This window comes from Triturus cristatus, chromosome 7 (assembly GCF_964204655.1).
Source record: "Triturus cristatus chromosome 7, aTriCri1.1, whole genome shotgun sequence".
In the NCBI taxonomy this organism is placed as follows: domain Eukaryota; kingdom Metazoa; phylum Chordata; class Amphibia; order Caudata; family Salamandridae; genus Triturus; species Triturus cristatus.
Genome location: NC_140590.1, coordinates 564,860,347 through 565,148,704, shown reverse-complemented (window position 1 = coordinate 565,148,704; position 288,358 = coordinate 564,860,347). Strand labels below are relative to the sequence as shown.

The 288,358-nt window shown below is 47.2% G+C and overlaps 1 protein-coding gene across 1 annotated transcript; it reads right to left on the bottom strand.

Moving 5' to 3' along the window:
- Nucleotides 1-57,810: 57,810 nt before the first annotated feature.
- On the bottom strand, nucleotides 57,811-236,259 carry FADS6 (fatty acid desaturase 6). The gene is made up of 6 exons (XM_085617082.1): nucleotides 235,347-236,259; nucleotides 181,503-181,669; nucleotides 179,731-179,911; nucleotides 139,883-140,070; nucleotides 89,788-89,967; nucleotides 57,811-59,602 (listed from the first exon to the last, which is right to left on the bottom strand). The coding sequence occupies exons 1-6, from the start codon at nucleotides 236,005-236,007 to the stop codon at nucleotides 59,453-59,455; spliced, it is 1,527 nt and encodes a 508-aa protein (XP_085473208.1). The 5' UTR covers nucleotides 236,008-236,259; the 3' UTR covers nucleotides 57,811-59,452.
- Between the last annotated feature and the right edge of the window lie 52,099 nt (nucleotides 236,260-288,358).

Genomic DNA, 288,358 nt, shown 5'->3' with positions numbered 1-288,358 from the left:
TCTGGGGAGTGCCATCTCAAATATTGTGCTACCATTCCTCTTTTTTGCAAAGCAGGCTGTTTACATCCGAGGACATGACTGTCAATCTTCCTTGGTTCAGTGCATCTCGTGTCTCAGGTCTTGATATGGAAGCGGAGCCATTTAGCTGTTCCAGTCAAACTCTCTGCACGTAGTCTATCACTGTGCCGGTGGAAAACCCATCCCGTAACTGTGGCTTCACCTTGGGCTAGTTCCAGGGCGTCTCCATCCCACTCCAGGAGCAGGTTTGTCAAGGGAAACTGCTGTTGTGTGTAGTGGACCTATACAACTACAACTAAGGGGCACATCAGACGCCTACTGTCCAGATACCTCTACTAAGGGAGCATCTGTCGCCCAAAACCACCACTGCCCATCACATAACACCAACTAGGCAGTTGTAAGCTATCCCAAAAGTGTGCCCCAGCTTATGTGTGAACATGTGGCAGGCTTACAATCATACTCTGGCAAGTTTCAAGAGGGAGTGCCCTCCCTGGGCTTCATTGTCTCATTCTCTTAGAGAGATGTAGTAATCAAAATGATCAAGTCCTAGGAGCGGATGGTCAATCTGAGTTCTGTACGTCCACTGCCGTCCGCGGACCACCTGACTTTGTCGTAGTTTGATGCGTGAAGGTTGAGTTCTAGGCTCACAGTCATTTGGTTCCTCTGTGAAGCCGCCTTCGCGAACAACATAGAGAGATCACTTTCCAGTCGTCTATGGCTCTGGTGGGCCAACCGTTTCCTTTGGGTCTCTGCGGTGGGCCCACCAATCTCCAGGCCTCTTCGGGGTCCTCAAAGAACTGTGTCTTATCCACGTGGATCACGATTAGCCAAGCAGGGTAGAGCAGCATGTATTTTACTTGCATTGCTCATTATTTTCCTTTGACCTCATTGAACGACGCCTTTATTGCTGGACTCTTAGTGTATAGTCTGAGAATATCATCGTTTTTGGCAGAGTCCAGGAGGACTGTCTGTTGGCCCCAAGTGACTCTGAGGATGATGTCCCTGTCAGCGTAGCTAGGTAGCCAAAGAATGACTGGCCTCTGCAGGCCTCAAGTGGGGGGGGGGGGCGAGTAACCTATGTGCCCTTTCGATGACAAAACAGGACAACCGATCTTTATCGAGTACCTGGGATTTTATCCATGTGGTGAAGAATTGCTTGGGGTTCTGCCTTTTAGGACCCTCTGGCACCCCCACTAGATGTAAGATATTTTGCCATGAGCTCCTTTCTGCATCCTCCGCCCCTCTTCCTCACTGTAGCGCCAGGTCCCGAACGGGTTGCCTCGTTGCACTGCCCCTGTATGTACTGCACCGTGTGCAGTCTTCCCAACACCAGAGGCCTCTGGTACTGGGGTGATCTCCTCCTCAGCAGTCACTTCTCAGCTGTTGGAGCATGTCCCATCACAACCCTGACTTCGGAGGGGGGTGTACATGCAGCCACACTTGTGGGCAACGCACCTCCACTACCGGGTGGGATTGCAGGCCCTGTCCCTTCTGGCCCCTGGGGCTGTCCACTCACTGCGAGCATTGCTATTCCCTTGGGGGATATGGGGCATCTCCATCTAGTGCGGTGGCCCCTTAGAGACTCCCCATTGTGTTCTTGTACATGGTCTTTCCCGGAGCTGGAGGCCACTGTTCCCGCCAGATGTTGTCAGATATAAGGGTCTGGGAGTGAAGCCTCACCGAAGTGCTGCTGTCCTCTTTGGCTCCCCAGCCACACAACCGGAAACCACTTTTTCAGTCCTGCCTTTTCCTTTTACAAATCATTGCCACCAGCTCTGTTAGCCGGATCATATCAGATGAAGCAAATAAAAGCTGCACCTATTTTAAAATGTAATCTCCGTTCTGATAACATATTGTTGCAGTGCTTTGGAGTTAACTGGTCACCTTATATGTGATCTAATTAAGCTTGGAGCTTATTAACCACAGAGCAACCCTTGCTTGAAACTCCAGCTGGAAATGATTTATATTGGATCTGATTGTAAAGATTCACTTGCTATAGATATGGGGATTCGCAAACATTTTGCAGGGCCATAAAGTATGCTGTGTGTTGAAGCCGTGGCCCGGACTGATGCCAGCAGGGTGCGGGGTGAGGTGGGAAAGGGTGGGTAGAAGGTGCTTGTACATGTAGGGGAAGCAAAGCATGTACATGGTGTGTACAGTGAGTCATGGAGTTATTTTGAGTTTTTTTTTTTTTTGAGTTCAATAAAATTTTATTAGTCAGTGGAAAAGGATAAACCATTACATAACATCAGTTTAGAAGGGGAAAGGAGGGGGAAAGTGGGGAGGAAGGGGAGAGGGGGGAATAACAGAATGTGGCACGTAGAGGAAAATATGCAATAAAACAATAATCATGGGCAATGAGTATCTGAACAGTTAATCATGGGCATTGAAAAAGAAGAGAAACAGAGAAAAAGAACAATGCAATTAAGAAAAAACTTGGATGTGGAAAGGGTATCAAGGGGGTTTGGAAACCTCTTGTTGGGCAGGCGTTGGGCGAGACGAATGAGCAGTACATTTATCTAGGTACAACGTAATGGGGAGCCACATTTCTGCTCGTTTAGTAGCTAATTGAACAGGAAAAACAAAAGCATTATCGAGTCTGTGGTTATGACAGACATTATACCACCATCCTTTGAGAGAAACATTAGATGCAGTTTTCCAATTTACAGTAATCTGCTGAAAGGCTACAGCTAATAACAGATCTACAATGCGAACACACATATCCACATTATCCCAACCCGGGGACAGGCTACCCAAGAAAAGATGAGTGAGGGAAAAAGGAATACAAGTATGAAAAATAACATTGACTTGAGCCCATACCTGTAACCAAAAGTCATGCACATACTTACAGAGAAATATCATGTGAAATAAGGTAGCATTAGGGGAGCCACACGACCAGCAAATGTCTGGGGTATTGGGAAAGCGTTTGTGCAGTGTAGAAGGAGTGTGAAGTAATCTGTTGTATATAAAGAATAAAGATTGTGTCAGGGAGGCTGCTCTGGAAGTTTTACGGAGTTTTGTCCATATTTTATCCCAGAGAGATATCGGCCATTCTGTTCCAAGGTCGGTCTCCCATTGGATCTCAACCTTAGATTTAGGTCTAAGTGATGGATGTGCGTGAAGATGTTTATAGATAAGGGATGCTTTGGGGCTTGTACGTAGAAGAGAATGGAGTTGGAGCGTTGGGAGTTGTTGAACAGGGGAGGGAGAAGAAGAACCCGAGAGCCTCTCACAAACCTCTAAAACGGTACTTTTAAGTAATAAGTATTTAGGGGCAAAAGATAAAGGTAGACCAAAGGAAGAACTAAGATCAGAGAAAGAGAGAAAGATGGAATCAGAAAAGAGTTGCGAAATCCATATCAAACCTCGGGACCTCCATGTTTTCCAATAGAAGGGCTTATTACCGATTAGAAGATATTTATTATGCCAAATGGTGGAAAAGAGGAAATCGGTGACAGTCATGGGAGGGCCAGGGGCCCCAGATAACAAGAGCTTAAGGGTATATTTGTGGATAGGAGTAGGAATCGAAGAAGGTTTACGAGAAAAAGCAAGATATTCTGTAAAAGAGAATGGAGAAAGGAGAGTGCGCTCAACCTTGAGCCACAAAGGGCAGGGAACAATGATATCATGTAGCCAGAGGGAAGCTTGACGTAGCAAAAAGGCCTTCTGATATGCAGGAAAGTCAGGGAAGTTGACACCACCCTCAGAGGCGGGGCGTATAAGTCTAGCAAGAGACATTCTAGGTTTTTTAGAACTCCACAAAAATGAAGATAACGTTAAGTTGATCTTCTTAAAGAATTTCATTGGAATAGATACTGGGATATTGGATAAGGTGTAGAGAATAATGGGGGAAATCATCATTTTAATAGTATCAAGGCGACCCCACCAGGAGAGATATAGGGGATGCCACTTTGTAGTAAGGTCCGTGATTTTTTGTGTACATTTGGACAAACAAAGAGAGATAGTGTCAGGAATGGAGGGGGTGATATATAGCCCCAGATATTTAATGTGAGTGGGGCACCAAGTAAATTGAGAGTCACAAAATTCTTGTTTGAAAGTGAATTTGGTCAGGGGTAGGATCTCACATTTATCATGATTAAGTCTATACCCAGAGAGGGAGGAATAATTCCGAACTTCAGCCAGAAAAGCAGGGACAGATTCCGCGGGATTGGAGAGGAAAAGTAAGATATCATCTGCATAAGCAGCAAGTTTAAGATGAAGGTCCGCAAACTGAAAGCCATGGATAGCAGGATTTTGACGTATTCTAGATAAAAAGGGTTCTAGAGCGAGGTTAAAAAGAAAAGGGGAGAGGGGGCAACCCTGACGAACGCCCCTACCCAGATTGAAATAAGAAGAAATTTGACCATTGGCAATTACTGCGGCTCTGGGGTGCGAGTATAACAGGGAAACTAAAGAAATAAATTTGGGGCCAAAGCCAAACCAAGTAAGAGTGTGAAAAAGATATCGCCACTCAACTCGGTCAAACGATTTTTCGGCGTCAAGGGCAATCGCTGCAAGTGAATGTTGACAGCGGGAAGACTTTGATAGAATATTAAATAGAAGTCTGGTATTATCCGTAATATGTCGGCCCTTAACAAACCCGGATTGCTCTTCCCCAAGAAGATCCGGGAGTAGGTGATCCAATCGGACCGCCAGTACTTTAGCAAAAAGTTTATAGTCAATATTGACTAAAGATATGGGCCTATAATTTTTGCAATGTTGTACATCCTTCCCAGGTTTAGGTATTAAACATATGTGAGCATCCGAGAATGTCCCTGAGGAAGTACCTTGGGCAATAAAAGTACGGAGAAGAGAGTGTAGGCGTGGGATCAACAGCTTAGAAAAATGAAGATAGAATTCAACGGTAAAACCGTCGGGGCCAGGGGCCTTATTAAGCTTAAGGTGTTGCAAAGCAGTGAGTAGTTCCTTTTGTGTGATGTCAGATTCTAAGGAGGAAAGGTCAAGAGGAAAAGTGGGTGGTGCGTGAATGGTGGAGAAAAAATGGGCAAGAGAGTTGGGGGAGGGCTGAGTTCCAGATGTGTATAATGTTTCATAAAAATGGGAGAAGGCAGCCAAAATATCAACATCTTTATGCTTCAGAGTGTCATTAGAGTCATAAACAGATTCAATATTGAACTTATCATGCTTAATCTTTAAATAGTTAGCTAGGAGCTTCCCTGCTTTATTCCTCCCCCCATAAAATTTAGCAGTAGATTTTAACAAGTATAAGGAGGCGTCCTCCGTAGCTTTCTCATTAAATTTCAATTTTGCAGCAACAAGGGCTGTCAAGCTATCCTCAGAGTGGGAGGTAAAGTATGCGTGTTCCAACTTCTTAATATCTAAAAGGAGCTGTTTGGTGGATCTTCTGGCAGCCCCGCGCTTACTCGCAACGTATCTGATGATAAAGTCACGCGCAGCCGCTTTAAAAGCGTCCCAGATAGTATGGTCCGGAATATCAGTGTGGTCATTAATCAGAAAAAATTCATCAAAAAAGGAAGTGAAAGTAGACGTAAACTTGGGATCAGTTAGGAGCGAGTTATTAAATCTCCATCTTCTGGGACCATTAACCTTAGGGAACACATCAACGCTTGTAAGGACGGGGGCGTGATCCGAAAGTAATATTGGGCCAATCTCAGAATGTAATAGTGATTGAGCAAGGTTGTGGGAGACAAAAACATAGTCAAGTCTTGACTGGGAGCGATGACATGGAGAGTAAAAAGTGTACTCCCGTAATTTGGGGTTGCAAAGGCGCCAGGAATCCACCAATTTATGCTGTGAGATAGCATGACTAAATAGCTTGTGGGGTTTGTTGGGAATATAGGGGGCCATAGATTTCCTATCAATAAAGGGATCTAGAGGTTGATTACAATCCCCCGCCAAAATAAAGTTGTGGTCCATAAATTTAGTTAGTAATGGAGAAAAATCAGCCCAAAAGGAGGGTTCACCCGTAGTTGGGCCATAAACATTAAGAAGGGAAATTGGAACACCTCTGAGTGATAGCTTGGCAAAAACCCAACGACCGGAAACGTCCGATTCTTGAGTAAGAACCTGAAATGACAGAGACTTGCGACAAAGGATTGCCACACCATTCCGTTTGCCATCACCCTGTGAGTAAAAGAGTTCGCCCACCCATCCACGTTTGAGCTTAACTGATTCTACATCGTTTAAGTGCGTTTCTTGAAGGAATGCAATATCAACATTCAATTTGGCTAGGTGTGACAAAATTCTTTGACGCTTAATTGGGGAGTTAATACCCTTCACATTCCATGACAAAATATTCAAGGACATAACGATAACCTATCTACGAAAATGTGAAAAAAACATATCAAAGAATGGAAAGCCCATGTACCTTGGAAAAGACATGAAAAAAGAAGAAGAAAGCGAGAACCAGTGTAAACATGCTGGAAAAGAGGAGAAGAAGAGGATAAATGAAAAGCTAAAGAGTAAGTGCACCAGGAGGAGCAAGGAATATAACTCTTATATAAGCAGAAGATTTCAGTCGAAGATAATATGCTAAAATATAAACATGTGAACATGAATACATACAAGAGAAGAGGGAGGAGGAAAGGGTAAGGAAAGAAACCATCAAATGCACAGGGAAAACAGATAGGGGAACGGAGAAAGATCATACCTACAAAGGAGGGGTACGAGGAAGGGTGGAGGAGGGAAGGAGCCACATGGGTGAGGCAGCACATCCAGGAGCAGCGAGGCAAGGACCAAGAGACATCATCAAACACGGGGAAAACTTCCTGTAAGACGAAAAAAGAGAACGAGAGTTGAAACAAATCAGGACATCATGCGAGAAGCGTGACTAACAAGAAAACATGGGACAACCATCATGCATAAACGGTAACAAATCAGCAAAATAAGCTACTGGAAGATCAGACATAGTCGAGTGAACTGCAACTGAGAGAAAATCTCTGAGCAAGTACAGGAAAAAAAAAAAATACAACAACCACATGAGAATTATGAAAACATTAGTCAGCCATGAGCAGAGGTTGACGGTCCGGAGGCGTCCATGGCAGATGACTTGTGCGCATTGATAAAACTTTGTAGGCGCACTGGGTCTTCATAGGTTGTAGTCTTGTTATTGTAGGTAACTTTAAATAGACATGGGTGATACAGGCCATATCGCGCACCCATCGCCCTCAGATCTGCTCTTAGGCTCAGAAAGACCTTACGGCGGGTGGCTGTGGCTTTAGCATAATCCTGTGCAAAGAACAAGGGCGTGCCAGACCAAGCTAGATTCGGAGCAGATTTAGCCGCCGTTAGAACCATCAAAAGGTCAGTGTATTCCAAGAAATAGATGATGACCCCTCTAGGTCTCTGTGAGGAGGAAGCAGAAGGTGGTCGACCCAGTCTGTGAGCACGTTGGATGTTAAGGGACTTGTCCAGTGACAAATGCAAAAGCTTAGGAAGGAACGACTTGAAGAAGGCGATTGGATCAGATCCCTCAAGTCCCTCAGCCAGTCCGTAAATACGGAGGTTATTGCGTCTATTTCTATTCTCCAACTGCTCCACTTGTTGTTGAAGGTCTGAGACTTGAGATTTTAGGTTGGAGACCACAGAGGACGTCTCTTGAAATGACTGAACAGATTTTTCCATCGAAGTTACCCTCGTTTCCATCTGCGACCAATTATCTGTAAGGACCTGGAGTTTCATATTGGTCTCTTCCCTGAAAGGACGCAAGGACCTTATCTCTTCTAACAACAACTCCATTGATACTGGACTGGAGAGTTTTGGAGGTGAGAGAGAATTTGACTTAAGTCTTTTTGTGGTAGATTTAGAATTATCCAGCGTACTTTTGGAAGGATCCATTGGTGTGTCTGAACCAGACGAGTTAAGAGAGTCTTCCAGTTGCGAGAAAGCAGAGAAAACCTTAGAGTTCTTCACTAGCTGGGGTTTAGTCGAACGAGGCAAGTGCGACATTGATTTAAGTTTACCCATGTAGTAAAGGCGCGGAATGGCTGATACAGCAGATGTCACAGGAACAAAAACGGGGTAAATTGAATGTTTTATGAGGAAGATATGGCCAATTTCACAGCGCTTAAGCTAAAAAACAGTCGTTAAAGCATACATGGACAGGCAAAGAAGGTCATTAATGAGGAGATTACGGTAGCATGTATACGGCATATATTGCAGAGATTTGGCAGCAGCTCACCGCAGCATATGAAGCGATTTTAATCCACACAGCAAGAGGTGACAGGAAGCGCCTCGCGACATGCCTCTCAGGAATCCACATTAAATAGCAATATCAATGATAGAAAGCAACTAGGCATGTCATAGAGACACCCCCCCACTCGTAGACAGATTCAGGGCACATCGTGGATAAAAGAAATTATGCCTTGAGGAACGACTTAGTGGTAAACATATGGAGCAAGGGCACCGCAAGAAGGGACTTTATGTTTGCGTAGTACATAGGGTGAGTGGTACCATACTGCAGACTTGGTGCAGGGGAGCAGAGCAAATAAATGGGTTATAAGCCCATTAAAAATGTATAATTAGCGCTGGGCTGACTGAAGAAAAACCGCCACAAAACGCGCATCATTTGGCGGATCCAAGATGGCGGCCGCCGACGTGAGAAACTCGTCAGAACTTACAAGTTAGTTGCTGTGTCACGGAGGCATAAAAATTGCACCACTGCTGCCAGGTGAAGTCAGGACATGTTCCGACACCTTCCCATTCGAGCGTCTTCAGGAGGCAAGAGCAGGAACCGGCTCGTCCCTCAGCGCCGCCCCGGAGCTCTACTCGGACGCCGCCACCACCATCAGGCGCCAAGCCACGCCCCCATTTTGAGGTTTTCAATGCATACTTCCATCTAAATTAGCTCCCTAGTCTCTATAAGCATCATAAGTTTGTCAATACTATGCTAATTTGCATCTGAGCCGCTATCCCTCTACTGCACCCTCTGATAAGCTAACTTTGGTGAGTCAAGTGCACAAAGGAAGTATATTAACAAATGTATTGGAATGAGACAGAATCGTAGGTGTCACAATCTCCTTATGCCATTAATCATGTATAGTTAAACATTAGGAATGCTTAGAAACAGGTGATCTTAAGATAGCAAGTGGTATTAAAAAAAACATGAAAAAGGCATCCCAATAAGGTGTGCAATTCACTGAGGCGGGCAGACACAAACACCAATCCTGCACTGATAGACCTTAGTCTATCAGTCTTAGCATTCAATCCTGGCTTTACCACTTTACCAAAATTAGGTGGTCGTGAAATCTGTATTTAAAGTCTGTGAAGGTTTGATAGCACCATGTTTCATATCTTTGTGTAACAATGATGATCAATGCCCTCAGCATCGGTTCGATGCACAATAGGGTCCATTTCCGGATAGCCTGAATTCTGTCTGCTGTTATACCACAGATGTTTGAGGTGATCAAGTGAGGGAAGAAAATGGGAGGGAACAGCTGGGAAGGAGACCTGGAATGAGCGCAACATACATTGATCACTCCACACACGGTTTATCATAATAAATATGTTCCCTATACCTTAAGCTTTACCTGTAACAAAACAAAAGAATATATCTGCTCTTGTAATTCCAAGATGAGGAAAAGGCTGTTTACAAAAGTAGTGTGTGTGTCCTTCTGCTTGTCTAATGACCAAGCTATAAAAATAAGAAGTAGATGTCAATCAACCAATCAATGTTTATTTCGGGTACAGCCCATAAAACACATCAACAGTAAAACACTCATAGAAACATTAATATATTGTGCAGAGTACAGTACATCTTGGTTTTGATTACCACTCTATGAAAACATGCTGCTAAAAATGAATCTAGAGACATTGTAATATCTGCTCAAAATCTTTGGCCAATCATAACAATTGGTTAAGATGCAATTTAGTAGTTACAATAAAGTGCTATAAAGTGCTAAGGTGAAGTTCCAGCTGCTACCCTTGATAACTAAACTGCTTACCAGTAGCTGCTAGGCCTTGGATTCAACAATTGCGATCAGTCTCGGTAATAAGAGTCAATCTAAAAAAAGTCATAAATATATATAAAAACTTTTCATGATTGTTTATTTAATCAATGGGTAAAAAGGAAATGAATAAAACCAAGGAATGCATGAAATATCCTGCTTGGACTTACATTGTCAATTTAACTATCATGTTTCGCGATTGGCTAGGGCCTTCTTCCTTTGATTCCAGGCGCTATACAAGTACCGGGAGACTGCGAAGACTAAATGTTCTCTGGTATCACTCTTAACAGTAGATGTCATTTATTTATACTATTGACGCTCAAACACACAGTACCTCTATATGTGGAAACAAATACCCACCAAAAACAAATAGAAACTGTGCCTCACAGGGGAAGAACCAAACTTCCTGGACTCCACTTGACCTCCTGTTAATTTTAGTAAAACAGCAAAACAAAAGAAACCAAATCTAAAAATCTTAACCAGAGAACACTTTTTCCAAGCACAGCTCTTCTTCCAAAAAAATTAATTACTTCTGGTAAACTATCCAGGTATATTTAATCATAAATCTATGAACATAAGAAATAGTTATTTCTCTATTATTGTTCCAATATGACCTCTTGATCCAGAAAAATAGATAAAGCAATGTTATTTGAAGACAGAGTTTTCTATGTCGGATCACTCAGGCTCAGGCTCTTCAGAAGACGAGGAGCTTGAAAAAGATTGGACAGATGATGATAGTGACTTAATAGACTGGCAAGGAACGCAAAAACCCGAACTTTTACCTGGTGGTGAGGGTACTGTGCGAAAATCTGTAAGGCATAAATCACTTGGTCAAGGAGGGCTGGCGCTAAGTAAGGCATCAGGGTTAGCAGAGTCAGCCGGATCAATGGTATGAGACTACTCATTCTCCACTCAGTCTGGCCCTACTACCGATGTTTCTAAACCAAATGATGGCGCTCAAGGGCCACCGGTGGAAATATCGCTATCCACTATCTATCAGACTATGATGGCCCATAGAGAGGAGGCGCGTCAGGAGAGCTCTCGGACACAGGGAGCATGCCGAAAGATGCAGAACTCTATCCGGAGAGTTGTCAAAACATGCTCAGAAATAGTCTCAAGAACGGCATTGGCCGAGGAAAGGATCTCTGCCCTGGAGGATGACTTGGCACTGCAAAAGGGCCTCACGGACATGGCTAAGGCACAAAGGGACGATGTGGTCTGGAAGCTAACAGACTTGGAAAATAGGGCCAGGAGGAACAACCTAAGAATCTTAGGTATTCCAGAAGGGAAAGAGGGCTCCGACCCTAGGCGGTTTGTTATAGAGCTTTTCGCAGAAGCATTTCTGGATTTAAAGCAATGGGACTGGCAGCGGGAGGTTCAGAGGGCACATCGCTTCCCCTTTAAGTTGCAGAAGACGGGGCTAGCTACAGATAAGCCGCGGGCCATACTGATCTTCTTAAATAATTTTTTAGCTAGAGAAAGTGTTTATGACCTTGCAAGACCAGATAGGAAGAGGGCTGGGTAAGGTTGTGAGTTCTTCGTCAGACCAGATTTTTGTCAGGTAACAGTTGAGCGGAGGTGGCAGCTCCGCCAGCTGATAGCGGCATTCCAAGCAAAAGGAGCACAAGCTTTTTTGCTTTTTCCATCAAAATTAAAAACAATATATCAGGGTCAGACTAGATTCTTCCTATCCGAGGTCCAGGCGAAGGAATACTTAAATGCTTTGTAGGTTTATGTTGACTGCTTAGGTTTCTTACTGTTGGTGGTCGATATCCTTTCTCTTTTTTTAGTGTGTGTATCTATCTATCAAGGGGGTGGCAGTTCTGTTTGGTGGTGGGGTCCAGGGGAGTATGGTGTTCAGCCTGTTCATAACCATCATAAGGACTCAGGTCCTGTTGCCTCCTAAGGGGGGTGTAGTTCAGGGTAGCGGGTGGGATTGGAGGGGGACTGGATGGGGGGCTGATCCAGTCTTGAGTGTGGAGGGGGGGCGGGTTTGGCGATTGGGTTTTGGTGTTTTTTCAGGCATGACAAGCATAATGTTAGGGCTGTGGATGATGGTGATAACATGAATAAAAAAGATGGTATTTCTGTAGCAGTATATTGGAACAAAGTGAGTCTGGAATATTTACATTGTCTAAATGATGCAGGGTAGGTTGCGTATAGCTACTTGGAATATCTGTGGCCTGAATGCTGGAAAGAAACGTGCGCTTTTATCTAAAGTTTTGCAACCTATGCAACTTGATATTTTATGTCTACAAGAGACGCACGTCCCATGGGGTAAGCGGGAATGTCTGAAATTTCCGGGTTTTGATTTAGTAGCCTGTACGAAGCAATCCTTAATGATTAGAGGTGTGGCTATATTGGTAAGGCACGGGGGCGGGTGTTTGTGGAAGGATTAAAGTGGACGGAGCGGGAAGGTGGGCATTAGCTGAAATCTCGGTTTGTAATGATCTTATCACGATTTGTTCTATCTATGGCTCAAATCTGGACGATCCGTCGATCATGAAATGTTTAAACATTGAATTAGTATCCTGGCCGCACCCAATGATTTTCTGTGGCGATTTGAATATCCATATGCCAGCTAATTGGAACTTGGCGGGCAATGTAAATTATCAGGGTAGGAAGCCAAGGGTTTTTGGTGCCCTCCAGGCGCTAATTTCCGAACAGGGGCTTGCCGATGCTTGGCACTGGCATAATAAAATGGAAGACGGTTTTACATATTACTCTGCTCCCTATAATAAAATGGTGCGGCTAGATTATATCTTTATGTCAGATCAATTGGTAGGGGAGGCTTCGGTTGAGGTTTATCCTAGAACTTTATCAGACCACAATGCTGTGATTATGGAGTGCCCTTGGGTAAGAGGGACCAAAGTCCCAAGACCATGGACCTTCGAAAAAAAACTACTTTTGGATCAGCTTTATCGGGACCATATGGTCAAATGGATAGCAGAATTTTTCAGTTTTAATCGGGACTCGGTGGCTGATGGGGTAGTATGGGACACATTTAAAGCCGCTATCCGGGGAGAGACTAAGAGCTTTGCGGCTTACCGTTGGAAGATCATTCAGGCTCAGATAAAGGATCGCTTAGAGCAGCTACGGGTTGCTGAGTCAACAGTTGGGGGCCAAGGTTAAATCAAAGGTACTGGAATACTTTGGTAAGGACCTTGCCGCAAAATATATTCAATATCTTGCGACGATGTTTGAATTTGGTGAGAACTGTGGCAGAGTTCTTGCCAAACGGCTTCAGCAAAGAAGTGTGGCAAATAGAATTGTTAGTGTTCTGGATCAGCAAGGTCAGGTGCAGGCTACTCAGGAGGGGGTTTTGGATGTTTTTGCAAAATTTTATTCTCAGCTATATAAGGAAGATGAGGTCATTGCTCCTGTTGACTCTATGATTGATGTTTTTTTACAAGATATGGATACCACTAGAATTACAACTGGTCAGAATGAAATTCTCTCAGCCCCTATCACTTGGGAGGAGGTTGAATTGGCTATTAAATCGCTGGCTAATGGTAAGGCCTCTGGACCAGATGCTATTCCGAATTTTACAAGACCTTTGCTCAAGTAATGCAACAGGATTTATTAGTAGTTTTAAGGGAAGCTCAGAGGGGCCTTATACCTGCATCTTGGAGGCAAACAACTATTGTACTTTTTCAAAAGAAAGATAAACCGGCCCAGAATCCGTCATCTTATCGTCCTATTTCACTAATTAATACGGACAGTAAAATTTACTCAAAGATTATAGCGACTAGGCTCGCTGCGGTAATTACCCCTTTAGTGTCTCTTCGGCAACATGGCTTCATTCCTGACAAGGACACATCTGACCATGTAAGGCGGGTTATCGCTTTGCTAGATTGGGCACAGGCCACTGAATCTCCCCTCGGGGTGATCCTATTGGACGCCGAAAAGGTGTTCGATAGGGTCTCCTGGGGGTTTCTCTGGGCAGTGCTCCGCTGGAAGGGGTTTTGCTCCGAATCTATACAGGCGGTGCAAGCATTGTATATTTCCCCACATGCATCGATTCGTATTTCTGGGCTGGAAACTTCTTTATTTAATATCGGTAGGGGTACAAGGCAAGGTTGTCCGTGCTCGCCTTTGCTTTTTGCTTTGTACATCGACCCGTATCTTATGAAAATTCAAGAAGATTCAACAATTTTGCCGGTTACTGTTAATGGTACAGATTATAAGACGCTGGCATATGCTGACGACATTGTCATTTTAACAAGGGATGCTTCCATGGCTTTTACAACTATAATAAATCTGGCACATCAATTTGGTTTATTGTCAGGATATAAGCTCAATGTTGATAAGACGCAGATTCTCCATTCAGCTTTTATGTGCCCTTCAGACATCCCTATTACTACGGTAGCAACTTATTTGGGGGTTAAAATCTCTGCTTCTGTATCAGATATCCCTGATATTAATATGCTCCCAGTGGTCAAATCTATCAATTTGAAGCTTGGAAGATTGGATCACTTGCATCTCTCCTTATATGGTCGCTGCAATTTTCTCAAAATGTTAGTCTTGCAGAAATTATTATATCTGTTCAGAACTATTCCGTTAGAATTTTCTTTAGCGTCTTTGAGTAGCGCCGAGAGGGCCGGCTCGAGATTTCTCTGGGGGTATCGTCGAACACGGAGAGCAGCTAAATTGATGTGCCTCCCAAGAGCCCGAGGGGGATGGGCGGTCCCAAATCTGCTAATGTATTACTGGTCAGCTATGCTGCAACATTTTGGAATCCTTCTAGTAGGGGGTAGGGCAGATGTCCCTTTAGCAAATAGGCCCACTATTTATGAAATAGGTCTGGGGGACGCTGCTAAAGGTATTCTAGTAAAGATACTAGAACCTAGTTATTTTAAAAAGACAAGATTCAAAGTGATCTATGCGGCATTTACGATTTGGCGGAAGATTTGCCGCAGGTGTGCAATCGCAAATATTAACTCATATACGCCCTTCTCCGCTGCTGGAACGCTGCCATCAATTTTCCAGGATCAAGTCATTCTAAGATGGCAGTTATGTGGATTGCAGGTTATTGGGTATTTGTGTTCGGGAGGGGAAATATCTACTTTTTCTTTTCTTAAGGAGAAGTATAATTTACATACCCATGATTTCTTTAAATATCTTCAGATTAGAATGAGATGATTAGTACATTTGAGAATATAACCATAATAGAAATGGCTCGTAAGAAAGTGAGAATAGGCTTGATCTATCAGTATCTTTTATCCTGTCAACCGGACGATTTGGACTCGCAGGATCTGAAGTGGGATGGGAAATTTGGTAGGACAGGGGTCGATATTAGGTTCACGCTACAGTTAGCAAGTCGGATTTCAGTTTCAGGCAGTTTACAGACCCAATGTTATATGGCGATGTTCGACCTATATTATACACCTGCTAAGATTGCAAAATGGGGGGGACAGAAGGGCGATAGATGCGCTAGATGTGGATTTCAGGCTGCGGATGTAGTGCATATGTTTTATGTGTGTCCTAAGCTGGGGTTATTTATGCATGAGATCGAGCAATTCATCAATGTGATGTTAAAGATTCAGTTCAAAAATTTCCCCTGAACTTGTGATAATGGGTTGTGATGGCAATGGGTCTATTGGGGGCTCTAGTTATACAGCTGCTTTTCTTTTTCTAGCAATGGCAATGATTCGGCTATGCATTACATCACAGTGGATTAGCTCGGAAGCTCCAACTTTTTCTAATTGGAGAGCTAGGACGTTAGCATTATACAATCTGGAGTCTTCTGTTTTTCTGTTAAGGGGGAGGAAAAGGCGGGAGTTCGGGGCTAGAATCTGGGCCCCTTTCAAGGATTGGTTTGATGGCTGATGATTTGTTTTTGTAGTCTCTCTCCTCTTTTGTTCTCTTCTTTATTTTATTGTGCTGTGTATAGCATGCTTGTCATGTTTTGTATCATTGTAAATTTAAAATCAAAATAAAGGGGAAAAAAACAAAAGAAACTGTGCCTCACAGGGGAAGAACCAAACTTCCTGGACTCCACTTGACCTCCTGTTAATTTTAGTAAAACAGCAAAACAAAAGAAACCAAATCTAAAAATCTTAACCAGAGAACACTTTTTCCAAGCACAGCTCTTCTTCCAAAAAAATTAATTACTTCTGGTAAACTATCCAGGTATATTTAATCATACATCTATGAACATAAGAAATAGTTATTTCTCCATTATTGTTCCAATATGACCTTTTGATCCAGAAAAATAGATAAAGCAATGTTATTTGAAGACAGAGTTCCTAGAAAGCAAAAGCAAAGTGTTCATCTCTTGATTTAATTAAACAGTAACTTCTGTGTCCTCACAGTTTAAGCAAACCAGCAAATAATTAACTCCTCCAAGATTTACAACTCCTTGTGGTGACCTTCACACCAATTATAGCTTTATCTGATTTCAAACTGAGGAACTTGGAAATGTTAAAGAAAACACTCTGTCAAACTGAATATAATTAAATACAGCTTTTCAGAAAATCAACACTGTATTTGAAAGCACTCCATAGATACATCTTTACTCTAATGTCACAGAGAAGGCACAGACTTAGATGTTTAGAATGCACAAACAGGAATCAGTGCAAGCACCCATATCACCTCACAAGTATAAGGATTTTCAGGGAAAACAGCAGAAATACCCTCCTCAACTGGAAGCTCTTTTTATAGCTCTTGCAGGTATTGTGAGTCATTAATTAGAACAGGTTATAGAGCAACTGACCTCTACAATGATTCATGGGACATGTAGTTTTAACCTTCTCCATTCTGCTTCTGTGATGCCCTATGAATTTTCTCATAAACTCCACCATCTTGTGAGTTTATGAAATAATGACAGTAACTTATGTTCTCCAGTAATCTCTACTGGTAAATCTGCTATTATGGAGATGTTTTGCTTTGTTGTCAGCGTTCATGTCCCTTTTACCCATGACGCTTGTTTTAGTTGTAACAGTTTGATAAGAGCAGTCCCTGGGTCTCAGCATCAAAACCACTCTAATCCAAGTTGTTGTGTAATGAGGAAGATTAAAACTGTGGGACTAGAAGGGATTTTTTGGGGTAAATCTCGGTAACCCCATGTGGCAAATTGGACGATCTTGAGTAATTGCTTTCTAAAACAAATTCTCTGCTCCTTTTTTTAACAGAAATAGGACAATTTAAGTAAAACTAAACACTGATAGTAAGTATCAAGTAGGTAAACAAGGCTGCACCTCAGCAATCTATTTATACTAACATGTGGGCGAGAACAAGTAGTCTCATAGTTCACTTTCTAAAATATGTTGTAGTGAGAAAGTTATGACTCTTAAAACAAGGAGTCCTGCCCTGTGGTGTTGGTACTCCTGCTTCACCAAACATTTTTGATGATAATCAAATCATATCCTCCCTTTGCCTTATACCTCTTAATTGCCATTATGTGATAGAGGTGGATGAGCCACTGAAGGCTCGAGCCAGATGCTTGGCTCTGATGCAGCTCAAGGTTCTCTTGGATCCTCCGGCAAAAAAAAGCACTAACTTCTGATGTAAAACTAGGGAAGAATAAAGGAAAAAATATAGCCTTCTAGTGGCTGAAGTGTACAATGTGAAACCACAACACCTGGGATGAATCCCGGCTTCCACACTTGACCAAACTGTGTGATCCTAGGCAGTTGTATTATTTCACTTTGCCTACTTTTCTTTCATTATCAAATATCAGAGTACCTTGATATACATAAGATTTGGCTGTCTGCTGTTCAAAACCTCTTGTGTTAGATATAATAACCTATAATGCTGTTCCATATGTAACAGTAAACTAGGCCACATAGATTATGCACATGGCAACTGACGTGCCTCTTGGTTCACTAATGGCATTGTTGCCAGGGTGGGGAAGGCATGAATGATGTCTAAGTTATTTTTTGAGAACTACCACTTTTAATAAATGCCTTTCAATGCAGTGATGTAATCTCATGCAATAAGGTGAAACGGTTATGCATGTAAATGAAATTTAAAAAAATGTAATTTTGAAGAGTCTCATAATTCTATGTTATTTAATCAGAGGGGGGAAAGAGAAGTTGAGATCCATTCGGCTTCCAAGCGAGGATACGCATTCAGAGGAGAATGGATCACTTGTACCTGTATTACAACCAGGGTCTGGTATGTTGACCGTCTTAAAAAACCCTCAATCACGTACAGGAATTTGTGGAGTGGTATATCTTGATTATCCGCTTCTTAAGTCACGTGAAAGCATCATCATTGGGTCTTTTATTATAAATATGCTTTCCTTCACCTGGAGGTAGACCAACTGGTGATAACAGTAGTGATCAGTAATGAAGTGAATGTGAGTGAAGTGCATTTAAAATTACCTACATCTCTACAACAGAGAAATTGTATTCAGTTGGAGATGAGGCAAGGTTAAAATCAAAGCGGTGCATATATAGAAATGCTACTATTCTATAGCACCTGTTAGTCCATGTGAATGGTCGACATGTTTCAATGCTTCAGCCCTTCTATCGCCCAACTGTGTCGGGGGGCTTTCTTCAGGACCAGTGCAAAATGGGTTGCTAACTAACCAACACGTGAGGGCAGGTAAGTAACTTACCCTTCTTCTCAATTGTTTACCGGTCAATAGTACCTGGTAACTCCCACATTGGACTTCCTCGGGGGACTGGCAGGCTGAATAAACTGCTGAGAGTGCCAGGTTGCACGACTTGTGCTCGCTCCGTCTACGGTGCCAGGGCGGGGAAGACATGAATGATGTCTAAGTTCTTTTTTGAGAACTACCACTTTTAATAAATGCCTTTGTTGTTTCTAAAGATAAGTGTTGCAGGACAACTTTTTTCCTTCACTTCCTTTTACTGCAGCTAAAGTCTAAATAAAATAGTTGCCCATTTATGCAAGTCAAGTAAACAGCAGCATGGGGGTGCATGTAAAAATCAGGAGGGCCGCATGCAGCCCTGGGCCCTACTTTGAGTATCCCTGCTATAGAGGAATGCAGACTGTCAGTACTAGACATACTTAGAGATGCAATTGTAAATGTAAATTATAGAGGTTTTTTCGAAAAGCTACCAGATGATTCCAACAGAAATTATTTAGAACTAGATTGGAGTCAACACTGGACCAGCACAGACCAAGTCACGGCACATCAGAGACATGACACCTCATGGACACAGTGTGGGTCCAAAATGCTTGTTGCTCGGGACTCCTAACCAGGGACATAGCTTCGGGGGTTGTCTGGGGTGTGACACCCCTCCAACTAAATTCATTCTTGACTTATGAGTTGGGTCTGGTGGCCCATGTCGGGTCTTTTATGCCTTTGTTAGTTTTCTCTTTGTTCTCGTACTTAAAGTTTGTAACTGGTTATTTTTTTTATTTTTTTTTAGAGGAACATAGAAAGAGGCCCACTTAATGCAAATAAGTATTGAACCTGTTCCTCATGGGATCAGTGTGTCTCAAACCTTGGTCATCCCTCCACCCTTTGGCATACTGTAGTTGGGTAATTTACGATCCGCACCCCTGAATCTCGCTGACTAAGCTATGCCACTTCTCCCAGCCCTCATGATTGTGAGTGTTCCTTTTCTTAATGAGACCATAAGCACCAAAAATGGTCAGGATATATAGCATGCTCTGCAAAACAGTAATTCAATTCAAACGATTCTTGGGGTATTGAAAGAGACACATTCCTCGAGTCACATCAACAGTCTGGGGTGAATTTTAAGATGGTCTTGCAGCTGCTTCTTTTTCTATGCTTTCCGTTGTAATATAGTTGTGTTATAATAGTATGTTCCTACACCCCTGCCCCTTTAGAACCTTGGAACATTCTGACAGTTGCCTGTGAGCTTGCCTTGGAATGTTGACACGGCTCAGCAGAGGCAAGACTGCTGAGGTGTTGTGGAGCAGAGGAGACGTTGAATAAAGGCAATTCTACTGGAACCCGCATTTTGTATAATTACATAACTTTCCATGTCATTTTGGTGCTCACAATACTGCTTTAATCCATCTTCGTAAACGGTCAGGAGTTTTTCAGAGCTTTCTGAGGCGAAGAGTGTGTTTGAATGAAACATTTCATATTGGTCATGTTGATTCTTCTTGAAATGAGGAAGTTGCATGCAACAGTGACCTTTGTCGCCTTGTGGAAAGTCACAGTCAATAGTTGGTCATCATTTCATGCAAAAATGTCCTCCTAAATAATGATCTCTGACCAGCACCTGGTATCCCTCCTGTGTTCTGCACGTACAGCCCCCAATTTCTTGCACTTTTGGCCATTGCACTTTTCTCCGCATTCCCTAAAAGGGAAGCTGACCATGTGTGCAGAGTGGTTTGTTTTTCCCATTAGAATTGAAATATGACTCTGCCAATGTCCATATTTCACTCCTCAGCAATGTACTGAGTTTTTTCAATATTCTCATAAATTGTTCAACCTCCCCATATGTGTGGCGTTTTGGGGTGAATCTATAGTTTATTATGCTGAAGGTATCCTTGTTCCTTTTAAGGGCATGATCCAGAGTTTGGCATATGGGTTACTCCTTCACAAACGTGACAGCTTTCATGTCTGCTTTATTACAAGTTCCATAGGATGTAATGCTCTTGCAATAAGCTGAATGGGATATCTGTCACCATTGTAACTAAGTAACCTTACTGCCACACTCTAAATCGGGCCCAAAGTCTCTTCCCTGCCAGCTGTCTTTTCCATTTTGATTCTTGCTGGAGCCTCTGAGTAGCAGTACAATGGGTTCACCTAACAGGTTGCAGGTATCGGGTGTGCGGTAGTGCTCACCCTGACCACAGAATGTTACATCCGCCAGGCAATACGATTGGAGATGTTTTTTCCCTACTCTTCCCCCTTGGCATAGCAGACACAAGACAATTTTTGAAGTTCAAATCAAGGAGGCAGACAGGTAAGTTGAAGAAACATGTATTTATTGACACTCTTAGTCAGGACGGGGATCCATGCCTGCACTCCGCATCAACTGCCTCTCCGAGAATGCCGTGCCTCCGTGGAATGCAAAGGGAGAATTCCACAGCGAACACGCCATCCTCACGAGACGCAGCGAACAGGACAAAAAGACTTACAACATATCCCCTTTTGTTATAACAGAACAAAAGATAACAAATTTTTAACAAAAGCAAACGCGATGCTGAAAAGCGAGGGAAGGGGAAGAACAAGGAACAATATGAAAAACCCCCACAATAAAGTCATAACAAAATCTTTAAATCTTTCAAAGACATGACATGACCTTGGTTGTCTAGGAACTCAAGTCATAACAACATCTTTAAATCTTTCAGGGACATGACATGACCTTGGTTGTCTACGAACACAAACTAGACCACCACTGTCTCCCTTTTTCTTAACAACAGTAGGTGAGACATGTTTAATATCCGAATTGTCACAAGTGGCATCACTTCTTTTCTTATACAAAGCTAATCTCCTGTAATTCAATTTTTGTCCATTCTCTAGAACAACATGCCATTTGTGGACTTCTCTCACCCTCATGGGGTCGGAGAACTTTTTCACACCATGCTCCCTCCTGCCCAACTTCACTTTGATCAAATCACCAACATCAATGTTGCCAGAGTGCTCAATGCTAACAGAGCTCCCTACGACACTCATGCATCCATTGAGGAGTTCATTTAGTTTTAAGTAGTCTTCCTCTCATTCTCCTAAATGGTATCTCATTGGTGACACTATGTAAAGTGGTGTTGTGAGCCCAAACCATGTCTTGTACACACTTTTTAACATCTTGCCCCCCTTGTATAGCCATTTGAATGGCAGCCTTGACAACCCTGTTCATGCGTTAAACCATGCCATTTCCTTGAGGGTTGTACATGGAAATACACATATGCCTTATTCCAATATTCATGAGAAAACCACGCATGACATGAGAAGTTAATTGTGTACCATTGTCCGTGACTAGAATGTGTGGGAAACCTTCTCTCCTAAATATTGAACATAAACTCTTAATGACAGTAGTGGTGGTAATGTTCCTTAAGAATTCTACTTAAAGCCACCTAGAGAAAACGTCCACTATCACCATGGCAAAACGTTTGTCACCAGGAATAAAATCCAAAGGACCAATAAAGTCTAGACATACATTTTCCCAAGGTGTACCACCATAGTTGCCAGAAATGGAGCCCATGCTTTGCGAACCAACCTTCAGTCGTTTTTCACTCTCTCTGCAGAGAGTACACCCTTCTACCCAAACTCTGACATACTCATCAAGGCCTAGCCACCAAAAATTGTTCTTGAGGCGTTTCATGGTGATGGTCTGACCTAGATGCCCTTCATGAGCCAACATAAACAGCTTCTTCCTAAGTGCCCTGGGAGGAATGAACCTCTCACCCCTCAAAACCAAATCGTCAGAAACATCAATGTTAAGTTCCTCTTGCAATTTGACATAAGAACGTAAAGAAGGCTTAAAAATTTCTTCACGCCTCCAACTCGACCGAATGGAATTGACTAATTCCAGATAGTCAGGATCATCAATAGCAGCTTGATGCCATTCATCCTTGGAGTTGGATTTAAACTCATCCACACAGGCATGTTCAATACTATCTACCATACAGACCACCTCATCATCAAATTCTGTATGCTCCTTCACTACTAGAGGAAGTCTCGAAAAGCAGTCCGCTTGGACATTTTTCTAACCAGATATGAATTCAAGTTTGTATGTGAATTCTTGCAACTTAGCTGCAAACCTCATCAAACGAGGAGAACCATTGCTAGCACCTCCTGGACTTGAAATATTCTAATAAGGGGTTTGTGGTCAGTCCTAAGTGTGAAGTGATTCCCCCGCACATAAGTACAGAAATACTGTACACCCCATGCTGCAGCTAAAGCTTCACGCTCGATGACAGCATAGTTTCGCTCAGAACTACTGAGAGTACGTGAGGCAAAAGCGACAGGTTTTTCCACACCACATTTACTTTGCGACAAGACAGCCCCAACACCATGAGCGCTAGCACCCACAGTGATGAAGGTATCTCTGCCAGGTTCAAATGGGGTGAGAATGCTGGCACCAAAAATGTCATCTTTAATATTCTGAAAAGCCGAAGCTTACGGAGCATCCCATGAAAATGCTTCTCCTTTCCTCAAAAAATGCCGTAACGCCTCCGTTTTGTGTGCAAAATTACTGACAAACTTAGAATAGTACTCGATTAACCCCATAAAGGATTTCAACTGCTCTTTGGCGGAAGGTGTGGCTGGAAACTTGATAGCTTTTAACAAATCTTCCTTAGGTTGCACACCCCCTTAAGAAATAGAATATCCCAAATAATCCACCGCGTTCATCAAAAACAAACACTTATCCTTCCTTAAAGTAAGACCAGACTTATGTAATAAGTCTAACACATTAGCCAGGGTGACATTGTGTTCGGCCTCATTTTTCCAGTGATAAGAATGTCATCCTGGAAATTATGAACATTCTTGATACCTTTGAGTAGTTGATGCATCATGCGTTGGAACACACAAGTGGCTGAAGCAAGACCGAAGGGAAGCCTTTTAAATTGAAAAACTCCCTCCATGGCCAGGAAAGCCGTTAGACTCCTAGAATTGGGATCTTAAGTCAACTGACGATAAGCTGATCTTAGGTTGAGCTTAGAGAAAAATGTTGCCTTGTCCATTAGGAGGACCATCTCAGATATGTTTGGGAGGGGAAAACTATCAACAATAATGTTCTGGTTTAGCGACCTGAGGCCACACAGAAACGAAGTTTGACATCCTTTTCTTTGTGACCACTATCGGAGAAAGCCACTCCGGGACCTCAACAGGTTCAATAATGTCTTGTTTCTGCATATTATTTAACATCTCCCTAACCTCATCACGAATAGAGATGTGTATCTTCCTTAGAGGATGTCTGACAGGATGAGCATCTTTTTTATGTGTAATTTCATGTGTGTACCCCACAAGTTTTCCCAAATTCATACGAAAAATATCATCATATTTTGACAAATCAGAGTCAACTGTAGGAAAATCTTCAACTACTAAAACATGTTCGGGAGACCTGGGGTCAATGATGACATGCAAGTCATGCTGTTGCACCCAACCTAAGATAGCAGGACCATCATTAGAGATGTACACTTTGCGTATAGTGCTTCTACCCTTAAATTCAAATTTTGTTTACATTACTCCCTTAATGTTAATAGCTTCGCCACTGTATCCCTTTGGAGAAATATCACTGTTGGTTAAAGTAACATTAGGCCAACATTCTTTAAAGATTCAAAACGGAATGATAGTAAGCATGGAACCTGGGTCTACCATTAGAGATAAAGAGACACCATTCAAAATAAAAATAGCTTTAGGTCTTTATAGAGTACATGGATGGTTATCCTCAACACAAAGAGAAATGTCAGGTGGAACACAGTCATCATCGCTAAAGTCAACTCTAGTCCTATTAGAATTTTTGCAAACAGTGCTCAGGTGACCTCTCTTACCACACTTTCTGCAAGTCTTATCCCTAGCAAAACAACCAGCAAAGTCTGCAGCATGACTCATGCTGCCACATCTGTAGCAACCTGTAAAATTGCTTTTGTTATCTTTAAGCACCCTTGGTTTAGATTTAGGAAGTTGCTTGTTTTTATGATCACTGTCCGAAGAAGTATCTTTCTTCATTACCACATTTACGGTATCCTCTTTCTTTAGTTCCAAAGCATGCATTTCTTGCATACATTTGTCAGACTCTTCAACTACCTTAGCAATGGCAATAGCTTCAAGTAAGGTTGGATTTCTGGCTGCCCAAAGTTTTTCCTGCATCCTTTTATATTTGCACTGTACAATCAATTGATCTCTAATTAATTGATCGGTCATAGCACCAAAGTCACACTTGAGAGCAAGTTCTCGTAGGCGAGTAACCATTTGGTCGACTGTTTCTTTTTCTTTCTGAGGTAAAGTATAAAATTTGTGGCGCTGCATCACAATGTTGACTTGTTTTCCAAAATTCTTGGCAAGTCTTTGTTTGGCCTCAATATAAGGATTGTCAATAGGCTCACCATCTGCACCAATAATATCAGGAAGAAATTTAAAAGCGTGTTGACCAGCTTTCCCTAAAGAATTTAATCAAATAGCTCTCTTCCCGGATGCTTGAAACCTAAGACCATCAATGGCTTCTAAGTCATTTTCAAAAATTCCAAACCATTCCTCCCATTCAATGGAAGGTGTATCCCCTTGAGATAAAAACGCCGGTGGAGGAGAAATCGTTTGATTGGCAGCCATACTAAAAGAGAGATTAATATTTAGTAAAAGAAAGTAGAAACACAAAACACGAAGAGGCGTGCAGAAAAAAGGTGTGCAGATCACCATGTAAGTATTGTAGAGATGCTGTCAAAAGAAACTCTCAATGCTACTCGAAATGTGATCTTCCAGGAAGGTGTGCAGATCACCGTGTAAATCTTGTAGAAATGCGGGTAGTATAACCTTAATGCAAGTAGAAATGTGATCTGCCAGGAAGGTGTGCAGAGCACCGTAAAAGTTCTGTTGAAATGCAGCCAGTAAAACACTTAGTGCGGCTAGGGACGTGATCTGCCAAAAAGGTGTGCAGATCACCGTATGCATATTGCACAAATCCAACGAGTGAAACGCTTAGTGCAACTAGAAATGTGCCTGCTGACGGCCAGATGAAAGATACAGCGTAACAAATGTAGCGAGCCACTAAAATTGACCAAAATGGCCGCACGTTACGTGTTGACTTCAGCAAGGCGAGTGAATGTAAGCCCAATCCAAAATAATGTTGTGTAAGCTTGAATGTGCTGACGGCACCAAAAACACAAAGGCAGATACAGAAGATAGCGTTGACGTTGCTAGGCAACGTGTTGTACGACGGTAGTAAGGCGCAAGCACAAAACGGCTCGAGAGCGACTAAAGAAAAACTCAGAAAATAAAAAAAATGGACAGTACCTTGATGATGAAAATAGCACGGAACAATTCGTGCCTAAATGGATGGAGCTCACAGAAGAAGAAGCAAGAATATTGCGTCGAACATCGGAGACTGCACAGGAGACGCGTGAATTCTTCCCCACTGGCGAAGAGCTGAAGCAGGCAATCATCGCCAAAATGTTGAAGTTCAAATCGAGAAGGCAGACAGGTAAGTTGAAGAAACATGTATTTATTGACACTCTTCGTAAGGACGGGGATACAAGCCAGCTGTCCGCATTAACTGCCTCTCCGAGAATGCCGTGCCTCCGTGGACCGCAAAGGGAGAATTCCACAGCAAACACGCCATCCTCACGAGACGCAGCGAACAGGACAAAAAGATTTACAACAACAATGTATTGCTATGTCTACCTATGAGAAACGAAGCAAAAACCAAAGGAAATGATGGACGGAGTGTTGAACATTTCAAGCACTCACCCCCAGTCAACTGATCTGGGTTTAATCCGTCACCGTTCTTTAGCCCACTCTGCCACCCCAGTTCAGACATGGCCATATGCAAATCAGTCTGACCCTGTGACTCATGGGAACAGTCCAGCCCGAACTGCCAAGCCATGTCTTCCCTGGACCGGAAACAAGCTTCCTAGGACCGGTTTCTGGCATTTCAGCCGTCTTCAGCCAGGCTTGCTTGAATCCAGTGGCAAAGTGAGCAAGGGACTCACGTCTGAGCATACCCTGCCTTTTCCTTTGGTTTTTACCTATGAGAAACATCTTTATTTTTTAACACATTATTATGTTTAGTGTAGCCTATCTGCATGGTTATTTTTACTTAGCTTTGGAAGGAGACAAAGGCAACATATATTAGACTCTAGTTACCAAGAATAGGATTTATAGTTATTATGCAGAAGTTTCTGCAAGTACCTTTCATGGATAGAAGGAGAAAGGGACAGATCTAACATTCGTAACACAGTGTGCACTGAGATTGGAGAGATTAACTGGCCCTGGGTACAGGAGAAGACAGGATCTCTCTGGGAAATAGAACTTTTGGTATGCCTGTGTAAGATATCGTTTGAAAGGAACAAAAAAGAATAATTGAGAAAGTAGAGGTCAACTCTGTCCATGAAGTTATCGGCAAGTAGAAAATGGAATGTAACAGTGGACCGTCTGTGAAAATGCACTTCACCAGAGTGTGGAGATCTCCTGTGGCCACTGAAGTAGCAACGGATGTGGTTCGCATGGGGAAGAACCTGGTATGAGGCTTTTCTCAGGCAATAATCCTAGCAATTAAGCCTTCAGCTGTTTGGTACAGAGAGTAGCCCAACTCTTAACAGAATGGCATAACCAAACCTATTGTAGTTATTTAGTGAAGGGAGGAGAGAGAGAATATAGAAGCAAACCATGGGATACGTTGGCAATAGAAACTAAATGGTGAAATCCCTGTAGGAGGAGAAAGTGAGCAGTTAAGATTTCAGTCAAAAAGAGTATGGGGGAGAGTGGAGGGCATTAATCCTTCATTAAGAACAAAGAGGAGCATGCAGCGCAAGCTGAGGTAAAGGGGTCTGGATGGGTGCTAGCACTGCAGGGTAATGAACAGTCCAATAGGAGCAGCCCCTGATGATGATGCACAATGGACCAAATAAACAAGGGTATGATGTCAGTAGGAAGCCAATTTGCTGACAGGAGAGAGCGGGACGCTATAAAACAAACACCAAAGGAAATAGTTAAAAACTAATTCAAAAAGGAGGCTCAAGATTCTCAGGCCCAGGAATCAGGAGGCCCAAGATTCTCAGCATTAGCGAACTAAGAAGAGGGGGTAGACTCCTGGAGGAGGACCAGTGAGTAAGGAAGAAAATATATATTATACCACTGTAAACAGGGAAGCCTGATAGAACAGTGCTGTAGAAGTAAGTTACAGTCTTAAGGTTCCATGTTTGGCAGTACAGAAGAAGTTATGTCTCATGTCAGGTGCTTCTTGAAGAGTAACATCTTGAGCTATGTTTGGAACAGGAAGGAGTGCAAACAGTTAAAACAAGCATTTGCAATGCAATAGGTCTCGCATTTGCAAAAGTTTAAGCTATTGGCATTGTTCATGACAATGCCTTTTTTTAAAATCTATTTTATAAAACAAACACAAATAAATGCAATTATCATTTACAATGCCAATAGCTAGTGTTGCATTATTATTAGCAATGCCAACTGCTCACACTTTTATATTGCGAGACCTATTGCATTGGGGGCCGGGGGAGAATCACAAACAAAGAGTAAATACACTTGGTGCATAACACTATTTGCATATTGAATTCTTCACCTCACACCTGCATTACATACCCAAGTCAGGATGTGTTGCCTCTTTTAACAGTGCATGCTTTTTTGTATCCCTTGACAGCGCTCGACAGCATGAGACAGTCCTTACCATCCCATTAGGTTTTTTTTTGGATAATTTGAGACGTCTTACACCAAGAATGCAGTCGTGATCTTACAAAGACTTTGGAGACAATGTTTGTTTCGTAGAGTGTCTATCTCTAAAGTGCTAACACTCTTTCACCTTGTGTCAGCACTTTCAACCCAGACCTACTGGCATTCTAAAGGCATATTCTCATTTTTGATTGGGTACTTGCTGTAGGTGGCAACTATAAAGACAATTTATTGGAGACAAAATGGTATATCTGCTCATTGCTTATAGGATATCACAGCCAGAGCCTGCCCAGTACCTCTTTGTTGCATTAAAACTCTTTCCTCTGATAAGTGTTGATGTTTACAAGATTTCTCCTTCTATTTAAAGGGGTTTTCAGTGTGCCAATGGAGTTATTTTTTAAATCTACTTTTATGTTTCTCTCCTACCTTTTGGTGTGCGGTTATAGTTTGTCACATTTTTTTATTTTCCTTTTGTGTGAACCTAAGATTTGCCTGTTTTACATTTCTTTTCAGGTTGGTACATCCTTAGTTGAGAATAATTTTATATGTGGAATGCTCCACTGGGAATAGTTGTGAACATCCACAAAATTTCGACCTGTTATTTACACTTCAAGGTCCACTTATCTGCCCTTATCCTGGAAACACCAGTTTCCCCATCCTTAATCCTCAATTCACAGTGCTGTAAAAATCTAGTGCTTAATTTGTGCTGGGTTTTCTAGCGAGCGTGTGTTCTTTCATCAATGCACTCTGACCAAAAGCAAGAAAGAAAGGGACAATCAAGAGGAAACCAAAGCATAGGAAGCAATCAAAGATATAAAGAATGGATAAAAACCTGCAAGTGACATTAAGAGCCAGGAGGCGTAGGGTCAAAGAAAGAGTCATTGAAACCATGAAGTGCAATCTGGACTAGGCAGGCTTGGTGTACTGCAACTGCAGCCTTCAGCAGCATCAGCAGCGCGCTCTGAAGAAAAACTTTGCGCCTCTGGACTTGCGTGTTTTTGGTTAAGTAAACACTGCGTAAAATCGAGCATACTCTCGGTTTTCCTCCACTGGAAGAGCACTTTACCATCTTAAACTTCATTTTAGATCACAAATTACTACTAGCCCCAAGTTATGCTTCGGTGCACTGAACCCTCACAAGAAGGCAGCTTTTCCAAGCACTATTATTAATTACACTGTATATATTGCTCCGAGTTCCTATAAAGTCTATTGAGGATCTGAGTAAAGAAAAAAAGTGTCATTATTTAATAAGTAATGAAGAATTCAATGACGTTGCATACGAGTCACAGAGAGGATTTGTTACACAGGAGTCCAACGGGACAATTGCTGCATTCTAGCAGTCAATGGAACAGGCATCAATTTTGCTTTAAAATGAACTGTATAAAAATGTACTTTTTTTTAAAGGGGCAATGCACAAAAATAGAACATTTCAAGCTTGGACATCCACAAGCGATGATCTAACTCCCACCACAGACAATACCAAGACAGCAGCGACATATGCCTTTCGTCTCATCGACGTAAAGCCCGGACTTCTGTTCCAAGACAAAATTAAGTAACAGAGGTCTCCTCCTTAGAGACTTTCAAAGAAGATGCACTAGCCAGTGGGACGTTTTAGAATATCGCCCCCACCTATTGGCTAAAGTAACTTTCAACCAATCCTCTTCATTCAATAAATAGAAACTAAGCATGCTGGGACCTATACGTCCTAGCATGCTTAGTGATGTCAGATGAACACCACGGCTAGATAAAACTCGCACAGGTGACATTTGGCCACTCACTGCGGTAATCTGTGTATGATTCCAGGGTAAAATCACTCAATTGGTTAATGCACTGGTCATATAAATGGAAGAGGTAATACTACAAGTCCCAGCATTCTTAGTACAGCGGTCTGAGAACTAAAACCCGCTGAAAGTCATCGGTGTCACATGAAGCTAGCTGACAGCTAGGAGCTCATAGTTTTACTCAAGAAAATGTTGCCAAGTAAGATGTGCCAAAGTGGACCTGACGAAGGGTGCAGTTCAAAATAAACTTTGCAAAAAGGCCCGGGTACTGATGGACTGTGCCAGAGAGACTGAGAAGCGGCCTCTGAAAGGCCTGTCGGGCTGGGGCAGGGAGCCTCCGCCAGATGTCTTTCTCCAACCTCGTCCCTAAAGCCCTCGTGTAACCGGCACACAGCTGGTGACAACTCTCCCAGAACGACCTCGCCCGTGCTAGGCCTGGGCGATATTCTATTTGCGCTAGCGAAATTCTCAAATTTCAACTTACGCGAAATTTGCTGATTTTCGTGATTGGCAATTTCATGTCATTGTTGCCCATTAGATATTGCTCTGACCAGAAAGTGTCTCAGCAGAGTCATTTTTTGCTGCAAATTAGATTTTTTCATGTGAGCTGCACACTCCCGTAAAACCAGCCACACGAGATTTGGGCAAGCCACATGGCATATGTAGGGCACCAGGGCACTTCGGAGCCTGGCAGGCCCGAAGCCAACTCTCGGCCGTCCTGTGACGCCAGGCTGCCCAGAGCAAGTGACAGGAAGGGGCAGGACAATAGAAAGAGACACGTGGTTGTAGAGCCAAGGATGGGCCCTATCCACATAAGATATGATGCGGGCGGGAGGGCCAATGCAATTAACGATGTAAATTAAGAGATATAGGTAAGGGGGCGAAGGAGAGGGGGTGGGGGGCTAGATAGAGACCGAGTAGTTCAAATGTCAAAAAAGAAACCCCCTAAACATTTTTCTCCGTCACTCTGTGACCTGTTTATTTGATGCCTCTTTCCTGCAGACCCCCTTTCATTTACGTTCAGAGGGTGTGAGAGTGTCAGCACCGGAGAGAGACAGCTGCAGGACAAGGAAGAGTGAGCAGGGAGTGTGGCATAGGCAGAGACACGAGACTGCTTTCAGTAGAGTCAGATAAAGAAACATTATTGAGTCGAGACATATTCAAAGAGATGATTGACAGAGGGGGTAGAAGGAGAGAGAGAGTATCTTAAAAGAAAACCGCCAAAGAGACAGACTAGTCAAGGGAGAGTGGATAAAGAGCGATGGAAATAACGGCAGGTGCTGATGAAAAAGACGGCAGGCCAGATCAGTACAAATAGATAGCGAAAGAAGAATGGAAAGAGCTGGATAGATACAAAGCGTAAGAGACAGAGTGGTGAGCAAAGTGAGTGACAGAATAAGCAACAGAGGGAGACGGAAAGAGCCGAAAACACATAATTGTATGCGAGAAAAGGGGGGTGGGGGGAATAAAAAGACGGGAGAGAACATATAGTGCCCACTACAAGTTAGAGATGCCTTTCTCATTTGCATAATATAGTCTGCGTGCTCGCCTAGGTTTTTAGTCCGAGGTCATTTACCATATTAAACTCTCATTGCATTTAGATACTCTTGACAGTTATACCGAGGACGAAAGTAATGGCTGTATGCAAAACGAAAGTAATAGCGATCGCGATCAAACCGAAAGTGATCACGATCGCTTGGACGGGAGCGCTGTGTGGCAAGCACGTGAGTGGTGCGCGCGCAGCAGTGATTGGCGGCTGCGCGCGTGCACGCTCACGTGCACTGAAGCTTTAGGCCACAGGCAGCACTTGAAAATTCCTGACTACAAAATGTCTCTCCGAGCCAGCGCATGCGCTGGGCTCCGCGAGACCTAAAAATGGATGGGGAGCAATGAGGAAAGCAAATGACAAACTAGGCGTGGGTGGTAACAGTGCAGAGGGGCAGGGATTTGGAGAGGAAGCAGCACATAAGGCAAAGAGCAAGACAGCACAAGCACTCATATGGAGTGCTGAATGAAAAAGAAAAAAAGTAGCTCCCTAAATGTGAGCAGTAGAAGGATACAAGTCATCCAATCAAGAGAATTGTAAAAAAAAACTATGCTTCATGGGAGTAACAAATACAAGAAGAGGAAGCAAACAATATTGACAAGAAAGTCAAACATTAGCATGAAATGGGCTAACCAAAACCCATTGTAAGTACTGTATGGTTCACAATAGGTCTTGACAACAAACTATTTGTAGGAAAGACCTAAAGAGGAGACATAAATCTCTGACTAGAACTCAATCGTCGAACTACCCAATATCAAAACCAGTTGGATATGAAACCCACCAACATATAGGCAAACAATCTCCATTCAAATGTCTTTCATGCTGTGTTTTCTAAAATGTTCATGTTGAATACCCTGGAAGCACGGGGTGAGGGATATTATACTATACATCCAGAAAGGCCTAGTTGTGGTCAGTTTGGTGAGTGTGGAATTTGTTTGTGTGTGTGGTCCTGTGAGTGGCTATGGAAGTGTGCAATGTGTGTGTAGGTGTGTGAACAAATATTTATGTTATGTATAAATCTGGATGGCTGCAAGTGTATGTGTGTTTTAAGACTTGTGTTTGCATGTTTATGTATGTGTGGTCTCAGCCGGGGTGAAATTTAAATTATGCTACTGTAATTCATGTAATTTGGGAAATTTTGCATTATGCTTCTGACGTGAAATTCTCAAAATGAAGCCATTACACTTTGTTGTGTAAATATGCCGTTATTGACAGTAAATTATAGCAAAGTGCAGGAACAACGCAAACCGTCAGAGCATGAGACGCTATTGTTTGCGGCAAATGTGGTTTTTGCGCTATTTTTTAAAATGAAATGAGTCCTCATGTCAAAAATTGGCATACAAGCGCATTTCACTCTGAGATATCGAGCTAGTTGGCAGATGAGTATACCACTGGTGTGGGCATGTGTATGTTTTTTTTATGTTTGTAAATGTAAGTAGGTTTATGTGTGCGTATCTAGGTGGTTGTAAGTGGGCACGACTGTGCATTTGAGTGTATCTTTATGTATAGCAGGATGGAGCAAAGGCTCAATTCATAGACAAGATTCTGGATGTAGCAGCCATGTAGAAACAGACGTGCCACCATTTAACACACTGTACAGTGTGCGAGAGGCCACTGTATGCCCAGGCCCTACAGTTCACAATCCTTGACTGATAGATTCCAGCATAGATGTGCACATGTTTTCTGAACTCATTTAGGGGCGTGACGCTAAACAGTGCAACAGGTGCAGAAGCACCAGGGCCAGGGATCCGAGGGGCCCTGTGAACTCCAATGATGGCCATATGCCACAATGTAATGAAGAGATTGAAAGGCCATTTTGCATGACTGGACTAGGGACCTTAGCATGTTTGTTACACCACTGGGCTCGATGCCTGTGCTGCACACACATGTCCAAACCAGCACCCGTTTAGCACCAGGCATCTGTGCTCTCCATGACTCAGTTGTCATGCGTACCTAGACTTTGGCTTTTGCTGATTTCGAGAAACAGCATGTCAAACAATTCCAAAATCCAGTAACAAACATAAGCACAGCTTTAAATGCAATTAATATCAGCTCAGCGCTGGCACATGCAGAAGAAGGGATGGCTACTTATATAATGGTGGGTTTAAATGATTGGTAGATCGAACAAATGTGGCTCCTCGTGGGTCGGGCCTTTGCCTTCCTTGCCCTCAGACAGGGCATTTATTACAATTACATATTAGCTGCAGTAGGCAACATTTTAGCTGTGGCCCAGCGCCCAGCTTCCTTTGAAAGAACAAGTGTTCTGGGAAAAGTGCTTTGTGTTATACAGATGCGTCAGTGTCAGACAGGTATCTAACCGCATTGCATGCTGGGTTCAGCCCATCGCGAGGCCTGCCCTGCAAAAGCTTAAAAAGCCTTCTTGTGCATTCAGTTCACAATGAGCACACACGGTTTTGCGAGAGAGGGGACATGTTTATCTATGTTCACTGCGGGAATATGAAGTCCGCACCTTTTATTGGCGTGTTCTCTGACATTTAAGCGTGCCATCGCAGGTCCTACTTTGAAGGTGGTCACGCAAGTGAGACATTATTTGGGGTTCTTACGTGATTCTGCAAGCAGTCTCTCTGCTATGAAAATTGGAACTCTTGTGCTGTGCCCGAGTCAATTGCGCAACACAAAATTCGAGATGATTTCGTGAGAAAATGTATTTATTTAGTAAATGCACCAAAACTGTGATTTGACTGTAGTGATTTCAGTGTCAAAAATACTTTCTTTTGTGAACGTGGTGGACGGTTGCCCACTCCCATCACGTGGCGTGAAATTAAACAACCACATCTAAGTCGGTGCCTGGGACCAATAGGGGCTTAAATCAACAACACACTGAATGCCTTCTCACGAGAAGGCCTGCTTCCTGAAAATAAAACGCTGCCCTGGTAAGCACGTGGCACCCTTCAAACCAAGCTGCAGTCGCTGCCAGAGTACCTGCTGCAAAGTAAGGTGGGGGCGAGGAGCTCAGCTCTGCACTGCAGTCTTCCCATTGTGTGATCTTTGGCCGTGAGCCTTGTGCTCGGCTGGCGCCTCGGGCTTGTTTACTACGGGAACACATGGGAATGCAAAGCCATTAATCAAGCAGGGTGGCTCTGTCTCCCTTCACGCCCAGGGAGGAGGGAGATGCAAGCAAAGCATCAAAGGGCTGGGTGAGAAGGGAGGGGGGAATGCAAGGGTCCAAGCTGCGAAAGTGAAAGTAATCGAGCAGAGCATCAAAGGGCTGGGTGAGAAGGGAGGGGGGAATGGAATGAGCAGAGGAGCAGCTGTGCACGTGCATGTGATCTCGTGCACTCAAGGTTTAGGCCAGCCAAAAGACTGGGTAGCACTTTGAAAAACTCACATATAAAATGTCTCTTCGAGCCTTTGGCTCACGAGACCTAAAAAGGAGCATGTGTTTATCTTTACGATGGAATCTGAAAAGGATTGACTTTGGATTTCCTCCCTGTTCAGTTCAGGGATCTTCTTGGGAAAGATCACTGTGCTGTTGAGGCATCGGCAGCCCCCTGAAATTGTGAGTTTCTTGGACACGTTTATATCAGATCATAGGTGGAGAGCCTTGTACGCTAATCTTCGGTCAACCTATGTAGTGAGATGGGGACTGGGCACAGTGTATATTCAAGATCTAGGGCAATGCAATGTATTTCACACCCTTTAGTTCTGCCAATCGCTTTTTGATGCGGCCCCAAGGATGGCATGGCTGTAAAATGTATATCTTCCGCCTCCAAAATCTCCATTGTAGTTCATAATAGTTGTCCATAAAGGCCCCTATATCTCACCACTCCTGTTTAATGTATATTTGGAACCTCTCATGACCATTCTCACTCACCACCAACTTAGGTATAACGTTTGTGTAGACAACATAACTTTTGGACAGTCTCCGCCCATCAATGATTATGTCCCATGTACAAACATTGATGGCTTCTAACACTTGCTCTTCCTGAATGAGGCAAAAGCAAAATTCTAATCCTTGGTTTGGGTGATCCTTGAGTGCATCCATCGCAAAGTCACTCCTTTACGTGGATGTCCCAACGACCCCTTCTAACTCGGTCAGGAATCTTGTAGTTTTATTCTGAGCTTTTTCTTTTTTACATCAATAGTAAACAGTGTGAACAACACAGTGCTCTTCCAATTACCCTACCTATTTGTGATTGTCTGTACAGCTACCTCATTACTGCGTTGCCCTCGTGCTCGATGTAGCCCTATGATCAGTCTGGCATAATTCCAATTGTGAGTGGTTAAACTTGGGAAGACCTGGCTTGGCAGCTCGGGCTGGACTGTTCCCATGAGGAACAGGGTCAAGACTGATTTGAGTATGGCTGGGTCTGAACTGGGGTGGCGAAGTGAGCTAAAGAACGATGATGGATTCAACCCAGATCTGTGACTGGGAAGTGAGTGTCTGAAAAGTTTCATTGCTTCGCCCACGGTGGTTGACGTTGCCCCTGTCAATGGCAGGTAGAATAGCTATAATTAAGATGGTTGTTCTCCCAAATGTTTTATATCTTTCCCAAAACATTCCTATCCCGTTGTATAATATCTTCTTCACATACCTCTGAACACTGTTGATATGGCTGGTGTGTGGGGGGGAAACAGCCCCACATTGGCTGGAAAACCTTAATGTTGCCATATGAGAAGGGTGGGTTTGGGGTGCCAAACTTTCGGATTTATTATGTGGTAGCGCAGGTGAGTTTTGCTCGACACTGGTACCCTGCAGATGTTCTTGTGTTTGCTTTGTTCACACTAAGTTGGCAGGGTATGGGGCGTGGCTAAGCCACCGACCGTAATGGCCGCGTAGGCTTGTAGCTCCGTCGCTGACTCCGTGTGAAATGTCCGTCCTTGTGGCCCTGGCGACTCTGCCGGGTTGGAATATGCTGTAGGAGATGGTGGAGAGGTTGGCGGTATGACAACTGGCCCGCAGCATGATCGCAGTGCTGTTCGGTACCGAAGATCAGAGACTGGACGTGGTGCGGCCTGCAGCATCGTGTGAAGCCGGGGACTCGCGTGAGGTGGACCGGAGTGCGGCGAGGCACGATCAGAAGGGGGCCGCTGTGAGACCAGAGCGTGGGATGCCATTGGGGTAAGCAGTCGCGGTGGGCCGCTTAGAGTGGCCACTATTTCCTCGAAGGGGTACCGCAGATGCTCCACGGAGGCTCGACCTTGACAGGGGCCACGGGTGAGCCTGGGTACTGCCCGCCGGGCCGGGTGCTGTGGGACCTGCACAGAAGGCTCCCCCGCGTTCGCACCCCTACCATACCAGCAACACGCCTCCCATCTACGAAGAACACCACAAGTGGAGCGGCCCATCGTAACTGCTATGGGCCTGGAGCGCAAGACTCTGGCGAGGTGAGCGATTGTGGCGGGGGCACCAAAAGTGACCTGGCATAAGCTCAGTCGATGATCCTCCGTGGCCCCGTGAAGACAGGGGCCGTGGTTTAGCCTGGGGACTGGCAGAAGGTCCAGGAGCTGCAGTAACAGCACTGGTGGTCCTCTCCCCCTGCCCTTGGGCCCCTTGCTGCGCCGGCATCCCAGTCTTCCCCCTGTGAAGGTCAGCACCAGTGGTAGCAGTAAACTGCAGGATACTTAGGCCCCAAGGGTGGAGTGACAGCAGTGCCATAGAAAAGCCGCCGTAGAGGGATACATACAACACGGGTGGACGACAGCCCAGTGTAGGATCACGCTGGGATCGGACTCCCCTTGGCTTGAGGCCTTGTCTTATCATGCCGAATAGAGTATCTGGAAAGGGGTTGTAACTACAAGTCTGACCACCGTAATCCACCGGATTGGGGCATGGGTTGTAAAGACACAGTACCTTGTTATTCAAAATGCCTGGGACCAATAGAACGATGCAGCAGGCCACCATGGCGTATGGTGGAGTGACGCACACATCTGAAGCAGCTGGGCCTGACAATATGCTGCTGGAGCTCCGGGCGGAATTTCGGGTGCTGGACTCCTGCTTCGATGCCCTGGATAAGAGGTTAGAATCCATGGGTGCTCGACTTGATCAACACGAAAGGCGTTTGACCATGGCAGAGGGCAGAATTTCTGACCTAGAAGATGGCGATGCCCAGACCACCAAATAGTATGAAAGAATGGAGAAGCTTCTCAAAGCAGTAGCTATTAAGAATGAGGATTTGGAGGCACAAGGGCGACGTAACAACATTCGGATCATGGGGGTCTCTGAATCCACCAATACTGGGCAGTTGGACCGCTTTGTGGAAAACCTTCTCTCGGATCTCTTTGGCAATGAGTCCTTTACTACCACGTTTGTGGTGGAACATGCACATCGTATCATGGGGCCGCGACTGAACCCGGTCTGCCCGCAACGACTGATTATAGCCCGTCTGTTGAACATCAGAGACAGGGACACTACCCTAAGTATGGCGCGTGAGATGGCAGGGGTCATCCCTATCCAGGTACTCAGACTTTACTGCAATGGTGCAAGAAGCACGTCAAAAATATAGTGGGTGAGGCCGAACCTCCAGACGTTGGGGCTTCGGTACGGGATGTTATGCCCAGCACGGCTAAAGGTGGACGTGGGTGGACGGTCACAAATGTTTTATTCCCCCCATGATGCTCAGGAGTTCTGCCAGCAATACTATAAGTCAGGGAGACCGCATGGAGTACTCTCCCCGCAGCAGTCACAGAACATACCGGACTCTGGCGCAAGTGCTGATCTCTTCTCTGCCAGCTAAGTTGTACAGATGCTAATTTTCAAGTTATAGTGGACTAGTGATTGTGTGTATGATATGATACCCAGATTGCATCTCCTAGGTTGTGCTCTTGAAACGCATTGGATTGCCGCCGGGAATGAACTGGATACATATACTCATGCGCATATGTGCCAAGTTAATGGGGAAGCAGCGTTGCATAGCCACCCCCTGAGTGCGGATGCACCTGTTTTAGTTTATGCAGTATTATAGAACACTGTTTTTGTATTTTTATCATTTATATTCAATATTGTTGCAATAGGTTGGGTCTTCCCCCTGAAATTTGGTTTGGGGGATGGGAGGTGGGTGGGGGGATACTGGGTTTATAAGGTGAAGCTAGTAACATGGTCCAGTTACAATCAAGAATTGCAGTGTAATAACAATTATCTAGGTGCTGGCAAGATTGATGTGCAAGAAGTAGATCATGGTTAACAAGATACAGGCAGAGGCTAATGTGGTGATGATGCCATGGAATGTCAGGGGCCTAAATAATGCTCGTAAATGTAAACAAGTTACTAATTACATGCAACGCCATCAGGTGGACATTGCTTTCCTCCATAAGACCCATTTGGCAGTATCTGTTAAGATGCTCCTAGCCTCCAGTTGGGGTGGCACATAGATATTTCGTGGGTTATAGCTCGTATGCAAGAGGAGTTGCTATATTAATACATAAACAGGTGCTATTTAGAGAGATCGAGGTCTGCCGGGATGTTGGGGGCCGATACTTGCGACAGAACAGTGGAATACCCACTGGCATGGTGTGATGACTCAGTGAAATACCTTGGAATTCACATCCACAGAGAAAAGGATTGTATCCTCCAGCTGAATTACAGCCCGGTGATGGAGAAGCTGGGACGTAACATGGAACGGTGGTTGACGTTGCCCCTGTCAATGGCAGGTAGAATAGCTATAATTAAGATGGTTGTTCTCCCAAAAATGTTATATCTTTTCCAAAAGATCCCTATCCCATTGTATAATAGTTTCTTCACAGACCTCTGAACGCAGTTGATACGGCTGGTGTGGGGGGGGGACACAGCCCCACATTGGCTGGGAAACATTAATGTTGCCGTATGAGAAAGGGGGTTTTGGGGTGCCAAACTTTTGGATTTATTATATGGTAGCGCAGGTGAGTTTTACCCGACACTGGTACCATGCAGATGTCAGGATCCCGTACCACTGGCCGGAGGCCGATCTGGCACATCCGGCTCCACTAAACACTCTGATACCGGTTGGGTTTCCGCGTGACCCATACGACATTCAAACATTGTCCACAACCAGCTGGGCATGGCATAAACTACTAAGGATAACTGTATCGCACATATTATATTCCTCTGCATTGTCTCTAGCGGGTAACTATTGGATCCCTATTTTGCAGTAGACGTTCGCAAAGCGTATGTTGGCTGAATTTCACCGTGTAACATTTGGCGACTTGTTCCCCAAAGGTAATATTTTTTCGAGCACAGAGGACCCACGCTTCTGTGATGCCACTATAATGGATCACTTTGTGTTACAGAGGCTTCAAAGGGCACCGAGGGCGAGTATGTTCAGTTATCCATTCGAACCCCCTGAATTCCCAATACAGACAGGGGTTATTAAGGATGGGGATGGGAGTCATCTTATGGCCCGGATGTATAAGGCTGCAGTGGCGATGCTTCCCTGTCGGAATAATGGGGTGCGGGCGGCTTGGGAGTGTGACCTTGGGCACCCAATCACGGATGCGCAGTGGGGTTGGTGCTGTACACAAATAGGCGGTGTCTCACCTAACCATCGGCACAAACTGCTGCATTTTAAATTCCTGTAGAGAGCGTATATGACACCTTGCAAAATGCATCGTATAGACCCCTCTCGCCAACATGCATGCCCGAGATGTCGTTCCCCAGAGGCAGACTTCGCACATATTACTTGGACATGTATCAAGATAGAGGGCTATTGGAGGTCAGTCTTTGGGGAAATCTCTCGTATGATTGACATGTAGATTACGCCGACGCCGCTTTTGGCGCTCCTCGGGTACACGCAAGACCTCCCCAAATCCAAGCGTCGATTTGTCGCAATTGCACTTCTTATTGCTAAACGCAAAGTAGACATCAATTGGGGTAGTAAGCGCGCTGCCACTCTGCATGCATGGCAACGCAGTATGACATACTGCAACATTAATAGTGACACATACATACAACTACAGCTGTCTGCAGCTAGTCCCATGGATGTTTGGCAACCTTTTCAGGCACACCTGCTGGCAACGCAGGACATCACTGATATCCTTACACAGCCTCTGCACGACCCCAAGGGGGCTGGGGTAGATAAGGAAACCTTGGGGGTTGTTGTATCCTCGCAGAATTTGTAGTAAATGTGGCTGAGTGTTATTCCCGTCTCTATGATGTACAGAATTGTCACACTTACTGTTGGCCTGGTCAAAATACGCCTGTACCTGGAACGTGTACCTATGATTCTTAATTGTGATGTTCAATAATGCACTGTAATGTTATGTAATTTTTCTTTTCTTCTTTCTTCTTGTTTTGTAACCAATAAAACAAAGTTGGCAAGGTATGCCCAGATGTGGGTTCCTTGCTGACTTTGCTACTGGATTTAAGCTAGCTTGGCTGATGAGGGATGAAACCCCGAAACCGGTCCTAGGATACAAGTTTCAGGACAAGGGAGAATTGGCTTGGTAGTTTGGGCTGGACCGTTCCCATGAGGAACAGGGTCAAGACTGATTTGCATATGGCTGGGTCTGAACTGGGGTGGCGAAGTGATCTAAAGAATGATGATGGATCCAACCCAGCGCTCCCGCCATCATATTGTTGTGTTTGCTTTGTTCGCCCTAAGTTGGCACTGTGTGCCCAGACGTGGGTCCCTTGCTCACTTTTCTACTGGATTTAAGCTAGCCTGGCTGATGAGGGGTGTTACCCTGAAACCGGTCCTAGGATGCTTGTTTCCGGTCCAGGGAAGACCTGGCTTGGCAGTTTGGGCTGGACTATTCCCATGAGGAACAGGGTCAAGACTGATATGCATATGGATCAGTCTGAACAGGGGTGGCAAAGTGAGCTAAAGAATGATGATGGGTTCAACCCAGATCTGTGACTGGGGTGAGTTTCTGAAAAGTTTCAGCGCTCCGTCTATCATCTCTCGTTGTGTTTGCCATTGAAAAGAAATTACCACACTGTTGGAGGGAGGACCACCGGGGCGTCGGAGAGACTACTCCGGGGCACCTTCCTACCGCAAAGTTATAGCCGAGTGCCGCTGAGAAGCCCCCTAGGGGAGGTCCTTCTCCTATGTTCGTACTATGCCCAGTAATACCACCACACAGGACTCCGTATCAGTTGCTTAACTTGGTTCTTTATCATCAACAGTAGTACGTTCAATATTTACAGTGGGATCGAGGGATCCAAAAAGAGTCTCAATGTCTTTAGAGGGATAAGGTAGCGGGACAGTCTTAGTACCAGCCAGGTACGGGAAGGCTCTGCGCCAGACCTTGAGTGCTGGTCTCGGAGCGGTTCGGACGAGGAGAGCCGCGACGGCGTCTGCAGGGCTCGGGTGGTAGTTCCGCTTCGGTCGAGCCGCGACACAGTCAGCAGGGCTCCGGTGGTAGGTCCGCTTCGGTCGAGCCGCGACGAGGTCAGCTGGGCTCTGGTGGTAAAGTTCAACAAGGTCAGGCCGCGACAGCGTCAGCAGGGCCCCAAAGGTTCGTGAAGGTCTTTAAGCACGATGGAGCCGCGACGTCGTCAGCAGGGCTCAGAGGGTGGGTTTCAGGATGAGTCTTCTTCCGTAGGGTCAGCCGCGATCCGATCAGCAGGGCTCTTGACTCCAGGATACAACTACTGTCCTGCTGTCGGGTCGCCCCAGATATAGGACTGGAGCCCTTTGATGTCCGGACCCTTGCGCCCGGTGGGGGCGGAGAGGCCGGGTAGGGAGCGGCCAGACGCCCAGCAGGAGAGGCGCCAGGCCCCAGAGAGCTGTGGGGCGATCGCACCTAGGTGTGGAAGGACGGTTGGGGGTCCCATCGATACTGCCCTCCGCCGGGAGTGGGAAGGGTTCACGTGGTATCCCCCTGGCCAGGGGTTGGCGCCTTGATGTCGGGCCTCGCTGGGACAGAGGCCGGGTGAAGCGGGGTCACGCAGGTGGTCACGTGGCGTGATTTATAATCCAAAATGGAGGAGCCCCGAGGTGCATGGGACCTCGTGCGGCCTGGCGAGGGGGAACAGGACCACGCCACGAAGCCGGCTCCCACACGCGTCCCCCCCAGCTGAAGGCAGGGAGAGTCACCCATCTCCTTGGGGGTTCTCCTCGCCGAGGCGGAAGAATCTGGATAGGCCGTCAGCGTTGGCGTGGTCGTTGCCGGGCCGGTGTTCCACAGTGAAGTCCATCCCTTGCAGCGAGATGGACCATCGCAATAACTTGGGGTTCTCACCCCGCATTTGCATGAGCCACCGCAAGGGCCGGTGGTCAGTTTGGACCCTGAAGTGGGTGCCGAAAAGGTAGGGCCGGAGCTTCTTGAGAGCCCATACCACGGCGAAGGCCTCCCGCTCGATGGTGCTCCACCTCTGTTCTCGCGGCAGCAGTCGGCGGCTGATAAAGGCCACAGGTCGGTCGAGGCCCTTGGCGTCTAGCTGGGAGAGGACCGCCCCGACCCCGTACTCCGAGGCATCGGTCTGGACTACAAATTCCTTGCTGTAGTCAGGGGCAGCGCACATGGCCGCCTTGAGGGCCTCAAAAGCGGTCTGACAGCGGGGCGTCCAGTGCACTACCTTGGGCTGTTTCTTGGAAGTGAGCTCCGTCAGGGGGCCCACAATGCTGCCATAATCCTTGATGAATCGTCGATAGTAGCCTGTGAGGCCTAGGAAGGCCCAGACAGCGGTTTGGGTGGCGGGGGGCTCCCATGCCCGGATGGCGTCGACCTTTAACTGGAGGGGCGCCAACTGGCCACTCCCCACCTGGTGGCCCAGATAGGTCACAGATCCTTGACCGATCTGGCATTTACTGGCCTTAATGGTGAGTCCGGCTCTTTGGAGAGCGGCCAGGACTTCTCCGAGGTGTCCTAGGTGCGTGGCCCAGTGGTCGCTGAAGACGGCAATGTCGTCGAGGTAGGCCGCACTGAAGGCTTCTAGTCCAGCCAGGACCTTGTTCACGAGCCTCTGAAAGGTCACTGGGGCGTTCTTCATACCGAAGGGCATTACCCGAAAGTGGTAGTGCCCATCGGGGGTGGAGAAGGCGGATCGTTCCTGGGCGCCGGGAGTGAGCTTGATCTGCCAGTACCCAGCGGTGAGATCAAAGGTGCTTAGGTAGCGGGCGGCCCCTAAGCGATCGATCAGCTCATCTGCATGTGGCAAGGGGTGGGCATCGGTCTTGGTGACTGCGTTCAGGCCCCGGTAGTCGACACAAAACCTGAGTTCCGGGGCAGTGCCGGGGGCGGCGGCCTTCGGCACCAAGACCACCGGGCTGGCCCACGGGCTGTCGGACGGCTCGATGACTCCAAGGGCGAGCATCTTGGCGACCTCGGTCTGTATGCAGGCTCGGACTCGGTCAGGTACTCTGTAAGCGCGGTGTCGCACAGGGGGGCTGTCCCCCGTATCCACGTCGTGGACGCACCAGGGGGTCACCCCGGGCGTGAGAGAGAAGAGGGCAGCGAAGGGTTGCAGCATCTTCTGGCAGTCATGGCGCTGTTCTGGTGTCAGGGTGGCGGAGAGGCGGACGCCCTCCAAGGAGCCGTCTTGGCCCGAGGACCCCAGGAGGTCTGGTAGGGGCTCGGAGTCGCTTTCGCCCCCATCGTCGGTAGCCAGCAGCAGGCTTAGTTCAGTTCGGGCAAAGTGGGGCTTGAGCCGGTTGGCGTGCAGGACCCGGAGGGGGTTCCTCGGGGACTCCATGTCGACTAGGTACGTGACGGGGCTCTTCCTCTCAACTACCTTGAAGGGCCCGGTCCACTTGTCCTGCAGGGCGCAGGGGTCCACGGGTGACATGACCCAGACTTGCTGGCCCGGCTCGAACTCGATGGTTGAGGCATTTTCGTCATACCAGCGTTTCATGTCTTCTTGGCTGGTTTCGAGGTTGGCTTCTGCCAGGGCCCGGAACTTCCGAGTCTGGTTCCGCAGGGTCAGGAGGTACCGGTAGACATCGGGAGGGGCATCTTGGACTTGCGCCTCCCAGCCCTCCTTGACCAGGCTGAGGGGCCCTCGGACGGGGTGCCCATACAATAGTTCGAAGGGGCTGAAGCCCAGGGATTTCTGTGGTACCTCCCGATAGGCGAACAGGAGGCAGGGCAGCAGGACATCCCATCTTCTCCTCAGGGGCTCTTCCAGGCCCTTGATCATCCCCTTCAGGGTTCTGTTGAACCGCTCGACCAGTCCGTTCCCCTGGGGGTGGTAAGGGGTGGTGAATCTATAGGTGACCCCACATTGTTGCCAGAGGGATCTCATGTATTTTGAAATAAAATTCGTACCCCTGTCGCTCACCACTTCTCGGGGGAACCCCACCCTGGAGAAGATGCCCATCAGGGCCCGACCCACCACTGGGGCTGTCACGGTGCGGAGTTAGGATGGCCTCGGGGTATCGGGTGGCGTGGTCAACCAGTACCAGAATGAAGCGGTGTCCCAGGGCGGTTCGGGGGTCGAGGGGCCCCACGATGTCGATCCCCACTCGTTCGAACGGGGTGTTGACGGTTGGAAATGGTTGTAGGGGGGCTTTCACTCGACCCCCAGTCTTCCCGCTAGCTTGGCAGGTCGGGCAGGACCGGCAGTGATGGTCCACATCTCTTCTCATTCGGGGCCAATAGAAATGGGTCACTAGGCGGCTGTACGTTTTGTCCCGCCCGAGGTGTCCGGCGAGGGGCACGTCATGTGCCAGGTTCAGGAGGAACTCTCGAAATCGGAGGGGGACCACCAACACCCGGCCGGCCCCTAGTTCGGCGACTTTCTGCTCGCTGTATAATAAGTCATTGTCCCAATAGACCCAGTGGGTACCCGTGGGGTCCCCCGCAGCCTGGGCGGCCGCTTGCTGTCGGGCCCCCTCGAGGGACGGGCAGGCCTTCTGCTCTTGCTGGAATTGTTCACGGGTGGGGCCCCCGTCGTGGCGCCACTGGGCCAGCCCGGCCTCCTCGTCAGGTTCCCCACGTGCCGGAGGGGGTTGATAGTTCGGGGCCCGTCGGCTTGTCGGGGGCCGTGGCAGCGGCTGGTTGGGCGGTCATGGACCGGGTGGTGGCGCAGGCCCACTCGGGCAGTCCTAGCATCCCCAGATGCTCTCGGCGTTCCACCTGGGCCCAGGGGAGCTCTCTAGGTCATTCCCCAGGAGGCAGTCTACTGGGGCGTCGTCGCGGACAGTCACTTTTAGGGTGCTGGACACTCCTCCCCACTCGAAGGGGATCCTGGCCATCCGGCACATGCTCTCGGTGTTGTCTGCGGTCCGGACAGGGCATAGGACATGCGGCAGGATTTGTTCGGGGGTCACCAGGTGGCAGCGGACAGCGGTCACACTGGCCCCAGTGTCCCGGAGGGCCTCGGCCCGTCGTCCATTGATGGTGACCCACTGTTGGTACTTCTGGGTGTTGCTTGGGATGGCAGCTCGGGGTACCATTTCTCAGGAGCCCAGGCATACAAGCGACATAGCAGCTGGTTCCCACTCGGGGGACCCGCCGTCGTGGTTTTCTTCCTCGTCTTCTCCCTCCCCCAGGGCTGCGGCAGCTATTTGCCGGGGAGGGGGCCCAGCGGTCCCGTTCCGTCGGTTCACGGGGCAGGCTGGGTCGCTCGCATAGTGGCCGGTCTGCTGGCAGCCGAAGCAGGTCACTGTCGGTCGTGGTCCAGGCCGTGCGATAGGAGTCCCCCTTCGGCCCATGGTCGGGGACGTGTGGTTGGTGGCTTGGCCTCGTGGCGGGCTTCGGGGCGGCCCGGCCGGGAATTCTCGACTGCGGTGGGACCCCCCTCCTCCGCCTCGCTGGCGGGGAGGTCCCGTGGTACTCCGTTGGTAGTCCCCCACGGGATTCAGGGGGACCCGGGTGTTGACCCATCGGTCTGCTTCGGCGGCGAGCTTCCAGGGCTCGGTCAGTTTACTGTCCAGGAGGTTTTGCCTTAGTTCAACAAAGCAGTTGTTGGCGAGGTGCTCCCAGACAATGAGGTCGAACAGTTCATTGTATGAGGTGACCTTGCTTCCTTTGATCCATCCTTCCAATGCTCGGCTGAAGAAGTCCACGTATTCGACCCACGTGGTACCGGGGAGCTTCTTGCAGTCCCGGAAGCGCTGCCGGTACATCTCGGGTGATAGTCCGTAGCGTGTGAGTAGGGCTTCTTTCATGTGGTCGTATGATGTCATCACCGCGTCGGGGAGTTGCAGCAGTGTATCCCGGCCCTCGCTGAGGAACCTCCCCCATAGGCCGGCACCCCAATCCTTCCGGGGTACCCGATGGGAGGTCATGGCTACTTCGTACGCTCGGAACCATTGCTGGATGTCGTCATTTTTATAGTACTCCTTGACGACATCCTTGGGAATGTGAACCTTTGGCTCGGTCAGTGGCAGAGCGTCCCGGGCTCCGGGGGTGCTGGTCTCCCCCGTTTTAGCTTTTAGTTCAAGTTCCTTGAGGCTCCTCTCGTGCTCGAGGGTTAGCCGTCTCTCCTCTAGTTCCCGATGCCGTTTCTTTTCCTCGATTTCCTCTTGCAGCCGTAGTTGCTCCAAGGCTATTTTCTTCTCCGCCAGTAGGAGCTCACCGTCCAGCCGGAGTCGGGCGAGGTCCATTTCGTGTGTCCGGACCCTCTCCCGTTCTCGCATTTCTTCGGGGGAAAGGCTGGTTTCTGGGACGGTTCGCCCCCCATCTGTCGGGGTTGGCAGGTTTCCGTCCCGGGCCGAGGTCCCTTCGGCTCGGGGTGGAGTGATCTCGGGTTCTGCCCAGGCTTTCAGGGCTTTCTGCATTTCTTCCTTGGTCCCCAATCCTGTGGTTGGGATCCCTTTGTCCTTGCAGAATTGTTTTAGTTCTTTGTGGGTGTATTCTTCCAACCTTTCCGGCTGGAAGGTTGCGGCCACGGTTGCCTCTTGGCCGTCCATGGTTCCCTTTTCTTTCCGTCTGGTTAGATAGTGGGTGCGTTACTGGCCTGTACGATTGCGTCTGGCTCGGATCCCGTCGCTGGCCACCAAATGTTGGAGGGAGGACCACCGGGGCGTCGGAGAGACTACTCCGGGGCACCTTCCTACCGCAAAGTTATACAGTAGTACGTTCAATATTTACAGTGGGATCGAGGGATCCAAAAAGAGTCTCAATGTCTTTAGAGGGATAAGGTAGCAGGACAGTCTTAGTACCAGCCAGGTACGGGAAGGCTCTGCGCCAGACCTTGAGTGCTGGTCTCGGAGCGGTTCGGACGAGGAGAGCTGCGACGGCGTCTGCAGGGCTCGGGTGGTAGTTCCGCTTCGGTCGAGCCGCGACACAGTCAGCAGGGCTCCGGTGGTAGGTCCGCTTCGGTCGTGCCGCGACGAGGTCAGCTGGGCTCTGGTGGTAAAGTTCAACAAGGTCAGGCCGCGACAGCGTCAGCAGGGCCCCAAAGGTTCATGAAGGTCTTTAAGCACGATGGAGCCGCGACGTCGTCAGCAGGGCTCAGAGGGTGGGTTTCAGGATGAGTCTTCTTCCGTAGGGTCAGCCGCGATCCGATCAGCAGGGCTCTTGACTCCAGGATACAACTACTGTCCTGCTGTCGGGTCGCCCCAGATATAGGACTGGAGCCCTTTGATGTCCAGACCCTTGCGCCCGGAGGGGGCGGAGAGGCCGGGTAGGGAGCGGCCAGACGCCCAGCAGGAGAGGCGCCAGGCCCCAGAGAGCTGTGGGGCGATCGCACCTAGGTGTGGAAGGACGGTTGGGGGTCCCATCGATACTGCCCTCCGCCGGGAGTGGGAAGGGTTCACGTGGTATCCCCCTGGCCAGGGGTTGGCGCCTTGATGTCGGGCCTCGCTGGGACAGAGGCCGGGTGAAGCGGGGTCATGCAGGTGGTCATGTGGCGTGACGTATAATCCAAAATGGAGGAGCCCCGAGGTGCATGGGACCTCGTGCGGCCTGGCGAGGGGGATCAGGACCACGCCACGAGGCCGGCTCCCACACACACATTTTAGCAATCTCTCCCTCCAAGTAGTAAAGGAAGACGACAAAGATTATTTGGAATCACCATTTATGGGTATTGAGATAAAAGATGCAATAGAAGGTCTGAAACGTAGAATTGATGATTTTCAAGTTCCTTCTTTAAATTATTTGCCTGAGAGATAACTCATGTACTTAATATATAACCATAGTATTATCCTTGAAAGCTTTCACAGACAAAGGGAGGATTTACTTATTATAGTTATTCATCAAGAAGTTAAAGATGCCAAGATATCTGAACGTGTTTTCCCAAGTATTTTTTTTATTGCTATCACTGCTAAACTTAGATGTCAAACTCTTAAATAAGTGTTGGGCCTAACGACAAGAAGTAGTCGTTAAAGTTATTGTGAAAAAAGATTATAAAGATCAAGTAGTGTACATTAGGAAGAAATACGGGACTTGATTAGCTGGAAGCGATCACTTACAATCTGGGCCCAGGTGGAAAGTACAACGCTACACAGGGAAGAAACAACGGGGCTGCACAAGTTTCCCATTGCGCAAAGTTGGGACACTATACTCTCATATTATCCAAAAATAGGGACCAGGGGTGACGTTGTTTAGAGAGGTCCAGTGTACATACCCCAAAAGACTAGCACCAAAAAGGGTACAAAGTTCCTCGTGTGCAGTAGCGAAGAGAAAATGAAGGTGGTGGAGAAGGGGTCTCGACCAATCAGTGGTTATCAGAAAGCAACCAAGGGAAGACACAGGGGAATTCCCTTGGTGGAACTAGAGCTCTCACACACCCAGCAAGCTAGGTGTCATGCTTCATCATATGAGCACTGCCCCTCGTCAAGTCGGCGCTGCAATCCTTGACGGGCTCCAGAAATCGGGGCTCTTTGTCGGGGATCTTTTGTTCCTGCCGATAGGTGCATGTGGTTGAGGTGCCTAGTGTGAGAGGATGTAGCAGAAGGTGAAGTAAAAAGGGGTCAGTTAGTCCTAATTACCATTTTATTCAGAAGGTAAACTGCCCTATTAAAATGGTGTAGAGTGGCTAGGTGCTAGGAGTTAAGTGTCTAGACATGTAGCTCTACTCTATTGGATCAACATGTTTCATGCCGTTTGTGTCAGGAGGATCTTGGCAATTCATCAGGATCAAGAAAAACTGTCTACATTAAGTGGTAAAGTGACATCTACATACCACGTCCTAAGGTCTGTTACCTGTTGAGGATGAGAAAAATTATGATAACGATTATAAAAAATATATATATAATCTCTTCATACTGTACATGATTTATAAAACAGTTGTGTCGCAAGAATCACCGTGCTGGAGGCGTGCAAAAACAATCTAATTGTGGTGAGGTACCTCAACGGGCCATGTGATAGTGGAGGGAGGGGAGAGATAAAAAACCGCTAATAGGTTGGCAAAGGATTCTATGGAAGAACACACGGACACACTCACCTAATAAGGTTGCTAGAGTTGCTAGCAACGGTACTGGCGGCTAAAAAGGACACCGATTGGGTCCTGTAGAAACAAAAAAGGTTCCAGGAATACAGTCAATGGAATGGACCTACAGTCATGTAGAAATAAAGAAGGTACCTTAATTGAAGGTGGCAATAAGCGTGGCAACAGGATGCTGGGATGGCGGGACAGCCATCGCAAACCACAGCCCAAGCAGACTAAAGTATACCGGATCCCGGGCCCGGGCAAGAATGTCTTAGCCTCGGAGCGTGGTAGCCGATATGTTCAATCAGGGGGAGAGAGATGCACGGGAGGCTCCGATCGCCAGCAGGCAGATGCTGTTCAATGGACGGGGAGAAATAAAATAGATTAAGTACTCACCAACGTGGATTCACGTTAAGTCAGACGACCTACCCAGACCGCCAGGAACCGGGGTGGTGAGAAATGAAGGGAGACTCGGGAAGATATACTCTGTCTCCGAGCAAATCACGGAGTGTGTCATGAAACGTCATGACGTCTCTCGCTAGGTAAAGTCACGTGATAAGTCGTGAGGTAATGACGTCTCTCGTTGTTAGGCAATGGGCTGTAAACTATGGGGCAGAATACCAAGATACCTCATCGGGTAGCGACGTATGTTGTTGCTGAGCGACGGAAGGTAAATTTTTCTCATCCTCAACAGGTAACAGACCTTAGGACGTGGTATGTAGATGTCACTTTACCGCTTAATGTAGACAGTTTTTCTTGATCCTGATGAATTGCCAAGATCCTCCTGACACAAACGGCATGAAACATGTTGATCCAATAGAGTAGAGCTACATGTCTAGACACTTAACTCCTAGCACCTAGCCACTCTACACCATTTTAATAGGGAAGTTTACCTTCTGAATAAAATGGTAATTAGGACTAACTGACCCCTTTTTACTTCACCTTCTGCTACATCCTCTCACGCTAGGCCCCTCACCCCCATGCACCTATCGGTGTAGGAGAGTAGGGTCTGCAATCCTATGATCACCCAGATTTTTTGCTTTTGCTTCATTGGTTTACGACTTTCCCTGGCTGTGGGCCTGCCAATCAGACCCACAGCCTAGCTGTTCTCTCTCGAGATTAACACACATGTACATTAAGTGCATCCACTAATTGGAACTGGGCCACCTTATCAGTCCCTGTATCAGCATACCACAGGTATCCAGGGCATCGGTGTACCCAGGGCCTACCAGGGGCTGCAGCATGTATTATGCCACCCCTGGATGGCCACCCAAATCTGACACAACTGGCTGCACGACAGCTGGGGCAAGGTGGTGTAATCACCCGTTGCTGTAGGTGTAGTATTCCTATACCTAACCCTAAAATGGACACATGGATTCCTATCAGTCACTCCTATGGCAGGCCTTATCAATCCTGAAGGCAGAGTGCTGGGAATCATGTGAGATGGTGCTCTGGCGTGAGCTGAGCCCGTCAACGGCTTGCGGAACCAAGTCCTAATAGCTGTTCCATGGTGACGCGTGCAATCTACCTTAAAATGCATTATAATCCTCGCGGTTATTTGCTAACTTTGGCATCGCATCACCCAAACATGTCGAGTAAGGTGTCATACGAATTGGAATACGAACCCCTCGCCAATTCTGGCGACGGGGTTAGCATTCCACCCTTCTAGAGGGACACGACATGGAAGTAACCTTGAACCCCGGTTAAAGTTGACTCAAGCCTCAGCATCACAAAATGGATGCTGCCACCAGACACAAGTCTGACCTCCTGCTGCTGGGAGACCTTCCAGCGAGGGGAGCTTGGACAAAGGGTTTCCTGTCGAGGGCGGTGTTAGCACCATCCCAGACAGGGTTTGTGTATCCCAGGTAGGCAGGGCTGAAAGGAAGGTGATTGCAAGTGGCACCCTGGTGCTCACTGTGCATAGCCCGGCTCAAACCAGTTTCGGGGGCACCCCAGCCCCTGAGCTGGGGCAAAGCCGGACAAAGGATAGGGGTGTAACCACCCCCCTCCTGGTCCCACCCATAGGTAGGACCTAGTCATGGGCCAGCCCCTTTTCCTAGTATAAAGGTAGGAGCGAGTCCCCTTCCCAAATTGGATAATTCTGAATCTTGAACTACTTTCCACGAACGGAACTCTTGACTTTTTCTGAAGACTCTCCCTTGTGGCTAAGGAGTAGCCACCCTGCACCAGCAGGCACCACCTAAGCGCTTGCGGTTTGCTGTACGTCTCTCCCACGGATCAAGACTGCCCAGCTCGACGAGACCCGGATTCCCCGCCATCTCTGACCTCTACCTACATCGTCAGCCCTGCTGAGATTCGTAGGTGTGACGAGACCTGTGGGACCGGCCATCTTCAGAACCTGCACGACGCTTATCTAGCACGACCACCGAGGGACCCTCGAGTGAGTGCACGTAGGGTTTGAGAAGCCCTAACCCTGAGCAGCTCCAGCACCGAAGTCTGCCTCCCCAGCATCCACGAGATCTGCGTGGGGGCCCTTCTGCTCCTTGCTGCTCACCGCGTTGTCCAGCCACTCGCCGTCGGCTAGTGGCCCTCTTCACGACGCACCACGACAGTTTTTCATCACTGGTCTGGTTGCTCCAGACTGGCCCTTGCTCCCCTTCAACAGAGGAGTACCTCGGACCCTCCTGGTCCACTCCAGACGCCATCTTGACTCCACCGCGTGGGCTTGCCTCTGCCAAGACCTGCTGCCCCACTCCTGGGCCCAGCATCATCGACAGCAGACACCTTCGTGGGACAGCTCGCCCTCCATCCTGGTCGCCGCCGCGCCTCCTGGTCCGAGGAACAGCCGAGTCCGACGTCACCCACTCACCTGGTCGAGGTGACTTCATCCGGTACCTTCCTGGTGCCCACACGATCGCTGGCTAGCGGTTGAGAACTGAGTCCCCTCTGCTTTCAGGTTTTCTTCATCACCGATCCAGGCTTGGATCTCGCTGAACATCGACACTGGTCGCCTGCCAGCAACTTCTTCTTTCAGGCTCCCGAGACTACAACGAGGACTCCCGACATCTTGCTGAACCCCACGCAGCCGCAGCCTCTGGGCTAGGTAACTCGAGCATCTCGGTGCTCCATCGTAGGTTCACTCTACAAGTGTCCAGCTCCTTTTCCGTTTAGTCCAACTGATCGGATTCCTCCGGAATCAGTAACTTTAAGACTCTCTAACCTCTCCCATTCCACTTGCAGTGTAAATGGTTTCGTGCCCTTCGGGCATTTGTGGAAATTGTGCAACTAGAAGTATTTTCCCAAGAGTTTTGTATTGTGCTTAGCTCCCTGACTCATAAAGAGCCCGGGTAGTCTTGTTATAAATAAATATCCTTTATTTTCATAACAACTGGTGTGGTGTCCTTTCACTTGGTGTTCAAGGGGTATATGTGATGGTAAACAGCTGGCTTAACACGCCCTCTAGAGTTTAGCCTGAAGACTGCTCTTGTCCACGCTACTAGGATAGCTGGTCTACAAGGTTGACTTACAACCAATCATCAATAAGGGTCGTTTGGAATGATACACAGTGATCACTAGAATAGTGAGCACTACATATCAGGCCAACTTCTCACAATCGGCAGGAACAAAAGATCCCCGACAAAGAGCCCCGATTTCGGGAGCCCGTCAAGGATTGCAGCGCCGACTTGACGAGGGGCAGTGCTCATATGATGAAGCATGACACCTAGCTTGCTGGGTGTGTGAGAGCTCTAGTTCCACCAAGGGAATTCCCCTGTGTCTTCCCTTGGTTGCTTTCTGATAACCACTGGTTGGTCGAGACCCCTTCTCCACCACCTTCATTTTCTCTTCGCTACTGCACACGAGGAACTTTGTACCCTTTTTGGTGCTACACTATACTCTCAGCCTTCAATACCGAGGGAAATGGGAATGAAGGTGATACTCGTCCGGTTGACGCATACTAGGTATAATGGTAGCCTTGGGTTATGGGAGACACAGTATCAGGAGATGGGAATCAGCAACTGCTAGAAGCCGTTACATAGTTGTAACCCGAAAAAGAAGACCCCTCATCCTTTCCTACTGGACTGTCCATAGATGCGCAACTGCCCCTCAGAATTCTTGCACATCCAAACTACACCCTGGAGAACCCCTCCCCCCTCCCTCCCTTTTGTGATTATCATACAGTCCAACAAGGATTACTGTGTTTATTTATCAATGGCAGCCCCCCTTTTACTTTTATTTTTAGTAGTTTCTTAGTAGATGTTTAATAGATAGTATATGTTTTATTGGTACGTCTCCATTTCCCCTTTTCGCTTTCCACTGAGAAGCCCCTCTGCTAAGGTATTGTAGCAATGGCGTTTCGACCTCAATCACATCTACAGATGACATGTATACTGTATCTCATTGCAATTTTTAGAATATCTCATATTAATGTATAGTACCAGTGTTTTCATTTGCGAACAAGCAATAATGGTGCGGACATGTGGGCAGGCAATCATAACGAAACATAGTTAACTGCTTGCTGATGTTGCTTGTGAACATAATGATGTCTCCAGATTACACTTCAGTGCTATACAGTGCTGATTTGCATAATGACCTACTGAAGTTGTATAACGCAGTTACCTGTTGCTTTTGTAAAAATATGTATTGCCATGCACAGTGTAAGTAAAAGCGAAAGAAGGAAATTTAAGAAAAAACCAATAAAGATATTTAAAAAAAAATAATAATTAGGAAGAAATACGGGCACAGTAACATAGCGCGTCTGGAGGATATTATCAGAAAATAAGAGGGCGAAGACACTGATGCTCTGTTAATTACGGCTGATACCAAACAGACTTTGATCAAATATATTAGAACTTCATAATAGCTGTGCTTTTGAAATGAGTTTGACAAGATGCCTAAATCAGTTAATGCAAGCTCAGCAAATGGCACCGTTTCAGAAGCTTTTAAATTCCAGGAAGAGATTAAATTTGACATGCACATTAATATTTAGGTGTACCCTTGAGATAATGTGAGGGTTTCAAGCGGATAATTTTAGGTAAGTCATTTAAAATGTTACTTGGTGTAGATTCTATGCTGCTACTAACCTTATAGTCCTGGGACAGCTATTTTAAATGTCATTAATACATTTGATAACATATCTGGCCACCAAGTGAATAAGTAAGCGATAGTGCAATATAAGAAGCTTTAAATAACTGTTTCAAAGGGCAGGAGAGGGTATGAGATATTTTGAGAAAGTAATCACAAGATAAGAGAGGAGAATGGCTGAGATTGATTTGATTTCCTAACTGAGAGATTGAACAAAAAGAAACAATGGATTTACAGTGGCTAGACTTTGGTCTACGGGAGCTAAATTTAATTAAAACAATTCTATTGCCCAAAATCACTTGCATTTGAAATAATGAATGGCTGCGGTTGCTTGCAAAATATTACATGTCAATTGACAGAATTATCCCAGACATACTCTGGCGGCTCAGATTTCAATCTCACTTAGGGCTTGGGGTCTTGGAGCCAGCCGCTTTCGTTGATTCCTAGGTTCTCCCGCTCTCGCCCGGGCGGTCGTTCCTTTCAGGTGGTAGCCTCTCGGCTCTGGAACAGCCTGCCGCCAGCTTTACGTCCGGTTCTCCCGCTCTCGCCCGGGCGGTCGTTCCTTTCAGGTGGTAGCCTCTCGGCTCTGGAACAGCCTGCCGCCAGCTTTACGTCCGGTTCTCCCGCTCTCGCCTGGGCGGTCGTTCCTTTCAGGTGGTAGCCTCTCGGCTACGTCCGGTTCTCCCGCTCTCGCCTGGGCGGTCGTTCCTTCCAGGTGGTAGCCTCTCGGCTCTGGAACAGACTGCCGCCTGCTTTACGTCTGGCTCAGGATCTCCTCAGTTTTAGGCATGGTTTAAAACCTGGCTTTTTTCACAGTAAACCAGCTGTTGGATGGGTGCCTGTACTGCTCTGTCACTGCTTCTCTGTTCCAGCGCCGGGACACTCCATGGAGTAGCCGACCGTGCGTGTTATAAGTGCCCAGTAACATTAACATTAACTTTATAGGTTCCAAATATAGAAGGATTTGGTTTAACCCATATAAAATAATATGAATAATAGGTTGTTGTACATCAAGATAGCTAAATCATTTACCTCGGGAAGAAAGTGCAGAGACGGGCACTTGAGTGATAGCAGAGAGGAACGCGATAGAACGATTCCAGAATTCTCCTTTTACTGATACTGAATAGGACGCACATCCTAAATCAAATGACAAAACAGGTCATCTTTGATTTAAGTGTAAGAAGTAAGAGGGCTCAGGAAATTTGAATAATTCCAATATAATTACAACCTGGTATATTCAAAGTCTTGAGGCGAAAGGGGTATGAATCAACTACATCGTTTACTTAAAGAGAGACAAGTTCGACCTTTCTGTGAAATCTGTAATGAGTCCGGGTCTGTTGGCTGGGCTGGGTCCGGTGGCTCAGTGTACTAATTTGTCCACTGCCGGGCGTTTGTTCAACATCATGGTCACAGGTTCAAATCCCAGCAGGCCCACTCAGCCTTTCATCCTTCTGAGGTCGATAAAATGAGTACCATTGAGTTGGTTAACAATAAATATCTGGTATTCAGCGCCAAGATGCCTATGGGTGAACGTGTGCTTTACAAATTCTTATGTTAAAATAATTTTGATTTATCTGAGAGATATCTGTATAACAAATAACAATAAATCATCAAAGAACTCTAGGGCAAATGCTGGACACATTAGCAAGCTAGCAAACATTGCTTCAATTTAGGGAGGACTTATAACAGACCGACCTGTGTATGTACAGTTTCTTTTTTATGTAATGAGATTGGTCTGTGGAGCTGGATGCGAGGACATCACAAAAGGAGAGGAATATATTCTTGTCTTTAATAACTAAGATCCATATTCACATGCTGTGTAGGCTATTCAAGAAATACACTGCTGTAAACAACATTGCACGTGACTAAAGACGATGACGTTGAATTTAGTTGACTCTGTTGAGGTTTGTTGGTAGCGTAGAAGGATAGGAGACTACGCAAGCATAGTTCACATGCCTCAAACTTGCCCTCTTTTGGTAACTGTCTTACTAAGAATTAACTTGATTCCACGCGAACCAATATGTATTTTTCACTTTGTCATTATTCCTCTTCAGAGTCCTCTTATGAACTATGTATTCAGAAGACTATAATGATCTTGACAAAATGACTTATTCAAATTCGGAATAGGAACAGTTATGCTGATGTTGACTACTACATTACCTAACTCTCTAAATTAGCTACACTTGAGACAGAAACTATTTTTGCCAGAAATGAACACTGTTTCTTTACTGGAATATAGGCAGCATTTGCTATGACGAAGAAATCAGATACGTCTCAATTTGTAGTTGAAATGTTCTGTATAACTTAGGTGAACCCCTGAATAGTTATATCTGTAGATCTGTATGATAACAAAACTATTAGGTGTTAACATTTTTACTGTTGTACTCACTCTTTGCATGAATTTGTGGTTTAAAGAAAGTTTCAATTATCACCATACCTTTTTTTTAGAATAAGCTCTAATAAAATAAAGCAAATTTAAAAGCATACTTGTGGGGCTCAAATAACTTCTTTTGACCATGCCCCACAGAGGAACAGGATTTTTTAACATCATCGACAGTGATTAATTTGAGCCTAAGGCTTCTGGTGATTGGCACTGAATCGTCGAGCACGGCTCTAGTGACACTCCACCACATGGTGGCGCTGTCTATCTAATTTTGAGATAAGCTCAACAATAGTCAATATACAATTAAAAATAGAACAATACCTGCTGCTTAAGCCACCATCATAGCTCTGGGGTACTGGAAGAGTCTGAATTGTCACACTTGTAGGAGTGTGGTGTTTAGTAGTTGTGGTGGTGCTGTCATTGGCAGCTCTGGCAGGGGCAATGGGTGGAGCGCGCTGCAGTGGCCCCTGAGAGGGGCCCTGGCCCTTACTTAAAAAAACCCAAAAAACTAAGCACTGATTCTTCGAGCATTATGTGCCCCGTGGCTTAAGAAATTGGGATTAGTACATATCATGTTTGCTGCAATGACTAGGATTCTAGGATTGATATATGTTGCAACCATTATTTAAAGAAATTACTTACACCTCAAATACATCATTCTTACCAAGCACCCAGGTGAACTAATTTAGTGCATGTTTTATTTTTAGGTTTAGAAACAACAGTTTTTTGTATCCATGAACTACGGTTTGTAGCCGGAGCTTTTGTTGTTGTTGTACAGAAATAGAACGTTCCGGTTAGACTAATTAAATACAACCTAAAAATAAATCGGAGCTAGAAAAATATATTTTGCTGTACAACTAAGAGTTCTTTTTTTAGAGTATGTTGGTCTCTCATTATTATTTGTACCTTTTCTGCTGCGTATAGCGTTCATTAGAACCGGTTTCTCTGCTCCCAGTATCTTCCCAACAGTTGACCGATGTTGACTGCACTGTCATCACAGCAATGGAGGTACAATGGCTGCTATCCTGTCTCCCCACACCACGCCCTGGAAGTCCACAAATTGAGGAAAACGGTGGAACGGTGAGGGCAGTGTTACCACCAACCCCGCCACACTCCTCAGGTCTGTACAGAATTGTGAAAGCCAGGGCTATCTGTTGCACTTAGTAACAGCTCTATCTGTCAGCCACTGTCACACTCAGAAGGAAAAGCAGGGGAAGGCCAGAGGAAGGCAGAGGTAGGTGACAGGATGGCAGATATTTATTAAATAGATGAGAAGAAGCGGAAGGCAGAACAAATAGAGAAAGAGTTTGTTGAAGGACGTCTGATACTTTTTTAATGGATTTCAAGTGAAGAAGGGAGGGAAGACCTGAGAGAGGTGAGGGTAGTGTAGTCAGATGGTAGGTGTAATCTTTTTTATATATGTAGTTGGGTTTGAGTGAGGGCTAAGGACAGAGCCATTAGAAGTGCCAGGAGGACAGATTTTTTTAGGGAACTCACCCTGTGTCTCATATGCAGTTTATTTTGTTTTACTGAACTCTAGATGAAACCCCTTAATTTGATGGTAAACATCAAACAGCTGCGTTATGGTTGCAGTATGTCATGATACAGTCTTTGAATAGTAATGCTGAGGTTTAAAGTGCTGCACGACTTCAAGAAGATAATGAAAACAAAGACAATCATTTAAAGCATCGGCGGACATGCTTTTAAGATTTAATTTAAATTCCTGAGTTGTAGTATATCCCCCACATTCCTATCCTCATCAGCAACACATTACTAATGACATCAGATCTTAGAACAAGGATAGCTCATATCATGTGTATCAGTGCATTTATATTTATAATGTGTTTATTCTATCTGTAAACTAAACTGTTATATGCATGTACATTATGCTTGTGCTTGCTGGAAGGGATGGGGCGTGGTGAGCAGCGGGGACGAGAGAGGCAAATTGGTTTTCTAAGATGGAAATTATGACACTAGAGTCAGCAAGACCTTCAGGTCCTGAGATGCCGGTAGCGTGGGATTTTTAGGACTTGTGGTGAAAGAATGGGGGGGAACAGAATAAATAATGGGCTCTAATTTATGTGTCGTCTTACGCGCACAAGGGTCTTTTCTAAACCAAATTGTCTTTGGATCTGCTACCGGGGAGCATCTCAAGTTCTGTGTGCTGTTCTCACTTCTCATAGTGCAGGTATAGGCACGGGGCTCTTGCTTTCTCTGCTGTAGGTTGGCAGACAAGTCCATTCTCCAGATCCCATCACAATGAATGTTATTGTTGTCTATCAAGTGAGCACAGAAGCCCCGGGATCGCTCTCCAGTCTGGTCGGTCACTGAATCCCAACAAGTTGAGTTATAGGTGGCAAGTGGACCATCAGTTCTTCGTATCTGTCCAGGAAGAGTCGCAGGCGGGAGAGGTAGGTGTCCTCGTGGTATGGGAGCTTCTTGTCCAACAGGTACTTTGACACAATGGGTTTTATCTGGAAGAGAAAGCAGAGGTGCAAAATGTGATCACTATATGACCCCTGCAGAAGCCAGCACAAGGATCAGTGGTTTTATTGTTAGGGTATCTATCTCACTTGGGTCTCCTAATCAGCACCCATGCTTTCTTAAAACTACTCTTATAATTTACGAACGTATACGTGCATAGAAGCATGGCGCGGAGTCCAGAACCTTTTCCTGGTCTTTCAGAGTACACCATTCACGTTCATCTTGCCAACCCAAAGCTGCTTGAAAACTTCCTCCATGATTCACTGCTTCTGTGTGGAGAAGGACATCTGGTCCACACCCGCAGTGTAGTCTTTCTGAATACAAAGTTCAGGCTCCTGCTACTTGTCACCAGCTTTCAAGCTCCCCTAATGTCTTTTGAGGTTGGCAGTGCTAGGGGCGTTAGATGAATCCCACACAACGCTCAGATAGAGCAGAGCCTGGGATTCGATTCATGGATGTCCCAGGATATGTATCTGACAGAATAGTTTTTTAAAATTTAAATAGATAACCTCAGAGGAAATGTAACTACCTCGTTTACATTACAATCTTAGACTGCCAGCTTATCTTCCCATGTACTTTATGATTCTTACATTTTATATTGATAGGAGTGAAGGAGGGCACGGGACGGATGAGGCTTGGTTAAAAATGACTTGACATTAACATTTATTTTAGCAGGTTCCAACTGAGGATTTGAATATTACAAATGAGCAATTATTATTTGAGGTGGGACGTAAATTCAGTTACTTGATGTTTGTGGTACAAAATCACACCCCTAACCACCACCCCAAAGACTGCTCTGAAAGTAAGCCCACAGGATGCAGCTAAAGAGACGGCATAACATGTCAGTCCTTTGACCACATGAGGGAAAGAGGCTTGTAGCGCTGCATGCTAAGGAATGCCACGGTTACAATAATGAAGCTTGAATAACCCTCAGCGGAGTCACTGTATCCTTCAGGGAGCCTGGAAACAAGGAGGGACACGAGCGCGCGACCTTGGAAGATCTGAGAGTTACTTCTGGCCCATATCCAGAGGATTGTTGGGCCTGGCCTTGAATGGCCCTGCAAGCCGCCAGACAGACCGCCTAAACCTCAGTATCCCAAGCCGTACACAGCCAGTAGGGATGCTTCGGAGACTGAGCCATGGGAGGCTCTCGCTTGAGGACCGTCCTGCCTGCCTTGTTCTGACTGGCTTGTCATTTGTTTGCGGAAGCTTGGAGATTGGTGTTATTTGCACAGTGAGGCATGCAGAGAATTAAAAGAGAGAGGCACTGCGGTTGGTTTGTAAAAAGGGGGTGTATAGGGAACCACCCTTAGATAATTCTTGCAGGTATTGATGGAAAGTAGTCTGGTCATCACATTGGACTCCGAGGTTCCACACTGCGTTTGCAGAAGAGAAGAATGCGGTCTGGAAATGATGGTCCTTTGGAAATGCAAAGGAGAGGCAGAAGGGTGGACCAGGAGAACTACTGGGATTGTGCAACCATTCAGCGAATGTGTGACACACTGTGCCTAGTTGTGGTTAGGAGAAACAGGGTGGTGGCAGGTCAGAGATAAAGTTCTGCCTTCCTGTCCAGTGTTCACTTAAGATTACCTGATAAATCGCTGAGTGTCAGATGTGTTCAGTGGTGACTCGACCCCCTGATGACCTCAAGGTACAACCCACTTATCACTGGTTTAACATATGTATGTGGGAGTGTCTGTATTCAGAGACACAAGGCCACTTTTTCTCGTCATTCTAGCAAATAGTTTGCGAGGCCATTCAGAATCTTTTGATCTCACCTTAGGGGGACCATGTAGTGAAACATTGAGCAATGTACTTGTGGGACCGGCCTCGTGGCGTGGACCCCCCTGACCATTAGTCCCCCCAACCCGACTCATGCAACCCCCCCTGATCCCTGGTCAGAGACCCCCGGCCACCATGTCCCGATGTTCCGATGGCTGACCCAGGGCCCCAGCGAAACCTAGACCTTAGACGCGCCATGCTCGGCCAAGGGAGAGGGAACCCCCCCAAGCAAGACAGGGAGGAGTAGTCTCTGTCGCACCTCTGACCTCCTCTCAATGGAGGGTTTCGATCGCCCTCCGGGCCCCCAGGGAGCTGGCTCCCCGCATGCTGGGTGTCTGGAGTCCCTCCCGGCCCTACTTCAAAGGATCAAAGAGCCGAGCGACATGAAATCCCAACACACCGCTCCCGACGCCAAGACCCCTCTCTGTGAGGACGCTGGACTTCAAAGGGAAGAAGGCGTATAACAGAGGGTGCTGAGGGGACTGGGCCACAGAAGACCTGGAACTACGAGAGCCCTGCGGACCTGGTCGCGGCTCGACGAAACCTGAAGGAAAGACGCTACCCGATCCCTGAAAATCACCTGAGCCCTGCTGACGCCGTCGCGGCTCCCGAGAACACTAAGAACACTGGAGCCCTGCTGAGAGACTCGCGGCTTCCCCCGACCCTAAGACCATCGAAGCCTGCTGAGAGACTCGCGGCTCCCACCAACTCAAGCCCGGCTGAGCCTGCCAAGTGAATCGCGGCTCCCCGAAGATCACCCGATTGACATTTCCTTCCTGCCAGAGCCCTGCGGACGTGGTCGCGGCTCGAGAGCATACTGGTCCGGCTGGACCCGAGACTGCACCGTGTCCCCCGGCTCGAGGATTGAGAGCTGTGCGAAGGATACTCGGCATTGACTCTGAACCAAGAACTGTCCCGCTACTCCAACCCCCCTGTGCAAGAATTACCAAGCTTATTGTACCGACCAAAGACTACCTTGCGGATCATAAAGGTCCAACAAATCTTAGATAAAGATCTCCGTCTACTGAAACCTACTGTGTGGTGTCTCTTTGTCAAGTAGTGCAAGCTCAGCGCGTGCGAGCCTAAGTTCGAAACCCCCCTTCCTGAAGGGGCCTCACCGCCGGTGCTCGGCCTGGTTCTGGGAGAGGCGGGTCACGGGGTGGTCAGGAACGTGTTCTGTAACCCCCCTGGGATCGCCCTTCCAAGAGTACTCTCATAGAAATGCGTTGACTCTTTTACTCACCATTACACAGGCAGGTGGAGCATGAAGTGGAATGCTTCTGTTTAGTAACGTGACGACTCTATTTCTCATCATTAGCTATGAAGGTGGGGCAGGTGGCGGAATATTGCTATTTTAGCAGTGGGTTGCGTCTTTTACTCCCTATTACATACGCTGCTGGAACATGGAGTGAAATATTTCTATTTAGCAATGCATAGATTCTTTTTCTGGCCATTACACATGAAGGTGGGGCATGTGATTAAATCTTTCTACTTAGCAGTGCCTTGACTCATCTACTCATCCTCACACATGCAGGCAGAGCATGGAGTGGAATATTTCTATTTAGCAAAGCGCATATTCTTTTTCTGACCTTTGCACATGAAGTTGGGGCATGTGGTGAAATATACTATTTAGCAATGGGTTGACGCTTTTACTGACCATTACACATGAAAGTTGAGCCTGTAGTTGAATATTTCTTTTTATTTGCAACATTTCTTTATTGAGAATTCTGCATATACCCACAGGAGGCCAAAAAATGCTCTGGAGCACAATTCCAAGGTCAATGTGTACAAACCTCATGCAGCAGTGCATCTGCCTGTCTGTCTCAGTACAGTAGATCAGGATGCTGCCAGGTATAACCCACGCTGCGACGCGAGAAGTCAATTCACAAGAGAATGCGAAACTCTGTTTACTGACTGAGGGAAGGGAGGGCAGGAAGGGAGGACAGAGGGGAAAAGTACCACTGCACGAGGTTACACAATAGGCCTGCCTGATGATGCATAGTTGTAACTAGAGACCAGCCTAGCACATATAGAATGCAATAAGGTAATACTGGCATCTACGCGCCACCTCATCATCATTGAGTTCAGAATTTACAACCTGTAACAAGGATTCGTTAATATCCATACATTCGGTCTGTATCGGAGAACTCCACATAGGTTCCGAGGAGATTATAGAAATGCAGTAGAGAGTCCCAGAAACATAGGACCACGCCCACTACAGGTGCAGCAAATATAGGTACTGAGGTCTTGATCCCTTTTTGTTATTTCTACAAAGACCATCCTGTAAAGGGCATGTCCCTATATTTGCTGCTGTTACATGGCCTCGCCTGATTCCAGAGGAGGACCCCAGTTCCTGCCAAATACTTAAAGTACGTCATTTAATTTGAAAGTGACCCTCTTGCGTGTTGCAGTCCATTCATTACTGGTCGCTGGGGTGCTCTGGCACCAGTGATGGAGGATACACAGCTTAGCCGCCGCCAAGAAGTGACCGGCTTCTGATGTGTGTGCCATGTGTATCTTTGAATCGTCCGAGAAGTCAATGAGAAGCTCTAGATGGGATGAAGCGTGTATGATGACAGAGATCATTTTACGCGGGAACGCCCAGATCTGGTGAAATATTTTATTTAGCAATCTGTTAAATCTTTAACTTACTGTTACACATAGTGACCTAAGGTTCCAGAACCATAAAGGGGTCCGGGTATAAGGCAGAAGATCACGTTTTCACATCTCATAGCACATTCGAGGACATGTTGGAACATATTGGAATTTTTTGACAATTTTCGGCATTCAATGGAATGTTTCAGGAATGACTCTTGGTTGGAGTGCCTACTTTCACCCGCAGGTAATCTCTGAAAACATGTTTATTGGCGGTCAGTGAAAGTGCACCCTTTATCTAAATGTAGCCTTAATATAGCGGCATATCTGATGACCGGTGGTGTCCCAGTGATGTAGTTTGTTATAACCATGTACTGTCAAGTCATAAGCAGCGCATGGGGGAATTTAAGGTTCGGTAGTAAAATAAGAAATCTGAATTTCCGTGTATTTGTATTAGATTGTTACCACAATATCCCTTCAGATTAGACTTGAAGGGGATTTCTCATAGCATGGGATCGAATGCAGGCTCAGTGGAGCACCGGAGTGTCCTTTTAACAAACTGTTCTCAGTGAATATCTTGGGGTTTGCAAGGATGCAGTATAACTTCTGCTATGAGTACCGATGGTCATGGCGTGGCGATTGGCCATGACTGGTGCCTAGTGTCGCTGCTGCCATAACTGCAGAGCGGGCCTACAGGTATAAGCTATGGGCACTGTGCAGGGCATAACATCAGTACTAACAAGTCATGTGCTAGGGGCGAACCCAGCTTCATCATGGACATTCATCCATTCCTCCATGCCTAATACTCTGTAGGTCCGGTTTTCATGAAGGAAACACTCCACCATGCTTCTGTGAGTGCATTCAAGAAGGTAACACACCACCGTGCTTCTGTGAGTGCATTCATGAAGGAAACACGCCAGCATGCTTCTGTCAGTACATTCACAAAGGAAACACACCCCAACCATGCTTCTGTGAGTGCATTCAAGAAGGAAACACACCACCGTGCTTCTGTCAGTACATTCACAAAGGAAACACACCCCAACCATGCTTCTGTGAGTGCATTCACGAAGGAAACACACCACCGTGCTTCTGTGAGTTCATTCACAAAGGAAACACACCACAACCATGCTTCTGTGAGTGCATTCACGAAGGAAACACACCACCGTGCTTCTGTGAGCACATTCACAAAGGAAACACACCACCGTGCTTCTGTGAGTGCATTCACCAAGGAAACATGTCCCCATGCCTCTGTGAGTGCACTCACGAAGGAAACACACCACCATTGTTCTGTGAGTGCATTCACGAAGGAAACACACCAGCATGCTTCTGTCAGTACATTCACAAAGGAAACACACCCCAACCATGCTTCTGTCAGTACATTCACAAAGGAAACACACCCCAACCATGCTTCTGTGAGTACATTCATGAAGGAAACATGTCCCCATGCCTCTGTGAGTGCATTCACGAAGGAAACACACCACCAAGCTTATGTGAGTGCATTCACAAAGGAAACACACCACAACCATGCTTCTGTGAGTGCATTCACAAAGGAAACACACCACCGTGCTTCTGTGAGCACATTCACAAAAGAAACACACCACAACCATGCTTCTGTGAGTGCATTCACAAAGGAAACGCACCACCGTGCTTCTGTGAGTGCATTCACCAAGGAAACATGTCCCCATGCTTCTGTGAGTGCATCCACCAAGGAAACACACCACCGTGCTTCTGTGAGTGCATTCATGAAGGAAACACACCTGCATGCTTCTGTCAGTACATTCACAAAGGAAACACACCCCAACCATGCTTCTGTGAGTGCATTCACGAAGGAAACACACCACCGTGCTTCTGTGAGTGCATTCACCAAGGAAACATGTCCCCATGCCTCTGTGAGTGCATTCACGAAATAAACACACCACCGTGCTTCTGTGAGCACATTCACAAAGGAAACACACCACAACCATGCTTCTTTGAGTGCATTCACGAAGGAAACACACCACCGTGCTTCTGTGAGTGCATTCACGAAGGAAACACACCACCGTGCTTCTGTAAGCACATTCACAAAGGAAACACACCACAACCATGCTTCTGTGAGTGCATTCACGAAGGAAACACTCCACCATGCTTCTGTAAGCACATTCACAAAGAAAAAAACCCACAACCATGCTTCTGTGAGAGCATTCACAAGGGAAATACACCACTGTGCTTCTGTGAGTGCATTTATGAAGGAAACACACCACCGTGCTTCTGTGAGCACATTCACAAAGGAAACACACCACCATGCTTCTGTGAGTGCATTCACGAAGGAAACAGGCTACCATGCTTCTGTGAGTGCATGCAGAAAGGAAACACGCCACCATGCTTCTGTGAGTGCATGCAGAAAGGAAACACACCACCATGCTTCTGTGAGTGCATTCCCCAAGGAAACACGCCACCATGCTTCTGAGAGTGCATTCACCAAGGAAACACGCCACCATGCTTCTGTGAGTGCATTCACAAAGGAAAAACACCATCATGCTCCTGTGAGTTCATTCATCAATGAAACACGCCACCATGCTTCTGTGAGTGCATTCACCAAGGAAACACGCTACCATGCTTCTGTGAGTGCATTCACCATGCTTTTGAGAGTGCATTCACCAAGGAAACACGCCAGCATGCTTCTGTGAGTGCATGCAGAAAGGAAATACGCCACCATGTTTCTGTGAGTGCATTCACTAAGGAAACACGCCACCATGCTTCTGTGAGTGCATTCACAAAGAAAAAACACCATCATGCTTCTGTGAGTGCATTCACCAAGGAAACACGCCACCATGCTTCTGTGAGTTCATTCATCAATGAAACACACCAACATGCTTCTGTGAGTGCATTCACCAAGTAAACATGCCCCATGCTTCTGTGAGTGCATTCACGAAGGAAACACACCACCGTGCTTCTGTGAGTGCATTCATGAAGGAAACACGCCAGCATGCTTCTGTCAGTACATTCACAAAGGAAACACACCCCAACCATGCTTCTGTGAGTGCATTCACTAAGGAAACACACCACCGTGCTTCTGTGAGTGCATTCACCAAGGAAACACGCCACCATGCTTCTGTGAGTTCATTCATCAATGAAACACGCCACCATGCTTCTGTGAGTGCATTCACCAAGGAAACACGCCACCATGCTTCTGTGAGTTCATTCATCAATGAAACACGCAACCATGCATCTGTGAGTGCATTCACCAAGTAAACATGCCCCATGCTTCTGTGAGTGCATTCACAAAGGAAACACACCACCGTGCTTCTGTGAGTGCATTCATGAAGGAAACACGCCAGCATGCTTCTGTCAGTACATTCACAAAGGAAACACACCCCAACCATGCTTCTGTGAGTGCATTCACGAAGGAAACACACCACCGTGCTTCTGTGAGTGCATACACCAAGGAAACATGTCCACATGCCTCTGTGAGTGCATTCATGAAGGAAACACACCACTGTGCTTCTGTGAGCACATTCACAAAGGAAACACACCACAACCATGCTTCTGTGAGTGCATTCACGAAGGAAACACACCACCGTGCTTCTGTGAGTGCATTCACGAAGGAAACACACCACCGTGCTTCTGTAAGCACATCCACAAAGGAAACACACCACAACCATGCTTCTGTGAGTGCATTCACGAAGGAAACACGCCACCATGCTTCTGTAAGCACATTCACAAAGGAAAAAACCCACAACCATGCTTCTGTGAGAGCATTCACAAAGGAAACACGCCACCATGCTTCTGTGAGTGCATTCACAAAGGAAATACACCACTGTGCTTCTGTGAGTGCATTTATGAAGGAAACACACCACCGTGCTTCTGTGAGCACATTCACAAAGGAAACACACCACCATGCTTCTGTGAGTGCATTCACGAAGGAAACACGCTACCATGCTTCTGTGAGTGCATGCAGAAAGGAAACACGCCACCATGCTTCTGTGAGTGCATGCAGAACGGAAACATGCCACCATGCTTCTGTGAGTGTATTCACAAAGGAAACACGCCACCATGCCTCTGTGAGTGCATTCATGAAGGAAATATGCCATCATGCTTTTGTGAGTGCATTCACGAAGGAAACACACCACCATGCTTCTGTGAGTGCATTCATGAAGAAAACATGCCACCATGCTTCTGTGAGTGCATTAATGAAGGAAACACACCACCATGCTTCTGTGAGTGCATTCACGAAGGAAACACCCCACCATGCTTCTGTGAGTCCATTCCTTACGGACACACGGTGCTCTCTTTCTGTGAGTGCATCCCTTATGGACACAAGACCCGGTGTTTCTGTAAGTGCATTCCTTATGTACACAGGGCTGTGAGTGCATTCCTTATGGACACAGAGCCCTGTGTTTCTATGAGTGCATTCGTTATGGACACACGACCCTGTGTTTCTGTGAGTGCATTCGTTATGGACACAGGGCCCTGTGTTTCTGTGAGTGCATTCCTTATGGACACACAACCCTGTATTTCTGTGAGTGGATTCCTTATGTGCACATGATCCTGTGTTTCTGTCAGTGCTTTCCTTATGGACAAACAAGCCTGTGTTTCTGTGAGCGCATTTCTAAAAGACACACAACCATGTGTTTCTGTGAGTGCATTTTTTATGGACACAGGGCCATGTTTTTTCTGTGAGTGCATTCCTTATGGAAACACGACCCTGTGTTTCTATGAGCGCATTCCATATGGACACAGGGCCCTGTGTTTCTGTTTGTGCATTCCTTATGGACACACAACCCTGTGTTTCTGTGAGTGTATTCCTTATGGACATAGGGCCCTGTGTTTTTGTGAGTGCACTCCTTATGGACACACAATCCTCTGTTTATGTGAGTGAATTCCTTATGGACACATGACCCTGTGTTTCTGTGAGTGTATTCCTTATGGACACAGGGCCCTGTGTTTCTGTAGTGCATTCCTTACAGACACACAACCCTGTGTTTCTGTGAGTGCATTCCCTATGGACACAAGACCCTGTGTTTCTGTGAGTGCATTCCTTATGGACACAGGGCTGTTAGTGCATTCCTTAAGGACACACAACCCTGTGTTTCTGTGAGTGCATCCCTTTTGGACACACAACCCTGTGTTTCTGTGAGTGCATTCCATATGGACACACGATCCTGTGTTTGTGTGAGTGCATTCCTTATGGACACAGCACTCTGTGTTTCTGTGAGTCCATTCCTTATGGACACATGACCCTGTGTTGGACCCACGGCCCTGTGTTTCTGTGAGTTCATTCCTTATGGACAGAGGACCCTGTGTTTCTGTGAGTGCATTTCTTATGGACACAGGGCCATGTGTTTCTGTGAGTGAATTCCTTATGGACACAGGACCCTGTGTTTCTGTGAGTGCATTCCTTATGGACACACGTCCCTGTGTTTCTGTGAGTGCCTTCCTTATGGACACACAACCCTGTGTTTCTGTGAGTGCATCCCTTTTGGACACATGACCCTGTGTTTCTGTGAGTGCATTCCTTATGGACACACAACCCTGTGTTTCTGTGAGTGCATTCCTTATGGACACACAACCCTGTGTTTCTGTCGGTGCATTCCTTATGGACACAAGACCCGGTGTTGCTGTGAGTGCATTGCTTATGGACAAAGGGCAGTTAGTGCATTCCTTATGGACACATGACCCTGTGTTTCTGTGAGTGCATTCCTTATGGACACACCACCCTGTGTTTCTGTGAGTGCATTCCTTATGGACACACAACCTTGTGCTTCTGTGAGTGCCTTCCTTATGGACCCACAACCCTGTGTTTCTGTGAGCGCATTTCTAAAGGACACATGACACTGTGTTTCTTTGAGTGCATTCCTTATAGACACAGGGCGCTGTGTTTCTGTGAGTGCATTCCTCATGGACACATGACCCTGTGTTTCTGTGAGTGCATTTCTCATGGACCCACAACCCTGTGTTTCTGTGAGCGCATTTCTAAAGGACACATGACCCTGTGTTTCTGTGAGTGCATTCCTTATGGACACAGGACCCTGTGCTTCTGTCAGTGCATCCCTTATAGAAACAGGGCCCTGTGTTTCTGTGAGTGCATTCCTTATGGACACAAAACCCTGTGTTTTTATGAGTGCATTCCTTATGGACACAGGGCTGTGAGTGCATTCCGTATGGACACACAACCCTGTGTTTCTGTGAGTGCATCCCTTTTGGACACACAACTCTGTGTTTCTGTGAGTGCATTTCTTATGGACCTACGACCCTGTGTTTCTGTGAGCGCATTTCTAAAGGACACATGACCCTGTGTTTCTGTGAGTGCATTCCTTATGGACCCACGAGCCTGTCTTTCTGTGAGCGCATTTCTAAAGGACACATGACCCTGTGTTTCTGTGGGTGCATTCCTTATGGACACAGGACCCTGTGTTTCTGTGAGTGCATTCCTAATGGACCCACGACCCTGTGTTTCTGTGAGCACATTTCTAAAGGACACATGACCCTGTGTTTCTGTGAGTGCATCCCTTTTGGACACACAACCCTGTGTTTCTGTGAGTCCATTCCTTATGGACACACAACCCTGTGTTTCTGTGAGTGCATTCCTTATGGCCACACAACCCGAGTTTCTGTGAGTGCCTTCCCTACAGACCGACAACCCTATTTTCTGTGAGCTCATTTCTAAAGGATACATGACCCTGTGATTCTATGAGTGTATTCCTTATGGACACACGATCCTATGTTTCTGTGAGTAGATTCCTCCTGGACCCACGACCCTGTGTTTCTGAGGGCGCATTTCTAAAGGACACATGACCCTCTGTTTCTGTGAGTGCGTTACTTATGGACACAGGACCCTGTGTTTCTGTGAGTGCATTCCTTATGGAAACAGGGCCCTGTGTTTCTGTGAGAGCATTACTTATGGACACATAACACTGTGTTTCTGTGAGTGCATTCCTTATGGACACAGGGCCATTGCTTCTGTGAGTGAATTCCTTATGGACCCACGACCCTGGGTTTCTGTGAGTGCATTCCTTATAGACACAGGGCCCTGTGTTTCTGTGAGTGCATTTCTCATGGACACACGTCCCTGTGTTTCTGTGAGTGCATTCCTTATGGACACAAGACCCTGTGTTTCTGTGAGTGCATTCCTTATGGACACAGGGCTGTGAGTGCATTCCTTATGGATACACGACCCTGTGTTTCTGTGAGTGCATCCTTTTTGGACACACAACCCTGTGTTTCTGTGAGTGCATTCCTTATGGACACACAGCTCTGTGTTTCTGTGAGTGCATTTCTAAAGGACACATGACCCTGTGTTTCTGTGAGTGCATTCCTTATGGATACATGGCTCTGTGTTTCTGTGAGTGCATTCCTTATGGACACACAACCCTGTGTTTCTGTGAGTACATTCCTTATGGACACAGGGCTGTGAGTGTTTTCCTTATGGACACACAACCCTGTGTTTCTGTGAGTGCATTCCTTATGGACACATGACCCTGTGTTTCTTTGAGTGCATTCCTTATGGACACACAACTCTGTGTTTCTGTGAGTTTATTCCTTATGGACACAGGGCTCGGTGTTTCTGTGAGTACATTCCTTATCGACACATGACCCTGTGTATCTGTGAGCGCATTCCTTTTGGACACACAACCCTGTGTATCTGTGAGCGCATTCCTTTTGGACACACGACCCTGTGTATCTGTGAGTGCATTCCTTATGGACACAGGGCTCGGTGTTTCTGTGAGTACATTCCTTATCGACACATGACCCTGTGTTTCTGTGAGCGCATTCCTTATGGACACACGCACCAGTGCTCCTGGGGGCAGTTTTCACTCCTGAATGAAACACATCCCGTGGTTCTGTGCGCACATTCCTGATGGACACAGCGCTGCCAGCGCTTCTATCACACATTCATGTAAGACACCAGCTCTCAGAGCACACACTTTACTTAAGGCACAAGTTGTTCAATGTTTATTTTGCACAAACTCGCCCTGGTGGGACGCACTTGTCAATCATGAAGCAGCACAAACTCATCTTTAGCACATTAGCTCTTTACGACCAAGGAGTATCTGTGGTGTAGCGGTCTAGTCTGCGACGCACACTGCGTGTGACATCAGCGGACATCCCGTAGCGGCCATGTTCTAGCGATCAGCGATTAGCGCGCCGAATTCAACCCTAAAAGAGCTCCGCTCCGGCGCTCCTGATAACTTACTCAAATAAACAGAGTTACTCCCTCCAGCCTGTGTGTGTGTCCTGTGTGCCTACTTCAGTGAGAGTCCACGATCTTACAATGGCGGCGAGGTGGTAACGAGGGGGCCCCACACGCACCCTAAACCCACGTGGTAGCAGAGCACAGGCTGGGCAACTCGGAGGATACCATTGGGGGCGCGGCAGAGCAGCGGAGAGCGCGCGGTGCGAAGGAGAAGGCGCCGTTTGGACACCGCTACCGGAAGTGAGCCTGGTGAGTGGGCACGCACCGACAAACCGCGCCACGTGCGACAGGACAGCGCTAACCGTGCCCCGAAGGGGGGGTAGAGACTCCACAAGCTGGCAGACACCAGTGCTGACCATTCGGACAGAGAAGAGTCCGGCCTGGACGACGCGAGGGGGAGCAGAAGCGCCCAAGCACCCAGTTTGCCTGGAAATTCCGCCACAAGTCGGCGACGCCACAGTTCCGGTGGGAAGATGAGCTCGCAAACGTTTTCATTGACAAATCCAGTGCCCTTCCTCACTAAGGTCGGGGAACCTGAGATGCCATGGGAGGATTGGAAGAGGTATTTCCTTAATTATATATCGGCATTAGAAGAGGAGGGCGAGACAGCATTCACGAGCTCGAGGAAGAAGAAGATCCTGCTCCATCATTTGGGCCCGGTGGGACAAAGGGTGTACGAAGACCTGGTGAAGGAAGTGAGACCAGCGGATGACGACAACGTGTTCCAACACGCAATTGAAGACCTGGATGCCCACTACCGCCCGGCGGTGTGCACGGCAATTGACCGGTACAAATTCTACCACAGGGCACAAAACAAAGGGGAGGCGGTTGACGAATACGTGGCGGCACTGCAAAAACTGGCGTTGACATGCAAATTTGGGACCTTGCAGGAAGAGCTAATCAGAGACCAGATCATCATGCACACGGTAAACACGTCCATCCAAGATAAACTGTGGGCCAACGGCGATGCCCCACTAAAACGGTCGTATCCATGGTGAAGAAAGCTGAGTTGACCAGAAGGTGCGCGGAAGCGGCCAAATGAGAACACCAGTCAGAGCTAGCTGTGTGCAAAGTGGAGGATCGGAAGGTCATGGACAGCAAGGCGTCCACGGGACAACAAGGCACGAGGAATTACAGACGGGTCAATGCCCGTAATGCGAGACCCCAAGGACAGCGACAGTGGAGTACGAATGCGTGCTACAGGTGCGGGAGTGGTACCCATGCCGCCAACGACAAGGGCTGTCCGGCATTCGGTGCGAAGTGCGCATACCGTGGGTTGCTCGGTCACTACGAAAAAGTATGCCGGAGGAAAGCCCCGCGGCAACAAGTGAAGTATGTGGCACAAGATACAGGCAGAGGGGCAGAAGAGGAGAACCCCGAGGAAGACGACGAGATCTTAATAGTAGAAGAGCAAATACTGGGCATAGAGAGCTCGGTGGAGAAGAAACCGAAGTGCGACATGTGTATAGGAGGAGTACGGGTCACCATGGTGGCGGACTCGGGATCGCCCTACACGATCATAAGGAGGAAGGTATGGGAAGAAGACTTCGCCACACGTACAAAGTATCGCCTCAAACCGACGGACATCCATCCGGTAACGTTCACCGGGGAGCCCATACCCATGGTAGGGTATTGCCCTCTCACCTTCGACTTCAAGGGCAGGACATGCGAGGGAAAACTATACGTGGCGGAGAAAGGACCATCAGTACTGGGCTGGAAGGACCAAGGGGAGTTAGGAATAAAACTGAACCCAGGGGGACGCACGCAAGTGCTCATGACCGACGACAGTCCGGACCAGGAGGCACAGCGGTGGAAGGAAGAATTCCCAGAAGTCTTCAAGGACTCCATTGGTCGCCTAGCGAAGTTCACGCACCGGATATGCCTGAAAGAAGGAGCCCGTCCAGTGTCGCACAAAGCGCGCAACATCCCATTTCGGACTAGGGCAGCGGTACAAGAAGAACTGCAAAGACTGGAGGACAATGGGGTGATAGAGACGATTGATAACGCGGAGTGGCTGGCACCCCTGGTGGTGGCGCAGAAGCCTAACGGGAAGGTGAGGCTGTGTGTGGATCTAAGGGAGCGTAATAAAAACATCGTGGTGGACAAATTCCCACTCCCTAGGATCAACGAGATGTTGGCCAAGACCCAAGGAGCAAAATGGTTCTCCACCGTAGACTTGACGTCGGCCTACCACCAGATTGCCCTGAACCCGTCATGCAACCACTTGACGTCCTTCATCACACCCTTCGGATGCTACAAGTTTTTACGGATGCCCTTTGGCCTCGCCTCAGCGGCAGCAGTCTTCCAGAAGCTTGTGTACCGACTGTTCCATAAGAAAGCTGGCATCCAATATTTCCAAGACGACATCTTGGTCATGGGAACGTCACAGGCGGATCATGACAGAAAGCTAGCAGAAGTGCTCACGGTACTAAAGCAGAATGGACTCACGGCCCAATGGGACAAGTGCAGGTTTGGCATGGACAAAGTTACTGTTGGAAGGCGTTCCCCGGGGAGGCTGCGGAATGGGTTCCTGACCACCCTGAGGCCCACCTTTCCCAGAATTAGGCCGAGCAAGAGCAGGGAGGCCCTTCCTGGAAGGGTCTCGCACCTAGGATTGCACGCGCTGCGCTTACTCTCTCTCCGGATAGAGGGACACCACACAGTAGGTCGTTATAAGGCAATAAGCTTTTATCAGTTGTTGTCAGGGATCTTTATGATCCGGCAGGCAGGTGCAGAATTAATGCCACAAGCGGCAGCGATCTTGTGATGATGGGAAAAGGGGTAGCGGGACAGTCTTTCAATCAGTGTCTCTGCGAGGTATCCGGCGCACAGCTCTCAATCCTCGAGCTGAGGGGATGTTGCTTCTCTCGGCAATCTCTGCCGATTCTCTTGGAGGAGCGGGCCGCGAGTCACTCAGCAGGCACCGGAGAGTCGTAGTTCAGGGAGCCGCGACGGCGTCAGCAGGGCTCAGATGGTTCAGAATTCGAGGAGCCGCGACGGCGTCAGCAGGGCTCAGATGGTTCAGAGTTCGGGGAGCCGCGACGGCGTCAGCAGGGCTCAGATGGTTCAGAATTCGAGGAGCCGCGACGGCGTCAGCAGGGCTCAGATGGTTCAGAGTTCGGGGAGCCGCGACGGCGTCAGCAGGGCTCAGATGGTTCAGAGTTCGGGGAGCCGCGACAGCGTCAGCAGGGCTCAGGTGGTTTCAGAGTTCGGATAGCGTTCTTCTGTTCGGTGAGCGATCGAGCCGCGACCAGGTCAGCAGGCTCTCGTCAGTCCAGGTCTTCTCTGCCTCTCGTCCCTTCAGCACCCCTTGTTATACTCCCCCTCCTCTTTGAAGTCCGGAGTCCTCGCGGAGAGGGGTCTCGTGCCTGGGGGGCGGTGTGTCGGGGTTTCCTGTCGCTCAGCCCCTTGATCTGTTCAGATGTGTCCGGGAGGGACTCCAGACACCCAGCAGGAGAGGCGCCCGCTCACCGGGGGCCTGGTGGCCGATCGAAACCTCCCTCGGGGAAGAGACCAGAGGTGTGACAGAGTCGGCGCCTCTCGGTCTGGTTTGGGGGGGGTTTCGTTCTCCCTCGGCCGGGCATGCGTGTTGGGGGATCTGGTCGGCCCTCGGGATGTTGGTCCACGGAGGCCGGAAGGCCATGCCCACGAGGTTCGGCGTGTTTGTAGTGTGACTTGCTGGTCGGGAGGGCCCACGCCACGAGGCCGGTCTCACACGTGCCCCCCCCAGCTGAAAGGCGGGGAGAACTACCCATCCACTTGGGAGTTCTCCTCGCTGAATCGGAAGAATCAGGACAGGCCGTCCGCGTTGGCGTGGTCAGTCCCGGGGCGATGTTCCACAGTGAAATCCATCCCCTGGAGAGAGATGGACCAGCGTAGCAGCTTGGGGTTTTCCCCTCGCATCTGCATCAACCACCGCAGGGGTCGATGATCTGTTTGCACTCGGAAGTGTGTTCCGAACAGGTAGGGCCGTAGCTTTTTGAGAGCCCAGACTACGGCGAACGTCTCTCGTTCAATTGTGCTCCACCGCTGTTCCCGGGGCAGTAACCTTCGGCTGATGAAGGCTATGGGCTGATCTATGCCTTTGTCGTCGTATTGTGAGAGGACTGCCCCGATGCCGTGTTCCGAGGCGTCCGTCTGGACCACAAACTCCTGGGCGTAGTCGGGTGCTTTGAGTACTGGAGCCGCGCACATTGCGGCCTTTAGGGTGTCGAACGCCTTCTGGCAGGCGGGAGTCCAGTGTATTTTCTTGGGGTGTTTTTTGGAGGTTAGTTCTGTGAGAGGGCCTGCGATGCTGCCATAGTTTTTAATGAACCTTCGGTAGTAGCCGGTGAGGCCCAGGAAGGCTCGGACTTCCGTTTGGGTTGTAGGGGGTTCCCAGGACAAGATGGCGTCGATCTTCGGCTGGAGGGGGGCGACCTGCCCACTCCCCACCTGGTGCCCCAGATAAGTTACGGAGCCGTGCCCAATTTGACATTTGCTAGCTTTGATGGTGAGGCCGGCCCGGCGTAGAGCCAGCAGGACTTGACGGAGGTGCTGGAGGTGCTCGGTCCATTGGGAGCTGAAGACTGCTATGTCGTCAAGGTATGCTGCGCTGAACCCCTCTAGTCCGGCCAGGATCCTGTTCACCAGCCGCTGGAAGGTGGCCGGGGCATTTTTCATTCCGAACGGCATCACCCTAAAGCGGTAGTGCCCATCCGGGGTGGAGAAGGCGGAGCGCTCCTTGGCTCCCTCGGTGAGGGCAATCTGCCAGTACCCACTGGTCAGGTCGAAGGTGCTGAGGTAGCAGGCGGCCCCAAGGCGGTCAATGAGTTCGTCGGCACGGTGGATAGGGTGAGCGTCTGCTCGGATGACCGCATTGAGGCCCCGGTAGTCCACGCAGAATCTCAGCTCGGGGGCAACACCCGGGGTATTCGCTTTCGGAACCAGGACTACCGGGCTGGCCCAGGGGCTGTCGGAGGGTTCAATCACCCCAAGGTCTAACATCTTTGCCACCTCGGTCTGGATGCAGGTCCGGACCCGATCAGGGACCCGGTAGGCCCGATGCCTCACTGGGGGGCTGTCTCCGGTGTCCACGTCGTGGACACACCAGCTGGTGACCCCGGGGGTCAGGGAGAAGAGATCCGCGAACTGCCCTAGTAGCTGGCGGCAGTCGTCGGTCTGTTGGGCTGTGAGGGCGGTCGACAGTCTCACTCCCTCCACGGATCCATCGGTTTCCTTCGCCCCCCAGGGGGTCTGGGAGGGGCTCGATGTCTTCTTCGGCCCCATCGTCGGTGGCCAGGAGTAGACTTAATTCGGTCCGCACAAAGTGGGGCTTGAGGCGGTTCACGTGGAGAACCCGGAGGGGGTTCCGCGGGGACTGCACATCGATGAGATAGGTGACTTGGCTCTTCCGCTCGATCACCTTGAAGGGCCCAGTCCATTTATCTTGGAGAGCGCAGGGTCTCACCGGGGCCATGACCCAGACTTGTTGGCCTGGCTGAAACTCGACCAGCTTAGCATTCTGGTCATACAAGCGCTTCATCTCTTCTTGACTGGCCCCGAGGTTTGCTTCTGCGAGTTCCCTGAATTTTCGGGTCTGGTTGCGGAGCGCCAAGATGTATGGGAACACGTCTGGAGGGGTCCCCCGGGGGGTTGCTTCCCACCCCTCCTTGACCAGGCTCAGGGGTCCTCGGACGGGGTGTCCATATAACAGTTCGAATGGGCTGAATCCCAGGGATTTTTGGGGAACCTCCCGGTAGGCGAACAGGAGACATGGGAGGAGGACGTCCCACCTCCGGCGTAGGGGTTCCTCGAGGCCCATGATCGTCCCTTTCAGTGTCTTGTTAAAGCGCTCGACTAGGCCGTTTCCTTGGGGGTGGTACGGGGTGGTGAATTTGTACGATACTCCGCACTGCTGCCAGAGGGACTTCATATATCGGGAGATAAAGTTCGTACCCCGGTCACTCACGACTTCGTGGGGGAACCCCATGCGGGAGAAGATCCCCATCAAGGCCCGGCCCACCACGGGGGCCGTTACGGTGCGGAGAGGGATGGCTTCGGGGTAACGGGTGGCATGGTCCACCAGGACGAGGATGAACCGGTGGCCCTGGGCGGTCTTAGGGTCCAGTGGTCCGACAATGTCGATTCCTACCCGCTCAAAAGGGGTACTGACGACGGGGAAGGGTTGGAGCGGAGCCTTGCGCTTGCCCCCACTCTTTCCGCTGGCCTGGCACGTGGGGCAGGACTTGCAGTGGGCCTCCACATTTGCTCGCATCTTGGGCCAATAGAAGTGGGTGACGAGTCGCTGGTAGGTCTTATCTTGGCCTAAGTGTCCGGCCAGGGGTACATCATGGGCCAGGCCCAGGAGAAGACTTCGGAAGCGTAGGGGTACTACTAGTACTCGGGCCGATCCCAACTCGGCCGACTTCTGTTCACTGTACAGCAGTCCGTTCTCCCAGTATACCCAGTGGGTGCCAGTCCGGTCGCCTGCTGCTTGGGCCTCGGCCTGTTGTTGGGGTCCAATGAGGGACGGGCAGGTGGATTGTTCTTGGCAGAACTCTTCACGGGAGGGGCCCCCTTCGCAGGGCCACGGGGCCAGTTCTGGCAAGTCCCCGAGTTTGTATCTCACAAAAAGTGATGAAATGCTAATGTCCTAAAAGGGAGACATGTGTGTATGAGGAAGGGAGGCCAAGAAAATAATTCTTTTAAAGACGAGAACCCTCACTCACCCGAGGGTGACATGCTTCATCATTGGGTCCCCTCTTGCACACTGTAACCGCAAGGTATACAGTGTGGGCTACAACTCTCAAAAAAGGGACAAGAGAGGAGCGTGAGGTGTTTTAATGGGGGTATCCAAAGTGACAGGGGGAGTAAGGGGCAGAGTGTGAAATGAAACAGTGTGTAGGTAAGTAAAACTAGCTACAGGGTAACAAAATCAATTTTAATAGTAGTTCCCATCAGCTAGGATTAAAATGAGGTGATCTAGGATTAACAAAATATCCTAGTAATTGGTGGTCGACATGTTTCTGCCAGATGACTTAATTGTTCGCGGCATTCATCAGGACCTCTCAATATATCACTCTGCTCGTGTAATCAAAATAAATGAGTTACAGACCATACTCGTTGGTAGGTTGTAAATGACAAAAGGACCAGCTGCAGTCCGGTACAGTGTCTCTGAAAAAAATATTTAACAGTTCAGTGTCATTTATACCAACTTAAGAGGTCAACCTCCACATATCAAAAGAAACACCACACACGTGATATGTGTTGCACACGTGATAAAAACACAAATCATTCTGGTGAGTGAGTATATTCTAGGAACTCACCTAGGGGTAATATTAATTTACCTCTACCTTGCGACGAATGATGCTAAAGAGCACAGATTACTAGAAAGATAAAAGACTGGTTCAGAATGGTTTTCACATGTTGCACGATAAAAAACATATAGACTAATAGATTAGTTTTGCTCTCATTCGGTATAGTATGGCAAGCACAATCTATAATTCACACAATCAGTAGTATTTCAAATAAAAATTAAATTGTTCTCATGTCCCAAAAGAAAGGAAAAGGGGAGGGTGGAGGGGTGTGACACGCAGTCACTTCACGCCACGTGTCGCATGTAGATGTATGGGACGGACTATATGCCAAATTACAGTCGTCTGTATGTAGTAAACCACACATAAAACTCAATATTCCCAAAGTGGGTACAGAGCGTCACTCGCCCGCTCCCAGCTCTTAGAATCATGGAGTTTGACAATACAAGTTAGGTTAGTGAAAACTGCACCGACCCGATTGAAAAGGCACTCGATATCTCCGACACCCATAACATTACCGGTTTCCCACACTCACTCCAGAGCGTCACTCGCCCGCTCCCAGCCCTTAGAATATGGAGTTAGACAATACAAGTTAAGTTAGTGAAAACTGCACCGACCCGATTGAAAAGGCACTCGATATCTCCAACACCCATAACAATGCCGGTTTCCCGCACTCACTCCCTTAATTACCTTCCGTTAGTCTGTCTCAGCCTAATTAGAGCACCAACCCGCTGGGGAGAGGCTGCGCGTCTCGCAGTGGTTATGACAGCTCCCGTGTATCTTCGTGAGTGCGTGTACCCGGAAGTGAAGCAAATAACTTCCGGGCAGCGCAGAATCATGGGAAATGTAGTTTACTGCAAGGCGGAGGCGCTAGACACGATTGAAATACAGCACAAAACGCCGTATTGAGGCTATAGTAATTGTTACCACCAGTTTGACATTCAAAGCGTTATGTGTCCAAGTACAACATACAGAATGACAAACCCAGGACGTCTAGTGTTACCTCCGTGTGATATGTAATTAAGTCAGCAAAAAACGGGAGCTCTATACAAAAAAGGCTATATGACCACAGTCATACACATCCAGATAAGGTGGCTAAATAAATGGAAGCACTCCATAAAATCGTTACCAAACACGGAGCCAGATGCCAAATCCAAAACACATAGTATTTGTAATTACATATATAGTGCATGTATTAGGCTGTCTATCCCATAGGAAATCAGACCAGTAACGCAACATAAATGTGTGGTGTTGTGCGGCATCTACGAATGGGAGAAGATGATAACGGAGACCTGGAAAAGTTACACAGAGCACCAGGGAATATCTTCATTCAGACCTCTCAGGTGGCTTTTAAGACGGAACACCCACCGTTGTTCACGGCGGAATAGAACTTGTTCCAAAGGTCCCATATTAACATCATAGTGAGGTTTGTCAATGATGACCCATTGAAGGTCGTTTTCTGTGTGGCCCTTCTCAAGGTAATGCCTAGTCATGCGTGTATTCGATTTTTTGCATCGGATGGTACTACGATGCTCAGTAATTCTTTGTCGTACTTTGCGACAAGTCATTCCAATATAAATCAATGTACACGGGCACTTAATCATATATATAACCCCACTGGTGTTGCAGTTTGTGTGGTTATTCAATTTCCATGGTCTCCCCGGTAGAATGTCCAGCTCCGTGGTGTGACTGGTGAAGGGACAGCACGAACAGGATCCGCATGGAAAATGACCAACCACAGGATTAGTGTTCCATAGTGTTGACTGGCTGTTGTGATGTACAACAGTTCTTGGTCGTGTGTGTACCATGAGGTCCTGCAAGTTACTGCTCCGTTTCAATGCAAACAGGGGTGAGTCCAATGTCAGCTTGCCTGTATTGAGTATGTGCCAATTCTTGTTGATGGCCCTTTTTACATTTGTAGTTAAGTTACTGAAAGTTGTCACACATACCAATCTGTCTGATTTTGGTTTGGTGTATGTTTCCAGGAGTGCCCCCCTGTCATTGTGGCGTGCTCTTTTTGCCGCTCTTTTTACCAATTGTACTGGATAATGTCTGGCAGCTAGTTCATCAGTTAGCTTTTTGGCATGTTTATAATACTGCACCAATTCTGAACAATTTCTCCTCAGTCTAAGAAATTGACCGACTGGAAGGTTGGTAAGTAATGCCCTTGGGTGGAAGCTATGAAAGCTCAATAGGGAGTTACGGGCCATCGGTTTCTGATATAGCTCAGTATGGATCCTCCCATCTTTAGGGTATAGTCGGAGGTCCAAGAAGGGAATGGAGAAGTTATTATTCTCACCAGTAAACCTCAAGTTAGTATCCCGTGTATTGAGCCATATAGAGAAGTCTTCTAGAGACTCCTGGTCACCTTCCCAGATGACCAGGATGTCATCTATATAGCGTTTCCACAGTTTCAGTTGATCATGGTAAGGATTATGTAGAGGATAGATGTGTTGAGTCTCAAAATTATGCATGTACAGGTTGGCCATACTAGGTGCACAGGTACTCCCCATGGAAGTACCGGTTGTTTGCCAATACAGTTGTCCTTCAAAACTAAAAAAGTTTTCTTTTAGTGCCAGTGTCGCACATTGCATAACAAAATCATTGGGTGTTTGGTCCCCGAGTTTGGTCAGGGTTTCGGGGTCGGAAGGCCCGGATTCTTCGCCGGGAGCGGCTGGTTCGTCCAGAAGGGGGTCGTTGGCCTCTGGTGGTGTATCCTGGCTCTCGGGGATGGTGGCGGTGTTCAGGGGCATGGCCTCTCCCCCCTCGGAGGAAGGCGCCCGGAGAGTCATCGAGCGCGTGGTGGCGCATACCCACTCGGGTAGGCCCATCATCTCGAGGTGGGCCCTTCGTTCCACTTGTCCCCACGGGGAGTTCTCCAGGTCGTTGCCCAGGAGGCAGTCCACGGGCTGGGAGGTTCGGACCGCTACTTTTAACTTGCCAGTGACTCCCCCCATTCGAAGGGGACTAGGGCCATCTGGCAGAGGCTCTCGGAATTGTCTGATGAGATGACGGGGCAAAAGGCGTCAGGCAGGATCTGATCCTCGGAAATCAGGTGACAATGGACCGCCGTGACACTCGCCCCCGTGTCCCGGAGCCCCTCGATGCGGTGCCCGTTGACCGTCACCTGCTGTCGGTACTTCTTCGTGTTGGCGGGCAGGGGCTTTCCGGGGACCATCTCCCGGTCCCCTAGGGAGACCAAGGCCATGGCGGCTGGTTCCCATTCTTTGGAGTCTTCCATCTCTTCCCCCAGGGCTACAGAGGCCATTTGTCGAGCCGGCGGGGTTGTGGTGGCGGTCCGCTGGTACAGGGGACACTGAGGGTCACTGGCATAGTGTCCGGTCTGCTGGCAGCGGAAACATGTGATTCTCCCTCGGGGTCCCGGCCTCCCTGGTGGCCCGGTGCTGGCCGGAGGCGGAGCTGGAAAGGGCGGAGATTGTCCTCTGGGAGGGCTGAGCGGGGATCCCCCCCGGGAGCTCCCTTTGCCGGCCTTGGTTCCCTCCGCCCCTCTGGTGGGGGGGTCCCTGATTGTGGCGACCGTAGTCTCCCACGGGGCCCCGGGAGGTCCGGGTGTTCACCCACCGGTCAGCCTCGACGGCCAGTTTCCGAGGGTCTGTGAGTTTGCTGTCCAGGAGGTGCTGGCGCAGCTCTACGAAGCAATTAGCGGCCAAGTGTTCCCATGCGATTAGGTCGAACAGCTCCTCAAAAGTGGAGACCTTGCTGCCCTTGATCCATCCGTCCAAGGCCCGGCTGTAAAAGTTCACGTACTCCACCCAGGTGGTACCGGGTATCTTTTTGCAGTCTCTAAACCGTTGCCGGTACATTTCAGGGGTGAGCCCATATCTGGCTACCAGGGCCTCTTTCATGTGACTGTAGGAGTTCATCACGGTGGAGGGCAGGTCCAGCAGGGTATCTCTCCCCTCACTCAGGAACCGGCCCCACAGCCCAGCCCCCCAGTCTTTCTGCGGGACTCGGTGAGAGGTCATGGCGACTTCGTAGGCCTTGAACCATTGCTGAATGTCGTCGTTCTTATAGTACTCTTTCACCACATCTTTGGGGATGTGGACCTTTGGTTCCACGGTGGAGGAGATGAGTTGGGTTTCCGAGGGTCGGGCCTCCGCCCTCTTAGCCTTGAGCTCGATTTCTTTTAGGCTACGTTCGTGCTCTAGTTGGAGTTTCTTTTCTTCGTGTTCTCTCTGTCGTTTCTTTTCCTCTAGTTCTCCGTGTAGGCGTAACTGTTCTATTGCCAGTTTTTTCTCAGCCAGTTTTATCTCTCCTTCGATTTTTAGTTTTGCTAGTTCCAGTTCGTGGTTGCGACTTCTTTCTCGGTCCGCTAGTTCCTCTGGGGATAGGCCCCCCTCGGGGGCGCCGTTCCTCCCCGGGCTGCTTCGTGGTTCGTTGGGGTGCTCTCCTTCTGCTTGTGACCGGGGAGTTTCTGCCTCGACCCAGGTTTTTAATGCCCCCTGGAAGTCCTCTTTCGTGCTTAGTCCGGTGGTAGCGATTCCAAAGTCTTTGCAAAATTGTTTCAGTTCTCGGTGCGTATACGATTCTAACTGGTCCTTTTGAAATGCCGTGCTTGGGTTGGGGCTTGCGGCACCTAGGGAAGTTTCTCCTTCCATTCTTCTTGGTGGTGCGTAAGCCGTCTACTGCACGATCTCTAGGTGTTGGCTCGGATCCCGACGCCTGCCACCAAATGTTGGAAGGCGTTCCCCGGGGAGGCTGCGGAATGGGTTCCTGACCACCCCGAGGCCCACCTTTCCCAGAATTAGGCCGAGCAAGAGCAGGGAGGCCCTTCCTGGAAGGGTCTCGCACCTAGGATCGCACGCGCTGCGCTTACTCTCTCTCCGGATAGAGGGACACCACACAGTAGGTCGTTATAAGGCAATAAGCTTTTATCAGTTGTTGTCAGGGATCTTTATGATCCGGCAGGCAGGTGCAGAATTAATGCCACAAGCGGCAGCGATCTTGTGATGATGGGAAAAGGGGTAGCGGGACAGTCTTTCAATCAGTGTCTCTGCGAGGTATCCGGCGCACAGCTCTCAATCCTCGAGCTGAGGGGATGTTGCTTCTCTCGGCAATCTCTGCCGATTCTCTTGGAGGAGCGGGCCGCGAGTCACTCAGCAGGCACTGGAGAGTCGTAGTTCAGGGAGCCGCGACGGCGTCAGCAGGGCTCAGATGGTTCAGAATTCGAGGAGCCGCGACGGCGTCAGCAGGGCTCAGATGGTTCAGAGTTCGGGGAGCCGCGACGGCGTCAGCAGGGCTCAGATGGTTCAGAATTCGAGGAGCCGCGACGGCGTCAGCAGGGCTCAGATGGTTCAGAGTTCGGGGAGCCGCGATGGCGTCAGCAGGGCTCAGATGGTTCAGAGTTCGGGGAGCCGCGACAGCGTCAGCAGGGCTCAGGTGGTTTCAGAGTTCGGATAGTGTTCTTCTGTTCGGTGAGCGATCGAGCCGCGACCAGGTCAGCAGGCTCTCGTCAGTACAGGTCTTCTCTGCCTCTCGTCCCTTCAGCACCCCTTGTTATACTCCCCCTCCTCTTTGAAGTCCGGAGTCCTCGCGGAGAGGGGTCTCGTGCCTGGGGGGCGGTGTGTCGGGGTTTCCTGTCGCTCAGCCCCTTGATCTGTTCAGATGTGTCTGGGAGGGACTCCAGACACCCAGCAGGAGAGGCGCCCGCTCACCGGGGGCCTGGTGGCCGATCGAAACCTCCCTCGGGGAAGAGACCAGAGGTGTGACAGAGTCGGCGCCTCTCGGTCTGGTTTGGGGGGGGGGTTTCGTTCTCCCTCGGCCGGGCATGCGTGTTGGGGGATCTGGTCGGCCCTCGGGATGTTGGTCCACGGAGGCCGGAAGGCCGTGCCCACGAGGTTCGGCGTGTTTGTAGTGTGACTTGCTGGTCGGGAGGGCCCACGCCACGAGGCCGGTCTCACAGTTACGTATTTAGGGCACGAGATCAGCCAGGAAGGCATCAAACCCAAAGCGTCCAAAGTGGCAGCTATCAAAGATGCGCCCACGCCCTTGAACAAGGAAGACATCCGAACATTCTTGGGCATGGCGGAATTTTATAGCAAGTTTGTGCCGCACTTCGCCTCTAAGACCCACCACATGAGGTCACTGCTCAAGGACAAAATCACGTTCCAATGGACGGAGGAACAACAACAAGAGTTCGAGGAGGTGAAGCAACACATCAGCGAGGCGGTGCCCATTCAAGGCTTCGACCCCTTGGCGCTCACAGTGCTGACTACGGACGCCAGCGACCGGGGCCTAGGAGCAGTGCTCGCACAGAGAACCATCGAGGGTGCAACCAACACGATCAGCTTTGCCTCCCGTACATTGGCTCCAAACGAGAGCAAGTTCAGCGTCATTGAGAAGGAAATGCTCGCAGTGGTGTGGGCGATGGAGATGTTCCGGCAATTCCTGTGCGGAGGAAGGTTCGTACTGCGCACGGACCACAAACCGCTGGTGAAGGTCCTCACTTCCAGTGGGCACGAACATGCCACTCCAAGAATCGCCAAGATGACGCTGAGACTCCTAGACTATGTATATGACGTGGAGTACCTGCCGGGGCACAAGAACAAAGTGGCCGACTTTCTGAGTAGGGCAGCATCCAAGGAAGTTACAGAGGCCCAGGACGAAGGTGGATGGGAGGAGTATGCCGTGGCGTTCACCGGAGATCACGAGAGGGCCATAAGTGGACAGGAATGGGAGACAGAATATGGAAGGGACGAGAAAACGAGAGCGGTCAAGGCATACGTCACCAAGGGATGGCCGGACAAGAGGCTACTGGAGGAAGAACGGAAGCAATACTGGGAGGTCCGTGAAGAACTGTCCACAGGGGATCAACCCTGGTTCTTGTTACGAGGAAGCAAAGTAGTCCCCCCTCACACGCTGAGGCCACGCATTGTTGCCATCGCCCACGAAGGCCATTTGGGGATAGTAAAGACGAAGGGGAGAACGAAAGAAGACTTCTGGTGGCCAGGTATAGACATGGAGGTGGAACGACACGTGAGGGCGTGCGAGCAGTGCAGCAACGCGGATAAGACCCAAAGAGTGCTACGTCCGCCCCTAGGCCGTTTTGAGTGCCCCGAGAACCCATGGGAAGAGGTCTCCATAGACGTGCTGGGCCCCATACAAGACTCTCAAGGAGGCCAGAAATACCTCACGGTGGTCATTGACCGGTACTCCAAATGGCCGGAAGTCCATGTGCATGACAATGCAGAGGCAGAAACGATATTGGAGTTTCTCACGGACGTGTTCATCAGGGAAGGAATCCCCAAGGCGATCCTAAGCGACAATGGCCCACAATTCACATCAGCCAAATGGGAGGCATTCATGGACAGGAACGGCATTGCCGTCAGGCACACGCCGATTTATCACCCCGCGGGAAACGGAGCGGTGGAGAGATTTAACAGAGTAATAATGGGGTCGGTGCAGGCGGTGATCAGCCAAGGAGTCAACTGGGAGAAGGAGTTGAAGCGTTTGTTGTGGGCCTACCGTATAACACCCACCTCCACGGGCTACAGCCCCTTCCGTGTACTCAGAGGGAGAGAGCCCTTCACGAAGGACAACGTGGCATGGAAACGACTTCCTGTACAAAGCCATTGGTCCCCCGCAGTCGTACGCAGGAACCTGGAGAGAGCGCATGCGGCGTACACTGAATACTATGACAAAAGACACAACACTAAGGATGTCGCACTTGAGAAGGGGGAGTGGGTGAGAGTCAAATTGGCCACGCAAGGGAAGAAGGGAGACAGCAAATTCACGTCCCCGTTTCGAGTGGTAGAGCCCTACTCCAGATCAGCCCTGCTCAGCGACGGGAAGATATGGTCCCAAAACCGTATGGCGAGATGCACTCGCGCCAGTGAGAAGGAACCCGGAGAGGAGTCGGGTGACAATGGTGCGGCCAGTGCCCAGAAGGACTCAGGCGCAGCGAGGAGGAGATCTAGCGAGGGAGAAGAAAGTCCCTGGTCGGGAACGTGGCGACAAAGAAGAGAAGGTAGCACAGGACCCGTACCAGACACCCCGGAGGAGCAGGAGGCAACGGAAGGGTGTGGGTCAGGACTTGGAGGAGATGGCGAAACGTCCTGCTTGGAGGGGGTTGAGACCACCCCGATTCCAGGTGGGCGCAGTGCGAGGACACGATGTGGGAGAAGAGTAATGTTGCCCCGGAGGTTCGAGGAGTTCAGTATGGATCACAAGTAAGACTGTTCCAGTGGGAAGTTTTGTTGTTGTTGTTGGTGGGAAGGCTGGCTTTAGCCTTATTGTTTATGAAGGGGGAGATGTGGTGTAGCGGTCTAGTCTGCGACGCACACTGCGTGTGACGTCAGCGGACATCCCGTAGCAGCCATGTTCTAGCGATCGGCGATTAGCGCGCCGAATTCAACCCTAAAGGAGCTCCGCTCCGGCGCTCCTGATAACTTACTCAAATAAACGTAGTTACTCCCTCCAGCCTGTGTGTGTGTCCTGTGTGCCTACTCCAGTGAGAGTCCACGATCTTACACTATCCTACGTTAAACACCGACTGAACTTCAATCAGCCCTCAAAGAACCTGCACTACGCCTCACTCTCCCTCGCACACACCCCCCGCATTCGACATGGCCGCAGCGGTGGCCGCTCCTTCTCCTACCTTGCCCCCAAGAGCTGGAACAACCTGCCCCTCCACCTCCGAGCACCACCCTACCTAACGAACTTCAGGAAGAAACTCAAGACCTAGCTTTTCGAAGGAGACACGGCACCTCAGCGCCCAGATACTCTTACGGGTGACAGTGCTGGCTTTACAAATGGCTGATTGATGGTAATCTCTTCACACTGCATGCACACTCAGATAAAGGCCTGGTATTTGTTTTCACCAGTAAGTGCACACAGCACTTGCGATTCCCTCTTTTTCGAGTGCACCCTCAGGCACACTGTGTCCCCTCTTCAAGAAACTCACACTCACCCCCAGACCTCTTTCCCAATCACGCCTCTCATCATGGTATTTCCGCCTCACAGAGCGCGGCCTTATTCTAAGACACCTGGTACTAACGCCTCATGTCACACAGACTCCCCTTCTCGCATGCTGTTCTCTCTTCATCAGTGGTCGAAGTGGGCGGGATGTGAGGTGCAGGACGTGCCCATACTTTTTTAATTTAAGGAACATCACCCCCCTACTTTTTGTCAAAGGACAACAAACCAGGGACAGTTAATGCAGACAGATGAAATGCTTCACCTGAAATGCAAAGCAGAGAGTGTCCTGTGCTGTGAAACTGAGGGAGAGGCCGACAGCTAAACAAGCCCGCTTACCAGGATGCCTGCTTGCCTGAAAGAAATGTAAATGTGCACAACTGGTCAATATGCAAATGTAAATGGGTGCTTGGAAGCTGGTATTGACTTTCAGTGATGAAATCACTTGAAGCTTCTTGATAACGCAAATGTATTCTCTTTGAGGATATTATAAGGGAGTTACCAGATGAGCTGTGAAATGTGTGCTTTTAAAGGACAGTTATAAAAAATTGCACTATCTGCAGTCTTTGTATTACTAAAATCTATACTTTGAAAGCACCTTTTTATAGTAAACCTTTTTGCACATCTTGTAGCAGCCTATCTTTTACTGTGTGTACTGCAAGTTTAAAAAACATGACTTACATATTCATAGTGCTTCCTGTCAAAGACTAAGACCCCGTGGCACTAGACATACACAAGTCCCTTCTCTCCAGTGCACCAACCAGGATTTAATTCTGTGGCCCTCTGGGTACAGACACAGACCTGTGCAGAACTTTAACTAATAGAGGTTTCATAATGTGTGATAGTGCATTTCCCACTGATTAACTTAACTTGTATTTATTTTTCATTCAAGCTGTGCGTTATTTTTTATGGAGTTACCTGAAGGTGAGAGATCGAAAAAAGTTACAGAATATTTTGGTGTTTATTCGCGCATGTGACCCTCCCCACATGTTCGCTGACTCCACCCCATTGCACACAGCTTCACAGTTCAATGCATTTTGATCACCACTCTTCATAGAACGCTCGCTCACCTTCAGGTGCAATCCTCCTCACAGAGCGCTCTCTCAAAGCACAGTAGCCTTTGGACGTAGTTTGGTCAATGCATGATACTCACAGGGCACACTCACCTTGGGCGTGTGCTATGATTGAGAGGCAAGGTAGAGAAGGACACTCTTAATGCCTCTCCTCTTAGAGCACTCCCTCCCCTTCAGTGTCATGCAGTTCAGCAGATATCTTCAACTACAGGTTCAGGAGGACATGCTCGCAATACCACCATGGTTCCTCCTCGTGGCGCACACACTCAGCTACACTGAGCACTCATTTGCCTTCAATGGAACTCTGTTGAGCGCACACTCACCTTCAGGCACATGTTGTCCGAGAGATGGGGGAAAAGGTGATGCTCCACGTGGCAGCTGATGAGCGAGTGGCCGAAGGTCCAGTCCAGCAGGAGGTTGCGAGGAAGGTTCAACACGCCATGGCTCATCTGGAGTATGCGCTTGGGTCTCTGCTCCGGGGCAAACATTGCCAGGCCAATGTGCTGGAATACAAAGAAGACCTCGTGAATGGGTGCATGATCCTTCGGACACGCAGTGGTCTCTGGGTCTCCAAAGTGATGACTGGACAGTGGGGGAGCTCGCCACCCATTGAGGGTGGCAGCTCTGGGCCCCTGAGAGTGTCAGGCTGTTAGTACAACTTGCACGGTGCCAGGATCAGGAATTGAGATTGGGGCAAGATTAGTAAATTCATTGTAGCTGCGTTTCTCTTGTAGGCGAACCTTCTAAGTGCAGCCAGATTGTTAGTCCAATCTATTCCTTTTACTCCCTGACTCTGGTAAAGTCTAGGGGCCCGATTCACAGAACTAACTTGATACAAAATCCTAAACTTACTACCATTTTCGTATTCACAGAATGCACTTACTCATTTTGGTATTCACAGAAGACACTTACTCACTTCGGTATTCACAGAAGTTAGGAGTCCTAACTTTAGGACTCCTAAATGCCTTCTGTGAATACCGAAAGTCTTAAAATTAGGATTTTTCTCAGTTTAGGAGTCCTAAAGTTAGGACTCCTAACTTTACTACTACTAAACTGAGAAAAATCCTAATTTTAAGGCTTTCGGTATTCACAGAAGGCATTTAGGAGTCCTAAAGTTAGGAGTCCTAACTTTACTACTACTAAATTGAGAAAAATCCTATTTTTAAGACTTTCGGTATTCACAGAAGGCATTTAGGAGTCCTAAGGTTAGGAGTCCTAACTATACTACTACTAAACTGAGAAAAATCCTAATTTTAGGGCTTTCGGTATTCACAGAAGGCATTTAGGAGTCCTAAAGTTAGGAGTCCTAACTTTACTACTACTAAATTGAGAAAAATCCTTATTTTAAGACTTTCGGTATTCACAGAAGGCATTTAGGAGTCCTAAAGTTAGGAGTCCTAACTGTACTACTACTAAACTGAGAAAAATCCTAATTTTAAGACTTTCGGTATTCACAGAAGGCATTTAGGAGTCCTAAAGTTAGGACTCCTAATTTCTGTGAATACCGAAATGAGTAAGTGCCTTCTGTGAATACCAAAATGAGTAAGTGCCTTCTGTGAATACCAAAATGGTAGTAAGTTTAGGATTTTGTCTTAAGTTAGTTCTGTGAATCGGGCCCTATCGCTTTAGGCTTCTATTTTCCGATCTATGCTTTGTAAACTGAACCAAGTCAGTCTTTTCCCTCTTACACTGATTATACCAAATAAGAGGGTGGTAATCACAATACACAACCATGAATTAAGTTTTCCAAAATGGAAACTCACCAGAGAACAAGTAAATGCAACAAGCATTGGAGTGGACGTCCTGCATGTCTCTTTCCAAGGAGTCTGACGCTCGTTTAGGAGGGGCGGACATTGTAAAGTTACACATAAACTAATATCATTCTGCCACCAAGCAGGGGAAAAGGTGGCTTACTGTCCTGCCATTACCTCTTATGGCAAACACCAAAGCTATTTTTGGTAGTTCGCAGGAGCAGTGGAGAAGTGCGTTAATCTAAATAAGCACTTAACATAAATAATGAGCTATACATGAAGCAGAGCCAGAGAAGAGGGTCTCTCAAATGGAGAGCATATCTACCCAGCAAAGAGGGGATTTAAACACAGTATACAAGTGAAACTTTCAATAGAACATCCTTCACTAGTTCCAAAATACAACTCATCAGCAGGTCTACATAGCTAGTGCTATTGCAACAGCACTTCAGAATTACATAGATGCTACTTGTGTACTTTTGCACCAACATTTCCACAAACTGACCAAATGTTGGTGCAAATTCCACTGAACGTCTATGTAAATATTAGCAAGTTTATCCAATTAGACCTTAATCAAGATTCCACATATTGGAGGTGGTTGGTCAAGGTGGAATTATTAACAACATCAAATGCCTCTAAAAGATCTACGAGGATGACCCCGGCCTTTGCTCATTCGTCCAGTGGCAAAGTTCATCAAGGGAAGCTACCACTACTGACTCGCTCCCATGTTTGGGGGATATGTCTTAACCACTAGAGTTATTTTGAAATCTGCTGGATACCCGTGGACCACTGCAGCATGAGCATTAAACTCCAAAGCTGGTTGTAATGTAGTCTGCTTGTGACCAAATTGGTAAACTGGAACAGCTTTACTATTACAATTTACCTTGTTGCTGATTTCCTTGAGGGCCGAGTATGTAAATAATGTTGAACAGGCTAATTATCATTCACTCCGCACTATGTTGCTGCCCTTCATGCTTCCCCTCTTCTCCCTTTACCCCAAATGTATAGGTTCCCACACTAAATTGTTTTAATTTCCAGCACTGCGTAGGGCCCACGCGTACTAATTGTTAAGACTCAACAGAGTACACAGCAGTGGTGGCCTGCCTTCATGGGAGTGTGGGTCATCCCTCCTTGGATCGGTTGTCCATCAAGCCTATGGCATTTCAAGGATTGTTACACTGTGACATTTGTCTTCCCACTAGCCTTTAGTGATGGAGATCAAGTAACCTTTGTGTTACGCTGCAGATGTGTGGGACATGTTCACTGATTTATTTACTTTGCTGACAAGACATTTTGGTCCTTATTTATGGGCTTTCGCCGTAGGGCAGCGCCGCGGGCCTCCCTGCTGCGCTGCCCTACGGCAAACGGAAAGGGCAGGAATGCGCTGTATCTACATGATATGGCGCATTCCTGCCCTTTTCCCCTGCACCGGCGCACAATGGGCTGCCGTGCGCCAACACAGGCACCTTTGCACTGTGGTACAAGGGTGCCTGCGCTGCGGGCATGATTGATTTTATATAGGAAGGGACCGGACCCTTCCTGCACAAAATCAATCCATTCAGGGGCTTTCTTTTTTGTATGTGTGCTGCAGAATGCAAATTTTTGGTAATTCTGAAGTGTGGTGCAAACAAATATTTGAATATGATCAAAACAAAGCAATACACTATGTGATGACATTTCCACGCATTATTGCTTGTGCGCTTTATACTTTTACCAGTCGAACTACATGTCTGTGCAAATGTAAAGGGCATTTCAATTCAAGATGTGCTATCTGTAAAGGCACTGCAAGACCCCACCATGTATACTCCACTTTACTTCAAACCACCCCGCTCTGCACCATTCCACGCCACTGCACTCTACTCTGCACCACTCCACACTACGCCACTCCACACTGAGTAACTGCACTATACTCTGCACCACTCCACGCTACTCAACACTGCATCACTGCACTCTACACTGCACTGCTCCAGTCGACGCCAATGCACTCTACCCCACACTACTCTACTATGCACCACTACACTCTTCGCAATGCACTCAACGACAATCCACCCACTCTAATCTACTCTGCACCGCCGCACACTACAACACTGCACTCTATGACACTCTATGCCACTGCACTTTGCACTACTTCACACTACTCTGAAACAATCTACTCTATACCACTGTACTCTACATCACTCTATTCCACAGTGCACCTTTCCACTCTATGCCACTCCACTCTACACCACTGCAATCTACCCTGCACCACTCCACTCCACTCTACCCAACTGCACTCTATAACACTCTATTCATTCCGCTGCACTCTATGCCACTGCACCCTACACCACTTTACACAGAACCAAACCGCTCTACGCCAATCAACTCTGCACCACTGCACTGTACGCCACTATACTCTACTCTGCAACACTACTCTACGCCACTGCCCTATACACTATTGCCCTCTATGTCACTTTACTCTGCACCACTCTATGCCACTGCATTCTACACTAATGCGCTCTTGCCACTCTAATCTACACCACTGCACTCTACAACATTCAACTCTGCATCACTGCACTCTCTGCCACTGAACTCTACACCACTCTACTCTGGGGCACTCCATTCTGTGCCACTGCACTCTATACCACTGCACTCTACTCTTCACCAATCTACCCTATGCCAGGCTACTTTCAGTCTACACAAATGTACTCTACCCCAATCAACTCTACACCACTCTAATATACTGTGAGCCACTACACTCTATGACATTGTACTCTACGCCACTTCCCTCTATACCTCTCTACTCTACTCTGCACCACTCTACTCTATGCCAGTGCACTCTACCCCACTCTACTAGGCACCACTGTACTCTGCACCACTCTAATCTATGTCTGTGCACTATACAACAATGCACTCTTCGACACTACACTCTATGCCACTGCACTCCACGACACCGCACTCTGACATTCTACTCTGAACGACTGCACTCTCTGACACTGAACTCAATCCCACTCTACTTTGCACCACTGCACTCTATGCCACTGCACTTTATGCCACTGCACTGTACTCTGCACCACTGCACTCTACGCTACTCTACTGCACTCTACGCCAATTCACTCTACGCCACTCTACTCTGCATCACTCCACTCTACACCACTCTGATCTATTATGTACCACTGCAATCCTTGCCACTACACTGTACCCTACTCTACTCTACTCTACTCAACTATACTCCACTTTACGGCCTTTCACTCTATGACACTCTACTCTCTCCATGACAGTCCACAACAGCCTACACCACTCCACTCTATGCCAGCAGCGGCTGTTACTGGGCAGTAGTGGTGGGGGTGAGGGGGGTTAAAAAGAAAAAAGGGGGGCAAAGGCAAAGAAAAAAACCCACTTACCTTGCCGGCAGCTGCTATCCACCGTTCTTGTCCTCTTCAGGTCGACAAGCCATGAACAACCCAGGCTCCTGACTCCCCTGACCAATCACGACGGCGCAGTTCAGCTTTGTGATTGTTCTGAGCACCGTGGTTTGGTGCTCAGCCAGGGAATGGGAGGCTGGGTATGTTCTCCATCGGGCTGTACAACACAGCCGGGTGGAGAACATGCCAAGTGCACATGAGAGGTTTGGCCGGCCCGAGACAGACGGCCAAACCCCTCATGGGCCCTTAGGATAGTGCCACCACTCCTTCCCCATCTCTGCGGGAAGAGCAACCCCCACTCCCCCACCCCCGCCCGCACAGGCTTGGCATAGCCAATAATGAAATATAAAATGATAATAACATTGTCATTCTCATCTTATTTTTCTTGTGGAGCGACGCTCCTCCGCCTTATTGAAGGAGCTGCCGCAGCTCGATGCCATCCCACGCCACTCAACTCTCCTCTACACTGCTCCAGGCCACTCTGTGCCACACAACGACTCTCTACGCCACTCCATAACACTCCTCTCTAATCCACTTTATGACACTCCACTCTCCTTTACCCCACTCGTTTTTAGCCAAGCTGAACAGCAGCCACGCAGGTGTACAACATGGCTAAAGCATATTGATAAAGGCAATTCCTCTTGCATAGTAGAGAGCTATTGGCTTTGCCAATGCTTGCTTAACGCTTTGTTTTTACCCTTTTTTTCTGCAGTTTTTATATAGCGCAAACATGATTCAAAGTTATTAGAGTACTTTAGGTGAGCAAGGTTACATTACACCAGGCCGCATACGTTTTTTTGTAGCCACTGGGTAGATGAAGTGATTTGCCCAGAATGTTGACCCAACAAGGAGACTCCACCCTTGCTCCAAAATTCCAAAATCTGCAGCTCAAGTGGTAATTCCACATCCTGGGTACAGCGAGGGTGGCAGGTAGAAACCCCTTGAAAGCTCGGCTCGTTATGGGCACGAAGTTCCAACAGGACCATGAGCTGAACCAGAGCCAGGCTTCAGGCTCAAGCCTGGTTTAAACTTTCAGTGGCTTTCCCACCTCTAGATAAGCGCTAGGACAGGGGACGTTGGACAGAGCTGTGCAAAATACCAACAGAAAGACAGACTTAGGAATGGAAAATAAGAGAAAGAGTGATGGAGCAGAGGTTATGGTCCTTGACACGACTTGGGGGAATATTATAGGCATTTATTTAATATTCTGGCATAAAAGAGGGGCATTGTAAACTTGAGTCACTGGACTCCCAGAACGGGGGCCCTTTCATGCACTGCCTCCACTTCTCGCCCAGCGTCGGCTTTAAGACAGGGGTGTAACGCAAGCTGCTGCAGCCCCCAACATTTAGGGGCCCTCAAATCCTTAAGGGGGGGGGCTTCTGTCCCAAGGCTAATGAATATCTGTGAAGTATGGGAGACTTAGGAGCCCCTCTTTACTTTCTGCATATGGGCCCATTAGCTTGAAGATACAGCGCTGACGCCAAGCCCAGGGGGAGGGCAGGTTGGTGGCCGCGGGGGAGCAGTTTGAAACATCAATGGGTTACAGTCATCTGTTGCAGAGTTCCTTATGTTCCCAGTAGTTCTCAGCCAATAATAAAAATGTCGAGATAACTGATTAATGTACCTGCTTGAGAAAGATTTGAGTTTTGTTTAATGGCAGTTTTGACTCATCCTAAAGTAGCGTAGAGGGTTAATGTGCCTCCTGCAAAACACTAAGTGTAACATGCAGATCACAGAGCTGTTTTTATTTAAATAGCTCAGTGAATTACCGGTTTTGTCTCACATCCTTTTGTTACTTGCAACAGATATGTTACAATCCTAATAACATCAAACCACTGCATGCAAACTACAAGGCATACATTTAGAACGTTGACGTTTTTTCCATAATCATTCCTCAGTCTAAGGTTCAGTAACAGCCGGTGTCCTTACACAGGAACGACTGACAACCAAACAAATAAAAAAATACGAACTTACCTGCCCCTCTGATGCTCCTCTCTGGCTCCGTGCACTGCAGGCACAGACTCCCATAATCCCCTGTGGGGTTAATCCTAATCCTCATGCTGATAGCAGCGGCAGAATTGTAGAGCACTCTGAATTTGCGCTCCCCGGTAGACTGGGAGCCTGTGCCTGCTGTCTGCAACCCGGCAACGCAGGTGGGGTTGGAGACAATGTGAGACCGGCCTCGTGGCGTGGGCCCTCCTGACCAGCAAGTAACTCTACAACCACGCCGAACCTCGTGGACACGGCCTTCCGGCTTCCGTGGGCCAACATCCCGAGGGCCGACCAGATCACCAACACGCATGCCCGGCCGAGGGAGAACGAAACCCCCCCCCCCCCAAACCAGACCGAGAGGCGCCGACCCTGTCACACCTCTGGTCTCTCCCCCGAGGGAGGTTTCGATCGACCACCAGGCCCCCGGTGAGCAGGCGCCTCGCCTGCTGGGTGTCTGGAGTCCCTCCCAGACCCACCTGAACAGATCAAAGGGCCGAGCGACAGGAAACCCCGACACACTGCCCCCCCAGGCACCAGACCCTCTCCGCGAGGACTCCGGACTTCAAAGAGGAGGGGGAGTATAACAAGGGGTGCGGAGAGGACGGGAGCAGAGAAGACCTGGACTGACGAGAGCCTGCTGACCTGGTCGCGGCTCGATCGCTCACCGAACAGAAGAACGCTACCCGAACTCTGAACCATCTGAGCCCTGCGGACGCTGTCGCGGCTCCCCGAACTCTGACCCATCTGAGCCCTGCTGACGCTGTCGCGGCTCCCCGAACTCTGAACCATCTGAGCCCTGCTGATGCCGTCGCGGCTCCCCGAAGTCTGAACCATCTGAGCCCTGCTGACGCCGTCGCGGCTCCCTGAACTACGACCCTCCGGTGCCTGCTGAGTGACTCGCGGCCCGCTCCTCCAAGAGAATCGGCAGAGATTGCCGAGAGAAGCAACATCCCCTCAGCTCGAGGATTGAGAGCTGTGCGCCGGATAACTCGCAGAGACTCAAAGACTGTCCCGCTACCCTTTCCCTCCTCACGAGATCGCTGCCGCTTGTGGCATTAATTCTGCACCTGCCTGCCGGATCATAAAGATCCCTGGCAACTACCGATAAAAGCATTGTCTTATAACGAATTACTGTGTGGTGTCCCTCTATCCGAAGAGAGAGTAAGCGCAGCGTGTGCGATCCTAGGTACAAGACCCTTCCAGGAAAGGCCTCCCTGCTCTTGCTCGGCCTAACGCTGGGTAAGGTGGGCCTCCGGGTGGTCGGGAACGCATTCCGCAGCCTCCCCGGGGAACGCCTTCCAACATTTGGTGGCAGCGGTGGGATCCGAGCCAACACCTAGAGATCGTGCAGTAGACGGCTTACGCACTACCAAGAAGAAATGGAAGGAGGAACTTCCCTGGGTGCCGCAGGCACCAACCCGAGCACGGCATTTCAAAAGGACCAGTTAGAATCTTATACGCACCGAGAACTGAAACAATTTTGCAAAGACTTTGGAATCGCTACCACCGGACTAAGCACGAAAGAGGACTTCCAGGGGGCATTAAAAACCTGGATCGAGGCGGGAACTCCCCGGATACAAACAGAAGGAGAACCTCCCAACGAACCACGAAGCATCCCGGGGAGGAACGGCGCCCCCGAGGGGGGCCTATCCCCAGAGGAACTAGCGGACCGAGAAAGAGGTCGCAACCACGAACTAGAACTAGCAAAATTAAAAATCGAAGGAGAGATAAAACTGGCTGAAAAAAAACTGGCGGTGGAACAGTTACGCCTACAAGGAGAACTAGAGGAAAAGAAACAACAGAGAGAACACGAAGAAAGAAAACTCCAACTAGAGCACGAACGTAGCCTAAAAGAAATCGAGCTCAAGGCTAAGAAGGCGGAGGCCCGACCCTCGGAAACCCAACCCATCTCCTCCACCATGGAACCAAAGGTCCACATCCCCAAGGATGTGGTGAAAGAATACTATAAGAACGACGACATTCAGCAATGGTTCAAGGCCTACGAAGTCGCCATGACCTCCCACCGAGTCCCGCAGAAAGACTGGGGGGCTGGGCTGTGGGGCCGCTTCCTGAGCGAGGGGAGAGATACCCTGCTGGACCTGCCCTCCACGGTGATGAACTCCTACAGTCACATGAAAGAGGCCCTGGTAGCCAGATATGGGCTCACCCCGGAAATGTACCGGCAACGGTTTAGAGACTGCAAAAAGATACCCGGTACCACCTGGGTGGAGTACGTGAACTTTTACAGCCGGGCCTTGGACGGATGGATCAAGGGCAGCAAGGTCTCCACCTTTGAGGAGCTGTTCGACCTAATCGCATGGGAACACTTGTCCGCTAATTGCTTCGTAGAGCTGCGCCAGCACCTCCTGGACAGCAAACTCACAGACCCTCTAAAACTGGCCGTCGAGGCTGACCGGTGGGTGAACACCCGGGCCTCACGGGGCCCCGTGGGAGACTATGGTCGCCACAGTCAGGGACCCCCCCGCCAGAGGGGCGGAGGAAATCAAGGCCGGCAAAGGGAGCTCCCGGGGGGATCCCCGCTCAGCCCTCCCAGAGGACAATCTCCGCCTTTTCCAGCTCCACCTCCGGCCAGCACCGGGCCACCAGGGAGGCTCACCTGTTTCCGCTGCCAACAGACCGGACACTATGCCAGCGACCCTCAATGTCCCCTGTACCAGCGGACCGCCACAACAACCCCGCCGGCTCGACAGATGGCCTCCGTAGCCCTGGGGGAAGAGATGGAAGACTCCGAAGAATGGGAACCAGCCGCCATGGCCTTGGTCTCCCTAGGGGACCGGGAGATGGTCCCCGGAACGTCCCTGCCCGCCAACACGAAGAAGTACCGACAGCAGGTAACGGTCAACGGTCACCGCATCGAGGGCCTCCGGGACACGGGGGCGAGTGTCACGGCGGTTCATTGTCACCTGATCTCCGAAGATCAGATCCTGCATGGCGCCTTTTGCCCCGTCATATCATCAGACAATTCCGAGAACCTCTGCCGGATGGCCCTAGTCCCCTTCGAATGGGGGGGAGTCACCGGCAAGTTAAAGGTGGCGGTCCGAACCTCCCAGCCCGTAGACTGCCTCCTGGGCAACGACCTTGAGAACTCCCCGTGGGGACAAGTGGAACGAAGAGCCCACCTCGAGATGATGGGCCTACCCGAGTGGGTATGCGCCACCACGCGCTCGATGACTCTCAGGGCGCCTTCCTCCGAGGGGGGAGAGGCCATGCCGCTAAGCACCGCCACCATCCCCGAGATCCAGGATACACCACCAGAGGCCAACGACCCCCTTCTGGACGAACCGACCGCTCCCGACGAAGGGTCCGTACCTTCCGACCCCGAAACCCTGACCAAACTCGGGGACTTGCCAGAACTGGCCCAGTGGCCCTGCGAAGGGGGCCCCTCCCGTGAAGAGTTCTGCCAAGAACAATCCACCTGCCCGTCCCTCATTGGACCCCGACAACAGGCCGAGGCCCAAGCAGCAGGCGACCGGACTGGCACCCACTGGGTGTACTGGGAGAACGGCCTCCTGTACAGCGAACAGAAGTCGGCCGAGTTGGGATTGGCCCGAGTACTAGTGGTACCCCTACGCTTCCGAAGTCTTCTCCTGGGCCTGGCCCATGATGTACCCCTGGAGGACACTTAGGCCAAGATAAGACCTACCAACGACTCGTCACCCACTTCTATTGGCCCAAGATGCGAGCAAATGTGGAGGCCCACTGCAAGTCCTGCCCCACGTGCCAGGCCAGCGGAAAGAGTGGGGGCAAGCGCAAGGCTCCACTACAACCCTTCCCCGTCGTCAGTACCCCTTTTGAGCGGGTAGGAATCGACATTGTGGGACCGCTGGACCCCAAGACCGCCCAGGGCCACCGGTTCATCCTCGTCCTGGTGGATCATGCCACCCGTTACCCCGAAGCCATCCCTCTCCGCACCGTGACGGCCCCTGTGGTAGGCCGGGCCTTGATGGGGATCTTCTCCCGCATGGGGTTCCCCCGCGAAGTCGTGAGTGACCGGGGTACGAACTTTATCTCCCGATATATGAAGTCCCTCTGGCAGCAGTGCGGAGTATCGTACAAATTCACCACCCCGTACCACCCCCAAGGAAACGGCCTAGTCGAGCGCTTTAACAAAACACTGAAAGGGATGATCATGGGCCTCGAGGAACCCCTACGCCGGAGGTGGGACGTCCTCCTCCCATGCCTCCTGTTCGCCTACCGGGAGGTTCCCCAAAAATCCCTGGGATTCAGCCCATTCGAACTACTATATGGACACCCTGTCCGGGGACCCCTGAGCCTGGTCAAGGAGGGGTGGGAAACAACCCCCCGGGGGACCCCTCCGGATGTGTTCCGATACATCTTGGCGCTCCGCAACCAGACCCGGAAATTCAGAGAACTCGCAGAAGCGAACCTCGAGGCTAGTAAGGAAGAAATGAAGCGCTGGTATGACCAGAATGCTACGCTGGTCGAGTTTCAGCCGGGCCAACAAGTCTGGGTCATGGCCCCAGTGAGACCCTGCGCCCTCCAAGATAAATGGACTGGACCCTTCAAGGTGGTCGAGCGGAAGAGCCAGGTCACCTATCTCGTCGATGTGCAGTCCCCGCGGAACCCCCTCCGGGTTCTCCACGTGAACCGCCTCAAACCTCACTTTGTACGGACCGAATTGAGTTTACTCCTGGCCACCGACGATGGGGCCGAAGAAGACACCGAGCCCCTTCCAGACCCCCTGGGGGCGAAAGAGACCGATGGGTCCGTAGAGGGAGTGAGACTGTCAACCGCCCTCACAGCCCAACAGTCCGACGACTGCCGCCAGCTACTAGGGCAGTTCGCGGACCTCTTCTCCCTGACCCCTGGGGTCACCAATTGGTGTGTCCACGACGTAGACACCGGCGACAGCCCGCCAGTGAGACATCGGGCCTACCGGGTCCCTGATCGGGTCCGAACCTGCATCCAGACCAAAGTGGCGAAGATGCTAGACCTCGGGGTGATTGAACCCTCCGACAGCCCCTGGGCCAGCCCGGTAGTCCTGGTTCCGAAAGCGACTACCCCGGGTATTGCCCCCGAGCTGAGGTTTTGCGTGGACTACCGAGGACTCAATGCGGTCACCCGAGCGGACGCTCACCCTATCCCCCGTGCCGACGAGCTCATTGACCGCCTTGGGGCCGCTCGCTACCTCAGCACCTTCGACCTGACTAGTGGATACTGGCAGATTGCCCTCACCGAGGGAGCCAAGGAGCGCTCCGCCTTCTCCACCCCGGATGGGCACTACCGCTTTAGGGTGATGCCGTTTGGAATGAAGAATGCCCCGGCCACCTTCCAGCGGCTGGTGAACAGGGTCCTGTCCGGACTAGAGGGGTTCAGCGCAGCATACCTCGACGACATAGCAGTCTTCAGCTCCCAATGGACCGAGCACCTCCAGCACCTCCGTCAAGTCCTGCTGGCTCTGCGCCGGGCCGGCCTCACCATCAAAGCCAGTAAATGTCAAATTGGGCACGGCTCCGTAACCTATCTGGGGCACCAGGTGGGAAGTGGGCAGGTCGCCCCCCTCCAGCCAAAGATCGACGCCATCCTGTCCTGGGAACCCCCCTCAACCCAAACGGAAGTTCGGGCCTTCCTGGGCCTCACCGGCTACTACCAAAGGTTTATCAAAAACCATGGCAGCATCGCAGGCCCCCTCACAGAACTAACCTCCAAAAAACACCCCAAGAAAGTACACTGGACTCCCTCCTGCCAGAAGACGTTCGACACCCTCAAGGCCGCCATGTGCGCAGCTCCCGTGCTCAAAGCCCCCGACTACGCCCAGGAGTTTGTGGTCCAGATGGACGCCTCGGAACACGGCATCGGGGCAGTCCTCTCCCAGTTCGACGACAAAGGCATAGATCGGCCCATAGCCTTCATCAGCCGAAGGTTGCTGCCCCGGGAACAGCGGTGGAGCACCATTGAGAGAGAGACCTTCGCAGTAGTCTGGGCCCTCAAAAAGCTACGACCCTACCTGTTCGGAACCCACTTCCGAGTACAAACGGATCACCGCCCCCTGCGGTGGCTGATGCAGATGCGAGGGGAAAACCCCAAGTTGCTACGCTGGTCCATCTCCCTCCAAGGGATGGATTTCATGGTGGAACATCGCCCCGGGACGGACCACGCCAACGCGGACGGCCTGTCCCGATTCTTCCGCTTCAGCGAGGAGAACCCCCAAGTGGATGGGTAGTTCTCCCCGCCTTTCAGCTGGGGGGGGCACGTGTGAGACCGGCCTCGTGGCGTGGGCCCTCCCGACCAGCAAGTAACTCTACAACCACGCCGAACCTCGTGGACACGGCCTTCCGGCTTCCATGGGCCAACATCCCGAGGGCCGACCAGATCACCAACACGCATGCCCGGCCGAGGGAGAACGAAACCCCCCCCCCAAACCAGACCGAGAGGCGCCGACCCTGTCACACCTCTGGTCTCTCCCCTGAGGGAGGTTTCGATCGACCACCAGGCCCCCGGTGAGCGGGCGCCTCGCCTGCTGGGTGTCTGGAGTCCCTCCCAGACCCACCTGAACAGATCAAAGGGCCGAGCGACAGGAAACCCCGACACACCGCCCCCCCAGGCACCAGACCCCTCTCCGCGAGGACTCCGGACTTCAAAGAGGAGGGGGAGTATAACAAGGGGTGCGGAGAGGACGGGAGCAGAGAAGACCTGGACTGACGAGAGCCTGCTGACCTGGTCGCGGCTCGATCGCTCACCGAACAGAAGAACGCTACCCGAACTCTGAACCATCTGAGCCCTGCGGACGCTGTCGCGGCTCCCCGAACTCTGAACCATCTGAGCCCTGCTGACGCCGTCGCGGCTCCCCGAACTCTGAACCATCTGAGCCCTGCTGACGCCGTCGCGGCTCCCCGAAGTCTGAACCATCTGAGCCCTGCTGACGCCGTCGCGGCTCTCTGAACTACGACCCTCCGGTGCCTGCTGAGTGACTCGCGGCCCGCTCCTCCAAGAGAATCGGCAGAGATTGCCGAGAGAAGCAACATCCCCTCAGCTCGAGGATTGAGAGCTGTGCGCCGGATACCTCGCAGAGACACTGACTCAAAGACTGTCCCGCTACCCTTTCCCTCCTCACGAGATCGCTGCCGCTTGTGGCATTAATTCTGCACCTGCCTGCCGGATCATAAAGATCCCTGACAACTACCGATAAAAGCATTGTCTTATAACGAATTACTGTGTGGTGTCCCTCTATCCGAAGAGAGAGTAAGCGCAGCGTGTGCGATCCTAGGTACGAGACCCTTCCAGGAAGGGCCTCCCTGCTCTTGCTCGGCCTAACGCTGGGTAAGGTGGGCCTTCGGGTGGTCGGGAACGCATTCCGCAGCCTCCCCAGGGAACGCCTTCCAACAGACAACTTCAGTGCACATGACAGTTCTCCCGGCCTGAGACGGTCATGTCACTGAGGACAGTGCACCTACCACTCCCCCTCTGCCTGTCACCCCCATGGTCCGACCCCTAGACACAACACGAGGGAGAAAATAAAACGATAATAAACGCTGGTTTCTAATAGTTTTATTTTAATTTTTTGGGCTTCCACAAGGGGGGTGGACTCTCCTCTGCCATAGCAGAGGAATCGCCACGGTTAAGGTTGGGAAAGTAGAGTTGCTCTGGATAGCCTCCCCCTGTGGTCTGTGCTTGTTGACGCTAGGCGCTGCTTCTAGGCAAGTTGGGTAGAATGTGAAGCAAAGGGTTAGGTTTTTAATGTTCTTTGTCTACAAGCGGGAGGTTTGAAAGAAAGAACATTTAAACCTGATACCAAAGAAGCCTAAGCGGAGTATATGCAGCTCACATGTTCATTTGTTCATGTAAGCATTTTGGAATCGCATCGGGTGGTGCTGCTCTTGTGCGGGGTGGATGGTGTTTTATGCTGGGGAACAGGGTAGCGGTATGAGTTAGAGGACTGGTGCGAGTTGTTGGGGTGGGTGTTACTATGTCCTGGGCGAGTTTTGAAAGGGAGGGTTAAGTCTGGGGCTGCCAGAGTGAGTTTGGGTGGAGCATGTCTTAGAAATAGAATGTCATTGGCAGAGGGTTCACATCGTTCAACACAGAGTACCCTGAACCCCGCACTGCATTGGTGGCCCTGGGCGCCACCCACCCAAGGAGCTTTTTAAGCTCAGCGGGACAATGCACCATTGACAGTGCGTGCATGAACCCATCTGCCTTCGCCCATTCATGCAAGGGGCGGCCAGTGTCTGTCTGTGGCACACAGACATGATGAAGGCCGCTGTTGCTGTCGTGTGGCAGGGAAGTTTTGGACTTTTGAGTGAGTAGTAACGCAAGATACACATTAATCACTTCTAAATCAAATGTAGACACTCTTTTCTTACAGACAGCTTTTCTGCGCTTCGTTTTTTTTTTAGAAATTTCAATAAACATATGCTGCAAAATCCATCATTTCAATCCATTTTTTTTCTCATAATTTTCTTGTGGGGAGAAAATTCGTCCATCCTCTCCCCTCACCCGCGCCTTATGCAGTTCTGGCTTACTCACTTCTCTCGCTCATTATCCTCTGGTATATAATTTCTGCGCCACCACTTTTAAAATTCACCAGCCACCACTGCCAGTAATATCTTCAGACATGCTTGGCATTCATCACCCTTGCAGAGAACTTTTCTCTGTTATTCAGTACTGTGGGTTCTACTCCAGAGCATGGTTGGTGACGAGACCTGAAGTCAGTGGACTCCAGCAGAGAAAACACCACTGTTCTCATAGCCTTGGCAATATATGGATGGGTTTTCAGGGTCCATGCTTCATTTTCCAAGTGTGGTCATGTTTGCAAGCTTCAGTGTTTTGGAGAAGGCCGAGGTGACCAGCAAAGCGTTCATGAGGTTGGTGCTTGCAGGTATTAGAGTTGGGAGACCGAGATATTCAGCCTTCACATTACAAATGTTAGGGAACGTTTCATATGTTGTCTCCTGTGCAGGAGCGAATTTGCAGGAAGGAGGTAAACTCATTACCTAAGGACTGTGGAAGGAAGATGGACGAGGAGGTAATGGTACATTCTGGTCTGTGTGTCCCTTCCAGCACCAGTGAAAGGAGCTGAGGGCAGCATGTGCTTTGTCCTCTACTTACTTCCATTCCCCTAGAAACACTGATTTCAATGTCCAACACCTGGCCCGTGTTTCGGGAGACAGTAGGAAATTCGCTAGAAACAGCTCTGATTCCTCTTCTAGTGTGGACAGGACAACGTCCAATTTTTCCCTTAAACGTCCCATGACATCTGCCAGTTCTCTGCCCTGTTGGTAATTTCTCTTCTTTTCTCTTTCTGCCTCAGAGTCTGACAGAACAGACGTGTGCTCTTGTGCTGGAAACATCTTGTCTACTTGTGGTTGCTTCAGCTGAGGCTGAGGAGTTGGTAGAGTCCGCCTCATCCACTTGAGGTTGCTCCAGTGGCGACTGAGGGGTTGGTAGGTTCTGCTTAATCATCTTTTTGCGGTTGCCCAAACAGAGGATGAGGGATTGGTAGGGTCCTCCATGTCCACTTGTGGTTGCCCCAATGGAGGCTGGAGGGTTGGTAATGTCCACCTCATCCATTTGTGGTTGCTTCAGGGTAGGCTTAGGAGTTGGTAAGGTCTGCCTTGTCCACTTGCGGTTGCTACACTGGAGGCTGAGGAGTTGGTAGGGTCTTCTTTGCTCACTTGTGTTTGCCCCATGGAGTCTGAGGGGTTGGTAGGGTCTGCCTTGGGCACTTGTGGATGCTGCACCAGCGGCTGAGGGGTTGGCACGGTGGAGAAGGCAACAAAGGATGTGGAGGAACCTCCTGCTTAACACCTGTTTCAGTGGTCTACTGCACCTGGAGCACCAAAACCTGAAGAGGACTTTGCCTTCCTGTGACGAAGAAGTGGGAGCATGCAGTCTTCTCTTGTCAAGCTCAGAAGGCCTCCAAGCGGATCTGCTCCTGGATTCTTCTCTTTGATCATGCTTATCATTAGACTATATTATTATTATTATTATTATTTTATGCACTTGTACTGCGCAACAGCTACCCAAAAAGGGTTTCCCGGCGCATAGACTAGTGCATGTGCTCACCACCAAGTCCCACTTTGTCTTCATTTACCATTGTGACTGCAGACAAACATTGCAAGAAGACCTACAGAGCTAAGCTCCCTGTACTTAAGGTTGCTTACCGCATCTAGGAGCAATTCGCCATACCTGTCCATTGCTAAGGAACCCGCCATGCTTAGGTTGAGTAAGATCACTGGGCTCCTTCTGGCGAAGCCATCTTCAGTGCCACGTACATTCCTAGTGATTTAATATGCTGTCTTTCCCCAAAACGCAGTCACATCCCATGTCTCTGACACGTCATGCCCATAACTTGACAGCGCAGTCCCAAACCTGTCAACTAACATAGTGCCACCGTGTGTCACATGATCTTGGCTCCCTTCACACGAGCATCGGGTGACGAGCTGAAATCATACGGAGGCAGAGAAAACAGAGCTGGAAACCACTGCACAAAGTGAAACTCCAGCTCGTCTTTGGAAGCTCTGAGCAGCCGAAGTCCATTAAGGGTCGTGAAAACACTCTAGAACATCGGCCACAGACTCAGCGACCAGTGGTGGCTCCTCTGCTAAGGCGAAGGAGCTTCGCCCCACAAGAAAAACAAAATGATAATAACAATGTTATTATCATTTTATTTTTCACTATTGTGGTGTGCTGTAAAGCTGTGGGTGGGGCAGGCTTTGCCAGCCACAGAGCAGGGGGAGGAGTGGAGAGTATACTCTAAAGTGTGCATGACTGCTTGGTCGCCCCCGTTCTGGCCAAACAGCTATGAGCACTTTGCATGTTCACTACGAGGCTGCATTACACTACCTGGTGAGGAAAATGCCCAGGCTCGCATTCCCCGTCTGAGCACCAAACCACGGCGTTCAGACCAATCACAATGCTGCATTGTAGAATTGTGATTGGCTACGAGGAGGGAGCCTGGGTGCTTCCTGTTCCTGCGTGTGTTGTTGATGTGGATGAATAGGACGGAGGAGATCCGGCAGCTGGGAAGGTAAGTGTTTTTTTCCTTATTTTTTTTTCACCCTTTTCTTTTTGGTAACAAGCCCCCACCCCCACCCCGCACCAGCCCCTCTACGGAAGTGCCGAGGCAACTGTCCCGCAGAGAAAGTTGAAGCTGCTGTGGCACCAGGAAAGTCATCGCAGCGCCACCTAGCTCCTGAGTCAGCTACACCGCACCAGAGTAGCACGTGCGCTTGGCCCCTTTTATTAGCAGTGTCACCTGACCGGTGACGCCTGTGAATGGGTGGGTGTACAGTGTGGGAGTAATACAAAGTGGAACACTAGAACGTGTCCAGCAGGACGCTACAGCAGCCACTACTGTCAGCGACTCTTTGTGTTTATTTTCATTCGGGAGGGGTGGGGGTCTCGGTGAGAGGCAGAGAGTGCCTTTTAGGTATCCCTAGGCTCAAGGCCCCGCCCCCTCATCACATGGTGAAATACGTTGATAAGTTGGTAGGTCTGCAGTCCTAGGATGAGCTGGAAGAGAGTGGGAGAAGTAGAGAGAGTTGTCACAGCGCCGTGCCTTAATCCCTAACAGGATGAGGCGATCTATGACTGGACCGGTTGCTGCCTGCGTGCCGCCTTTGCAAGCCCAAGCAGGGTGCCACGTGCACATCTCAAACTCCATGTACTGAAAGAGCAGCGAGGAGGCCTCTGGACCATCGCAGGCGTAATGTCGTCTCCCTTTACCCCGCCATTTAGTGTCTGTCTGTCTCAACCAAAAAGTTAGAATAAGTGGCCAACTCGTGTGCAGGGATTTTTGTTGGCCTAGGCAAAATGAAACATTTCCATTTGACATGTTACCATTTGCCCTAATAACAAGGCAATGTGCTGCAAACGGGCACCTCCCTGTAGTGTGATGGTTTCTTAAAGCGCCTGTTTGGAGTGACATTAATGTAGCGTCGGCGTCGTCCCCGTGCGGTGCTGCAATAATGTGACTCTCTCTAGGGCCGAGCGGCTTGCTTGGCAGCCCCGTCCTCCTTCCCTCGTTAATGAAAACCGTTTGAAGTAACCACTCGTTTAAATGAACCATAAATAAACTAATAGAATAAGTATTCATGTCAACCGTTGGAATCCTTACCTGTTGCAGAAAGCAAAAGTTTCCCGCTTCTGCATGGAGTGAAAACAGGAAATGTTTGAAGGTGGAAGGTTCCCTGTCGTGGGTGGGCAGGGGCATAGGTATTTAGTATTTTTTTTAAAGGGGGTTTCGTGGCTGAAAAGAGTTTGGACTCTCAGTACTAACGAGAAAGCGGGGCGTTGCGGTATTGCATGATGTAGTATCCGGCTGGATACATTCTAGTGTTCCACTTTACTGTAACCCACACTGAACACCCACCCACCACAGGCGTCACGAGTCAGGTGACCCTGACAATAAAAGGGGCCGAGCGCACGTGCTCCTGGCCAGCTTACCGTACCAGCAATTCTGGGTCTGCGTCACTCCTTTATCTGCATGAGGGCCTGAGGGCCCAATCACCACATTGGCGACGAGGGGGCTGTGCCCTGGCGTGCAGCAGCCCAGTAGATGGAAAAAAAGGGGGAGTGAGCTGCCCGTGACGGACCCCCCTCCCCTGGAGTAGGCGAGAAATGCCCAATCGCCTGCGGGACACGTGAAGAGCCCCCGGCGTGTGAAGTGCCCGGGGCGACGGCGAGGAGGTTGGGAGCCCACACCGCACCTCATGTGCCCACAGTGTCTCCACATCCAGTGCAGAGGCGCCAGGTGGCCCGCGGGGCAGGTGGAGAGCCCCGGGGCGTAGACGAAGCTGCGGGATCTCACCCCGCCTCTGACGTGTATGCTGCCGAGCGGTCCGGCGCGAAGAGAGGCCCGGGATGGCGGCGATACAGCGCATCTAGGAGCAATTCGCCATACCTGTCCATTGCTAAGGAACCCGCCATGCTTAGGTTGAGTAAGATCACTGGGCTCCTTCTGGCGAAGCCATCTTCAGTGCCACGTACATTCCTAGTGATTTAATATGCTGTCTTTCCCCAAAACCCAGTCACATCCCATGTCTCTGACACGTCATGCCCATAACTTGACAGCGCAGTCCCAAACCTGTCAACTAACATAGTGCCACCGTGTGTCACATGATCTTGGCTCCCTTCACACGAGCATCGGGTGACGAGCTGAAATCATACGGAGGCAGAGAAAACAGAGCTGGAACCACTGCACAAAGTGAAACTCCAGCTCGTCTTTGGAAGCTCTGAGCAGCCAAAGTCCATTAAGGGTCGTGAAAACACTCTAGAACATCGGCCACAGACTCAGCGACCAGTGGTGGCTCCTCTGCTAAGGCGAAGGAGCTTCGCCCCACAAGAAAAACAAAATGATAATAACAATGTTATTATCATTTTATTTTTCACTATTGTGGTGTGCTGTAAAGCTGTGGGTGGGGCAGGCTTTGCCAGCCACAGAGCAGGGGGAGGAGTGGAGAGTATACTCTAAAGTGTGCATGACTGCTTGGTCGCCCCCGTTCTGGCCAAACAGCCATGAGCACTTTGCATGTTCACTACGAGGCTGCATTACACTACCTGGTGAGGAAAATGCCCAGGCTCGCATTCCCCGTCTGAGCACCAAACCACGGCGTTCAGACCAATCACAATGGTGCATTGTAGAATTGTGATTGGCTACGAGGAGGGAGCCTGGGTGCTTCCTGTTCCTGCGTGTGTTGTTGATGTGGATGAATAGGACGGAGGAGATCCGGCAGCTGGGAAGGTAAGTGTTTTTTTCCTTATTTTTTTTTCACCCTTTTCTTTTTGGTAACAAGCCCCCACCCCCACCCCGCACCAGCCCCTCTACGGAAGTGCCGAGGCAACTGTCCCGCAGAGAAAGTTGAAGCTGCTGTGGCACCAGGAAAGTCATCGCAGCGCCACCTAGCTCCTGAGTCAGCTACACCGCACCAGAGTAGCACGTGCGCTTGGCCCCTTTTATTAGCAGTGTCACCTGACCGGTGACGCCTGTGAATGGGTGGGTGTACAGTGTGGGAGTAATACAAAGTGGAACACTAGAACGTGTCCAGCAGGACGCTACAGCAGCCACTACTGTCAGCGACTCTTTGTGTTTATTTTCATTCGGGAGGGGTGGGGGTCTCGGTGAGAGGCAGAGAGTGCCTTTTAGGTATCCCTAGGCTCAAGGCCCCGCCCCCTCATCACATGGTGAAATACGTTGATAAGTTGGTAGGTCTGCAGTCCTAGGATGAGCTGGAAGAGAGTGGGAGAAGTAGAGAGAGTTGTCACAGCGCCGTGCCTTAATCCCTAACAGGATGAGGCGATCTATGACTGGACCGGTTGCTGCCTGCGTGCCGCCTTTGCAAGCCCAAGCAGGGTGCCACGTGCACATCTCAAACTCCATGTACTGAAAGAGCAGCGAGGAGGCCTCTGGACCATCGCAGGCGTAATGTCGTCTCCCTTTACCCCGCCATTTAGTGTCTGTCTGTCTCAACCAAAAAGTTAGAATAAGTGGCCAACTCGTGTGCAGGGATTTTTGTTGGCCTAGGCAAAATGAAACATTTCCATTTGACATGTTACCATTTGCCCTAATAACAAGGCAATGTGCTGCAAACGGGCACCTCCCTGTAGTGTGATGGTTTCTTAAAGCGCCTGTTTGGAGTGACATTAATGTAGCGTCGGCGTCGTCCCCGTGCGGTGCTGCAATAATGTGACTCTCTCTAGGGCCGAGCGGCTTGCTTGGCAGCCCCGTCCTCCTTCCCTTGTTAATGAAAACCGTTTGAAGTAACCACTCGTTTAAATGAACCATAAATAAACTAATAGAATAAGTATTCATGTCAACCGTTGGAATCCTTACCTGTTGCAGAAAGCAAAAGTTTCCCGCTTCTGCATGGAGTGAAAACAGGAAATGTTTGAAGGTGGAAGGTTCCCTGTCGTGGGTGGGCAGGGGCATAGGTATTTAGTATTTTTTTTAAAGGGGGTTTCGTGGCTGAAAGGAGTTTGGACTCTCAGTACTAACGAGAAAGCGGGGCGTTGCGGTATTGCATGATGTAGTATCCGGCTGGATACATTCTAGTGTTCCACTTTACTGTAACCCACACTGAACACCCACCCACCACAGGCGTCACGAGTCAGGTGACCCTGACAATAAAAGGGGCCGAGCGCACGTGCTCCTGGCCAGCTTACCGTACCAGCAATTCTGGGTCTGCGTCACTCCTTTATCTGCATGAGGGCCTGAGGGCCCAATCACCACATTGGCGACGAGGGGGCTGTGCCCTGGCGTGCAGCAGCCCAGTAGATGGAAAAAAAGGGGGAGTGAGCTGCCCGTGACGGACCCCCCTCCCCTGGAGTAGGCGAGAAATGCCCAATCGCCTGCGGGACACGTGAAGAGCCCCCGGCGTGTGAAGTGCCCGGGGCGACGGCGAGGAGGTTGGGAGCCCACCCCGCACCTCATGTGCCCACAGTGTCTCCACATCCAGTGCAGAGGCACCAGGTGGCCCGCGGGGCAGGTGGAGAGCCCCGGGGCGTAGACGAAGCTGCGGGATCTCACCCCGCCTCTGACGTGTATGCTGCCGAGCGGTCCGGCGCGAAGAGAGGCCCGGGATGGCGGCGATACAGCGCGAGCAGTGCCGGACTGCCAGCATGCCAGACACCGCCGCAGACTGCATGGAGCGAGTGGCGACCTGGGCAGAAGGTGAGCCCGTAAACTAAGCGGCAGTGAAGTGAGCCGGCTGCGAGGCGGACGGGGAGTGGAGTAGCTACCCACTCCTCCGCCCCCCCAGCGAGAGAAAGTGCCTGGTGGCAGGGAGAGCGCCGGCCGTCCACAGCGCCAGCCTATGTCCCAGTGCGGCGGACGGAAGAAGCAGCGATTCCTGGTGTGTGGGGCGGCATATCAAAGTGAGTGCCCCGGCCGCTGCTCCGTCCCCCCCCACCCCGCGCGAACGCAAAGAAGAGTGGTTGCGGCCCGCGGCCGATCAGGAGGCGTATGAAACCCCCAGCACAGCGCCGCCGAGAAGGTGGCGAGCGTCCCAGTGCCTCCCCTGTCTGCGCGACACCAGCGACTGCCTCGGGTGCGGGCACAAGCGGAGCCCACCCGCGACGTAGAACGAACGGTGCCCACCGCCTGAAGGAGGAACGGGAGTAACTTCAGCCCCTCCCCCACCCCGCGCAGCATGTGAGGAGCGAGCCGGCGGAGGTGGGGTGAGACCAGGTCCGGGGCGAGTGACAGAAGAGCGACACTAGCACCGTCCCCCCCCCCCGCGCGGCCCGTGAAGAGTGAAGGCTGCCGCAGGGGGCGGGACGTGCTCAAATAAAAGCGCATCGAAGCGCGAATCAAAATGGGCGCGAGGTGCCCCCCCCCCCCTGTGAGGAGGAAAGGAAAGTCAGTGGCGCATTGAAGCGCTTATCAAGGAAATGAGCGCGAGGAGAACGGCGCCAGCTACCCCCTGTCCCCACGCAGCGTGTGTACAGTGAGGCTGCCATGGGGAAGACAAATGAGTAAAGCGCCTACCTGGGTGCGAGTGCCGTGCCCGGTGGGGGAGTCCCAAGAAGGTGCAGCAGCCGGATGAAGCCGTCTCACACAGTGAAGACAGCGCGAGGCTTCAGAGGTTTTCAAAACCTGCCGGGTTCACGTTGACAGGACGACACACCGCCATCTAGTGGCCAAAGTGCATCAGTGCGCCCAAAACAGTGAAGGCTGTTGATCAGCTTTGAGAGGCAGGTTCAGGCTACTTAAGTGCCAGAGAACTCAGGAGAGCCGAGTGGAGAAGAGATGTAACTGCCTACGCTGAAGGGACAGACCTCCACAAGTGACCTTGAAAGGGAACCTCGAAAGACAAGCTGCCAGGTGATACGTGAGTTGCGGTGAAGCCTACTGGCCAGGGGTGGTCATCGCAGGAATGGGTCAAGACAACGGCCCAAGGCAGCAAGTCTCAAACGGATCCGAAGAGAGGGCGCAGCAGGTGCATCCACGGAAGCAACTAAAGAGCACATTCAGCAGCGCGCTGAAGCACTTCCACGGAAGCAACTAAAGAGCGCAGTCAGAAGCGCGCTGAAGCACTTCCACTGCGAGAGAAGAAAAGAAATGGTCACACGACCACCAGAAGCCGACCAGCAAGATGGTCGCAAGGAGGAAGCAATCGACCAGCAAGATGGTCGCAAGGAGGAAGAAGCCGACCAGCAAGATGGTCGCAAGGAGGAAGAGGCTGACAAGCAAGATGGTCGCAAGGAGGAAGCAACCGACCAGCACGATGGTCGCGAGGAGGAAGCAGCAGACCAGCAGATGGTCGCGAGGAAGACGGAAGCCGACGACCCAGATGGTCGCACGGAAGGACCTGACGACCCAGATGGTCGCACGGCAGGAGCCGACCACCCAGATGGTGGCACGGAGGAAGCCGACCACCCAGATGGTCGCACCGAAGAAGCCGACCACCCAGATGGTCGCAAGGAGGACGGCGCTGACCACCAGATGGTCGCAAGAAGGATGCAGGCCTACAAGAGGTCGGAGAGCACACTGACCTGCCAAGGGTCAGAGCCGGAGAGAAGAGAAGTGAAGAGGACCCCATGAGAGGTTCACAAAGAGGACCAGGAGGAGCAGGAAGAGAGGTCCGGTAACATCACTCGACATCAGAGGCAACATCAGAAGCAACTACGAGACAGAAGGTCGCGATGCTCGGTCCAGTCACAGAGTGAAAGGAAGACAGTGTCCTAGTGGCGGGACAAGACCAGACAGAAACGCGTAGAGTGCACGCTACACGAAGAAGCCTGGTAAGGACGAGCAAGAAGGCCGGAAGACTGGATCGCGTCGCAGTGGAAGGAGAAGGAGAACACCCGACGAGGAAAGGAGAGGAGCACAGAGGTGTGCGTAACAGATCAACATGCACACACCAGAAGGAGAACACCCGAAGAGGAAAGGAGAAGAGCACAGAGGTGTGCGTAACAGATCAACACGCACACACCAGAAGGAGAACACCCGAAGAGGAAAGGAGAAGAGCACAGAGGTGTGCGTAACAGATCAACACGCACACACCAGAAGGAGAACACCCGAAGAAGAAAGGAGAAGAGCACAGAGGTGTGCGTGACAGAGCAACACACACACCGGAAGGAGTACCCGAAGAGGGGAGTGAGAAGGTGCATGGACACCCAGACCCAGTACCTGGAAAACAACATCCGCCCCACTGGGAGTATACGTCGATGCGCTAACCCGAAGGTCACCCGGGGATGACAGAGACGAGCAGGCCGGTCCGTTGGTAACAACCACCTCTGGGACGTCACGGAAACAGGACCGTGGACATCCAAGGGGCAGAGGCCTCAGGGACACCGGTGGCAGCGGATCCCAAGACGAGAGATGGACTGTTGAAGCTGGCTCTGGAGATCCTAGGAGAACAGAGGCAGAGCGCGAAGGACCAAGTGCCAACAGCACCCTTTTAGGTGGAACTTCGGACACGGAAAGAGGACCCGCAGCGACTCCTCCAACGCGATTGGAGCGACCAGGCGCGGTCAACCGTTCCAGGGGAAGCCTGGCAACAAAAGGGCCTCCGGGTCGTCCCGTGAGAGGGGACACCCACGAGAGAGGGGTATCCGTGAGAGGGATATCCTGCAACGGGGAGTCCTGTAAGAAGACAACTACTAGTTGGAGGAAACACCTCTACCAGGGCATACAGCGGAAGGTCAAATAACGAGGGTCCACCAGCATTCCACCCACACTTCCACCGACGGCGGTACAAGAAAGAGACTGTGAAGCGCACTTCCACGTTGTAAGTCCCAAATCACGCATCCATAGAGCACTTGGACATTGTGCCAAAGAGACCGAGTGGTCCCGGCTGTCAGAACACCCTAGACGGCAGTCGACCATCAGCAAAGAGACTACGTGGAAGTCCTGCTTGCCAGTCAATGTTTTGTTTGTAACTTGTGCGTTTTCTCCCACAGGTTCGGACTTCATTTTGGTTCAACTTTCATTAAAGTTTGGGAGGGATGTAGTATCCGGCTGGATACATTCTAGTGTTCCACTTTACTGTAACCCACACTGAACACCCACCCACCACAGGCGTCACGAGTCAGGTGACCCTGACAATAAAAGGGGCCGAGCGCACGTGCTCCTGGCCAGCTTACCGTACCAGCAATTCTGGGTCTGCGTCACTCCTTTATCTGCATGAGGGCCTGAGGGCCCAATCACTACACATGGGAATAGAGTGCAAGTTATTAAACTGGTAATGCAATCTTAGTGATAGGAATTTGCAGAGGTCACAGAAACAGTTTTCTCTTGGATGAAATATCATGGCCTGCAGATCGATTTTTAAATGCATTATACGTTGTTTGACATTAATAAAACTTTTAAAGAACGCTCTTAAATAATACATCCACGGTGCACTATTGGATTGATAAAGAGGGAAGAAAGGATCAGGTGTCATAAATGGCAGTTGTACTAACATTTCGCTTAGAGATGCGGGCTCGGCTTCATAAAATAGTAAATCTGCACCCATAAGCGTACGCCCGCTAACGAGAAATTGTGACTACGTGCATGTACATAGCGCTTCATAACCCTTATAAGTTAATGAAGAGCATTATCGGGCGGTGGCGTGCAACAATGCGAGGGGGTGCTTGCAGGGACATTTTAAGGATTTTGGGGCCCTGGACCAAACGTATTTTTGGGGCCCCTGTTCGGAACAGCTTTGAATTTATGATCCAGTTTCAGTTCAGAGGAGAATGGATCACTTGTCCTGTTTTTACCAGGAACGGGGGTTTTCTTTCATCTTAAAAACCCTCATTCACGTAGTGTTCGTAATAGCGGTTTATCTTGATTGTCCGCTTTTATCTTTTACGTGAGCAGCATCATCATTGGGTCTTATCTGTGCTTTCCTCCACCTGGAGGGAGACCAACTGGTTATTCGCAGTAGTGATCAGGAATAGTAGGGTGAAAGTGAGGTGAACTTAAAATTGTCTTCTATCCCCTGTTTTGGATTTATTCTGTCAAGTGTGGGGCAAGGTTAAAAGAGTGTGTGGTGCATGAATAGAAGAGCTACTGTTTTATGGCACCTGTGTTAGAAAGTGAGTGGTCTAGCGGTCGACATGTTTCAGGCCTATACGTGCCCAATAGGGTCGGAGGGCTTTCTTCAGGACCGGGTTTGCAAATCACTATTGTGTGATCTGAGCAGGTAAGTAATTGCACTTAACCCTCTTCTTTGTGCAAGGCTAGGATCCACCTGCACTCCATATCAGGTGGTCAGATTTATGACTCCGTGACTAGGCCCAGATTTCTTTCTCTAAAAGAATGTACAAATTCTTTTATGCGCACTTTGTGAAATGTATATAACGACGGCCAAAATCAATGTACTTTGAGACAGTCTTTAGACCCCAACTCTGTCACTGCTCTCCCTGCCTCAGAATTTGATTAAACCAGCTGTTTCTGTTTTGCCAAATGCCTCTAGTCTTTTATTTTTTTAAGGTAAATTCACATTTGAGCACCAATGTTTTTATTGAAAGTGCTGCACCTGCGCTCCTACTTGCGGTAGAAAACCAATATGTTTAGCAGGGTAAGAGACCCTGTGCAATTAACCTAGTCTTTCTACTATGCCTCAAGCGCAAGGGTTAGGTTCCTATTTAAAAAATCTGTTCTTGTCCTGTATTGGCTGGCAGTCACCTGCAACACTTTTGAGAAAGAAACACAGTTCTGCCTCGTGATGGCGAAAACTCCTTCACAATACTTATAAAAATGTAGCACCTTCTAGCCAAGGCTTGTCCATCCTTCAGTGCTGGGCTGGTCTGAGCGGTTTTACTGGGGCTTATTTTGGTTTCCAGTCTGGCAATGCTAGTCAGAGAGCATTCTGGAAGTCTGAAACAATCTTTCGGTGACAGAAATAAAGAGTGCTGTCAGGGGCAGCTGCTGTCGCACTATATATCAACCTAGACTGTGTCTGGCACGTTGGAAGCCAGGTGGGATGCGGGCGACAATATGCTTTTTCTTTCCCCTTCCCAGCTTCTATATGTTAAATAGGTCTAAATAATAACCCTGGGCGGTGAGCCCTGCTCCGCTCGCGGAGTTTGCAGAGTTCCGCGGAGTGGAGATTTCTCCATGCTCATGCTCATAAACATCAAGTTGGCGAGCACAAGCGTGGAAAATCAACCTCCCGGCGAGATTTCTCAATGCGGGCGGTCTGATTTTTTATTGCGTGTTGAGAAACCGTCCGTTCGCGTTGCGAAAACTGCCGCTTGAGTAAAAAATCTACTCAAGCGGCAGATAGGAAGCAGCGCCTGCTTGCATTGTGCATGGTGCCTTTTACAATGATTGCAGAGTGCGGACAAACACCTAGCGCTGAAAATCACCACGAACGGCATTTATCTAATGCAATTTGCCACTTGCGGAGCTCCGCATAGTGCAGCTTTTTTTGCACTTTGCAGTTCTGAGGAGCGAAACATCGCACACTCTGCCCAGGCTTACTAAATAGAAGAAACTTAGCACACTAGGCCCAGGTGACAAATGGTCATTTACAACTGGAGTTTGCCATAGCCCTAGAGCTGAGTAAAGTTTCAACAGTTTATAAAGAAAAAATCAAGAGCAATTTGTTAATTACGTTAGTTTTGTTTTCCTGGAGTCACAGGATATTTAGCAGCTAAAGGATGTGAAACAGTTGTAGCTTCTATCTGCAGAGGCTCATATCACCCTGTTAATGACTCAACTTTTAAATAAAGTCAAGTTAGAGGATACCACTATTTCCACTCATTGTCATGAGAGCCTACAATCTTCAGCTAATAAATTGGCTGGAAAACATGAATGAAACACTCCAAAGAGACACAATTAAACAAACACTGACAAAGCCGATAGACCTGGCTTTAATGTGGTGTACAAATGCTGTTTGCACAACATGAGAAACATACAATAAAACACGAGACAAAAATACAACATGTTAGGCCTGCCATCTTTGGTCCTGGTTTCCCCTGTCTTTTTGCTTCTGACCCCCTGTTTTATATAGCGCGAACTAGACCCAAGACATCGGGTATCAGAGCGCTTTACATGAGCACCAGTTTCGTTACAGAGGACACATTCATTTTTGTTAGGCACAGGGAGATTAAGTGATTTGCCCAGAATCACAGGATGTTGAGCGTCATTGCCAAGACTCAAACCCGGTTCCCCAGTTTTGAGGTCGATTGCTCTAACCGTAAGGCTACATCCTCTCCCCCGGTTTTAGGACTCTGGACACTTTACCACTGCTGGCCAGTGCTAAAGTGCATGTACTCTGTATCTAAAATGTAATGACATTTGGATTCTCCATGATTGGCATATCTGATCAACTAAAAAGTCCCTAGTAAAGTGCACTATGTGTGCCCAGGGCCTGTAAATGAAATGCTACTAGTGGGTCTGCAGCACTGATTGTGCCACACACATGAGTAGTCCTTCAAACATGTTTCAGACCTGGCACCGCAGAGCCTGTGTGTGCGCAGTTTTAAACTGCCATGTCGAGTTGGCAAGTATAGCTACTTGCCAGGCCCAGTCCTTCCTTTTTACTACAAACAAGGCACCCCATAGTTAGGCCCAAGTTAGCCCCATGGACAGGTTGCAGTGTATTTAAAAGGTAGGGCATGTGCTTTTAGGTTTTACATGTCCTGGTACTGCAAGACTGCTAAATTCATTTTTCACTACAGCAAGGCCTATCTCTCACATAGGTTAGCATTGGAGCTGCCATGTAACACTTTACAAGTGTAACTTCCAAATGGGAGCAGATAGAAAAGTGGAGTTTGGTATCTCTGGAATCACAATTTAAAACACATCGTTTAGTGAAGGTGGTTTTAAAATTGCAGGTCTGAAAATACAGCTTTTAGAAAGTTGGGGGCAAATTTACAAGCCCCGTGCGCTGCCAGTCCATCACTTTTTGTGACGCACTGGCAGCACATTTCCCTGCCCCATATTTACAGGGACAGGAAAAGCCACCCTCCATGGCTTTTCCTGTCTTTGTAAATATGGCCTTTTTACACGCATCTCTTTGCGTGAAAGGGGAGTTCCATGGGTGTTGCTGTGGGTGTTCCCACGCAAAACCATGGAACGAGACACATTTTCAGATTTACGAGGAATCATAAATCTAAAAATGTGTGTGAATGCTACGTCTCCCAGGTAAGGCGTAGGGAGGCGCAACAAGAAGAAATGGATTCATTTCTCCTCGTTTTTGTTTCCTGTTTCTATGCGTGCTGCATTTTGCAGCACACATAGAAAGAGGAAATCACCTCTAATGATTGTTTTTGTTCAGGAAGGGTTCCCTTCCTGAACAAAAACAATCTCCCCACAACGCAGGCATCCTTGCACCATGATGCAAGGGTGCCTGCCTCGGCGAATGGCCACAGTTTGTGCGCCAGCACAGGGGGAAGCACAGAGATGCAACATATTGTTGTAAATATGTTGCATGGCTGTGCTTTCCAAAGTAACACAGCCCGGCGCAGCAAAATGACTTGCTGCACCGTGCTGCGTTAGTTTATTGTGTATCTGCCCCTTGGTATTTTCTTACTTTAATCATTTTGTGTCTCTGCCTGTCCCTAGAATACACGTCTGAGTTGGAGGACAGTTGGGCTTTGTGAATTCAGTTTAGACATTCACACACAAAGGGAGCTGAGGTGTGCCCTGCATATCATGATGGCCCATCACCAGGCTGATGGGTCTTCCTGAGCTAGAGTGGTGGGAGGAGTTGACACTTGCACCTGAATAGGGTTGTGCCTGTCCCCACACAAAGAGCTGCACACACCCCTGTAGTGTGTCTGGTGCCAGGACCAGGAAGGGCACGGTCTACTGCACTACAGAGACCTTTCTTCGAAGTCTCCCCATTTCAAAGGCTAAAATAGGTATAAGTACTGGACCTCTGGCACCCTATACTCAGAACTCTACTGGAACCAAGGACATTCTGCCTGGAAGAGGAGCTGCTGTGCTACTAGAGCGACTGCCACTTTGCAACTTGCACTTCTTTGTTGCACTGCTGCTTCTTGTCTGATAGTAAAATGGACTGGACCTGCTCTCTACATCCTTGAACCCAAGTTCTCCAAGATTTTGGCTGTTTGCCTCCTGTTTTCAGAAGTCTTTGGAGCACAAAAGACTTCTTGCAACTTTGCTGGTGCTGCTGGACCTTGCCTGAGGTGCCCCATCCAGTCCTGGGCCTCAGAAATGTGGTTCTACAGCTGACTTCTATAAGAACTAGCATAAAGCAACGCAAAGCCCAGCAAAGCCTTGCAGCACAGCTCCTCGGAACCGACGCCAGAAAACGTGAAGACTCCCCACATCCACACAACCAGATGCACAAAGGTGGCAGTTAGTAAAGAAGCACTTTCACTGCTGTGTTCTGTTACCACACTGTCCCTACAGGTGCAACTTTACATTTGTTACGGAAAGCTTATATTTGCACACATGCCTTTAGTACAAAATCGCATACCTCCTGTGATATGTAAAATACACAAGCATTTGCTCCTTGAGTTCCTGCTTCACAGGAGGGTGCTAAACCGTCACATATACATACCAATTTTTGAGAACACATAAGAGACTGCTTTATGAAAACAATCAACATTAGCTACTTAAGAAACAATTACAAACACAATGATCTGGATAAGTTTGTTAATGGACAACAATCTTTTTCATGCATTTTTTAATAAAGGCAGGTGTTTGTACTTTTGATATAACGTTGTTTAGTACACAAAAGTGATTTTCTTGAAAATTGTATAGTGCATTTAAATACTTATTTAGATCACACAGAGTATTTATTTGTCACATGAAATGTACTGCTTATAATAAAGCCTTCTTTTCAAGATGGCAGACAGTCCATGCTGATTGCTGTTGCTAACGAAAATAATACACCTCATCTCATGTATTGCAATGGGAGGACTTCTTAAATGGCGGAATAATACACCCAACAGCAATTAGCATGATGGTGAAACAGAAATACTCCCTTTGGTTGATCCAAGGTATGAGTGACACTGCCTCAAAGCCATGGCTGAAGGGGGCTGACACAAAGCAACCATTGGTTTGAGGAGTCTCACTGGAAACCCAGTATTTGTGCATTATTTACAAACGTCCAGCAGACAGATAAAGAGGTCAAGGCCTTAAAATGTGATTGTCAGAAGACTTGAGTTGCAAATATGAACATAGTGAGAATTGTACTGTCAAGGTTGTGTTTCTCGCAGGTTGTGCTTGGCTTAGCTTCCTTCTAACCTAAAAATGATCTTGCTATGGCGAGAAAATACTTTGCCCTGGCGAAAACTAAAGAAAGATGAGAAAACTCGCAACTCTTGTGAAGGCCAAAAACAGCATCTTTACAGGTGAAAAAAAATCACTTTGCTTGGGAGGTCGATCCTTTGCTTACCAGGTCCCCAAGCTTTGGAATGCCCTTCCAGAATACTTAAGAAGCTGTTCCAGTTTTCGGAAACAGTTAAAGACCCGGATCTTTTAAGTTAGCTTGTGAAACTAGACCCTACCTGTTCCTAAAGTGTCAGGAATGGATAGCTGAGTGCTATACAAGCTTCTAATAATAATAATAATGATAATAATAATAACAATAATTTGCCCACCCCTACTTTTGGGAAAAATGAAAGTGAACGTGAAAAAAAGAAACCTATTGAGACGACTACGAGTTCCATGTGTGGGTGCATAGCACATAAACTCTTGTAACCCCAGGTGGGTCTCATGCCAGATATCCCTGCACCATAGTCGCTCCATCACTACCCACAAGGTGGTCTACGTATTCAGTTTAGTGTGAAGCTGCTGCAAATGTTGATCCAACTTCTTATCTAACACGCAATTGAAATCCCCTGCCGACAACAGAGGGATTCTGACATAAGGAAGCAGTTCCCTTTCCAACTCCAGGTAGAAACCACAATCATCAACATTCATTGCAAATACATTCAACAGGCATACCTCAACTCCAGGGGTGTAACACAGGCCCCCGCAGCCCCCGCGGTGTGGGGTGGGACCAAGCTGCAGGGGGCTCTGTCCGCGAAGTACTCAGGCCCAATAGCTCCAGATGAAATCCGTTGGGGGGCCCCTAAGTGTGCGTGGCAGGGGGGCCCCATCAACTTTCGTTACGCCACTGCTCCACTCCATCCAGGAGACCATGTAATAAGAGGTACCTCCCCTCGATATCTGTCTTAAAGCCAGAAATCCGTAAGGGAATCTGTGGAGCCATCCAGGTCATAATACCATGGGTATAGTTAGAATATGTGGAGGAATACAGCTACCCCTCCACCTCCTATGTACCTTGTGCACCTCAGTTTCCATCAAATGTATCACCTGTAACAGTGCAATGTGTACACCCTGCCTGCACAGGTACATCAGTATCCTATAATGCCGAATTAGGTCCACGGGCATTCCATGTCACCAACTTAAAGTGTGCCATCATCCAATCTCACTCCATCCCACCCAATGCACATCCACCCCACCTCTCCCCATCCCTCTCTGACCCCTCTCTGACCACCTCAAGCCCTCAACCACACTGCTGCTGCTGTTCAATCCTAACTGTAACAATATACTCCAACCCACCCACTGGGTAAACACAGAAAAAGGAACAGCTCATGCCTCACCAATCATCACAGTCCACCCTAGACCCACCCTGTTAACAAATCCTCACACGTCCAGATCACATCAAGAAAGAATAAAGCAAAAACCCCAATAACCATCACAACTACCTCACATAATCACACTCACAGGTCTCAGACTCAATATGTATCGAGGGGGTGCACACCTAGTGCCTGCTACATCCGCAGCAGCTCCCATGCTCCACACCCCCACATCCATTCCCGGCCACTCACGCAGCACACCCCAAAACAGCTATATCACAACCATGCAACCCTAACCACAACTAAACACTCAAAACACACACTCTACTAACCACGACAAAAAAAGACCACAATGGGGAGTGGCCTGCCCATGTATTCAGCATCCACAGCTCATTCTCAATTGCCAGCAGAGTACCAACACAATGTACAGTTTTGAAAAGTTGGCCCATCCAGGATTCACCTGCTCCGTGGTGGCCCAAAAAGAGCAATCCAGCCGCTCTCCCAAGTAAAGTCCCCTCCTTAACCTGCACTACAGGTCAGGACTCCTCCGTGGCTTGGGTCTCCTCCACCGCATACACCTTGCTTTCATACAAATTGGAGGCCGTTTCCACCTGCATGAGCATCCTCGCCTCCTCTCTCTGTGGCCTCTGACACTCAAGGTCCAATGTACCATTGTGGCAGACCACAACCCGGGCGGAGGAAGGGGAGGCCCTCTGCCATGTTGCCGGCATCTTCTCACTGGTCTCGAGTGGTATGTGTCCTGGGCCCAGTCCCCAGAGTCTCGGGGGACCGGGAATGAAATTCGACCCTCTCCCCACACCTCAAGCCAGTCTCATACTGCTTCAGGCGTGTTGAAGAAATGCACATGGTCAGCATGTATCACCTTCATGTTTGCCGGAAAGAGAAGCATGTAGCACAAGCCCATGGCCTTCAGCTTTTGTTTCACCCCCCAAAGGTCATCTGCATCTGCTGCACCATTCTCGTGTAGTCCGGAAAAATATGGATCAGCTGGTTCTTGAAGGTGGGGTCTCCATACTGTTTGAGCACCTGCAGCATAGCATCCCTGTCTCTAAAGTTGAGCAGTTTTGCACTAATCATGCGCAGGGTGTCCCTACCGGCAGCCTCGGAGCCAGGGTACTTTGTGCCCATTGGACAACAAACAGGGATGACAATTTTGCAGACCGAATGAACTCTACAATCTAGTGCTTGAGGAAGAGTTCTGGGATCTGCCCTTTCACTCCCTCCAGAAGTCCCACAAAACAGAGATTGCAATTTCTAGAGCGGCCCTCAGCGTCTTCGGCTCTGCAGTCCAGTGTGGCCATCTTGGCCTAAAAGTCAGTCAGCGTAAATTTCAATGCAGTGACATCTTTCTGGAGTCTGGTCACATCCTTTTCTGTGGCCAGTGACTGTACTGCCACTTTACGCAGGTCCACACACAACAGGCCAACATCCTGAGAGACAGGATCTATCTTAGATTGCACCACTGCACTGGATGCCTCAATTGCAGCCAGGATTTGAGCACCGGTGGGACCCTGCAGACCCCCTCGCTGCTCTGCAAGGTCCTCCTGGGGAGGACCTACCCTCACACTCGCCCCAGGGGCCATAAACACACTCGTCCAAGGGGCCATAAACAGGTTCATCTTGCTCTACTGCGCCCCTCACTGCGGCCAGTCCTTCCCCATTGCACTACAATTTACGAAGAGGAGAGGGGGCAAGCCAGACCGCAATGCTCAGCACCTCCTAACCAACAACCACGATTCCTCTTGGCTGTCCACGCCTAAATGTGTTCACCAGCACCCCTACTCAGCAAGGGGGATAGGGGAGTGCAATCCTTTGCCAGCCCCAGACACACCAGCTGCATTCAGTGTCAGCAATAAAGCAGAAGGAGCACTGGTACAGTTCTCTGCAACCACAGTAGGACCACTAGTTCCTCGGGGCTGAAGGGGGAGAGGGAAAGACACACCCCCGGCCCAGTCACAGCCCCCAATCTGCTGGACCTCACAATTCTTGGCCCCAAGGGACCTCCTCAGTGCCCCCACTGACCCACAGCAGCTCACCAGATGTCTTGAGGAGGAGTTATTGGGGTCTGCTCTCCCAGTCCACAACAGGCTAGAAGGTGGGGGCAATCCCCCGCTGGTGCTGCAACTGTTCCCTGGGGTTCGGCAGTGGTGAACCAGCCGCCCTCTGCATTGGGCTCCAGGATCTGTAGGGTGGGATGTGGCGCACCGCACAGGATACACAGCACAGGTTCATCCACCAACTCTCTGTGCTGCTGTCTGTGCCATAATTACTGCCGCCCTCCTCTCTCTCTGGGAGCTGCACTGGCATTAAACCATTCCCTCAGGGGTCATCTCCCAGCCCAACCCTCTTTAATATTTATGTCAGTGCTCTGGCACCTGTTATAAGCGCCTTCGATTTTGGCCTCACTTCCTATGCGGATGATACTCAAATTGTGGTATCTCTGACACCAGGTGGAGAGGTTGGGGTGTAAGGGCGTTTTCGGGAGTGCATGGCCAAGAATTGTCTTAAATTGAACTCGGACAAAACTGAGGTGTTATTGTTTGGTAATAACACGAATTTCTGGACTCCCTCCTGGTGGCCCGACTCAATGGGCTCGCTCCCAGTCCCAACCAGAAAGGTAAAGAACCTGGCCATAATACTTGATGACAGACTGACACTAGAGCCTCAAGTGAATGCCGTAACATCAAAAACTATGTATGTCATCAAAATGTTGAGGAAAGTGCTACCCTTGTTGCCCGGGGAAAGCAGGCAAACGGTGGTCAGGGCTCTGGTGTTGACCAGACTGGACTATTGTAATGGACTCTACCTAAACGCACAAGAAAGAGCATTGAATAAACTGCAGATACTGCAGAATGCGGCAGTAAGACTGCTCAGAGGTTCATCAAGATTTTCCTCAGTCTCTATTGAGAGAATAGCTTTACATTGGCTTCCAGTCAAAAGCCGAGTACGTTACAAGGCGTTGTCCTTGGCTTTTAAGGCTCTACACGGCATGGGCCCAGAATTTTTAAAGCTCAGACTACAATGGTATGTCCCGGAAAGAACCCTGCGGTCTAAAGAAGCTAAGTTGGCCTTGGTGCCACATATAAAGAAAGCCCGATGGTGGAGCAAAAGCTTTGTTTACGGTGCAGCAAAGGCATGGAACGAGTTGCCTCTTTATCTCAGGACCATGACGGATCTCTGGTCATTTCGGAAGGAACTAAAGACGTGGCTTTTCTCTCAATGAGTAAGCACCCTCTCCACTCTGCACCGGCTCAGTAAACTCAGGGAATTAGACAGCGCCAGGACACCTCCGGGTATTTTCCGCACTCTATAAATGTCATTAACATAACATAACATAACATAACATAACATCAAAAACCATGAGGGGCAATGGCACAACAACCCTCAGCAGGCAGTGTTCAACAGCCCCCTTGAGGCCAAGCAATAGGCGCCAATGCAAAGGAAATGTAAGCTGGGAAAGCGGATGGGAACCGAGTGCCCCCTCCAGAAGTTATAATTCGAGCCCCACAGGGCGGGGTGAGGGGAGTGCACTCTTTAGACTGTCTCTGGCATCCCTCCCTGCAAATACAAACACCCCTCTCTCGCCTCTTCACTCCCCGTTGGGAGCGCAAGCCTCTCTGCCCCACTCAGGAGGCCGCTCCTCAGCTCCGGCTTGTGATGCCACCCCTTGGCTCCAGCAGGCCACCAACATGGTTGCTCAGGGGCCTCCTCTCAGAGCAGCCTGGCCTCCTGGCTGCCTCACCACAACAGCCGGTGCAAAGCAGGTCAACAGCGTGCATAGCTGGGTCGCACCTCGTCTTTTTGGAGCCCACTTCCTCTGCTATGTTACAGGCAGCAGCGTCACTGCAAGCCACAGTGTTTAAGGCCTTTCAGAGGCCTGGCTAGCCACCAACTCCCTCGGGTGGTACGGGGGTCTCCGCACCATGCATCTTCCCCCAAAGGCATCCACCGGGGGCCCCACAACATGAGCAAGCTCCTCAGCTATCGTCATAGCGGCAGTAAGCCTTGATTATAAAGGTTGTGCACAGGCCAGGAAGGGAGCTGGGAAAGCTATTTCCAGGTGGCCATCATGTTAGGCCATGCCCCCATCAAATGCAGCCTTGTTTAAGACCATTGGAAGTGCTCTAAGAGATAAGGTTTCAGAAAAGCAATCACTACTACCACCACCACACAAGAGCTGGTTGTGAGAAAACCTATATCTAAAATCAAGCACACAGCGACTTAGTCTTCATAGATATTCCTTCCTGTAGAACATGTGTGTTCACAAGTGCAGCACTGAATTTATAAATAAAATGGCGGCAGACTGCATGCATAACTCTAACTCTAAAGATATCAGCAGAAGCAACTTTTTCCATATTATAGTTTTCTATCTTACTGCAGTTTCAATCAAACATTTGCACTTTTGCTCTAGTTCCCAAGGCAGAAAAGAACATTTCTGATTGAGGCTTAGAATGGATCTACTTTTCCCCAGGAAGATGCCCAATGGAGACATTGGCTGTAGCTGAGTTAGAAGGAGTATTCATACTAGAGGTCTTCAAACATTTTACTCTGAGCCCCTCTTACCCAAAATATTTAAGTCGGACCCCCTCCAAAACTTTATGGAAAGACTTAAGGGGCAGGAGTGGCAGGGCTGAATACAGGGGGCGGGTCACATAAGATCATTTATGGGGTACTTTTCAGTATTGAATAATCCACACTAAATGCAAGACTTATACATAGGACCATACATAAAAAAATTAAATCGACAATAAACACTACTCCCATTATTTAGGGTCTTGTGAACCCCTCAGACAACTGGGCCCCAATGCAACTGCACCTTCTGCAATAATGATACCTGCAGCCTTGAGCAGCAGGTATCTGCCTCTTTCACCCCTTCTCCACCAAGTCAGGCCATGAATCCAATCTTAAAACAGACTCTGTACTTTTCAGAAAAAATAATCCCTCTTGTGTTGCCCGCCTCTTTGCATTAAGGGTGCTCTCAAGCCTAATTGCATCCACCATTCCTCGAGTGTTAATTAAGACACTCATAATTGTGATTGTTGGACTTGGCCTTCTGGCAGGTTCACCCCTGAACTTTTTGCTTTTATTGGTGACATGGTTATAGTGATATTTGGTTTCTGCGCACTTTCCCTGTGTCCCAGAGTAAAGTGCGGGCGCACTCTGAGTGCATGAGGTGAGATAGGCCTGCCCTCCCATAGGAATGCATGGGGAATGTATGTGTCCCTGGTAGTTCCTGATGCGTGGGGAGTGCAGGCTCGAGTTTGGTATGTGCGGACTCGTGTAATCGAATGCTTCGCAATGATGTATGATGCGTGATTATGTCATATGCAGAAGTGCCACTTCTAGGAGTTGGCATATTAGTGTAAAAGGTGTCTGGCGTGTGATTGGCTGGAGCTGGCTGGTGAGCCTGGCTCCAGGAGTCTGGGTGGGTCTGCCCCAGTGGTGAGTGTGAGATTAGCATGCGGATGGCTGGGGAGGAGTGCACCTTGGACCTGAATAGGGCAGGGCTTTCCCCACACAATGCTGGCTCCGCCCCCTGTGGTGCGACTGATGACCCTAGCCCTGCCAGTGAATAGAGTGAGGGGCTGAGCACATCAAGGGTGCTCCCCAACCAGCTGCGAAAGGTTTTCCCCCTCACCCTGAACCCAGAACAAAGGGAAAAGGTGTATAAAAATGGGGCTGCGTCCCCACAGAGTTGCTCTCTGCCAGGATCCTACCTGAGGGGGGCTGCTGCTGCTGCTGGACCAGAGGACCGCCACTTGGACTACCTCCCTGCCTGGAGGCCCGGTGAGCTGGCTCTGGGTCCAGCCTTACCCCCCCCACCCCTGCCTGGCTTCATGCAGGGGAGAACTTTGCTGGACTTTCGTTATTTTCCCCTAAGCGCTGGGAGCGCTTCATTTGTAAATCTCTAAGCGCCTGGAAGCGCTGGACTGGTCTTCAGCGCTGAGAGCGCTTTCACTTCTGCCCTTAGCGCTAGGAGCGCTTTATTTCTGCAAGCCGGTGCCCACCCGGCGTTTGCCCCGTCTTTACCGATTCTGAAGTCCCCTGGCAGGTGCCCACCCTGCCAGGGACGTGGCCGTGGTCTTTGGCGGGTGCCCACCCCGCTTATTTGTCTTAATTTCACGGCGGGTGCCCACCCCGCCGTATATTTCCTATCGCGAGGGAGCCTACCCCTCTTGCGGCCCGAGAATCACCGCCGCGGCCGGGGAAGCCCAGGAAGTCAGGCAGCGCTGACTGGGACGTGGGCGTGGTCTAAAACAGGAAGCGGACGGGAGCCTACCCCGCGCTCCTGTGACGGAGATCAGGAAGTGGCGCCAGCGTCTCGACGCTGCACAGGGCTCCCGTGTGTCGGAGGGAAGCCCCGCGCCGGGAAGAGGAACGCCGCCGAAAGGAGGTGCCAGCGGGAGTGGGCGGGAGCCTACCCCGCGCTCCCTTGACCCAGAAGGACTGCCGGCCAATGAGAGCCTCCCTCGACGAGGTCCGGTGAGTGGGGCTCTGGCCTGGGGGGAGGCAGTGCTTCTCGAGCCTGTGTGGCTCCGACGAAATCACCGCATCGAGGGTGCCAGAGCGTGAGTGAGCTTCAGCATAGAGAGGGCATTTGTTGGACAGGAAAGAGCGGCCCCGGAAGGCAGCGGGCCGCTCCCACGTGGCCCCCACCTTTGTAAAAGAGCCGTCAAGGCTCCAACGGTTGTGGGCAGTGCATACTGTAGAGCGCTGGGGCGCTCCAACGCTCAGGGGGCATATTCGTTTAAAGAGCCTGGAGGGCTCCAAACTACGCAGCATTGTTTTGTTTAGAGCCAGTTGAGGCTCCAACGACGGGGACCAGGAGTATTTGTTCAGAGCCCCGTGAGGCTCCAGCAACTCGGGGGCGTTCTTGTTTTCAGAGCCCACGAGGCTCCAACGTTACTTGGGGGCATCCTTTTTGATAGAGCACAGGGAGGCTCCAGAGGCACGCCGGTGCCCTAGCTCAGTTTCTCCAGTTGCCCAGCACTTAGTGGGCAACTGCCACGTGTAGGTTGTGCTTTGTTCTCCTGGCTTGCGCAGCCTGCCCTGCCTGGCCCTGACTCTGCTGGACAGGGCGTCCTAGCCCCGACAAGGCCAGTTGGCCTAGGGACTGCCACAGATAGTGGGTAATGTGAGTTTTGCGCTATTGTTCCTAAACCTGCACCTCTGAATGTGTTTGTATGCGTCATGTGCCTTGTGTTTACACCTCTGAATGTGCTTTTAGGCATCATGTGTAATGTGCTTTTACCCCTACAGGTATTGTGATACTTAGGTGGTTGTTTCTCTCCTTGTACAGGTGGTACTAGTGAGGTCCTGGTTCCCTGCGCGATATTTTACTAAGGTGGTTAGGGTTGCGTAGGTGGTACTTACCTGTTACCAGTGGCTACTGGTTGTGTGCTACATGCGTTATTATGTGCTACAGTAATTTTCTATCCTATGTTCTAAATACTAAGTTCTAAAAGTGCTAATTCCTGACAGTGGTCCATGTGGCCCTGTCCCCTGTACATATAATCCCTTGTAAATTCTGCCCGTGCCTGTTGGCACATTGTAAAGTGTGTGTTTTTATCTAATGTGTTTGGTATAATACAAAGGCTATTTTTATATAATACCTTGTGTGGAGTTTCCTTTGTGGTGGGCCTTGGGTGTTGTTGCTGGGTGCGCGCGCAAACGCTTTACACATTGCCTCCGGGATAAGCCCGACTGCTCGTGCCAAGCTACCAAGGGGATGAGCAGGGGTTATCTTTGGCGTGTAACTCCCCAGCCCTGACTAGAGTGGTGGTTTCTGCCTGGCTTTGGCGCAAGCCTCAGCCAACCAGAAATCCCATTTCTAACATTGGTGATCAGCGGTGGGATTTGGACTTGCGTTTGCGCTGTACCGCAGCGGCAACTGGCCGCACTACAAAACTCTGCATTTAGATAATCACATAGTATAGGGATTATTGTGCTAAGTTTGTTTTTGTCATTTCTGTGGAAATGTGTTTTTTGTGCACTGTGAGTTAGGTGTCCCTAGCTCGGGAGGGTAGATCATCCCCCTAAGTGCATTGTGTTTTCTGGATTCACCAGAGGGTGGGATCCAGTGGTGGTAGCATAATAGTGTCCAGTACATTTGTTCCCCGCCCTGCGCCCAGAGTTGGTACCTGTGTCACTTGTGGTCAGGTTGAGGAATCAGGGGTGGTAGAAACTGCCTTACCAGTCCGAGGGGAGGGTTGTGTGTGGATGAATGGTGTGTGGCACTAGGCAAGTGAGTATGAGTTCTCTGGGATAGAGAGCTTGCTGAACCCTTTTTGTGAATTGTGTACTCCTGTGTTAAGCTCAGACCCCTAGGTTCCCTGTGTAATATTTTCACCAGAACGTCCGCCAGAATGGAGCCTGCTTTTGATCTCAGTGAGCTAGTTTGGTACAGTATGCAGGAGTTGGAAAGGTTCTGTAGAGAGAGAGGCATAGGGGTGAGAGAGTCAGACACTCTGTATGAACTTAGGGACCACATGATCCAGTGGGTTAAAGATCAAAGGGATCTTGAGCTCAGTAGAGAAAGGGCCCGGGCCTCACACCTGGAGGGTGGTGGGTCTGTGGGGAGCCCTGAAGATTCAGAAGAAGATGACAGTACATGGACGCCAGTAGAGAGTGAGGACCCCATAGGTAGGGAGTCCCTTGCTGGGCCCAGCGTAGGAGGCAGTGCCTCATCCCTTTCCCTGTCCCCTGAGCGCAGGGGTAGTTTTCTGGATTCCCCAGTGAGGGTGGAGTCCAGTGGTGGCAGCGATATAGAGTGCAGTATAGAGTCTCCCATTCCCAGTTCCCCGAGTGTGGTACCTTGTTCCCGAGAGGAGGAGTATAGGTTGAAGTTCAGGGGCAGTAGGAAGCTGTCTCACCATTCTTGGGAGGAGTTTTTGGGGGAATGTGATGATGCACTGTTCGATTGGGTGGCGCTTAGCCCGGAACGCAGTTATACCGCCCTGTATAGTCTGGTTATCAAAGAGTAGATGCTCAGTAGTTGTTCACCAGGGTTGCGCCAACACCTGTTGAGGTATGGCTCTTTTTGTCCATGGGAACTTGCAGAGGAAGCAGAGCGCTGGGAAAGTGCTAGAGGTTCTCTAGAGTCATTAGTGAGTGATTCCAACAATAGTGGGTCAGAGATCCTCCTGCCCAGCGTGGTGGAGGAGGCTCAGTGTAGCCCAGCTAGGTCCCAGGATAGCGAGGAGGGTGTAGGGGCTTACTGCCTGGCTCAGTGGAGCGGGTGTAAGGGGGTGACCGAGGGTCCCCAGACGCCCGAAACCCTGCCTCAGGACTTGGATGGTTTCATGAGGGAACACCAAGTTGGGGACCTAGGCTGTCCTGTTAGTCCACTTGAGGAAGATCTCTTAGTGAGTAGAGGACCTGGAGCGCCTGTAAACAGGGCTCCTGTGGTTCTAGTGTCTGGCAGTACAGCTCCGGTAGGGAGGGTACAGGAGTCCAGCGTGAGGAGTGATTGGGGGATGAGTTCCCCAGTGGAAGAGCCAGTGGGTCAGGGACTACCCAGTTGGGCTAGGATCCCGTGTAGTGACCATGGTGACACCACTTCTGTTCTGGGGGATTTCTGCGCACTGTCAGGTGGACAGGGGACGGGAGATCAGCGCCAGACAGACAGTCACTCGACATATGTGTCGTTTGTGAGCCTCAGGGGGATGGATTGTAAATCCCCAGAAGTCCTGGAGTGCCAGGCGATTATTCCACCAAAGGTTCTAGGCTGGAGGTTGGGAGGCCAGGTTCAGGATCAGCCTGACCTGAAGGGTGGGACGTCTGTAACCAGCGTCCCGACCGGTTCTTCTTCCAGAGGTACCGCCCCAGTTGGTAGGGAGTAGGGCTCTGGAAGGGGGTGCAGAGGGTGGGAGAGCCCACCTCTGACCCCGGTGCAACCTAAGGGGTTAAACCCTGGGTTGGAATGGCGTTCTAGGTGTACCCCTCACCAGAGGAGGAGGAACCCTAGGAGAAGAGGTAGGGGGAGGAGAGCCTTCCCTGAGACTCCTGGTCCGCCTGAGGTTGTAGACCATAGGCTGGAGAACCAGTGGCAGTCTAGTCCTGTCTTGCAGACAGGAAGAGTGGAGAATGGCCGCTATGTGCCAGGGGTTACTACCCCCCACTCTGTGATTAGGCAAGGACCGGTGGCACCTGGGTGGCCTAGGGCCTGGTCTTGGCCGTGGACAGCTTGGGAGTACCAGTGGGGTAGCCCAGTTGGTCCAGACAGTGGTTTTAGAAGGAATTCCATGGGTTCACCGTGGCGTAGAACTGGAGGGTGTCCCTGCAGTTGCGGGCCCGCGTCTGTGTTCTATCGCCCCAAGCAGGGAAGTCCATCATGGTGGTGATTGGTCTGCCCTGCGTTTTGGCTGGAAGGGGGTTGTGTTGGACTTGGCCCTTCTGGCAGGTTCACCCCTGAACTTTTTGCTTTTATTGGTGACATGGTGGTAGTGATTTTTGGTTTCTGCGCACTTTCCCTGTGTCCCAGAGTAAAGTGCGGGCGCACTCTGAGTGCATGAGGTGAGATAGGCCTGCCCTCCCATAGGAATGCATGGGGAATGTATGTGTCCCTGGTAGTTCCTGATGCGTGGGGAGTGCAGGCTCGAGTTTGGTATGTGCGGACTCGTGTAATCGAATGCTTCGCAATGATGTATGATGCGTGATTATGTCATGTGCAGAAGTGCCACTTCTAGGAGTTGGCATATTAGTGTAAAAGGTGTCTGGCGTGTGATTGGCTGGAGCTGGCTGGTGAGCCTGGCTCCAGGAGTCTGGGTGGGTCTGCCCCAGTGGTGAGTGTGAGATTAGCATGCGGATGGCTAGGGAGGAGTGCACCTTGGACCTGAATAGGGCAGGGCTTTCCCCACACAATGCTGGCTCCGCCCCCTGTGGTGCGACTGATGACCCTAGCCCTGCCAGTGAATAGAGTGAGGGGCTGAGCACATCAAGGGTGCTCCCCAACCAGCTGCGACTGGTTTTCCCCCTCACCCTGAACCCAGAACAAAGGGAAAAGGTGTATAAAAATGGGGCTGCGTCCCCACAGAGTTGTTCTCTGCCAGGATCCTACCCGAGGGGGGCTGCTGCTGCTGCTGGACCAGAGGCCCGGTGAGCTGGCTCTGGGTCCAGCCTTGCCCCCCCCACCCCTGCCTGGCTACATGCAGGGGAGAACTTTGCTGGACTTTCGTTATTTTCCACTAAGCGCTGGGAGCGCTTCATTTGTAAATCTCTAAGCGCCTGGAAGCGCTGGACTGGTCTTCAGCGCTGAGAGCGCTTTCACTTCTGCCCTTAGCGCTAGGAGCGCTTTATTTCTGCAAGCCGGTGCCCACCCGGCGTTTGCCCCGTCTTTACCGCTTCTGAAGTCCCCTGGCAGGTGCCCACCCTGCCAGGGACGTGGCCGTGGTCTTTGGCGGGTTCCCACCCCGCTTATTTGTCTTAATTTCACGGCGGGTGCCCACCCCGCCGTATATTTCCTATCGCGAGGGAGCCTACCCCTCTTGCGGCCCGAGAATCACCGCCGCGGCCGGGGAAGCCGAGGAAGTCAGGCAGCGCTGACTGGGACGTGGGCGTGGTCTAAAACAGGAAGCGGACGGGAGCCTACCCCGCGCTCCTGTGACGGAGATCAGGAAGTGGCGCCAGCGTCTCGGCGCTGCGCAGGGCTCCCGTGTGTCGGAGGGAAGCCCCGCGCCGGGAAGAGGAACGCCGCCGAAAGGAGGTGCCAGTGGGAGCGGGCGGGAGCCTACCCCGCGCTCCCTCGACCCAGAAGGACTGCCGGCCAATGAGAGCCTCCCTCGATGAGGTCCGGTGAGTGGGGCTCTGGCCTGGGGGGAGGCAGTGCTTCTCGAGCCTGTGAGGCTCCGACGAAATCACCGCATCGAGGGTGCCAGAGCGCGAGTGCGCTTCAGCATAGAGGGGGCATTTATTGGACAGGAAAGAGCGGCCCCGGAAGGCAGCGGGCCGCTCCCACGTGGCCCCCACCTTTGTAAAAGAGCCGGCAAGGCTCCAACGGTTGTGGGCAGTGCATACTGTAGAGCGCTGGGGCGCTCCAACGCTCAGGGGGCATATTCGTTTAAAGAGCCTGGAGGGCTCCAAACTACGCAGCATTGTTTTGTTTAGAGCCAGTTGAGGCTCCAACGACGGGGACCAGGAGTATTTGTTCAGAGCCCCATGAGGCTCCAGCAACTCGGGGGCGTTCTTGTTTTCAGAGCCCACGAGGCTCCAACGTTACTTGGGGGCATCCTTTTTGATAGAGCACAGGGAGGCTCCAGAGGCACGCCGGTGCCCTAGCTCAGTTTCTCCAGTTGCCCAGCACTTAGTAGGCAACTGCCACGTGTAGGTTGTGCTTTGTGCTCCTGGCTTGCGCAGCCTGCCCTGCCTGGCCCTGACTCTGCTGGACAGGGCGTCCTAGCCCCGACAAGGCCAGTTGGCCTAGGGACTGCCACAGTTAGTGGTTAATGTGAGTTTTGCGCTATTGTTCCTAAACCTGCACCTCTGAATGTGTTTGTATGCGTCATGTGCCTTGTGTTTACACCTCTGAATGTGCTTTTAGGCATCATGTGTAATGTGCTTTTACCCCTACAGGTATTGTGATACTTAGGTGGTTGTTTCTCTCCTAGTACAGGTGGTACTAGTGAGGTCCTGGTTCCCTGCGCGATATTTTACTAAGGTGGTTAGGGTTGCGTAGGTGGTACTTACCTGTTACCAGTGGCTACTGGTTGTGTGCTACATGAGTTATTTTGTGCTACAGTAATTTTCTATCCTATGTTCTAAATACTAAGTTCTAAAAGTGCTAATTCCTGACAGTGGTCCATGTGGCCCTGTCCCCTGTACATATAATCCCTTGTAAATTCTGCCCGTGCCTGTTGGCACATTGTAAAGTGTGTGTTTTTATCTAATGTGTTTGGTATAATACAAAGGCTATTTTTATATAATACCTTGTGTGGAGTTTCCTTTGTGGTGGGCCTTGGATGTTGTTGCTGGGTGCGCGCACAAACGCTTTACGCATTGCCTCCAGGATAAGCCCGACTGCTCGTGCCAAGCTACCAAGGGGGTGAGCAGGGGTTATCCTTGGCGTGTAACTCCCCAGCCCTGACTAGAGTGGTGGTTTCTGCCTGGCTTTGGCGCAAGCGTCAGCCAACCAGAAATCCCATTTGTAACAGTGATGCATAGGGGCCTTAACACTCTTGGGCACCAGTTCCACTGCACCTGCCTTACTAATGAGAGGTAATGCCTTGTGAAGCAGGCAGTCTCCTCTTCATCTTTCTTTCTGCCATCTCTCTGAGGCTCAAGGTAAGGTGTCTGCTCCAAGACGCTGGAAGGACTATCTTAGACTGTTGATTTCTGGTAGACATTTCCACTCTCTATGATGGGACAGATTTCCGTAGCTAAAATGTGTTTTTACCACACTGCTTGTATGTGCTACAAAAATGTAATGTAAAGAACACACAATTGATTAATGGAATGCAGAACAAATCAAAACATTCACCCCCAGTCAAGAAATCTGGGTTAAATCCAGCAATCACCAGGCTCACCTCATAAGGCCTCCCTGGGTCCCTAGGAGGCAGTGTCTTACCTCAACCATCTCACCCCTCCAGGATCTGTGTCAGTGGAGTTCACTGCGCTGCTGAAATTTCACTGTTCTCGGGTATTGTCTCACGAGGCTGCACCACCCACTCCACTGGAGCTGGCAAGCACCCGGAGGCATTCCACCGCATGCACAGCGATCTGAACTGTTATTAGGGTGCCACGATTGTCTCGGGTCAGAGCCAGCTTCTTGTGTGCAAAAATCGGGGTGATCAAAGCTCTTCTCAAAATGGCTGCTTGGCCCGCCCTTGATCTTCTTTAGTTCCTGATCTTTGTCCCTATAGCAGTGGGCGCAGCACCAGGACCAGAAGTCACGTCTCTCCGCTTTAGGGTGCATACAGACTGTGATCTGGCCCAGGCAGGAACAATTACAAGGCAGGACTAAGAAGGATTTCTACTGGGGCTGCAGGAGTGATTGGGTTTTACGTTTACCCAGCCATATTGACAAGCAACACACCACCTTCAACCAGTTCAAGGGCAGAATTCACATCTAATTACATTTTCCATCTGAGATATGGGGGTTCTGGGGAAATGACTGACAAATGCCAGATGAGAAAGAGTTCACAAATCAAGGTCTTCCTGGTCCTCTTTTATGGCCCAGACCAATGAAACTTCCTCGCTGATCGAACAGAATTATCATGACTAGTAGTCCATTCCTTCTGCGTTTGGCACTATGCAAGCCAGTGCTTACTCAGTCCAATATAGGAAAACCTATTTCGCTCAAAAGTAAAATCTATTCTCTCAGAACAGAAATCTCTAGGGGCCCGATTCACAGAATTAACTTAAGACAAAATCCTAAACTTACTACGTTTGGTATTCACAGACTGCACTTACTACTTTTGGTATTCACAGAATGGATTTACGACTACTAACTTTACGTCCGCACTCGGGCCGGAAATTCCAGCCCGGAGGCGGAGCTTCTGGCCCGGAGGCGGGGCTTCCGGGCCAGAGGCAGAGCTTCCGGCCCGGAGGTGGGGATTCCGGCCAGTGGCGGAGATTTAGCCATGGCCAAAATCTCCACCTCTGGGCTGGAAGCTCCGCCTCCGGCCCGGAAGCTCCGCCTCTGGCCTGGAAGCCCCGTCTCTGAGCCGGAAGCTCCGCCTCCGGGTCGGAAGCTCCACCTCCGGGCCGGAATTTCCAGCCCGAGTGCGGACGTAAAGTTAGTAGTCGTAAATCCATTCTGTGAATACCAAAAGCAGTAAGTGCATTCTGTGAATACCAAAATGGTAGTAAGTTTAGGATTTTGTCTTAAGCTAGTTCTGTGAATCGGGCCCAAACTGTCCAATATCCAGTGAGAGTAACTTCACCCAGTCTAGTTGTGTCCTTTGCATTCCTGTGTTTGCAGTTTTGATATTCCCACTACATAGCTAGGTCTACATGAAACATAATGCTCAGACAAACACAGGACTTGATGAGCTGTTCATACCTGAGATGTTACAATATTATGTCTCTGGGTGGCAACTAAAGTGGTTTCTTGCTATAACTTTGAGAGTGCCCTTCTGCCAGAGCCTTAGAAACAGACCATTACTCCTGCCTCTGACTTCTCATCTGGATATGCGTCCTTTTCAAACATCTTCTCCTCTATAAAGCCATTCATTTGAGATGCCAGCTGAGTTGCCCGTGAAGCCCGTACATGCTATTCTACTATTTATTTCTCCCAGACCTCTAAGGGATCACAACAGGCTCCCTCAAAATGAAGTTCAGGCCCAGCAAATGGGTATCACCAGGACTTGGAGTAACTCGGTTAGCGTTGGAGTTTAGGAAAAACTAAAAATGCTCCTTTGTCCATCAGAGTGGACTGTGCTAACATATTACTGTCTAGAGGTGTTTTCCAGTCACGTTTTACACATGTGCTCCAAAAACATTTTCTGTGTGGGCTGTGCTTGATAGACCAATTCTAGGACCGGCTTCCCTGCCCCTCCGCTAGCAAGCACACTCTTCTACCCCAAACCACATGAACTCAAAGGGTGGAAGTACTTTCCAGGGATTAAGTTATGCATCACTCCAAACACTCTGGAACGGTGTGGTCATTTTGAGTGCAATCACTTTAATTCAAAGTATCACAAAGGGGCCAGCATTCCTATTCTTTTGCATTTAAGCAACGTTTGACCACACCACAAACAGAGCAGCATTCTCCTTCCCATTCACCCAACAGATGCGGCTGCCATGAAGAGAGCCGCTTCCTTATTATCCCACATTAAATCGGTGGGTGGGTGATCATAGAAAGAGTGGATGCTCAAAGCAAGACCAGCGTTGACTTTCTTCCACACAACTCAGAGGTTGTGTTCACCACAGAGAGCAGCATCCATATGCAGCACATTCGCACATTAGACATGCTTGCATTGAGGAGACCATCATTCACATCCTGCCACGTTACTCATTGGCTGGATGCAGCGTGATGGAGTCTTTGGGTGAATTGTTCCATGTTTGGTGGGTCTATAGTTCAATATGGTGGAACGACCTGTCACTATACATAACAGTCTCCTCCTCACTTTTTGATTTCTGCAAGAAGCTATAGACCTTGAGTAGTCCTGCAAGGGCATAGATTTGGCTAGACTCACACCTGCTCAGCACCAGTTTACTGTCGCAGGTGACAGTGCGCCCAACAAATCTGCATAGTATAACCCCAGATTCCTATTGCTATGAACTTTGTGTCAAAATCTCTGGCATGGTTGGTGTCTCGAGGATTCTTCCAAATACCCTAGTGGTGCCTACCCACAATTAGAACCATAATTATGATATTATGGAAATGGTTGAATATTACCTGTCACTGGTTGTGGTTTCCACCATCACATGTTGCACTAGCCCTCTTTCTATAAACTTGGGTTGATACAGTTCAGTTTACTCACATTTGTTGTAATGTATTTATAAAGTTTTATATAGCACAAACATTTTGCAGCTAATTACATACCCAGTCAATGCCGCAAATCTCCTGGCATATGTTTCGTGGTTTTTCGCCATTCTGCAGAGGGCAATGTTCCTTCACTTCAGCGATGCTTATTTGCTGCTTATATATTACTGTGGCAAAATACCAAATTAAGCCTAGTGTGTGCCACATGCTCAATCAAGCAATACAGGACTTACTCCCTGCTCAGAAGAAACCCTTTTAAAGCCTTACATGTTGCATCAGTCCTACACAATGCATTATGGAAGCATAATTCAGTATTTTTGCAGTGAAGTGCTTGCTCAGACATGCAGAACATCTGTACCTGGAAAATATTGACGTGGATGAAGGGCACGGCCAGGACCGCTCTGGTGAGGAACATGCAGAGAAGAGCTGACCCCAGCGTTTGGAAGCCAGAGACCACCAGGAGGAGCGCGCAATGGCCGCACAGACCCAGGCAGATGAGTCCGAGGGTCCTCAGAGCCCTGTGCAACGTCATCTCCTTTAGGAGCCCTGCAAGAAGAGCAAAGAGCATCATGAGAGGAGGATCCTGGGGCAGAAGGCAGAGTGGACAGGGGAGGAAGGGATTGGACACAGCGGCGCGCGAGATCCGCTGCGGTGACTGAAGCTCTGAATCTGCTGCGCCCATGTCCAGGACCAGACTCCTGTCCATGCAACTTTATTGGTCACAGTTACCCCCGGTTAGGAAACCCAAGCTTCCCTTCACCACATTCATTCATTTTAATATTTCTTTTTCTGCTTATTATGAGGGTGTGCTGTCTATCAAGAAGACTCCCTCAGCTTTCCTTTATAATATAACTTGACAAGAATTGAAACAACTCAAAAACTCCAAAGTACCTTTCCCTGTCTTCTTCCAGTGAACCTTTTCACATTATCTCATATTTAATTTACAATCCAAAGTCATCACTTTCTAAGGACACAATTCACACTAAAATCATATTATACACGATCGCTAAGGCAGCCCTATCACCAGATCACAGTGCAATGAAGTTAGTGGGCTGCCACACGAAGGTGAAGAAGGTGCTCTTTGCCCAGGCCAAGATATTTTTATGGCCCCGCGCTCACACAAAAGCATGTAATAAAAGCAGACCTGGGCTACCTACGTCTGTGATAAATTCGCTATGAAGGGTAAAGTCAGCCACCACTAGGTGGAACCATATACTGGAGCAAACCTTGAAATGTTTCCCAAGACACTGTTTTATATTTGAAAAATACGATTATGCACAAGAGTGGGCACGTTACTGAACGACGCCCCAAGCAGCTTAGACAAAGGCCTTTGTGAACACTGAGAGAACAACTTAAGAAGTTTTCCCCCAAAATTCAAACATATGTATATTTAAACTGGGAAAAATATCTCCCTTTTCTCAGTTACCCTCCTCTTGCTATAGGATTCTACATAGCAACCAATATCTTTTCTAACCCTGGGAGGAGTTCGTGGAGTTGTGCTATGCGAAATTCCGCATAGTGGTAAAAAACTCCGTCGCACTACGTGGGTCTCCGCAAGCGGCGGAGTTTGATAGAAAAATGCTGTTCGCGGTGATTGCACAGTGCTGGATGCTTGTCCGCACTGTGCGATCATTGCGAACGGCACCATGCACAGCGCAGGTTTTCCTTTTCTGCCGCTCGAGTAGATTTTTACTCGAGCGGCAGCTTTCTCAACGTGAACGGGCAGTTTCTCAACGCTAGTGGTCGCGAGCCACTCGCAATGAGAAACCTGCCCTCCCCTCCCGGCGTTGAGAAATCTCACCGGGAGGTTTATTTTCCATGTTTGCGCTCGCCAACTTGATGTTGACGATCGCGAATGGGAAAGATCTCGCCCAGAAGTTGATTTTCCTCGCTCGCGCTCGTCAACTTGGCATTGGTGAACGCGAGCATGGGAAAAAACTCTGCTCCGCTGTGCGAAGCAGAGTTTTTGTTAACTCCGTTGCGCAGAGTTCACCGCCCAGGCCTAATCTTTTCCACAGGTGCATGAAGGTGCAATGATTATTTCTGCCTGAGGTCAAAAGCAGCTATTCTGCAACTCTATGTTTTCCATTCCTCCCCTAAAGGTTCCACACAGTCTCCCCTGGATGCCTGGCCCAACCATTCATTCATGTTACGCTTTTTTGACATGGCAAGATTACGTTACTGCTTTCAGACAATCTCTCTCATAGCCAGGCGGGATTAGAAATAATTAAGTGCAGCAGGTTGAGATATAAGAACCACACGAGAGAGGATTAGAAATTATTTCTACGTAGGAGTTATCTTAAAATAAGGACCATGATGCAGAGCGAAAACAATGACATGATAGTTCAGGATTACAAACAGCGACTGTATTCGTTTTATTTTAGATCAAATAATGTATCTGTAAGTATTTAATAGGTTGAATATCAAGAGATTTTGAATAATGACCCTCTGCTGGGAATAAAAATAATGATAATCAGGCAGCAAAACCAATGTTGCAGTATTACTGCTAAGGATGGAAAAGCAAGATAGTGACCCGATTACTTACTGGTAATCTTTATTAATCCTAGTCTCCTTGTCACAGCCCTTACCAGATGTGGTTTCCCACCGTGTGACAGACTTAACTATCTGGTCAACTATGAAACACTACTTCCAGGAAAGGACTCTTTCCTCTATTTCACTTACGAAACGACCCCTATTCTTTCCGGAAGTATAAAGTTGAAGCCACCCCAAAGTAATCCTGTCTAACCCAAGAAAAGTATGAAATGAAATGTAAACCATGTGGATGACTCACCTATCACCTGTCATAGGTAGAGTGGGAATTTAGGAAAGTGACAAACGAGGCTAGCACTCAGAGTGCTGAAGATTACCTCTAGGTTACCTCCTAATCTGTCTGCTTTGTCACAGTCTTTACCAAATGAGGATGTATCCAACCTCGACATTGTGAGCAGTCAAAGGCTTCTCAAGGAGGTAAGGTGGGGGTAGGGACTCAGAACTCAAGCAGTCAAGCATCACCCACAGTAAGTCTCCGGCCTGGTGCTTTTCTTCATAAAAACACACACCAAAATGTAGCTCTACACATTGGAAATGTTTCTAAACAGTTCTAAGTCAAGTGCTATGGTATTCTAGACACACGGAGATACACATGGATAAAGCTGGAACAGGTGTGAGCTCAGTCAATATGGTGCAAGCCACAACCCTGTTTCTTAGACCCATAGGTCTCTCTATCTTATGTTACTAATGGTCTCGAGGGTGATTCAGTCCCACTGGGTTAAAAAACCACTGGAGTATTAGCAGAGGGAGACACAATCGATGTTCCAAGTTATTGTGGCTCAAGTTACCTGGTGGATTGGCGCTTATAGCATGCAAACACCCTGTAGCTGGTAACCAGACCAGAGACGAGTGGACCTGTACACAGCTCCCAACAGTACAGGCTTTTGGCCCTGACTTTTCTGACTGGCTGCCGCTGCTTGAGTATGGTGGCTCAGGCCAAGCCATCACCTACAGGAATCCTCCCACCGTAATGATCTCAGAGCCAGTACCAGTTCTCCTACCTCTGGCAGATGACAGGCATGTTGCATTCATGCTGGCTGTCACATGCTGCGCCTGTATAATGGACTCGTCTCAAATGGCTTTTGTGGAAGCTTGGAGGGAGGCCAGGTGACCCTGTCCAGACTTGGGTAGGCACTGGCAGCACTCCCCAGTTCAGTCTGATTCTACTGGGTTGCCTCACACTCCGGGCTCAGGGGCTGGAGTTCTTCTCTCGGGCAGTCTCTTCTTGCAGGGTCAGGTGTTTATTCCCCTTTCTTAGGAGGCCACTCAGCTCTCCAGCAATGGGCGCAGATATTAGGCGATGTCCCCTCACCTCTGGGAAACTGGCTTTAAAAGATCTAGCCTTGTGTGATGGTCCTCCGGGACTCTGTAGCATATAGAGACCACGGGACAACCCTGGGAAACGCGGTCGGGGTTTCAACCGACTTCTAGGGGAAAGGTGGAAAAGGGCAGGCCTAACTACTAACGGCAGAGCTGCAATAAGGGATGTCTACTCAGATACTCCGTTCGTGCCGCCAACCACGTGCGCTGACGTCACCCTTTATTATATACTCCCTGGTCCGCGCCAGGCCCAGGGAGTTGACTGCGCTACAAAATATTACAGTGGCCGGGTGGCTCACTACACCCTGGACCTCAGCATCCCTTTGAGTACTCTGAAGTTCACGCCCTCCCTTGGTAAGGGATGAACTTGGAACTGGAATCAAGTTCGATAGTTTGGGTCTATCTTTTATATATTTTTTCCACAGGGGATGTTGAACCCATTGTCAATGACCAGGAACCAGCTTTGAGCAATTCCTTTTCATAGTTCATTTTTCCATCTGCAGACCAGACACAGTTTTTGTAGATGTGACGGTTCTCACTGCAGGGACTGGCAATGCTGGCTCCAGCTGAAGCACCTAATGCATGAGCACAATGAAGTTTGAAGTCTTTGCATCTGGCTGTCATCAACATTGTGGAACAGCACTCAAAGAGAGAGAGAGAAAGGGGACAGGCCCTGCCTAGAAGAGTCCCGCTCCATAACAACAGAATCCGATGACTCCCCTTCCCTGCTATCTACACAAATATCAGTGCCTAGCAATAGATCATTATTAGAAGATTGCTCACAGGTCACAATCAGATAGCAAAGATAGTCCTCTCTTCATCCTCCCACACATAATTGTCTGAGCTAAACCCCGTGACTCAGGAATGCATGCAATCCAATTCCACTTTCTGGAGAGGCTGTACCCAAATCTCCTCCTTCTGATTTGTTTTACCAGAAATATAACAAGCACTTGCAATGCAATAGGTCTCACATTTACTATACTTTGAGCTATTGGCATTGTAAATGACAATGCCTTTTATTTACGTGTTGTTTTTAAAACAGATAAATAAAAGGCATTGACATTTACAAGAGTGGGTGCCTAATCAGTGAGATGAATGTGCAGGTGGATGAGTTGGTGAACGTGTGAGTTCAGACCACATTCTTGGTTAGCTGATATTTCTCGTCCGCGTCTCAAGAATCCTGCTGCTGTCACGTGGAGAGCCTCCATTTCCGGTGAATCTTTGGTGTTCCATAAACTGAGAATTAGCCATTACCTAGTCGGTCATTGTTATTTGAGCAGCCTCGCCATAGTGTAACTATGCCCTAGACGTCCACGCGGGTACAAACCTCTTAGGAAGGGTTTTGAATGCATGGATACCAAGCGTTGTGCAATCCCAGGCTTGTGCTGCACCTGCTCAAAATGTTGAGAGCCACCAATGTGTATACTTTAGGCGAGGTGGGAACAACTAAAGAATGGCACATACAACACTCGTCAAAAAGCCGTACCTTTCCTGATATGGAGAATGTAGATTAGTTAACAGTGCGAGCTGGACAAGAGAAGGTACACTGTGAAGGGTGCACCTGGGGTGGAGGATTGTGGGAGCTCACTGATGACATGCTGCGTCAGATGAGTCCTATGTTGATATCAATAATGCAGGCCCTCTAGCTTGAGGGAAACCTGCACAGATCTTTCCGGGCTGAAGCTTGAAAGAAACCTGAAAGCCAAGCATGTTTATTTTTACAATAAGAAGTGATCAAAGGCACACAGTGCGAGCATTTATGGTGCGAACATTTAGGTAGGTTTCAAAAGCTCGCTATCTGATCAGGAAAATGCTTAAATGCGTTTAATTATTGAGACAGTGTGCTCAGCTAGCTACTGCATGCAAATGAAATATGTGTCACTGTTTCCCTTATCAGATCTTGTAAATCAGTGGGGCTCTCAAAGACCAGCGTACATGACACTGAAGCACAGCTAAAGGGTAAAAGTAGGGAACTGGCAATCACTAGAAGAACTCCACAGAGTGTGGAGGGGGGAACGGGAGGCACGGGATGCTAGGAGCTAGCGGCCTCCATTATTACTTTTGACCACAAAAAGCTGCTCCTAGAGTGATGTGACCTTACTACAGTTGTGAGTTGAGTGTGGACATCTCACAAAAAGTGACGGACTGGCCTCACACACCACCTGGTGTCATGCTTCATCATCGGCCAGTCCTCGCCCTCCAAAACCTTCGTTTGATGGAGGGCGGGCATACACCTGGAGACAGGGATGCACTTCTAAACTAAAGAGTGGGGGCCCATGGGGTAGAACGTGAAGTTAAAAATCATTATAGTTACCAAGATATTTTTAATGTGATCAGTAACTATATGATGCTAAAAACAAAATAGCGGCAGGTGGGGTGTTAAGGTGTCCCCTAGCCGTCTAGTGTGAGGTCGACATGTTTCTGCCTCCTTGGCCCGAGCGGGTCCAGGGCATTCATCAGGACCTAGATTTACAAAGAGAGGGCTCCGTTCTTACCAACTGGTAGCAAGAGAATACCACTGCGCGGATGTGGCGTAGGCCACACTCCACTACCTAGATGGCTTCCAACTTTCAAGCCCTAGTCAGACAAACTACTTGCCACATGGGGGGAACACAGGAGGAGACACTCCTGTTCAGTTATCTGAGGCAGGGTGTCCCGTATTCAGCCTAAGGTGTTGCTCCTCGTCCGCCCGAATATATATTCGGGCGGACGAGGAGCAACACCTTAGGCTGAATACGGGACGCCCTGCCTCAGATAACTGAACAGGAGTGTCTCCTCCTGTGTTCCCCCCAGTGGTATTCTCTTGCTACCAGTTGGTAAGAACGGAGCCCTCTCTTTGTAAATCTAGGTCCTGATGAATGCCCTGGACCCGCTCGGGCCAAGGAGGCAGAAACATGTCGACCTCACACTAGACGGCTAGGGGACACCTTAACACCCCACCTGCCGCTATTTTGTTTTTAGCATCATATCGTTACTGATCACATTAAAAATATCTTGGTAACTATAATGATTTTTAACTTCACGTTCTACCCCATGGGCCCCCACTCTTTAGTTTAGAAGTGCATCCCGGTCTCCAGGTGTATGCCTGCCCTCCATCAAACGAAGGTTTTGGAGGGCGAGGACTGGCCGATGATGAAGCATGACACCAGGTGGTGTGTGAGGCCAGTCCGTCACTTTTTGTGAGATGTCCACACTCAACTCACAACTGTAGTAAGGTCACATCACTCTAGGAGCAGCTTTTTGTGGTCAAAAGTAGGGAACTGCCTGGGATCGGGTGGGGTTGCACGAGAGAATGCGAGGGTCGGTGCTGCATACTTCCTCTGAAAGGAAACTGCATGCTGTTGCAAGCCCTAGTGGACGGCTCTGGGCTGCAGATCAGCAGAAAGAGATCTGGGCGTGCAAACCGCGGAAAACAACAGAAAAAAGGCAAACAACGTGTTCGGCGTCAATGCTGCATGTAGAGGTTAACACACTGCCATGAATCCAAATACCCCGCTACCCGTGGTTACCCCCCCCCCCCCCCACAACACCTCTCCCACCCCAAAGGGGCAGACTCTGCATGAAAAACTGGCTTGCACAAACCTGCATGATCCAGATGTTACATGCAGCGTGATGTATAAGCAAAGGATATTTCAATTCATTTTTAGGTAATAGGAGGCTACTTTTTGCGGGGGAAAAACCTTTATACCAAAATTCCCTTAAATACAAGCGCTGAACCAGCATTTATTTCAACGTAAAAATACAATTAAAAAAAACCTAATTTCAATATTCTGCACGTCAAGACAACCCGCACAGCCAATATATCATAAAAGTTGCCCTTCAACTTGAGTGCTTGTGCAAACGTGCAGTTCCGAGCGCCCCTCCTCCTCACCCCCATAGGTGCTCAGAACGCAGCCCATGACACGGGAACTGAAACACGCAGCTCGCTGTACATTCCTCCTCACACATACCTCCTTACAGCGCGAGAGCTGGTTTGGGTTTATAAGTGTCCTCCTGTAGCGGGCGCTGGAAGTTAAGCATGCTCCCCACTCAGCGGCAGCCGCACGTCTGCACCCCGGTTCCCTGCAGCCGAGCACGTGGTCAGCAGTGCGCCCCTCCACGACCGGACCCGCGCTGCTCATCACCCCGAGGCTGCCGTGCAGCAGCAGCATGACTGCATGCTTCACCACCTAAACTCATACACGCCAGCGAGGGAGCGACTGCGAGAGGAGGGCCTTGCTGCGTGCAGGATAAGGATGACAGAAACAGGACCCAAGGGGCCGTCGCTGCCCGTGCAGCCTCATGTAAGACTGAAACCAGTTCTCCTACTCCACTGTGGCGGGAGTGTCTTGTGACCCGCACGCCATCCTCCTCCCTGCAGCAGCGGGCTCCCACCCTCTTCCTGTGACCATATAGGGCGGATAAACCCGGGCAGGCTCTCGCCATTGAGCTGGGAATATCCAGGCACACCACAGCATTGCTGCTTCCCGCTGCCCTGAGAGGCTCGAGTTTGTTCTCCACACCCTCCTTCCCCGCAGCTCTCAATCCACTGCATGTTCAATGAGCCCGGGTGTGCAGCCACCCCATTGCACGTAGGGCAGAGGAGGGGGCGTTTCTGATTAAACTATCAGAAACTCAGTCTGCGATGTAAACACGGCCCCTCCCAGCCGTTTCAAAGGCAGGGTAAAGAGCTAACGTTTTCACAACCAAACACTTTGCATAGAGATGTTTCTACTCTCCCCATCAACAGCAGGCCGAAGAGTCAAGCCTGCCTGGAATGTGTTTGACGCTGCTCCACGCAGTAATACTGTGGAAAGAAGACCACAAATTACAAGAGGGAGCAACGACAAAGCCAGGGCACAAGTCCTAAACAAGAACAGACATTCACAGCGCACCTCCGGCCAGCGAGCCACACGCACCGCAGCCGGCCACCCATGGGGCTGCTGTGCAGCTGAAAGAAAATGGTGCTCACCGAGTATACAACGACGAACGTGTTACTCCGCTAGTAAAAGATCCAGTCCAGGTGGGCAGGAACTAAAGAGGACAGGGTGGTAACCAGGAGGGACTAAAAAACCTCAGTTACAATCGTAACACACCGTTTTGCATAACCAATGACACAAAATGACGCACACCAATAGAAATCACGGGCGGAGCCGAAACTCACCTTCTTAAAGTATATTGATTCCGAGAAGCCCTCGCAGAGCGAGTAGCGCATGCGCACAGCAACGCCAGGCGAGACCTAAAAATAAATGCAGCCTGCTGGTCCCTGCAGCCACACCCTTCCAGCATTATGGAGTCCTGATAGCAGTCACTAATGTCGACAAGAGCGCACGCTTGGTCCTTCTCCAGACCACAGAGTTAGGCTCTGAGTCTCAAGACCATTATGAAAAGCCTCAGGGCGCACATGTTTGTCATATGTGCTGGGCCAACAAAATGTCAGGATACCAGATAACCTACTGCTCGGATCACTCCAGGAAGGAGTGCAAGCTTGTAATCCCTTGTAAACTAATATATTAGAAACTCAGGATAGTGCATAAATGTTTAACATGCGTTTATTGCAGAAATAGCCAGCTAGCATTCCCAATAACCAGGGCTACTCTATAATCAATGGACCAGAGCTTTACCTGTGATCAGTTGGTGATTTTAATGCTAAAATCCATACATTTGGGTGCTACTTTTATTGACTTTTTTCTCAGTGCAAGTGCATTAAACAAGGAAAATGTAATAAAATAGAAACCTATAAAGAGGACCTAATGAGCAAGTACCAGGAACTTCTAGTGGGAAGAATGCAAGAAGGCATTGGGAAGGAGATACATGTATCACTAGCAAGAGCTGAGTACTTTCTGAAATCCTGGCTTTGAGGTGCCAACTTCAGAATGAGGTTAAGCTTACTAGAATTTTTTAGCTAAAAGGTGCAGTGTACAACATAGGACAACAAACTGGAAAGCCCTTTAAAAGGCATGTAACTGTGTAATAAAGCTAAGGCTTTAGTGTGCTCCCAGAAGGCAAAAACAAAATCGCAATTGATTAATAAAATACATCAGCACATGTTCAGGCATATGTTGATTTGTATTTTATAGTATTTATGCAGCCATTAATGGAAGACTGTAAGTGAATTCAAGTTCTGAAAATGCAGGACACATTCCTAACAGATGGCAAGAAAAAACACTAGCATTGGTAAAGCCAATAGGTAGCGCCTTTTGGCTTTACCAATGCTTTCTGACGTTGCTGTTAAACGTAAACAAAAAAGACCACAGTTCGATGTAGTATTTGACACATAAGTCAACACGCATGCAGGTTCCTAAATCATGATGCAGTAGCCATTGTGGCTTCTGGCTCCAGAGTAATGATGCATGAATGCACATGCATCATGATGTGGATGATAATTTAAAAAAAACTCCTTCCAAGATCGTAGGTATCTATTTTGAAACAGTAAATTAAAAGCAAGCATTGGAAACACCAGTAGTCTACCTTTACTTGTGCTAGGACCCACAAACACAGACATACACAAATGTTCACAGACTATTTATGTTGTGTCCTTGTGCAACTTACCTCTTTTTGTGCCTAATGACCCTGCCCTCTTTGCACCACACGTTTTCAAATAACAAGCATTGGCATAGCCAATAGGTCTCGCTTTTGGGACCTTATAAGTATTTAGTTATGCAACTGTTGCATGGCTAAACACTTATAAGGTCCCAAAGGCGAGACCTATTGGCTATGCCAATGCTTGTTTTCTTTCTAATCGCGGCACCGGTGCTTTACTTTTAACATTAAAATTAAAGCGCGGGTGCCGCGATTATAGCAAAAGTAAAGAAATAGATGTTTATTTCTATTTCTTTACTATTGCTATAATCGCGGCACCGGCGCTTTACTTTTAACATTAAAAATAAAGCGCGGGTGCCGCGATTATAGCAAAAGTAAAGAGATAGATGTTTGTTTCTATTTCTTTACTTTTGCTATAATCGCGGCACCAGCGCTTTACTTTTAATGTTAAAAGTAAAGCACCGGTGCAGCGATTAGCAAGCTAAAAATGCTACCGCCTGCCACAGCTTGCAGTGCATGTGCGCGAGAGGTGCGCATGCAGCAATAATCACGCCACATGGCACCTCTGCTGAAGCGCGCGCCCGCGCACATGCACTGCAAGCTGTAGCCGGCGGTAGCATTTTTTAAAGCCCTTACTAAAGTCTCTCCGAGCAGCGTATGCACGCTGACTCAGCGAGACCTAATAAAAGGGGGCTACCAAAGGAGGCACAGAAACAGACCTGGGTGTAAAATTGATTCTGCAAACGTAATTGGATAATTTTGGCGCCTCAGTGTTACTCATGTAATGCAGAGGTCCCGCCAAATTCTGCCAATTGCTGCGTGGCGGAAGATGTTTCCTTTTCAAGCTATGCAATAACAGTGGGAACAAGGCGTTGCTTCAGAATGTGATATGGTGAGTGCGAGTGAGATTTGGTGTCCCCTACCGTGATTTCTGGTCACAAGGAGGACTTACGGTGAGATTTTCGAAGCGAGGGTGGTCAGAGGGCTGCTTCCTGAGTAGGTTTTCCCTCAAGCGACAACAAAATCAACTCAAAAATATAGTGGTGCTGTTTGCACTGATTGTTCTGCCCAGAATGCGCTACCGGTGCAGAAATCGCAGCACTGGCAGGGCAACATGCATTTACCACCCAGTGGTGGAACTCTGCAGAATCTTGTGTGATTCCGCTGAGTGAAATTCCACGAATTCCATCCAGGCCTACACAGAAAGAGGCAGACTGTGCAGAGGCAAGGAACAAATAGTTCTAGTATGCTCTACTGTCTACTAGCATCTGGTAAGACTGAGTGAGCAGAACGAGTCATGCAAGATGCAAGAGTTTGGAAGGCGGAGCCGTAAGTTGCGAGCTTGAGCCGGAAATGGACATCACCACCAGGGCGGCCACCGAGTTCGGAGTGGTCCGGACCGCCTGAGTCTGAGAGGCGGGTGGCAGGTGGTCAGTGGTAGAGCAGAGCATAGCAGGGCGGAGGTTCATGACAAAGGTGCCCGCCGCCGAATGAAGGATTAGCTGCCTGCCGAGTTGAGTTCCAGCTCCCTCTGCCTTTGGCCATGCCTGTGAGCCTCACAGCAAGCCAGCAATTGTTTTTAGTTTTAGTATGCTGCTGCCAAACCTTTTGGCTTTGCCAGTCCAAGTGACCAAGTAGATACAGTGGAATATAACACATATTGCACTAAGCTGAGTTTGTTTAGGACTTTTGGTCACGAGTGATGCTGCTGCAACAGTTATGCACTATGCTGAATGTTTTTGGGTGGAGATAAACTCCTTTAGTAATAAGTAATATCACTAAGTAATAAGTAAGGATCCCTGTTTTCCGTTTTTACAGATTTTTACAGATAAAAACAGACAGAAAACATTTATTTTCTTGTCTGTGTTTATTTTTAGTATTAAATCTTTTTATTGAAAATTTAGAAGCATATACAAAAAAATATACATGCGGGTGTAGCCATCGTATCCTTTAACAGTGCTAAATCCAGGACTCGAAAAGGACAAGCTAAGTCCATCAGTGTGAAAATGGTCCTGTGCCACCGTAAGGAAGCATTGTATATACTATAAATGACAAGAAAAACAAAACAATATGAAAACCCCTAAACCCTTCCCTACCCCTTCCCACCCACCACCCGTGTTCCAAGTCCACCACCTAAACTATCTAGGCCATTCGCAACCTCTAGCCCTATGTCATCTGTTCCGTATCAGAGAGGAGCAGTAAGCGGAGGTATTGAGGGCAAGTAATTTCCCGGAATTTAGAGGCCAACAGGGACAAGAAGGGCTGCCACAGTTCGATATATTTGGATCCCTCCCCTGCCATAGTCAGAGTGAGCTTCTCCATACCAAGTACCTGCCACAAGCGGTGGAGCCAGCCGTTGAACGTCGGGACGTGGGCAGTCCGCCAATGTGTGAGTATATTTTGCATTGCTGTGCCCAGCGCAATCGCTATCTGTCGGCCTCTGCAAGAGCGCAATGGATAGCTCAAAGGATTTAGGAGGCCCAGAAGGACATATGAGGGGAATCGTGGAATTTCTGTGTCAAAATGTGCAACTACTTCATCCAGTACCTGTTTCCAATAGGATTGGAGGTGAACGCAGTCCCAAAGTAGGTGTTCCAATGTGCCTTCCTGTCCACAGCCCCGCCAACATATCGCTTCTCTAGTGTGGTTCATGGCATGGATACGTTCAGGAGTATAATACCAGTAGGTTGCTATCTTTGTGAGGGTGTCAGTGAGTCCCATGTGATATGCGGAATTACGTGCTCTATAGTATATGCCTTCCCACTCTTTATGACTTAGGGGCGTGCCTAGTTCCCTCTCCCATCGTGCCCTTCCGGAGCTGTAAGTGTGAGCAAATCTGGCCTGCAGCATCTTGTATAAGTCGGATATTAGCTTTTTGTCTGTCGTGTGTGTGATAAGCCAGTACCTATAGGGGAGCAGGCGCCTGTCTGCCATGGATCGGACTTGGTCGCTGAGCGCCCAATGTCGCGCTTGCAGATATCGAAGTCTCTCCGTTTCCGGAAACCCATATTCTTGTTTAAATTGATAGAAAGGGATAACTCCCTCTGCGGAGTATATTTGGTAGAGGGTTCGGCACCCTGAGGGCCGCCACCTTGCAAAGGCTATCGAGTCCATACCCGGAGTGAAGTCTGGGTTGTCCATCAGTGGAGTGAGCGGGGACGGGAAAGTGGTAAGTTCGTGCCTAATATTGGTTTGATCCCATATCTCCATGGGGACTCTTGTGATATATGAAGCGTACAAGTTAGGGGGTCTTTGTTGCTTGCGAAGAAATGGAATTTCCTGCAGGGGTCTGCCAGCTACCACCTGATCCTGGAATAACCAATGTTTCTGTGACTCCCATCGTCTCCACTCCACCAGGAAAAGCAATTGTGCAGCTTGGAAGTAGAGTAGTAAATCTGGGAGTCCGAGTCCCCCTCCCTCCGGGGAAAGCGTTGCCAACCTCTGTTTCAGGCGTGGCTTCCGACCGTTCCATATGAACTGAGCCAGTTCTGATTGTGTTTGCTGTATCCAGCCAGAAGGTGGCCTTAGAGGGATGGTACGAAACAGATATAGGATCTGTGGGAGAATGGTCATTTTGACTGCGGCTACTTTGCCTAACCACGACAAAGTGTAATGTTTCCACCGCCCCAGTTCCCGCCAGACTTTCTGTCGCAGTAGGGTGTAGTTAGTGATAGCCGTTTCCGAAAGCGAGGAGGCTAACTGGATCCCCTAATATGGGATCGTGTCTGTAAAAAGTCGAGTGAGAAGAGGGGCGACTTGGGCACAGAATGTCTTATAAAAGACAGCGGAAAAGCCATCCGGTCCAGGCGTTTTCGATAGCTTGAGACGCGAAATGGCGGCGAAAACTTCTTCTGGCCGAATGTCTTTGTCGAGGTAGTGTGCTTGATCTTTAGTTAGAGCTGGTAGAGGGATGGAGTCAAGGAAGGCCTCCCCAGTTGAGCTCTCTAGCGGAGAGCTAGCGTATAGGTCGGCGTAAAAAGTGCGAAATGCTTCAGCAATGTCACTGTCCTCCGAGACGCGCCTAACGTCCTTTCGGAGAATCTCCTGTACATTCTGCTGTCTAGTCTCGTGTAATTTATGGGCAAGCAGGCGCCCTCGCCTATCCCCCCGTGTAATAAGCGTGTCTCAGCCGCAATGCTGCAAATTCCGCCCTGTCTTGATCAATAGCTGCAAGTTGTTGGCGCACGGCTTTAAGGTGTCTCCACACTCAAGGGGCTCCTGTTCTCTGGTGCATATGCTCCAGTTCCCTAGTCTGTTGGGTGAGTTCTTCCCGCTTGCGTCTACGTTCAGCGTTGTCTGCAGCTGAGATGGCTATTAACTCCCCCCTAATGACTGCCTTCAGTGCTGCCCACTGCGTTGCAAGAGTGGTGTCAGTGTTACAGTTGTGAGAGAGATAGTCAGTGATGACGTGCTGTATCCGTGTGACCACGTCTTTGCGGTGCAGTAGTGTCTCTCTGAGACGCCATGTCCTAATGGGTCAGTGGGTTGGTGGAAGGGAAAGAACAACTGTCACTGGGGCAAGATCTGAGAGGGAGGCGACCCCTATCTCCGCCTCCGTCGCCAGCGCGTATACAGGCGCAGATGCCAGCAAGTAATCCAACCGAGCGTATATTTTTTGTGCGCATTGGAATAGTATGAGTACTCACGTTCCTGGAGGTGGAAGCTATGCCATAGATCACTAAATCCTAAGTCATGTAAACGGGTCAGTCCCTCTGTGGAAAGGGCGCCTGTTTGGTGTGTGCGTTGACATGATCTATCTAGGGTGTTGTCTAGCACCAGGTTTAGATCTCCCCCCAGAAGGATGTGGCGATCTGGTGTGGCAGAGGCCTCTGTAAGAGCAGAGTGAAAGAATCACTCTTGGCCTTCATTGGGAGCATACACAGAACCAATAGTGAACGTGGAGTCGCCTATGGCAAATCTATAAGTCAGTAGCCTACCCTTTATCTCAACCTCTTTGTGTAAGACCTTCCCCTTAAACCGCTGGGCCACCAGTATAGCAACCCCAGCCGTTTTAGTAGTGCCTGTAGAAAATAACTGGATTGGGAACTTCTGGGACCGGAGGCGGTGACAATCTTTCGACAAAAGGTGCGTCTCCTGCAGTAGACAGATATCTGCTTGAGCATGCTCTAAACACAAAAGGACCGCTTTGCGCTTCACTGGATTGTTAAGACCTCTCACATTTAAGGTGAGTATTTTAAGCTTGGTAGCAGGCATTCACTCTGTTAAGATTATAAAAAGCAATGGTGGCGTGCTGAATCTGATACTATCAAGGCACAGGGTGTGTTTCCACTCTAAAGAACCCATGTGAATTGGGCCTGTGCCAGCCCTGAGAGGAAGGTGGACAAGGAACACTGGAACCCACCCCCAAACACCCCACCCCCAAAAAAACCACAAAAAAACCCATATTCGGGAAAAAGAGAACAAAGACATATTGTCCATCACTCGTAGGTGATTGGAAGTGTAGTGAATCGGGGTAGTCCGTCAAGATCTGAGAAGCCCCCTCCCGCCAACGGCCGGGGGGAAAAGACAAATAAGCAATTGGCCTTATGATATCGTGAAGTTCAGCCAGGTTGGGACGTGATCAGCTCCGTCAACGCTGCTTCCAGTGCGGCTTGCTGGCCCTTCATGATTTCTGCTACAGGAGGTTTCCTAGCACGGCGCCTTTGGGTCTGTTGACGCCACCGGGGCTTGGAGTCGTCCGTTTCCGCTGTGTGGCTCGCCGTGTCATTCTCTTCTGTAGGAGGATCTATGCCCAACAAGCGGCAGGCCTCCGCCAAGGATCGCACCTGATAGAGTTTGTTGTCCATTCGGAACACCAGGCGGAATGGGTGGCCCCAGCTGTAGGAGATGTTGCGTTGTAAGTGAGCAGTGATGGGTTTAAAGGTTTTACGCTTCTGCAGGGTGAGTGCTGACAAATCGTGATACAGGACTGGTGTCTGATCTCGAAATGTCAGAGGGTGTAGTTGTCGGGCTTTTTGAAGGATCTCTTCCTTGGTGCAAAAGTCCTGCACACAGACCAGGATGTCCGGTGGTGGAGCTGAAGAGGCACGTGGGAGGCCCACCCTGTGTGCCCTGTCTAGGCGGAGTTCCGTTTCCAGAGGCCTCCCTAGAATGTGATTGAATAGCTCCCTCGTATACCTGAAAAGGTCCTTTGTGTCATCTTCAAGTTTCACTCCATGGATCCTTATATTATAATGCCAGGAACGGTTTTCCAGATCCTCAAGGTGGGTCTGGAGATCAACTTGCTGGTCATGGATCCGGAGGACTTCCTGCTGCAGTGCTGCTATTTCTGTGTCCCTTCTGTCGCCTTTGTCCTCTAGCTCCGCAACTCGTTCACCTATACCGTCCATGTCTCTGCGGACCTCCTTTATTTCCACTGTAAATTCTTTCTTCGGCGTGTGGATGTCCTCTCTCAGTGCGACAAACATGGATTCCAAGAATGCCTTGTTAATCGGTTCCGTTCCATCATCCCGCTCAGAGGGGGGCCGGACAGCGCCTGAAGCCATGCTGGTGGATTGCTGACCCTCTTGGGCCTTGGCGAACAAATCTTTCAAAGTCTTATCTCTACGTCCTCTGGAAGTTGACATTTTGCGTTCCAGGTATTGAAGGAGCTATGAGCTGAACGCGTTCCCCCGGGGCAGCAAGGCCCCCACCGCAAGGAACATCAGGGGCTAGAGTGTCTGTCCGTTCCGCTGTATTTGGCGTTGGTGGGTAGTTAGGAACAATAGTCGGTAGGGCCGGTAGGCCCAGAGGTTGTGCTGCCATTCAGGGTGGGGTTCCTCGGTGTCTCTAACTGTATACTCCCTCCAGTAGGCTGGACCACTCGCCCTCGCTCCGGCTGACACCCAGATCCTCCGGCGGTTTGCTGTTCTCACAGACAGGCGCCTTCACCCATCACTTTCATCCCGAAGCTGCACCCATAGCGTGGCATTGCTCCAAGTGTCCGAGGTTTCTGGCTATCTGCACGTGGTCTCTAGTGGCTGGTCCGGCTTTTAAGAGGTTTCCCTAGACGGGCGTCCCAGCACGGGGCCCTCTTTAGTCTCCCAGGATCCCCAGTCAGTCTCCTGCTTGTCGCACTGGCCCGCAGCCCTGCGACTGGACTATGGCACTGTCCATTCGTCTCAGACCGGGTCTTCAGCTCTCCCACTCACGCCGTGGCCAACCGTCCATCCCAGCAGCTCCACACCCACACCCACGCCTCCAATTCAGGTCGTGCTCTCCCGTGTCCAGGCGGTCACCATGTGGCAGTCAGTAAGCATGCAGCACCCCACCTCCTGGTGTCTCGCTGAAGCCCTTGGTTGCTGCGCCGGCCGACTCCCCCCTTTGAGGGCAGCCCACAGCCCTCTTTGATTGCCCCCGGCAGAGGCCTGCAGGGGTGGAACTCTTGATGAGCTCTGGGACCAGGCCGCCGCTTGCTCCATGTGCCCCCACTCGCTGCCACAGTCAGTCCACTGGTGGCAACCCCTCTCCCTGCCGCGCAGTCTGCCGGGCCGCATTCCAGCTCTCACTCGTCCTCTCGAAGCACAGTACCCTCCGGCTCAGCCCAAGGATCGGGTCTAGGCTCGGGCACAGACCGCTCTTCCCTTGTCACCTCTGTGCGCAGTGAGTCGACGATCAGCGACCCTCCTTCCTCACATTACACTGCGTCTCTTCCGGGTTGCGGAAAGTTAGTTGGATTGGCACTGTTACACCCCTAGGAGGGGGCATCTGTTTCACTGTGGGCCCCTCTGCTTCAGCCGTGTGAGTCCAGGGACGGCGGAGGCACCTTCACAAAATGGCGGACCGGACCGCCTATCTGTTCCTCAGCGCCCTGCTGTGCCTCCGGTGACGCAACCCTTCCTCTCCGCAATCTGTAGTAGCACTAGCCGGCCCCTCCTCTCACTGTCTGCCGGCAGTCCTCTCTATGTGTCTCCGGTGAGGCCCACAAGGCCGGGCCGCGAGTCAGACCTCTTTCGCCCAGCAGCCCGGCCGCCGCACGTCCGGCCAGTCGTGTCTGTCCTCACAGCACAGCAAAGCAGCCCGCAGCGTCACTCACCGGGCCGGTCTCTATTTCCCGGTCCTTGGGCGCCCCTCCGGCTCGTCGCTCTCTCCAGACAGTACGGGAAGGAGGCCTAGACCCGGGCAGCTCCTCACTCCGCCTTCTAGTCGCTGTAGTCTGGTGTTCGGTGGTCACCCCATCTCGTGACCCCCGAAGGCTCGTCCTTGCAGCAGGGAGTACCACTGAACCCGCTCCTCCGTCTCTCTACTGAAGGGCACCGCAGTCACTGGGGAGCTCACACTCGCCTCCGTGTGAGCCCGGGAGCGGCAGTCATCTCCACAAAATGGCGTCTCAGGTTCTCACTCCTCAGTGCCCCACTGGGTCTCAGACACGGTGTCACTGCAGCTCCGCAGCTGCCCGAACCGCCTCCGGCGGGTCTGGGTCTTCGATATGGGTCGCTGCTCCCACCGGGTTATGCGGGACCGATGCTCCTCTCTCCGGGCCACTCACGGCCCGTCTGCAGACCCCAGGCCTCTCCTCACGGCCCCGGCGGTGCGTCACTCCGTCTGTGCTTTGTCTCACTGCCGTGGAAACGCGCACGTCGCGTCTTCGCTACTGCCCCTGGATGACAGCTCAGCAATGTCGGGACCAAACCATTCGCAATGCGTGGGCCGACAGCAGCTAAAACGGCCAAGAAGCCGGTGCTAGGGCAGGCCGTCGGCGGGGGCTCTGGAGCAGTACGTCCGCTCACGCCGCCATCTTGGCCACGCCCCTGTATTTAGTTTTATATGTGGATAAAAACGGGAATCGGGTTGCTTTTTGAGTAATTCTAAATACTGTCTGCCATGACTGCCAGGCCAATAGCTGTGTGGATTGATAGGTAATGGAGCTAAAAAAGAAAGGAATTTTAGTAAAGAGGTTTTGACAGCAGTAGATATGCATAAAGTTGACACTGAAATATGCATATTTGTGTGTTTGCAAAATTTAAACTTAGTAGGCATTTAAGCATAAGTGTATATTTACCGGTTAAATAAATGTGGAAATATACTAATTTCAGCTTCATTTTTCCACAAAACCCAAAATAAATATGGGTAAATAAGGATAAAATTAGCAAAAAATAAATATGGATAAATACAGACAGAAATGTCAAAAAATACATACCAGGAAACCGGGAGCCCTAGTAATAAGTAATAAAAATGAGGATATAGGTAATAAGTAATAACAAGCATTGGCATAGCCAATAGGTCTCGCTTTTGGGACCTTATAAGTGTTTAGCCATGCAACACTTGCATAACTAAATACTTATAAGGTTCCAAAAGCGAGACCTATTGGCTATGCCAATGCTTGTTTCGGTTTACTACTGCTCTGTAGTAATGGCGGCACCCGTGCTTTAGCTTAAACATCTTAAGTAAAGTCGGGTGCCGAGATTGCTTCAAAAGTAAAAAATTGTCTATTGCTTTACTTTTGAAGCAATCTCAGCACCCGACTTTAGCCTAAGATGTTTAAGCTAAAGCACGGGTGCCACCATTTTACATAGAAGTAATAAACATAAAAAAAAGAACTGGCTCACGGAGAACATCAAAGCGGCCGTGCGGCCGCGAAAGTGATCGCAATCGCAATCAAACATCAAAGCAGCCGTGCGGCCGCGAAAGTGACAGTAATCCGATCAAGCGCGGCGCCAGTGGCCGCGCACATGCACTGTAGCTCTAGGCTGGCCATGGTAGCACTTTTTTGAGCCCTCACAAAAAGTCTCGCCAGACCAGCAGTCTAATTTTATATACATTGAGCCTCTGCCTACTCAAGACTTCTTTCACCAGGTTAGTATATTTTACTACACCAATTAATTGTTCATTCCCTGGAATTCAAAGTCACTCTGTATTTAAAACAATTTTCAATTGCGACAGTAGGCCCACTAGAAATGGTCAACGAGTTTCGAAACATCCTACATCATCCCTTGTGGGATTCTCCTCAGGATACAGAACTGATATCCACCCTCCAATGGCTTAGAGCATAGGCACTATTGCGCTGTTCTGTTTGGAGTATTTAACTGCAAAAAGGAAAGAACCGTTCTACTCCAACAAACGCGGTCTCAGAATGACTCAATATGCTGTGGAAAAACCACGTGGATTCGGCAGACATTGCTCAATTTGGCTAAACGTAGAGTCGTAAGTCATTCGGACACCCCGTTTGTTGGAGTGGAAGTGTTCTTTCCTATTTGCAGTTAAAGACTCCAAACAGCGCATTAGTTTAAAATATAGAGTAACTTCGAATTCTAGGGAATAAACAATTGGTAAAAGATACTAACCTGGTGATATAATCTGATCTACTAAGGTGAAAAGCTTACACGTGTTAAAAAATTGCTTTTTTAAAACATTTGGAAGAGACTTTCAAATGTTTCTATGATGTTTGCTTCACAATTTACATTTCATGGAGCATTTGTGCACAGACTCTTCGAACCAGGCCCGACCTTTGGGTTGGCTTTGGCTCAGTTCTCCCTTTTATTTTGCGGACTCGTCCCCCTAACGACATTAGGTCTTTCCACGCAATTAAAGCTGTTCTTTCGTCAGATCTAAAACATGTTTACAAATTTTTTCTTTGCGTACAATAGTCAGCGCGCAAGACACCGCTCGCTTAACGGTGAGGTAAACTTCATGAACTAGAGGACCAAAGTTGACACCTCTGCATGGTACGTGGACACAGAGAGCATAATATATCTACAAACACTAAACCGCACAAGGTAGGATTGTGGCGACGTCACAAAGGAGTGTATGTTAGAGTCAGGCTTTTGCTGATTCAGGAAGTTGCACATGGTCACGGAACTGGCTCAGGGAGAACATCAAACCGGCCGCGAAAGTGATCGTGGCCGCAAAAGTGAAAGTAATCCGATCAAGAGCGGCACGCGCACCCGTGCACATGCACTGTAGCTCCAGGCTGGCCATGGTAGCACTTTTTTGAGCCCTCAAAAAAGTCTTGCCAGATCAGCGCATGCGCTGGGTCAAGCGAGACCTAAAAATGAGGATGATGTGTTCATGGAAAACAAGTGAAATCTTTGTATATAGCTGGGGAAAATTCTACTCACTGGCCTTCCTGTCCCAGCATGGCGTGTGTAAGAAATATCCTGCAGCCTCTTCACTCGAGATAGGCTAGTACATAGTATGTATGAATTATTATGAATTGGTAAAAGAGGTGTGATTAACATATTGCTCAGTGTTGGGCGCCTTTAGACTGTGAATGTCATAAAGTGTGCTCATCAGTGAATATACAAAGGGCAGTGGATAAGTAAGCACTTATGGGGCGTGAGCAGAAATGGTTTTACAGCTCTGCCCTGCATATGCTTCTCTGTTGCTGTTATTCGCTGCTCTCAAGGAGTCTTAAGCTGGTCTGGTAGGTGAGGACAGTGAACTAATCGCAAAATGTATTTCAACACACAGTACACAAAGTCAACAACAAACGGGAAAGATGGAGGGCCTGTTTACGGGAGGTATTTTATAGTTTTATCGTGTAAAAGACATTTGTGTAGGATGGTTCAGAAATCATCAGGATGAAATTAAAAAGGAATGGAAACAAGGAGCTCTCTGCTCTGACACAGTGTAAACAAGAAATATGCACAATTTACTGCAGCAAAGATACCAGTCTCTCACCCATCCATCACTATAATCCACAGCAAAATATCTCTACATTTAAAACCATCTAGTAATGGCCAGCACTGGGTAGAACTATTTAACGTTCTTCGTCATTGAACACTGCGCTATTAATCAATGTTTCATTTGTAAAAATCAAATTATTGTTAGGACCCAAAATGTTTCTCAGGGAGCCTCTGCAGCTTTCACCTCCCACTGTCCCTGCCAGAGCTGCCAAAGTCTATTGATTTACCATTACATGCCTATATTTGTGAATATTTGGATTATTCCTGCCCAACCACATCTGTTAGAATAGCCTGCACGTAGTGGCATTCTTTTTTTTAATATATTTATTTAAATTTTAAACTGTTTGCTAATGTTTAAAAGTCAACAATCAGCGCCACAATGTGGTGAACTCGCAATTATATGACTATGTTATGAAATAAGTGCCACTGCAGAGCACTGGCAAACACCAGCACAAATTAAACACTGCTATTAGACATTGATGATGTGAAGCTTCTATAAATTATAACACGTTTGAACATATTTATGCGGAACTGCTGCAAAACACAAGCAATGAGTGGGCTCTAAGCCCACTGCAAGTTTCTGGTATGGCCACACTGTCTGGCAGGCGAGACCCAATAAATAAAGTTCACTTCAAAATTAGGAAAGAATTATTGCAGGTGAAGATTGAACAGGCAGGTTTTCAGTGGTCTCCTGAACTTAAAAATATTAAGTTCCATTTTAAGAGTTTGATACGGCGTGTCCCATCATTTCAGACCAATCACTTGAAAATAATTTGCACCCCAAGGACTCTTTCTGAACCTCAGGATACACAGGAGCGATTGACCACTACTCTAAACATGGATTCAACCCACCTGCACACTTTGAGAACCATTGACCTACTTCCCCATTGTGTAAATTACTTAGGCAGTACCAAAACAGTAATAACGTCAAATTGCCTGTGGGAATAGGTCCGCAATTTAGTCGATGGCTTCAGTTGCTCTATGTGGCACTGAGTGTGAGGATACGAGTTAGATGAAACCATTCTGATGGGGCAAGGAATGTGGCAGTGATGCCTCGTGTAAACACTGTCATTCACCTTAGCAATAGAACCCTTAGCGATCTTGGCATGACAGGTGTTGGATGACTGTTGTCTCACTGTATGCGGATGCTGCCCTATTTTACATAGCCTCGCCACAGGATGCTAAGATGTTAAACCTTTTGGAGGACTTCAGAGACTTGTCAGGTCTTAGGCTTAATCGAGCCAAATCTCTAATATTCTCCTTGGCAAAATTGGCCACCCTACCTATAGATTGACTCCTGAGGCTTGGTCTGCGCTGGGTACTTGCCCACTATCGTTATTGGGCATACAAGTGTCACATGCTAATGCCCAGGTATTCTATTTAAATTTGGATTGAGTTATAGATTTCCCTGAAATACTCTACCATTGTGCTTGATGGGCAGACTTGCGGTATCTAAGATGGTGGTGCTACCCCGATGCCTGTACATGTTGCAGAACTTACCATGCCCCATACCTAAGATGTTTTTTAGATAACTTCAGTCCACAGTTATCTCGTTGCTATGGGCTGGTTGGCGTAGTAGAGTGACATTGAGCATGCTCTGCCAGCAGTATAATGAGGGGGTCTTGAGGTACCCAGATTTGACCGGTATTATTACTCTGCACACCTGCAGCATGCAGTCAGGTGGTTTGACGATGGAGGTAACTAGGAATGCTTGTTAGCGGGAATAGTGACAGTAGATCAACTGCCCGTGGCCCTAATGGAGGGATCGGGAGTCGGCAGGGACCTACCATACATATTAGGCCACACATCTGACAACAGTATGTTGAAATAGTACTGGAATACGCCTCCTTCCATCGGGAACTCCCAGTATGGATACCAGCCCCGGCCTGACAAATGATGGGGCATATGTCCTTTCAAGCTTGGAGGAGGGTGGGTGCGAGATGTTGGGAGACCTATAGCCAGGCAAGTTCTTCATTACAGATGAGCAGGCCTGGGAAGTTTTTATGCTAGTACAGGGACAATAGTTACACTACGCGGGACTGACCAATATTGCCAGGACGACCTGGCCCACATGCCCAGATGCCCCACAGACCACACATACACTAGACATACTACTATCCTGTGGCACAGGATGCCACTTGATAACCCACCTATATAGGGCCATGAGACAGGATTTGTTCAGTCCATTACCTAAAGCACGTGTGGCTTGGGATACGGATCTCAGTACCCATTGGTGGACAGTGAGTGGACAGCCATTGCAGGGCTCACATGCATGTGTCTTGCAATGCCCGATTTAAACTGATTTATTATAATTTTCTTCAAAGAACATATGTGACCCCAACGACATTGCACTACATAAACTGATCTGATGATTGTCCAAGATGTGGTGTCAGTAGTTCAGGCTTTCTAAACTTTCTAAGACGGTGGTGCCCTGAGGTCCAGGGCTACTGTGCACAGGTAGTGTCAGAACTTGCATAGGATTTCACGCCTCCACATCGAGGGCACTCTACTATAATCTTTATCGGGCCACATTAAAATACATAAGAAGCGTAAGATGGCATATAAGTTCTTGCAGTTGGCCTTAATGTTAGCTCGACGTAGGGTGCCCATTACTTGGATGGGACAGCACTTCCCCACAGTGGAATACTGAAGGCGAGATTTATTAGAATGGGCCCTGGCTGAAGAGTTGCATATGAAATTGAATAGGAGGGATGATAAATTGGTGATTGACTTGAGTGATTGGAGGGAGTTCAGTCCTGCTGTTTTACAGTCGGCTGTACCCACTGACCCCGCAGAGTGCATTAGCTCTGATGAGAATGCAGAGGAGGATGAGGGTGACTGAATAGGGTTGTCCCTTATGGATGATACTATAAAAATGTAGAGTGAAGTATGGTTGTGATGGCCTCCTGAAGTGCTCTTACCGAATGCAAAAATGGTATAATTCGTCCTAAGTCAGCGTTTTGCCCCTGTGTACTCAACCTGTACTCTGATATTTTACAATATTGTACCGTTGCTAACTGTTTTTGAAAATGAAAAATAAAGGTATAAAAAAAAAGTAAAATTGTCAAATTGCAAAACAATAAAAAATCTCAACCCAAATTAGAAAACTAGAGGGAAATTGAATACACAACATGACAAAAATCCAAAAAGGGGAACTGGGGATATGTATTTTTAAAATTTAAGTAGGAATAGTGGCAATAAGCAAAAAATACCAATGACAGTCGATGGATGCCATAGACCTGGACATAGGCACAATTTGAGGCTGACCATGATGGGGGTCAGGTTGAGTACATCAACCAGTTGGGTCCTGGTCAAATATTTTACCTCCTGACTTAATCCTTTAGGCCCCAATTCACCACAGGAATACAAAGTACTTTAAGTCCCAATCCACCACAGGAATACACTTCTAAATCTCCCCAGAGCCGCAGGGAAGGCCCTTAGAAAATACCACTGTGTCAGGCAGAGGCCTAAGGCAGGATCCCATCTAGGTCAGGATGCCACTGGTCAGCTGGGCAGTTGAACAAAAGACCACTTGTAGCATGTTTATCCATGTAGCCTGAACAGGAGGTGATCCTTATGCCACTTAGAGTCCACTTCTTAATCTTGAGTACAAAAGGGAACAGGTCCAGTCTTTTAGTGCTTCTCTCAGATCACAGACAGCAGGTCCAGTCCTCTTCTGTTCTTCCTCAGGTTCAGCAATATTCTGAAGTGGGTGTCTAGTAGTGCCACATTTATGCTTGGCATGAGCTATTGGGTGGAAATGACATCCTGGACACACCCTAAGCAATGAGGAAAATATTCCTGGGGCCAACCCTACCCGCCTAGGGCATTTTCAAAATGGTGAAAGTCTTCAGCTACACTAAACATGGGCTCCCACATCTAATACAAAAATTCAGTTTGAAGCAGCCACTCTACCCCCAATTAACCCAGAGACAGACATCTGGTAGAACAAAATAGTGTTCATCAGCAACCAGACAGAGGATAACCAATAACTGTCTTGCCCTCCTGTTCTCTGACTTTCAAGGGAGTCCCAGAGTGGTGTATGTAAAAACAGCAAACATTACAGTGTCAAGCAAGATTTGACACTGTAATATCAAAAAAGGTTGCCCAGAGCCCCCACCCTGCATATTATGTGAGGTTCAGAGGAGTCATCTTTGCCCATTCAGGGAAGCATTGTTTTGCTCCTGGGAGGCATTTCACACATTTCATAGCTTTTTCACTCTTATTCAGATGCTAATTATTAGCTGGTAGAAGTTGGAGGACAAATGCAAATTTAGCCCCCAGGAACTCCAGGAAGGGAAAAGGTAACTTTATACAAGTTACTTTTCTTTAATATTTATTCAACATCCAACTTCACCATTAAATTGTATTGTAATCACCATTAAAATAGTTATTTAATTATTTTTGTAGCTAATCCTGATCCCAAGATACACTATTAGGGTTTTAATCTAAAATCAGGTTTTCTACATATGACAGCTAGGCCTCCCACAGTGAAAATAGCTTCTGGAGGCTAGCCACTGTGAGGACAGGATAACATTGAATTTCTACATTCCCTTCTTTTAAAATACCATGCACCATTACTAGTGGACTACTGAACCCACATAGGGATGACTTATTAATATTTAAAAGGAAGGTTTATGGACTTTAATAATTTAATTTGCTCAATTTAATTTTTTATTTTATTTTATTGTTTTTCCAAACAAGCAAGAAAAGGGGTTGTGGTTACATGCCCCTGACATGTAGCAGAATCGCAGTGCAGTTCGGTAAGCAGGGCACCTCTGAATATATAGGTCAACTAGCAAGGCACTGCACGATGTTTCCATGTTAGTTAGTTACAAGCAGTAACAGTAACAGATCCCAACTCTAACTAATCCCCCACCCATCCATTCCCTCCCACCCCCCCAGGCATGTCATTTAATTGCAGGGTGCAACAAGCCATGGAATCTTGCGTCTGCGTGTTGCGAGGACATTTTGTGAGGGGCTACTGTCACCAGGTGCCTCCTAGCATGCTAGGTGTGTTTCCCTGTTAAGTGCGAGGCCTCGGATCAACGGGATCTTATCACTGGTTACATGTTAGAGCACAGCTGCCCCAGGGTCCTCTACTAATGGCTCATCCTCTTCTTCGTCTGGAGAGTTAAACGTGACTACGAGCGCTTCCCATGCTCTCGCCCAGTTCAGTGCCTTATCACTCTCAGTTCTCCTCGCTATCTGTAACCGAAGCACTCCCTCACAATCCGCCCATTTTAGGAATTCTGCCTTCCAATATTGCCACATTAGGGCCCTGCCTTTCCTTCCAATGAGTGGTGATGTTTCGTTTCGCCAGGAGCAGACCCAGATCAATGCATTTACTAGTAATTTTGTTTTTGGACGTGTGGGGAAACCAGTGCAAGACGCAATTAGCCATGGTTGGGTCGAGGTCCCTATCCGTAAGGTTTGCTAGTACTGACGTTATCTCCTCCCAGTAACTGTCTAAGGACGGGCAATCCCACATTATATCATTAAAATCCGCGCTGTCTGCGCTACATCTCGGGCAGGCCGGCGAGTGGTCCGGGAAGTCCGCATGTAATTTTGCTGGGGTGAGGTATGCTCTATGCAAGATATGGAAATGTACCAGCTGAAACCTCGCGTTTCTCGTGCTCTTCCAGGCTCTCTCTACTATTGCCTCCAATGCCTTATCTGGGATGTCCTTCCCTATATCCATCTCCCATTTGTGTTTTAGGTCAGTTAGGGGGAGTAAGAATTCCAGCGTCATGCGCCGATAGAGACATGTCACAGCTTTAAAAGTGCCTGCCGCTAGCACTACGTATTGGCAGCCCATGGAAGTTGGTGGTTCTCAAAGCCCTGTACCCCAGTGCTTCCTGATAGACGCAGTGAGGGCCGTGTACTGCAGGAAATCACCCCCAGGTAGATCAAAGTGAGTTTGCAGGTCATTAACCAGGACCATGGCCCCTTCCTCAAACAGGTCTCCTATGGTAGACAGCCCCCGCTCCGCCCAGTCTTCCAACCTCTGCCAAGTCCCACCAGGGGAGAGGGTGCGACACATTATCAACGGTATTTCCGGTGCATAAGGGCGTGTAATGGAAGCTCTACGCAAATATCTGTGCCAGCATTTTCGCGCCGTGGCGCACTCCTGGGTGTTAACCGGGAGTCTCAGTATGATGCGGGAGAGCTGCATCAGGGCTCCAAAATCCCCTCCATGCCCACTGTCGCCTCTGGTCCCCTTCACTACCCACTGTGTAAGCCATTGGAATTGCGCTGCCAAATAGTAGGTTTTGTAGTTCGGGACTGCTAAGCCGCCCTCTGCCCTTGGTCGCATGAGTGTGCTAAGCGCAACCCTGCGTCTGCCCTTGCCCCAGAGAAAGGCCGTGACCATGGAGCGGAGCTGCTTGAAGTACGCCGCCAGGATCCAGACTGGCAGGGTCACAAAGTAATACAAGAACCACGGGAGGGTTATCATTTTAAGAAGGGCCACTCGGCCAGCGACTGATAACGGCAGAGAACCCCAAAATTCGAAGTTGGCTTTTGCCCCTCTGATGGCCTTCCCGATATTACTCTCAAGGATATCCTCCTGCTTGTGGTAAATATGGGTGCCCAGGTAAGGGAGACATCTGTCTTCCCAGGCGATTTTGAACAGTTCACCTTTAGACCTGCCACTCTGCTAAGATCTTGGAGTAAGCTCTTTGCCCCCAAGAGTTCTGTTCCCACGTCCGCTAGGAACAGTAAAAGGTAATCTGCATATAATGCAATATGATGAAGCTGGCCATTTATATCAAGCCCCCGGTATGCCTGCCCCATTCTGGCATGTGCTGCTAAGGGCTCCATCGCCAATGCAAACAGTAATGGGGAGAGGGGACAGCCCTGGCGCGTGCCCCATCTCACCTTGCAAGCATCAGAGACCAGCCCCCCTGTTCTAATTCGGGTGGAGGAGTCAGCATAGAGGAGAGTCGTCCAGCCCACAAACCCAGCCCCAGTCCCATTTTCCGCATCACATGAAAAAGGAAAGCCCATTCAAGACTGTTGAAGGCTTTTTCTATATCCACTGAAAATATTGTGGCAGTATCCGCACAGTAAGTGTCCGCATCCAGTATGCGCATGAGCCTTCGGATATTAACCACTGTCTTTCTAGTGGGGATGAACCCAGATTGGTCTACATGTATGAGGGTGGTCATGTAAGGAAGCAGACAAGAGGCCAAGATTTTACTTAGAATTTTATAATCGAGATTGAGCATGGACTAGTCAGGGGGTAGGGCCTTTAGCTTTGCTGCAGCTAAGCTCTGGAATAGCCTTCCTTTGGAACTCAGACAATCTCATGATCTTTTGCAGTTCAGAATTCAGAAGAAAGCTTAAAATATGGCTGTTTCCCAGAGCCTGACAGCTCTGGAAATGTTCCATCTGCTTTATTTTCGCTTTCCCCCTTGCCATCTGATAATGAATCATGTACTGTAGCGCCGAGGTACTCGTTGGGTGATTGTTGCGCTTTATAAATACTGCTTACAATACAATACAATACAAGGGGCTGTACACAGTTTTGTCCCATGCCGGCTTACCCGGCTTTAGTAGGGAAATGATGATCGCTTCTCTGGTGGAGGCTGGGAGTTTGCCAAGCTTCTTGGCATCATTATACAATTGCACGAGCTTGGAAGCTAAGAAGTCAATGTATGCAAGGTAAAATTCTATTGGTAGGCCATCGGTACCTGGCGTTTTATTATGGGCCATGCTCTTGATGTCTCCCCGCACTTCTCTGACTTCGACCTTGTGGCCTAATAAGGTTGCTGTTTCCTCGTCTAGTTTGGGTAGCTTAATCACTTGCATGAACCCCTGAAACTCCTCCTCCGTTGGAGACAGTTGACTGCGATAGAGCTCAGTATAGTAGTCTAAGAATAGGTCGTTAATCCCCTGCTGGTCGTACCGGGCCACCCCATTTTGGCCTCTGAGCTTCAGTATAACTGACCCCCGCCGAGCCAGGTTGACCAACCAGGCCATAAGGGCCCCCGATTTATCTCTCTCCGAGTGGACTCGAGTCATGGATTGCTTGTAATCAAAACAGCACAGGCATTCTACCTGTGCAGCAACTGCTTCTCTAGCCTCCATCAGTTCCTGTTGTTTAGCCGGGTTTTCAGGTCTGTCTTTTTCCAATGAGCGCAAGCACTCTCCATCCCTTTTAATATCTTGGAGGAGAACTTTCCTTACTCCAACCACCTCAGAGATGCACCTCCCCCTAAGGACCGTTTTCAAGGCGTCCCATTCCACAAGGGAGGATGTGGCTGTACCGTCATTATCCTGGAAATAGTTAGTGATAGCTGTGCCGATTGTGACTCGAAAAGCCTGATCATCCAGGGTCTCCGGGCGCTGGCGCCATGTGGGAATTTTAGGCCACGCAGGTGACCGTTGTAAGTGTATCAGGACAGGGTTGTGGTCGGATAATGTCCTGGTAAGGTAGTCGCTGCAACTAACCCCCTCATGGGCATCAGGTGAACACAGTATAGCATCTAGCCTGACATGCAGTTCATGGAGGGCTGAGAAGAAGGAGTAATCACAGGTCATTGGATGTTGCGCCCTCCATGTGTCAAATAAGCCCCATTTCTGTTGCCAGTGACGCCGTGAATCAGCCAATTTGTATGCAGGTGCATTAGGGACGGGGGGGTGGGATCGGTCAAGGGCAACATCGGATGTACAGTTAAAGTCGCCCCCTAACAGCATTGGCCCCGTGAGGACGGTCGCCGGTTTTCCTGACAGAAGGGAGAAGAAGGCCGGTTGGTCCGAGTTGGGTGCATAGATACTACCAAGTGCAAGGTCCCTTACATCTGCCTTCCGGGTCTATTAGTTGTGTTGTGCACTGGAATGGGACTCCCGCCCTAATCCATATCAGCGCCCCCCTCGCATATGCGGGGTATGAGGTGTAATAAGCCTGGCCCCTCCATCGGTGTTACAACGCCTTTCCCTCTTGTGCTAACATGTGGGTTTCCTGGAGGAATGCAATCTGAATGCCTCTTCGGATCAAATAGGACTGGATTTTATGACACCGGACCATAGATGAACTTCACATTCCACGAAAGACACGTCAAGCCTAATGGGGATCCGATTGGTGTGGCCTAAGGGGGCAACCTTTAAAAAACTTCATCCCCATGACACGCCTGGGCCCCCTTAAAAAAAACAACTACAGAAACAGCCCAAACTCCCCCTCCCCAGGACAGGCATCCAACAAAGAGTCTCCGTCCAAACCATAGTAAAGCAAACCATCGTTCAAAAGTAGCTGTGGGGGTGGCCACTCGACAAGTGCCGCGATAAGTACCCCATGTCGCCGCCTCCCCGTAAATATGTCAGCTCACAAATCCCTGTCATTAGCAGAAAGTTTCTCAGAATACACTTCAGGAAAAGCAGAATTCCCCTGACTTGGCATCAGTAGCACATGATGGTGCGCCCCACAAAGCCTCTATATTGATTTCCATTCCAAGAGCATCAGATGAGATCATCAGCTGTTTGAGGTGTAATCTTTGGCATATCCGCTCCGAGGCTGTCATTGTCGCTGCGGTCGGGCAAGGACTCCGACCTATTAGTGTGGCGACCACTTCCGCTTAGAGGAAAACCAGGGCTTTTTTGACTGTGTGACATCACCGACTGAAGTGCCTTGCGACGTTCCAGGTTGAGTTCTCGAGGCGAAGGAGTTTTGGTCTTAGCCCCCAGGGCACGAGCGCTATGCTGCGGGGTCCCAAATGCTGGAGTATGACGACCCCCCGGGTCACAAGAGTCGATCCAGTCCCAAGCATCTAGTGGCGTGTCAAAGAAACGAGTACCTGTAGGGTCCGCCACTCGGAGCCAGGCGGGAAATAGCATGGCATAGGGCAAGTTCAAGCTCCGCAGTTTTCCTTTAACAGCAGCAAAGGAGGCCCTATTGCGCTGCACTCCCCTCGTGAAGTCCTGGAAAATCATGATGGTGCTATTATCGATACGCAGGTCCTTCTTTTGGCGGGCACTCTGCAAAATGTGATCCCTGTCTCGGAAGTGTAGGAGTCTGGCCACAACAGGACGGGGAGGAGCCCCTGGCTTCGGCAATTTAGCTGGAACTCTGTGCACCCATTCCAGGGCGTAAAAGGGCGAAAGACCCATTGGATCCACTTTAGCCCTGAGCCAGTCTTCTAAGTATCGGACCATGTTTGTTCCTTCAAATTTTTCCGGTATTCCGACGACACAGATGTTATTATGTCGTGACCTCCCTTCGCTGTCCTCAGCCCTCATTTCCAGAGTTTTCACCTTAAATTCCAGGACAGTGAGGGAGCGGCGCATTTCCTGAACTGTATCTGGCAGGCCATTCAACTCTTTTTCATTACTGAACACTGTGTCCTTAAGTTTACGATGTTCATCTTTGAGCAGGTTGAGGCCCATCCCGATAGCATCAATTTTGCCCTCCAATGCCTCTCTGGAGGCTGTTATGGCCTGCATGATATCAGCCAGGGTGGGCTTGCGAGAGGATGGGGTTCCCGCTGTTGTAGGCAAATCCTCTTGCTCCTCAGAGTGAGTTCCTGGCGCATCGATGCTGAGGACAGCAAACCCCCGCTTCCTCTGTGTTCTCCCCATTCCTCGGTCGTGGCGCATCGACGTGATGGCGAATTGAGTCTTGTGCTCCCTGTGGTCAGCTCAGTGGGATTCTACCAGTTCCTCCAGGTCACCTTAGCCACCACTTGTCTCCTCGCTCCGCAATCAAGATACCGCCACTGTCCCGGGCTGGTTCGCCTACCGCATGAGTTGTGGGCTGAACAGTCCCACAGATATAGGAACCCCCTTCTTAGAGGCCCGTGGGCCTTGGAAGTAATACTCCCAGCAGCCGCCTTCTATTTATTGGCTTAGGGTAAGGATACGCCACTCACCGGGTTGTGGGTAACTGGTGCCCAGAGGTACTCCCCTCGCCGAAGGTGATCTCACAGTCCTCTGTCACTGGATGTAGGGCAGTCCGTGCACTCGCCGCATAGTTTTCGGTTGCCTCCCCTGTGTTTGGTGGTCAGTGTGCCTGGTGGTGGTCTCCAACCACAGTGCAGAGGCGGCATCCACTTAAACGTGGGCCCAGTGTGCCAAAAGCTCCACAACTCCCAGGCCGAGGGGAGGTGAGGGCCCCTAGGCTCAACCGACCTCCGTGGTCCCCCACCGCAAGCCCAATATCACCACCATAGCCCAGAAACTCTCCTCCCCGGCGGCTCCACCAGCCTCCACATCACACCCAGGTGAGGGCCCTAGGCCCGGCTGACCCCCGTGGCTCCCACCGCAAGGCAGTCACCTCAGCTGCTTCTGGGAGATGGGCTGCCTGTTCTCCCACAGTGCAGGCCGCCTGCAAACCTCTCCCTGCGCCGGAAGGCAGACAGGGCGCAGTTCGCACCTCACTTTTACGCTCACCAGCCCCAGGGCTCCCGCTCGCCTATCAGCTCTGTCAGGCAAATGCAGAATGCCGCCTTCTCCCAGTTTGTAAGGCGCTGCAGCGGGGAGGGCTCTGGGTGACGCCACAGGCCTCCATTTTCCCCCTGTCACAGTCAGTGCACGGGCACCACTCTGTCGCCTCCCCGCTAGTTCAGTCCTCGCTGTAGGTGAGACCTCAGCTGCCGCTGCGCACTGCGGGGCCCGGTGGGTGTACTCATAGTTCTGGACTCAATGTGGCTGGTAGGGGCGCTCCGCCGTCGGCAGCCAGCGATGTATAGTAGCGGCCACCTTGGGACTCCCACATTCTCTGCGCCCTACGCGGACGAGCCCACTGGGGTCCAGCCAGGGAACTGCAGCAGCCAAATTGCCGTCCCCTTCCGCCGGCTTCTCCCCCGGTGGGACCCAGTTGGGTCCCCCACTGCTTGGAGCAAGTTCGCTGATGGTCACCACTCGTCTCTCAGGTGGGCGCCAGGGGGAGTCGCGGCAGGAGTTAGCAAGTGGACTCCATCTGGCAGACGGCCCCGCGGAACTCACGCCCTCTCAGTGTAGATATCCCCAAGTCACCTCAGCACACAATAGAACCACACCGGTACTCACAGGGGTCCAGATTAATTCAGGAGGTCAGCTGGGATCCGCCGCAGTCAGTCTCCGGACTACCATGGTAGGCACCTTAGGGCGCTCACTGCATGGGTGCCATTGTGTTGTCGTTCCTGTAAGTGTAATCACGGGTCTTCATAGAAGGGCTGGCCTCAAGACGCAGTATGATCCATGTTCCCTTCATCTCTGCCATGTTCCGCAGGGCCCCTCCGATCAGCGTGGGCACCCCCCAGGTTGAGTGTATCCGCTAGCTCCGCAGCGTAGGAGTGCCCGCAGCGATCACAGCCCAGCCGTCATCTTGCTCACGGACCCGTCAGATCAGTCGATCACCAATTTACTCCTAAACGCCGCTACCATGGGGCTTCGGAGCTCTGCCTCAGGCGCAGGAACAGTCTGGCGTCCAGCAACGTGAGTTCTGGTTCCCCCCGCTGAGTGTGGGGTTCAGGATGATTGCTTATGGGGAAGCGGCGAGCAGAGCTCTCTAACTCACGTCCGTTCCCATCAGATGCAGGCCACGCCCCCCCTAATTTAATTTGCTCCATGATCTCTTTCCAGAAGGATTGAACCTGCCCACAGGACCGGCAGTTAAGGGCCATCCTTCCACTCTCTCTACAACCCCTCTAACTCTCCTTCGGTGAGCCAAACATTGCATGGAGTAGAGTTGGGATGAGATAGTAGTGTTGAATGATTTTATGACTATTCTCATGCTATGTGCAGATAGGTGATTTTGCTGAAGGAGACCAAATTTCAAGCAGTGTTTTTGTGTACGCAGCTCAGATTCTCCGGCAGACATATGTGGCGGTTTCAAAGACTGCTGTTGGTTATTAAGCCGTCTGTATATTCCATGTTTCAGGAATGATTCAAGAGAGGTAAGATCTCTGAGTAGTGCCTGTAGCAAGTAACTCAAATCGTAATGAGTAAGAAGCTTTATTCATGACAGCCCCACACAAGGTGCGGAGTAATAGTCTAGTGACATACAATGACCGTTAACCGTTGTAAACAGGGAACCCCAGGGCAGGTGGAATGTTGGGGCAGCCAATGGGAGGGGAGGAGAACAAGGGTGCTCTTTACGCAGGAGAGCTCATGGCAACGGATGTCACACGCTGGTTACAGCCTGTGATATGAACATGTTACAAATAAGCATTATAACACATCTTCCTCCCTTGAATGCTTAAACGACATTACAATACCAAATGCAATCATAGTGTATAATTGTGCACTGTTAATCACAAACAAAATCATCATAACGTTTAGGTTTGTTGATGGTTCTGCCAAACCTACCCTTAGCTCTGTGAGGGTCACATGCACTTTCTGTGTCTGAGTGGGAATCGTTACTGGTTCTACCTAACCTTCCACTGAGGCACTGACCGTCAGATGCAACTTCAGAGTCAGAATGTGAATCACCCTCACAACTCCGATTTCGCATCGGTGTGCGAGGACTGACATCAACAAACTGGTCCGATGTGTGACAATCAGTGGAGTTAGTGCAGATGTGTGATCTTGTGCAAACCCATTACTAGGCATAGATACGTGGTCTTTTCTGGTTTCATCATAATCGACCCACAGGTCTTTGCTGGTTCTATCATTATGAAAAGGAATCGTTTGTTTGGCTTCAAGATGACATCTGGCTAACCTATTCATGTGCCATACTTTGCCATCACTGAGTCTTGCTGCATTGTTGTAAAGTTTGCAGATGTGGAGGGGGGCGGTGAATCGGCTTTCTCCCTTCCTGACTTTCCTTTCAAGGTGAACTTTCACTAGATCCCCGATTCTAAATGAGTGTTCTTTTACTCCATGTTTGGAGTCATACCAATCCTTATAACATTTCTGCGCCTTGACTATGTTGTTCCTAATAGTGTCTGGTGACCATTCCACTTGTTTTGAAGTTGGCATCCAACCCAAGTCTTTGCTTAGGGGTTGTCTGCATCTCGTGAGGACAAAAGGTGCTGTACCGGTGCTGGCACATGGGGAAATCCTGAAGGCCCAAATAAGTTTGAATATTTCTTCCTCCCAATTGAGGTTAGCATTCCTAGATAATTGTATGTGACCTTTTAAAACACGATTAAAACGTTCAATGAGGCCATTGCCTTCAGGATGGTAGAGTGAGGTGGTGTGGTGGGTGATGCAATTCCTTTCAAGAAAGGACTTGAACGCCTCAGATGTGAATTGGGGACCATTGCCGGTGAGCACACATTTGGGTAATCCTTCGCTCACAAAGAGCTTGTCCAGAAAAGCATTTAATGAAGTCTGCCAAATGGGAAGGAGACCCACAGCGATAACACTTGCGTTCTGTGTGAATCTTCTCATCAACGAATTTAGATGTGAGATGTTCACTTTTCTTTCGAAGATCACGAGGACTTTCACGAGTCATACCTTTCGACCTCAATTTGTTTGCATTGGATGACTTAATTGCTTTTACCATGTTAGGCTCATCCAGAACTGCTTTGGCACATCGCCCCGTAAGTTCTGATTTTTTAACTAAAGCGACTACTTCCTTCAAAGGGGATTCAACATTGACCCAGAGTTTGTCTTCAATGTTTGGGTTACTAGCGTGCATAACTATTTGATCACGTATAAACTCTTCTTGTAGTTGCCCAAATCTGCATGTTAAGGCTAGGTTGTTCAAAGCGGAGACATATTCATCTATGCTCTCATCTTTGCCCTGTTTCCTTCTTGAAAATTTATATCGGTCCACAGCGACACACACTATAGGGGAAAAATGGGCATCTAAATCATCCAACGCGTGTTGAAAAACATCATCACCCTCCCTTACTTTTTTTTCAATGCTGTTGTAAGTTTTTATGCCACCAGGACCCAAACAATACAAAAGTACTTTTTTCTTCTTCACAGGAGTGAAATCTTCATCCTCCACCGTTTCAATGTAATTACAAAAATACTCTTTCCACTCTTTCCACGGCATGCATGGTGCTAATTTGAGGGGAAGAAAGGCTTGAGGTTGGGCCAGGTTCAAGGTACTTAAGGCACACATGGTGGATGGAAAGAAGAAGCTAAAACACAATCGTGAAGAATAAGTTCTACTGTGTGTGTGTCACAGAAGAATTAGGTTGACACACTGACGTGAAAAGATGAACAGGGTGACAGTCTTAAAATGCTTTAAGGTCAGTGTGCAGCAAAACTGATTTAATTATAAATTATGGAGCAAATTGTAAATGTTGTCACCGGAGCGTGAAAACTGTGCAGCGTTGTCAGAAATTCTTTGATAAACAACTTGCTTATGTAAATTGAAGTGGTGTGCACATCACCGTGAATGTGCCGCTATGAGAATCAAACTCGTGAGGCAGGAATGCAGTTCCCACAAGATGGCGCCTGACGTTGCGTTTCAATGACGTAGGCACATGAAAGGAGGCAGGCGTTGGAGGGCGCGAAGACTCGCTGACAGGAGGAAACAGCTGCGCACGAAGGTGAAAGCTGGGTCAGAAAGGCAGTCTTAGCCCTTGGTGATAAACAAAATGCGTGGGGCGGAGCAAGCAACGTCAAAGCTGATGAAGAGGAGGCACGGGAGGGCACGCTCAGAGAGGATAGCTTCTACCTTAAACCAAACAGCAGACAGGTGAAGGGGGCAACAACACCACGGAGCGTGCAGGCGATCAGCACTCGATGACGAAGTTCTCCGATCAGCTCACAAGAAGAGCAAGAAGGCTGAGGTGCCTCAAGCGGCAGAAAGGATACGTTGGACTTACATCCGGTAAGTCATATCGGCATAAGTTATGCAAGCCGGTGTAAGTTGAATCTTGAATCTTTGAATCACCTCTTCAAATTCAGGACACTCAGGAGAATCAGGAGAATCCACAGTGGGGCTGTCAATTGTTTGTGATCCCATCCTCGTCGCCACTTGTAGAAAGTAACTCGAATCGAAATGAGTAAGAAGCTTTATTCATGACAGCCCCACACAAGGTGCGGAGTAATAGTCTAGTGACATACAATGACCGTTAACCGTTGTAAACAGGGAACCCCAGGGCAGGTGGAATGTTGGGGCAGCCAATGGGAGGGGAAGAGAACAAGGGTGCTCTCGCGCAGGAGAGCTCGTGGCAACGGATGTCACGCGCTGGTTACAGCCTGTGATATGAACATGTAACAAATAAGCATTAACAGTGCCTCCTTTTGCTTCGGCTTCTGGGTCTAGTATGTTAGTTGTGTATACATCAAGGGGTCAGTGTTGTCGTCATAATATCTAGGATCTAATCTGACCTTTGTCGCAGAGATCAACTACTGTTTCCTTGGGAGTGGTAAGCCAATCTCTAAAACCTCGATCCTGCTGGCAGGATCCCTGAGTTGCCGTCTACGTGAACCCACAGTTTCTGATTGCATGGCTGAATGATGTCGGGCAGAGATCGATATTATGAAGCCTGAACATAGATCTCTAAGCGAGGGAACAATGGCCCACCTTTTTATTTGGATTTGAACATGTGTTTTTTCAATACCTTAGGAGCTCTGTTACACAATGTGAAGGCAACCAGTTTGTCTTGAATAATTTTCAAAGTTAGAGGTAATATAGTGAGCAGGCGAGTCTGGAATAAGTATAATAGTTGAGGGAAGAAATGAATTTTTATGGCCACTGTATGCCCAAATCATAACATTTCTATTTTATCTCAATGATAGAGATCTTTAAACGAGTTACTAACAGTGGAGAAATATTCGTATTATACAGTTGTTTTGGAGAAGCTGTAATCAGACCTCCTAGGTATTGTGAAAGAGACGGAGAAATCAGGCATCATAAAGCCATGGATATGTGCTGTGGCTATTGTTGCAGAGGGGGCTGTTAGAATAGCCATACTTATAGCCTTAGCTTCATTATCCTGAAGCCTTATGAAAAATCATTAAGTTCCAATATCAAGTGTTGAATGATAGCTCAGGTTATGTTATGAAGCATAAAATGTGATCAGCAAATAGTGACATTTGTAGGTGTTGGGGCCTACATTCATTCCATGGATAAGTGAATTATTATTAATTTTTTTAACCAAATGTTCCATAACAAGGGGCTCTGACAGAGGACATCTCTGTTGTGTACCTCTGGATAAAGCACTGGGAGAAGTCCTAATGTTTTTGATTTTAACCCTAGTGGATGGGTTCTGAAACTTTGCCAATATGTATGAGCTAATGCTGTGGCCCTAACCTTTCTTATCCAAAGCTTTTAGCAGAAATTTCCAATTACCCAATCAAATGCCTTCTCCGTGTCTAGGGAGAGAAGAATTTGGGTCTTTGACTTAATCGCCACATTGCCCAGATCAACGATTAATCACACATTATCCATTGCCAGTCTATTGTTAATAAAAACCCAGCTGAGCTGGGTGAATCAGGGTGGGCCTAAGTTTTCTAATCAATGCTAAAGAGTTTTCGCATAAATGTTTGGCTCAATATTAAGTAATGCTATGGCTCGATGTGACCTGGGCTCTTTGGGTCTTTAGTAGTACAAATGGAATGTGACAGCAGACTGCCTTGTCTATACAGTCTGGCCCTTTCCTGCATGCTCTTCACGCACACACATACACGCACTCATGCACACACACACCATGCATGACTTTGATCTGTACTCTTGTTCCCCTCGAGCCTCCTTGTACCGTGACTTCTTACCCATGAGAAAAATAACCTATATTTCTAGTACTATTCTTGCAATGAAAAAGTAATTTTTGTGTACTGTACGTCTCTCTTTTGAACTGATAGCGTATCCATTACGCCCCTCTCTTCCTCTAGTGTACACATATGTGAATTGGGTTCCCCTCTCCTTACAAAATGTGAGTTATGGAAGAGGCCCTGGTAACCGTCAATGTCTGAAATATTTCCACATCTAATGTGGCGTGTCACTTGTGTTATTCACAGGTGGGCAAAATACTCCTGCTGTAACCTGCACAATTGGAAACAGTGCCACAGGTGAGGGTCTCAGGAGTGGAGGTGGGTATCCAGAAAAGGCCCACAGCCCAGGACAAAGTACTGCACAGCATCCGCCACAACATCCTGGGGAAGACTTCAGACGTGAGTCCTGCAATGAGAACACATCCTCCATTTTCCTTCTGGTTACACTTCACATTTCACTGGCTGTTGGGACGGACTCAATGACAAGGACAGCTGGGGTGACCAGGGCTAAGGTGGATTTCCTGTTCTCCATGGTGGTGATACTCACTGAGTGCAGCTCACTGAGTGCAGCAGGTACAATGACAGAGGAACCTACCCAGTGCAGCCAGAGGCGTGATGATTGGCAGCGCCAGCGGAGCTAGGAACATGTAGACCAGTCTGTTGAGGGCTGGGATCTTCCAGACGCTCGAGTCCCCCAGTCCGATGACGTTGGTGTGCGCATGGTGCAGTTTCACATGGTTGTAAGCTCCAACCTGCACCGGAAAGGCACTGCAGACCTGAAGTTAAAGGAAAGCACATTAAGAACAATAGCAGCACCGCAACAGGAGAGACAGTCAGCAGAACACCAGGCAATTCGAAATCCTTTTACTTCCTTCCCCCACAAAAGATACTTTTTAGGCCTTTTCCCTGGGTTGTGGGGCAGTCAGTTGTGAGTGGCCGCTGTCCATGGTGGTTACAGTTGCTTAGCACTTGAGTTCTAGGGTCTTGGGTTTCCATGCTCTCCAATAGGATCACCAAGTACGTGTGCTTAACTCTCCAAAGGGAAAGGGGACGAGCAGTCCAGGGTTATTCCAGAAAGTGATGGAGGCTTTAAAACTCAGATGTTCTCGAGTACTGGACCGATGGGTTGAACTAACCCCCAAAATCGCTGAATTGGGCCTCCTGGATGAGGTCGGGGGTGGAGGTCGGGGGTGGAGGGCGGGGTGTGGGGATCGTACACTTCTGGGCTTAGCTACAATAGTGACCAAAGGAGAAATAGCACGAAAATGGAAGCACCAACAAACCCCCACGTTAACGGAATGGAAGGCTGGCATGGACTGGTGTGCCAAGCAGGAAGAGCTGATTTATATCGCATGGGGATGCCCCTGTTAATTCGAGAAGATATGGGGAAATGGGCCACTCCCTTTGGACTGCTCGTTGGGTCTGATGGCGCGAACCCCAGCGGTGGGGACTTTTCTTGATTTCTCTGTAGATTCGGGAGCGGGAAACTGCTGTGGAACTTTGTTATTTAACATTAATGTGCTTCAGGTAACACATGAGCGTATGGGCAATGTTGTCTTTTGGTGAAGGGTTTGGTTGTAACAAGTTAGCACTAAAGAGTCTCTGGTCTCAAGCCTCTTTCTGTGGGCAATATGTACAAATCACTGTCTGCCTGGTAGGACACAGGTGCAGAAATTGGGTGCACCACAGATCAGCATCATCATAGATCACCAAGATTGAAGATTCAGTGCGCTAAAAGGCGGATTCTCAATGTCCAAGAGCTTTGGTGGCCATTTTACTGGGCCATCAGCGATCTGGTAGTCAGTATTCTTGGACGGGGGCTCAGTTCAACGGGAGACCAATGAGGGAGTAAACTGGTTCCAGCGTCACACTCAATGCAGAGGCAATACTCGGTTTGTGTTGGTCCAACGCCCCATAGTGAGCCCCTCACCGCTGATTGTCCTAGGAACCCAAGCAAAGGCCTCGTGTGTGTGTGTGTGTGTGTGTGTTTTTGTGAGTGTTCACTTGATGCAAAGGGAGAAAATATTGATCCAAGAAAAACAAGAGATGGTTACATGTGTTTGTGTACACATCAGCACATGATACAAGAACAGCAAGTGAAGCGTGTAGGTATTGCACTAAAAATGTTGTGCACTTTCATTCATTGTAAAGGAGGATGAACAGGGCTGTGCCTGGTGAATATCAGTATGTTCAGCAGTGGTAGCAGACAAATAAAGCGAATTTATAACCAGCTCACAGAACACAGTTCAAATAATAACCAAACAATATAAAACTGGTGCACATATTCACCGTAGACATTGTGTACTAAATGTGCACTTGGGATGTGTCATCCACCTATGCAGCAAACATTGCTCCTGCAGCAGTTACCTCGATAAAGAAAGCTGCCCATAAGGCCCTCCAGCGCTTGGACGCGGCCAGGGCCCCGTGACTAGCCAGGTGACTTCCTTTGACTGTGATTGTGCTGTGGGCGGCTCCCAGGATGGCGATCCCACACAGGAAGAGGAGGGGGTTATCAGAGCGCAGGCACACAAACCCTGTGAATGGAGAAGAGTCAATCAGGGGTATGCAGAAGAATTAAGAGACAGTATGAGGCACGCCAACAGTGTTACAAGAACGCATTCCACTCCAGGTTAACAGCATGCACTCTGGCGCACGGCGTAGACCGAAAAATGTTAGGTGTTATAGTTTAGTATGCCTAGGGCTGCGGTCTGAACAATCTGCTGTTGCCTGCGGGATCTAGCGCTGTGCTTTGACTAATCTAGAGCTGGTTTCAGGACTCTAGACGTCTGTGAAAAGTCTAGAGTTGTGGTCAGGGTTTAGCAGTGTGGCACAAGACGTCTAGAGCTGTGGACCGGAGAGTATGGGGCTGTAGTCTGAAAATTATTTTTCTGAGTATGTAAGGCATCCAGGGCTGTGGCATGAGAAGTGTGGGGTGACTGTCTTAGAAGGATATGGCCAAGTATTCTCAGGAATTGGCATGAAAAATTTAGAATCAATGCATAAGTAGTACATAAAAGACTGGAATCTATGACAACTGGGTGGGGAGTTTAGCGGCATGAAAGAAAAAATGTGGTACCCCAACCCTTGGATTTTCTAGTCAATCATGTTTCTCTGGTAAATTTCTCCAAAATGTACACTTTTTATGGAAATGTGATCCTCCCAAAATGAATGAGCATCAGGTTTATAAGAAGCACAAAAAACAAAAATACGAGGCGAACATATTTTGACGCACAGTGCACATTAAAAAAAAACTAAAAGAAAACTACATCTTCCAGGGATGGAGGTTGTGCCCCCCTCCCGAGATGGGAGGAACTGGATAGAACTCCTATTAAAAAAAATAGAGAGTCTTGTGTAAATGCAGAGGATAGACATACACAACACCAATTTAATCAGTTTCCAAGATTTTTACTACTTTCCTTGTTGTGGTGATGGTGAGATGTATGTTCGAGGGCTGATTTAGGCACTGCCGCTGCTGCTGGGACAGTTGGAGTTGAGTCAGTATATAACTTTGCTAGGTTCACCTTTTTTGGTCAAAGAACTTTATTGCCGGGCCACCCGGCTCTCAGGAAAGAGCAGGTGGCACCTTTCTTCCTCCCACTGGGCTTTCCTATCTGTTCAACTTGTGACTTCCTTTGCGGTTTCTGGTCCTCTTCTTTAGTCTAGCACCCCCTAGCCCTCTCTATGGTTTTGTCTGTGCAGGGAGCCTTGGCTAGTTTGTTGCTGTACTTACCGGTCAATGGTGATGGTTAGGCATGCATGAGCTTTCTCTCCCATGTCGATAGGAGGAGTGATGGGCATAACGTTTCTTGGTGCTGGCATAGATAAAATACACATTGCAATCTTTAAACAACCACCAATTCTAAATTGAAAATTGTAAGGCTTTTAAATGTATGATGAAGTAGAAGAACTCTTTGTACACTGCAAAACACAGATATCTGAGGTAACATTTCCAGATTGAAATGTAAAAGTAAAATATATTAGAAAAGAGAGGAATTTGCGTGGCCAAATCAGGGAAGAATGTGCCATGGGGTAACTCTTGTGATGAATTCATATTAGGCACTTAATTGTCATTGTCAGATAGAGTTCGAGGAGAAACCATCATATATCTTTCCCGAAATAAATATTAACAAATAAGAGCCTATTCCCTCTTTGTGGGCGTGTACAGAGAACAGTGTGTATTTCTGTGCCATCTCCAGAATTGATGTGTCAAATGCCAAATTTCCAATCATATACCTTGGTCAGAGCTTCTGTACCACTTCAGATTCTGAAGGAAGAGGAGGTGCAAATTCCATTCTTTATCTATAGCACACAGGGAAGTATGTATAGTTCACCAAACTGGGTGATATCCAATAGAAACTAGAATTAGCCATCTACTGTGAAGTTTCAAGAAGGTCTTTGCTGGTGGAATGGCAATGTCATCCCAGAGTTAATGCCAAAGCCAATAGGCCTTCAGGCTTGTATGATGAATGCATGGGCTGCCAGCATCTAGGGAAAATGGAGATCAGGAACTTCTATGCATTAGACATGGAATTTAAAAAGGCATAGTTCCTATTATCAAATGCCTTTTTAAGCCTATCATACACTTCGGTCTGAGGAGCTTCTCACATGAGAATTGTGTGTGTAAGAAGAGGGTTATATGAATCACTCCAACCCCTCAGCCTGAAGTTCCAAAATTTAGGGCTGCTACTCTAATCGCCTTAAAAGTTCGCCCGTTGCTTCCTTATTGCGACCAAAACTCTGCAGTTTATGCCATCCGGCATCAAATCAAATAGTGCTTTCGTTGAAGAGTGATCTGTCAATGTAAGCAAAAGACACCTGAGTACAGGGACAAGTTGGAATCAAAACATACTTTTTCAAGGTTGCATTCATCTTTCTGTCTACAACATGATTCAGGGACACTCTACTCAGCCATGGAAGCCATCTGGCCCAATCAGGTAATTTTAAGCCAACAAGGACTTTCTATGACAAATTAGAATCCTAAATTTCGGGAGACATTTTAGTTTCCAGATTGTGAGACTTCACAAAAATGTTGTTTTCCAATGTACCTAACATTAGGTAGAGGGCTTATTGTCTGGAGATGAGAAATCCAGATGCTTCTTTAAATGCGCTGTCACCTCGTGAGTCCATCTACTCCTTGGCGATGCAGCACTCCTTTGTTTTTGGAACCATGACTACTACAGCATTCTTCTCCATCCTTCACTCTGCCAATAGAAGATGGCCCTATGCCTTCCATATCATGTATTAGTGGCGTCAACTGCGGTACCCAGCATTGCCTGCAGCTTTGCCCTGGACTGTGGCAAGCCTCGGGAACCATTTCATACAATAGGTGATGCTCGAGCAGGATGTCTGGATAAGGTTGGGTAATGATCCAACTCAACCCTCTTCGCCCACTTCACGATTTGTTTGGGCTCTTTCTGGAAGTCATTGAAATCCATCACAGCCCACCATTAGCAAATTTTAAACAAAAGAATATAGCTCTTTTTAGATCTCGTATTTTCTGTTGGTTGAGATATCCATGCCACTCACCCACCCTGATTCTGGAAGGCACTGGCCAGTGCGAGCCAATGTCATCGCCAGCATCTGCCCCATTTGCGGCAAGATCCGAGCAGCTGACCTTTCAGAAGTATCATTCATAGTCCTGCCACACACAGTGCACGTGAACACACCTGACGGCCTGGCAAACAATTATAGGCACTCACTGACCTTTCCATCCACTGCCAGGTTGGCCACTATGCAGCACAGCTCATGACCCTCAAGTCCAATAAAGAGGCGGGACATGTTGGAGCCAAGCCATCAAACTCTGCTGTTGTCTCTGGCTCCACCATTCAAAACAGAAGGCAGACTGCAAACTAGGACACCATCTCCAAAAGAGACTTCCTGGAACGGCTCTTGCACATCTAGCCGTGTGGCATGAGAAGTCTGGAGCTGTGGTCTCGGGAGCAGCAGCGCCCGTGCAAATAAGAGCAGTGGAGTGGTGTGGGCGGGTGAGGGGAGGGGGGGGGGTGTTTCGACAGACGAGGGGAAATTAATTATTTATTTAATTTCCTCTTGTGGGCGTCTGTTGAATTCCCCCCCCCAAACCCGGCCCCACCACTCTTACCTGCACGGGCCGCTCCTGCTGGGGAGTATGGGTCTGTAATGTGAGAATTGTTCTTCTGAGAATCTAAGACGTCCAAGGCTGTGGCATGAGAAGTCTGGGGTGACTGTCTTAGAAGGATATGGCCAAGCATTCTAGGGAGTCGGCCTGAAGGGTCTAGAACCAATGAATGAGCAGTACACAGCTATAAACCGTAATCTATGCCAACTGGGTGGGGAGTTTAGCGGCATGAAACAAAAAAAAGTGGTATCCCAACCCTTGCATCTGTTCATCAATAAAGTGCCCCATATAACGCACCATTAACCATTCATAGTGCTCTTCTGTCCTGCAAGGCACAGGTCTGAAAGACAGATTTAACAGGAGGGATGTCAGATCCCCTTTCCAGAAAGACCAGAATCTTGGGAGGGGCCAGGGGAGAGACAAGTGCTAAATGAATCTGAGATATCAGCTTTGGGAGCAGCAGAGCGCCTGTCTGGGATATATTCATCCCTAGGCCCTCTCCTAGTATCCCAGGGAGGCAGTGCTCCATAGTAAACTGGACTTTCATAGCTGCAAGAGCATCATGGTATTTGTGTCACTGCAGGCAGTAGTGCTTAATAAACTCAAGAAGACTTTTAAAACATAAACATTGATTAATATATAGATGCACATAATGTGTGCAGTGTGAAAACTAAGGGGTTTGCTATAGGCAAAACAGTAACTCAAACAGTGGCACCAGGCCATACCACAGATATGGCATACTATAGAACCTGATGGAAATCCAAGCACTTTTCAGCCTCGCGAGGGATTTGAAACAGAATAAAATTGTTACATTACAATTCAATGCCTACTGGAGCTGTTTGTGAGAAACCTGGGGGTTCTTTCCGTCACAATGAGCGAGTAGGGGAAAGCACCGACTTGGTCACTGGAGTATATCAGGAGAGTGAATGAGAACTGGTTGCATGTTTCTGTTGAGTCCTTTAGGTGGCGCTGCTGTACACAGCCCTGTGGGTGTAATGAGGGATAGCTGACACAGCCCCAGGGCAACAGAGGGTAATGTGAGGTTCTGTTGCGCCAGCGCATGCTGCCACCCTGCCTGGGGACTGTAGCGCTGCCTCAGCAGTGCCGTGGGTTCACATGGAATCAAGCAACATGGACGCCAGTGCCTCTTGGTTAAGTAGTAAAAGACATCCATAACTGGAGTGCGGGGGTCTCCCACACCGGTGGGCCCCAGAGTCACTGTACCTACGTCACTAAAGATAGTTCCATCTCATTGGTCAGGTCTAAAGTCAGCCTGAAGCAGAATATTATGAGAGAATGAGACAGTACCGGTGCTGTAGACTGGATCTAGTGAGGCGGGTGTGATGAACCTTGCACGGTGCATCCAGGGTGAAGGCCCTGCATGGGAAGGACACCCAGGAGGTGAGACATCAGGTGTGGAGGTCACAAAAGCAGGGCGGATGCTCTCTAAGCTAGTCTGAGCTGCTGGTGGGGGGGTTCCTTGGGTGACCATTCAGAGGATGAGATGTCCGGGCCCTAGAAGAGTCCACGGCTCTGAAGCCGCGAGAACAGAACAAGCGGACGAGGCACGAAGCTCTCCATTAGCACCACCAACCCCCTTTATTGCCCCTTGTCCCGACCACCCAATGCTTGTGTTATGTTGTGTTGCCAGAAGGAATGATAAGTGAGTCTGTGTCCCTCGGTGTTGTGTGATCCATAATCCTTCTCTGGAAGGTCTGGGTGGGCTCCATTCCCTGATACATATCCTTACATGTGCCCCCTGTAGGCTGTAGCTTGCACCTCCAGAGTGTAACACCCTAAATAAAGAAATGTTTGCACATCACTCCACAGATCTCTGTTGGGGGAAGAATGTGTTATAAAGTTCCGGAACTGACAAAACTGCAGGTGGAGACACCGTGTTGTATTTATTAGGCAGGGCCACAGGATATGAGAAGCAGGGGACTTTGCTCAGAACCACGGCCCACTTACATTAATGCCATCATGGGATAATGATGATGATGATGATGGGGAAGAGGATAAGAAGAATTGCTCCTCCTGTATAGGGCAGTTTTACCATTTGTCCTGTTTCCAGTTGCTGACAGTTATTACCCATCTCAATGGTATGGTCCAGTTGCCAGCTCTTACCTGAAGGCGGCTGGTTCTACTGGCCCCAGCTTGGTTGCTACCCCTGGTGGTGTGCGAGTGCGGGAGGTGTGGCGCAATTACTCATGCAGAAATGTGAGTGGCACTTTCAAAAGGCGAAGCTGCCAGGTGTGGCTGGGTGTTGTTCACCCCACCCCCACCAAAACATCATGGCCAATATGTGTGAAGTGCCTGGGGAAGTTCTTCACGCCATGCACTGCCGTAAAATCCCACCTTTTAAAAAGATTGTTGCCGCTGTTTTCGCATGTCCTGTTTTATTCTGTAGTGCTAGTCTGGGCTTTATACATAAATAAATAAATAATAACAATACACAGGGCGCAAAAGAGCTTTCTGGCAGGGATCTTTGGTAATCCGTTGTGCTGACAGAGCTGGCACTGAGCAGCGTGAAACATCCTCGTGTGCCCTCAGACAGTTTATATGCCTGAGGCGCAGCTCTGCATCACTGGATCACCTGGGCAAGGTGTGCTACGGGTCACGTGAGTGTACAAGCTCTGGAGCGACAATCACAGGCGATGCCAACATAGGGGTAAAAAAACTATCTTCTCACTTAACTCATCTGTAGGCAGGGATGCTGAGAGCAAAGGGTTAATTAGCTAGCAGGAGTTTCACACATCGGGTGTGCCCCTCCACCCCACGTCCTTTCACGTTTATTTCCAACTTTGGTCACCTTTTCAGAAAAAGGGCTTCTCAAAATGATGGCCTAAGTAGACAAGATGTGAATCCCAAAACTGTATCTTGACCACACCGGGCACTGGGGACGCTGCATGGCCAGCTGAGGCAGCGTTTCCACAGAATCTTTGACCAGGCATATAACCAGGGGACCTGCTCCATCACCAGCCGCCTCGCATTGCACCCTGGGTGTTTAGATGATTCCAATCTATCACTTGGATCACAGGTGAAAAAGGTCACCAGTCCTAGTGACCACACCGTCATCCGCTCCACTCAACACGCATGCACAGACGTCACCCAAGGATTACACTGACACTTTCATTGTGGGTGAAGAACTGCTGCAGGTTTATTTCATACAACATAAGTATGACGATAAGTGGGTTATCTTACGGGCGATCCAGGGCAAGCAGCCCCTCGCTGCTCCGCCCGCCTGGCGAGCCAGCACGCACGGTGGGTCGATGCCCGGCAGTGCGGCACATATTTTCAGATCATCCACTGGATCACGTGATCTGTTTACTACTCCCGCCCCTTTTGACGGGGGCGGAGCGTGTTGTGGCACACCCCCGGTTGGTCAGGCCCCCCAACCGCCCGAAGGACTAACGGGGCGCCGTCGCGGTCTTCCCAGAACCTCCTTCGGCTCCCGGACCTTGGCCCGGGCACCCTTACTGTGCCTGACAGGGGTACCCTTACTGTACCGCCTGTCGCAGAGGTACCCTTCTGCCTCCAGATCGCCCTGTAACTCCGCCACAGCTCTGGGGAGGCTTCCGTCGCTGCCAGAGCCCCCCGTCCTCCCTTCGCTGTTATGGTGCCCTGCCCCTGCGAGCCAGCTTTTAGTGGGCTAAATTATGGGTCCCGTTCTGTAACCCGTAAATGACGACATTAATTTGCAACATTACTCAGAAGCCCAGGGCAGACTAACAAAGGATGTCTTTTGGCCCCACTGCCGTTCAGCTTAGACGTGAATGGTGTTCCTAGCTTTCTTAGCGATGCCACTGCAGATCTCCTAACGTAATTATGGGAAGATCTAGCACCTACATATGAAGCCAGAATTGAACCATAGCTGAAATCCTTCATTCCATCGATTCCCTTCATATCCTAGCACGAAGAAGGTTTTAATTTCCACTTTGTCTACAAAGGTGATGCATTGATGGCGTCATGGTTCCCGAATTGCTGCTGCTGCGAGGATTGCATGATTTCTCGGCAGGGCAAAACCTCTAACGTAACTGCTATATGGACGCCTTTTATCATGACTCCGGATAAAGCCAATATGACTGACTGAGCTGCCGAAGAATACATCTCTCAGCTCGGGGACCCAAATTTGTGAACGTTTCCCAACTCCCTGGCTCCAAGGAAGGCTGAGCGAGAAGAGCAACACCTAAATCTGTTTCTCAGGCTGGAAAATATGGCATGGGTAACAAGGCATTGGAGAAATAGGCGCTTATGGACCTGCAATCCTGTTAAGAATTTTCAATTGGCCAAATATGGGGCCTTCCTGGCTTAGAATTGTGTTCCCAACAGTTACAGCACAATAAGCTCGTCTACCTCAATAACTAGCCATGTTTAGGAGTTTGCGGGAAGTCATGGTGTCTGTGCAAGACCTAATCTCTGGAGGTTCAAATATCTGGGACCTAGTGTGATAAAACATGTTCTCCCAAAGTGTTTCCATTTCAAGGATCCCTGGGGAACACCACATGTAGTCTAATCATGGGGGTCGTGACGTGGCCAAGGGAACCCTTCACGTCGCCACATTCAAATCGTAGAATGGATGAAGGGAGCAGTATTTTTCTTTTTGTTTGTTTTTTTGAGATTTTCACCATAACCCCTTGATGTGCCATTGGCTTGACTGTTAGGCAATGTCCTTATCGAAGGAGTACAGCTCTCAGATATCATCCACCCAACACAGGGCTTAGAATTGTGTTCCCAACAGCTACAGCACAATAAGCTCGTCTACCTCAATAACTAGCCATGTTTAGGAGTTTGCGGGAAGTCATGGTGTCTGTGCAAGACCTAATCTCTGGAGGTTCAAATATCTGGGACCTAGTGTGAAAAAACATGTTCTCCCAAAGTGTTTCCATTTCAAGGATCCCTGGGGAACACCACATGTAGTCTAATCATGGGGGTCGTGACGTGGCCAAGGGAACCCTTCACGTCACCACATTCAAATCGTAGAATGGATGAAGGGAGCAGTATTTTTTTTTTTGTTTGTTTTTTTGAGATTTTCACCATAACCACTTGATGTGCCATTGGCTTGACTGTTAGGCAATGTCCTTATCGAAGGAGTACAGCTCTCAGATATCATCCACCCAACACAGGGCATCTGTGAGTGACACAAAATATTTACAGCTCCTTGTGCTTACTAAAAGGGACCCGCTCCTCAGTTTCCAGCACACAATGCTCTTTAATGTCATCTGGCCCTGGTGCCTATCAAACAACTGTGACAGCCTCTGTCACCTTCATACAATAAATAATGAACTTCACAAGGTCGCAGAAGACAAGCCAGGCTAAGTCTCGGTGGACCATATCACTCTGGGCTTTCCCTTGCCTCCCTGTGGCACAGGGAGAATAAACTTAAAGATGTTAATTCTGACACACAAAAAACCCAGGCCTTCCCCGTGTCTCAAAACAGCTCAGGCTTCTGACTGTCCCGTATAGACTAAGCTGCCACTATGACTGCGAGTTGCAGAAAACCTTACACCAGCTGTTTCTGAATAGCAATGCTAAATTTGAAAGGCAGCAGCATCTCTTGACTTAAGCGTGGAACTCGCACTAATAAATACCTTTAGGGTGTTATGTAAGACACACAGACCCATGCCTACAGCTTGTCTCAAAACAGCTCAGGCTGCTGACTTTTCTTTATGGACTAAGCTGCCACTACAAGCTGCCCATTGCATTATGGTTGAAACTGGGTTTTGGCTGGACCTTTGACATATTTGTACTCCTGCTACCAAGATAACATATATATTATCTACTGGCGGTCGCCAGTAGATAGTTATAGTTAGGACCGTGTTTCCATAGGAAATCCGCAACATTCTATTTGGAATAACTTTGGCGCCGGTCGACGAATCCTCGCGAAATGTTCAAAACTAATGGGGTGCTACGCTCCGCTCCTACTCTGAAAGTCTCGGGGGGATTCGTCAAGCGGGGGCTGAGAAAAAAGGGGGGTCCCAAAACGCGTTTTCCCTATGCATTTTCCCATAGGACCTTTAGTCCGAGCTACAGCCCGAACGGCTGAACAGAATTACTTGAAATTTGGCAGAGAGGTAGTCCTCAGGTCAAGGATGTGCCTTTTGTAGGTCTGGTGTAAATCTGTTCAGTAGGTCCTGAGAAAATAGCATTTAAATCAATATATATCTGTAAGCGCGCTCCGTGCGCTTACCGTAAGCTTACCGTACGCGTACGGTGCCGTGCGCGAGCTCAATTCTGATTGGTGGTTACATGACTGTAAACATTCGAATCGGTCGAAATCAGGAAGTGTCGGCCGCCATTTTCTGTCTCTCGCACTGAGAAACAAAGGTGGGGAACGTGAAAAGGGGGCAACGAAGAGAGTTGCAGACCCCCTAGTGTTTGTCAGGGGGTCCAAGAAGGACCCAAAAGTACGAAAAATACATTTAATAATTTTTTTTAAAAATCGCGGAGTGCGCGTACGGTAAGCAGGGTGTGCGCATAGTAAAAAAACAGAAAATAAATAAATAAATAAATACATAACTTAGCATTTAAAAAACCGTACAAATTCACTGAAAAAACCATAGGTTTCACACACGTTATAGTTAGGAATTAGCATTTAAAAAACCTTGCAAATTCACTTAAAAAACCATAGGTTTCACACATGTTATAGTTAGCTGTACATTTCACTCATAAAAAACCAATGAAATTCCACGTTATAGTTAGATCAGGTAACTATAACTTGCGCGACCGCAATCCACAATGTGTAATTTCAGATGTCAACATTGCTGTCATGAGTGATGTCACTGACCATGTCATGAGTGATGTAATATGTGACGTCATCAGCAGTTTATTGTGGGCGCGCAAGTTATAGTTACCTGATCTAACTATAACGTGGAATTTCATTGGTTTTTTACGAGTGAAATGTACAGCTAACTATAACATGTGTGAAACCTATGGTTTTTTAAGTGAATTATACATATATATCCTCCCTTATCCTGTTGCACCACTCGGGACACATAACTTTGTCACTTCGTGCCTACTGGCATGGAGCTACTGCCAAAGAGATTCCCCCCTAGTACCAGATAACCCTAATAAGTGCTGGATTTTGGGACAAGATACCAGAGAACCTATGTAAAGCGCCTTCTGGTGCGTGTGAACCCATGTCATTGCGATCAGTAACTGTTGCTCTGTTTGAACAAAAACATGCCACTTTATTCATTCAGTCATTTAATCAGCACAGCATGCTGGAGATAGAGGAATATGTGGCCGGCCCAACGATATATACAGGTACGACTGCCCCTCAAAATTTAATTTAACTGACAACGCAAGCTGAAGCCCTACATGTGTACATATGAAAAGCTGATGTATTGCCAGTTGCGCAGGAGTCTCCTGTAGGTATTAAACTGGTCTCTAAAAAATTATCATCATCATGACTTGAAGTTGTAGAAAAACACTGGCCCTCAAACACTGCCTAAGGACATAAGAAATGTGGGTCTTTAATCCTATTAAGTGCGTGCCTATGCACGCTGATGCCGGGCCGATACCGGGCAATTGGCACTGGTGCCCCACAATGCAAGCTTGCCTGTATCACAAGAAAACCTTCCCCAATTTGGCCATACACACGACCGCCTCTAGTGTCCTGCAATCAGCTATTCCGACTCTGGCTAACGAAAACGACCATTGGCCCAAAGGTAAAACCACCAAAAGCTAGACCCATTGTGCTTCCCAATGCCGGTCATGCCTAAATTGCAGCAGCAATGCGAGCCCCACCACATTGTCTGAATCTTCCTGGCTGCCCCCAAGGAGGCATTGCACAAGAGATGCACATTGGAAATGCTCTGGGACGAAGGAATGCTGTCTGGCTGCAGCCCTAGCTAGCTAGCCATATGTTTCTCAAAACGCTTACCATAAACCGTGATGAGTACAGACTCATCATATATCACCCTGTCCCCAAACCTTTCCCAGGGAACTAGGGAGAAATGAACTCATTTGCGCAGGGCAAGAAATTCCAAAAGTTAGGATGAGCGTTCGTAGCTCACTGTTGACTATTGGGGCTTTAAGATATACATTGCGAGTAACAAAAGGATGCCTCTTTTGAACATAGTAACCCGCTGATCTATTTACATCATACGCACTCTGAAATCTACCTGGCACACGTTCTTTGCAGCTGGCAAATTAACCCTCTGCACTAACTACACCGAAGTCAAAAACCTCCACTATACTAGTTCCTGATCTCTCTTCAGGAAGATAGCGAAGCCCCCTAGTTATCAAGACATTTTATGTGAGGCCTGGAATTGCCACGGAAAGAAACGCAGCATTCGGTGCGTCAAAGCATAATAAACTTCCAAACCCGGCCGGAGGAGACAGCAGGGAACCACGACGGGGGACCAGATAGCTGAACATGTTGGCATGTCCAGAAACAGAGATGGGCGGTGAGCCCCTGAAAGGAATAACTGCCCCTGAAAGGAATATCTGTCTTATGAGAGCAGCGCCTGCTGGGTGTGAATGGATCCTGTCCGAACAGTGTAGGAGGGGAGGGGTAACGTTATTGAAGGGTGGACACATTACAGCGAGGTACACTCAGCGACACCGGGGCAGAACATATGCGGGGGTGCTTCCCCTCTCCTCACCTGAGGTGGCACTGACAAGGGGTGAGGTTTCATAAATTGACCCTGGAGTAGGTTCAAAGGGACTGCCCGTGAGCCGGACACGCAACACTTTCTACGATACTTACTGGATCCTACCCCCCCCCCGCACCCTCATAGCGGACGTAATCTCAGCAGGGTTTGTACTTCATCATTCACAGGCCGATGTCGTCAGGACCATCACGTTGTATTCCTGAACTAATCGTAGGCCGAATAAAAGAGATTGGTGGGTGACGGAGGGACTAGGGCCACAACATTTTCGCCCACGGCTACATTACATATTACCAATACAGGTACTATGGAACTAATGCAGATCAGAACAGGAAAGTTTACATTTAGCCACTTCAGCAATCCCCTCCGGGCTGTGCAGTGAAGTGTTGACAGCTGCACAGGACAGGTACACGTGTAGATGGGGACAGAGAGGAGCAGGGGTGACGCACTCAGTGTGACAGCTAAAGCCCTGGTGGCTCCCAGAAGCGGGTTGGCAATAGTGGCTATACTGAGCAGTAAATATATACTGTGACCCAAATACAAACAGGGATGAGCAGTACACAACATGGCCTGGGGTCACCAATGAACCTTAACTATGGTACACATACCATTAGCCCCCCGCGGTCACCACGATGCAATGTGGTCACTGGTACCCCTGCTACTGTTAGCCCTGAGCCTTAACGCACTGCTAGTACAGCCTGGCTGTTAAAATTGAGAGACACGTGCGGAAGAGTGTTAATTTTAAGGAATGAGCACAAGCACCCTGCTCACACCATTTGGCTAATAAAATGTACTCCCGCCTTGTCATCGCTAACAGGCACCCAACTCTTCCGTAAATACATCCACCAGCAGTGGACACGCGCCATGATGCCTGGCCCTGAACTGCTGTAGATTTTGACGAGGCTGAGCGGTAGATACGACGCTCCCACTGTCTCACAATGTCGGCGCCGAGCAGCAGGCATACCGCCCACACCGATCGTATCAGCAAAATTAGTCCCGATGCTTTCTGCCCCACACAGAACAACACCGTCAGTCTCTGCACCGTAAAACAAGAGCGGGCCAAGGGGGATAGAGTGACCCGCCCAGAGACCCCGCGCGAAAGCGACCCGAATGCAAGGGGGGGCGCTGAACAAGAGCACCCCACCATCGTGCAAACTCGGGCACGGGACGACAAAGAGATCAGCCCGGGGACACTGCACGACGCGACCCAAAGGCACAGGAGCGCTGCCCATAAACACCGACTCGCAAAATCAAATGCCGCGGGGAGGCGAAGTGGCTGGTACGCAAACAGTTATGATAACAAAGTATTTGTACTATTTTCTAGAAAATCTAGAAGTGACCCTAGCAGTTTTAATGTGGTTTTCTTTCCAGGAACAGGCCCACGTGGGAGATGTTGATATGCAAATTCACCGCCGCTTATGTTCAAAATCTACAGGCAGACGTTTTCAAAGTTATATTGCAGTCAATGATGGCATTTTGGACTGCCTGTGGCTTTATTTCCAGCAGAGCACCCAACTGGCCAGGCCCTACCCTCTGCCTTCTATCCGTCAGCCGCTGCTGCAGGCAAATCACACACGGTTGTTTCCCGGTATTTACAGAGCCCGACACCTGCCTCTCCCAGCTGCCACCGACCACACACAAGCATGTGGGCTTGTATTTACAGGGTTATCTGCTCACAGCTGTGAGATCGTTTAAGTTCTATTTATCCTTTTCAAGCCAGCAATATTGATGTAACCTCTTACAACGGGTCATTTAGAAGATTCCAGCAGCATACAATTGCCTGATCTGAGAAAACATGGAGTCGCGCGGACCCGACGACAATGGGGGCGCCCCACCTCGCCCTGCATCTGCAGCGGCCATGGCACAACACGTTAACGCGCTCCGCCACCAAACAGGCACCCACAGCGATCAAACCTCAACCACAATGCCACAGTGCCTTCGATCCAACGCGTCCCTACAACCAGCCAAGATCGGACACCGAGCCGCCCTCCCAGCGACCGGACTCGAAACCAGGCTCTCCCGCCACACAGTCCGCCCCCCGCCCCGCACAGCCCGCGAAAACGGCTCCCGCCGCCATCCTCAAAACTCACCACTTTAATATGCTTTGCTTTCCAAAGCAACTACACACTACACTCACCAAAACTGCGACGTGGCGAACGGCGGGAAAGTAGTAAGGAGAGACCACGACTCGACCGGCGACGTGTCCGGCGCAAAATCTCGCGTGGCCAAGAGGAGTGAAAGTTCACATACAGGCGAACACAGCTGTTGCCATTTTGAAGCCGTGACTGATATGATTTCTTTTAAAGAAAACGCTCGCTTTCCGATTCAGCAAATAAAAGAAGTTGAAAGCAAATAGTAATTGGCAAAATTACATAAGCTTATTAAGAATGCTTTGGGTAACTGGATGCTTTTTCAAGGAATACGTAATAAGATCAAAACCAGTGAATAAGAAACCTATATAATATATGCCAATAATTACCGAATTGCTAATTGGTTAGAATGTCTTTAGAACACTAATACTTGGAGTACACTCGGTAATTCAAATTCTTCTGACAATTCCTGCATCACTTGCATAAGAATCGAAGCTGCAGTCTCATTTCTATGTCTATAACTCCCTGTACGGACAGGTTCACATGACGGATTTAAGATTGTCCTAGACGGCCCCCGTAGTGAGGTTGCCAGGATACAAGCCGTGAAGCTTCCAGTTACACGCACTCTGTAATCTACTCTGTCTTTGCGGCAGGCACATTAACCCTCTGCACAAATCCCGCTCGCTCCGCATGAAGACAACAAAACAGCGTGACAGAAAATCAAAGGAGAGGCTCCGCGCCTCGCAACACGGCACAAACCGCGCCGCAACACACTGCCCCACCCCCCCTCCAACAGCTGAGGCAGGACACGTCCAGAACCACGTGGCGAGCCGGCAACGAAACCCGCTCTCGAACACCAACACGGAAACTCCCGGATCGCCACGCCGGGCCCGGTCAAAGTGGGAGCACCAAGAGTGAGGAAGGCAGCACCCGGTAATGGCCCGTACTCACCGCAAACAGCCAGACCCGACGACGACACACTGCAAGGCGAAGGGGAGGACATCTCGTGCACACGAGGACGACGACCGCGAGGACGACGACCTCCCGAATTCGCGTGGCCAGGAGGAGCGGCGCAGGAAGCAGAGGAAGAACCGAGGGGGTGAGGCGCCTAAAAGGGGGGTCTAGCCTCGCCCACCCTATTGGCACGCCTCCCTAAGGTAAACCCATTGGGGGCCTCCCCTCCCCGAGGCGCGGCCTCGCTAGCGAGGCGGAGCAGGGGGGGGGTGGGGGGAGGCTCCGACGGGCGGCCACTAGAAGGCTGCCCTGCTGATGTCCCTCTGCGTGGGACGCGGGCAGCGGCATTCTTTCTTCCAACTCAAACCTTTACGCCATATTCTCCTGATTAGTGACAGGGAGTGCCATAGCCTCATAGTCAAAGCTCCAGTTCAAACACGGCTCGGCTACGGAAAATGTATCTACCTTTCAACGTCCCAGCCACTACTACTACTAGCCCAAAATCCCGCAGCACGCGTGGTCTCCATGAAACCGCCTCACACCAATCCTGGAGAAGCTCCGCTGGCGGCCTATGAAGACGCGTGCCATCTTTAAATCCATTGTTATTGTTGTCACAGGTGTGTATTTAGGCTCACCAGAATTCATTTTCGCATAATATCATTGTCACCCAGTCTCTCGATCGCTACAATCTACATCTTGGAAATCCAGAGTAAACACTGCACGGTATGGCGACCCGGCTTTTTCGGTTGATGTCCCAGGCATCGAGAACTCTCGTTTTTACCTAAATATGAGAATCATTCCTGTCTCTCTTTAGGAAACATATAAAAAAACGTATCTGTTCTGTACATAAAGGAAGGGTCGAGTGACAAAAAGGTATTTATTTTCCAGCGCAAAAAGTATTTCTCTCTGGAAAGGTGCCCTTTTCTCAGCGTATTACGCACTTTGGTGCTTCTTTGCACGACTTTGTGTCCAGGGGGTGGTACTTGAATGTATTTCGGGCAGATCAGCGCGAGCACCCGTCATTTGTGACACCAAATCCAATCTACTAAAATAGCCAGACTGTGCTATAACGATAGCACCTCCTTGAAGTAAGAACTAACATAAAGAAATGTTCTAATTTCTTCAAACATTCAACATTTCATATGTATTGCACTGTGGGGCACACACACAATGTGTGGAATGTTTAAAAATAGTCTAGGCACAGGATGCTGTACTGGAATGGCATGCTTTCAATACAAATCCTGTGTTAGACAGCACAATTGTGAAAGATTGTGCACATGCTACATAGCCTGTTTGTGCATCAATGCAAGGGTAGTAGGCAGTAACAGGCCATTTTTAGGTCTCTGCTAGACAGCTCTTGCGCTGTCTCAAAGAGACATATTGTGTTTAATCTGTGGGTTTTAGCCTGCACACAGGCTTCCGAATTGCTTGCTCCTTCATCTGTCTGATATTCTTAGTCAGTATTTGTCCCTGGTATGCATAGTCATGCCTCTTCTTGTGTTTAGCCCTCCCCCAGAACATTGATCAACTACTTGTAAAGATCCACGACTCCTGTTTTTACGACCATTTTAAGACCCACTTTTTTGTTTTCTTTTTCAGCACTCTACACAATGGTTGTGCTTTTACCAGCTCCGTCTCCTACCACCTGTCCTCATGCCCCATCCACAGATCACCCTTCCCAATCACTGCTTTATAGTGTTGCTGCTTCTCTTTCTCCCACCTCCTCTCTTCCTTTGCTGCTTTCTCCCTCGAACCTCCTGGTGCTTGCCCCATCCACAGATCACCCACTTTCCCGCCAGTGCTTTTCCCTTTGTTGCGCTTTCCCTGTTTCCCCCACCTCCAATCTCCTGTCACTTCTTGCTCACCCATACCTCCCAGAGCTTTCCCCGTCCACAGAACACCCCCTCTCCCAACCCCATCACTGCTTTTCCCTTCATTGCACATCCCTGTTTCCCCCACCATCTCCCTCCCATTGCTGCTTGCTCCCTTGCACTGCCCGTTGCTTGCCCTGTCCACAAATCACTCCCACCCCATCACAGCTTGAAACCTCCACAGTAGTCTGTTTTATTCAAGAGTGTGGTGGTATTCTGCCTTTTAATGTCGTGTTAGTGTATAGCTGACGTTCTGATTGGAGTATGTGTACATGGCTGCTATTACTTGGCACACGTGCAGTCACTGTATATTTTCCGTGCTTGTGGGTACTAGGTGTGTTTGCGTGTTTACACCATATGTGGTCATTCAGCAATGGTGTTTATAGCTTGAAAGCCTGGTAATTCAGTGGATGTCTGTTAGAAATGGGGGTCTCTAGTTGGCAATGGTTTTCATCTTGTCCAAGTAGGGACCCTTCCTTCTAGTCAGGTTAAGGGAGTTACACTCCTAAAATAACCCCTGCTCACCCCCTTGGTTGCTTGGCACGAGCAGTCAGGCTTATCTTAGAGGCAGTGTGTAAAGCATTTGCACATAACCAACAGTAACACAGTGAAAGCACTACAAAAGGACACCACACCAGTTTAGAAAAATATACAATATTTTATATACTTGAAACAAGACCAAAAGAATAAAATACAGTACTTAAAAGATATAATTTGCAAGAATACTTGAAAAACACACTTCGTACGAGTCGGTAGCTCCATCTGGGACTACTGCGATGCTGAAAACAACAGAGTCTAACAGTTCCAGCCGGCCGCGTCAGTACGGGCCAGCGAAAGCGTGGACAGATTTGGTAATATTTCTCGTTGCGGCTGACACGGTGGTGCGAACCGGTCGTGGCAATAGTTGCGGTTGCGTTGTACAATGGAAGCGGTGCAGGGTGCGTTGTCCTCTCGATACAGTGCAGGCAGCAGCTCGGTGATGATCGTCCACACGGCGTCGGTGAGACCAAGGCTTACGGTGCAGGGTTAGACGGTGCTCGATGTGGTGCCGGCAGGTTGCAGTGCAGGCGAAAGAGCCGGTTAGCGGGAGCTGGCGTCCGGCCGCCCAGACGGCTGTGTGGGACGAGGCAGTGCGTCATGAAACTTATGAGCTGTGCCCCCAGCGAACGATGCACTCACGGGTGTCGAAGTCAGCAGCAGCGATGGCATCGGTGAGACCAGGATGGCGAAGTGAAGCAAGGCAGTGCGGAGTGCGGTGCCCACAGGTCACGGTGCAAATAGTGGCTCGTTGGCAGCGGTGTCAGCCATCGTCGATGAGACCAGGGTTGCAGTGCGAGATGCGAACGGTGCGGTCTGTGGTGCTGTCAGGACATAGAGCCAGCGACGGAGTCGGTTGCATTTCCCTTCTCTTTGGCAGCTGAAACAACTGCTCCAGAAGCAGTACCCAGAGGTTGGTGAAGTCTTTGCAGTCCATGAGACTTCAGAACAGGAGGCAAGCTCTTTTTCAGGCCCTTGGAGATACTCAATAAAGAAGTTTCAGAAAGTTCAGTCCAGTCCTTTCACTGTCCAAGACAGAAGCAGCCACTGCAGGCCAATACAGCAAAACACTCAGCAAAGTGGCTTCTCCAGCTCTTCTTCTTGGCTGTCTTCTTGGTCCAAAAGAGTTCTAAAGTTCTGGGGTCTGGGCCCCAGTACTTATACCACAAAATCCTTTGTTCTCTGGAGGGATTGAGTGTCTTTGCCCAGCCAGAACCAGTTCTGTCCTGTCTGGTCCAGCTCCCTGGCAGGAGGTGGAGACAGAATTGTCAGACCAGTCCCATTCAGGTGAAAGGAAATCTCCTCTTATCATAAATGCAGCCCAGGTCTATTCAGCCCAGCCCTGACCCATCCAGACTCTCTAGAGCCACTGCTCCTCCAGACTCTCTAGAGCACTTGCACTTTAACACTGAACAGCAGTGAGAAAGTGCACTGAGACACAAAACTAGCAAAAACAGAGTCTAAACCAGGAGGTCGGAAAGCAAAAAGACAGGGAAAACACACCAAAAAATACCAAGTCTAACACAGTCTGTGAACCTTTACCTCTTATGGGTATGTTGCTTTCCCCGTCCACTGATCACCCCCCCTTGTCACTGCTTTTCACTTTGTTGCGCTTTCCCTGTTTCCCCCACCTCCTCTCTCCCATTGTTTCTTGCTCCCTCACACCTATTGGTGCTTGCCCATCCACAGACAACCCCCAACCCCAAAACTGCTTTTCCCTTCTTTTCAGTTTCCCTGTTTCCCCCACCACCTGCCTCCGATCGCTGCTTGCTCTGCTTCCTCACACATCCTGATGCTTGCCCCGTCCACAGATCACCCCCTACTCCTCTGCCGTCACTGCTTTTTCCTTCATTGCTGCTTTCCCTTTCCCACACCTCCTCCCTCCAATCTCTGCTTTCTCCCTCGCACCTCCTGGTGCTTGCCTCATCTACAATTCACCCCAACCCTGTCACTGCTTTAAACCCCCATTATAGTCTCTTTCGTTCTAGTGAGTGGTGGTGTTCTGCCTTTTAATGTGACCTTTCGGCAATGGTGTTTATAGTTGGAAAAACTGGTAATTCAGTGGATGTGTGCAAACCTTTACATCTTGTGGGTATTTGAAATGTCGGCTCTATACGCAAATAAATGTAACTGTTGTTCATTTCTCTATTCATTGGTACTCCATGTGTGTTTATCTGTCTATTAATAAGTAGCCGCAGGTGCAACTTTGATAATTAGGGACACTGTGCTGCTGTTTTGATTCTATTCCATGTGTGTTTGTGTAGCTGGTGTTATTTTGGTGCCCTTTCCTATATGCAACTGTTGACGGTGATCCTCTTCCTGTGAGCTTCTTTCACTTCTGTAATTGTAAATATTCATCACAGTCACTTGTGTCAGGTGTCAACTTGCCCAGCCTCTCCGTACAGCTGTTAGTGGTGGCACTGTGTGTGCAGCCATTATTAGTGAACCCCCTCACATGCATAAGGTTAAATGACTTGTCTCATGTGTGTAGCTGCTCTCCTTTCGCCCAACCCTCTCTCCCATGCTGGATGTGTCCAAGCCCCCAGAAGCAGCAGCGTCTCATCCTCCCTGCAGTCAAGGAGCATGGGGGGCTATTATGACTCCCAGCACCCTATTAAGTAAGACTTTTCAGTGGCTGGATGTTCCTGTCCCTTTCCCTGCTGAGTTTTCTAACCCTCCAGAGTCTATAAGATGGAATAAACTGTGTTCCCGGCACTTCTCCCTCTCACAATAACATGCATGTGTGTATTTTTAGCGGGTGGGCGCATCATGCAGATAGTGCACCCGCCTTGCGTAAAACCTGTCACCATTTTAACAACCTCACAGTGCTGTCCTAGGTGAAGTTGGTTAGTGAGGCTTGTTGTTATACTTAGATCCCAAAAAACAAGCATTTTAAAGAGCTTTTAAAATTGACAAAGTTTGCTTCGGCGGCAGTGCCTATTTTAGAAAAAAATACGGTATGAAGGAAGCAAGGCCGTCCACTTCATACTGCTTTTTTAGGTCTCGCCTAGGCAGCGCGCATGCGGTGCCCTAGGAAGGCTTTTAGCCATCAGTCTTCATATTTCAAGCACTGCACTCGTGCTTGTGGCGGCATCCACCTTGCGGGAGCGAGCAGCGGCGCGGCCACGTTAATTACAAACATATGGCCGCTGCTCGCTCCTGCAAGGTGGATGCCGCCACAAGCACGATTGCAGCGCTTGAAAAGTGAAGACCGCCGATCGCGATGCTGCTTGCGTGTGGCATCACTTGTTTAGATTTACTGCTGTTTTGTAGCTGAGAGCATATCGTGCTCACTTGTGTCCTGACACAGGTAGTGACTTCCAGGTTTTAACAAAACTGGTGCCATTCCCACTTCCAAGTGCTGTTACCCATTTTTTGCTAGATTGCCTCCCTCCCCCAACCCCCAACATGAAAAACTGCGTGAGCCTAAAATATTGACCCGTTCGAGTGGAATCCACTCCTTTCCTATGGTTGTTACCGATGAGCCTGTTGTTGGCGCGTGTTGTTTTTAGGTGCTCCTGTCCTTCACTCAAACTCCAGCACAAATTTGCTCTTTGTCGGTCCCAATAAAATAAACAGAGAGTAATCTAATCGAGCCCACTAACCCACTCCTTCCTGCGCAGGCTGCATCTTATTCCGATCATCTACCCCGGTGCAGAAGAGCGTGACTCCTTTAAGGGCCCTTCTGATAGGGCCGCTCCTGCGGCTGTCACTGGTGCTCAGTGTGACATGATGCAGGGCTTTCTGCCTCTCTGAAGGTGCGCTGCTGGGCATCGCTGGAAGAATGTAGACTTCACTGGTGAGCACTGACGCGCGCACTGCTTAAGCATTTAAAAGGATGTGCAATGGCAGACAAAATTGCTGGAATGGCAAAAGAAAAATTAAATGCATGTTTGTTTTCTACGGACTGCTGTTTCTCCACAATCTTATTTCCTCACTAACATTTTTATTTCTACTTGGCTATTCTTATCGTACGGCCGAGCTGCCGATTTAGGAACAGGAGTACCAGATTTGAGTCCTGGCGTAGCTCTACTCCACATCTTGTGATTCTGGGCAAATCACGCGATCTGCCTGTGCCTAAAAACACACACAAAATGTGCATCTGACCTTATGTAATGTAATGTGGTACATGTGTTAAGCTCCCTAATACCCTTGGGACATATTCACGTTATATAAAATCTGCAAAAAATAAATACGATTAATTTCCCTAGGACCTCATTTGGTGTTTTTCATACGTTGGGTGTGTATAGATGATGACGCAAAACATGTTGTTTCAAAGTGACCTACATCTTCGCTGGGGACCTCAATTTAAGTGTTTGGTAAATCATATACTGTGTGGGACAAGATGATGACGCAGGACACGTTTTCCAGAATGAAGGCCAAGAGACACAACCTAGTGTCAAGTTTTGAAACAAAAAATAACTTTTGCTCGTTTCACAGTAACTCAACAGGATTCTAAAAGCAGAGTGTTAGATAATATACTAACTATTGGAATGTTTCACACCACTCCAGACTTGTTGGCGGCTTCAGTTGGTCGTGTTTCAGAAGCAAGGTGTTAATGCATTTCAAACACATACGACTGGGATGGTAGACTAAAAGCAACATTGTCCTTTCAGCCATGGTGGTGTCTGCAGCCTATGTCTGGAAATCAGTAGTTTAAATAAAAAGTTATATTTACATACCACTTTTTATAATCTGTTCATGCAGATGCCAACGGTTATGCAATTTTTTCAAACAGCATGGTGTAGCTCCTTTATTTCTTCTTTCGTTTCTGGTCTCCTCACTCAACGTCTCCAGCTGACTTTCCTTTCCTCCTCATTCGTGGGCCTCTCTGTCTCCAGTCACCAAGGTGTCTCCCCTTTTCTCTTTAGTCTGTGTTCCTCCGTTTTCCCCTTCCCACACTAGTGCTTTTCTGTTTTTTTCCCTTATCCGGTTTGCCCGGTCGCTTTATTATTATTCTTTGCAAAATTAAAAAGTATTGTTTTAAGGTATGGTGATTTTACTCTATCATAAAGCTTTCGGGAATACTTGTTTGTTCCATTATTGTCTAAGTCTGTTTGTTAATTTTTCAGAAGTGCTATCTGGGCCAGGAAGGTCCATGTGGCAAGAGTTCTAAGTTGGAGCTACCAATGTAACGCTTTTTAGGTCTCGCCTGACCCAGCGCATGCGCTGGTCTGGCGAGACTTATTGAGAGGGCTCCAAAAAGTGCTACCAGGCCAGCCTGGAGCTACAGTGCATGTGCGCGGGCGCGCGCGCCGCGTTTTACCGCGATTACTTTCACTTTCGCGGCCGCAATTATAAGTATTTAGTTATACAACTGTTGCATGGCTAAACACTTATAAGGTCCCAAAGGAAAGACCTATTGGCTATGACAAATGCTTGTTTTTCCTTTTGTCTGAGGGCAGAGCGAGCTTTGTTGCATGGGCGCTGGAACTCCTGGATAATCGGAGTGTTGGCTCAGTAAAGTTACCATAGCTATAAACATGGCTCTCCCCAACATAACTTGCATATGTGTGTTTTATTAGCATGTACACATTATGTAAACTACTGGAAATTAATGTCTGTAAAACTTCACACCAGGACTAAAACATACTTCCTAAGATGCTAAGTAATTACTTGAAAGTAGCAAGCCACATTTGCTGATTTTTATTGTTATTAGGAAGAGAAATAATTACTGGGTTATTATTGCCAAATCTTTTCTGTTAAGCTTGTAATAGTATGTCATACAAAAGTATACATCTTTGCATAACCAGACACTTTTTTAAAAAATAGGCATGCCAATAGGTCTCGCCTTTGGGACCTTATAAGTATTTAGTTCTGCAGCACAATATCCTTGGTGCAACAACATCAAGTGTTGCATGGCTAAACACAAAAGGTCCCAAAGGCGAGACCTACTGGCTATGCCAATGCTTGTTTTACCATCTCGCTTACCCCTCATGCCCCCTTCTGTTACACACCTTTTCGAATTTCAGGGGTAGTAATACCTTGTGCTTGAAATGGAAAAATAGAAGTGCAGGTACCCTGTACCTGAGTACCTGTTCGTCTCTGAGAACTGACGGTACTCCACAATTAAAAGCATTACGTCTCTCCTGAGAAGTACAGGTACTCTCCCTCTGAAAATAAAAAAGTGCCGGTACTCAGTACCGGAGAGTACCAGCCCATTTAAAGCACTGGTAATATCACAACAACACAGCGTAAGCAACAAACGGCGAAGCAAAGCATCAACCTTCCCCTTCACATCAGTACACATAAAAGGAAGACTATGAGCTGATTCCTCAAATTGACCAAAAGACGTTGACTTCTTAGTAGGCCTTTCTACTGCTGGTTTAATTACAAACTACAGAGGAATGCAATTTATTTTTTACATACAGTCACCAAAACCTGTACCGGAATGGTCAATTTTGTAAAATTTCTTAAGACGCATAGACTGGGGAACATGGGATAACTTTTACTCTACGCTAAAACATTACGCTCTGTAATATTGCATTTTTGCAATAGACAGAAGATGTCTATTGTAAACACTTCGGAGCATACTCGCAGAAGAGGTCTAAGAAGGAGCCTCCAACCCGAGGAGAAGAAATTGGGAGAAAGTGGTTAGATTTTAACCAACGGAATGGTGAAAATCCTCAGAGCAGCGCTTTGATTTTTACTGTTGCAGCACGAACGCCAGTAGGGAAGTGGGTTATATTTGTGCTTACAAGTATTCAGCCACTAAAGCTACAATTTCAGTTGCTATCTGCATATGTCATTTTTTAATATTATGCACTAGTCCGCTAAACATGTGACAAGTGACTATTAGAATATTTTTCCTATAATGGGAGTAGCAAGGCGGTTAGACACTGAACTCCACCTACAATGTTCCAGATCCAAACTAAAAACACAAATGACATTATCAAGGCTTGTTCAGGCTTTCTTTTAGTATTATTTGGCAGGCAGACACCAGGGGTCTTGAGCCCTTGACTGTTTTTGCATATAACTATTCCTGAAGTGTTAACATGTATTTCAACATTGTTGGGCATCACAATGGCTTGAATAAACCAAAAGGGGGCAATAAATGTAAATTTTGTCCAAACAGGGAGCCCAGAAAAAATATTTCCCACGGCTTCAAAAATCCCTAGGATATCACCTTCTCTTTACAGTGAGGCTTCTCATAACAGGTAGCCTTGGGATGACTTTGAGCCGAAGCTCCCACAACATGAAAACAACAAGCATTTGCAATGCAATAGGTCTCTCATTTGCGAGAGTTTGAGCTATTGGCATTGTAAATGACAATGCCTTTAATTTATGTGGTGATTTTCAAATCATAAATAAAAGGCATTGTCATTTACAATGCCAATTGATTAAACTCTCGCAAATGCGAGACCTATTGCATTGCAAATACTTGTTTATATGGACGAGAATTGTGAATCCCAAAGCAGCAAAGAGAGGGATTGTGACGTTTGTGGTAGAGGGGATTGAGCCATCGGGAACTTTAGCACCTGGTTCACTGGGAGAACTCAAATATTCGAATAGCCAGAGAAGGAGGTGGCAATCAACTAGGAGATGGAAATAGGCTGAGATGTGAGTGGGCTGAGAAGAAAGGAGGTCGAATTTTAATGCAGATACATATGCGAGAGATGAGGGGGCTAGAGGAAAGAGGGGTGTGTAAGTGAAGGGATGGAAAGGGAAACAAAGCGGAATAGAGAGACTAGTTAGGAGGGGAAGATGAAGATCAGATGATACAGTAAAGGAGGGAAGTCCCTTGGCACAGATACGGGGGTGAGAAGAAAGAAGAGAGGGGTCGAAAGAGAAAGCAACAAAACAGAGAAAATGGGAGCCTAGAAGAGGGAGAGTATGAGGTGAAGAGAAGGCGTGAGAGGAAAGAAAGGGCAAAGGAGACACCGAACCCAAGCAATGTGATGAGGGGCCCCTGAGCCTGCCCTAGCTTACATGTATGCATTGGACTAGGGCTGAATGTGGGGCCTCCATTGCTCCGGGGAGTGCCAGTGAATGACTGCAGCGAGACGGAAGAGAAGCGCTACATAGAGAGAAGGGAGGCGGGGTGGGAGGTCGCTGCCTGATTGGGCTAAACCTGGGCAGCCAGGATTGCGGGGCGCCTCTCGTCGCACCCCAAAGGCTCCTAAGCTTCGCGCCGAACCTCTGGAGGATCGCAGCACACTGGAGGTGCAGGCAGAGGGACGGCAGAAACACTGAGCAGCGCAGCCACCATGCCCGGAGCAGGCACGTTCAAAGTGTGTGGTGAGAGAGGGCTCTGAACACGCCGGTCTGAAGGAGGCGGCGATTTGAGCTCCACGCGGGGGACCAGGCGCTATCTACCACTGCTGCGCCGCCCTCAGATGGAGGGGAGAAAAGACCCGCTCGCTTTGCTATAGAAAGGAGCAGCTGTCTGTCCGCAGGCATTATATGAAACTGTTCAGCATGGCTGTAGTCACAAACTGGCGCTTTAAAAACAATTGCGTAATATGTGAAGGCAGAAAATGGGCAGCACGCGCTACTGTCGAGGAGGGTTCGAGTCCACGCATCATTATAGCGCCCACTACCCATAGCTACCAAACTGTCAGATAGGCACACACAATGATAAATACTTGCAGAACATAAACAGACACACTACACAGCACAAAGGCAGACGCGGGGCCGCGTGCATGGTGCAGCTAAGAGCAGCAACAGGTGCCACACCAGGGAGACGGCGCTACTCCGAGGACCGACCCGCTCACAATACTGGACAAAGAGTGTCAGCAGAGAAAAAGTCACTTGGGCAAAGGAGAGCTGAAGGGGCTCACAGGCGGTGCATCCCAAACCTGCAGGCTCATCCTGGAGTGACCTCACGCTTGGATTGAAGACCCTCGGCTCATCGTCAGTGTGCACAAGGGAGAGGTGCCTGGAGGCTCTTATCATTGTAGGACTCGTGGTGCTACATACAGAGAAAGCGACTGCACAGAGAAGACGTGAGGTCTGCAGTGGGAAGAAACTCGGTCGAGGAAACAGCCGGTACATTCGCACACCTGCAGTTGTTCGTCCTGGACTGTAGGCGCAAGCAGGCATACAGCTGAAAGCTACCCCAAGACACCGGGTGAAAGCTGACAGGTCCCTAGGGTGGCGCTTCAGGTGCTTCTACACGATCTGCTATGGGTGGCACCTGAAGCCGCAGGTTATGGTGTGGGAACCCAGCCTGTCAAACTTCTGACAATAATAAAATTAGCGGTGCTGGTATGCAGGTTGCACGGACAATTCCTAAGTAGGACATTAATCCGCGCCGAGCTCTTACCGGAATATTTCTAAGGCTCAGCACGAGGACGCCTCCCTAAAGAGGAAAGAAAGTGACTCAATACAGATTAGCGAGTCTGAGGTCACCCGGAGCATCGTGCACTAGTGATAGTGCGATAGAGTGATAGTGGGCGGGGTATTAGTGATCGAATCGGATGAGATCACACGGTGAGTCGGCAAACTAAGAGCAAACTAAGAGCTGGGCTCCAGGAGGAGTCGGGATTCAGCTCTGTACCGTCAACTGTAGATACTCGACTCTCTCCGAGTTCTGAAAGCATTATAATTCAAAACACATTGCACCCGTGTGGGTAACTGCAACCAATAGGCCATGGGCAGAGCAATGCACCCACCTTTGGCCAACTGCGTGCTGTCTTTGTTCAAAAGACACACGCAAAGCCCAATAGCGTGGGACAAAACAAAAAGCACACGCACGAGCATGAGCGATTGTTAGGTCAGTTTTTGAAAGCCCTTACATAAAGTCTTTGCCAGAACAGCGCATGCGCGCTGTTACAGGCTCGACCTAACAAGGGTGTGATTTTTATTGCACTTGGCTGTTATCAGCCTTCCTGAAGCATTAAACAGCGATAGACGAAAGGGCAGACCTGACCTAGAACCTTCCTCACATTGACCAGCAGAAACTCCAGTCCCACCCATCGCTCCTACAATCTACCAGATGCAGGGCTCCTTGCATTACTCTCTGGATCTTGACCCTCCAGCCACATGACTCCGTCTGGTCACTCGAAAGTTTCGCATAATGTGGCACGCTGCCACTGCTGCGTCAAGATAACAGCCAAGAGAGGGAAAGTTGTCCATTGCCAACTATAAGGGCACTCAGGCGCTCAGGGCAGAGATGCATGCCCGTATACCAATGTAGACGACATTCCAACCCCAACACCCTGACAGCCCGGGAGGAGATGCGATTGGCAATTCTTAGGCTCAGCTGGAAAGGCCAGTGTGCGTGGCCATGCTCCCTCTGAGAAGGTGCATCCCTGGGCAGTGGAATTTCCAGCTGCAGGTAGCGCCAACAAGCTCCATGGCCAAGGAACAAGTGACCTGAACCTGATCAGGTTGGGCCTGTGGAAGACACTCGTGCTCAGGCTACACGGCTACTGAGAGGCAGGAAAGTGGGAAGAAAAGAAGTGACATAACTGGAGCAGCCCATGCCAAGGATGATAATTTCTGACACGTGGTGTGTGACAATGGATGCAGTGACAGAGATGGGCAGGAAGACACATAGTAACAGTCAGGGCAAGGCTGGCCAGGGCGAAAAATGGAGTTGTGCGACAGTAGACAAGTGGAGAGGGAGAGCGGCACCAGAGAGGAAGCAAAAAGATATGAGCAGGATACAGGAGAAAGGAAAAAAGGAGAGAGAAGGGGGTGGGGGGGACAAAAGCGGATCGGAGGGTTACTGTTTACAAATGACACATTTGTGTATAAAATGGTATGAGTGCCTCATCCGTGTAATGTGGCGACTACCAAAAATACAACCGCAGACCCAGACGGATACTCACCCTACATATAGAGTCGAAAGGAATTCGATGCATTTGCAAAGTCACACTTGTACCGAATTTTCAATTTTCTTCCCTTGAGTACCTGAACTTTTCATTGGAGAATGAGAGTCCCAGTACTCACAGGGGCTTAGCAGCATGCAGTTATTAGTTCCTCCCGGACTGTGAGTGTGATCTAGCAGCAGAGCTTGTGCTGAATCAGCAGAGAGCGGTGTCTTCACTTGCTTGTATGAATGAATAATGTGTGCACATTAATCGTGTCCTGCATCACCATCCTGCACTCAACTGCCCATTCCCATTGCCTGATTATGTAAGATGAGGCTTGACATGCAGGCTGGTGTATGCACAATCTGTCTGTCCGTCCTGGTCTGTTCTGGGGCACTTTGGAGAGGGCCGATTGTGTGCCCGTCCACCGGGTGCACTTTGCCAGGCACAGGTGTTCTGGCTGAGGCTCTGACCAACACTAATCTGCAATGAGCTTTATCTGGCCTGTCATGTTGGACAGAGGGGAAATGAATGGACCTGCTCTTCTCCACAACTGCTTGGATTAATAAAACGGGAGAAAAGGGAAGAGCGGTAGGGAGAAAGAGTGATGAGGAAAGAGGACAGAGTGATTGGTAGAGACAGGGAAAAGAGATGAAAGAAACTCTAGAAAGACAAGAGAAAGAAGAAAGGCAACTGAGTGAAGAATGAGAGAAACATAGGAGAGGAAGAGACTGGGTAAGGGAGAGTAGACAGTGAAGACAGAGGAGAGAAAGGGGGACTGTGGATAGACAAATATATGGAAGGAAAAAACAGGTGCAAGACGTGAGAGACAGAAAAGAGAAATTTGTCATGGGGAAGGTTTAGGCATGTGAGAGACAAAAGGCAAGGGGTGAGAATAAATAGGTGGGCATGAAAATAGGTATTTCATGGGTAGGAGGAGGAGAGAGAGCTGGAAGAAAGAAAGGTGAAACGCCTCACCAAGGGAGTCTCTAGGAAAGGCTCTTCTTTTTTGCTTGATCATCTGGCTACTCTAACATAACCTTTAAGTGGTTCAGTGCTTCAATATGAGTCCTGCAAGAATTGTGTTGGGGTGCAAGCAATGCATCCTAATGTAGGCACCTCATATGCTTTGCAGCTCCCATGTAAATGCTGATCTATGAACAAACATAAAGGATATAGATGCAATTATAAAATCAGTTTCAAATGCAAAACATACTTTTTCAGAGAGCTTTATTCTCATCAATAACTGTGCCACAGCTTCAACCTCCAAAACAGCAGACCCTGTACTATGCTCCTTTGAATGGCACATTGCTCTGTCCCTTCAGTATACACATGCCTGCCTGTTGGAATGCGCCTCTATCCCCATGCTCTGGACTGTGCGCAAAATTGGGCAAGGGAGTAGCGCTTCGGCTTGAGGCCACAGCCAAATCTGTAATCAAGGAAACTTAAACCTATTGGACATCCTTCGACAGCTGAGACCCCCCCCTAGTATCACTGATCCTGCTTTGCGTGCCCCAAGTGGGAAATGACTTGATCGCAAACAGAATGTCATTGAAGAGTGAACACAACAGCGTTCTCCAGTCTACCAACCCATACGTAATGCTTCTTTCCCTCTCCTGAGCTATCCCTCCTTCGACCAACTTGCACTGAGGCAACTTATCTGTTGCTCTCAATATTTGTCAATGTCCTCACCAGAGAGGAATCATGGTTTATCATTATGAATGTTTCTTTCACAAATTGCCCACAGTGTCCATATTTGTGCATAATGTGAAAATACAAATAGCTCTCATGTGCCATATGCGCAGAGTCAAATTGCCCACAGAAAATGTTACAGTTACCGTTATAATTTCCCTTTTGTACACGCATAGACAAAATAAATGCTCTACAGATGGCAAAATAGTTGCTGTATTACTGTGCACAGTTGCACACAAATGTATTCTCCTAACCACTCATTTAGCCACGCCCCCTCAATCACCCCCCTTCCGTTAAAGTTGGAGAGCACCTGCACTTATTTTTTTTCCATTTAAAGCACTTCCGGCAGTTGAAATGCTTTATCTTAAGTGTAAGGCAGGGAGTCTCCTGTGCTGTGAAACTGATGAAGGGGCAGACAGCTAAACAAGCCTTCTTGCCAGGGTGCCTACTTGCCTGAAGGAACTGCAAATGTGCACAGCTGGTAAATTTGCAAATGTAAAGGGTTCTTGGAAATTGGTATTAAATAATGGAATCACTTGAATCACTTGAAGCTTCCTGATGACACAGATGTATTCTTTTTAAACGGTTTTGCAAGTGAGTTACCAGCTGAGATGTGAAGTGCGTTCTTTTAAAAGCCAGTTATAAAAAAAGTGCACTACTTACAGTTTTGGTATGTGTTACTAAATTCTATATTCTGGAAGCTCGTTTTTTATCTTAAACATTTTTGTGCATTTTGTAGCCACCTATAATATACTGTGTTTAGACAAGTTTAAAATAATGACTTACATATTCACAGTGCTTGCTGACCCAGACTGGGACCTCGTTGCGCAAAACATATGCATCACTCTTCTCCGAAACACCAAAAAGGATTCAATTCTGTGGCTGTCTGCTTAACAGAGGTTTCATAATTTATAATAGTTCTTTTTCTACTGATTATCTTAATTTACATTTATTTTTAAATTAAAGGGGACATTATTTTTTATATGTAGTTACAATAAGGTGAACGCCCCAAAAAAGTTACAAAATATTTAGTTTTTTTAGCCACGCCTTTGACCGCCCCAAGCTCCCTCACCTCGCACCCATTGCATGCAGCATCACAGTTCCCACACTTTTTTCAATGCACTTTGACTGCTGATCATGTGACACTATCACATGACCAAGAAGAAAGAGGACACTGCTTGAAGGATGTAAGATACCCATTGGTGAAAGCTCTCTTGTCTTTCACATATGCGGGCATGCACGATCCACCCACCACAGCATGGGGCATTGGTTGAGCCAACTTCAGCCATTGGCTCTCTTCACTGTGAGTGGTAGCATTTTTCCTTGTTCACCTATGCAACTCAACCTAAAAGTTAGTCGCTTTCAGTGGCAGTAGCTAGCTGGTAAGTCAATCTTTGCTTTTAATTTCTGTTTTGACTTTCTGCTTTTTAGTATATTTGAATATAACATTATATTTGAAATCGGCTAGTTATTTTACTTATTTTTTTCAAACATATGCATGTCACATTTAGACTGCTTCCTTGTTACTAGGGATTACTGTTACATCTTTAATTTCTACTGTATATGTTTTCAAAACAAACAATAAGCAAAAGCACATTACATGATTGCCGAGGCCAAATCTATTTGCTTTTCCAATGCTTGTGTTTTTTTTTGAATGCCTGTCTTTTCTGTCAGGGGTACTGGGTAAAGGAAGCTTGTGACAAGACTCTAGGAAGCTTTCCGAGTGAGCAGCTGAAGTGACACTGAGATGGCCTTCTCTGCCCTGAAGCTAGTGGAAGGATCTTTCTACACCCATCTTTTGTTCAAAGCACAGTGTGTTACTAATTTGAATATGTATGTCGTATTTGTAGTGTTGGGGGGCCTAGGCCCACATTGGGGCCGGACTGGGAACCCAAAGCAGCCCTGGCAATTCTAAAGGACCAGCCCTCCCGGGGAGGGGGTGGGAGGCAAGCGTGAAGCACTGCTGCTTTTGTTATCGGGGGCTGATATTGCAGAACCACTGCAAAACCAGCCCCCAGTAACATAAAACCGGCCTCCACTGCTGCAACACTGGCCCCATCCTTCTGAACAACGCCCGATGCTCGCTGTGGCCAGTCCGGCCCTGGCCCACATATTGGAGCAATGATGACACAGACGCTGGATTATGGATGGTAACTGGCCACAAGCACTTGCACCCGCGCCCTTCTAATTGGCAAGATCATCTGACCGGTGACACCTGTGATCGATGGGTGTGGGGTGGATGTAAGTGCAGCCCCTAGCAAAGGACTGCTAAGTGACGAGTCTGGAAGGACACTACAGCATTGCTCCGATTCAACCTATACCTCCACAGGAGCGGCTCGGCGTGGAGGGCAGTAGTGTTTAGTTGTTAGTGGAGTTGCCCATCTGTCCCGGTCATGAGAGACTGAACTGGTAAAGTGACACAGCTGGACTTTGAGTTAGTTTGAAGAGACTGTTTGAACAGCTTTCTGGTTTTAAATATTGAAAAGAGACCGAGATAAGTTTGCTGTCCAAAGATGAAAACATGTGCAATTAGGGACGTTTTTCACCTGAGCAATGTGGTTTTCCTTTGCAGAATTTAGGGTATTAGTTTCTGATAGTAAGGCTCTTCCCATCCCCAGCCACACCATTTAATATCAGTTCATAGAAAAGCACTTTCCATCCGCCCTGTTGACTATCGTCTTCATCGGCTCGTGGACCCTGAAAAGAATGAAATCCCAGCCACAGTTGCCTAGGTCCCAGGCAGGAGAGCCCTGTATCTCGCCATCAGAGGCTTTGCCACAGGAGCCACGTCTTTCTAGCCTGCGGTCTGGACTGGCCTACTGGTAACTATTTACAGCCCCCGTGTCTTCAGCATCGAGCGTGCTATCAAATTACTTCATTGGGATACCAAGAGATCGTTCTCATTGGATAAGAAGTCTTAAAGAAACACCTCTTTTTTTTTTTTTGCTGCACCAAACCTTACACACAGCAGAGACAATGAAACTTGTAATGTCTGATTGACATTTCCCAGACACCTCCTGCTCGGTGGAGAATAGTGAACTGTATTATTCGCAATCACCTCTGGATGGCCACCTCTGGGGATTGCCAGGCGTCTTTGAACATGTCCAAACTATCAATCAATCTTACTTTGGAAAGCTCGAAAACAATCTTCGTTGTTACAGTACTTTGGCATTCAATTTTTTCAACATTAAAAATAACATAACATTAACAATTTCTCTCATTCTAACTTATATTTGCCAAATACTGTACCAATTACGTGTGTTACTCCTGCTACTCAGGCCCTCTTTAGGAGTGTCCCAGTAAATGGGCTGCATTTTCCCCAACCCGAGTTACCGATACCAAGAGTATCAGAATGAAAAAACCATTCATAATGAAGGGCTTAGCATCATTTCTAATCTGGATTGTTGGCTTCAAATCAGAAAATATATGTACAATTGGTAAATAATGTATTAACAACTACTGAAACTCAGCCTTTGGTCGTTCACAGCAGCTATTTAGTCAGATAACTCATTAGACTGTGGAAAGAGCTCTGAGGCAATCCCAAAGTCAGACGTGTCCAGTACAAATGACAGTTAAAAATGCCGGAAGCAGAAAATTAATGCTCAATGGTCCCACCTAGAAATTCTTCATCACGATATGAGATGAGATGCCATCACCACAGGAGGAATGAAGTAAACAAGGAAACACCAAACAATGTTTGTGTGAGTGTGTATGTATGATATATATATATATATATATATATATATATATATATATATATATATATATATATATATATATATTTTTTTTTTTTGTAGTATTACCTACTGGTGGCCGCCAGTAGGTAGTTATAGTTAGGAACAACTTTCCACAGATGAAGCTTTTTTTGTTTTGATAATAACTTTAGCACAGTTTGACAAATCTTAATGAAATTACCAAAACTGATGAATCTTCATGAAGTTTCCAAAACTAGTACAGCAATTACTTCAGCTAAAGTTTCGAGGTGATTCGTCAGGTGGATCTGAGAAAAAGTGGGGGCCCCAAAACACGTTTTCCTCATAAAATTTTTCATAGGGATTTTAGACATGACTTCAGCCAGAACCGCTGAACGGACTTACACCAAATTTGGCAGAAAGGTATCTCCTGGTCCAGAAAGAGCCCTTTTTGTAATTCAGTAGTTTTGGAGTTAGTAAAGAAAACATAAATTTGCATATCTAGGGGCATGAATACTCCGTGGATCCGACAGATCTCATGCTGAGATCTAATTGACTGCCAACACTTCAACCAGGAAGTGTTGGCATCCATCTTGGGACTTGAACTCATCCGAGTCCCTAAAAAAAAGGCAAAAAAAGAAGGGGGCTCCAATAATTTTGAAGGTGAGAAAAGATCTGGATAGACTACATAATTTACATCTTTCTATCATGGGCCGTACAAACATCATTAAAATGCTGATCCTCCCGAAATTTCTATATATATTCAGGGCAATTCCCTTAATGTTTGAGGATAAGTGGTTTAAAGTTTTAGAGAATCTGGTAAATAGATTTATTTGGGCTAAGGGTAAGACGAGGAGGGCACTGAGATTTATGGCGCTTCCACGATGTAGGGGGGATGGGCATTGCCAGATCTAAAACTTTACTATTGGGCAGCTGCCCTGCAATATATGTCAGGTCTTATTGGGGGGGCAGAATCTGAGGGACACGGACCCTTCAGCACAACTGCTATATACGGCCTAGCACTAGGAGCTGTATCAGAAAATGTCTTTTTGAAACAGATGGACTCGAGCTATTTTAAAAGAACCAGATTTAAGACGGTCAATGCAGCATTTTGTATCTGGAAAGCGTTTGCAAAAAAATTCGGCCTTGGGAGGTATAATCGATATACAAGAATGGGGCAGAATCCCTTCTTACCTCAAGATATTTTCTCTGATCTTGTGTTTAAAGCATGGGGAAGGAAGGGTATAAATAAGATTGGTGATATTTTGGATGGGCAAGGGATAATGCAGTTTCTCGAGTTACAACGTAAATTTGGATTGGATCTAAGAGACTTTTTTAAATATCTACAGGTCAGAAGTTATATGGTAACAAAGAAGGGAGGGATGGCAGGATTTAAGAAAAACTCAATTATGGAGATTATTCAGGGAGGAACCGAATGTACAATCAAAAGAATTTACTCGGAATTGATAGAATCTAAGCAGGATGACCTAGAAAAATATGCGGAAAACTGGGCAAATAAGCTGGATGTAGGGAAAGGATTTTTTTTTGATTCATTAGAAATGGGACAGAATATATTATGTTCCGCGGCCCTCCAGGCACAACATTACAAAACTTTGTATAGATTATATTATACCCCTGCTAGAATAGCGCAGTGGGGAGGGACAACAGGCATTAATTGCCCGAGATGCGGAAGCTTAGAGGCTGATATTGTGCATATTTTTGCTACGTGTCCGCATATGCAAAAAATACAGAGAGAAATTGAGGTCTTCTTTTCTAGGTCACTAGGATTTGAGTGTAGCTTAACACCAGTGATTATACTGTTAGGAGTTAACGATAGGGTTAGGCAACCTGAATATGACTGTTTTATATTTATCGCTATGGCAACTTTGAGATTATGTATCGCTGCGGAATGGCTTACACCCCTGCCCCCAACTTTTCACTGATGGTTAGCTAGATTAACACAGATTTATAATTTGGAGATGGCAATTTATGCAAGGAAGGGAAAAAAGGGAAGGAGATTAGGTATACAAATTTGGGAGCCCATAACTAAGTGGAAAGAATGTAGTGCAAATTAGCATATTTAGACAGAATATAATGAATAGATATTGTGCAATGTATATATTATATGATTATGTATGAACTGTTTAAAGATTTAAGGAAATAATAATGTATAGTGCTTTAAAAAATGTTGATCTGTATGAATTGTGTCCTGCCCTGTGGAATTTACACGGGGTAATAAAAGCCTTAAATAAAAAAAAAAAAATAAAAAAAAAAAAAGGAAAGAGCTCTGAGGCAATCCCAAAGTCAGACGTGTCCAGTACAAATGACAGTTAAAAATGCCGGAAGCAGAAAATTAATGCTCAATGGTCCCACCTAGAAATTCTTCATCACGATATGAGATGAGATGCCATCACCACAGGAGGAATGAAGTAAACAAGGAAACACCAAACAATGTTTGTGTGAGTGTGTATGTATGATATATATATATATATATATATATATATATATTTTTTTTTTTTTTTTGTAGTATTACCTACTGGTGGCCGCCAGTAGGTAGTTATAGTTAGGAACAACTTTCCACAGATGAAGCTTTTTTTGTTTTGATAATAACTTTAGCACAGTTTGACAAATCTTAATGAAATTACCAAAACTGATGAATCTTCATGAAGTTTCCAAAACTAGTACAGCAATTACTTCAGCTAAAGTTTCGAGGTGATTCGTCAGGTGGATCTGAGAAAAAGTGGGGGCCCCAAAACACGTTTTCCCTGACCCCCTAGGTCTGGTGGTGGGGTTCCACAGGGACCCCGACTGAGGGGTAAAAACGTTTTTTGTTTTATAAAATTTGCCACAAATTCAGTGGACCAGCAAACCTGTGGCAAAACTGAAAAAATGACAATGGTGGGATGGGGCACGTGTGGCCCCCTACCAAGGGCGATTTCAGCCCCTGGGATCCCATTCCCCAGAAAGCGCATCCTCTAGGGCCCATACGAATAGAAGGGCCCATCCCTCTGGCCCTGTGGAGTGTCGGTCCCCAGGGCCCGGCCATTAACTAATAGTTGGAGGGGCACTGCACGCCCCTTCCTCCCGGGCCAGTTTAGGCCTTGAAGACTTCCACCCTCCCCAGGGCTCAGCCATACACAAATAGAGGGAGGGGGCCATTTAGACCCCCTCCCCAGGCCATTTTCAGCCCCGGGAACCCCAACCCCTCGGTCCCGAACTTGCCATCAAAACGGAGGGGCCGCACTGCCTCATCCCAGAACCATTAATGGCCCATTAATTGCCCAATCCCACTGGGCTGGGCTCTTGCTATGAACCGGGGTACCCAGGGTATGGGAGCATGAGAAATGCTCCTGACGGCTGGGAGTGGACTTTTCATGTGTTTCACTGCCATCTGTAAAGCTGGCAGGGAAACTGATGAAAAAATTGCTCCCGGATGCCGAGAGCATTATTTTTAGCTGCTCCCTGCGGGTGGGAGTAATTAAGGGTGGGCGTAGTGGGCGTAGTGGGGCTACGTGAAGCAGCGCGTAGTGTGCCCAAATCTACGCACACTACGTGGTCCGCGTAGCCCCACTACACGCCACCCACCTCCCGCCCGCCCTCCTTTTAAAACATACCCTAATTGTAAATTAAATAAAAGTAAAGACACTTACCTGAAGCGCGGCGTCTCCGGGGCTCCCTCTTCCTGGTTTCCAACTTCTTCTGACAAATGCGCATGCGCGGACGCCCGCGCATACGCATTTCTTGCGAGAAACAATAGGGCTAAACGAACCCAAGGGCAACAAGGAGCAGAAGATTGAAAATTATGATTGTCCTTTAAATTGTGAAAAAAGAGAGGACCGATGTACAATAAAGGAGAACATCACCATGCTGCCTAAAGTAAAGAAACTAGGGAAGAATTCTCAATGTTTAACAAAAAGCATTAAAAAAGGGTAGTTATAAAACAAAGTGAAAGAGGGGAAGGAAAATTACCATAAGAGGTCTGAGCATGCACTGTTTCAATAATACTGCATTGCATAAATTCGGTTGTACAGGATTAGAAGTAGTATAACAACGTAATCCTCTGGCAAATAGGTTTACCATTACTACATGTAGAAAAGTTAGTGCCTTACAAGTGGATTTACACCTTCCTAAATGTAGCCCTTCAGAAAAGAAATTGGAGAGAGAACAAGAAATTAATAATAAACGGAACCAGGTTCTGTGGTACCCTCAAAAACAAGGCAATGGAAACAGAACTTACAAAATATCAACCCCATCTCCTTGGTAAACCGTTGCAACTCCGCTGTGACCCTCATCATGGACATGACTGATGTACATGACCTCACAACCTTCTATAATGCCACGTTACTCGAAATCCTGGAACCTATACTCTACAGCGCCCCTCTAAGAAACAAACGTCTCCTCTAAGACTTCCAAACCTTGGTTCAATGAGGGTCTGAACTCGGAGCGTAGACATCTAAGAGTTGCAGAGCGTCTATGGAAATCGACTCCTACCACTGATAACCTTGAGCACCTTAGAAGGTTAAGGGATTCTTACAATAGGAAGATTCTTAAGGCAAAGGCAGACTTTTTCAGAACTCAGCTGAACCAAGCTATCAACCGGCCAAAAAAACTATTTGAAATCGTCAAGCATCAATCATGCAATCCAACTAACTCTTGGGAATTAGATTACCTGGCCACACCTACCTGTGACGTGCTTGCCAATTTCTTCCACGAAAATACTAAGACCATCGAGCTAGACATACAATCCAAGATGGCCTCCCCGCAAACTATGGTCCAAGATTCTAAATGGGGCGCTCTATTCGAAGTACATTTTAATAATCCAGGGGAAGTCACAAAAAACAATGCCTCATGGCACACCTTCTCGCAAATCTCTCAACAAATTATCGAGAACACTCTTCAAGCAATCAACCCCTCCAATCATTTCTCTGACCCCCTGCCTTCTGCCCTGTTAAAAAAATGTTAAAATATCTATCCTACCATTATGGGCTAAAATTGTAAATGCATCCCTGAGTCAAGGTGTCATTCCGGACTGCCTTAAAATAGGGCAGGTCACACCTATACTAAAGAAAGCTGACGCCACTCCATCTGATCTAAACAACTACCGTCCTATAACCAACATCCCCACTTTGGCGAAACTATTGGAGAAATGTGTACAAATTCAATTATACAACCACATTGAGAATTACAACCTCTTAGACAGTCACCAATCGGGCTTCCGCCAAGGACACAGCACAGAATCTGCACTCACACACATTATGGATGACATACTAAAAATGCTTGACCACAATGAATCATGCCTATTGATACTTTTTGATACTTTTTGATCTGTCCTCCGCCTTCGATACGGTCAAGCATGACAACCTTCTGTCCCTATTGGAACGAAGGATGGGCCTCTCGGGGACAGTTTTGCAATGGTTCTCCTACTTCCTGAACAACAGAACTCAAAGAATCAAGATGAAGGATTCACTCACGCAACGCTCTATGGTGACTCTTGGTGTTCCTCAGAATGCCCTATCACCCATTCTTTTCAACCTCCTAATGGAGCCTGTGGCGAACGCACCGAAATCAGCGAACATTCTATATCACCTGTACGCGGATGACACCCAGCTGTATCTGAAAATCACCTCGCCAGATGACTTCATTGCCCTCAATACTATACTACTGAACACGCAAAGCTGGCTCACTAATAACCACCTCATGTTGAATACCAAAAAAACAGAATTCATTCTCATCTCGCCACCGAGCCATACACCAAAGTTAGACCTATGGTTAAAACACCTAACTTCCTTTGACTGTGTCCCCCTCATCATTGACTCAGCAAAATCCCTAGGAATCTCCATAGACAAACATCTGAATATGCAGTCGCACATCTCTATTGCCACCAAGGGAGCTAATCACAAGCTGAGTATATTAAGGAAACTCAAACCCTTCCTCCCTCAGGCTGATCTAAAAATGGCAGTACAAGCCCTAGTGCTACCAAGATTAGACTACGGAAGCACCAACCTCTGTGGTCTCCCTAAATACAAGTTGGCTCCGCTGAGAGCAGCACTGAATGCTGCGGTTAGACTGGTATCAGGAACCAAAAGAAATAGTCACATCTCAGCAACCCTGAAAGCCCTGAATTGGTTAGCTTACGAGGTAAGAATATACCTTAAAGTGGCCTGCATGACACACAAAGCAATTCACAACAATACACCCAGTTACCTGGCTCTAAAGCTGGAAAGGTCTGGAGGCTGCAGACAACTACGAAGTGCGAGCACTTTCCTTCTGAAACCTCAATCCTTCCATAAGAGGAGTACTGGTTGTAGTGCTTTCTCAGGGATTGCACCCACGATTTGGAACTCTTTACCTCCAGTAGTGCGTGGAATCACTTCCCTTACCGCATTCAAAAAAGAAGTAAAAATACTACTAATGAACAAATTCATGTCCTAAGATTTAATTCTAGGATGTCACCGAGTCTTCTTTAAGATCCGAATACCATTGCCTATCTCAGGTGGATTGGACGAGACTATTGTATGTAAGACTTATATCACAGCCCTTATTGCTCAATAACTGTATGTAGTGTAAAGCTTAGCTGGATGTGGGTCCCCCTTGGTTATCTATACACTTTATATCCATTGTGAATCGATTGAGGTTATAATATGTATGTTTGCTAGCACAATCACCTAATGTTCATTAACTGTCTATTGTACAACGTCCTGCAGAGTCACGGTCCTCTGTTTGTTATTCATATATTTTTATATTTCTTTTGTACAAATTGACACATTTGAATGCGTGTATACCACCTCAACCATTTATGTTCTTATACTGTAAAGCACTCTGATACCCTCGTGGGTCACGTTCGCGCTATATAAAACTTTATAAATAAATACTAGTGACCACTGAATCTAACCAGAGGGAAGAGAATCAAGACAGAGAAAAGAAGGTGAAGAACAAAAGTACTCAAGCCTTGGGCCAAAGAAATGTTACTTTAATGAAGGCAGAAGAGCTGTATACCCTCAGTATGGGAGAATAAAAGGAACTAAAGTGCAATAAGCATGAAGAGGTTCTAATAAAAGTAAGTGACCAATTAGAATACGCTGGAGCCTCTAAGGAAATAATCACTACATTTCCTGGATTTATTTTCGGATTGTGATTCTAGCTTATTTTCAAACCAGTCTATAATGTTGGCAATTTTAAGAGCAGTGTTGACATTAAGCAAAATAATCATCAAAGATATTTTACTGGTCTCTCTCCTTTCAAATGTGCAAGGTAATATAGAATGGCCAAAAGGGATGGTGCAAGTCTATTCGAGGAGAGTGGTTCACCAACTCTTAAATGCCGTAGATATAATGAGATTCGTGGGCTATGATATACAAGAACCAACCCAACATATGAGGTCATTGCGACTGCCCCTTAATGACATAACCTGGGCCTGGGGATGAAAGAACGGTGGTAAACCAACACGCTAGCCACAGATTTCAAGATGAGGGGGAGGCATTGATATATGTTACGGAAACAAATTCTCAGAGCCGAAGTTATACAGGTGTCATGATGAAGAAAACTGACAATAACAGAAGAATACGATTGGAATTGGATAGCAGCGGTAATTAATCCAGCAAATACAGAGGCAAACCATTTTTATTCCTGATACCCACATACTGTGGTTCATTTGAGGTCCTGGAATATTGCAGGCATGATAAGGAATTGGGAATGTTAATGCCTGCACTGGTTGAAAATCAAACGACATCAGCTCGCCTTGCAGGTAACATTGGAAGCAGAATTTGCTATATTCGCGGATATATATGGCATATGACAAGAAAGCCATAAAGGGGAAGTTCGTGGAATTATGTCATTAGTATCAGTAAAATTAAACATAAAAAGCAAAAGAATACTAACTGAATACAAGGAATATGTTGCAGTAGCACTGTCTCGATTTAAGGGAATTGGTAAAGGTATTGCCCAGGCTGATAATAAAGATCTAATAGTGGCTATTATTTACCTTCCACCAAATCCCAATCATGATGGAGTGTTTAAAAATTTGACACAATGAATTATGTATTCGGTAGGGGAGTTAACAGAGTCAGTCATTCTGGGCGTGGCTCTCCCCGCGTCGTGCCAGACTGCATTCCAGACTGGTTGTCATTCCAGCACTGCCTGAGTCACAGCATCAGATGCAATGGAGGGTGAGGACATCTTCAATGAGTAAGTCATTGTTTGTCAGGAGCTTTGGCATGCCTTCTCGGGGCATGTCCTCATTACAACTATCACAACTGCTACACCTATTGGGAGTTTCTGTGCATGTTTTGAAATGTTGCTTAACCTTTTTATGTACTATTGGACATAAATAAACATAAGCAATGGTTATTTGACTTATCTTTACCTTTTGAAAAGGTCCCTCATTACACTGTATTGTTCATTGATATTTTTGGAGAAATGTGTTGGTTTTCTGGCAGAAGGAGAAAGTCATCAAAATAAAAACAATAAACCTCATCAAGTTAAAAACAATCTCCGGGAAAATATTTAGAGCGGCTGTAGCACATGGGAACACTTGGTGGAAGCTTCCTCCTTGGTTATGAACATATAATAAAATCATACAAGGCCTGATTCTGTGATACATTTTGCAGGGACTGTCTGGGGCCCTGAAAAAGAGAGAGGACTGGGGAAAACCACCCTGGATGATACCCCCTCGTGACTGGCTTAGTTAACATCTTTCTGAGCTTCTGCATTGAGTCTCCTTCAGACTTTCAGACAAAGTACAACTACTGGCCGGAAGTGTACAGTATTTATCAAAATTAGACGGCGCTGCCATTGCAAACCAGGGCACAGTCTGGGTTCAAATCTTTAATCCTCTTTGATCCATGGCAAGGTGGATCCTGCCAGAGGTTCTGGAGGCCAGGGGGAATACCTGGTATTAATTAGTCATTCCGTACTCACTGCCTTTGACAACAAGCATTTGCAATGCAATAGGACTTGCATTTATGCGAGACCTATTGCATTGGAAACGGGAGTGTGGGCAGGTGAAAGGGCACAAATGGGAGTGGGGGTAAGGGGGTCGAAAAGTCACGGACTGCGGGAGGAAGCGGGGGGAGACAGGGAAGAAAACAATTTTGGAGTTAAGAGGCCAGTAACCATGGAAGGATACAAATGACGCCATGGCTGTCATGAGGAGGGACTAACAAGCCTAAAACCAATCGGAAGGCATCATTTTGGACCTAAGCCAATGAAAAAGATGGGCGGAGAGTGGGCAGAGAGTGGGCGGATTTTCCACAATGCTTCCATGCTATACTGAATACTGCATGCCTCTCAAAGCGAGCAGCGTATCCGCTGCAATGCTAGGCTCGACCTAAAAAACTAGGGGCTATATTCATGGCCGAGTCACGCAGTGCAGTGCAGTTCAGTGCAGTAAGCCCCTTTGCTGCACTGCGGGACATGGAAAGGGCAGAAATGTGTCGTATTTAAGCCAATACGGCACATTCCTGCCTTTTCCCTGAAGCTGATGTCCTTTTGGCTGCCTAGTGCCAATGCAGGCACCCTTGAAAGAGTGCATGCATTGTAAGGTGGATTGCTTTTGTGAAGAAGGGGCACCTTCCTGCACAAAAACAATCCCCTGAGGCTTGTTCCTCTTTCTATGTGTGATGCAGAATGCAGCAGTACAAAAGGGGGTGGTGATGGACGGAGCATCAGAACCAATCAAACACTCACACCCAGTCAACAGATCTGGGTTTGATCCATCACCATTCTTTAGCCCACTCTGCCACCCCAGTTCAGACATGGCCATATGCAAATCAGTCAGACCCTGTGCCTCATGGGAACAGTCCAGCCCGAACTGCCAAGCCATGCCTTCCCTGGACCAGAAACAAGCTTCCTAGGACCGGTTTCTGGCATTTCAGCCGTCTTCAGCCAGGCTTGCTTGAATCCAGTGGCAAAGTGAGCAAGGGACTCACGTCTGAGCATACCCTGCCAACTTATGGCGAACAAAGCAGTACAAAAGGGGGTGGTGATGGACGGAGCATCAGAACCAATCAAACACTCACACCCAGTCAACAGATCTGGGTTTGATCCATCACCATTCTTTAGCCCACTCTGCCACCCCAGTTCAGACATGGCCATATGCAAATCAGTCAGACCCTGTGCCTCATGGGAACAGTCCAGCCCGAACTGCCAAGCCATGCCTTCCCTGGACCAGAAACAAGCTTCCTAGGACCGGTTTCTGGCATTTCAGCCGTCTTCAGCCAGGCTTGCTTGAATCCAGTGGCAAAGTGAGCAAGGGACTCACGTCTGAGCATACCCTGCCAACTTATGGCGAACAAAGCAGTACAAAAGGGGGTGGTGATGGACGGAGCATCAGAACCAATCAAACACTCACACCCAGTCAACAGATCTGGGTTTGATCCATCACCATTCTTTAGCCCACTCTGCCACCCCAGTTCAGACATGGCCATATGCAAATCAGTCAGACCCTGTGCCTCATGGGAACAGTCCAGCCCGAACTGCCAAGCCATGCCTTCCCTGGACCAGAAACAAGCTTCCTAGGACCGGTTTCTGGCATTTCAGCCGTCTTCAGCCAGGCTTGCTTGAATCCAGTGGCAAAGTGAGCAAGGGACTCACGTCTGAGCATACCCTGCCAACTTATGGCGAACAAAGCAGTACAAAAGGGGGTGGTGATGGACGGAGCATCAGAACCAATCAAACACTCACACCCAGTCAACAGATCTGGGTTTGATCCATCACCATTCTTTAGCCCACTCTGCCACCCCAGTTCAGACATGGCCATATGCAAATCAGTCAGACCCTGTGCCTCATGGGAACAGTCCAGCCCGAACTGCCAAGCCATGCCTTCCCTGGACCAGAAACAAGCTTCCTAGGACCGGTTTCTGGCATTTCAGCCGTCTTCAGCCAGGCTTGCTTGAATCCAGTGGCAAAGTGAGCAAGGGACTCACGTCTGAGCATACCCTGCCAACCTATGGCGTATGGGGTGGCGTAGTGGGCAAAAGAACGATGGATTTAACCCAGATCTCTTGACTGGGGGAGAATGTCTGCATTGTCAGCATTCCGTCCATCATTTGTTTGTTGTAATGCAGAATGCAGCACACTCAGAAATAGGAATACACGAGGGGAAATAAACATATTTCTCCTCGTTATGCCTCACCTGGGGTGGCGTAGGTTTTTGGTGCATTCCCAGGTCCAGCACTTCTGGTAAATCTGGGAATGCATCAAATCCTTAAATGTTGTGTGAAACACGTACACAACGTCCATGGAAACGCCTTCCTGGCATAGAGTAATGCAGGCAGCGATTTGCGATGCATTACATTACTTGAGATTTATGAAGCCCCCCATAGCCACATAAGGTGGCCTTGCGGGGAATCATAAATCTCGTTTTTAATTTGCAACATGTTGTGTGGTGCAATACTGACGCAAAGGGTATCGTAAATATGCCCCCAGGCTCACTTAGTTATGGTCTCCAGAGTCATCACAGAAGGAAAAGGGGAGTGCTGGGACACCTTTCATCATGCACATGCTATTTTGGATATGCTGCAATATGTAACAAGTCACACAGTACCACAAAACAAGGGGGAAAGAAGAACCCTACTTATGGGACATTGTATGGAGTTTACAGGCATGAGCACAGGTAAAAAGTCATACCACTGAACTAAGGTCTGGTGCCACCAGTCTTCAGTAACCCCGAAGCCTCGTGTCAGGGTGTACTGGCCACCCTTGACTGCAAGTACAGATATATTATGGATGCACCCATTGAGCCTGCAGAGCCCTGTGCTCTGCTGGTGACTGTCACAGTATCATGCAAAGCCTCAAGTGGAGCCACAGATTCTTATTCCACTGTCGGAAACAAACAGAAAAGACCAGACCAATCGAACATGAGTAGTGGGGCAGCTTCCACAGCGATGAGAGGACTTTCGGCCATGCAACATTCTAGTTGTATTGCAAGAGATTATAGTTATAGTCCATGCAGGTGTAGGCAAGCAGAAAGGTTTTATTAATAACGAATGCTGTCAGAATAGCTGCCTCCATAAAAGGTTTGTAACCCTGGAACAGGATACTGCCAAAGGTACTAAATGATAATCTATTAGTATGTTTTCCTAGCTCAAATGATTAGACCTTTGTAACAAAGAGCATCATATTGCGATGTGATGTCATGCATGATGATAAGACAACCACATGATCATTGCGGAACACCTTTTCTGACACCCACCCGGAGTTTCTACCTTTCCACTCAACCCCACGCCTGTTTGCCATGTATGGATAAGGGCTGGTCACTATTGACGGCCTTCGTCTACAGATATGGCCGGTCTCTATTTTCCAGATGCTGAGCAGTGGCCGGAATATCAAATTCCTTTTCATAGCAGATATGTGTGAGTGTACCGCTGTCCTTTGTCACTTCTCTTTCAAATAGATGGCACTTATAGACTTTCTAAAGACTCCAGGAAAAGCAGCAGGGTTCTGGAAGGTAGTTGCAGGAAGGAAAGTTCATAAATACATCAAAACCACCCATTGCTGGTGGATCAGGAAGATCAGACACTTCTTGCAGCCTAGCTCCACATTCTGGTATCTGTGGAGGCAATTTTAAGAGGTGGCCCACTGCTCAGAGGTATTTTGGGATTTACCCAACCATGATATAGCACTGTGCTCTAACCATAAATGTTTTCAACTGGATGCCATAGTTACTCTCCCTGCATTTCTTATGTTGTTCCCCTGAAAGTTCCCGTATTTGTTTTTGCTTTGTGCCCACTGGTCTCTGAAACTACCCTGTTACCAATGACCAGGCAAAGGTCGAAAGTCTGTTATAAACAAAGAAATCCACTAGTGGAGAGTAAACACCGAGTCTCAGATATGAATATTGGAAGTTCAAAATACCACTTTACAATTTCATCAAGTACCCATACCTAGGGTGAAATCGGTCCTAGGTTGCTTGTGTTCCAGTTCAGGGAAGACCTGGCTTAGTTCAGGTTGGAATATTCCCATGAGGAGCAGGGTCAAGGCTGATTTGCATATGGCTGGGTCCAAACTGAGGTGGCAAAGTGAGCAAAAGAATGATGGGTGGGAGGGCTGCCCCGAGCGATTGCTAGAGGTTAGACCTTATACAAGCAGCCTCGCATTACCTTTTGTGCGTTTCACAACTAAATTGTAAACAAGATGCCCTAACTAAAACTACTTCTTTAAATCTCTTTGTGATGAGCTAGAGCAGGGTCTCCAAGCTTTTTTGTAATAAGAGCAACTTATACTCAAATAAAATTATCCAGAGGTACTAATAATAATTGTAATCAAAGCAGACAAGATCACATTAGTGGGCACCCCATGCAAGATTACCAGCAGTGATAGTCTCAGTGTGTCAGGGAGGGTTACCAGTTGTAATGTCAAAAAGGCTTTGTCAATTTGGAATGCGTTTACGTGGATAATTCATAACAGCCACAACTGCAATGCCCCGGGTACCAAGGTAATAATATGAGTAATAAGCCTCTCCATTGCCACAAAATCTATAACTCAAATATGAGTTTTAATATATTTTGCAAATCCAACTATTTGTGTCCAAATATCAATATATGAGTTCTGGAAATACACACATTTTCGTCTCATATACACACTTTTCGATTTTGGTAGACACACATTAATTTAGCCAATCAAAATCTTCAAATGTAGTGGGCTGGGCTACGACAGGAGAGATAGACAGAAAGCTACCAGTAGCTGATGAGCTACTCCTTGGAGAAGCCTGACAAGAGACTTCACACTTTGACGCTTCTGCTCAATGATTGCTGGTCTACTATTGGGTGATGTACATTATTTGCTGTTACTGCACATATCGAAATTATAAATAGTGCTATAAAAATATTACAATCCCAGGATACATTTTAGTAGGTCAAACCTGCTGCCATTTATCTGTGGAAACATGCCCAGTAAAAAAGCACCAAGTACCTCACATTATTCCCAATTACTTGGGAAAACTAATAATTGTGTGGTGAATATAGCTCCTGATAAATTCGGACTCAGCGAAGTGAGATTTTAGGAGGCGCTATAAATATTGCACCAATAACAGGCCAACTCATAATGAGGCCCTACATTGCATTTCCAGGCTCAATAACAAGCATCAATGTCTGTAGGGAGCACGTGCAGTCTCATCTCTGATGCTTCTGAGTGGCCGGCCCCAAAAGCCTCTCTGAAACAGTCTGACTCTAGTTGGGAAAGTGAGGTACTATCAGATTAACTGATAGAAACATCTATTATTTATTGGAGGTAGATACTGCACAATATAAACTACGTCATTAAACACCTAGAGTTCTAAGGAAAGCTTTGAACGAAGACAGACACTGCCAACAGGCGAGTTATTTTATGACTCAAAGAAGCCTCTACGTCCAACTTAGCAGGATCCAAACATTTATTTTCTTTGGGGTTGAACGTGGTCTACCCAAATTAAAGACCCTCTCTGGTCCAGTGGATTTATAGAGTGGTATATAACCTTAAAAGTATGATCTCTAAAGAGGAATTGGCTCCTTGCTGAGCCACGATGGCGGCCTGGGGATTTTGCACAATCTTCAGACAAAATTTGCATTCAACTGTTCATGATGTTTGCCTCGTCATCTGCGCTCCCTGCCAGCTAGGGGTGGCTTTGCCAGACAGTAGTGGCGGCTCCCCCATTGGGGCATGGGGGCGTCGTCCCACTGCTTTCCTGCAGTGCGAGAAGGCAAAAACATAAATGGTAAAACTACCATTTATGTTTCTGCTTCTCGCACTGTGAGAAAGCAGAAGTGCCTGGTTGGGGGCGGGCAGGTGGGCGGTCCTGCTCGACGGTCCGAGAGGCTTTGGGCTCCAGTAGGTTTACCAGAGTGTGGTCTTCAACGTACAAGTGTACGAGATTTCCACACCCCCTCCGTTGACCATGAGGCATATTGGTGCTTCAATACATATATTACCAGACGTATATTTACGTATGTATTAACTTAAACGCATGCCTATTAGCTGCAGCGTCTCACTTTTTTCACCATAATTTGGTCTACTAGGAGTGGTTTCTTACACTGGGCTGGTCCCGGTGCAGTCCTGAAGAAGAGCTGGGGAAGCTCGAAACTAGTTGACCATATGCTAGGTACACCTATTCATTATTTTTAGGGCCTTTAGCATATTACCCTGTTTTTAACCAATTAGCTAGGAGCAAGAATAAAATATATTTGGCCCACTAGTTGATTATTTTAATTAATTTGTCCCACTCCTTTCACTGCACTACACCTGCACTACACATAGTCTGTTTTAAGTGCTCCTACGTCATCCGCAAGTCGCAGCACGCCCCAGCCCGTAGAGGACTGGGAGGACCCCAATGATGAAGCATGTCACCGTGGGGAAACCCTGGTGAGTGAGGGGACTCAAGTAAAGAAAAGTATTGCCCTTTTCTTTGTTCTGGTATTCGGAATTCAATTGCTCTTCCGACGCCTTAAGGTTAGGTTCTTTTTACCTGTTCATTCAGGTTGTTATTTAATTTCGGTCCTGCTCGAGGGCAGACGGGGAGTGGCTTACCCACTATTGTGGGTACTGACTGTTTGGTCGAACAAAACAGTCATGGGCACTCCCCCTTTTTCTCTATGTAGGCTGCTGCATGCAGCCTACATAGAGAAAAGTGCCCGGCTGGGGCGCTCTGCGCTGCGCCTCACCAATCACAACGCTGCCATTGCAGCGTTGTGATTGGCTTAAGGGAGCAGGAGGAAGGAGGCTGCCTATAACGTGCCAGGAGCAGCAGGAACTGAGGCGGCGGCGCGGGATGCAGTCGCGGAGGAAGGTGTTTTTTATTTTATATATATTACTGTGACCGCCCCACTTCCATCCCCCCTCCCCCGCGCGAACCCACCCGCCCTTTTTGCCAGCCGGGACTGCTTGTTAAACATATAGAAAGAGTGGCCGCTAATCTGGGTGAATGTTAGTGTTAACTTCCCGCCCTGAGCAGCGAGCCTCTGCCTGCACACACCATCTATGTACACGTGAGGGATTGCTCAGTTGTATAGGAGCATCTGTGGGAATTATAAGGGTTCTCCGATTAACAAAACTTCAGCCTGCACCATCTATGTGCTTTGAGGGAACGCCCTGCTGTTAAATATACACTTCTCTGGGTTGCCAGATTAGACGATGTCTGTACACAGTCTATGGCATTTGGATGGTGAGAGACAGCTCTGCTGTCCTGTGTATATGTAATCAATACCACCCAAATGGTGCAGGTGGTGGCGTGGTCTCGAGAGGCTGTGTTAAACACCCCAAAGGAGACGAACAAAAATCTACTCTTTAAAACACACTAAAGCGCATAAGCATGCAATCTTCTCGTAAAGTGCCCTGATGCCCTGCTCTCCGTGATTCAATTTCATCCCTTGTTAAGTTTTTTACTTGGATTATGCAACTAAGCTGAATGACGAATTGAAGGTACGCAAAGTGAACATTTTATCCGTATAAAAGGAGAACGAGGTGAGAGATTGCGAACATTCCTTTCGGTGCTCCTCTGCTGAATACCTAGCTAGTGAAAGCTCTCCTGGGTTCTCGCGTGGCCTGGCCTTTGCTTAAAACTTGGAGTCTGCTGCACTTTAGACATTTTAAACTCCAAAGCCATATTTTGAAAGAGTATCACCAAGTTCCAGCATGGTGCGTGTGACAAGATTCAGCCCTCGCCCTCCTCACCCTGAGATGGAAAAAGCTGTTCAAGGTACTGTCTTTACAAATGTACAATCTTTAGTCACCTCTGCAGAGAGCTGACCCTGCTGTCAGAACTGGGCCACCCATACTTACGAGAGAGGAGAAAGTATTTGGAATCAGTCGATAGCGATAAATAACATTGACGGACAAGAATGTTTTTAGAAAGGCGAAACTACTTATGCTATAAGGCCTAGGATTTTTTTTTCTGTGCAGTGAATAAAAAGCAGTTGTCAAGTAAGCATTATTTTCAGCCACGTTTGACACACGCATGCAAAAAAATACTCTTTGCAATCAATGAATGCCCTTTTATATGTTTTATATGTTGTAATCTGGAAATTGACATTTGTTTACAGTCATTGAAATTCATTGAAGCGCAGGCAAAGCAATATTTTAGATTGTGTTAGAGCGGAATGCCATCATTGCAGCTTAAGGGCAGGCCTTAAGATCAGATAAGACAGGTGCCTTGCAGGGCTACCAGATAGCAAGAGTATACTGTGTGGCATCCGGGAGCTGTAAATGTGACTATTTTGCTGGTAGGGAGGTGCCAAGGACAAAATGCATTTTGGCTTGCTGTGCCGATAATCCTGGCACGATTTTTGTATACAACTGTATGAAACGTGAATATTGTGTTGTCTAGTGATAAAGTACAAAAGAGTTGTATGTCTGTCTCCCCTAAAAAAGTAGTGAAAGATCACCAGAATTCACTGTGTCCCTGACTGCTGCTTGCTTGAGTCTATGGGGGTCTTTTTGCTGCTGATAAAGGTTTCTTGAGGCCGCCTCATCTGTGAGGTACTCAGCAATGCATTGTATCTCGAAGTCTGTTATGAAGCTCTGTGGTTATACTGAATAAGCAGCTACCTATGTAATATGACATCTCTTTATTAATGTAATAACTGCACTTTCACAATTGCTTTATTATCCTTCCTGCTTTCTCAAATTTGCTTAAAAATGCACCAGTTGTCCACTCTTTTTTCAAAATTTGCTTGGGGGGAGGAACTCCCAGCAGGTTGTTCCGGCTCGCTTGATACGCTCGCTCACTGTGGTGCAGTATGACAATAATTTTACACCTTACCACTTTTAAATGTCACCAGCCGCCACTGCCAGACACACACACACACACATACTAATGCCTATTTGCAGACCATGTGGCTGCTTGCCTTCCACAGAATCCTAAGAAGCACCATTCCAATGCAGCATTTCTGTAGAGGTCTCATGCAAAACACACCAATGAGGGGTACAATTATAAAGATAAACATACAAGTATCACCGAAAGATGCCCACACAGCTCCTTGGTGCCCATTATTATTGGGGTACAGACAGGCGCGCAACGCCCATGTGGCTGAAAGGGCTGAAGCACCCCTGCCCCCCCCCCCCGTCGTATCAGCCTGGGGCTGCTGCTGTGGGCTCGGCTGGGCAGTGTCTGGAGTTATTTCTCCGGCACGTCCGAATTTTTCACAGATCTTTAAAAGACCATTTGCATGCTTACATACCTTTGTAAACTGGTTACCGAGGCGTACTTTTTTTTCTGGTTCCAGTACCCCCTCGGCCCCCGCTCTGCCTATTCCTTACATTTGTATTTTATAATTACTGCCATAGAGTGAGAATGAATTTCCTGAAAAGGAATATAAAGTAGGGTTGCCAAAAAAAAATGCCAGCCATGTGTTGTTTAAAGAGCCTGCAAAGACCTTGTCTTGAAACTAAATAGAGTTATAAATAAAAAAGTATGTATTCATTTGTTATGTGACTTTTCTGTCTTTGTTCCCTTTAATTATCAGTCATTGATCATTCAGGCAGCCCTAGAATACAGTTACAATTGCTTTCAATTTATATTTGCTGGTCGAAGTATGCACAGATAAGTGCTGAAAATACAGCTTTAGGTGACTGCTTATTTTTGTGCCACCTGGGACATCAAAATAATGAGCTAGCAACCCTAATCATAAGACTGGAAGTTTGTTGCAGGATCAGCACATTATTTATTTCCTCCACCCTCGATCCCTGATTAATGCCATAATAGCAATAGTTTAACTTATACCTGAAACCCTACGCCACCCTCAATAACATGCTGAGTTACTTCAAGTGTCTGGGAATGCACCCTGCATTCATACAACTCACTCCGCTTTCTTCACCCTCCACTTTCACGCTGACCCTGCAGTCACATCCATCACAATGCACTCACACTGATCATCACGTACTCACACCATTCACCTACTCACCCTGCACTCACAGTGATCACTCTGTGCTCACAATACACTTGCGCTGTTCACCCTGTACCTCACCCTGCAGTCACAAGAGCACTCTACTCATCCTGCACTCATGTGACACTTGACTCACCTGTCCCCCTCACTGCTCAATCTGCAATCTGACTCAAACAAACCCACGCTAACCATGCGTTAATGCGTCCCACTCTGCACTTAAATCTGCACCCAAAATATGGTCACCTCACTCACCCTGCAGTCACTCCTCTTACCCTATGCTCTCACTGTCGCATGGCTCACCGTGCACTCACATGGGCACTCCTGCCACCCACAAAGCCCAGAGGGTTAATATGCCTGCTACAAAGAATGTGTACCATGTAGATCACAGAAGTGAGTGGGAGTAAACTATGAGTGGCCCTAAAAAAATGAAATGTTTGTCAGAAAGGTGCTATAAAGAGATGAGGTGCATTGTTGGGGAGTAGTAGCAAGGGAATTAATGGAAGAGGAGGAAATGGGGAAGGGGGCACAAAAAAAGACTTGCACCGTGTGCGACCAGTGCTAGGGCCAGCCCTGTCTGGGAGTGTTAGCCCCCCTATGAGTTTGGGTCTAGCTGCGCCGCAGGGTTCAGATTTGACTATTCATAAACCCAATTCCTGTCTCATGCCCCAAGCTGTCTCCCCGTCGATCGTCTTCCCTTGTCTGGGGCTCGCTTTCTCTCTATCTCCCCTCCCCGACAATCCCTCTCCATTTCATCCTTTCATGCCTCGTGGCCGCAACTTACTCCCCTCTCCAATGCCTTAGACTCTCTCACCGCGCCCGACGGGCCTTCCCCCACCCTTTGTTGGCCTCAGACTCTCTACAAATCACTGCCCCGGCCTGATACCCCTTTTCCTATACTCCTATCTTCAAACCCCCATCACTCTCACGGGCTCACTGGTGTCCGCCCACCACTCTCACTTATCAGAAACTTTCTCCCACACATTACCGTTGCCTGCTGCCTCGCTCCTCCCCAGCCCCTGTGAAGGCCCTGCACCCGCAGGCGCTGTCCGTGGCGTTACCTGCCGGCAGGACGAGGAAGGCCACGGCAATGAGAGCGCAGTCGAACCCGTGTCTTTCCCACCAGCTGCTGCTCTTCACCAGGGTCTGGACCATAGAGGAGAGCTCCCCCATCAGGGGTTCCTCCCACGGGGCCCCGTCCGGTGGTGACCTCGGACACGGTCCGGCGGGGCCACCTGAGAGGAGGGGAGCCGCAGACTCGTCCTTCTCCTCGTCCTTCTTCTCCTCATCCTCCTTCTCAGAAGCCAGCCGGTGGCCGCCTAGAGGAGAAGCACTCATTAGTGTCCCTGGATCTCCTTGGCCGGCGTCTTCTGAGTCCAGCCTCAGGCCTCGCTGCTGCCTGTTCCTCCATCTGAGAAGCACCTGCTCCGGATTTGGCGGATCAGGAGACGGTGTGACCTCCTTCCCCGAAACCTGGTCACTCTCCTCTCTGAAGCATCCTTCTTGCGGGCTCGAACAGGCATCCGGATTTTGTTCCAAGGACACCTCCTCTCTGGGGGTCACCTGGCCACGCATCTCCTCTTCAGGGCTCGGACAGGAGTCGGGGACGGCAGTGTCCTTGGCGGGCAGAGCTCGGAACGCCCCCTCTGGGTCGCGGGGTGGGTCGGAGCCCTCGCTCGCCCGGTGGTGCACCGGATGGGACGCGGCACCTGCTGGCTGCATCTCTGTCCCACCGTGGAGCTTTTTCTCCACCCTCCCGGGACAGAGCCTCGCGCAGCACGAGCCCAGCTTCAATCAGCAGAGTCAGCTCGGTCTAATGGGCCATCCCGTCACGGGCTCGCGAGGCAGGAACCCGGCTAGACTCTGCACTGTCAGCCCAGGCTAATGACACATCCCAGGAAGGGCCGCGGAGCAGCCGCATGCATCCAAGGTGTCCCGCACATACACTCGCACTGGAAGGACCTGTTCCTTAAATCATGCACTGGGAAGCTGCCCTTGGGCGAGGGCCTGTCTCCAATGCACATAGCTGTTTCTCGGTAAATGCATTTCTTATTTACACAATCCATATTTCCCCTCCTCCTACACATGGTCCCTGATGCTCTCTCTTTCCATCCATCTTTTAAAATGTTTCGCTCACGGAGATTTATTTATTGCTCCTTGACACCTCGCCCAGAGGGCACCGGATCACACTGAAAGGAACATCCCTGCTGCTGTAGGCCGGTGCTCTGAAAGAAGGAGGGTGGGGGCTTGGGGATGGCAAGGGTAGCAGTTATGCAAAAACCTGCACGTGCACTTGCAACCCAGATATTCGCCCCAGTTTGAGTGACTTTCACAAGAGACACTGCCATCAGAAAAGGTATCCCCAGTGGGTGCCGTGCCCCCCACAAAACCCGTGCACATTACCATGGCTCCACACTGCTTATTGACCAGTCACGCTGCCCTGCACAGGAGGCACCGCCAGCACCAGTGTCAATCCGTCGCGTTATCACTGCCCTGACTGGGCACCTGCCGCACAGATACTCTGGTACCTTTATCAAGCAACGGGAGGTAATACCATCACTCTGCGCGCTCCGAGCCCAAGGCCCCTGCCCCGAAGAGGAGGAGGAGGCAGCAGCAGTATCTGTGTGGGGCTGCAGTCCTGTCTCAGGCTCAGGCTGGACGCGGAGAGTCCTGCCTTCCTTAGAAGGAAGCATATAGAGAGATGACGTGTTGTCAATCAGTCTGAAACTTGCCTTTGTGTGCTGTGGAAAACAGCCAGTGCAATTTATACCGCCGCCCCCTGCCATTGGCTTATGGTCAGTGGCGTAACGAAACTTGAGGGGGCCCCCCTGCAGAGTGCGTGGAGGGGCCCCCTGGAGGTTGGGGGTCCCCCGCACCACAGAGGCTGCGGGGGCCTGTGTTACGCCCCTGCTCCCTGCCTGCCACTGCAGACTGGAAAGACAGTTGTCTCACTGCAAGTTCAACTTTACCAGTACAACTAGTGGCAAAGCCACCAGTATGTGTAAGTCTACTCCAAGGAAGGCCTATAGAGCCCAAGGGGCGGGAGCTTTATATTGTTAAGCAAGACACATAGGTTTATATATGGCTTAGCTGCAAAACCTCTAAAAGTTGTCGTTTTGCTGAGGAAAGTTAGTAGCCCCATTGGCTAACACAGGGTTACCTGCTGGCAGCCCAGCCTGGTTAACTTCTGAATGGGACTACTGCTGGAACCAGCACCTTCTGGTTGGCTGAAGGGGTACCCCCAGCCAGGCAGAATCCACCGCTCCTGTCAAGGGCAGGTTTTTACACAAACTTACTACCCATGCTCACCCTCGGGTAGCTTGGCACTGAGAAGTCAGGATTATTACAGAGGCAATGTGTAAAGCAAAGGCATATTACGCCACCACGGTAAATACACGGCACGTCACAAAAGAGAGACATCACACCAAATATTGTTTTTAGTCAGCACACACATTAATCGATGCAACATGAATATTATGTATTTATGGGCATAAATCACACTTGCCAGTATTGTTAGCAGTACTAGGCCCAATCGTGTTGACAGAATTTCAATATATGCACACATGAGAAAAAGTTGTATTCTAAACCCCACACAGCACCTGTATCTGGTGTAACACGTTGTCAGTCTCCAGCCCACCACCACAATCCTATTACTGCAATATCACACAGTTTAAAGGTGCACCTTAGGCCACAACGGCATCAGTAATATGTACATACAAAGAATGATAACACTTTTTAGCAGCACCGCAGGCCGGGGCCACCCGGGTAAAACCAGTGTAAACTGTATGTACTTTTGGCAGGAAATCAACATATAAACCATCACCACCGTTTAGTATCGTTAATCACAGGTGGTCCACAGACTGTCACTCCCACACACTCACTCACTCTGCACCGTTACACGATGCAACAGGTACCAGCCCAGTCTGTACAGGACATTCTCGTACACATACACACCAACACCCTAATGTGGTGCCACTAATACCCGGCATGTCAACGGATAACACACTGAAGACCCCATGGCTCCAAGTCTCCCACCACCCTCCTATTTAAACCCACTGTCCCCGACACCCAGAATAGAAGATCACCAGCCCCTCCCTCCAGATACTAGGCCACACACGGTCAAGGTCACACTTAGTCTGGGTCCCTGGAAAGCAGGTGGGGATAAGTAGTCTAAATAAACAAGAGGTAGACACAAACAAAGGGGTCTTGGCTACACTCGGGAAGTTCACCATTAGGTTGTAAAGCAGAAGGAGGTTTGGGGCAATAACTGGTTAGAAACAGGGCTTCGCCTGGGCCTTCTGACACCAGCCCAGTTCTGAGAAGCACAAGGGGGTCACTCAGTGGCTTGACCTGCTTCCGAACCTTCTCAGAAGAGCTCCTTTAGCCTAGTCACTTACTCTCCCACCTACCAGGCACCAAGACATCTCTGGGAGGGCCAAGTGGGAAGAGGGCAATTGGTCCACTGTGATGAGGCCTGTGATGGTGTCAGGAAGGTACAAGCGATGAATGGGAAATAACACAGGGAAACCTCTGGGTCTGAGGAGCAGTCCTTCTGGTACATGTTGATCAGGGTCATGCCCAGGCAATCCAAGCACAAGGTCTGGTGTGTGATACGATGTGATGCACCAGACACTTCAGGTCACACAACAAAGAGTTGCAAATTCTGTACCTCCCTGGAAATAAAGCACTCTGTCCAGCACACGTTGATGTAGGTTGCACCTACAGCGCATCCTCCATGCACGCTAGCCCACTTCTGCACATTGCGTCCTCCATGCATGCCAGCACACTGCTGCACAATTTGTCCACCATGCATGCCAGCACACTACTGCACAGAGTGTCCTCCATGCACAGCATGAATCCAGACAGAACCAGCATGCCATGATAACCACCAGCCTTTCCTTCACTGAAAGTCATTCAGTGTAAAAAAAAACAACACACAAAATGGCGCCATGATGGGGGAGGGAGACGGACACATGGAGACCTTCATTCACTCACCTCTCACTGGTTGCATTTAGTGGCGTGGGCCTGGCGCAGCGTAATCCTCTGCCCCCCCCCCCCTTTTTTTTTTTTATGTCCCGGCACCTACGCACCTGGAGCGGGTCCATGGCACTGTCATGCGCTCGACCTCCGCCCCAGTGCCCTCTCCTGCCATACCTCCTGCATTTAAAAGTCCCATACTCTATGGTGCAATGATTTTCAGAACGGTCTTTAGAAGGCAGACTTTTAATTGTTGTTTATAGTTTATATAGAAAAGGTTTAATTTGTTGGGGTATCTGCTTTTCTCCTTCCTACTTCCCTGTGGCACCAGTCCCTCGTCGGCCTGGTGTACTGGCCACTGAAGATTGTTTTTCAACACTTGTCATTCGCATGACAATCTGATAAGGGTGGTCTTACTGCTATAGGAAATGTTATTAAGTAGCACTGGCATTTTTTTCTCTCCCTCACTTCTCACTTGGCTGTACTCCTCTCTCTCCGTGGGCGATTAAGCACTGTGGAGGGATATGTAGGTCTGCTGATCAGGGGAGTGTTAGGAGCGATAGTCACTCGATGAAAATTGTGTATGTTGTAACGCATTGTACTATGATCTGCAATAATCTGAGTGGTTTACTCGCAACAATATTGACGCAAAAATGCAATGTATATTTGGAAACATTGCTCTTATTTAATCTTTGTTTTCTGAAGAACTGTTATGATATGTACCATGAGCAAATGGGGAAATTTTTTGGAACAAAAAAAAAAACCCTAATAAAGATATTTAACAAAATGGTGCCATGATTGAGAAGTCTTCTGCCTCCATGACACTAGTTGGGGTGGCATGGACTAAATCTAGACAGAGCCTCCCATTCCCTGTGTCCCTGAACTGTTGTTGTACAGATCAAGATGCCCACTAGTGTGACTTCTGGTGGATACACATATGGTGTATTTGCATATGTGCTAATTCTGGACAGTTTTACTGCACTCAGTAACACTGCATGGAATTAGTGCACATATAAGTACCACTACCAGGCAAAATCGTGGGTGTGGTGTACATACTTAGAATATGGAAGTGGCGTTTGTGGATGCTGCTAGTTTTGCTCCCTAACAACAAAGAACTTGTAAGAAGGCTGTAACAGATTTCTGCTTATTATATCATCTTCAGAGCCATTATACTGAAACTTCAGTGGCAGATTTTCTTATGCATTTATTTACCCATGAATTTATTCATGTAACCCACAAGGTAAACATGTGAATCCGGCATTTTATTTCAGGGCACACATCAGCGACGGCCTGTATTGGGCGTGTTACCGGGGCGGTGACATGGGGCAGAGGAGGGGCAGGGTGGGGGGTAGCAAAATGCGGCATACGGCCGATTGCAGGTAAGTTACGAAAAAAATAAAGAAAACAAATTTTGTTAGTGCGCGCTGCATCGCATTTCAACGCCGACAGCTCTAACTGTAACAATTGCAAGACCTATTGCATTGCAAATGCTTGTTACTACACTGGCTGCTGAAATTACTGTCTCCTGTCCAGATCTTTAGTGAAAGCGCCCCAGCAGGTGAAAATCAGCCCCCTGGCCTCCAGCCCACCGGGGAAACGCCGGAAGACCAGTAGGGCCAGTCCGGCCCTGCTCAGAGGATGCATGGAAGGGCTAAGGGAAAAATGAGAGGAACCATATGGGAAGTGTTCAGTGGTTTATTTTGAGGTAAGAAGGGGTGTTGGTTGAAGAGTTTAGGAGCAAGTGTATTGGGTAAGGAAGATGAGGTGGGTAATTCTTATCACTATGTTGGCAGGCCAGTTTAGGGCGTATTGGGATACAGTGAACCAATATGCTTGCCAGGCAGATAGGGAGGTAGGTAAAGGATCAGATGGTCGCCTGGGAGGTTCCAAAACAGGGACACAGGATAATAAGGTCCTAAGGACAGACAGGAGGAAGGGAAGATCTTGGTTTTCTGTTCATAAAATTCCCCATATTTGTGGTCCATATGCTTGTTATATACTCACTGGAGGGAGTCTTTATATGTATTACATACACCATGGAGCTGGTCCTTGCAAGTGTTATATATGCACGAAGGAGGCTACTGCGTTTTATTGTATGCCACCATATAGATGGCCCATTTGAATGTTATATACCCCTTTAGATATGGCCTTCTGTTTGTAAAATGCTCACCGGAGTGGTCCCTGTGCTTGTTATATACCCCCTTAAAGATGGACCTTATGTTTGTAAAACACTCCTTTGGGTGGTCCATGTGTTTGATATATACTCCCTAGGAAATGGACCGTGTGTCTGAAAAATGGTTGCTGGATTGGTCTTTATGTTTGTTATATACCTTGTGTTTGTTTTATACCCCCTTACAGATGGTCCTAGTATTTGTTATATACCCTCATAGAGTTAATCTTGAATTTGTTATATATAACCCTAGAGTTTGTCAGTGAGTTTGGGATATAGCCCGTAGAAATGGTCCTTGTGTTTGTTTTATACCCCTTTAGAGATGGTCCTTGTGTTTGTAAAAGGGTCACTGGGGACGGGACGGTCCTTGTGTTTGTTATGTTCTTCTTAGAAATGGCCCTTGTGTTTGTAAATTGATAACTGGGTTGGTCCTGTTGTTTATAACATAGCCCCTTAGAGATGGTCCTTTTTTTATACACCTTCTTTGCGATGGGCCATGTGTTTGTAAAATGCTCACTGAGGTGGTCCTTGTGTTTGCAATATACCCTTTTAGAGATGGTCCTTGTGTTATTTGTAGACCCCCTTAGAGATGGTCCTTGTGTTTGTTATATAGCACCCTAGAGTTGCTACTTGAGTAGCATTGGTCCTTAGGTTTGATGTATAACCCCTTAGGGGTAGTCCTAGTGTTTGTCATACACCATTTTAGAGATAGTCCTTGTGTTTTTTTAGTTGCCACCTTGGAGTTGGTCCTTGAGTTTGGAATATGTAGCCCCTTAAAGTTGGCCCATGTGTTTGATATATGCCCCTTTACAGATGATCATTGTGCTTGCAAAATGCTCGCTGGGGTGGTCCTTGTTTTTGTGTGTATTATATGCCTTCTGGAGGTAGATACCGTGGTAGTCATATAACTCCAGGGATGGCCCTAGAGCTTTAAAATGACCCCTTGTGATGGACCTCGTGTTTGTTGTGTAAGCATGTGAGGTGCTTATCTTTGTTTTTTATCCCTCTAGGTAGACCTTGTATTTTTAATACAACCCTTGTTTTCTGACCCTTGTTTTTGTAAAATCTCCCTGAAGGTGGTCTTTCCATTTATTATATACTCTCTGAAGGTAATCCTTTTGTTTATTTCATACTTCCCATTCTACTCCAAAATGCCCATAGTGTTTATTATATAGATTCAGTGGTGGACATTGTTCATTTTGTTATTGCCACTTCATGGGGTCCTCCTCGTCCCAGTCCTTCCTTGTTCATTTTTGCTATTGCCACCAAATGGGGTCCTCCTCATTCCAGTCCTTACACTTGAGGCATTGTTTCTCCCCTAACTGGTGTAGCGCATACATTTTTGATGTATGGGTAAATATATATATATATATATATATATATGGCTTCGCTGGCATCTGCTGCGGCGGACTTTGTTTGTTTCCAGGGTACTGGATTACCAAGGCACACCCCCGGGTCCAGGAAGAAATGGGGCGGTGACGGAGTTATTCAACTCTATCTTGGGTGCGACTGGATTCCCGGTCCTGCCCCCGCTGAATGGAAACCTGTGCCTGGAGGTTGATGCGGTCTGGGGACCCAGGAGGACATTGCCATTCACACAACATGCAGGGGATGTGACCAGACGACATCGTGATGTTAATTCCTGCATTAACAGCAAGCCATTAATCCGCCTCACCTACCTGGATTCTTGATGCATTCTGGGAACTGTAGTGCACATGTATCCAGTGCACTACAGAAGGTGACAAAGGACTATGCACCAGTGGGTGGGGCGGACCTAAACCAATCATCTAGGGGCTATCATTTCAAATACACGTTGTTACCTGCATATTCCCCACAAGACTCCTGGCGCTGAAGAAGGCATATGTGATGCCGAAATGCATTCGCCGTTTGTGATAGAATAAAGTGGCCTCCCTGCTTACCCCAACTACGGCCTCTGCTCTTTCTTTGGAGGAGTTTCCGTGATATATATATATATATATATATATATATATATATATATATATTCACTTAAAAAACCATAGGTTTCACACATGTTATAGTTAGCTGGACATTTCACTCGTGAAAAACCATTGAAATTCCCCCATTATAGTTAGTGCAGGCAACTATAACTCACGCGACCGCAATCCTCTGCTGATGACGTCAGATATTACATCACTGATGACATATGTGTCTTTCTGAAAAAAAAATATTTGTAATATATGTATAGCTAAAAATTAATGGAAGAAGACATGGGTAAATAAGTGTCTAAATACAGTGATGTAATATCTGACGTCATCAGCAGAGGATTGCGGTCACGTGAGTTATAGTTGCTTGCACTAACTATAACGGGGGAATTTCAATGGTTTTTCACGAGTGAAATGTCCAGCTATCTATAACATGTGTGAAACCTATGGTTTTTTAAGTGAATTTGCAAGGTTTTTTAAATGCTAATTCCTAACTATAACGTGTGTGAAACCTATGGTTTTTTCAGTGAATATATATATATATATATATATATACATATTACATACTGGCGGTCGCCAGTAGGTAGTTATAGTTAGGACCTTGTTTCTATTCAAAAATCGTTTTTTGTTTTCCCAATAACTTTGGCGCCGGTTGAAGAATGTTCGTGAAAGTTTCAAAACTAGAGGGGCGCTCCAGTCAGCTCCCGTCTGGAAAGTTTTGGGTTGAATCGTCAAGTGGGGGGCCAAGAAAAATGGGGGGGCCCAAAACGTGTTTTCGTCATGTAATTTTCCATAGGAAAATTTAGACAAAGCTAAAGTCCGAACTGCTGAACCGAATTACACCAAATTTGGCAAAAAGGTAGGTCTTGGTTCAGAAAGATCCCTTTTTTTTAAATGGTGTAAATCCGTTCAGTAGTTCCTGAGAAATTAGAAAAAGAAAAAGTTTCGATATCTGGAGCAGTGGTGGCTTCGCAAACCCTCCCGAGCTTCACTCTGATTGGCTGCCAACACTCCAAACCAGGAAGTGAAAAAAAGATGAAAAACAAGAAAAGGGGGCAGGGTAGAAACACCCTGACCCCCTAGGCCTGCTCAGGGGGTCCCACAAGGACTCCCAGAGCCAAAAAAAGCATTTTTTTAAATAATTTCGGCAGGATTCGCGCTGGGGTCATGAATCCTGCGGAAATTATTTTAAAAAATGAAGCACGGGCTCCTGCTCTTCATTTTAATGAGGCCCCCGGGTGTGCCAGGTCCCGGGGGCATTGGCAAAAACTAATAGAGAGGGCCCGTGGGGGCCCCCGCAGACCCAGGGACTGCCTCCTCCCCGGGGCTATGCTCATTATGTGCCGGGGGCACGTGGCCCCCTTGCAGCCCTGGGGACCGCCACCTCCCTAGGGCTTTGATAATGAGTGTGGGGAGCTCAAGCCCTCCCACACTGCCCCAGAGACAACCACCTCCCGGGGCACTTTGTATTTAAATGCGGGGGTCCGTTATTGACCCCAAGGCTCCGGGGACCACCACCTGCCCGGGACTTTGCAAACATTGGGAGGGGGGCAGAGCGGACCCCTCCTGGAGCCCTTCATGGCCCTGGGGACCGCCACCCCCCAGAGCTGGCTCCTGCAGTGTCCCGGGTTGCCCACCCTCAGGACACTGCTGTTCGTAATAACAGGGCGGGAGCCGTGCGGCTCCCGTCCTGTCATTGCAAATGCTGCTTTGCTTCATTGAAGCGAGAGCAGGGAAACCTGCTCTCGCTTCAATGAAGCAAAGCAGGATTGCTTTTCCACAAGGGGAGCTGCATGTCAGCAGCTCCCCTTTTGGAAAAACAATGCCGGCTCCCGCAGGAGGCGGGGAGCCGGCAGGGACCGTGGGGGCATTGGGGCTCCCCCCACGGTCCCCAACAGAGTGGCCAGGCCCTGGAAGATGGGGTCCCCGGAGCCATATTTGGCCTGAGAAGGGGGGCCACACAGCCCCCTCCAAATAAATACATTTATATTTTTTTTAATCCAAATGTCTGGCCATGCCCCGGGGGATGGGGTCCCCGGGGCAGAAATTGGCCCTCTGTGGCACCTACTTGAGGTGCCTGGTGGTCTAGTTGGCCCCCAGGGACCCCCAGGAATCAAGGGGACTTAATCCCCCAACTCACAACGCACCAGGGGCCGTTTGCAGAGGAGTGCAGGGAGGGGCTGGACCAGGTATTACAAGTGTGCAAGCACACCCCCTGGCGCGTTGTAAATTGGGGTATTAAGTCCCCTTGAATCCTGAGGGTCCCTGGGAGCCAACTAGCCAAACAGGTACCTCCAGTAAGTGCCACACAGCTGCGTTGCAGGGAGGAGGTCCGGGGCCACGCCCCTTTTTACACCACTCTGCAAACACGGCTTCTGGTGCACTGCTGGTGGGGCGATGAGGTCCTCTTGTGTCCTGAGGACCTCAGGACACTAGTGGACTTCAGCGTCCAAGCAGCAGTGCGCCAGAAGCCGCGTTTGCAGCGTGGTGTGAAAAGGTGCGTGTCCTAGGAACGCGTCTCTGCAACGCAGCTCTGTGTCGCTTACTGGAGGTACCTAGTGGGCTACTTGGCCACCAGGGACCTTCAGGATTCAAGGGGACTTAATAGGGATTTTATTGTTAGAAATCAGCATTTCTAAAACCTTAGAAATTCACTGAAAAAAGCATAGGATTGAGGCACATTATAATTAGAAATTTTTGGTTAAAAACCATTGAAATTCACTGAAAAAACCATAGGTTTCAGGCACGTTATATTTAGAAATTAGCATTTAAAAAACCTTAGAAACTCACTGAAAAAAACATAGGTTTCCTGGGACATTATAGTTAGTTGGACATTTCACTTGTACAATCCATAGAAATTCAGCCCTTATAGTTAGTTCAGCTAACTATCACTCGCGCCCCCGCAATGCACTGCTAAGGATATCACATATTACATCATTCATGACATGGTCAGTGGCATCACTGATGACATCACTGATGACGTCTCAAATGACATCACTGATGACATCATCCACGTGCAAATCTGATGCACCTCCTCACACTCTAATATAACCTTTGATACACCCACTGTAAAATACAGACTACAATTTTCGAAATCATCGACACACCAATATCAGTTACTACATACGTACTCACTGATTCCTAGGTCTACACACACTTCCACTCATTCACCCATACAATCACTCATACATGCAGTCACTCATCAATATAACACTATCATATGTACTCATACACCTATCCAGACTCTCACAGACTACCACTCATCCAGAGTTACTCACACACCTAGTCAGTCATGCAAAGAATCAATCACACTTACATTTACAGACCTATACAGTTATACACACACCACATCACTTATTCAATCAGATACTAACGCATACTTACTCTCCTATACAATCACTGATACAAGTACACACTCATCCATACAGTCACTCTCACAATCACTGACTCTCACGTATAGTCATTTATATACTCCAACTCTCACATTCACTGCCTTTTACATATGTAGTTACTTGGACATGTACCACTGAGACATCCATTCATTCACCAACACACCCATACACACATTCACCCACCCATACAACTGTTTCCACATGTACTCTTGAACCCATACACCAAGTGAATCAACCACTCACACATCTGCACAGTCACATACCTCCCACCCACACACACATACACACTCAGTCTACCATACAAATACTCAAGCAACCAATCAATAACCCATATAGACACTCATGTAGCTACTGACCAACCCATGCAGCAGCTTACACAACAACAGACAGACTGATACAGACATTCACACAGTTTTGTCACTAACCCATGCATTCAGTAAGACACATTTAGTCACTCACTTATACAGTCAGTCACGCACCTAGTAAATCATCCATTCAGACACTTATACGCCCACTCATTCTTTAATACACCTTGGCATTTATATATATAAGACATATTTAAACTTTACAGAAACACACAGTCACTGGATGATGTCATCAGTGATGTCATTTGAGATGTCATCAGTGATGTCACTGACCATGTCATGAATGATGTAATATGTGACGTCATCAGCAGTGCATTGCGGGGCCGAGAGTTATAGTTAACTGAAATAACTATAACGGCCAAATTTCTATGGTTTTGTACAAGTGAACTGTCCAACGAACTATAACTTCCCTGAAACCCATGCAATAGAGACGCACTCCTCCAGCCGGTGATTTATCACAAACCTTTTATTTTACAGGAACAGGCATTTTCATTCCAATTCTTTCATCCTCCTGCCTGACGCGTTTCAGAGCATTCATTGTGATGGAGTGGTGGTCCCGCAAGTTATAGTTATCTGAACTAACTATAACGGGGGAATTTCATTGTTTTTTTACGAGTGAAATATCCACCTAACTATAACATGTGTGAAACCTATGGTTTTTTAAGTGAATTTGCAAGGTTTTTTAAATGCTAATTCCTAACTATAACGTGTGTGAAACCTATGGTTTTTTTTCAGTGAATTTGTACGTTTTTTTAAATGCTAATTTATTTATGTATTATTATTTTTTTATATATTTATTTTACAATAAACTACGTATTAAAATTTTTATTTTATTTTTATTTTCACCGTGTGCGCACGGTGCGCGCACCCCCGCGATTTAAAAAAAAAAAAATATATATATATATATATTTTTGGTTTTTCACCGTGCGCGCACGGTGCGCGCACCCCCGCGATTAAAAAAAAAAAAATCTCTACCCTGGCCCCTTTTCACGTTCGCCACCTTCCTTTTTCACTCTCGCACTGAAAACAAACAAAATGGCGGCCGACACTTCCTGATTTCGACCGATTCGAACGTTGACTAACATGTAACCACCAATCAGAATTACGCTCGCGCACGTTAGGGTGCTCGCACGGTGCGCGCACGGTTCGTGCACCCTGCGCACGTATAGATATTGATATGCTTTTAAATGCTATTTTCTCAGGAAATACTGAACAGATTTACACCAGACCTGCAAAAGGCACTTCTTTGACCTTATGGCTACCTCTCTGCCAAATTTCAAGTAATTCTGTTCAGCCGTTCAGGCTGTAGCTGCGTCTAAAGGTCCTATGGAAAAATGCATGGGGAAAACGCGTTTTGGGACCCCCCTTTTTTCTCGGCCCCCGCTTGACAAATTACCCCGAGACTTCCAGGGTAGGAGCTGAACAGAGCGCCCCATTAGTTTTGAAAATTTCACGAGGATTCGTCAACCGGCGCCAAAGTTATTCAAAATAGAATTTTGAGATTTCCTATGGAAACACGGTCCTAACTATAACTATCTACTGGCGACCGCCAGTAGATAATATATACATATATATATATATATATATATATATATATATATATATATATATATATATATATATATATATATATATATATATATATATATAAATATATATATATATATATTCACTGAAAAAAACATAGGTTTCACACATGTTATAGTTAGCTGGACATTTCACTCGTAAAAAACCAATGAAATTCCCCCGTTATAGTTAGTGCAGGCAACTATAACTCACGCGACCGCAATCCTCTGCTGATGACGTCAGATATTACATCACTGTATTTAGACACTTATTTACCCATGTCTTCTTCCATTAATCTTTAGCTATACATATATTACAAATATTTATTTTTCATAAAGACACATATGTCATCAGTGATGTAATATCTGACGTCATCAGCAGAGGATTGCGGTCGCGTGAGTTATAGTTGCCTGCACTAACTATAACGGGGGAATTTCATTGGTTTTTTACGAGTGAAATGTCCAGCTAACTATAACATGTGTGAAACCTATGGTTTTTTAAGTGAATTTGCAAGGTTTTTTAAATGCTAATTCGTAACTATAACGTGTGTGAAACCTATGGATTTTTCAGTGAATTTGTACGGTTTTTTAAATGCTAAGTTATGTATTTATAATTTTTTTTTTTTAGGTTTTTCACCGTGCGCGCTGTGGGCGCTCGGTGCGCTTCGCACACCGAGCACCCACGGTTCGCGTTTTGGGACCTCCCCTTTTTCTCAGCCCCCGCTTGACACAATCACCCAGAGACTTTCAGGGTAGGAGCTGAACGGAGCGCCCCATTTGTTTTGAAAATTTCGCGAGGATTCGTCAACCTGGCGCCAAAGTTATTCAAAATAGAATTTTGAGATTTCCTATGGAAACTAGGTTGTAACTATAACTATTTACTGGCGACCGCCAGTAGATAATATATATAGATAGATAGATATCGATATAGATATAGATGTATAGATATATACACATATACATATTTATATACATTACCTACTGGCGGTCGCCAGTAGGTAGTTATAGTTAGGACCCTGTTTCCATAGGAAATCCGCAACATTCTATTTGGAATAACTTTGGCGCCGGTCGACGAATCCTCGCGAAATTTTCAAAATAGGTGGGGCGCTATGATCCGCTCCTACCCTGAAAGTCTCGGGGGGATTCGTCAAGCAGGGGCCGAGAAAAAAGGGGGGTCCCAAAACACGTTTTCCCCATGCATTTTTCCATAGGACCTTTAGACACAGCTACAGCCCGAACGGCTGAACAGAATTACTTGAAATTTGGCAGAGAGGTAGCCATAAGGTCAAGGAAGTGCCTTTTGCAGGTCTGGTGTAAATCTGTTCAGTATTTCCTGAGAAAATAGCATTTAAAAGCATATATATATGTGGGCGGAGCCTAACCACACATCTCATCCTGAGATCTGATTGGCTGTCAGCACTTCATCCAAGAAGTGTTGGCAGCCATCTTGGGACCAATATACATGATAGCACCTCATTAAAAAGCATTGCAGTTAATAGAAGGTTTTAAGACTTTAGTTACATTATAAATCATTTGTTGATGGTACCATACTCATTTTAGGAATTGTGGTATGTTCTAAGGTGATTTCACCATGTGAAAAAGCCTTCTGCTGGGATATCATGATTGAGAGAAAAATATTTTCTCATGCTTTTACCACAGAGGTTTGGAAGGTGATCTATAGGCTAAACTGAGAGCTTATTTTCTGTAAATTCACATTATCTTTCTCAGTCATGTGAGAATGAAGTCTGACATTCTCAGTAAAACATGTACATCCAACAAGGGCAGAGACTGTCAGTTGATTCCTTTGTGTTCTACTGCAGCTTCCCAGAGTGTTCCAAAGAACTACTAGAGCGCTAACAGTCCTACTTATGATAAACGTATGGCACACCTGAAGCCATCTTGCTTGGATTAAAGTGGTAACTCTTAAAACATTTAATTTAGAAAAGGAACAAAATGAGGGGGTTCATTTTTCCATAAAAAGTATGATTAGTGCTGCAGAAAGAAAAATTAGGGCACATTTTGAGTGACTTCTCAAATCCTCTTCTATTTCATTAAAAAATTCTGACATGCAGACTGAAACATGCACTTTCAATACCAGCAGCAGTTTTCCCTGGTGAGCAGTATCTTTACTACAGTGATCTAATGAGCAAAAAGAGTGCTAACATTCTGAATTTATGGCAAATGTGTGACACATCTGAATGCCTTCTTGATGGAATCAAAGTAAAAAACTGAAAGTATTTCCTACTGAGGAGACTGCAGTAAATGAGGAAATTAGGAAACCCAGTTTTTTTTCAAAATCTCCCTCTTACCAAGTTCAAAATGTTCGCAAGTATGGTACATTGGATCATGGAAGGAAATGGGATAGGGACATGGACTTGGATAACAGAGGACAGGAGGGACATGGAGAGGTGCACCAAACTGACCCTGCAGGGCAGGCATCAGGGTTTGCAGCAGCACAATACACCACACAGGGCATGCAGGACGGGAGTGCAGCACAACAATCCATAGAAAGCAAGAGGGAGGGGACAGGACCATGCACATGGACAACAGAGAACAGAGGGGCAAGAGGCAATGGTAGCTAGCTGACCATAATGGACAGACAGGAGAGAAAGCTGCAGCATAACAGACCATAAAGGGCAGGAGGGACGGATCAGGGGCATTACAATGGAACAGACAAGCCAGGAGGGAGGGAGTAGGGCTGGGGGCAAGGGGGCAGGGCAGGAGCAGCAAGATAGCCATGGAGGTCAGGCAGGATGGGCACTAGAAGCAAGACACACCATGAAGAGCAACAGTGAGACTGTGATGGCATACACACAGACCATGGAGGGAAGGTGGGAGGGGGTCAGGGGCAGCTAACTGACCACACAGGGAAGGTGGGAGGGGCCATGGCAGCACAGAAGACCATGCATGGCAAGTGGGAGGGTTAGTGGCAGCACAATGGCTATGATGGGCAAGAAGGAGGGTGGAGGGGCATGCACAAAGGACGATGGAGGATAGAAGGGAGGGTCAGGACCTGTGCACAGACAAGAAAGTTCAGGGGAAGGGACCTCACAACAGACCACACGGGGCAGGCAGGAGGAGCAGTTGCAGCACAATAGACCAGGGAGGGCAGAAGGGTGTGGCAGTACAATGGACCATGTAGGATAGGAGGAAGAGGATAGGGGCATGGCATGTGGACAGGCAGGGTGGAGGTGGCAGGGACAGGTTACAGTCATCTGACAATGCTAGGCAGGTGGGAGGGGAGTGGCAGCTCAACAGAGCACTCAGAGTAGATAGGAGTGGCAGGTCCATGGGACATGGTGGGCAAAAAGGATGGAGCAGGGGCATGCACAAAGACATCGGAGGGCAGGGGGAAGGAGAATAGGGGCAGCAAGCTAAGCACAGAGTTTAAGCAGGAGGTCAATGATGGGGCATAGAATTGGGCAATGGAGGGCAGGAGGAGTGGACTGGTACATCATACTAAATTGAGGGCAGTGGCAGCACATCAGACCATGCATGGCAGGAGGGAGGAGGCTAGTCCATGGATTCACACAACAGAGGATAGGGAGGAAGGGGATGGGGCAGCAAGCTAACTGTTCAGAGAAGGCGGGTATTAGGAACTTTATTGTTTTTAAAACATTGTGTCTGTGCGAACTACTTAAAATATGAACAAGTATGCAGCATAATCTCACTTTTATTAAGGAAGAAGAGGACGTTTGTGACTGTGACTCCGGGCTCACTTGGCAGAAACACCCCCTGACCCTCCACCCCCTATCGCAAAATGTAATGCCTGTGAAAAGGGTAGGTGAACACAGTGTTATATAGAACATAGTCCTGAGAGCACGATTGAAAATGAAAACTAGATATAGTGTATGGTATAAACTATGCACCAAAAAGTGTGATATAAGATGAACCGGGCGTGAAATATAATATGCAATACATTGTGCGCAATGACAGATTCATTGGAGAGCGCAAGATAGCACAGGCACTAGCGCGTGCTATGCGATATGCGCCTTGGAGTGTAATATGCACAGGGCAGTGTTGTGTAACCTAACTAGTCTCTAAAGTTGTAATATAAAATATGTGCTGGGGAGTGTAACGTTGCATATGCACTGTGACAAAGATATGGATCCCAGATTGTAATATGTATGGCATAGCACTGTGCGTTATAACATAGGCATCGAGAAAGGCACGTTAGATGGGGCAATATAACCCGTGCGAAGACAAGTGTGGCATGACATATTCACGGGGTGGTGTTACAGTGCACATGGGCTAGAGAGTGTCATAGCATATGCACTAGCTAGTGGAATACAACACAGAGGTGTGTGGCACTCGGCAGGCAATGGTGGGTGTAACACAGCATTGGGCTCTGTCAGGAGCACGCTGTGACTCTCAAGTGATGTTCGTCCCCTTTCCAGAGAGTAAAATAAAAAGTATTACACATCCGGCAGTGGATGTGTGTTTTATTAACCGTGAGGGGGGTTTCTTGCATAGTTTGTCGAATTTTTGTCGAATCCCCTTTGAATGGCTTGGTGTGCATGTGTATTAAATGTGCCCGTCAATAGCTACCCATGTTTGTATAAATAAACGACAAGGGTGTCTACCAGGATTAGGCACGGTAGGGCATCAGACATGTCAGAGCTTCACTAGTGGTGTAAATACATTCCACGTGGATTCATTGCATGCATAGTTGCCTTTTAATGAATATCACGCAAATCGTCATGGTGATAGGTACGTACGGTTTGTCCAGCATGTCCTAGGTGTGTCTATAAATATATATTTTTTAAAAATAATAAAAAACAGTGGCCGGCCCTGGGGATTGGGGTCAAAAAAATATAATTAGAAGACTGGCCCTGGGGGATGGGGTCATCAGGGCCAATAAATTAGAATAAGAAGGGGAACCAAACAGCCCCCCTTCTTAAAAAACTAAAATAAATAAAAGACTGGCATCGTGCCGGAGGCCATGCCCCCTCCATGCAGCACTCTGCAAACGCGCCCCCAACAGGCATCTCCAGTATGCGCCAGGGAGCTGCGCTGCAGCCAGGTGTTCTGAGGCCAAGCCCCTTTTTACACCTCTCTGCAACGCAGCTCTGTGGCACTTACTGGAGGTACCTAGTGGTCTAGTTTGACCCTAGGGACCCTTAGGATTCAAGGGGACTTAATCTCTCAACTTAGAACAGCCACAGGGCGCGTTTACACAGTGGGGGGCCGGGGCCTGAGGTGACGTGTGCAAACACGCACTATGGCACGTTTTAAATTGGGGATATAATTTCCCTTCAATACTGAGGGCCCCTGGGGGCTAACTAGCCCACCAAGTGCTTCCAGTAAGCGCCACTGAGCTGCATTGCAGAGAGGTGGTCCAGGCCGTGCCACTTTTTACACCTCTCTGCAACGCAGCTCTGTGGCACTTACTGGAGGTACCTAGTGGGCTAGTTGGACCCTAGGGACCCTCAGGATTCAAATGAACTTAATCTCCCAACTAAAAATGGACACAGGGCGTGTTTACACAGTGGTGAAGGGAGGGGACGGGGCCTGAGTTAACGTGTGCAAAAACGCCCTGTGGCCTGTTTTAAGAGGTAGTTTTAATCCCCATGCCCTATTATACACTAGGGGCTTACAGAGGAGGTCATGCTAATCACAGGGGGACCCCAACGCATAATGTTCCCTAGTGTATGTAGGTGTTTTCACTGTATTCTAAGTGTCTTTTAACATAGCACTGGCTTTAGGACCGGTTAGTCAGACTCAGTTACCACCAGTATCCGTCTGAAAAAGTTGAGGGTACAGGATGATTTTGCAACAAGGCTTCTTTCTGCTCTTCTTTTTGTTCTTTCTGCACGTTATCCTTCTTCCTGCACTTATCTTCGTATTTGAGGACTTCTGTTGCTTCTTTCTGCACTTCTTTTGTTTCTTTCTGTGCATTTTTTCTTCTTTCTTCACATGTCCTATCTCTGTAGGCATAGTTAGAAATTAGCATTAAAAAAACCTTTGAAATTCACAGAAAAAACCATAGGTTTCAGGCACGTTATAGTTAGGAATTAGCATTTAAAAAACCTCAGAAATTCACTGAAAAAACCATAGGTTTCAGGGGTGTTATAGTTAGCTGGACTTTTCACTTGTACAAAACCATTGAAATTCCCCCGTTATAGTTAGTTCAGCTAACTATAACTCGCGCACCCGCAATGCACTGCTGATGACGTCACATATTACATCACTCATGACATGGTCAGTGACATCACTCATGACATCACTGATGACATCTCAAATGACATCACTGATGACATCACTGATGACATCATCCTTGTGATCGAGTGGCAGACCTCCTCTCACCCTAATATAACCTTTGATACACACATTCAAAAACAGAGACTAAAATTTTCAAAACAATGGACATACCAATACCAGTTACAACAACCTCTTCAGTAATTCTAAGATCCACATACACATCCACTCATTCACCAACAGTCCTATACAGTCACTCATACATGTACTCACTCATCATATGTACTCATACACCTATACATCCTGTTACACAATGCCACTCATCCATAGAGTTACTCACACACATAGTCACTCATGCTAATAAAGAATCAAACATACATTTACTTGCATATACAGTTATACACACACCACCATACTTACTTCTACGGAAACTTACACATACTTAGTCTTTTAAACAATCACTTATAGAAACACATACTTATTCATACAGGAACTCTTTCAATCTCTCACTCTCACATATACTCACATATATACACCAATAGTCACATATACTAGTTTAAAACATATGTAGTTACTCATAAAGACGCTATTGAGACAGTCATTCACTCACTAACACACCCATACACACACTCATCCACCCATACAGTCCTGCACACATGCTGTGTTCAACACATACAAACAGTGAGTCACTCATTCATGCACCTATGCACTACGTAATACCCCCCACCGAACCATGCAGACACTCAGACTGATACTCAAAAAACCAACTAATAACCTATATAGACACCCATGTAGCTACTCACCAACCCATGCAGCCACTTATACACAAAGTGAGAGACTGATACAGATATTTACATATTTAAACATTACTCACTAAGCCATGTATTCACTATGATACACTTAATCAGTCAGTTACACAATCAATTTTTCAAAAACAAATCATCCATTTAGACACTTATATACCCATTTATTCTTCCATCGACCTTGAGATATACATATATAAAACATATTTAATTTTCAGAAAAACACACATTCACTGGATGATGTCATCAGTGATGTCATCAGTGATGTCATTTGAGATGTCATCAGTGATGTCATGAGTGATGTCACTGACCATGTCATGAGTGATGTAATATGTGACGTCATCAGCAGTGCATTGCGGGTGCGCGAGTTATAGTTAGCTGAACTAACTATAACGGGGGAATTTCAATGGTTTTGTACAAGTGAAAAGTCCAGCTAACTATAACACCCCTGAAACCTATGGTTTTTTCAGTGAATATATATATATATATATACACATATATATGAATCTTTACGTTTGCGCGTAAATATGACAATTATAAAACACATAAAAAGAGGATCCTTCACCACTGGAAGGTATATCCCATATACACTCCACTCCGCCTTCGTTTCCTTCAATAAACGTAGTCAAATTTCGATATTCAAGCGTTGCTATTTAATCTTACGGTATACAATTTCATGAACAGATTCATTGAAACAAAATCTTCAATTTTCACACTTCGTAATCGAACCCATTAGTGGTACGTAGTACTGGGGTCACAGGGTTATTAATCCCCAATGCATTTCGGGGCGTGCCCTTCTTCAGGGGGTTCTCCCTGTAAACAGAAATACGGGCTCTTAATATCCCCAGCGCATATTATCGTGATAAAGTGAGAACGGCTCGGCTTTCATCAGTAGGGGAAAGTCGGTTTAAAAACGTAAACCCGAGCGTATTGTGCAACGATCGTTCGCAGTAGTGATTCAATCGTGCTGAACTGCGGCTACAAATAGCTTACACAAAGATTAAAATGGTCTAAACAATCAAACCTGATTCCACCCGCCAAACGGCAATCTCTATCCCGCGTACCATGTTCAGTCTTCGGAAGTGAAAACTATCTAACCCGGAAGTGCATGAAATAGCGCTCGTGAGCCCAAATCATAGACATGAAAAAAAGATCCTAAAAATGAGTGCTTGGTTTCTAACTGCAAGTAAATCACCGTACAGCGAAGTCAATATGACAAAAGAACTGTCATCGATGGTTAACACGTTACATTAATACATATCGCTAATGTGGATAAAAACCTGTAAATAAAATCTCGTTTGTTACATAAATTACATGATTTGTTAAGGGCATGATAGTAAACATAATACTTACTAAAAGAAACTACATGTCAACACATATCTCATGGTATACATGATAGCACAGAGGTACGAAATGGGGTAACTGCGAAAACAATATACGTGATTAAAGGTAGCAATTAAATTCCACACGGTCATTCAGACCTTTTGGATGTACCGAATCCAATTTATAAATCCAAAATAGTTCTCTTTGTAGAAGGAATTTCCTGTTATCTCGTCCTTCTTGAAGTTGGACTTGTTCCAAAATTAAGAACCGGAGCTGACTGATATTGTGTTTGAGTTTATTGAAATGTGTTGGTATCACAAGTCGCTGTAACATACAAATTGATAGGAATACCCTGTGTCGGATGTCTCAAGGTGGTACCTTTTATGATATTGTTGCAACTTCCGCAATTCAAACATGGAATAGTGCCCTTATATGCGTCTTTCAGAACTGCCTTTTTTCGCTTTAACAATTGTTGCAGGTTCACAGTACGTTGGTATGCAAATATTGGACTTTGATCGAAGATGCCGTTAAAATCTGTTTCAGCTTGTAGCATTGGCCAATATTTTTTGATTATTTGTTTAATTTTTTGCCTTTTAGTTGAGTATTTTGACACAAATACATTTTGTTCTTGTTGTACATCTGGGTTTTTAACTTTTAACAATTCATGTCTACTTTTTTTGGTGGCTCTTTCACTAGCTTGATGTAAAATAGCATTTGGATATGCTCGTTGTCTTAATTTAATCATCATTTTATCTTTGTTTTCCTGGTACAGTTCTTCAGTAAACGATATTCTCCTGATTCTGAGTAGTTCTGAATATGGTAGATGTTGCTTCAAGCTCATTTGGTGGAAACTTGAAAAGTGAAGAAGATTGTTCCTATCTGTGCTTTTAGTGTAAACTGAGGTAACCAGCTTTTGTTCTACAATCTTCACTTCAACATCTAAGAAAACGATCTTTTGGGTATCCATTGTGTGTGTAAATTGAATGCGGTCATCAATGTTATTCAACATCTGGATTGCTTCCAGTAGTTCCTTTTGTAAGCCTTTCCAAATTAGGAATATGTTGTCTATATATCGTAAGAATATGATAGTGTTGTCTGTCCAATTTTTCTGAGAAAGGATGTGTATTAATTCAAAGTGATGCATGAACAAATTTGCCTACGCAGGAGCTGTGCAATTGCCCATTGAAGTGCCGTTCAGTTGGGTAAAGAATTGGTTATTCCATGTAAAGTAGCTATGATATAAAGTGAAGTGCATCAATTCCATTAAGAAGATGTTTAGATTATTGTCTTTATCACTTCTTAAAAGGAAATATTCCAATGCCTGGAGGCCCAAATTGTGTGGAATTGAGGTATATAATGACTTCACGTCTATTGTACATAGGATGTATCAAATCAGGACCGGCTAGAAGTGAGGTTAGGACAAATGAAGGTGATTCTGATTCTGTCTCTCTCACATCCAATAGTGAATCTGAGGATGGTCAACCGAGTACATCAGAGGCTTTGGCATCAGGTCCCATCAGCTTTACCCTAGTAGAGGAACTACATTTTGTCAGCGAGGACCGGCGGTATACCTTGCGGCCCCGCAAACCTCAGTATGTGCAAGGAGAACAGCCAACAAATGCAGGAGTGAGAGGAGGGTCAAGCACTGCAAAAACTACCTCGAGAGGGACTGCACGAAGAAACTGGAGAAAATAAAAAGTGGAATCCATAACACTGTTATCAACCTAACGGACATTATTTTGTCTGAGGCTGAAACGTAACTTTTATCGCTGGGTCTCTCCTACTGTCCTAAACACCACTTCTCATACAATCAGGCAAGGCTTGATGTGTTTAAGTTCATCAGGAAAATAAAGTTAATTAAACATTTCCAAATAAACACATTCACCGGAAGAGCATTAACAAACGCTCCATGTAACATCAATACAGATGGGACTTTGCAAGTCAAAGACATACCCAGTTTACAAGTACTGAAGCAAGAAACAAGCAGCTAGGTTGCAAAAGACTACACTGCCAAGACAAGTCACAGATAGTGGTTAAATATTGCCCGCCTCAGATGGCCAGCAACCATAAAACCATAAATCACAGTATCATTCACACGGGTATGAGAGGGAATATATTTGAAAGATCTATAATGTGTACATCAAGTATCGATGATTAAAGAGTCCACGTCATTGCTTGTATTCCTCAGTTGTTTTTATTCATGATGTACTCAAGGTTCAATACAGCCAACGCGTTTTGCCCAGACATGGGCTTCTTCAGGGCAAGGCAAGTTAAATATGTAGCGACTCAGGCAGAAATTACGTCAACGATAGATCTGGTCCGTGCCGTCACTGAGAAAGTCTGAGTTAAAGAAACCTCTCAGTGGTATAGATTGACGTAATCCTGGGTATATGAGGAGACTGAAATCTGACTGGAATACACAGTTTTAGGGATGGTCCCGAACCCCGGACGGGGAGGGAATCGAGAGAAGCTATTAAGACAACGTGAATCACATTTCAGTTTAGCTCTCGATATAAGAGACCCTAATGGCCTGAATATGAGCGAGGATTTACACAATTTTTTACGATGATGTTAAGATTATTCTGTTCTATTTATGCAACATCTTTTTGTTTCAGTGACTGACCGTTCAGACTTGTTAATTTGTTAATTGCATATCATATTCACTGACAAGTTTTCTTGCTGTTTCTGTATATGCTCTTATAAGATACATTTTATAATAGATGTGGTATTTCTGTGAATTTGATACTGTTGTTTGCCCTTGCACTTTATGATCATTTAGGCTTAAATGATATAGGTTTTTCCCAAAGCTGCTAGTAAATCAGTATTTTGCACAGCACTATTTTGCACTTTTATAAGGCTGTTTTATGAGATTGGACTTTTTTTAAAATTCAGATTGGTTTTTAGCAGCAGGTTGCAGTGAACGTGGCCTGATGAGTCCTTTTGCATTTGCACTTTATTGTTGAATGATGTTTCATTCTAGGACTCCTATTTACATTTTTTTGAACAAGCTATATTAACTGGACCAATGTCCTAATATGGCATTCATGGACCATTGGAAGACTATTTGGTCTGTATAGCTTCTAATTGGATTAGTGGGTTATCTATAGCCCAATTTTTCTTGATCTGAATTTTTGGTTCAATATTGCTTTGGTCTTTCGATTCTTGCCTAAAGTTTGCGGGCCAGATTCACAGAACTAACTTAAGACAAATTCCTAAACTTACTACCATTTTGGTATTCACAGAAGGCACTTACTCATTTTGGTATTCACAGAAGTCTTAAAGTTAGGATTTTTCTAAGTTTAGGAATTGTAAAGTTAGGACTCCTAACTTTAGGACTCCTAAATGCCTTCTGTGAATACCGAAAGTCTTAAAGTTAGGATTTTTCTCAGTTTAGGAGTAGTAAAGTTAGGACTCCTAACTTTAGGACTCCTAAATGCCTTCTGTGAATACCGAAAGTCTTAAAGTTAGGATTTTTCTCAGTTTAGGAGTAGTAAAGTTAGGAGTCCTAACGGTGCGCGCACGGTGAAAAATCTGAAAAATAAATAAATAAATAAATACATAACTTAGCATTTAAAAAACCGTACAAATTCACTGAAAAAACCATAGGTTTCACACACGTTATAGTTACGAATTAGCATTAAAAACCTTGCAAATTCACTTAGAAAACCATAGGTTTCACACATGTTATAGTTAGCTGGACATTTCACTCGTAAAAAACCAATGAAATTCCCCCGTTATAGTTAGTGCAGGCAACTATAACTCACGCGACTGCAATCCTCTGCTGATGACGTCAGATATTACATCACTGATGACATATGTGTCTTTATGAAAAATAAATATTTGTAATATATGTATAGCTAAAGATTAATGGAAGAAGACATGGGTAAATAAGTGTCTAAATACAGTGATGTAATATCTGACGTCATCAGCAGAGGATTGCGGTCGCGTGAGTTATAGTTGCCTGCACTAACTATAACGGGGGAATTTCATTGGTTTTTTACGAGTGAAATGTCCAGCTAACTATAACATGTGTGAAACCTATGGTTTTTTAAAGTGAATATATATATCTATATATATATATCTATATATATATATATAATATATATATATATATATATATATATATATATATATATATATATATATATATATATATATATATATATATATATATTACCTACTGGCGGTCGCCAGTAGGTAGTTATAGTTAGGACCACGTTTCCATAGGAAAACCTCAACATTCTATTTTGAATAACTTTGGCACCGGTCGACGAATCCTCGCGAATTTCTCAAAATAGGTGGGGCGCTACGCTCCGCTCCTACCCTGAAAGTCTCGGGGGGATCCGTCAAGCGGGGGCTGAGATAAAAGGGGGGTCCCAAAACGCGTTTTTCCCATGCATTTTTCCATAGGACCTTTAGAACGAGCTACAGCCCGAACGGCTGAACAGAATTACTCAAAATTTGGCAGAGAGGTAGTCCCTAGGTCAAGGAAGTGCCTTTTGTAGGTTTGGTGTAAATCTGTTCAGTAGATTCTGAGAAAATAGCCTTTAAATCAATATATATATCTGAGCCAGCTTACGGTACGCTTACCGTACGCTTACGGTAAGCGTACGGTGGCGTGCGCGAGCGCGATTCTGATTGGCTCTTAGATCTTAGTAAACATTCGAATCGGCCGAAACCAGGAAGCGGCGGCCGCCATTTTGTGTATTTCACTCTGAAAAAAAAGAGTGAAAACAAGGAAAGGGGGCAATGAGGAGAGTTACAGACCCCCTAACAATTGTAAGGGGGTCAAAGATGGACAGAAAAGTACAAAAAAAATATTTATTGATTTTAAAAAAAATCACGGGGTACGCGTACGGTAAGCTTACGGTAAGCGTACGGTAAAAAAAATAAAAATAAATAAATGAAAAGCAGATTTAAGAGTTTAGAAATTAGGGAGCTCTAAAAAGAGCTGTTGTGTTTATGGAGTCATTTTTTTAGTGGTACCTACAAGTAAGTACCGATGCAGAGTCTAAGGTTCAAGAGGAAGACTCTGTTCCCTTCATCATTGAAGTGCACACCATCTCCTCTATAAATGTCTTGCATGTCGTAACGCAAGTTGTTGTGGTAAATGGCACCCATACCATAGTCACGGAGGAAAGCAGAAACAGATTTGTTGACGTGCTTTCTTGCTTTGTCAATCTGTGGACAGAAATGATTGGACCAGTTCCATTTTTGCCTTTGGCATATGTTGGAAAACACAAAGGCAGTTTTAGGGAAAAGTGAAAACAGTTGTGCAAAGGTGTCCTTCATAAGCATTTCCAGACCTACCCCAGTCAAAGTGCCTAGGTCATTGCCACCACAGTGCACTATTATGAGGTCAGGGTGTTGGATTTGCATGAAGGATTTCACCAATGGCATCAATTGGTGCCACTTTAACCCTCTCTGACCAATCCATTTAATGTCTACATTTGGCAAAGCAAGGTCTCTCACCATATCTGTTTTCTCTGCAAACTTTTCACTCCAGAAGACATAGCTGTGCCCTACAATCCACACTGTGAACATCTTCAAAGGAGATCTGGATGCACTCAGGAGGTGTCTTTCAGTAGAATGGCAATATGAAAAGAAAGACAGTTTGGAAATGGAGGCATACATATTTTTTTCAAAACAAAAAGAACTGATTGGCTGTTTCATACCATTCTAGAATAAAAACTAGGCTGTATGTGTAAATTAATAGAAGCATGTTTTGTATTGGTACAAAAAAATGTGTAACCAAAGAACAGTACTATGGATTTGCTGTTAGGTTTGAAAAGTCAAGCACTCTTGCTCTGTGGAATTGAAACATTGTGTGTCGAACTTCTGACCTAACTGCACACAGCAGTGTTCCATGAGCTGTTGCTATGGTAGCAGGCAGAAGTCAAGTTGGGGGAAGGGTACTAGGCAGAAGTCAAGGTGGGGGAAGGGTACTTTTGGAAAAGGGTTCGTTTTCAACCAATAGAAATGTGTGATTACATGTGAAAAAAAGGGGGAAGCACTGAGATTTGAAACTTACATGTATATGTGTGGAAAAATAGAGGGAAAGTTTGCCATTATCTGGTTCTGCTGAGAGGAGAGAGGTGAACACAACAGAGATCCTGGCTCTGATAATCTGCTGTTTGAGTGTCACATTTCTTTCACAACTAACTAATTTTAAAGGTGAGTTTACAGTTTGAGAGGGTATGTATGTGGTAACTTAAGAAATGAATAATAGAAATGGGAATTGTTTTTGTTGTAGTTACACATGGTGGTTTCATAATGTGTCAGTGTGTAAAAGTGATTTACACTTGCCCCTGAAAAAAAAAAGAGCAGTAAGTGTGCTTTCAAATTGGCAAAGAAATTTCGTTTTGGGACTAATGTGAAAATATGACTCTGTGTGCATAGAAGAATTATAGGCAGAGATTTATTGCGTCTTGCTCTGGTGATTTCACAGTTGCATTAGATGGAAAGGGGGAGCGAATTTTTGGGGGAATAAGCAGAGGGTTAGCACACACCCATGTCCTTGCCGTGTATAGTCATGCACAGTATTTACAAGCCAGTGGGGTTTTCAGGTTTAAGTCTGTAATGCAAATACATTCAGCATCACTAAGGCTAGTTGCCCTTGGTGGAGTGTAGGCAGTCACAGAGAATGCACATGGTGGTGGTCTGAAAAAAAAACAGCTTGGACACGTGCAATTAAATAAATCAAAAATAGTGGTTTCATAATGTGTCAGTCTGTAAAAGTGATTTCCAATTGTTAAAAGAGGCAAAAATATTTTTTGGAAAAAAATGTAAATATGTGTACTGTATTATAAATTGTTATAAAAATATTAATACTTTTTTCTTTTTTTTCAGATCGATATAGAAAATTTTCGAAAACTACAACCATTTTAAAAACTATTTTTAAAAAAAACAAATGAATAAATATTTTTTTGAGTGAGTATGGTAAGTCAATGTAATGTGATAAATGATTTTTAGTGTTTTTTTTAAAAAAAATAAAAAAGGTACGCTTACCGTACGCGTACGGTAAAAAAAAAATAAAAAAAAGTTTTTAAAAACATATGTAAAAAAAAGATGAAAGATAAGGTTGGCTCTTAAAAGAGCCGTTGTGTTCATGCAGGGACAGAGGAAAGAAAGATTGGGAATATTAGACGGTACGACAAGTGTGCTGATCTATTTTATTGTTCACTAGGGAAATACTGGTCTCCCTATAAGTAATTAGATCGTGACAAGTGGCGCACCGTACTTCAACCCTCGCAAACCGAGGGTTAATTTCCAGAGGGCCAGCAAAAGGAGATTCTCCCCCCACAGATGAAGGGCTCACCTGACCTGCAGAAGAAGGAGTCTGCCCTGCAGATGATGGTCCAGCCTGAGCTGCTGTGGATGTACTGGCTCGTCTTTCTGAAGAGTTACCTCCAAAAAGATGACCATGTGTCCTTTTGTGTACATCCTTGAGGTGTCTGATCATGGTATGATTCCCAAAGGAATACTTCCTGTCAGGATTACCTCTAGAAAGTACACGCTGACACAGCCTGCAAGTAACTAAGGGTGCATTCACCTTTTGCTGGCCTTCTGGAAAAGTAAAATAATCCCAAACATAAGAAGGCTTTACTTTCCTCGCTCTCTGCCTCAAGACAGTGCTGCTGGTGCTAGCCTCACTCTCAGAAGGGCTCTGCTGTTCTGCCATCGTATCCCAAAGACAAACCAGCTCCTTCTTCCAAGGGATCACAAGCAGAAATGAGGGGAATGGGTGTGGTGTAGGAGAGTTCTAGAACTGAAAGTAGTTTCAACCAATCAAAAGTTGTGTTTCATGATCACATGACCTACCGTACGCTTACGGTACGCTTACGGTACGCTTACGGCAAAAGTGCGCATGCGCGTAAAAAAGACACGCGCTTGCGCGCATGCGCATAACAGTCATTTCCCGGCACTTCCGCGTAACGTGCGCGTGTTGCGTAAGCGCGCACGCGTCCCACGCGCAGTACGCGCGGCTACGCAAAGTACGTAACTATGCGCAAGCAGCGTAGATAGATTACGGACGTTGCGTAAACCGTACGCTTACCGTGAGCTTACGGTACGCGTACTATAAAAAAAAAAAATAAAAAAAAAAAAAATCTGGAAATAAATTTTACATGTTTATTTTAAAAAAATATATATAAAAAAAATATTTAAGGATTTTAAAAATTTAAGCATAGTCTTTATAAAAGATAAGAAAATTAAATTAAAAATATGTTTGAAAAAAATGAAGAATAAAAAAAAAAAATAGCATTTAAAAAACCTTGCAAATTCACTGAAAAAACCATGGGTTTCAAACACGTTATAGTTAGGAATTAGCATTTAAAAAACCTTGCAAATTCACTGAAAAAACCATGGGTTTCACACACGTTATAGTTAGGAATTAGCATTTAAAAAACCTTAGAAATTCACTGAAAAAACCATAGGTTTCACACACGTTATAGTTAGGAATTAGCATTTAAAAAACCTTAGAAATTCAGTGAAAAAACCATAGGTTTCACACATGTTATAGTTAGCTGGACATTTTACTCGTAAAAAACCAATGAAATTGCCCCGTTATAGTTAGTTCAGCTAACTATAACTCGCGCGCCCGCAATGCACTGCTGATGACGTCACATATTACATCACTCATGACATGGTCAGTGACATCACTCATGACATCACTGATGACATCTCAAATGACATCACTGATGACCTCACTGATGACATCATCCTTGTGATAGAGTGGCAGACCTCCTCTCACCTTAATATAAGCTTTGATACACACATTCAAAAATAGAGACTAAAAATTTCAAAACAATGGACATACCAATACCAGTTACAACAACCTCTTCAGTAATTCTAAGATCCACATACACATCCACTCATTCACCAACAGTCCTATACAGTCACTCATACATGTACTCACTCATCATATGTACTCATACATCTATACATCCTGTTACACAATGCCACTCATCCATAGAGTTACTCACACACATAGTCACTCATGCTAATAAAGAATAAAACATACATTTACTTGCATATACAGTAATACACACACCACCATACTTACTTCTACGGAAACTTACACATACTTAGTCTTTTAAACAATCACTTATAGAAACACATACTTATTCATACAGGAACTCTTTCAATCTCTCCCTCTCACATATAGTCACATATATACACCAATAGTCACATATACTAGTTTAAAACATATGTAGTTACTCCTGAAGACACTATTGAGACAGTCATTCACTCACTAACACACCCATACACACACTCATCCACCCATACAGTCCTGCACACATGCTGTCTTCAACACATACAAACAGTGAGTCACTCATTCATGCATCTATGCACTACGTAATACCCCCCACCGTACCATACAGACACTCAGACTGATACTCAAAAAAACAACTAATAACCTATATAGACACCCATGTAGCTACTCACCAACCCATGCAGCCACTTATACACAAAGTGAGAGATACACTTAATCAGTCAGTTACACAATCAATTTTTCAAAAACAAATCATCCATTTAGACACTTATATACCCATTTATTCTTCCATTGACCTTGAGATATACATATATAAAACATATTTAATTTTCAGAAAAACACACATTCACTGGATGATGTCATCAGTGAGGTCATCAGTGATGTCATTTGAGATGTCATCAGTGATGTCATGAGTGATGTCACTGACCATGTCATGAGTGATGTAATATGTGACGTCATCAGCAGTGCATTGCGGGCGCGCGAGTTATAGTTAGCTGAACTAACTATAACGGGGCAATTTCATTGGTTTTTTACGAGTAAAATGTCCAGCTAACTATAACATGTGTGAAACCTATGGTTTTTTCACTGAATTTCTAAGGTTTTTTAAATGCTAATTCCTAACTATAACGTGTGTGAAACCTATGGTTTTTTCAGTGAATTTCTAAGGTTTTTTAAATGCTAATTCCTAACTATAACGTGTGTGAAACCCATGGTTTTTTCAGTGAATATATATATATATATATATATATATATATATATTGTTCACCAAAGAGACACTGCTGCACTCCCAGGTGTTATATCAAAAAGCATTTATTCCATGAAGCCAGCTTTGTTTCATTTAATTTTCAGAGCCCCATGACGTGTTTCGACTTTGGTCTTTTTCAAATGGGTGTGGCTCTCAGCTGGTTCAAGATACGATGTATAATCTAATAACCTCAGAAGGAATGTAACACTTAGATACCACCAACATTGTGCCCGCAATGCGGTAATATGCAAATGGTCCTTTCTCAATGTTGTTGTCAATAATGAAATGGCATTTAAAATGACGCCTCTCTGTGTGCCGTGTAAACACTGAAGAAGGAGTCTTATGAAATGCGCTTGTTGCGCTGTGAATAAAACATCGGTAAACTGCCCCCGCGAGTGCTGTTAACTTTCTTACAATTGCTGAAGGAGTTTGGAGCAGTTATGTATCTTTGGGGCACCACCACGTATGAAGCACCTATCCGCTAGTGATCTGCTGTATGGTGCAGTGGAGCAGATATTCAATGCGGAAGCATTGGAAGAGAAAAGCGGTACGCAGATCGGCAACCATAAAGCGGCGAAGCTCGTAGATCGGTAAGCTGTATGCATGCGTATGCAGAACTAGTGTAACTGACCAGTGATAGGTTGAAGGGGCAGTTACCAAGCAGCGAGCACAACACAGTAGTTCATCAATAAGACGTTCAGTGAGTCAGCGCGCAGAGCCGTCTATGGATATTTAAAAAAAGAAGAAATCTGATACTTTACACACAGGAGACGTGACAGACCCCAACACCTCTAACGATCTGTACGCGCAATATTTAAAACTGAAAAGACTGTACGAAAGAGAAATGCGGAAGTGTTGGGAGGCAACCTCCCTCCAAAATTATATGAATGTGGACAGGGTCCCTAGAGGATTGCGCAGCTACACCGTACCAGCGTACGAGAACCCGGACCCACTCTTGTTGGAAGAGTGGGCCAAGCATACAGCGCTGTCATGTATAGGAATGCTGAACATTCTCATTAAATTTGCTTGGAGTGATAGGGAAAAGGCTTTGAAAGAAATACAACAACTAGAGGAGGAAATATCGAAAGACTCTGATAAAAACAAACAAGAAGAATTAAGAGAATCAATGAAGAAGCAGCTGCTGAAATATGAGCTTAAAATTAAACAAAGAAAACAAGAAAAATTTGAGCGAGATGAAAAGGACTACTCACAGGGAAGAGTGCTGACTTTTGCGAAGAAGTTTGATGGACCCAGAAAGGAAATGTCAAGAAAAAAAGTAGCCCAGTGAGGGTGGAAACTTCGGAATCGGACGTGACTGAAAATGAGCAATCAGAAGACGAAATAGCAGGTACCTCGGGTGAGAAACACAAAACCCCTTTTCACGAGGAATTCCATCTCATCCGCCAGTCCTGGCTGAGAGGTGGCAAGAGTAAGCCACCGGAAGGAACCACAGAAAAAAAAGAAGGGGGGGGCTGGAAGAGGAAGAGCCAACATGACACAGAGGGTAGCACGCAGCAAGAGAGGGGGCAGATGGTAACAGAAGACGAAAATCTGATGATAGTCAATTTGACACCTAGGACTCTCACAAAACTGAAGAGTCCGTATTAAGGTTAGGATTGACATTCTACCCGAATAACCGGTTGGAGTATATACAAACAAGGATAGACCTTTTCAAATTTGTGCGTAAACTCAAACTGCACAAATATTTTAAGCTCAAACCTTCGATCAAAGAATCCAGGCTGCTGAAACATAAATCCAAGGACACTGATATTCTGACAGTAGATGACTTGACGTCTCTAGAAATGTTGGAAGAATTACATTTGGAACAAGAGGGGGAAGGTAAAGGCACTGAAGATATCATGCAAAGAACTAGGCATCTGGGTATCGAACAAGAGGCACCAATAAGTCCATTCAAGCCAGTGTCTCAATTTATGCCACAAATGCCATTGGACGCAATTGACACCTTCTCAGAAGCAGTGATCAAGGACCTCTTGAAACTCAGGAACAACACCAAACCCTTAATCAGCAGATCCAACATGACAAAAGACCAAGAAAGTGCTTTGGAGAATCTACAGAAGGACACCACTATTATATGCAAGCCCTCAAATAAAGGAGGAAACATAGTGCTTATTAACAAGCGAGCAATCTTGCGGTGAAGCTCTGAAACAACTATCAGATGGTAGATAGTATGTAAAATCAACCAGAGAGAGATACAATGATAGTATCAGACAATATCATCTACTGATTAATAAATGGCATGAAAGATCCATGCTTAATACAGAGGAATATTTATTTCTCCGAAATACAAACCCAGTGAAACCGACGTTTTACCATCTTCCGAAAATACATAAAGACAGCACAAATCCACCCGGCAGGCCAATAGTTTCATCGCAAGGTAGCCTCTCAGAAAACCTTTCTATCTTTGTTGATCACTTCCTCTTCCAATTTGTACTGAAACTATCCTCTTACATCAAGGATATAAAGGATTTCATCAACCACATTGGGAACCATCATATATGTTGATTGTACTGGACATCACAAGCCTGTACAAGTGTATTGATCACAAACACGAACTCAATGCGATTGATTTCTTTTTGAAAAAGAGACCGTTAAAATTCGCAGAACATAACACCATGCTCATGGAACTCATTGAATTTTGCCTGTTGAATAATATATTTTTATTTCAGGGGGACCACTACAGACAGATCTCCGGAACAGCAATGGGTACCTGCTTCGCCCCCAGCTACGCAAAGTTATTTGTGGGCTGGTGGGAGGAGCAGGTAGCCTGGTCCCAAGCCAATGAGAAATGGGTGAAAGAAATTGTAGCCTGGCACAGATATATCGACAAGTTCTGCCTGGTCTGGAAGGGGCCAGTAAATATGGCAGAGGAATTCATAGAACATCTGAATAAGAACAATGTGAATTTAATATTCACATGGAGATTAGTTCCGTGGCAGTGAACTATCTAGATACAAGATGGGGAATTGGTTACAACACTACATAGGAAAGCTATGGCGGGGAATTCCACACTGCATGCCGAGAGTAGCCATCGTCCAGGATTAATAAATAGTATACCCTACGGAGAATCCCTTAGATAAAAATGTAACTGCTCCAGAGACTGTGATTTTAAATCAGCAGCAAGGGAGAGTGTCGCTAGATTTGTGGCCTGAAGGTATAACATCGATCTGCTAGAGACCACTTTGAAAAAAGTAGAAAGCATCTCGAGAGTAAAGCTAGTGAAAGACAAGGACATGAAACAAAATAAAAAGAAAAAGGAGGAGGGAAAATTCTGTATGATCACCACATATTCGGAGGATGCTGATTCTTTTAGAAACATCCTCCGCAGAAACTGGCATGTTCTAAAATCGAACATGATCATAGGAACAGATATTCCCCCAGGTCCCCTAGTGACGTTTAAAATGGCTAGATCACTAAGAGACAAGTTGGTCCACAGCCATTTAGAAACCATGCCACTGAAGCAAGGGATACTCAGAGAAATGAGAGGTTTCTATCCTTGCGGAATGTGCAAGGCTTGCACAAACAGTAAGAGAGTATTAACCTATAAAGTTGTAAGAATGAAAAAACGGAAGATGATAACCAAGTTCATGACGTGTCAAACAAATCACTCTGTTTATTGTCTGATCTTCCCATGTGGGCTCAAATTCATAGACAGCACAATACATAGCGTGAAGATTCGCATATTAGAACATATGTGCGCAATCATGAATAAAGATTTGAATTATCCAGTTGCCAGGCATTTTGCGATTAAACACCAGAGCAACAGGGACCTGTTGCAGTAGTTCAGCATTGACCATGTGCCGAGGAACAATAAAGGTGATGATAGAGTCTTGAGACTGCGGAGACTAACGTCTCGATATATCATCGACCTACAAATTAAGGCACCAAAAGGCCTAAATAGTGGGGAAGAATTGGCTGTTCATTTGGGCACTTGATGACCCAGAGAGGCAGTTAATGATGTTTCTGTAAATAATCAAGTTTAATGAAATACTGGTTTCTTTTTTAAACAGACATATGATTACAACATTGTTGCTGATACATGGCTTGATGATTAATTTGGGAGGGACAAAAAATATGATGGATTGGTCTATCTGGGCGGGCTCATGCCGTTTCACGGCTTAATAGGAAAAAGAAATTCCTCAGAGCATTTAAGAATGAGTTTTTCTGAATGCCTGCCATCATCTGAATATTGCATTTTTTCCTTGTAATAATTTTTCTATTCATATGCCTGTATGGAGTAAGGCATTAGGAAGCCAAGATTTCGCAATATAACTGAAGCATGGGAAATAATAGTCACGTGTGCCGATAGACGGCGAAATAAGTCATGCTGAAATTAATTGCACATGAATTGTATAATCGTACCATGCTATGGAAAGTAGATGTGTTCAAGATACGATGTATAATCTAATAACATCAGAAAGAATGTAACACTTACATACCACCAACATGGCACCTGCAATGCGGCAATATGCAAATGGTGCTTTTTGAATGTTGTTGTCAATAATGAAATGGCATTTAAAATGACACCTCGCTGTGTGCCGTGTAAACACTGAAGGAGTCTTCCGAAACGCATTTGTTGCGCTGTGATTAAAACATTGGTAAACTGCCCCCGCGAGTGCTGTTCTCTTTCTTACAATTGCTGAAGGAGTTTGGAGCAGTTATGTATTGTTGGGGCACCACCACGTATGAAGCACCCATCCGCGAGTGATCCGCTGTATGGTGCAGTGGATCATGTATATATGAAAAATGATGTTCCAAATTTCGTGCAAGCTGACAAACCCACTGGAGGGTGTAAATTGGCTGAAAAGGACTGCATTTCCCAGCATACATTATTAATTGACTGCAATCATGGTGGCGCACCAGAAGCCATAAAGAGGAAGTATGCAGGGGAGGTGTGGAAAGCCTTTGAAAGGTCAACTAACACGGCCTCTGATGAGAAGCACCAAGTGCTTCGAAACGCGTAAGGCCAGGAACTGGATGCGGGGAGGGGAAGCCACTTGCCTTTTAAATTAAAAGTTGTTACTTTACCTGTCTGCGCAGTGTGGTCTTGCATCTGGGGAGTTTTGTTGAGTATATATATATATATATATATATATATATATAACAACCAGTCTTTCTCCAGGTAAGGACAAAAGCGCGAGACAGCTCCGGGATAAACTGCAACTGACTTTAATAATTACCAGCGCTCTGTGTACAACAACCCATGAAACGCTAGGCAGACACGTTTCGCTTGTAATAGCTTCCTCAGTGCCCGTTTCAAAAGTTTAAACAATGTCCTGGGGGTCGGCTGGTATTTTGGCTGTTATTGCGGCCACTCCCAGTCAGGTGCTTACTTGCCCCTCCTCCACCTCTGAGGCTGCAGGACATCTCGCGCTCCACCCACCAGGCCACTGCATACTGGGAGTATATATATATGAAATGCATACCCGATTAGCCAAAGAAGAAGAGGCCATCAAGAAACGCAAGGCCTTTAAATTTCAGAGGGACAAAATTGATTATCAAAATGGTCAAATCTTTACATTTGCCAGGAAGTTTGTCACTCTTAAACAAAAGGTTTGCCAGTCTGCCACAACATCGAAATTGACGGGCAATACAATCGGGGCACAGTCATCATCCTCCGTTTCTGATCTCAGCTCTATTCCCGGCAGTGAATCAGAAAATGAACAAACCTCAACGAGTAAAGATTTGGGGTTTACAAGGCTTACCCCGGCGCAAGAGGTGGAATGCCTTCGACACGACAGACGCCAAACCTTAAGGCATACTGGGAATTGAAGTTCTCCATGAGTGCTCATACAGTGATAGGGCCTCTCAGGCAACAAGTGATGCCCCAAACCAGTTTGGATGGTGGTCCCCACTCCTTCGCAGTTCCTTGGGGGGTGCACGTCAGTTACAGTCTCCCTTATCAGGCAAATGATTTGCCTCCTCTCTCCCCTTGCGCCAATAACCTCCGTGTGGAAATATGCAGCGTCGGGGGGGGTATCGCGGTGTAGACAATACTTCAATTGCAGGTGTTCCACGATACTCCAGAACGAGAGGGCGCCTCGCTAGAACCAGCACCTGCAAGCTGGCGACACACAACAACCAGTCTTTCTCCAGGTAAGGACAAAAGCGCGAGACAGCTCCGGGATAAACTGCAACTAACTTTAATAATTACCAGCGCTCTGTGTACAACAACCCATGAAACGCTAGGCAGACGTGTTTCGCTTGTAATAGCTTCCTCAGTGCCCGTTTCAAAAGTTTAAACAATGTCCTGGGGGTCTGCTGGTATTTGAGCTGTTATTGCGGCCCGTCCCAGTCATGGGCTTACTTGCCCCTCCACCACCTCCGAGGCTGCAGGACATCTCGCCCTCCACCCACCAGGCCACTGCATACTGGGAGTATATATATATGAAATGCATACCCGATTAGCCAAAGAAGAAGAGGCCATCAAGAAACGCAAGGCCTTTAAATTTCAGAGGGACAAAATTGATTATCAAAATGGTCAAATCTTTACATTTGCCAGGAAGTTTGTCACTCTTAAACAAAAGGTTTGCCAGTCTGCCACAACATCGAAATTGACGGGCAATACAATCGGGGCACAGTCATCATCCTCCGTTTCTGATCTCAGCTCTATTCCCGGCAGTGAATCAGAAAATGAACAAACCTCAACGAGTAAAGATTTGGGGTTTACAAGGCTTACCCCGGCGCAAGAGGTGGATTGCCTTCGACACGACAGACGCCAAACCTTAAGGCCCCGTGTGCAGAATACAAGAATGGTAGGAGAAACAACATCAAGCGAAGGGAACGCAGGAAACACCGAAAGATCAAACAGCGGTCAAAGACCGCAGAACTACAACAAGAGAGGTCAGAAGCGTTGGACTCGCAAACATTGAACGATACTTCCAAACCCCTCGCTGTCATCAACCTCACCAACATGCAACTTAGTGCCAATGAAGAAAAGATCCTTGCCCTCGGCCTTTCTTTTTGTCCAGCGGATAACTTTAACTATGCACAAACTCGCATAGATACTTACAAATTCATACGTAAGTTAAAGCTTCAAAAGTTTTTTGAACTGAACAAAGACAAAGCTACTAAAACACAAAGTGCAACATTGGTCACTCCCTCCAGTCCTCCAGTAGGTACGGTGGGTGACTACAATCTTCTTTGTGACCTCCAGTTATTACAAGAAGAGGGCCGTGTTGATAATCTATCACAAATCGATGTTGCTCCCATTACCAACAAACCGGGCAGAACACCATTTAAACCGAAGTCCACTTTTAGTCCCATCATGGTCCATGACAATATAGAAACATACAATGAAATGGTTACCTGCCAATTGAAATCTTTACAGAAATCAGTTAAAGGTGTTCGGCATACCCAACAGCATTGGAACCATGGGTATGGACAACTGATGAAGAAGATCCAAAGTGATGACAATATCATTGTCCATCAATCGGATAAGGGAGGTAACGTCGTCTTGTGGCCAAGAAAATTGTATGTTGATGAGGCTCTTTTGCATCTTAATGACAGGTCATGCTACAAGAGAAGTGATTGGAAGGTGGTCAAAGCTACATGGGGCGATTTCTATAGCAAACTTCTGGCATGGAAAAGTACTGGTCTTCTCAGCACTGAGGAATTCAAATTCCTGAAAGTCAACCATCCCATCATGCCGGTTTTCTATCTTATTCCAAAGATACACAAGAACACAGTTAAACCCCCTGGAAGGCCCATCATCTCGGCCAGGGGGAGTATCTTGGAGAACACGTCGCTCTACGTCGATTTCTTCCTACAGAAGCACGTGAAGGGACTAACTTCCTACATACAAGACACTAACGATTTCTTGAGGAAGATCAATGACATTGAGTGGCAGGATGAATACTGGTTGATCACGCTGGATGTTACCGCTTTATACACCAGTATTCACCATCATGATGGGATCAAAGCGGTTGAATACTTTTTGAGAACTGAGCCAATGTATATGATGGACCACTGTAAGATGGTTCTGGATATGATTAACATCTGTCTCAATAATAACTTTTTTCTATTCCAAAATTCAGTGTTCCAACAACTAAGAGGTGTGGCTATGGGGGCTTGCTTTTCCCCGAGCTACGCGTGTCTACACATGGGCTTGTGGGAAGAGCAGGTCCTCAAAGTTGAGTTTAGTGAAGCCATGTCTAACAACATCATTACTTGGCTTCGCTATATAGATGACCTTTTTGTGGTTTGGAAGGGGTCTAAAGCTTCGGCCTTGGAGTTTATTCAGGCCATCAATGTCAACCGACTTAACCTACAATTTACGGCTCAGATTAGCCAAACTCAAGTTAGCTTTCTAGATGTGGAGGTTTTTGTTCTTGAGGGCAATCTACACACAAAGCTGTTCCGCAAAGCAACCGCGGGCAATACCGTGCTGCATGCTCTTAGCCATCATCCTGAACATCTTATACGTAGCATCCCCTACGGGGAGATGTTGCGCATTAGACGCATTTGAGGCACGGATGAACATTGCACTTTAGCCCAGGAACAGAGTAAATTGAGGTTCTTAGCAAGGGGTTATTCCCCGGCAGTGATTGACAAAGCATTGGCACGTACCAGGTCCAAACCTAGAGACCTTACCCCGACCACCAAGAATAGCGATTCCATCTCCAGCAAGGCCTCCAGTTTGACATCCATCCAAAATGATGCCCCCAGATTGATTTTGACCTATAGTCGTCAACATCATTGTTTGCGCAAGATCTTCAAGAAAAATTGGTCGTTGATTCGCTTTGACCCAGTAATAGGTAGTAATATGCCTAATGCCCCCGCTGTAACCTTTCGGAAAGCTCGGTCCATGAGTGACATGCTAGTAAAGAGCAGTCCTGAATTGAGCAGTAACACCAGCAACTGGTTACAAGCCAGTAAGGGATTTATCAAATGTTCCTCTTGCAAGGCTTGCACGTTGGGCAGAAGCACCACTACCTATTCTTCTCCATTTGCCAACTCACCCTGTAGGATTACTAAAAAACTAACTTGCAGGACAGATTTTGTGGTTTATGTGCTGGAGTGTACATGTGGCCTGCAATATATTGGCAGCACCAAATTGCAGGCACACAAACGTATACTCCAGCACATGAGGGCGATCACGAATCATGACATATCATACCCCGTAGCAAGACATTTTGGTGACAAACATAATAGCAACCTTAAAGATCTTAGCTACTTTGTGATCGACTCAGTGCCTCCACTGAGACGTGGGGGGGATCGGGAAGCCATCCTCAGAAAACTAGAGACGCGGTACATTTTGGAGCTAGACTCCAAAGTACCTAACGGGTTAAATGCTAGCGAGGATTTCTACACTTGGCTCTAACCCTTGCCTTCGCCACATCTGTCTTGTTTAACTATCCTGTACAGCATGTTATAGTATTTATTCCGCGCCTGTGTTCGGATTCTAAATGACTGTTGAGTGTCGTTGTACCTTTCCTCAGGTTTTTTTCCTTTTATTTAGAACAGTAGTTATCACTTTTTTTCTGTCTCCTCTTTTTTGTTTTCCTTAAGAAACCAGATGTTGGTTTTTTTCGGATTGCACTTTTAATACTTTCTTGAACGTAGCCATATTCAGAAGGTCTCAGGAAGTGAAGCGGATAATCCCTTTTTCTTTGTTTAGTGGGGCTTAGTTTAATGTGAATTGGAATGGATTAAACCAGTTACAGGCAGCAACTCATTTGATCCGACATGAATTCAGTTTTTTTAATTCTTGTTGGGTTCACACGTAAACTAAAAAATGTGGAATGGCGTGGTTTTAAGGTGAAAAATTGTTTACAAATATGTTTACAACCTTATTTTGAGTCTATATATCAGCTGTTTAAAACCAATGAAACTATTTTTAATGTAAATATTTTCTCTACTTTTTGTGCTCCCTATTTACTTGGTGTCCCCTAATTTCGTGTCTATTTGATTCAGACAAGTTCATCTATCGTTGTTTATTTCTTCCAGAGACCTTTTGTTGATATTGTTGTTTTGTAGGGGTATAAAATGTATTTTACATGTATTACAACTAATTCTTGCATCGCAAGCAAAATGTTGACCTTGATTATCAAAACTACGACGCCTAAATCTGTTGTCTATGTTCATGAATTTGATGTCACGTTATCACGCACTTGCACTTTAAATACTCAGGCTTCCTTTGTTAGCGTCATGTGACCAAGGCCTCCAGTAGGTCGAAACGCGTCATGGCGGTGGTGCAGGTTACGGAGTAAAATAAAAAATTGAGAGCACCTATTCCTGGGTCCGTGTTCGTCTCTGGCGTTTTCATGCAGCGCATCCTGTGAGGCGATTCCTTGTGGCATATATATATATGTATATATGTATATATATATATAGTATTGTTTACATGTTAATAGAGTCACGTTAATCTTCTCAGTAAAATATGCCTTTTTCTTTTAGGAAACTTTTTACATTTTGAAGAGTACTTTATATTCGTTACTTCTTTTATTATGATTGCATATATTAATTATGTATTTAACAACTAATGTTTTCTATAGGCTTATTTTAACCTAAATTATCCATTAAATTATTTAAAGGATTTTACAGGGGGTTGTTTTAGCTGAGAGAGATGGCATTCTATGCCATACAGGTACTTATTGCAACAGTATTTCTTTTAATGTGACCTAGACTGTGACGTATGCTCCACTGAACTAAGAAGTATTTCTTCTTGTTCCATTGCCGTTCACCCATCACGTGGCAAAATGTAGCACTTTAAATGGTCTGTTAACACTATCAGCGCTGTCATGTGATCAAGGTCCGCTTCGGACTGAAATGCGTAATGGCTGTCTGCTTTGCCGAAAGAAAACTTCACGAAGGTGAGAAGCAGCTGTTTCTGATATTTCGGACTGGCGAGGCTTTGACCAGTCGAACACGGACCCCCAATCATTTCGCGGCAACCTATCAACAAAGCTACTACTTTCGTGTCTACGACCGGAAGAAACAAACTCAATCCGGAAGGAATCTCAAAGGTCTGCCCCCCCGCAGCCGAAGACTGTTCCGCCTGGATCGTCTGCTGCACTCGTAGCATCGGAGGACTCTCGGGATGCGGATACGACGAGAAAGGTAGGACAAAAGGGCATTGCGGGGTGATTGGTGTGCTATTTAGCATACGGGACAAGAGGGTGATTCCACGCGTCTATAAGCCCGGGAAATGCTAACATCATTAATCTTTCAACTTAACTTGTCGGCCGACACGCTGAAAGACCATGAGGTGGCAGCCTCCGAAATGTTTGACAATGTGCCCCCAACCAATATCTTGCAGAAACAGCAAGGGGCCAGCGCAACTAATACTAATGATGATCTCAAAAGCAAAATGAAAATGTTAGAAAAGTTGACGCGCGGTGAGCAGGGGAAGTGGTGGGAACACAAGTCATTACAACGATATTTGGATGTGGGGAGAATTCCTAGAGGATTGCGAATTCTAACGGCACCTAGTTATGAGCAACCCAATCCAGAAATTATGAAAGAATGGGCTCAGTGTAACTTGGACTCTTCCAGACGTTTCGTAGAGATTCTAGTAAAATATGTGGAGATTGATAGAGCGGCGCTACAACTCCGCATTGAAAAATTAACTGCTGAAATAACTGCCATGAATCTTACTGATGAAACTACCAAACTAAAACAAGAGATGGCCAACCGATTACGTAAAGAGGAAGACAAAGTGAAAGAACGGAAAGCATTTGAATTCAACCGGGATCGTGTGGATTATGAAACCGGTTGAATCTTCACGTTCTCACGCAAATATGAAGCAATGAAAACAACTAAATATGCTGCCTCTAATGCTCAATCTGGTACTTCCCTCACCAAACAAAAAATTGTTGACACCTCAAATTCCGATCTCAGTTCGGCAATAGAAAGTGAGGCTGAAGGAGACTCTACTAGACTATGTATGAGTGGAACACGAGTAGCACCTTCCCCCGCTGAAGAGCTAAATTTTTTAGCGGAGAGCTACTCTCCGATCACGACCCCAGAGAAATCCAGCAGGCAGAGGAGAAACTACCGGCGGAGGCAGAGGATGAAAGCCAGAAGATGCAGCAACTGCGCGCAACAACAACAAAAAGCGCGGGAGGGGATGGTGGAATCGCCGATAAATGTATCAGAGGAAAGCAAAAGAACAGTTATTAATTTATCTGAAGCAGTCCTCAACCAAGCTGAAATCCAAATTCTGGCCTTAGGTGTATCTTATTGCGCAGAATCTAACGTTGACTATCCTAATACCAGAATGGACATCTACAAGTTTGTGCGGAAATTAAAACTACAAAAATTTCACGCCATGAAAAAACCTAATACCGAGTCCAATATAAAACTTCATGATGACATAGAGATTATAGAAACTTCGCAATCTTTGCCATCTACTGACCAATCATTGTTACAAATATTGACTGAGTTACACCAAGAAATTCAGAATATGGATACTCAAGAACTTTCTCCCAACTTAATCAGAGACATGTCTGTTTCACAGAAAATTCAAAAGACCAGTACGCCATTTAAAAAGAAATCAAAGTTCACTCCGATACTGGCAAGAGACGGCATCAACATATTCAGTGAAAATGTAATCAATGAAATCAAACAATTGACTTACAGAAATGTAAACACCAAGAAGAAAATGAATAACAGTTGATAAATAAACTACAAAAGGATAAAAATGTTATCGTCAGAAACTCTGACAAAGGAGGAAATGTACTTTTGTGGGCCAGAAAACACTATATGGAGGAAGCACTATCTCAGCTAAATGATAGATCATGTTATAGGCTCAGCAATTCAGGGGCCCTAAGAGATACAGCTAAAGACTTTTATGCTAAACTGGTGGCTTGGAAGGGTATGGGTTTATTAACTATGGATGAATATCAGTTTATTAGAAATGACCACCCTATGATCTCCAATATTTATTTCATCCCCAAAATCCATAAAGATGCTACCAAACCCCCAGGCAGGCCCATTATATCGGCCAGAGGTAGCCTACTTGAAAATGCCTCCAAATACATAGACTTTTTTCTCCAAGAACACGTACAGGAATTACCCTCTTTTATAAGAGACACTGGTGATTTTATTTCCAAGTTAAAGGATTGTGAGTGGGACAACAAATTTTATCTTTTAGCTTTAGATGTGTCTTCATTATATACTTGCATTAATCACAAGGATGGCTTACGTGCAATTGAATTTTATTTGAACAAAAATAAGGCTACCTTAACCCAGCACAATACTATGCTACTAGGCATGATAAACTTTTGTTTAAACAATAATATATTTTTGTTTGATAACCTGTTCTACCAACAAATGCGAGGTGTCGCAATGGGAGCCAGCTTCTCCCCCAGCTATGCCTGTTTATTTATGGGCTGGTGGGAGGAGCTGGTCCACATGAGCAAACACAAAAAATATATGGATGATCATGTCAGACTGTATTATCGATACATTGATGATTTATTTATTGTGTGGGAAGGAACCAAAGAGCATGCCTTAAATTTTGTATCTGAAATTAACAAGAATTATGTCAACCTTACTTTCACATCTACCATTAACAAAAACAGTATCTACTTCTTAGATGTGGAAATCTATGATAAGGGTAATTCTCTTGAAACTAGACTGTACAGAAAGGAGACTGCAGGCAATCCTGTACTACATTTTTCCAGTTTCCATCCCGACACCTAGTACGCAGCATCCCCTATGGGGAAATGCTACGCCTCAAAAGAATTTGTAGTAATTCAGAGGACCTAGCTATAGCTCAAGACAAGAGCAAGATGAGATTTTTATCGAGGGGATACCCCATCAACATCATACAAGGGGCCATCAATAAAACAAAAAATTTGGAAAGAAATGATTTATTGATTTTGAAAAAAGTCAAAACTATGTCACAGACTGGGAATGAAAACTTTGATGAGTTGAGACTTATTATTACCTATAATGCTCAAGAGAAAGCAATAAAAAAAGATCATACATAGAAATTGGGACTCGTTTAAAAATGACCCTATAATAGGACACGAGCTTCCCACTAAACCCAGTATTACCTATAAAAGAGCGCCCTCGATGTACAATTGCCTAGTCTCTAGCAGACCAGAATCATCTAAAACAAGTAACTGGTTGACTACTCCCAATAGTTTTACTAAATGTAAGACATGTAAGGCATGTCAATATGGCAAGAACAAAAATAGTTATCATACTTCATTTTGCAACAAGGAGATCAAAATAAATAAACCGATCCACTGCAAAACAGAATATGCCATATACATACTAGAATGTACATGTCAACTCAGGTACGTAGGTAGCAGGAAGCTGCCTGTCAGCAAAAGAATTTTGCAACACATTAGAGCTATAAACAACTGTGACCCTACCAACCCAGTCGTCAGGCCTTTTCGAGAAATTCACAAAAATGGTTTAAAAGATTTTTCATATTTTGTAATCGATGCCATACCCAAAATTAAAAGTGGGGGCGACAGGGATTACCAGCTCAGAAAACTTGAGACACGTTACATTCTCAATCTAGATAGTAAATCACCAGGAGGATTAAATAACACGGAAGATTTATATTCTTGTTTGTAATTATGTCCTGCCCAACCTGAAACTTCGTGCAACCTTTTTTTCACGATATAAATTATATATCATATATCATTAGTCCTTGAGATATATATATATATTTGTTTAGATCAGGACTTTATTTTTAGTCTTCCCATATTTGTTTTAAATCCTATTGCTTTTTAACAAAATGAACTGAGCTTAATAACCTAAAAAGGCAACATATGGGAAAAATACTTATAACTTTACTGGAGGCTGCTAAACCACTCTAACCAGTTAATATTCTGGTTTTTTAACTAGTTACACTTATTGCACTTTATCATGTTACACTTGTTTTTATTCATTCAATATCAATAAGAAGATGGGGATATTTCAACACATTTAAGGTAGCACTTGGCACTTTTTTCTATGGAACTGAATTTTGTATTATTTTTATCCAGTCTATGAGATATTTATCATTATTAATATGTCAAAATGGGGGATTGATCCCAGTATTGTTTACATGTTAATAGAGTCACATTAATCTTCTCAGTAATATATGCCTTTTTCTTTTAGGAAACTTTTTACATTTTGAAGAGTACTTTATATTCATTACTTCTTTTATTATGATTGCATATATTAATTATGTATTTAACAATTAATGTTTTCTATAGGCTTATTTTAACCTAAATTATCCATTAAATTATTTAAAGGATTTTACAGGGGGTTGTTTTAGCTGAGAGAGATGGCATTCTATGCCATATATGTACTTATTGCAACAGTATTTCTTTTAATGTGACCTAGACTGTGACGTATGCTTCACTGAACTGACAAGTATTTTTTCTTGTTCCATTGCCGTTCACCCATCACGTGGCAAAATGTAGCACTTTAAATGGTCTGTTAACACTATCAGCGCTGTCATGTGATCAAGGTCCGCTTCGGACTGAAACGCGTAATGGCCGTCATTAAAATACAAACTTAAAGCACAATACTCTGGGTCGGTGTCTGCTTTGCCAAAAGAAAACTTCACGGAGGCGAGAAGCAGCTGTTTCTGATATATATATTTATATATATATATATATATATATATATATATATATATATATATATATATATATATATATATATATATATATATATATATATATATATATATATTCACAGAAAAAAACATAGGTTTCAGGGGTGTTATAGTTAGGTGCACATTTCACTCACACAAAACCATAGAAATTCCTCCATTATAGTTAGTTCTGCTAACTATAACTCACGCACCCGCAATGCACTGCTGATGATGTCACATATTGCATCATTCATGACATGGTCAGTGACATCACTGATGACATCACTGATGACATCTCAAATGACGTCACTGATGACATCACTGATGACATCATCCACTGAATGTGGTTTAGTTTGAAATTTAAATATGTATTATATATATACCAATCTGTATTGAATATTGAGTGGATATATAACTGTCTGGATGGAGGATTTAGTAGCTGTCTGACTGTCTTTTTAAGTGAGTAATTAAAAGTGTCTCACTTAATACATGGATTAGTAACTAAACTATGTGAATGTGTGTTGTTGTATAACATACTGCATCAGTTGGTCACTAACTACATGAGTGTGTATATTAGTTATTGATTAGTTGGGTGAGTATTTGTATGGGACACTGAGTTTGTGTGTGGTTGGATGGAGTGTGTGTAACTCTATGCATAGATGTGTGAATGGTTGATTGACTAGGTGTATGGGTTTAAGAGTGCATGTGGAAACTGTTGTTTGGGTGACAGAGTGAATTTATTTGTGTGTTGGTGAGCGAATATATGTTTTATTTGTACATCTTCAACAAAGTAAAAAAATAAAAGGCATTGTATGTGAGAGTTGGTGTATAGAAATAAGTATGTGTAAGAGTCAGTGATTGTGAAAGTAACTATATGAATGAGTGTATAATTGTAATGGTGCTTTTTTAACATATTAACGATGAGTTACTATGTGTTTGAATAAATGAGGTGTTGTTGGATAATTGTGTAAGTGAGTAAATTTAAGTGCGATACATTTTTTTCATGAGTGAGTAGGATGACTGCATAACCGACTAAGATGACTGCTGATGTGTCAATGTCTATATAGGTGTATAAGTGCATTTGATAGTGTTCTATTAATTAATGACTGCTTGTATAGATGATTCTGTTGTTGAATGGGTAGTTGTGTGTGTAGACTTAGGAATCAGTGAGTCGGTATGTAGTAACTGGTATTGGTGTGTCAATGGTTTCAAATATGGTACTCTGTATTTTACAGTGAGTGATGAAAGGTTATACTAGTGTATGATGAGGTGTATCAGATTGTCAAGTGGATGATGTCATCAGTGATGTCATTTGAGATGTCATCAGTGATGTCATCAGTGATGTCACTGACCATATCATGAATGATGCAATATGTGACATCATCAGCAGTGCATTGCGGGCGCGTGAGTTATAGTTAGCAGAACTAACTATAACGGAGGAATTTCTATGGTTTTGTATGAGTGAAATGGGCAGCTAACTATAACACCCCTGAAACCTATGTTTTTTTTCTGTGAATTTCTAAGGTTTTTTAAATGCTAATTTCTAACTATAACGTCTCTGAAACCTATGTTTTTTTTCAGTGAATTTCAAAGGTTTTTTAAATGCTAACTTCTAAGTGTGATAGTAGTTATATCTATTTTTTTGTACTGATTTTCGACAGTTTTTTAACTGTTTATTTATAAATATTTTATTCATTAAATAACATTATATATTTTTCTGAAAATTAAAAAAAAATATATTTTTTATCAAAACTGAAATATTGATTAATTTTCTTTTCATATTTTATTTCAATATATTTATATTATTTTCTTTAAAAAAAAATTCAAATGTTTTTCAGAGTCGCACACTCAAAGTGTACACATCACGGTGGGTGCGCGTATTCTAGCCGCCTTTTTAGAAAAGTCATGAAGGATCCGCGTATGGTGTGCGACGGCTGCGTGTTTTTCAGTTACATCATATACATTTAATATCACGTGATATGCGCGATTGGTATGTGACCAGTCTGCGACTCCTGCTCCCGCGCATTCGCGACACATGCGCATTACGGTACGAGAAGTTTGCGCGGTTGTGGGTCCCGCGTGACATCATATACGTGCTGGGAGGCGCTGGGTGCGCGACTTCCGCAAAAAAAAGTTATGTTCCAAAATGATATGTATGTGTCTTTAATATACATATTAAGGCAAGAGATTATGTAAGATATTCATCAAAATAATATATTTGTACTTATAATAAACTTATATTATTTTTAAATATATTTTCGCGAAGTCGGGTGCGTGCATCGTGAGTGCAGAAAACCAGGTCAGCAGAGCTGCTGTAGAGCCAGAGAACCAGGTCAGCTGGGCTGCTCTAGAGCCTAAGAACTAGGTCAGCAGAGCTGCTCTAGAGCCAGAGAACCAGGTCAGCAGAGCTGCTGTAGAGTCAGAGAAACCAGGTCAGCAGAGCTGCTTTAGAGGGAGAGAACCAGGTCAGCAGAGCTGCTTTAGAGCCAGAGAACCAGGCCAGCAGAGCTGCTTTAGAGCCAGAGAACCAGGTTAGCAGAGCTGCTTTAGAGCCAGAGAACCAGGTCAGCAGAGCTACTCTAGAGCCAGAGAACCAAATCAGCAGAGATGCTTTAGAGCCATAGAACCAGGTCAGCAGAGCTGCTTTAGAGCCAGAGAACCAGGTCAGTAGAGCTGCTCTAGAGCCTAAGAACCAGATCAACAGAGCTGCTCTAGAGCCAGAGAACCAGGTCTGCAGAGCTGCTGCAGAGCCAGAGAAACCAGGTCAGTAGAGCTGCTTAGAGGGAGAGAACCAGGTCAGCAGAGCTGCTCTAGAGCCAGAGAACCATGTCAGCAGAACTGCTTCAGAGCCATCGAACTGGGTCAGCGGAGCTGCTTTAGAGCCAGAGAACCAGGTCAGCAGAGCTGTTGTAGAGCCAGAGAACGAGATCAGCAGAGCTGCTCTGTAGCATAAGAACTAGATCAGCAGAGCTGCTCTAGAGCCAGAGAACCAGGTCGGCAGACCTGCTGTAGAGCCAGAGAAACCAGGTCAGCAGAGCTGCTTTAGAGGGAGAGAACCAGGTCAGCAGAGCTGCTTTAGAGCCAGAGAACCAGGTCAGCAGAGCTGCTCTAGCTGACACTGACTGACTGACACTGACTGACTGACACTGACTGATTGACATTGACTGACACAGATTGACTGACACTGACACTGACTGACACTGATTGACTGACACTGACTGACTGACACTGACTGACTGACTGACACTGACTGACACTGATTGACACTGACTGACACTGATTGACTGACACTGACTGACTGACACTGATTGACTGACACTGACTGACACTGATTGACTGACACTGACTGACACTGACTGACACTGACTGACACCGACTGACTACTCTTTACTACTCACTCTCTACTACTCTACTACTCTCTACTACTCACTCTCTACTACTCTCTACTACTCACTCTCTACTACTCTCTACTACTCACTCTCAACTACTCAATCTCTACTACTCTACTACTCACTGTCTACTACTCACTTGCTACTACTCTCTACTACTCACTCTCTACTACTCACTCTCTACTACTCACGTGCTACTACTCTCTACTACTCACTGTCTACTACTACTCTCTCTACTACTCACTCTCTACTACTCTCTACTATTCACTCTCTACTACTCACTCTCTACTACTCTCTACTACTCACTCGCTACTACTCTCTACTACTCACTCTCTACTACACTCTCTACTACTCTCTCTCTCTACTACTCTCTACTACTACTCTCTACTATTCACTCTCTAATACTCACTCTACTACTCTCTGCTGCTCTCTCCCACTCACTCTCTACTACTCTATTACTCTCTCTCTACTACTCACTCTCTACTACTCTCTCTCTACCACTCTCTACTACTCACTCTCTACTACTCTCTACTACTCTCTACTACTTACTCTCTACTACTCACTCTACTACTCACTCTCTACTACTCACTCTCTACTACTCTACTACTCACTCTCTACTACTCTACTACTCACTCTCCACTACTCACTCTCTACTACTCGCTCTCTACTACTCTCTACTACTCACTCTACTACTCACTCTCTACTACTCTACTACTCTCTACTACTCTCTCTGCTACTCACTCTCTACTACTCTCTACTACTCACTCTCTACTACTCACTCTCTACTGCTCTACTACTCTACTACTCTCTACTACTCTCTCTACTACTCACTCTCTACTACTTGCTCTCTACTACTCACTCTACTACTCACTCTCTACTACTCCCTACTACTCACTCTACTACTCACTCTACTACTCACTCTCTACTACTCTCTACTACTCCACTACTCTCTACTAATCACTCTCTACTACTCACTCTGTACTACTCTCTACTACTCACGTGCTACTACTCTCTACTGCTCACTCTCTACTACTCTATCTCTACTACTCTCTCTCTACTACTCACTCTCTACTACTCACTCTCTACTACTCTCTCTCTACTACTCTCTACTACTCTCTAATACTCACTCTCTACTACTCTCTACTACTCACTCTCTACTCATTCTCTACTACTCATTCTCTACTACTCTCTCTCTGCTACTCAGTCTCCACTACTCACTCTCTACTACTCTCTACTACTCACTCTCTAATACTCACTCTCTACTACTCACTCTCTACTACTCTCTACTACTCACTCTACTACTCACTCTTTACCACTCTGTACTACTCTCTACTTCTCACTCTCTACTACTCTCTACTACTCACTCTCTTCTACTCACTCTACTACTCTCTCCTACTCACTCTCTGCTACTCTCTCTACTACTCTCTACTACTCTCTCTCTACTCTACTCTCTATTACTCATCCTCTACTCTCTACCTCTCTCTCTACTACTCTCTACCTCTACCTCTGTACCTCTACGTCTCTACCTCTACACTCTCTACCTCTCTGTACCTCTCTCTACACGCACACATATGCACATATATGCATATGCATTTATATATGTATGTATATATATATATACATACATATATAAACATATATATAATCTGCATATCTATATAAATACAAATATAAATGCATGCATACATATACATATATGCATACATATGCATGATATGTACATGAAAGTTTGAAAAACACTAATACAAGCAAAGCTAAAAAGCCACCTAATTACAAACAGAATTGCTTTAACTTAAACGAGGGCGAGACCTATTGCATTTTCAATGCTTGTTTACTTTGGTTCCATCAAGAAGGCATTCAGATGTGTCACACATTTGCCATAAATTCTTAATGGTAGCACTCTAGTTGCTCATTAGATCACTGTAGTAAAGCTACTGCTCACCAGGCAAGTCTGCTGCTGGTATTCAAAGTGCATGTTTCAGTATGCATTTCAGAATTGTTTAATGAAATAGAAGAGGATTTGAGAAGTCAAAATGTGCCCTAATTTTTCTTTCTGCAGCACTAATCATAATTTCTATGGCAAAATGAACCCCCTCATTTTGTTCCTTTGCAAATTAAATGTTTTAAGTGTTACCACTTTATTCCAATCAAGATGCCTTCAGGTGTGCCATACTTTTGTCATAAGTAAGACTGTTAGCGCTCTAGTTGTTCTTTAGAACACTCTGGGACATTCTGTCATTGGGCTATTCTTGGGCTACATCTCGGTGATATTTGTGCTACATTTGGGCTCTTTTGTCTCTGGTGGCCATCTTGGGAGACTTGTTATGAAGTTTCCTAATTTCCTCATTTACTACAGTCTCCTCA

Excerpts from the sequence above, each read along its gene's own strand:
- FADS6 (XM_085617082.1), bottom strand. The coding sequence starts at position 236,007 with ATGCAGCCAGCAGGTGCCGCGTCCCATCCGGTGCACCACCGGGCGAGC. Across the intron at positions 181,670-235,346 it reads CTTCCTCGTCCTGCCGGCAG|GGTTTGTGTGCCTGCGCTCT; the intron begins GTAACGCCACGG and ends CTCCATTCACAG. Across the intron at positions 89,968-139,882 it reads TCCACGTCAATATTTTCCAG|CACATTGGCCTGGCAATGTT; the intron begins GTACAGATGTTC and ends TTTGTATTCCAG.